The sequence below is a fragment of the Meles meles genome, chromosome 2 (genome assembly GCF_922984935.1).
Source record: "Meles meles chromosome 2, mMelMel3.1 paternal haplotype, whole genome shotgun sequence".
Classification (NCBI taxonomy): domain Eukaryota; kingdom Metazoa; phylum Chordata; class Mammalia; order Carnivora; family Mustelidae; genus Meles; species Meles meles.
The window spans coordinates 55,853,070-56,094,205 of record NC_060067.1 but is presented as its reverse complement, the minus strand read 5'-3'; the positions used below and the strand labels follow the sequence as shown (position 1 = coordinate 56,094,205).

The following is a 241,136-nucleotide window of genomic DNA, read 5'->3' as shown; positions in this document are numbered from 1 at the left end:
GCGGGGCTCGATCCCAGGACTCTGGGATCATGACCTGAGCTGAAGGCAGAGGCCTTAACCCACTGAGCCACCCAGGCGCACCCCCCCCTTTTTTAAAGTAAGTTCTATGCCCACTGTGGGGCTTGAACTCAGGACCCTGAGATCAAGAGTTACACAGTCTATCAACTGAGCCAGCCAGGCACCTCTGGAATTAGAACTTTTAAAATTCTGGTTAACCTAGAAATTATCACGAACTTGGTAAAATTGAGCATTTCAAACACCCCATACCAGAAATGTTGATTTAGGAGGTATGAGTAAGGCATATAAACAAGCCCTTCAGTGACGCTGTTGTGGATACCAGGCCCCACTTTGAAAATTGCTTTAATGGCTCCAAACAAACCTTGGCAGTTTCTTCTAGGTCTTGCTTTATAATGTCCTTCCTGTCCTCTCTCCTATTTCAGTCCTGTCAGCTGTCAATTTTCAGCTCAGGTCACACTTTTGAGGCAGTCCTGACCTGACTATTCCAGTTGGAGATGCTCTCTGAGCTCCCATGGCAATCGGTGTACAAAGGACATCTCCAAACTGACCAAGCAATCTGTCAGCAGGAACTTTTTGAGCACATATTCCCAATAAACTTCTTCACCTAGGAATCAGTATCATACTGTACTAATATTTTATATACACTATAAAATATTCACAGAAGTTAACAGATGAATTAAAGAAAATAGGGGTGCCTCAGTTGGTTAAACGTCTGCCTTCAGCTCAGGCATGATCCCAGGATCCTGGGATCAAGTCCTGCATCTGGCTCCTTGCTCAGCAGAGAGTCTGCTTCTTCCTCTGCCTGCCTCTTCCACTCCCCGTTTGCGCTCTCTTTCTCTCTGACAAATAAATAAATAAAATCTTAAAAAAAACACACAAGTGTATACATGTGAAAAATCATAAAGTACACTTAAGATTAGTGTACTTTTCTTATTTCACTGTGGGAATATTATCCCTTACTTAAAAAAAAAAAGGCAGATAGACAAATTGACCTGGCACAGTTTACACAATAGAGTTGATGAAAGAGAAAACGCACATCACCACCATAATCATCTGCAATTAAGTAAAAATTTATTTGATTACATAATAATGACATAAACAAATTATGGGGAAAATCTTCAATCAAAACTCAGAAAAAAACCCTAAAGCATTATGCTGTCACTATATTTAACTGTAGCTTGATAGCAAAAACAGTATGGAAGATGAGAAACAGTATGAAATTTCAAAATGTTATTTTTAAAGTAGGTAATTCCTTATGCTTTTGAATCAACAGAGGCTAAAATTTAAATGAATGATATTGACAGTACTACTATAGGCTATGCATCATTTCTGTAAAGAGGAGAATTTTGAGATTTTTCCTAAGCAAGGGACAAAGTTCTTTTTACAAAAATGTTATAATAACTTTTTTTTTTTCCCCCTGAAAAAGCCTACTGCAGTGCATGGTTTACTGGGGCATCTAATGCAGTTGTGGAGTATGATACCTGAAGAAGCGATCTAATTGGTGATACGACTACAATTTTATTATATTTTCAATGTCAAGCTTCTAAAATCTGACTACTAAAATTGTAATAACTAATTACATAAAACTGAAATAAAATTTGAGATTTATATTCATAACATAGTGACGCTCCAGAATGTGTCCATCATCCAAAATCCAAAAATGTGTTTGGTGTACTTCTAACTGCCTCATTTTAACATTAATCTAGTATCCCATGAACTTATCCTTTTGATTTTCCCTAATGTTCCAACATCTGTCTCGCTCCCTTCCACATTTTCCATGCACTCACTTTGTTCCCAGTTTCCTAGAGACCGACTTCCTGAAACCCCCATCCTACTTACTTGACCCGGTAGCCATCCCAGCACTTTCCTTCATTGCATTCCTTCGTGAGGTCTTCTTTCCCAGATCCCAAACCTTCTTTAGATTTACTCCTTTGTTTTGGCGAAGCACGTTCTGCAGGAGCCTCCTAAGAAAGGGTATATGTAAGATAAAATTTTGAAATCATGCAAATCTAAACTTTATTTTAGCCCCATACTTGCCTGATTGGATTGTTGGGGTACAGAATTCTACATTGGAAATACTTTCTCCTTTTATATTTGAAGGCCTTGCTTTCATAGTCTCCCTTCAACCAGTGTTGTTACCAAGAAGTCTAAATATCAGGGGTGCCTGGGTTGCTCAGTCGGTTAAACATCTGCCTTCGGCTCAGAGTTCAGGGATTGGGCCCTGCATGGGGCTCCCTGGTCAGCAGGGAGTCTGCTTCTCCCTCTGCCTCTGCCCCTGCTCATGCTCTCTCAGATAAATAAAATATTTAAAAAAAAAAAATCTAAATACCATTGTAAAAATATCTGTTTAAAGATTTATCTGAGAAAGAGAAAAAGAGAGAGCAGGGGAAGGGAGAGAGAGAATCCTTAAGCAGACTCCGCATATGTGGGGCTTGATCCCAGGACCCTGCAATCATGATCTGACCTAAAATCCAGAGTTGGATGCTTGACTGAGTCACCCAGGTGCCCTGTGAAAAATATCAAAGGTAACTCTCATTTCATCCCCTTTGTCAACTTTTAGGATCTTTTTTAATCCTGGCATGCTGAAATATCATGGTATGCTTTTCTGTTTTTAATTCATTGTGCTGGGCACTCAGTGGATCCTTTTAATTTGTGTGACTCATGTCCTACATTTTGGGGAAATATTCTTTAATTTTTTTTATCTCTTTTCACCTCCTTTCTCTGTTCTCATTTTGGAGATCTTACTAATCAGATGGTGTATCTCATTCTGATCTTCTGATATTACTTTTTGTTCTTTCCTATTTTCTATGTCTTTTGGTTCTACTTATTGAATTTTTTCAACTTATCTTCCAACATAACTACTGAATGTTTAATTCTAGCTCTATTTTCCAATATTTTTATTTTCTGATTTGTTCATTTTTTTCTAGCATCCTGTTCATATTTCATGGCTGCAGTACATTCTCCTATTTCTGGGAGTATGATAGGTTCTTTTGGGAGTTTTATGTTCTTTGCATTATTTCCAGGTTTTTGTTTGTTTTGGTTTTTGGTTCTTTTGATCTTCATGTTTCATTTCAATAGCCAATGTCTATTGATCCTTGGCTATCAGTTTATTATGATTCTAAGAGCCTGGAAGCTATGACGAGTGGACTCTGGGTTTTATTTTAACAAATAACCAAGTGGCAAGTTGTTTTTATAATTGTTCACCTCTCTGGCTGGGGTAGGTAGGGCTGGGTATAAACCTAGCTGCCAGATTTGGAGGTAACTAATTAACTGCCAATTAGCTAGTTGGAGAAGGGAACTGAAGGCCCATATGCAGAATACCAACATTTTCTCCATCTCCTGTTTTCAGTGTAACACCTCACTAACACCACTACTCTTCTCAAGTCCCAGTTCTAATCCGTTTGATTTGTCCAGAGAATAAGCCTCCCATCTTTGGCTAGAAAGCAGGATAAGTAACCTGCTTCAAATCCTTGAGTCTTTGGGGGGATCTGGAAGGAAAAGATAAGTGTTCCAAATGTGTGGATCTTTCCTGCAATGCAGAATGGTTGCCACAACCGTGCTACCTATCAAGTATTTGTTTCTTTTTAAAGTAATACTTATTCCCTTCATGGTAAAGCAAGGTGAGAAATTAATTGCTTAAAACACGGCTTAATTTTAGCAGTTAATCCAAACAGAACACGGACAACAAACTTAACCTATGTATTATTGTGACAGGATTTTAAAATTGTGTCTGTAAATGTTTTACTGGTTATGCGATATTTTAGCCAAATAAAATGTGTCTCCTATAAAACTCTCATACCAGCAATTGGGTTTCCCTTCCACCTCACATCTGTCTAATCTTGGGTCAACTATGTGTTTGTCTCCCTCTCCCCTAACCCACATCAAGTAGTTGGAGGTAAGTAGGCAACATCTAATGGCAGAACCAGACTGCACTCCAGGAAACTCCATGACTACAACTCACTCAACATATTTATAGAGCTGCCAGATAAAAAAATGGATTAAATGTGAATTTCAGATAAGTAATTTTTTCCAGTATAATATTTCCTTGTTTATCAGAAATTCAAATTTATTTGGGCATCCTGTATTTTTGTTTGCTGAATCAGTAACCCAACATATTTAAAGAAACAGTGTGTAGGAAAGTGACCAACATAAACAGGTGGAGTATAAAGAGGGAAAGTGGGATTTGGACCAAAGCATTCAAGTCACTGGGAGTCTACATTACTGCCAGGCAGGTAGCTAGGGGCTGACACCATATAACCCATTGTGTGATGAAGTCCTGTGGAATGCATTGGTTGTGGCCAACGTTAATGCTTTCAATTAACACAGAATTTAGTTCTCTAGGTGTTGGCCCCTTGTGTCACTGGAACTCTGCCACTGGTGCAGGATCAAGTCTTTCTAGTTGGTCAGGGTGCAATCATAAAGCCAATCTAGGGTATTCTTCCATGAAAACTGGCCATACCCTTGGACTGTTCCAGATGTTTGGGTGCCTCCCAAAGGAAGCTGTCCCTTCCAGACTATTGCCTAATTAAAACACTGAGAAACACCAGTTGACGTATTGGGGTGTCAGGTCCCACACTTGACACTATGGATGGAATGTTAGTGTTAAATAAGCACAACTTTGGCAGTTAACCCAAACGTATTTTCCCCGAAGTAAGAACAAGCTCCTGAATTTACAAACTACAACACTGTTTCTGACAGTTTCATCTGATTTCTGTTGAAATCTAACTTGGTACCACACCAACTTGGTTTCTGTGTATACTAGGAACTTAGTTTTAATCTTGTCAGGCTGACCAGGATCCCGAGTCTTCAAGATGATTACAAATTATGTTCTACTCCAGGGAATAGTGAATCAATTCCCAAATAATCCCAGGAATTTTCATATTATGTCAGGTCATCTATGTCTTCTCAAATAAATTGCCCAAACTCCAGTCAACTTGTTTAAAGATCCAACCCTAAACTGTTGCTACCATTTTAAATTGACTCCAGGCTATTTGGAAGCAACAACTCTGGGACTCTCGGCCTTCTCTATTAAATTATTTTTAAAATGGCATTCCTTTCCCACATGTGAGAAGAGCTGGTCATAGTTCCTACAGCGAAGAGGAGTTGCATAGCCAGCAAGTGTCAGGTTATTGTGTTACCTTTATCCTCCCCATTTTTTCCGTCTCATGTCCAAAACTATTGTATCATCCCACTGTTGACACCAATTGAAAGGAAGAATTTATAGAGGACTGTGCACAATGATCAGACTCAAACGTATAACTGTTAACTAAACTTTGTTTAAAACTGGCAAAGACATGCCAGAGATTTTCTTTTTGATAACAGCAATTTGACACAGGAGAAACACCTGGTGGTTGGTGTCAGCTAGTACAGCTCCCTCAATTTCCCTCAGTCCAGTGGGTATTGCTTATTGGTTGACTCACATGCCAGGAGCTTGCATAGACTTGTATCATGAAGTCTGACAAGGCATTCAAACTTTCTGGGCTTTTCATTGCACCCTAGCCATATGAACAAAACACTCCTGTCCCTGATCTTTATGTGCCATTGCCTTGTGAACTTATCAGATACAGATTAAATCTGTGTACAAAAGACCTCTTTATCTATTCCTAAGCTGACTACCCCTTTTGGGGTTTCATTGTTGGAGTATGGCCTCCATGCAACTTTCCACTACACTTGGATGGCCACACATTTACAAATATCTAAGGGTCTGTATAAGGATTAGGCTAATTTAAAGTGGCTGTAGGAAGCAAAAACAGCATCAATGGCCAAAAGCTTTGGAGTAGTTTATATTGGCTCAATGTATATTATTTTATTATTTTTAAAAAGATTTTATTTGAGAGAGAGACAGAGAGAGCAAAGCAGTGGAAGTGCAGAGGGAGAGGGAGAAGCAGACTCCCCACTGAGGAAGGAGCCAGATGTGGGGCTCAGGCGCTATCCTAGGACTCTGAGATCATGACCTGAGTGGACGTCAGGTGCACAACCGACTCAGCCATCCAGACACCCCAGTTCAGTATATTTTAAAACTTCTTATGTATAGTACCTTATTTAATTTTGCACTCCCAGGGTCTGGATAGTAGGCACTCCATACTGTTATTAGACGAATGACTAAATTTCTAACAAGAGACATATAAATGTAATGGCCTGCTTCAAAAGGCATTAATTTTTCTAATACTGAAGGCAAAAGTAGAAAATAGAGACAGAAGAGAGAATTTATGAATCAGTAAGGAAATAACCCAAGTGATTTCTAAATACCCTAACAGCTTTACTAATCTACTTTAATACCAGAATATTTTCATCATAGAGAAATTTTTTTTTAATGGATACTTATGATAGGAGTCCCATCAGGATAATCCCCAAAAGGCGACTTAAATCTGTCCCTCATCAGATATGTACCAATTTTTTCCTTCTCTTAGGAAAGCTGATGGGTTTAAAAGACATGATTATGGTATCTGGACTGCTTCAGAGGCTGCCTATCTGCACCGTGAGAATACCTTTAAATAATATTAGTATCTGTTGCTTTAGAAATCCTGTTTCCTTTGATAAATATTTCTATGAAAACATGTAAATTTGTCATTTCTCCTAATCCCTTGTGGGGGTAGGGTGAAAGTGGCAAATCTACCCCTAACCCCAGGTCCATGACACACAAAAAGAAGTAAAGGCTTAAGGCTTTTTCAGGTATCTCTCATTTTGTGTAACCTGTAGTTATTTAACATATACAAACAGATGGGTTCAAATTCAGGTCTTGACTGAATATCTGACATTTTCTTTTACAAGTATGTTTCATTTTCTAGAGCTGCCAAGTCACCTCCTATCAGAAATACTATATTCTTTTTCTTTCTCTTTCTTTCTTTCTTTATCTACCGATCTATCTAATCAGTTGACTCTATTCAGCACTTGGTGAATATTGAATATGCTTTAAGAAAAGCAAGGTCTACCTCATTTGTTGGGAACAAATGATTATACTCTGTTCAGCATGTACAAAGCTGTTGGTTTATTCAGCTGCAGAGCTGGGGAAAGGCTTCCTTTCAGAGTGAACAGCAAAAACGCTTCATGGCAAGGCACTTTTATATACACACACAGAAAAAGGAACATATTATGGTTACATAAACATCAATATATTTTAATTTTCAGACCTCCCTACCTCTTCCCCCTCCCCCTTAAAAAATAGGGAACAGGTTCTTATAACACTTTAAAAATCCAATTTCACAGAACATCTATACATAAGAACAATTTCTGATACATTCAGTTACACTAACAGTATGATATGGTTTTTCAGTAATTTTCCATTAACAATTATCTTCTTCTACCTACTACAGGTCCCTCTTTTTTCCTTAAGACATGAGAACTAAGGCTCAGTAGAAATACTCATTGGATTATAAACATTCTCCTCTCTCCTTAAAGTTGCCATACATGTATAGAATTTGTGATTTCATTAATGCTTCCATTTTTTTTGATGCCACATCATATACAGCACTTAATTATGGAGAATAGGAAAAAGTAAAAGTAAAATGAAAGGATATAGGATCTTTAACAATCTATTTTCTGATTCCTTTATGCCCAGTCAACCAGGATCACACACACAGGTTTTATTCTATGGTAGACATGTGAAAAGATTTATTGGTCCCATACATCTTCTTTTATGTATGATTTCTATGTTTTCATTCATTTAAATAAATGCATCAAGATTCATTTACAAGGGTACATTCTCTTCCTTGTGAGCTAGAAGAACATCTGAAGCTGATCTACATAGAAAAACAGTGAAGCTAAAAACTCCAACTTCTGATAGATATACTATAGTGGTAAGTTCTTTAAAGTTAAAGACTTCCTGACAAGTTTGCAATGGATGTAAACAGGACATAAAGTACTGCTGAGAACATTATACAGATGAAATATTTTAATTCACTAGCAGTTAATATTGAAAGCATAAATGCCCTTAATCCTTTTCCCATTGGTCTTTTAAAATGTGATGTGCTATTGACTAAAGTCTGAATGCCAAGATGTGGAAAACCTATTCCCTTCAGAACAGGTGTCTGTTTAATCCCTGGTTGCAATTTTTAGGCCAATGTAGCTAGACAGCGTGGTGGGAACCTATGATATAAAGGTTTATACTATAACTGCAGGTACTATATAACAGGCCTGAAGAAATGCAGCCTAGGTTTGAAACTGCACTCCCTCCTCCCAAAATAGGAACCCTAAAGGGTGCCATATATAGCCTATCTGTATAAAAGCTGGGAGATAAATCCATAGTCCCACTATTTTCTTTTGTCTAGGGAATTCAAATTCATGCAACTGTCTCAAAGACACTAATGTTAGAAAAGAGTATGCTCAGAGAGGTGTTATTGGGAGTAGCTAAGTTCCTTCTTTCCCTACTGGCTAGTCTGAAGGTTAGCCAAACAAAAGAGGTAAGGAGCTACTACTTCTTCCTTCCTGTTCACAATGAGACATCTGGTCAAGAGTTCATTCAGAGAGGCAGAACAAATTGGTGGGGGAACTGAGTGTGGACAAGAGTCTACCTAACTTTTGTAATATGGTCCCTTTTGTCTAATTTTCTACTGAAGTTCTCTTTTTATCCACAGGGTCTGTCAAAGGGCATGCTCACCATGCATTTTCTTAATCATTTTCTTTTTTTTTTTTTTAAATATTTTATTTATTTATTTGACAGAGAGAGAGGTCACAACTAGGCAAAGAGGCAGGCAGAGAGAGAGGAGGAAGCAGGCTCCCCGCGGAGCAGAGAGCCCGATGCGGGGCTCTATGCGGGGCTCGATCCCAGGACCCTGAGACCATGACCTGAGCCGAAGGCAGAGGCCTAAACCACTGAGCCACCCAGGCGCCCCTCACCATGCATTTTCTATACTGAGTTATGGGACCACTATACTTGGTAGTACTTACGGGCTTGTTAGGACAGGGCACGGTTTGGTTGAAAAGGCATTTGTTTCTCAAATGTGGTATGTGTGACTTTGTACTTCCTTCCTCAATCAGCAATATGAGAGAGATCAGAACAAATGGGTCTTTAGAGTGATGTGGTTAAGAGTTTGTTAACTGCCTTCTGGAAGTCAGTATACGAGTATGTAGTGTTGATGGGTTCTGTGCGTGTTGTTTCCTTAACTGTTTTAGTTAACCAGCCACAGCAACAACCAGAAACACATGAATTAGGGATCTGTTTTAGGTATTCAGGTATGGGAGTGGCCCTACTCAATGTTCGGCTTAGCTGTTTGGTGGCAAACTGCAGCGCTCCGTTAAGAGTGGCATGATCTCTAGAAAGCCGACTGGCATTTGTAAGGGGCTTTTGAAAAGGTGGGACTCCACAAGAAGCCAGAGGAGGCCATTCAGGAATTGGTTCCAGTTTGGGTACACAATGGGAGCAATGGGAGAGTCTTAGACCTATTTCTCGAAGTATATGGACCGGTGTGCTTGGATCCAAGAGTTTAGCATGATATAACCAGGAATTAGGATTTAAAGGTTTCCAAGTTGTAGAGTATTTTAAAAGGCACTTAACCTGCCAGGCAAGACTCTCAAGAGGTGTGAGGTTGGGCACCACAGGGTCTTCTTCTTCAGAGGAATCCCACTCTTGCCCAGAACTCTCATTTAGGTAGGTAGTGTTTTCTTCTCCCTCACTTTCTGATTCTGATAAGGGGTCAGGAGAGGGATTTCTGGGACCCATTAGATTAGAACAGAAGAAACTAGAAAAAGTAACAATCTAAGCCAGCAAAATACTGACTAAAACTAGCAAATAGAAACAAAAGGTGGAAAAATCCTTCAGCAAGATTAATCTTGTCAGTCCATTACACACACACAGTATGCCTTTGGCTCATTATCACATTGTGCAGTTCTTCAAGATTATGTTGTATATTCTTCACTTACAAAGAAGACATCTCAGTTCTCAGGACCAGTTCAGTGTGTAAAAGTGTTAAGTCACTTACCAGCGGTGTGGTACAGGTCAGAATCTCTCCTTCAAATCCTGGCTACCCAAGAAGAGAAGGGGTCCTCATCTAGGCAAGCTGATTTTCTTAGCCTGTTCTCAATTGGTCATGATACTGTGGAGACACTTTGTGTATTCTGTTTTGTTGGTAGGGATATTATATCTACTTGGTAACAGAAAGAAACAATGGTTGCCTTTGTTGTCCGCTGGTGGTGCAAATTTTGTGCAGGGAGACGGTGGGATGAGTTGTCATGGACATCTGGTGTACACGGATCCGATGTTTTCCAGAGGTGGTGCAAATGCCCTTGGAAACCGGTGACTTAGTTGTTGAACTATCTGGAAAGGTAGCTTTAACCTGTGAATGAAAAGACTAGAGAAATGATATTAAAGCCTGAAAGCAATGGGTAACATTACTGTCCATCTAACTTTATATGGAGTATTTAAGAACAAGGGTGCTGAACATGAACACTTACTGGGCTTTTCCATCTCTCTGTCTTACTCTTCGGCAGATTTTTCTACCGGGAATGACTCCTGGGAAGGAGAACCTGGGTTCATTCTAATTGTTTATTGGTACATATATGGGTCAGTTTTTTAGTATACTGTTCTAGCCTCAAAAATTATTTCTGTAAAAGTAGTTCCTTTATGCCCCAAACTCCAGACAGAGAGCTGTAAAAGGGACTTTTTACCCTTTAGATGAGTTTGTTGGGATTAGTTTTAGAGGACCTGTCCTGGCTATAGAGCCGCTTAGGACTCTTGCTGGGACCCAACGGTTGTGGTCATATAACCATATTCTACAGATATGAGAAAGAGAGATAAATCTCTTTTTTTTCTTCACCAGGTATAATTCATTTTTTTAAAAATAATTCTTAATACAGCAGAAATTACAATTACAATGAATGTAAACAGGTTAAGCTCATGGTTAAAAGATAGACACTCTGATTGGATTAAAAGAAATAAAACAAGATTCAATAATATGCAAACAACAGAAGATACTTCAAAGCAAAAAGACACAGAAAGGTAAAAAGTAAAAGAATGAAAAAAGATGTTATCAGGCAATTGTGGACCAAAATAAAGCTGAGAAGCAATCTTAATACCCAACCAAAAAGATTTTAGGTCAAAAGATCTAAGGGACAAAGAAGGACAATAACACCGGTAAAAGGAACAGAATAAAATTATATAGTACTCATCATAAACATTTATGATCCTGAAAGCACATCCTCAAAATTTCTCAAGTAACAATGGACAGAACTATATAAGCAGGAGACAGAAGAAGCCCTGAAAACAGTCAAAATATTAATACACTTAGATGTTATGTCAGTAGTCAGAACTCTATACCAAACAGAACAGATATTTGAGAGTGCACATACACACACATGAAAACAGATCATGTATTAGGTTATAAAGTAAAACTAGATTTTGAAGGGTCTATTTCATTCAGACTAAATTCTCTGAGCAAAATGAGTAAAAGTAGTATTAAAGGTTAGTTAAAAGTAATTCTATGTTGGGAAGTTAAGTAACTCATGGGTTAAAAATGTAAATTATAAAGGATATCAAATACTAAAACCGAATAATATAAACCACACAAGGCAAAATTTGTGGGACACGGGGAAACATGTACCTAAAAGAAAATTATAGCTTTGAATACTATGATGAGGAAATGAGGAAGTTTAAGTAACTACAAGTTAACCATTCAATTCAAAATAATGGAAAAGATCAAGAGCAAAATAAGCAGGAAGGAAATGAAGGCAGAAATGAAATAGCATACAAGAATAATAAAGAAGACTGGTAAAACTAAAAGATCGTTTTTTGAAAATATGAATAAGAAAAGTGAAACTAGTGAAACTTATCGAGAGACTTAAAAACAAAAAGACAAAAAAGAGATTAAAAATAAAAAAACACAGGATGCCTGGGTGGCTAAGTTGGTTAAGCATCGAATTCCTTTGGCTTAGGTCATTATACTAGGATTCTGGGATCAAGTCCTGCATTGGGCTCCTTGCTCAGTGGGGAGCCTACTTCTCCCGTTGTCTGCTGTTCCCTGCTGCTTGTGTTCTTTCTCTGACAAATAAATACATCTTAAAAAAAAATACAAATATATACTAAATGGGAAAATCTAGATGAAATGGCTTAATTGTGGAAGAGAATTCTAAAATTCATATAGGAAGAAGTAGATAACTTGAATAGAACAAACCAGTAAGCATTTAAGAAAATGAAAAGGCACCGGGGCACCTGGGTGGCTCAGTGGGTTAAAGCCTCTGCCTTCCGCTCAGGTCATGATCCCAGTGTCCTGGGATCGAGCCCCGCATTGGGCTCTTTGCCCAGCAGGGAGCCTGCTTCCCACCCCCCACCTTTGCCTGCCTCTCTGCCTACTTGTGATCTCTGTCTGTCGGATAAATAAATAAAATCTTAAAAAAAAAAAAAAAGAAAATGAAAAGGCACCAACGTCCTTTTAAAAGCACTTGTATACAGTTTTATAAGGGAGTTCCACTAAACTCTCCAGGAAATTAACTTACTTAAGTTGTTTCAGAAAAAAGCATATAAACTGACAAATTCCTTTTATGAAGATAATAAAATATTAATTCTAAACCTAAAGATGAACCAAATGAAAAAGGTACAGGCCCATTTCACCTGCAAAAAATTCCAAATAATACCTAACAAAATCTAATAGTAGATTAAAGGAAAAAAAAAAAAAAGAATATGCCATTTCATAGAGCTTATCCCAGGGAAAAGGAAGAATATCTCAACTTCAAAAAATTTATAAAATTATTTCACCATTATAAGAAAATAAAGCAAAAAAAATTATTTTCATCAAGTGTATATATTTAACCTTTCTTAGTTCCTTCAAAAACAAAACAAAAGGTGTGTCTGGGTGGCTCAGTGGCCTCTGCCTTTGGCTCAGGTCATGGCCTCAGGGTCCTGGGATCAGCCCCGCATTGCGCTCTCTGCTCAGCCCTCTCCACCTACCTGTGATCTCTCTCTGTGAAATAAATAAAATCTTTAAAAACAAACAAACAAACAAACAAAAAATATATTCTTACCAAACTAGGAAGAAAAGTTACCCTCTCGATTTGGTAAAAGTTATCACCAAAAACTTTTAGCAAATATAACCTACAGGAGAAAATTTAGATATATTTCGTCTAAAAATACAATGAGATAAGGATAACCATGATAACTGATATTGTCTGATACAGTACCAAAAATCCTAATCAATGCTATAAAAATAAGAATAATATAAAAAAGAATAGATGACAGGTGTAAGAACTGGAAGAAAAGAGATGCAACAATTTACAAATGATATGGTCATCGAATTAAAAAAAAACTAACATATCAACAATTAGAGCTAATAAAAAGGCTCAACAAAGTTTCTGGATTTGAGATTAATCTATGGATATTCATTACTTATTATATAGTATATACCACTTACTATTCTAGGAACTGCAAATGTTAACTCCTTTAAAATTCTCCTAACAACACTTAGGTGCTTTTAGTCCCTCATTTTAAACATGAGGTTTAAGTTACCTGCCCAAGGCCATACCTCTACTAAGTGACAGGAGAGGAACTTTTAACTTCTACACAAGCAATACTAACTAAAAATATGTATTACATATTCACAGTGAGAAAAAAATCCAGCCCCAAACTTCTCACGGATCTAGGAACTACTTAATAATATATAAGACCTCTATGAAAAATGTAAAATTCTAATAAAAAACATAGAAGGTGATTTAAAAATCTTGGAACAAATGACTATTAAGGGGGTTCTTGGCCTACAAGACATTAACACATATTATAAAAATCACAGACATTAAAATAGGGTAGTTAGTGTATTGGGACAAATAGTCCAATCAGAACAAAACTCAGAAAATCAGCCATATAAAGTTTTGGAATGTAGTACAAAATAAAGTTAGCACATAAATCAAGGGGGAATGAAAGTATTTAGTACATAATATTGGTAAAGCTGGGGCGCCTGGGTGGCTCAGTGGGTTAAGCCTCTGCCTTCGGCTCAGGTCGTGATCTCAGGGTCCTGGAATCAAGCCCTGCATTGGGCTCTCTGCTCAGTGGGAAGCGTGCTTCCTCCTCTCTCTGCCTGCCTCCCTGCCTCCTTGTGAACTCTCTCCCTCTGTCAAATAAATAAATAAAACCTTTAAAAAATATTAGTAAAGCAGGCTTATTACGTAAGGAAAAACCAAACTGTATATATACCTATATAATTTTACATACAAAGGAGGACTCATGTTGGATGAAAGACCTAAGTGAGAATGGTAAACTATGATGTTAAAAGAATACAAGAATATAGAATATCATTATGACTTGGGGCCAGGAAGACTTTTATTTTTATTATTATTTTAAGATTTTATTTACTTATTTTAGATATAGGAAGAGAGATAGAGAAAGAGAGTGTCAATGTGTGTGGGGGGAGAAGCAGAGGGCGAGGGACAAGCAGACTCCATGCTGAGCACAGAGCCCCATGTGTGGCTTGATCCCATCACCTTCAGATCACAACCTGAGCGGAAATCAAGAGTTGGATGCCCAACTGACTGAGTCACCCAGACATCCTGCAGGGAGACTTTTAAATGAAAAAAATAAATAAATAAATAAATAAAGCACAAGACCAAAAAATGGTGGATTCAATTACATCAAAATTAATTATTTCTGGATTGAACTAAAGATACCAAGAACTTAACTACAAATTCACAATAAAAAGATAGCAACCTCAACAAAGAAAGGGCAAAGGACAAAAATATTCAATTTACAGAAGAGAAAAATCAACTGGCCATTAGCCATATGATGAGTTAAGAGTTATCACACTATTCTACTTGGTAAAAATTAGAAAGCTGGAGACAATGCTAAGTGTTAGTGAGGAGATAAAGGAACAAGACCTGTAGAAACCAGTACTGCTGGTAATATTATAGCCTGGGGTAATTTTTCTGAAGAGAAATCTGGCTGCACCATTTAGCCAAACTCTTTGCACATCTCATGATTCAGCAATTCTACTCGTGTGTATGTGTATACATATATACATACGTGTGTGTGTGTGTGTGTGTGTGTGTGTGTGTGTGTGTGTATACAGTAAAGAAATTCTCCATTAAGACCAACATGTACTCTGAAGCTTCATCTTTGATGGTTAGAAGCATCTTAGGTTTCCATCACTGGAGGAATGGATAAGCAAAATGTTGTAAAAAGCATACTAGAAGTATACATAGCGACACAGATATACTAAAGGCAGAACTCGAAATGTGAAAAGCAAAAACAAAAATATCAACATCCCATTTGTGCCATTCTGTAGGACTGATTTTCAAAATGAGTTAGTAAACATCTCTAGTTTCAAAGACATACTAAGTTGTGCTAATAACATATGGTATGGCTTCAGATCAATAATTCCCTAAAGAATATTTCTTTATTTCTCTGGTTTCTACACATTCTCTTTACTTAACTCTGTTCCCCAAAATGTCTGGCATATATTACAGTTTAGTAAGTCTTTTGAAAGAAAATGAGAGATGACAAAGGTCTGCTATAAGTTAACTATATATACAAGCATGTTCTATTTTTATTCTATGAAGACAAAAATTCCCAAATAATATTCAGGTGATTGGGTAATATGTTACACAAAGACAAATGAAAAAATTTTTAAAGCAGAATCAATATTGCTACATTTTTACTAGATTCCACCTGCAAGATTATTATTGAGCTATTCTTGTTACTGTGTTACTCAAAGCACTCTTTAAAATGCCCACTGAACTTTTTTAGCAGAAATAAGACAAAGACTCTTTGGAGGCATATGTAATTCTAGAGTGAACCCATCACTGAACTCCTTTACATTCCTTGTGTATCATTTTCCCACATCAAAACTGAATTAACCACATCTATTCCATTTACTCCTACCTATAATTTACCTTTAAAGAATGACTACCATAATTTCAGAACTACATAGCCTTACCTTACAAAAATCTTCACTTTTGTCATTTCTCCAACTAAACTAAGTTTACCGAGAACAGGAAGAAATTTATTCCCATAGTTGGTATCACTTGTTTTTTCCCACAAAACTAAAAGCAAAACTGAAGAAACAGGTAAGCTTTAGGGCAGTGAGACTAGGATGTTTAATTAGCATTTTTTTCAGTTTTATTTATTTATTTTTTAAAGATTTTATTTATTCATTTGACAGATAGAGATCATAAGTAGGCAGAGAGGCAGGCAGAGAGAGAGAGGAGGAAGCAGGCTCCTGGCTGAGCAGAGAGCCCGATGTGGGCCTCGATCCCAGGATGCTGGGATCCTGACCTGAGCTAAAGGCAGAGGCTTTAACCCACTGAGCCACCCAGGCGCCCCTTTTTTCAGCTTTATTGAGGTACATTACATATATTTAACATGTGCAATGTGATGTTTTATGTATATAGCGTGAAATGATTATCGCAAATAAGTTACTAATAACATCCAACACCCCAGTTACCATTTTCTTGTGTGTGGTGCGAATACTTGAGATTTAGTCTCAGCAAATTTCAGGTGTACATACATTATTACTAACTATAGTCACTAGGCTGTACATTAGGTTTCCAGAATTTATAACTCAAAGTTTGTACTTTGTCCAATATCTCCCAATTTCCTCCATCCCCCAAGCCACTGATAACTCCATTCTACTCTTTGTTATGATGAGTTTGACTTTTTTCGATTCCACATATAAGTAGGATTATACAGTATTTGCCTTTCTGGGTCTGGCTTATTTCACTTAGCAGAATATCCTCCAGGCTGACCCATACTGTAGCAAGTAGCAGGATTTCCTTCCTTTTTAAGACTAAAGAGTATTCCATTGTATATAAACCACATCTTCTTTATCCATTCATCCATTCATGGGCACTTATGTTGTTTCCATATCTTGGCTATGGTGACTAATGCTGCAATGAACATGGAAGTGCAGATACATCTTTTGAGAAAGTGATTTCATTTCCTTTGGCTATATACCTAGATAGGACTGCTGGATCACATTGGTATTTCTCTTTTTAATTTTTTGAAGAAACTCCAGACTGTTTTCTATATAATGGCTATGACAATTTACATTCCCACCAAAATGTATAAGGGTTCTCTTTTCTCCACATCCTCACTAACACTTGTTATCTTTTGATTTTTTGCTAATAGTCATCCCAACAGGTGTGAGGTGATATCTCACTGAGGTTTGATTTGCATTTCTCTGGTAATTAGTGATGTTGAGCACCTCTTTATATACTTGCTGGCTGTATGTCTTTTGTGGAAAAATGTCTATTCAGGTCTCTTGCTCATTTTTTAATTAGGTTTTTGCTTTTTACCTATTAAATTGTAGGAGTTTCTTACATATTTTGGATATTAACTCCTTATGGGAAATATACTTTGCAAAGGTTGCCTTTTCATTTTATGATCCATCTTTCTTTTTTATTTTTCAGATTACAATGGTCAAAAAATACTAAACAAAACCTTGTTACTAAAGCCTAAAAAGTTAATCAATATAGTTAGGCTGACCTCTGGTGGCCAGATGCCTCATCCTTCAGTATCTGACAATGATACAAAGTCATCTCTCACTAGTGGAGAGATCACCCAATAAAATACAGTAAAGGAAATAATATTGTTAGAAACTTCAGAGTCAGAGGAACAAGTAGTAAGGACCCAAAGAATAAAAAAAGCTGAGCAATTAAAGGCCACAAAATTAGAAAAATGTCTCTAAATGTCAGTTTGTTCTAATTTCTAGTTCACCAATTTTACATAAAAAACAAATGGCATACACAATGGTTTTCAAAATAATGTTTCACACTATCCAATAATGTAGTCACTGGCCCCATATGTCTATGGAGCACCCAAAATGTGGCTGCACAGAGAGCTAGTGTAAAATAACACCGAATTTCAAAGACTTAGTAGGGAAAAAAGAGAATGTAAATCATTCCATTAATAATTTGTTGATTACATGTTGAAATAATATCCTGGATATACTTGGCTAATAAATTAATGCCATTTCTAGCTTTCTTTCTCCATAGCTTTCCAGGCACTCTACATTTAGCTACTTATGTTAGCAGTATATCCCATGAATTTTTCAGCCTCTATGCTTTTGCTCCAGCTGATTAACCTAAAATACTCACACTTCTTTGCTTTTCCTGAATTAGATCTCTTGAAAATTTGAAATTATAGGCAGCCTAAATGCAACCATATTCATTACTTTAGCATTTGGATACTTACAGTGTTGTATGTATAATATGAAGCAAGAAAATGGGTTAATAAATTATCAAATATCCATAGAACAGAATACTACAGAAATCCATCTGTGCCTCTGTTTCTTCACCTTAAAAGGAGCTAGAAGTTATGTTATCGGGGTTGTTCCTAAGGACTGAATGAAGTAAAGTGCTTAGAATAGTGTCTGGCAAATAAGGTGTAAGTTATTATTATGAAAGTATCCATATGAATAAACCTCAACAACAATACTAATTGAAAAAAGCAAGTTGCAAAGGACTGTTTTGTTTGCAAATGACGATTTATATAATGTTAGAAAACATGAAAACAATACAGTATATTTTTCAGAGACTTATTCATATGTCACTAATACATAAAACAGTTGACTTCAGAAAAGCCGTTAATGATGGAGAGAGAAGGTAATTCAGTTGGAAAAAGGTATGCAGGCGGCTTTATAATCTATTTCTTTAGCTGGCTGTGAGTATTGAGATGTTTTTGTCTGATATAATTCCTTTTTTTTTTTTTAAGTTTAAAGACCTAGTTCCTGCTGGAAGGCATTCCAAATTTCTTTTTCTTTACCACTATCCTAAACACCATCCCGTGTTCTCCTTTGTTGAATACATTGTCGTTATGTACCCCTGTAAACTAGGCCTCGGGAGCTGGTGCATTTAGAATAAGCTGGGTCTAAATTAAATCATGCCTCTCTTCACAGCTCTTCCCAGACTGCCTCCCTTTTGTAGACCCTCCACCAGCCGCGGTCCTAAAGTTTAAAATGACGGAGGCGCGCTTCCATCTGCAGACCTCGTAACGCCCCCCTCAGCAGATCCGAACGTCTGCTTTCTCAGGGGAAGCCGGGCCGCTGCCCACCCTCCAGCACGCCCTCTCCCCCTCTCGACAGATCTCTAAACGAACCCCTACACTTGGCATCCCTAGCTCCCCTATTTAGCCGGAGCAGAAACTGTTCCCCTCAGCAGATTCCCTGTTCTCACCCATGGAAGATCCTTTCTTCTTTCTCGCCCCACGCCCAGGGGCACGACCCGGATAGGCCTGGCACCACTACCTCTGCCTGGATGGCAGAACAGCCCTTCGACAAGCAGCCGATACCACTTCCGGGCAAGCCGACGCCCCCTCCTCTTACAAACGCCACTTCCCACTCAGAAAACCGCCGCGCAGACCCTAAGCGCATGCGCCCGAAGTGCCATACTTGAGGGACGTGGACCTCTTTCTTCCCGCTCCCGCGGCAGTCTCGCGGTATTTCCTTCTCCCGCGGGAGTTATTTGAACGCTCTGGCGGTAACTCCACCCTGGGCGCTCAGCTGCGGGCTAACCCGGACCTGAGGCGATTTTGTACCCTTGACCTGTGCGCTCTGTAGGGCCCCTGCAGCCCGCAGCAGACGAGGCTCGTCCCGGCCGGGTCCCGCCGCCATGGGGGCGGAGAAGAAGCTGCTGCCGGTTAAGGAGGCATTTCAGCTGGCGCAGCAGCCGCACCAAAACCAGGCGAAGCTAGTGGTGGCGCTGAGCCGCACCTACCGCACGGTAAGCGCGGCCCGGGGTCTCGGCCGCCGCCCCTCGCCCTCATGGGACCAGCTTCCCCCAGGAGTCTCCCGTGGCCCTCCGGACTCCAACCTTCTGAACCAGTTCGGAGAGGTCTGGAGGCCTGCCCGACGTCGCCCGGGCACCCCCTCTCCCCAGCAGCCTCCAGCGCGAACTGTTAATTCTTTGTGAATTTGGAAAGCAACGTTTACGAGCACCTGGCCGACGAGGCGCCAAATGTGGTGCCACTGGGTGAATCCTGAACGGGGAGGTTCCGCGGTTGTTGTCCCTCAGGTCTCCGCCCACATCAGGAACGCCAAAGTATTCACAGTTAAATTGAATGTAATCACCGAATAACAAATTAACCGTTAAGACCCGGATATTTCTATTTCTGTAACTACTGTTTTTTGAGTGGTGCCTTGAGAAGAATAGAACAATGACTTTTGGGAAAATAAATTATTTTGAGGTCCAAGAAAAACTGTAAGTTAATATAATCGGGTTTAAGGATGTGAGATAGGATGTGAAAGGTAATTGCTGTGTAAAATTAAGGCTAAATGTGGTAAAATATGAAAGCCATTGTTGATTTTGGGTTGTTTCATGAGGAAGCCTATTTTTACTAATCTGGCACCAAGCATATTGAGAATTCAAGGGTATTAAGAGTCAAAGGAATCCTTTCACTGTCAATATTCACATTTGTTTTCTTTGGAAAAGTACATTTCTCTGGAGAGAAATCTGTGCAGTTGTGTTTTTTTTTTTTTTTTCCTCCTTTGATAGTTTGGAAACTGAGCTGAGAGTTTACTAAATAATGATTTTAGTTTTTCTGAGTTATGACTAGGGCTTTCAGCAGTCTTCCGGTACTGTTGGGAAAAAGGGATTGTATCAGTGCAGCTTGTGAAGGGTTTCTCTTTTGTCTTTCAGATGGATGTTAAAACAGGTTTTCATGAGGAGTTTGTTCATTATCTTAAATATGCTATGGTGGTCTATAAACGTGAACCAGCCGTGGAGAGAGTAATAGACTTTGCAGCCAAGTTTGTTACTTCATTTCACCAGTCAGATATGGAAGATGATGAGGAAGAGGAAGATGGTGGCATTTTAAATTATTTGTTTACCTTTCTTTTAAAGGTATGAAAACTGGAACTTTGGGGAAGTATTGTAGAAAATTTTGCTATATTAAAAGGGCCATAGGAGTTTATATGTCTTAGAGAATGAAATATTAACTGAGAAAATGTCTGTGAATGAGTCCCTGCCTTTTGTAGGAAATACTAGAACTGTCATTAAGATTAAAAAATGGACTTAAAATAACTGCAGTATTAAGTTTTTAATGATCTCTCTTAGCCAGTTCTCACAACATTTTAAATGAGTTTTCTGTTTTAGAAGTAAAGTAAGAATTCCTACAAAGAGAAGTATGCTCTTGTAATTTAGCTTATACTTAGGATTGTGTGTATGTGAGAATTTTAGTATGCATATGGATAAAGGTAGCATTGTAGTTTCTTTGCGAGTAATGAATTACTTTAGAAATGAAGAACTTTAGTAAGTTTCTGAATTCTAAACAAATTCAAATGATATGTGATTGTAAATAAATTGTAATTTTTTTCCCATTTCAGTCTCATGAAGCAAACAGCAATGCAGTTAGGTTTAGAGTGTGCCAGCTCATAAACAAGCTGTTGGGAAGTATGCCAGAAAATGCCCAGATCGATGATGATTTGTTTGATAAAATTAATGAAGCCATGCTTATTAGATTGAAAGATAAAATTCCAAATGTGAGGATACAGGCAGTTCTGGCTCTTTCACGACTTCAGGATCCTAAAGATGATGAATGTCCTGTTGTTAATGGTATGTGTAACTTCCTAAATTCTTTTTCAGTTTCCTTGACTTGTTAAATTCTCATTAGAGAGCTTCCCCTCCCCCACGTGGAATAGTATAGGTCAAATATATATATATTTAATTTATATGCATATTTATAGTTTATATATAACCAAATTATATATACAATTTATATTAATATATGTATGATTTTTAAAAATACCCAGGTAGCCACCACCCAACTTAAAAAAATAGAGCATCATCAGCGCCTTTGAAGTCTACCTTATGTCCCACCCACTCTCCATCAGAGTTAACGATTATCCTGAATTTTGGGTTAATTATTCTCTTGTCTGTCTGTTTAAACAATTAGCCACATGCATGTATCTTTAAAAAGTTTTGCCTGTCATTTTTGTATCCTATATGAGTCATACTTTCTGTACTTTCCAATAATTATTTATAATTGTAACATTCATCCATGTGGATATATTTACTATCTTAGAGCATTCTGTTGTATAAATTGTAACACAGTTAATTATTTCTAATAATGACAGACCATCTGGTTTCCAGTTATTTTGCTCTGCAAAAATGGTGTTGTTGCTATGAACTTCTTATCATGGCTTCTGGTGCACAGGTTAAAGAGTGTTTTCTGGGATATATACCTACAGTGGACTCGTTAGGATATGTGCACATTCAGCTTTATTAGATAAGATACAAGTGTTCTACAAAACAGTTTACCAATTAATAACCCCAGTAACAGTGCATAAAAACATTCATTGATCCATATTCTCTCCAGTGTTAGGTATTGTTAGATTTTAAAATTTTTGTTTATCTGTTTGTGTGTGTAATATATATCCTTTTTATGCATCTTTTCATATATTTAACAGTCAGCTGTATTTCTTCTATATAATGCCTATTAATGTGTTCTCATTTTTCTGTTGTCTTATTGATTTACTGGAGTTCTATATTTTGGAAAGAGATTTTGGAGTTGTGTGAATTTTAGATCTTTTTAAACTTTAGATGGCTCTTTGTTTCACCCTCTTTGGGATATCTTCTGTTAGAAATTACTTATGTCAAAATTAATCAGTCTCTGACTTTATGACTTGTGCTTTTTTTCTTTTTTTTTGATTTGCACTTTCTTTTGTTTAAGAAATTTTTCTCTGCGTCTGGGCTTGTAAAGATACCATATTCCACCTTTCCATATATGCATATCTACATTTCAGGCACATTTTCATTTTTCTCTTTGTCCTTGTTACTAGCTTTATAGTCAGTTTTGATTAATATTTTTTGATGTCAAATGGTACACATAATATTGTATAAAATAAATGTTTAATAGTCAACGTACTTAAGTATAAAACTGGGGAAAATTTGAAAAGTAAGGGTGAATAAACATTTACATACAGGGAATGGATTTGGTTTCAGGGAGTGAAACGAGAACTTTTTTTTTTTTTTTACAAAACCTTATTATTTTAAAATATATTGCCTGCTATGCTAGCTTTTCTTCTAGATCTTGATTAGCAAAGACATAATCTTATTGATGATTTTCCATGATCTTTAGGGTTCTTTGTTTTTAGCTTTAGCCTTTGTGCCTAGTCTATTGACAAATTTCTTATTCTATTTTTTAAAGGAAGTTGGCAGAGAAAAATCTTTTGCTAAAATTAAATGTGTAAGACTAAAAAATAGATTTTTTTTTTTTAAGATTTTATTTATTTATTTGACAGAGAGATACCACTTGAGAGAGGGAACATAAGCGGGGGAGGGGGTGGAGTGGGAGAGAGAGAAGCAGGCTTCCTGCTAAGCAGGGAGCCTGGTGTGGGGCTCCATCCCAGGACCCTGGGATCATGACCCGAGCTGGAGGCAGACACTTAAGAACTGAGACACCCAGGTGCCCCCAAAATGAATATCTTTATAAAACATATTGTCAACGGGGCGCCTGGGTGGTTCAGTGGGTTAAAGCCTCTGCCTTTGGCTCAGGTCATGATCCCAGAGTCCTGGAATCGAGCCCCGCATCGGGCTCTCTGCTCGGTGGGGAGCCTGCTTCCTCCTCTTTCTCTCTGCCCGCTTCTCTGCCTACTTGTGATCTCTGTCAAATGAATAAATAAAATCTTAAAAAAAAAACATATTGTCAAATATCAAAATGTGGGCTATCTTATGACTGTGGTTAGATAGATAATATTTCTTTAGTGTACTAAAATGTATTGCTCTATTTTTAGCATATGTTACTTTGATTGAAAATGATTCAAATTCAGAAGTTAGGCGTGCAGTGTTATCATGTATTGCACCATCAGCAAAGACTTTGGCAAAAATTGTGGAGCGTACCAAGGATGTAAAGGAGGCTGTCAGAAAGCTGGCTTATCAGGTAAATAGGCCTAGTAACTTGTGTAGACATATTCTTGAAATACTTTTGAAAAATATTTGGCATGTAATGATTTCAATTTTTATGGATTTTTATGAGATTTTTATGGATGGAGAGTAGAGATAATTTAGGTAGATTCTTACTACATTAAATGTGTTACCAGATGTTAAATTGTTTTGGAAATTCTGCGTTATTAGATGGAAATATTACTAGTTATGAAATATGTAAACTGTGTTGAGTTTAATGACCACCTTATTATCATTACTATCTCTTTAAGGTTTTAGCTGAAAAGGTTCATATGAGAGCTATGTCCATTGCTCAGAGAGTAATGCTCCTTCAACAAGGTCTTAATGACAGATCAGGTAAGATAGACTTCTGTATATACAAAACATCACTAGGTTTTGCAGTAGTGGATTTTGAAGATTTAGAAAGCATGTGTCCTTAATTGTGTCAAGTAAGCCTGTCATTGACATGGCCTGTCAAATTTTAACTGGTTGCATCATGTAGAAAACATTTCAAAGGGTTAAAGTTCCTGGTAGTTACAGGAACGGTGTTTTTTAAAAAAATTTCCTGTGTTTTACAGATGAAGAAACTATATCTGAAGGCTGTATAGCTAATTTATATCAGAGGTAGGGCAGGAACTCTTTTCAACTCACTCTCATCTAAAAAAGTGCTATCTATTCCCTTATTCCCTTTGTGTATTTCTTTTCTTTTCCTTTCTTTTTTTTTTTTTCTTCTGGTATTTGAGAGAGAAAGAAGCAGATGACCTCCCACTTAGGCTGAGCAGGAAAGGCCTGACATTGGGCATAATCCCAGGACCCTGGAATATGACCTAACCTGGGTGGACTGAGCCACCCAGGCACTCTCCCCTTTGTGTGTATCTTGATAGAAATGTGTGCCGTGCTATGGAAACAGAAATTAGGAATGATCAGAGTAGCGTAATTTTCCTTTTTTTTTTTTTTTTTTAAGATTTTATTTATTTATTTGACAGAGAGATCACAAGTAGGCAAAGAGTCAGGCAGAGAAAGCAGGGAGGAAAGCAGGCTCCCTGCCGAGCATAGAGCCGGATGTGGAGCTGAATCCCAGGATGCTGAGATGATGACCTGAGCCACCCAGGCACGCGTTTTTTCCTTTTTTTCTTTGTTAAAACTAGAGACTCTGCTTGCAGGAATGATGAGAATGATGTATTTTATTTATTTTTTTTTTTTAAGATTTTATTTATTTATTTGACAGAGAGATCACAAGTAGGCAGAGAGGCAGGCAGAGAGAGAGGAGGAAGCAGGCTCCCCGCAGAGCAGAGAGCCTGATGCGGGGCTCGATCCCAGGACCCTGAGATCATGACCTGAGCCGAAGGCAGCGGCTTAATCCCCTGAGCCACCCAGGCGCCCCGAGAATGATGTATTTTAAATTTCCAAGCCCCATGAAAAGACCAAGATAGCTTAATTTTGCTGTAGCAAGAAAACTTGAGTTTTAAAACATTGTCAGCAGACTAATGACTTGGGAGGATGACTAAAAACTAAGAATAAAGTTTGTTCGGTGATACATGCTTGTATGATTCACTGCTGCAAATAGCAGTCATATAATAGAAGTCAGGCATCAGGTGATAAAATCGCTATCATAATGTTAGGACTAACACTGTAGTCAGTGAACCCTGAGGAGAAGGAATGCAGATATTTTTGTAGGCTGTGATAGTGGTTGATCATTTGGGTTTGGGCCTTTTCCATTTTTATTAGAAGTGAGCAGCATTGTGACTTTTGCAATATTATTGTACCTTTAGTTTTTTCTTCAGTATTTTTCTTTGTGCTTAGTCTCTTCTCATTTTTATTATAAGTGTTGGTTCTATGTTAACATTAATCTGATAAAAGGTAATTAATACAGACAAAATATAGGAAATGGAAGCTAGAGGGAGCCTCTGTTCACTTATATTTCAAATGACTTAACAGATGCTGTGAAACAAGCAGTGCAGAAGCATCTTCTCCAAGGCTGGCTACGTTTCACTGAAGGAAATATATTAGAGTTACTTCATCGGTTAGATGTGGAAAATTCTTCTGAAGTGGCAGTCTCTGTTCTTAATGCCTTATTTTCAGTGACTCCTCTTAATGAACTGGCAGAAATCTGTAAAAATAACGATGGCAGGTATATTATTCATTACTTGTAATGTGATGCTCAGGAACTTCTGCATTTACAATTAGTTTTTTCTAGTCCTTTTCTGATTACTTCAGACTGTTTCAATAGCTTTTGTCTACCTCACTTGTGTTTTCTTTACTCTGGTCGATGTCTTTTCTCTTTTATCCTCCTTGTATAAGAACTCACTACCTTATCACAGACTACTTTAGCTGCATTCTTTTTTTTCCCCATTTTTGCATTAGCTTACCATGGAAAGTCCAACAACATGCTTCCCTCTTGTATGCTTGCTTGTTTGATTCTTTTTCTCTAAATATTTTCATTTGTGTGTGGGTGGATAAGCTAATGACTTTGCAAATTAAAAGGATGCTAGTTTTCAATCAGGTCTGCTTTTTATTTCCCATTTTTTATACTCCATTCAAATTTTTAACTTTAAGATTATTCTTTTTCTTATTCTCGCCCTTTTCAATGAAGGAAACTGATTCCAATAGAAATGTTGACTCCTGAAAATGCTTTGTATTGGCGTGTCCTTTGTGAATACGTGAAATCGAAAGGAGATGAGGGTGAAGAATTTTTGGAGCAGGTTCTGCCAGAGCCCATAGTATATGCAGAATATTTACTAAGGTAAAATTTTTTCTTTTTGTTTGAATTGTACTTTTGTTCCTGCATGTGTTAACCCTCTAGCCCCCTCTCTCAAAGTCATGCTTGATTGGGGGTCAATTAAAAACCATTTTTTGGCTAGGCAGGGATAAATAGGAATGTACATTGAATCTTTCTGAAGAATATTCTGTGCTGGACAGTACACTGAAAGAGTAAAAAGTCAATATGTTTAGGGACATTCCTTAAAACCGTTAGGATTGATTATGAACATTTCTCCATAAAGTTGATAATGATGATGTGTTAACTCTTTGAAATTGGTTGGCAAATTTTTTTGAGGGTCAGATAGTAGCTATTTTATTTAGTCTGTAGATCTATGTCATACTGACAGTTCTGCTGTGGGGGTTCAAAAACAGCCAGAGAATATGTGATGAATGATTGTAACTGTTTTCCAGTAAAACTTTTTTTCTACTTATATGGACATTAAATTTTAATTTCATATAATTTTCATCTGTATATATTTTCTTTTTACATTTTTAGAAAAAAAGATTTTATTTATTTGACAGAGACAGATCTCAAGTAGGCAGAGAGGCAGGCATAGAGAGAGAGAGAGGGGGAAGCAGGCTCCCCTCTGAGCAGAGAGCTCGATGCGGGGCTCGCTCCCAGGACCCTGAGATCATGACCTGAGCCAAAGGCAGAGATTTAACCCACTGAGCCACCCATGTGCCCCACATCTGTATATATTTTCAAATGTATTTGTGTATACATCCATGTGTAAACAAACTTCCATTTAAAAATGTAAAACTCGGAGCACCTGGGTGGCTCAGTGGCTTAAGCCTATGCCTTCCACTCAGGTCATGATCTCAGAGTCCTGGGATCGGGCTCTCTGCTCAGCGGGGAGCCTGCTCCCCCCTCTCTCTGCCTGCCTCTTTGCCTACTTGTGATCTCTATCTGTCAAATCAATCAATCAATCTTTAAAAAAATTAAAATGTAAAACTCTTAGCTTAAAAGCTGTATGAAAATAAGCAGCAGGTCGTATCTGGTGCATGGGCCATACTTTTCCAACTGACAAGGTGAACCTTGGTGGCTAGTTTAATATTAATTAAAACTTTCACTATTTAGCTTTTTGTTTTTTAAAGTTTTTTCAAGATATACCTTTTTCTTTATTATTTTCATTTCACTTTAAGATTACTAAGTCAAAGATGAATGCAATTCTTGTCAAAATTCAAATGTAGAAATATGTAGAAGAAAAATGTGGATTTTTTTCTTTCATCTCCTAATTCCTCAGTTCCATTTATCTGAGTTAACGATTTAGGATATACACTTTCAGACCTCTTTCTTTACATTTATATACACATGTATTAAAATACATAAATACATCATAAAAAATATGTGTGAATCTACTGTTTCAATAGTAATTGTTTCAGACTTCACTATTTAATTAGAGTGTTCATTATAACGCTGTTTGGGCCATGTTGCAGTATGTCCAAAATGAGCTTGATGCAATGCTTAATAATATGAATTAATATAAAAGTAATAAATGCTTATAGAAAGTAAAGAAAATATGAGGAAGTAAATATTTAAGTAACAGAGGGAGAACCTCTCCTCAAGGATTGCTTCACTGATTAACTCTTAGTTACTGAAATCAGTAGGTAAGGAGCTTGTTTCCCCTGGCTCTGAGAAGTCAGGGATTCTTATAATTCCTCTGTCACTTAATCTGTGAGTTTTGAAATAGGTAACTTCTTAATCAACTTTTTTTCATTTATAAAGAAGAAAGCTTTGAAAATTATATTTTAATTATTATCGAAAGAATACCTTAGAAATAGAATGGCTTTCTTTTTGGAACAACATCACTAGATAGGATTAGCTTATTCAGGAACAGAAACAAAATTAAATGGAAAAATTACTTCCTCATAATCTCAGAGAAGTATTTTCAGACATATTGTAGTAGAAAGAGGTGGTAACTCAGAATTCTGATATGAAACAATTTCCTGTTACCTGAGGTATTCTCGTAAAGGAAGAAATCAGGGATATTAAATTAGGCTTGCCAAATATGAGGAAGAAAAAGGGACGCCAACACAAGTTTTAGAAAGTGACCTTAAGTATAAATTCTTAAAGAGAGCTTTAGGAAAAGGCTTTCTTATTCTTGAGGGCTCTTCATTGTAATGAATGTGTTTAAAAATGGTTAAAAAAGTTATTTCATGGTAATTAAAATTGGTGGGTCCATTTTAAGTTGTATTTATGCAGTTTGAGATTTGTACTCTATTAATGAAATAACTACTCTTTGAACTTATTTTAAAAAATTATTTAAAAAAAATTTATTGATGCTATGCATTGTGCTAAAGCTGGAGTGGTAAAGTTCTCAAATGGGAGGGAAGGATACAAAGATGAGTGAAGGTTTTATAGCCTGTCAGAAACCAGTAACTCTAACCTAATGATTTTGATAATTATTAGCTTCTTTCCTTTAGTTTTCTACTAGAACCCAAAGAGTGCTGATACCACCGAAAGTCCTAATCTCATGGCCAGAGATTTGTGACCTTTTATTTATTCTTGGTTATCATTTTACAGACGAGTCAGTTTATTCATCATACATAGTTCTGCAGTTTTTATAACTTGATATTTGTTGACATTTTATTTATTTACTTATTTATTAAAGATTTGTATTTATTTATTTGACAGAGAGATCACAAGTAGGCAGAGAGGCAGGACTCCCTGCTGAGCAGAGAGCTCAATGTGGGACTCCATCCGAGGACCCTGAGATCATGACCTGAGCTGAAGGCAGAGGCCTAACCCACTGAGCCACCCAGGCGTCCAGTTGACATTTTAAAAATGACATTTTTCATCAGGATTGTTTTTCATTTTACTTTCAGCCTAAAGGCATCTAATTGTGTAAGCTTAAACTCCTAATTCTACCTTTAAGTAGCCTTTTCTTGTTCACACAAAAAGAGAGACCTTTTGGTAGGCTGTTGAATTTTATCTAGGTGAGGCTTGTAAAAGGCCTTAATTTGAGCAAGGATAGTAAGAATAAAAGGGTAGTTGATAGTACTTGTTTAGGAATATCTATACTAAAATAAGAACAATACAGATATTAGTAGGTCCTCTAAGTAAGGATAATACAAATTCATGAAGCTCTATTTTTCTGATTTTTTTTAAAAGGTCATTGCATTCCTGGATTACTTGCATAATTAGTATTAATTATTACTTTTCTTTTAAGCAAAAGAATAACGGTCAGTTAGGGATGATGAGTGAAGACTAGCTCTTTATGAAAAATTGGGTTTTTAGGGGTGCTTGGGTGGCTTAGTTGGTTGAGCGTCTGTCTTTGGCCCAGGTAATGATCCCAGGATCCTGGGATCCAGCGATCTACCCCCATGTTGGGCTCCTTGCTCAGTGGGAACCTGCTTCTCCTTCTGCCTCTGCCTGCTGCTCTCCTTGCTTCTGTCAAATAAAAAAATCTTTGAAAAAAAAAAAAAAAAAGCCGGGTACCTGGTGGCTGAGTTGGTTAAGCATTTTTCTTTGGTTTAAGTGGTGATCTCCGGGTCCTGGGGTACAGTCCCGCATTGGGCTCTCTGCTCAGCGGGGAGTCTGCTTCTCCCTTTCACTCTTCCTCTGTACTCACTATCTCTCTCTCTCTCTCAATAAATAAAAATCTTTAAAAGAAAAATTGAGTTTTAGGATCCAAGACTCTAATTGAGAATACTGGTTACATTGAAATAACATTACCAATTTGAGAGACATAAATATGTGCTTTTTGAAAATTTCCCATAAGAAATTTGAATCTTTAATGAGTATAGTTTCCAAATTCTTTCTGATTCAAGCCCATAAGTTTGTTTGCAACAGTTCATAACAACTGCATAGAGTTTATTCTTTAGGTCAAATTAGTATAACATGGTATAAACATCCATTTGGTTGAAGTTATATGAACTGAAAAAGACCCTTTTCTGACCTCATGGGGGAGCTGTTTAATGTTTTTTTTTAAACAGATTTTACATTTTATTTATTCTGCTTGTTTAGTTATATTCAGAGTATCCCAGTTGTGAAAGATGAAAAGAAAAATGATTTTTCCTATATTGGAAATTTGATGTCAAAAGAATTTATAGGTCAACAGTTGATTCTAATTATCAAGTCTTTGGATACAAGTGAAGAAGGAGGAAGGTATGTCTAAATATTAATCCTTGTCCTAATTTGCTCTTTTAATATCCTGTATTGAAATATATTCTTGTTACAGTATGATTAAATATATTTATATTTAACCTAGCTCTCTACAATGCAATAGAGTTTTCTTTTTTCCTCTTATACGTGTAATAACTAGCAGGAAATACCACCTTTCTCTCTGTGTATACATATGTGTGTGTGTGTGTATGTATATATGCATGCACACACATATGTATATACTTATACATAAATATAATTGACTCCCTGATTCCCCATCCCACCTCTTTGGAGTCAGAAATCCACATAAAACTGTTGACCTCGCAAAAACCTAATTATTGGGGCGGCTGGGTTGCTCAGTGGGTTAAGCCTCTGCCTTCAGCTCAGGTAATGATCTCAGGATCCTGGGATTGAGCCCTCTCTGCTCGCAGGGAGCGTGCTTCCCTTTCTTTCTCTGCCTGCCTCTCTGCCTACTTGTGATCTCTTTTTGTCAAATAAATAAACAAAATCTTTAAAAAAAACCTAATTATTAATAGCTTATTGACTAAAAGCTTTACCAATAAGCATAACACAAAAATTGATGTAAACAGTTGATTAACATGATTTTCTATATGTATTATATGCCATATTCTTATAATAAAGTAAGCTAGAAAAAATGTTATTAAGAAAATCATAAGGAAGAGAAAGTAAAGTACTGTACTGTATTTCTGGAACTGTACTGTACTATATATATATATATATATATTTGCCCATATATGTATATGGGCAAAAATATGCATATAGGTGTTACCTGTGCCGTTTGTATCCATTATGTTCATATATATGGAAATACATTCAATTTTTTCAGGATAAATCAAGAAAATTGCAGACTTTTCTTAAAGATCTCTATTACAGGGGTGCCTGGGTGGCTCAGGGGGTTGAGCCTCTGCCTTCTGCTCAGGTCATGATCTCGGGGTCCTGGGATCTGTGTCGGGCTTTCTGCTCAGCGAGGAGCCTGCTTCCCTCTCTCTCTCTGCCGCCTCCCTGTCTACTTGTAATGTCTGTCTGTCAAAAAAAAAAAATCTCTATTACAGAGAGGTCTAGCGATACTATCTGAAAAATTTTTTTTTAAAGATTTTATTTATTTATTTGACAGAGAGATCACAAGTAGGCAGAGAGGCAAGCAGAGAGAGAGAGAGGAGGAAGCCGGCTCCCTGCCCAGCAGAGAGCCCAGTGCGGGACTCGATCCCAGGACCCTGAGTTCATGACTGGAGCCAAAGGCAGAGGCTTAACCCACTGAGCCACCCAGGCGCCCACTATCTGAAAATTTGATTCACTTCTATATTTTGTCATTTCATCATGTTGATTTATGACAGATGGTAGGGCCATTTATAAAAAAATATTTTTTTGCAAAACATGAATTTTTGACCTAGTCTGTACATATATTTTGTACCTATAGTGATAAAAAAGAACTGATACAAATATAATTAAATCTGCAGAAAAAATGTTAGAAATAAAATGTGTTTCTGTCATGGTTAAATAAAAATTGTTCTTTTTGAATGTAGGAAAGGACTACTAGCTATTTTACAGGAGATTCTTACTCTACCCACAACCCCAGTATCCCTACTTTCTTTTCTTGTTGAGAGATTGCTCTGCATCATTACAGATGATAATAAGAGAACACAAATTGTAAGTAATTTTCTTAATTGTTGATAAAGGTTAAAAGGTTTTGGTCAGTGAAATTGAGGATTGTCTTGTTTTCTTTTCAGTATTTTTTGCTGTATCTTCACAATTGCTTTTTGTCTTAGTCTTGTCTATTAAATTTTTGGTTTTTAAAACTGAATCTCTCTCCCACGCATGCATTTGAAAAATCATCTTCTCTTCCTATCATTCTGTTGAATCAGTTTGAAATATAACAAGTTAGGGTAGAGGGGACAGGTGTCTTGATCACTAGGGTGTTTGAGAGATGGCTTAAGTTAGACACACGTAGGTTCAGATCCCTTCTACTTTCTGACTTTGTGACTTTGAGCAAGTTATTTAATTTAGCCTTTTTACTTGTCTGTAAAATGAGAATACCAAGACCTACCTTGTTCAGTGAAATAGTATTCATCGAGTACTTGGTGAATATAGAATTAAGTGTTATCTATTATTATACTATTGCCAAGTATCATTTTTTCGGGGGTAGCCAAAAAGACCTGTATCAGTGCTTTTCATAAATTCATATAATCTTTGCATTGCAAATTAATTGAGGGTTTGTCTTTTCCAACCCCTTCTTATACATATTTATACATAAATTCTTTCTACAACATACAACATTCCCAGTTAGTGGTTATCCAAAGTCTGCTTAAGTACCTTCATATGGATGTAACCTTTTCCTGAATCAGCCAACTCTTGTGTCCCAGTGGCTCTGAAAGGAAAGTCTTTAGTTATGCTGGCATTATTTATGCATTCTATACCCAAAGGAAGAATAAGAGCGTATTCTGTTTTTCTATATTTAACTCCTGTGGAGCTAAACTAGGGAGGGAGTTGAGGATTGTAGACAGAGAATTTTAGTTTTTGGTGCCTAAGATTAGATACTAAGATTAGATACTAGATATCATTTTTCTTTGTTTTTCAAGCATTGTATGAGGGAATTTATCTTCATTGTCTATGTACCTGTTTACCTTCTCATAATCTTAGAGTTTTTAGTCGAATATATTGTTTGGTAATCCCCCCCGCTCCCCGATCGTCTAGCAGGTAGAATGTGTGCTTTACTCTATTTTGCTCTATTTTTAAAGAGATTGTGGATACTATTTGGAGTTCTGTGTAGCAGTTTGGTTTCATTTTATGATATAGAACATATATTGAAGGATGTGCTCTGACTTATAATTTATCAGGTTACAGAAATTATCTCAGAGATTCGGGCGCCTATTGTTACTGTTGGTGCTGATGACCCAGCTGATGCAAGAAAGAAAGAACTCAAGGTAAATTTCTTCTAAATTAAATAAATGCTTGAGTATAATGTAGCTGTGCAAGTCTTTTATTTCCTCTTGCTGTACATTTTCAGAATTGTTCTCACAGAGTCAAATTATTGATTAACAGTTAAACTATAAGAGTATCTAAAATGTTACTAAATTATGCAGTCTGAAAGATTTGCCCTTCTTTGGATCAGGAAGACCACAACTTTTTGTATATGCCTGATTCTGCTTAACTTCTGGGTTGTCATAATATTAAATATTACTCTTTAGTTTGCTATAGATGTTCATAATAATAGCTTTTGCTAAAGCAATTTATATCTTTCCTTAGATGGCAGAAATAAAAGTTAAGCTTATTGAGGCAAAAGAAGCTTTGGAAAATTGCATTAACTTACAGGATTTTAATCAAGCATCAGAATTAAAAGAAGAAATAAAAGCATTAGAAGATGCCAAAATAAACCTATTGAAAGAGACAGAGCAACTTGAAATCAAAGAAGTCCATATAGAGAAGGTATAAATAACTTTATCATACTAAGTTTCAGCTGTTATTAATCATCTCAACTACACTTTTTTTCTTTCTTAACTCAGAAAGCTGCCAGAATATCTTTACTATGGAGGGCTTTTTAGCAGTATCATGAATTAAGATGAAAATAATTTTTTTTTCTCTTGTTCCTTTTTATTTTAGGCTTTGAAAGGAAGGCCTTGATTAGCTTTAATTATTATAACTAGGACTTTATTTGCTCTCCTGTCATGCTAATCTCTGTAGTCTGTAGTCTTTTTTCCTTGCTAGGGAAACTTACCTTCCAGTGTTTTCCTTCTTTGTGTGTGTGTGTATTTTGAATGCTTTAGAGGAGGAAAATGCATTCATCTATCCATCTTTTTCTTTGTGGAAAACTCCTGACCTTTCTGAGCTGGGAAAAGAATTTCTATGGTAACTATACCATTATACAGGTAATTTTTAAAGCTTAACTACACTTTTTGTTTTTAGAAAAAGTTAAGTAGTTTTGTTTTTTTAAATGAAATACTAAGCATTCTATCTAGTAACACTTAAAGCTGAGTTTCAGCAGTTATTTATTTTTTTAACTTCATTGGTTTGATAAACTAGTCATATTTTAACATAAGATAGAATGGTATCAATTACTATAATATTTGATATTAACTTTTAGGAGGTCTTTTAGAATTCTGCTTTTGTAGTAAACATCATTATTATTTTACTTCAGTTTAGGAAGTGCTGATTGCAGTACGGTCATAAGGGGAATACTGAATAGGGAAGAATTTGCTATACAGGAGTGTTTTGTAAGTTGTGCTATGTCCTTGGCACTCTCTAGCCATAGATATCCCTGCTCCAACACTCCACTTTGAGTATGCCTGAATTTTATTTTCATAACTAGTATCTTATTTTGTTTGGCAAAGTCTATGGATCATTTTAAGTTCTTAATTTGAGGAGTAGATTTAAAGTGAAAAATGAAAATATAAACTGAAAAACAATATAAACGGCAGGTCTGAATTGGGATTTTATGAACAAATGTGGTTTATCATGATTAATATCTGTTTAACTTGACTTCCCTTGATCTTTTGTGTGTTCATTTGTCCTACTTAAGGGTTATAAATTTATTATAGTATAATTACAGCATGGCGTAATAAATGGTATATGCAGGGAAGTTATAGGGGTTTTATGGTGAGGTATTTAACTCAGGTGTGGTGTTGTTGGCTTACCCAGGGGAAGAAATGTTTTCACTTGATGTCTGAGTAAAAATTAATAATATAAGCTAACATTTACAGGATGCTTTTTCTGTGGTAGTCACTGCTTCAGGCACTTCGCAAGTGTTTGATCCTCACTATAACCTCATGGGATGGTGCTATTTTCATTTTATAGAGGAAAAGTAACTTGCCCAAAGTCACACAGATAGTAAGTTGTAGAGGCAGGAGTCATATCCAGGCAAGTAGCTTTAGATTTGTGCCTTTAGTGCACTCTGTTGTCTCTCCCTGATGAATTGTTAGAATGCAGGCAGATGGAAGGCATGTGGGAAGTCCCAGAAATTAAAGAGTACCTGCTGTGTTTGAAAACTTCAGGTCCACATGACTAGAGAATTGAGGGGGGAGAGGTAAGAGATAAATCTGGTGGAAAAATTAAGGGCCAGGTCTTGTAAGGCCTTGCATAAGCAATATTGAAAACTTTCTGCCTTAGCCAAGGATCATGGTGAACCACTAAATGTTTTAAGTGGTAGAATGAGATTTATATCTTCATCAGAAAATGTGATAAGAGCTTACACAGGTATAGTCGTTGAAGACTATGTTATAATGTAGGCTTGATATGACTTCAGCCTGAACAAGATAATGATGGTGGATGTAGACAGAAGTAATGGATTTGAGAAGTGTTTAGAAATTAGTAACAGGGAGAAGAGTGAGTTAAAAATTATCTTAGGTTTTTTGGTTTGCACATTTGGATAGATGGCAGTGTTATTTATGGAAATAGTACAAGAGGAGAGATTGGGGTAATGATTTGGTTCTCTTTTGGACATTTGAGTTTGGGAAGCCTATGGAACATACATGGGGAAATGTCTTGTAGCAATTGAATATATGAATCTGAAACTTAGAAAGTAGCTGGGTCAACTCATGGATGGTAAATGGAGTTGAAGGACTGGATAAGATTCCCTAGGGAGTGTATGTAGAGACAGTGTGTTTACCCTGGAAAAGCTAACATTTAAGGGATGGGCAGAAGATATTCTTACTAATGCAGAGTATTTTGTGTTTCATTTTAGAATGATGTTGAAACTCTACAGAAGTGTCTTATTTTGTGTTATGAACTGTTGAAGCAAATGTCCACTTCAACAGGAATAGGTGCGACCATGAATGGCATCATTGAATCTTTGGTATGTTTGTGGCCTTTGAGGCTTTATGTTTTAGCCCACTCCTTCCTCATTTCATAAGTAATATGTTCCTAGAAGTTCCAAAGAAGAAAAAGATGACCGTCTTAAACATCTGATAAATATAAGTGGTAAAAAAAAATTATATAGTGGGTACTTCATATTGTGAATATTAAATTAAGATAATGTATGTAAAAGTCCTGGTATATAAGTGGTATTTATTCCTTTAAGAAGTATGAAAAAATTATGCTAGAAAAAGATGTAGAATATCTTCATTCTTGCATAGTAAGAGGAAATAGTGAAAAACATTAGGAATATTTAAGTGCTGGAATCTTGCTATCTAGAAAGACTATGAGACTGTTAACATTGTGAGTCCTGTGAAAGGAATTTTTTTCCTATATATTTAAAGGACTTTATACTTAAGTAGCTTTTCAAAGGTAATTCCCATATTAGTGACCATAGGGACATAAATACTGCAAGACTAGTGAAACAACATTGTCTGAAAGTGATATAATTCAAACACATGTAACTTTTCATTTTCTGTAGTCACATTTAAAAATTAAAAAGAAACAGGGAAATTAATTTTAATTAATATATTTAACCCAATATACCCAACATGTTTTAATGGCTTCATTTGCTCAATAATAAACTATTGAGATATTTTACATTCAGTTCTCGGCCCTTTTTTATTTATTTATTTATTTATTTATTTTTTTAAGTAGGCTCTGTGCCCAGCGTGGAGCCCCATGTGGGGCTTGCTTGAATTTCCGACCCTGAGATCAGAGCTTGAGCTGAAATCAAGAGTCAGACACTTGACCAAATGAATCACCCATACTCCCCCATACTAAGTCTTAATAGCACGTCTCAGTCTGGTGTAGTCATATTTCCAGTGTTCAATAGCCACATGTGCTCAGTGGCTACAGTATCATTTAGTCCAACTCTAGGGTATTGTTTTTACAAGTGCTACTTATCCAAAGCAAATTTTGAATGTGTCCAGACTCTTCCAGGATTTTCCCCCAATTGTTTTTACTTGGGATTATTGAAAAACAGCCAATTAATATAATCTAAAATCAGGTTCCTTGGATTGTCATGAGTTTCTAAAGTCAGTAAAGAAGACCAATTATTATTTATAACAATGTAGAGCTTCTAATTAAAAGATTTTACTAAACCATTAGAATTTAGCTTTATTCTTAGTGAAGCAAATGTCTTTAGTAAAAGTAGTTCTTTTAAAGTTCTGTTTGCATACTTTATGTCTGGTCCTCTTGTAAGAGAATGTTAAGCTATCATATAATTACACAATTGAAGTAGTATATATGAAGACTACATGTTGGAAAAGATACTCAATTTTGAGTGAAGAAAGAACACAAAATTGAATGGTCATAGTGGTTTTAAGTATGCAAAGACAATTATGTCTAAAGATTGAAAGAAACTAGAGGGATGTAAATGAGTAGAGTAGATAGAGGAGTTATAGTATTTTAATGAGGTTACCATTTCTTTTTTTTTTTTTTTTAAGATTTTATTTATTTATTTGACAGAGAGAGATCACAAGTAGACAGAGAGGTAGGCAGAGAGAGGGGGGAAAGCAGGCTCCCTGCTGGGCAGAGAGCACAATGCGGGACTCGATCCCAGGACCCTGAGATCATAACCCGAGCTGAAGGCAGCGGCTTAACCCACTGAGCCACCCAGTCGCCCGAGGTTACCATTTCTAAAGAAAAATCGTAAGTTACTAATTGAATGAATATTTATTGAACATCTACTCTATACTAATTGTCAGTGATAGAGTGTACATGGGATACAAAACATGTAGAGTGCCCCTGTAGATCTTCTGGTCAAATGAGAAGGGACATCAATCAAATAAACAAGTGGAAGGTTATGCCATTGATAATTGCGAGGAAGAAGAGCTATATGGCCATATGTGAACTTATTATAATAGTGGAATTTGCTCTACTCAGGGAAGATGACTTTGATCTGATGTTCGAAGGGACATTAACTATGTGAAAAAGGGAAAGAAGAATTTTCTAGATTTGCTCTTTCCAGTAGAGCTACAACTAGCCATGTGTGGCTATTAAAAACCTGTGTCAGTGGCGCCTGGGTGGCTCAGTTGGTGAAACGTCTTCCTTTGGCTCAGATCATGATATCAGGGTCCTGGGATTGAGTCCCATGTTAGGCTCCCTGCTCAGCTGGGAGTCTGATTCTCACTCTCCCTCCGTGCTCTCTCGTACTCAAATAGATAAATAAAATCTTTAAAAAACAACCTGTGGCCAAACTGAGATGTGCTTCAAGAGTCAAAATACATTGGGTTTTGAAGACTTAGTACAAACAACACAATGTAGATTATCTCAATTTTTTTTAATATTGATTACATGTTGTAATGTTAATATTTTCGTTATATTGGGTATAATGTATTAAAGTTAGCTTCATATGTTTCTTCTTAATGTGCATAGTAAAAAATTTAAAATAACCTATGACTTACATTATATTTTTTTTGAATAGCACTGAATAAAAGACATCAAAATCAGTATAAGCAAAGAGAAAGGGGTAGCATGATATAAGATGGTACTAAGAAAGACTATGCAATGAGATATATGTCATGTAAGGGAGTTTTATCTTTGCTCTGTCAACATTGGGAAGCCATTGAGTCACTTTTAGCAGGTGGAAGGGGAGGTGTCTCATGATCAGACTGCATTTCATTCTGGCTACATTCTTCTGTTTCAGCAATTTAATATTTACCTTTTTTTTTAATTGAAAATTGAGTTAGACAATATGGATAAGAAGTAGATCTATAACATACAGAAATTATTTGACCATGTTTTTAATATACTGTTATAAATTTCTTGTCCTGGTCAAAATTAATTAAATTTATTTAATTTAGATTCTTCCTGGAATAATAAGTGTTCATCCTGTAATAAGAAATCTGGCTGTTTTATGCTTGGGATGCTGTGGACTACAGAATCAGAATTTTGCAAGTAAACACTTCGTATTACTGTTGCAGGTAGGATTTATCCTCAAAATTTGGGTTGTATTTCCTGAAATAAGTCCTCAGAATCTGTGGAGATCCTGTGAGTGCTCTAAATTTAATTTATTCTAGGGCTTATTAATCATGATGACTATTATGGATGACTTTTAGGGACAAGATGATTTCTACCTTTTTATTTCTTTCTTATTAAAGTAGAAAAATGAAATGTCAGTTATTTAAGGTATTTTTTAAATTAAACATATAGCTTATTCTATGCCCAGCATTATTCGAGGCTTAGAAAATAATAAGATGGGGGTGCCTGGGTGGCTCAATCAATTAAGCGTCTGCTTTCAGTTCAGGTGATCCCATGATCAAGCCCCATGTCGGACTCCCTGCTCAGTGTGGAGTCTGCTTCTCCCTCTGCCCCTGCTTCTGTTCTCTCTCTCTGACACTGTCTCATGTGTGCACTGTCTCTCTAATAAGTAAATAAAATCTTTTTTAAAAAAAGAAAATAATAAGATAGGTAATGAAAAAAAGCAAGATAAAAGTTGCTGTCCTAATGGAGTTTACATTTTAGAAGGGTAAACACATAATGAAAAATAAACAATATATAGTGTGTCAGATTGAGAAAAGCAGAGAAGACTTAGTAAAAAAAAAAAAAAAAGAAGAGTAAGGAGTAGAAATAGAGGGATCTGTTTCATAGGAAAGGCCTCACTAATAAGTTGAAATTTGGTTCACTACTAGAGGAGAGTGGGTGAATGAATTATGTTAGATATCTGAGTAAGATGTTTCTGAGGAGAGCGGAGAACAAGGGAAGGGGCCCTGAAGTAGGACTTTGTTTCACATGCTCAAGGAACAGGGTAAGTGTGGCTAGGGCCGACAGCAAAGAGAATAGTAGGAGAAAAAATGAGCAGGCAACAGGATCTTCTACGGAATTAATAGATTTCACAGTGAATGAAATGGGAAAGAACTGGAGGATTTTGAGTAGAGGATTATTAGGATCTGACTGGGGTATAGTGTAGATATAGACCAGGGGTTAGCAAACTTCTGTAAAGAGCTAAGAGTAAATATTTTGGACTTTGCAGACGGTATGGTATGTCTCCAGTACTATTCTGCGGCGCAAGTGTGAAAACAGCCATAACAATATATATATGAATTAGTGTGGCTGTAGTTTAGTAAAAATTTATTTATGGACACTAAAATTGGAATTTCATATAATTTCACATGTAATGAAGTTATTTTTTAACCATTTAAAGATGTAACTTTTCTTAACTTTAAGGCTCTGTAAAAACAGGCAGCAGACTGGATTTAGCCCCTTAGCCATAGTTTGCAGGTCCCTAATATTAACTGTAGGGGTACAAGTATGGAAGCAGAGATACTCATAAGGAAGGTATGCAGTAATCCAGGAAAGAGATGATAATGGCTTGGACCAGTATTCAAGTGGTTACGGGGGTTGCAAAAAGGGGTGGTAATCTAAGTTTGGAAGACAACATCTTTAGAATTTGGTGAGGAATCTGATGGGACATGTGAGAGAACGAGGTTGAAGATAGCTGAGAATTTTAGATAAAATAATTGGAAAGATAGACTTGCCCTTTCCGATGATAGGGAAAACAGAGGGAATGCATTGTAGGGCGGGTGGATGAGATAAGGAGTTCAATTTTGGGCATGGTAAGTTTGAAGTTTGAGTTCCAAGTGGATATATCAAATAGGCATTTGTATGTGAATTTGGAGATAGGAGAGAAGTGTAAGCTGGAGAGATGAATCTAAGTCTTTGTAATAGTATCCAGTGCTTAGAGACTGGATTTTACATGAGCGATGAATGTAGATTGATTGGAGATCTTGACTTTGTAGTTCCCGAGGGCTTAGGCCACATTTAAAGGAGAGATCAAGAAGAACCAGTACAGACTAAGGTGAAATAGACAGTACGAGGACAGTAAGAGCATTTCCTAGAAGGCAAGTGAAGAAGATATTTTATAGGGGCTAGTATCCCCTGACTGTCCAATGCTGGTGATAGGTAGATAAGGATTTATAATTGACTGTTTGGGGCAAATAAGGAAATGTTTGGTGATGTTCACGAAAATAGCTTATGTGGAGGGCAAAGCTTTATTGGAGTGGGCTGAAGAGAGAATTATGAGAGAAGAAGTGGAGATAGCCAGTGTAGACTATACTATTTCAAGATTTCATTTTTGTTTGGAGAAACAGAAATGGGAGGTAGCAAGAGAAAGGTTTGGAATAAAAAGAGCTTTTTGGTTTTAATTTTTTTTTAAGATGGAGAAGATTATACCATGTTTGTAATGAATGCTAAGGAAAATGGCCCTGTTGAAAGAAAAAAAATTGAGAATATAGGAAGAGAAGGCACTTGCTAGAGTGCTGTTGGATAGACAAGAAGGATGAAAGCTAGTGTATCAGTGGAATATATTTGACTTTTTAACTCCTTTGGACATCTGTCTTTAACATTTAAGCCTGGCTTAACTTCAGAAATATACCTCGTTCCATTTCCCTATATGAAAAGACAGTGTGACTCATGTAGCATCTGGTGTTGTCAAATGTAATGGTATAAAAAAGCTGCAAGGAATTTTAGTGCAAATTGGTTGCCAGCAGGTATATGAGAGTACTTTGCTCAATTTGAAAATAACATGTGACAACACAGATCATCATTTTCATGAAAAGATTATTTTAAGACTGAAATCTTGGGTGTCTGGGTGGCTCAGTTGGATAAGCATCTCACTCTTAGATCAGGTCATGATCTCTTAGGGTCCTGAGATCTGGCAGTGTTGGGCTCAGCAGGAATCTGCTAGAGATTCTCTTTCCCATTGCCCACCCCAAATAAATAACTAAATAAATCTTTAATTAAAAAAAAAAAAAAAAGCCTGAACTCAACCAATAATAGATTATTCCCTCAGCATGAAACCCTTATCTTGGAGCATGATTTATTTATTTATTTACTTTAAAGATGTTATTTATTTATTTGACAGACAGAGATCACAAGTAGGCAGAGCAGCAGGCAGAGAGAGAGAGGGCTGGTGAAGCAGGCTCCCTGCCGAGCAGAGAGCCCAATGCTGCGGGGCTTGATCCCAGGACCCTGAGAAGGCAGAGGCTTAACCCACTGGGCCACCCAGGTGCCCCTTGGAGCATCCTTTAATGTTGCCAATCACATTACCAAGAGAAGGAAAGCATACAGTTAGAACTTGGGGAAATTATATGTTCTAGAAATGGTCAAACTGCTAATGGCTTATCAGAGGAAGAAAATTAAAATCATACTTATGTCAAAAGATAGTCATTAGGAATTTCAGGGTTTTGTTCTAATTTCCTTTTTTGTATCATTTGGCATCTCATCAATTTGTTTACTGTACAGAGATGAAATTCTTATTGACGCTTTGTTTATAGTTATCATGCTATGCTGCTGTTGTCACAGAAAGATTTCTGTTATTGTTAGATCCTTTTGGAAACTTGAAATGTCAGTAGTATCTTTAAAATGATGTGAAGTTCCTTTCTTAAATGGAAAGAAAAATTTTGGTACTTTGTCCGGGTGAATCATTTGTAGTACTTGGCCCTACATCTGGTTTTGCTCCAAGATATAGAATGAATCTGCATGTGTTATAGAAAGTCATTCCTTTTCAGTCATTTGGCATCACTGATTCTGTTAGTAATTCGAAAGAAGTTTTGTTTACTATTGTGAAATTTTTTGGCTTAATATCGGTGCCCAGAGAATAAAATTCTGTATTTTCAAAGAGGTTTTGCTAAGAACTTAGTGAACAGTAACCTCTTTACTTCTGTTTCCTGGCTTCCTGAAAGACTGGTCTTGATACGCTAGATTGATCTCTGGTTATTACTTTAAAGTGGGAGAAAATTCTTTTTAGAACATTTGATAGTAAAGAATTTATGTCTTTTTTTTTTTTTTTTTTTGGCTCTAAAAATGGGATAAAACATTCATTAAGATGTTCTATATACCACTAAGTATGGTGCTGAAGGACTGTGAGTTGTAGTCAGGTTTGAACTCTAATAGAGAAGATTAAAGGTAGACAGTTATATAAAATTTCTAGTATTGCAGTAAAGTAAATACCATAGAACTTTTCCCAAAAACAATTAAGTTCACTTAACCTTTAAAGATGAAATGTGAATTTTGACCCTTTTAATTTTCTGGTCATAACATCAATAATAAGTGCTGTGGTCATTTAAGCCAGAAGAAATGCAGTATGATTGTAATGCTTAAAAGTGTGTCCTGGAGTATTCTGAAGTATTTAATACTAATTCATACTCTACTTGACACAGCTTATAGGAGCCTTGATACTGTTTGTTTTTATATTTATACTTTTCTTTTATGGAAAAGAATTGTCAAAATCAAGCAGGTGAGAAAGAGAAATGATTTTTCTTACCCAGACCATTCCACAGTTTTACCCTCCTCAAATCAAACCAGTCAATAAAAAGCAGCCTCCTCATGGAATTAAAGTTTTGAAGAATTGAAGTTTGCCCCCCCCCCCCCGCCTTTTTTGGTACAATAAACAACTGAGATCTCTAAACTTTTTTTTTAAAGATGAGCTATTAATATTTGCTTGAAAATATAGCTAGATATAGTTTTTTTTTTTTTTTTTAAAGTATGCTCCATGCCCAACATGAGCTCAGTGTGGAGCTCAAACTCATGACCCTGATGAAATAAAGAGTCAGACACTGACTGAGCCACCCAGGCGCCCTTAGATATTTTTTATAAATTAAAAATTTTGTTTGTGAATATCAGGTTCAAATGCAGTAAAATAAGTTATATGTAAAATGTTGTCTTTGTTTTTTGTATGTCATCCTACATTGGGGTTTTCATCTCTTCTCACGTCCTTAAAAGGGTTCACGATCAAAAGAAGTTAACCACTGAATAAATTCATTTGTTTATAAAGTTATTTTTAGGACTATCATTAGAAGATTTTAGATTAAGGGAAAATAGCTCTCTTTTGGAGGAGTAAGAAATTCATTCTTTTTTAAGTCAAGTTTTAGTAATAAAACTTGTTTTAAAACATGTATGCATACTTGCTAGAAAAGCAGGAGAGAGAAATCCTTCTTTCCTTCCCTTGGCTCCAAGCCCAACATGGGGCTCAAACTCAACAACCTCAGGATCCAGAGTCACATGCTCTACTGACTTGAACTAGCCAGGTGCCCCAGAAATTATTTTATTTTAAAGTCTTGCTTAGATAAATACAGTATTGAGAGCTATTGCTAACCAGTAAGGGACTAAGAAGGACAAGGAAAACCTGCTGCTGAAAGGGTAGCATGTTTAGCAATCTTACAGAACAGTCCTGACATTGCATTTCGCTTTGGCAAATGTGCAGGTCTTACTGTAATAGATATGTTTTGAAATTTCAGAGATTTGAGCTATTTTTCTCAATTTACACTTGACCAACTTGCAGGTGATTTTTATTCACTCTAAAGGCTAGACCATATAACCAAGTAATGTATCAATGTCCAAAATTTAAGTGCAATAGAGAATATAATAAAGCTCTTCATAATAGAAATATACAGCTCTTTTTTTTTTTTCCCATGGCTTTGTATTTGGTATATAGGAATTCAGTGTTCCTAACCTAGGACAAACTCCTAGAACCTGCTGGATTTTATGGTTTACCTCCTTTTATAAAGGAGTCCAGTTCATTGAGAACTGAATTTACTTTTAACAAAATCTGAATTTATTGAACTAATAAAATTTTGTCTTTAGTGAAGCTTGATAACCTGGGAGAGTACTGATAATCTAATGAATTATTTTTATTGGTTAGAATGTAATGTTTTTGACTTAATAGATGGCTGAAACAATTTCAATGTAATTTTCTGGATCTTAAAAAAAATTATATCCAATATATTCATTATTTTTCAAATAAAAGGAACAGATAAATCAGACTGATTCTAATTCTAGGAGTTTTCTTGTACTTAAGGTAAGCTTTTTCTGAATGAACTAGAAGTTTAAATGTTATGGTATAAATAAAAGTAATAACTTAAAAGAGAAATTTTTAATTTTTGAAATATGTTTCATGTGGTAGTTTCACAGACTGAGAAAATAAGGTACATGTTAATTTTTGTGCATTATAGACAATGAAAAGTTTACTGAATTTATTTTTTTGGCGGGGGCTGTTTCAATTTAGGTTTTGCAAATTGATGATGTGACAATAAAAATAAGTGCTTTAAAGGCAATCTTCGACCAACTGATGACGTTTGGGATTGAGACATTTAAAACTAAAAACAAAGCCCTTCAAAGTGAAAATGCAGAAATAAACACTGATGGAGACCAAGATATCAAAGATGCTGAAGAAGAGACTGCTACAGCTAAGAATGTTCTGAAACTCCTTTCTGATTTCCTAGATAGTGAGGTAAGAAATACTTACATCCCTGTTATTATGAAATTTCTTTTTATTGTGTATGTTTATGCTCTTTATTTTTTTAGACTAAAGCTTTAAATTTGACATTTAAAAATTTTGGCTTTTAAGTATAATTAAATTCTACTTTCATTCCTAATATACCTCATTTCTTACTGCTATATTGTACATGCAGAGAGTTGAAATGTAAACAAAAATGACTATTAGAGGGAGTTCTTTTTTTTTTTTCTCATGTCTTTGTGATTTATGATTCAAAGTTTTTCCCCTAAAGTCTGAAGAAATAATTTAATTTTACATTGGGTTGGTGAAAGGTCTGAAATAGGATATGGGATTAAATTTTTTTCCTTAAGGTACTCTTGAACTACACTTTTATAGCATATATAAATAATTAATCAAAAAATTTTTGTACTGGTACACCTGGGTGGCTCAGTCATTTAAAGTGGCTGCCTTTGGTTTAGGTCATGATACCAGGGCCCTGGGATGGAGGTCCACATGGGGCTCTCTCCTCAGTGGAGAGCCTGTTTCTTCCTCCCCCTCTACCTGCAGCTCTGCCTACCTGTGCTCTCCATCTCTCAAATAAATGAATAAATAAAAATCTTTTTAAAAATTTTTATATTTTTTTATTAAGGTGAAATTGATATAAACAGTTTTAAAGTGGACAGTTGATTGGCATATAGTATCTTCACGATGTAATGCAACTGCCACCACCTCTGTTTTAATTTTTAAAAGTTTTTGTTATCCCAAAAGGAATATCCTTTGAGCATCCTTTGTATCCTTGAGCAGTTGCTCCCTATTTCCCATACAACCTGCTCCTTAAAGTCACCAGTATACCTTTTGTCTCTATGGATTTAACTATTCTGGGTGTTTCTTATAAATGGAATCATACAGTATGTGACTTTGTGTCTGCTTTCTTTCATTTAGCTTCTTCTCTTTTCTTTTTCTTTTTTCTTTTTGATATATTTATTTATTTGCTTTATCTATAAGTCCCATGGAGGAAGGGACTATATTTGCATGTTTTTTGGGTTTTTGTTTGTTATTTAAGTATCCAAGGTATATTACATCATTACTTTTTGATATAATGTTCAGTGGTTCATTAGTTAAATATAATACCCAGTGCTCATCATATCACATGCCCTCTTTAATTCCCATCATCCTGTTACCCCATGCAACTGATTTCTATGCATTGATTTTATATCCTGCCAGTTTACTGAATTCCCGTATGAGTTCTAGCAGTTTTGGGGTGAAGACTTTTGGGTTTTTCCACATAAAGTATCATATCATCTTGCAAAGAATGAGATTTTGACTTCTTCTTTGCTGATTTGGTTGTCTTTTATTTCTTTTTTGTTGTCTGTTTGCTGAGGCTAGGACTTCTAGTACTATGTTGAATAGCAGTGGTGGTAGTGGACAACCCTGCCATGTTCCTGACCTTAGGGGGAAAGCTCTCAGTTTTTCCCCATTGAGAATGATATTTGCTATGGTTTTACATAGATGGCTTTCATGATATTGAGTTATGTCCCCTCTATCCCTACACTGTGAAGAGTTTTAATCAAGAAACGATGTACTTTGTCAAATGCTTTTTCAGCATCTATTGAGAATATCATATGGTTCTTGTCCTTTCTTTTATTAGTGCAGTGTATCACATCGATTGATTTGTGAATGTTGAACCAACCTTGCAGCCCAGGAATAAATCTCACTTGGTTGTGGTAAATAATCCTTTTACTGTACTGTTGGATCCTATTGGCTAGTGTTTTGGTGAGAATTTTCACATCTGTGTTCATCAAGGATATTGGTCTGTAATTCTCCTTTTTGATGGGGTCTTTTTCTGGTTTTGGGATCAAGGTAATGCTGGCCTTATAACATGAGTTTGGAAGTTTTCTTTCTGTTTCTGTTTTTTGGAAGAGTATCAAAAGAATAGATGTTGATTCTTCTTTAAAGGAAGCCACCTGGCCCTGAGCTCTTGTTTGTTGGGAGATTTTTGATAACTGCTTCGATTTCCTTGCTGGTTGTGGGTCTGTTCAGGTTTTCTATTTCTTCCTGGTTCAGTTTTGTAGTTTATATGTCTCTAGGAATACATCCATTTCTTCCAGAATGTCTAATTTTTTTAAAAATTTATTTATTTATTTATTTTTTTGCCTGTAGTTGCTCATATGTTCTTATAATTGCTTTTATTTCTTTGGTATTGGTTGTAACCTCTCCTCTTTCATTCCTGATTTTATTTGGGTCCTTTCTCCTAGTTTTGTTGATCTGTTCTACTGTTCTTTTGGTTTCTATTTTATTGATTTGTGTTCTTATCTTTATTATTTCTCTTCTGATGGGTTTAGGCTTTATTTGCCGTTCTTTCTCCAGCTCCTTTAGGTATAGGGTTATCTTGCATATTTGAGACCTTTCTTGTTTCTTGAGAAGGGCTTGTAGTGCTATATACTTCCCTCTTAGACTGCCTTTGCAGCATCCCCCTAATATTGACTGGTTGTGTTTTCATTTTCATTTGTTTCCATGAATTTTTAAGAATTTTTAATATACTGGTTGACCCATTCATTCTTTAGTAGGATTCTCTTTAGTCTCCATGTATTTGAGTTCTTTCCAACTTTCCTCTTGTGACTGAGTTCAAGTTTTAAAGCTCTGAAAATATGCAGGGAATGATCCCAGTCTTTTGGTACCATTTGAGACCTGATTTTTGACCCAGGATGTGATCTGTTCTGGAGAATGTTCCATGCGCACTTGAGAAGAATGTGTATTCTTTAGATTTGGGGTGGAATGTTCTGAATATATCTGTGAAGTCCATCTAGTCCAGTGTGTCATTTAAAGCCCTTATTTCCTTGTTGGTCTTTTACTTAGATGATCTGTCCATTTCAGTAAGGGGGGGTGTTAAAGTTCCCTACTATTATTGTATTGTTGAAGTGTTTCTTTGATTTTGTTACTAATTGGCTTATATAATTGGCTGCTCCCATGTTAGGGGCATAAATATTTACAGTCGTTAGATCTTATTGGATAGACCTTGTAAGTGTGATGTAGTGTCTTTCCTCATCTCTTATTATAGTGTTTGGTTTAAAATCTAATTTGATACAATGATTGCCACCCCAGCTTTCTTTTGATGTCCATTAGCATGGTAAATGGTTTTCCATCCCCACACTTTAAATCTGGAGGTGTCTTTGGGTCTAAAATGAGTCTCTTGCAGACCGCATATCAATGGGTCTTGCTTTTGTATCCAATATGATACACTGTGTCTTTTGATTGGAGCATTTATCCCATTTACATTCAGGGTAACTATTGAAAGATATGAATTTAGTGACATTAAATTGCCTGTAAGGTGACTATTACTGTATATTGTCTCTGTTCCTTTCTGGTCTATTTATTTCTGGGCGCTCTCTCTTTGCTTAGAGGACCCTTTTCAGTATTTTTTGTAGGGTTGGTTTGGTGAGAACAAATTCTTTTAGTTTCTGTTTGTCCTGGAAGCTTTTTATATTTCCTTCTATTTTCAATGAGAACATAGCTGGATAAATTATTCTTGGCTGCATATTTTTCTCATTTGGTACTCTGAATATATCCTGCCAGTCCTTTTTGGCCTGTTAGGTCTATGTGGATTGCTCTGCTGCCAATCTAATGTTTCTACTGTTGCAGGTTACAGTCCTCTCATCCCAAGCTACTTTCAGGATTTTCTCTTTGTCTCTGAGATTTGTAAGTTTTATTATTAGATGTTGGGGTGTTGACTAATTTTTATTCATTCTTGAGGAGGGTTCTCTGAGCTTCCTGGATTGTGATGCCTGTTTCCTTCCCCAAATTAGGGAAGTTCTCTGCTGTAATTTGCTCCAGTATGCCTTCTGCCCCTCTCTTTCTTCTTCTGGGATTCCGATTCTAATATTGTTTTGCTTCATGGTATCCCTTATCTCTCATATTCTCCCCTTGTGATCCAGTAGTGTTTATCTCTCTTTTACTCAGCTTCTTTATGCTCAATCATTTGGTCTTCTTTATCACTAATTCTCTTTGCTGCCTCATTTATCTAGAAGTTAGAGCCTCCATTTTTTTAATTACATCTCATTAATAGTCTTTTATTTTGACTTGGTTAGATTTTATTTCTCCAGAAAGGGATTCTGTAGTGTCTTCTGTGCTTTTTTTCAAGCCCAGCTAGTATCTTTATAATTGTTATTCTGAACTCAAGTTCCAACTTCTTACAAATGACCTTATTGATTAGGTCCCTGGCAGTTGGTACTCCCTCTTGTTCTATTTTTTTGAGGTGAGTTTTTCCATTTTGTCATTTTTTCAAAAGAAGAATAGATGAATGAGAGAAAAAATGCTAAAAGGGTAATAACCCCAGAAAAATGTAGACTAAACAAATCAGAGGAGAACCAAAGCTGGGGCGGGGGGGAGAAAGGGAAAAAAAAGAATATGGTCAGGTGGTGAATAGAACAGAGCCATACACTGGATTTCAGGTGTGTTTTGGTCTGTTAGAAGAAACCGAATCCCAAAATTTTGAAGAAAGAAAAACATAGATGTATGAAAAATACATTAAATACAATGAAAGGATAGACTATTATTGTAAAGATGAAAATTTTAAAAGATTTTAAAAAACTAATTGATAGGAAGTTGGTTGAAAAGAAAAGAAAAATTTAAAAAAAGAGAGAATGTGATCAGGCAGGTGAATAGAACAGAGTGATACACTGGATTTTGGGTTTGTTTTGGTCTTTTAGAAGAAACTGCATCCCAAAATTTTAAGGAAAGAAAAACTTATGTATGTACAAAAAATACAATGAAAGGATAGAATATGACTATCTATGAATATGACTAGAAATGAAAATTAAAGATTTTAAAAAGAAAAAAAGATTTTAAAAGGAATTGATAAAATAAAAATTTGCTTGAAAAAGGAAATAATAAGTCAAAAAAAGGAAATAAGTAAAAAACAAAGCAAAATTTAAAAATTTAACTTTGAAAGACTAAAGAATCATGGGGGGAAATAACCCATGAATTCTGTGTGCTGTATTCCCCTAGCGTTGGAGTTTTACAATTCTCATTGATTGGTAAACTTGGTCTTGGCTGGATGTTCTTGCTGATCTTCTGGGGGAGGGACCTCCCAGTGATTCTCAAATGTCTTTGCCCTAGACGAAATTGCACTGGCCTTGTCAGGGGTCAGGCTAAGTAATCTGCTCCTGTTTGCTCTTTTTTTTTTTTTTTTTTAAAAGATTTCATTTATTTATTTGACAGAGAGAGAGATCACAAGTAGGCAGAGAGGCAGGCAGAGAGAGAGGAGGAAGCAGGCTCCCTGCAGAGCAGAGAGCCCGACGCGGGGCTCGATCCCAGGACCCTGAGATCATGACCTGAGCCGAAGGCAGCGGCTTAATCCACTGAGCCACCCAGGCGCCCCTCCTGTTTGCTCTTGATAGCTTTTGTTCCCTGAAAGCTTTCAGGGACGAGAATGAAAATGGCGGCCTCCCAATTTCTGGCTCCAGAGGAGCCTAGTGCTTGGGGCCCTGCTCATCAGTGAGCCCTCAGAGACAGTTAATCCTTCCTGTCTCCTTGGTCTCCCGCTGCACTCCGTGCTCACCTAGCCTGGTCAAGACAAACAGTTAATCATTCCTGTCTCCTTGGTCTCCTGCTGCATTCCATGCTCACCCGGCCTTGACCAGGCATTTTTGTCTCTGGCATATGGTGCTGTTTGGAGTTTCCAAACCCAGCAGATTCTTGCAGCGCACTTCCATGCTGCTACTTCCGGGGAGGAAGGCGAGTCTCCCCAGATCTGCCATTTGTTGGGTCCCTGCAGTGGATCTGTGGCATGGATCACAGTTTATGGCAACCCCAAGCTGAGAGCCCACACCTGGGCTCACTTTTTGCAGCTGGCTTCCCTGCTTTGATGCCTGGGAGCTTTGTTGCACTCAAGCAACCCCAGTCTTTTTGTGACCCCAAGAGTCCTGAGACAGTACTGTCCCAGCAACAGTTTCACCCCCTGCTTAGCCACAGAGTGACATCCCTTTCCAGAGCAGACTTCTAAAAGTTCCGATTTTGTGCCAGTAGCCAGCTGATGGAGGTTCCCTTCCCCTGTGGTCTATCTTCCTATGTATTGCCTTAGATTGATTTCTCCACACGTCCTTCCTTCCAGAAAGTGGTTGCTTTTCTGTTCATAGAATTGCTGCTATTCTTTTCTTCAATCTCCTATTGAGTTCGTAGGTGTTCAGAATGGTTTGCTAAATATCTGGCTGAATTCCTGGGATCAGACAAAATTTAGGTTTCCTACTCCTTCGTCATCTTGGACTCTCCACCTCTCTATTTTATTTTCTTTTTCCTGCCTAATTGTCTTAACTGGAACTTCCAGTACACTGTTTAATAGCAGTGGTTAAAACAAGCAACATTGTTTTGTCTCTAATCTTAAGGGGGAAACTTTGCAGTCTTTTAACTATTGAGTATGATGTAGGTTCTTCATAAATGACTATCATTTTGAGGTAGTTTCCTTCTGTTCTTCTCTGGATTTTTTTTCTTTGTTTTGGCTTTGGTTTGCTTTTGTCACAAAAGCATGTTTAATATGTCAGATGCTTCTTCTACATCACTTGAGATGCTCATATGGGTTTTTATTGCTTTGTTTTATTGCTCTACATTACTTTGCTTTGTTTTCTTCTGTTGAACCACCCTCACATTCTTGGGATAAGTTCTACTTGATCATGGTTTATATGGCGTATAATCTTTTAAATATGTGGTTGGATTTGATTTGGTGCTATTTTGTTGAAGATTTTTATGTCTGTATTTATAAGGGAAATTGGGATGTAGTTGTCTTGCACACTGTTTTTATCTGCCTTTGGTATCAGGTTAATACTGACTTCATATACTGAGTTAGGAATTGTTTGTTCCTCTTCTGTTTATTGGAAGGCTTTGAGAAGATTTCTGTGAATTCTTTTACTGCTTGGTGGGGATTTACCAGTAAAGACATCTGGGGTTGGACTTTTCTCTTGGAGGTGTTTCTGATTACTTATCCAATTGGAGTATTATTATAGGTCTATTTTTATCTTTGTCACTGTAATTGAAGGTTTGTCAATTATGTTCGTATTTTCAAAGAACCAGCTTTTGGTTTCATTGATTTTTCCTGTTTTCTATCTCTGTTTTTGTTCTCTTCTCTAATCTTTAGTATTGTCTTTCTCCTTCCTTCTTTAGGTTTAGTTTGTTCTTTTTTAAGTTCCTTAAAGCATAAAGTTATGTTATTGAGGGTTTTTAAAAAAAATTCCAATGTAATTAGTGTACACTGTTATATTAGTTTCAGGTGTACAATTTGGTGATTCAACAGTTCTGTGGATTACTCAGTGCTTATTATGATAAGTATACTTTTAATTCCTTTCATCTATTTCATCCATCCCCACCTCTCCCCTCTTTCCTTTGTTAATCATGAGTTCTCTAGATTTAAGGTCTGTTTTTTGGTTAGTATATTTTTTCTTTGTTTTGTTTCTTAAATTTCACATATGAATGAAACATATGGGGATTGTCTTTCTCTGATTCACTTATTTCTTTTTTCTTTCTTTCTTTTTTTAATGTGGCACTTGAACTCATAACAGTGAGATTAAGACCTGAACCAAGATCAGGAGTTGGACACTTGGGGTGCCTGGGTGGCTCAGTTGATAAGTGTCTGCCTTCAGCTCAGATCATGATCCTAGGGTCCTGGGATTGAGCCCCTCATTGGGCTTCCTGCTCTGCAGGAATCCTGCTCCTCTTTCTCCTACTACCCCTGCTTCTGTTTCCTTGCTGTGTCTCTCACTGTCAAATAAATAAATAAAATCTTAAAAAAAAAAAAGTTGAATACTTAATCCACTGAGCCACCAAGGCAGCACACCGATTGACTTGTTTTATTTAGCATTATATCCTTTAGATCCATTCATGTTGTTGCAAATGGCAAGATTTCACATTCTATCTCTTTCTTTGGCTGAGTAATATTCCATTATATATATCATATAAAGAGGATATATATATCATCTTGATTCATTCATCTATTGATGGACACTTAGGTTGTTTTCATATTTCAACTATTGTTAATAATACTTCGGTAAACGTGTATATGTTTTTTCAGAATTGATGTTTTTATATTCTTTGGGTAAATATCCAGTAGTGGAATTACTGGATCATATGATAATTCTGTTTTTAAGTTTTTGAGGCATCTCCATACTGTTTTCCAAAGTGATTGCACCAGTTTGCATTCCCACCAACAACACATGAGGGTTACTTTCCTCCACATTCTTGCCAAACTTGTTGTCTCTTGTGTTTTTCATTTTAGCCGTTCTTACAGGTACAAGATGATATTAAGGTATTGTTTTGCATTTCCCTGATGATAAGTGATACTGAGCATCTTTTCATTTGTCTGTTGGCCATCTGTATGTCTTTAGAGAAATGTCTGTTCATATCTTCTATCCATTTTTTAATTGGATTATTTTTTGGTGTTGAGTTGTATGAGTTCTTTATCTATTTTGGTTACCAATCCTTTATCAGATGTGTCATTTGCACATATCTTCTCCCATTCAGTAGGTTGTTTTTTAGTTTTGTTGACTATTTCCTTTGTTTGCAATAGCTTTTTGTTTTGATTAATGCCAGTAGTTTGTTTATTTTTGCTTTTGTTTCCCTTGCCTCAGGAGACTTATCCAGGAAAGTGTTGCTACTGTTGATGTCAAAGAAATTATTGCCTCTGTTCTCTTCAGGATATTTATGGTTTCAGGTCTCACACTTAGGTTTTTAAAGCATTTTGAGTTTATTTTTGTGTATGGTGTAAGAAAATGGTCCAGTTTCATTGTTTTGCATGTAGCTGTTCAGTTTTCCCAAAACCATTTGTTGAAAAGACTTGTTTTTTTCCCGTTTCTATAATTTTGCCTCCTTTCTTGTAGATTAATTGGCCATATAATTGTGTGTTTATTTCTGGGCTCTCTATTCTATTCTTTTGATCTTTATGTCTGTTTTTTGTGCCAGTACCTTACTGTTTTAATTGCTACAGCTTTGTAGTGTATCTTGAAATCTGGGATTGTGAAACATCCACTTCTTTTCTTTTTCAACAGTACTTTGGCTATTTGGATCTTTAGTGGTTCCATACAAATTTTAAGTGTTATTCTAGTTTTGTGAAAAATGTTATTGATATATTTATAGAGATTGCATTAAATGTGTAGATTGCTTTGTGTAGTATAGACATTTTAACAGTATTTGTTCACCCAATCAGTGAACATGGACTATCTTTCCATTTGTTTGTGTCATCTTCAATTTCTTTTTTTTTTTTTAATTAATTTATTTTTTCAGCGTAACAGTATTCATTGTTTTTGCACAACACCCAGTGCTCCATGTAATACGTGCCCTCTCTATTACCGACCACCTGGTTCCCCCAAGCCCCACCCCGCCCCTTCAAAACCCTCAGGTTGTTTTTCAGAGTCCATAGTCTCTTATGGTTCGCCTCCCCCTCCAATTTCCCTCAACTTCCTTCTCCTCTCCATCTCCCAATGTCCTCCATGTCATTTGTTATGCTCCAGAAATAAGTGAAACCATATGATACTTGACTCTCTCTGCTTGACTTATTTTACTCAGCATAATCACTTTCAGTCCCGTCCATGTTGCTACAAAAGTTGGGTATTCATCCTTTCTTTCTTTCTTTTTTTTTTTTTTCTATAAACATATAATGTATTTTTATCCCCAGGGGTACAGGTCTGTGAATCACCAGGTTTACACACTTCACAGCACTCACGATAGCACATACCCTCCCCAATGTCCATAACCCCCTCCCCCTCTCCCAACCCCACCTCCCCCCAGCAACCCCCAGTTTGTTTTGTGACATTAAGAGTCATTTATGGCTTGACTCCCACCCAATCCCCTCTTGTTTCATTTATTCTTCTCCTATCCCCCTAACCCCCCATGTTGCATCTCCACGTCCTCTCATCAGGGAGATCATATGATAGTTGTCTTTCTCCGATTGACTTATTTCACTAAGCATGATACCCTCTAGTTCCACCCACGTTGTCGCAAATGGCAAGATTTCATTTCTTTTGACGGCGGCACAGTATTCCATTGTGTATATATACCACATCTTCTTTATCCATTCATCTGTTGATAGACATCTAGGTGCTTTCCATAGTTTGGCTATTGTAGACATTGCTGCTATAAACATTCGGGTGCATGTGCCCCTTCGGATCACTACATTTGTATCTTTAGGGTAAATACCCAGTAGTGCAATTGCTGGGTCATAGGGTCGTTCTATTTTGAACATTTTGAGGAACCTCCATGCTGTTTTCCAGAGTGGATGCACCAGCTTGCATCCCACCAGCAGTGTAGGAGGGTTCCCCTTTCTCTGCATCCTTGCCAGCATCTGTCATTTCCTGACTTGTTCATTTTAGCCATTCTGACTGGTGTGAGGTGATATCTCATTGTGGTTTTGATTTGTATTTCCCTGATGCCGAGTGATGTGGAGCACTTTTTCATGTGTCTGTTGGCCACCTGGATTTCTTCTTTGCAGAAATGTCTGTTCATGTCCTCTGCCCATTTCTTGATTGGATTGTTTGTTCTTTGGGTGTTGAGTTTGCTAAGTTCCTTATAGATTTTGGACACTAGCCCTTTATCTGATATGTCATTTGCAAATATCTTCTCCCATTCTGTCAGTTGTCTTTTGGTTTTGTTAACTGTTTCCTTTGCTGTGCAAAAGCTTTTGATCTTGATGAAATCCCAATAGTTCATTTTTGCCGTTGCTGCGGCTGAGGTCGAAGAGGTTGCTGCCTGCGTTCTCCTCAAGGATTTTGATGGATTCCTTTCTCACATTGAGGTCCTTCATTTTGAGTCTATTTTCGTGTGTGGTTTAAGGAAGTGGTCCAATTTCATTTTTCTGCATGTGGCTGTCCAATTTTCCCAGCACCATTTGTTGAAGAGGCTGTCTTTTCCATTGGACATTCTTAACTGCTTTGTCGAAGATTAGTTGAGGGTCTATTTCTGGGCTCTCTATTCTGTTCCATTGATCTATGTGTCTGTTTTTGTGCCAGTACCATGCTGTCTTGATGATGACAGGTTTGTAATAGAGCTTGAAGTCCGGAATTGTGATGCCACCCACTTTGGCTTTCTTTTTCAATATTCCTTTGGCTATTCGAGGTCTTTTCTGGTTCCATATAAATTTGAGGATTATTTGTTCCATTTCTTTGAAAAAAATGGATGGTATTTTGATAGGGATTGCATTAAATGTGTAGATTGCTTTAGGTAGCATAGACATTTTCACAATATTTATTCTTCCAATCCAGGAGCATGGAATTTTTTTCCATTTCTTTGTGTCTTCCTCAGTTTCTTTCATGAGTATTTTATAGTTTTCTGAGTACAGATTCTTTGCCTCTTTGGTTAGGTTTATTCCTAGGTATCTTATAGTTTTGGGCGCAATTGTAAATGAGATTGACTCCTTAATTTCTCTTTCTTCTGTCTTGTTGTTGGTGTACAGAAATGCAACTGATTTCTGTGCATTGATTTTATATCCTGACACTTTAGTGAATTCCTGTACGAGTTCTACCAGTTTTGGACTGGAGTCTTTTGGGTTTTCCACATATAGTATCATATCATCTACGAAGAGTGATAGTTTGACTTCTTCTTTGCCGATTTGGTTGGCTTTAATTTCTTTTTGTTGTCTGATTGCTGAGGCTAGGACTTCTAGTACTATGTTGAATAGCAGTGGTGATTATGGACATCCCTGTCGTGTTCCTGACTTTAACGGAAAAGCTTTCAGTTTTTCTCCATTGAGAATGATATTAGCGGTGGGTTTTCCTAGATGGCCTTGATAATATTGAGGTATGTGCCCACTATCCCTACACTTTGAAGAGTTTTGATCAGGAAGGGATGCTGTACTTTGTCAAATGCTTTTTCAGCATCTATTGAGAGTATCATATGGTTCTTGTTCTTTCTTTTATTAATGTGTTCTATCACATTGATTGATTTGCAGATGTTGAACCAACCCTGCAGCCCTGGAATAAATCCCACTTGATCGTGGTGAATAATCCTTTTAATGTACTGTTGAATCCTATTGGCTAGTATTTTGGTGAGAATTTTTGCATCTCTGTTGATCAAGGATATTGGTCTGTAGTTCTCTTTTTTGGTGTTATCCTTGTCTGGTTTTGGGATCAAGGTGATGCTGGCCTCATAAAATGAGTTTGGAAGTTTTCCTTCCATTTCTATTTTTTGGAAGAGTTTCAGGAGAATAGGAATGAGTTCTTCTTTAAATGTTTGGTAGAATTCCCCTGGGAAGCCGTCTGGCCCTGGGCTTTTGTTTGTTTGGAGATGTTTGATGACTGTTTCAATCTCCTTACTGGTTATGGGCCTGTTCAGGTTTTCTATTTCTTCCTGGTTCAGTTGTGGTAGTTTATATGTCTCTAGGAATGCATCCATTTCTTCCAGATTGTCAAATTTGTTGGCGTAGAGTTGCTCATAGTATGTTCTTATAATTGTCTGTATTTCTTTGGTGTTAGTTGTGATCTCTCCTCTTTCATTCATGATTTTATTTATTTGGGTCCTTTCTCTTTTCTTTTTGATAAGTCTGGCCAGGGGTTTATCAATCTTATTGATTCTTTCAAAGAACCAACTCCTAGTTTCATTGATTTTTTTTTTTTCTTTTTTTTTTGGTTTCTATTTCATTGACTTCTACTCTGATCTTTATGATTTCTCTTCTCCTGCTGGGTTTAGGGTTTCTTTCTTGTTCTTTCTCCAGCTCCTTTAGGTGTAGGGTTAGGTTGTGTACTTGAGACCTTTCTTGTTTCTTGAGAAAGGCTGTACTGCTATATATTTTCCTCTCAGGACTGCTTTGTTGTGTCCCACAGGTTTTGAACTGTTGTGTTTTCATTATCATTTGTTTCCATGAATTTTTTCAGTTCTTCTTTAATTTCCTGGTTGACCCGTTCATTCTTTAGAAGGATGCTGTTTAGTCTCCATGTATTTGGGTTCTTTCCAGCTTTCCTCTTGTGATTGAGTTCTAGCTTCAGAGCATTGTGGTCTGAAAATATGCAGGGAATGATTCTAATCTTTTGATACCGGTTGAGACCTGATTTGTGACCCAGGATGTGATCTATTCTGGAGAAGGTTCCATGTGCACTAGAGAAGAATGTGTATTCTGTTGCTTTGGGATGAAATGTTCTGAATATATCTGTGATGTCCATCTGGTCCAGTGTGTCATTTAAGGCCTTTATTTCCTTGTTGATCTTTTGCTTGGATGATCTGTCCATTTCAGTGAGGGATGTGTTAAAGTCCCCTACTATTATTGTATTATTATTGATGTGTTTCTTTGATTTTGTTATTAATTGGTTTATATAGTTGGCTGCTCCCACGTTAGGGGCATAGATATTGAAAATTGTTAGATCTTCTTGTTGGACAGACACTTTGAGTATGATATAGTGTCCTTCCTCATCTCTTATTATAGTCTTTGGGCTAAAATCTAATTGATCTGATATAAAGATTGCCACCCCAGCTTTCTTCTGATGCCCATTAGCATGGTAAATTGTTTTCCCCACCCTCACTTTAAATCTGGAGGTGTCTTCGCGTCTAAAATGAGTTTCTTGTATTCAACATATAGATGGGTTTTGTATTTTTATCCATTCTGATAGCCTGTGTCTTTTGATTGGAGCATTTAGCCCATTAACATTCAGGGTAACTATTGAGAGATATGAATTGAGTGCCATTATTAGCCTGTAAGGTGACTGTTACTTTATATTGTCTCGGTACCTTTCTGATCTACTACTTTTAGGCTCTCTCTTTGCTTAGAGGACCCCTTTCAGTATTTCCTGTAGAGCTGGTTTGGTTTTTGCAAATTCTTTCAGTTTTTGTTTGTCCTGGAAGCTTTTTATCTCTCCTTCTATTTTCAATGATAGCCTAGCTGAGTAGAGTATTCTTGGCTGCATGTTTTTCTCATTTAGTGCTCTGAATATATCATGCCAGCTCTTTCTGGCCTGCCAGGTCTCTGTGGATAAGTCTGCTGCCAATCTAATATTTTTACCATTGTATGTTACAGACTTCTTTTCCTGGGCTGCTTTCAGGATTTTCTCTTTGTCACTAAGGCTTCTCAATTTTACTATTAGGTGACGGGGTGTGGACCTATTGTTGACTTTGAGGGGAGTTCTCTGCATCTCCTGGATTTTGATGCTTGTTCCCTTTGCCATATTAGGGAAATTCTCTCCAATGATTCTCTCCAATAGACCTTCTGCTCCCCTCTCTGTTTCTTCTTCTTCTGGAATCCCAATTATTCTAATGTTTTTTCGTCTTATGGTGTCACTTATCTCTCGAATTCTCCCCTCGTGGTCCAGTAGCTGTTTGTCCCTCTTTTGCTCAGCTTCTTTATTCTCTGTCATTTGGTCTTCTATATCACTAATTCTTTCTTCTGCCTCATTTATCCTAGCAGTGAGAGCCTCTATTTTTGATTACACCTCATTAATAGCTTTTTTGATTTCAGCTTGATTAGATTTATTTCTTTAATTTCTCCAGAAAGGGCTTTAATATCTCCAGAGAGGGTTTCTCTAATATCTTCCATGCCTTTTTCGAGCCCGGCTACAACGTTCAGAATCATCATTTGAACTCTTGATCTGACATATTACCAATGACTGTGTTGATTAGGTCCCTAGCCTTTGGTACTGCCTCTTGTTTTTTGTTTGTGATGATTTTTTCCACCTTGTCATTTTGTCCAGATAAGAGGATATGATTGATCAAATAAAATACTAAAAGGGTGGCAAAGATCCCAGAAAAATGTGCTGTAACCAAATCAGAAGAGACCCCAAATTGTGGGGCGGGAGAAAGGGGATAATAAGAGATTCAAAAAAAAAGAAAAAAAATTAAAAAAAATAAAACAAATAAAGAAAAAATATAAAAAAAGAAAGAAAAAATATATATTTTAGGTAAACTAGTCAAAAACGTTAAGAAAGAAAAGGGTAAAAGTTTTAAAAAATTTAGCAGAAGAAGAAAAAAGAAAGAAAAAAAAAATTGAAAAAAAAATTTGAATTAACCGCAAGACTAAAGAATCATGGGGAGAAGGCCATGAGTTCCGTGCTTTCCTTTCTCCTCCTCTGGAATTCCGCTGCCTTTTTAGGTATTGAACCTGCTTTCCTTGATAGATGAACTTCATCCTGGCTGGATATTTTGTTGATCTTCTGGGGGAGGGGCCTGTTGTAGTGACTCTCAAGTGTCTTTGCCCGAGGCGGAATTGCAGCGCCCTTACCGGGGGCCGGACTAAGTAATCTGCTCGGGTTTGCTTTTGGGAGCTTCTGTTCCGTGAACGCTTTCCGTAGAGTTCCGGAGGACGGGAATGAAAATGGCGGCCTCCTAGTCTCCGGCCCAGAGGAGTCGAGAGCCCGGGGCCCCACTCCTCAGTGCGCCCCCAGAGGACAGCACCCAATCACTCCTGTATCCCCAGCCTCCAGCCGCGTTCCGAGCTCACCCAGCCCGCGACCAGTTCAAGGTAACCCCGAGCTGAGAGTTCAGTCCTCAGCTCTGTCTCTGTAGCCGGCTTCTCCATTCTAACACCTGCGAGCTCTGCGACACTCCGACACCCCCGATTCTTCTGTGACCCTGCGGGACCTGGGGCCACGCTGACCCCTCATGGGCTTCACCCCGGTTCAGCCTCTGGAGCAATGTCCCTCAGTGGGACAGACTTTTATAAGTCCTGATTTTGTGCTCCGTTGCTCGCCGCTTGCTGGGAAACGGCCCCTCCCCCCACGGTCTATCTTCCCGTCGTTTTAGATTCACTTCTCCGCCAGTCCTACCTTTCCGAAAGTGGTTGATTTTCTGTTTCTAGAATTGCTGTTCTTCTTCTCCTCGATCTCACGTTGGATTTGTAGGTGTTTGCAATGTTTAGATAAGCCATCGAACTGATGTCCTGCTACCTGATGTAGTCTCTGCCTGCTACTTCTCCGCCATCTTGACTCTGCCTTCTTTTTTTTTATTTTTTAAAGATTTTATTTATTTATTTGACATAGAGTGATCACAAGTAGGCAGAGAGGTAGGCAGAGGAGAGAGAGCTCATCTTCGATTTCTTTTATCAATGTTTGATAGTTTTCAGAGTATGGGTTTTTCACCGTGGTTGTGTTCATTCCTAGGTATTTTAATTCTTTTTGGTGCAAGTGTAAATGGGATTGTGTTCTCAGTTTCTCTTTCTGTTACTTCATATTTTGTGTATAGGAAGGCAAACAATATCTGTATATTGATTTTGTATGTGAACTTCCTGAATTCATTTATCAGTGCTAGCAGTGTTTTGGTGGTCTTTAGGGTTTTCTCTATAGGCTATCATGTCATCTGTAAATAGTGAATTTTACTTCTCCCTTACTGATTTCGATACCTTTTATTTCTTTTTGTCGTCGGCTGTGGCTAGAACTTCCAGAAAAAACTGTTGAGTAAAAGTAATAAGAGTGGGTATTTTTGTCTTGTTCCTGTTCTTAAGGGAAGAGCTCCCAGTTATTTTTTTTTTACCATTGACTACGATGTTAGCTGTGGGTTTTTCATATACGGTCTTTACTATGTTGAGGTATGTTCCCTCTAAACTTACTTTGTTGAGGGTTTTTATCATAAATGGTTTACTTGTCGTACACTTTTTCTACATCTACTGAAATGATCACATGGTTTTTATCCTTTGTCTTATTGATGTAATGTATCAAATTGATTTGCAGATATTGAACCACGCTTGCAACCCAGAAATAAATCCCACTTGATCATGGTGAATGATTTTTTTTTTAATTTTTGAAAATTTAAAAAAAAATAATGTACTGTTTCCATTTGCTAATATTTTGTTGAGGAATTTTGTCTCTATGTTCATTAGATATATTGGTGTGTAGTGTCTTTATGTGGTTTGGTATCAGAGTGATGCGACCTCATAGAATGAATTTGGAAGCTTTCCTTTTTTGTTTTTTTTGTAATAGTTTGAGAAAAATAGGTAATAACTTTTTTTTAAATGTTTGATAAAATTCTCCTATGAAGCCTAGTGGCAAGTGGCCCTGAACTTTTGCTTGCTGGGAATTTTTTAAAAATTTTTGACTCAGTTTCATTGCTTGGTAATTGAACCATTCAAATTTTCTATTTATTCCTGATTCAGTTTTGGGAGGTTACATATTTCTAGGAATTTATCCATTTCTTCTTGGTTTTCTAATTTGTTGCCATATAATGTTTCATAATATTTGCTTTAATCCTCCATATTTCTGTGATGTTGGTTGTTATTTTTCTTCTTTTATTTCTGATAAAAGAGTCCTTTTCTTTTTCTTTTTTTCTCCTCCCCTCCCTGTTTTTGATGATTCTTGCTAAAGTTTGTCAGTTTTATTGATCCTTTCAAGAGCAAGCTCCTGGCTTCATTTATGTGTTCTATTAGTTTTTATTTCATTTATTTTTCCTCTAATTTTTGTTATTTTCTTCCTTCTACTGGTTTAGGATTTTGTTTATTCTTTTTCTAGGTCCTTTATGTGTAAGTTTAGGTTGTGTATTTGACATTTTTCTGCCTTCTTGAGGTAAGCCTGTGTTGTGATAAACTTTACTCCTAGTTTAACTTTTGCTGCATTCCAAAGATTTTTTTTCATTTTCATGTGTCTCTTTTACTTTTTGATTTGTTTGATTTGGTTGCTTCCTTAATTGTTTAGTAGCATATTATTTAACCTCCATTTGTTTGTGTTCTTTCCAGGTCTTTTCTTATGGTTGATATATAGTTTCATTGCGTTGTGGTTGGAAAAGATGCATGGTATGATTTCAGTCCTTTTGTTGAGATTTGTTTTGTTGGCTAATATGTGATCTATTTCTGAGAGTGTTCCATGTGCACTTGAAAACAATGTATATTCCGCTCTTTTGGGATGGAATGTTTTGAATATATCTATTAGATCCATCTTGTTTAATGTGTCATTGAAAGTCATTGTTTCCTTTATTTTCTATTTGGATGATGTATCCATTTCTGTAAGTGGGATGTTGAAGTCCCCTAATATAATTATATTGCTATAGATTACTTACTTTGTTGTTGTTGTTACCTGCTTAATGTATTTGGGTACTGTCATTTGGGGGAATAAATATTTACAGTTGTTATATCTTCTTATTGCATTGTTCCCTTTTGATTATATGCTGTCCTTTGTAGTTACAGACTTCGTTTTAAAGTCTGTTTTTTCTGATATAATTGTTTCTGCCCCAGGTTTCTTTTCACTTCCATTTGCAGATAAATGTTTTTCTATACCTCAGTTTCAATTTGCATGTGTCTTTAGGTCTGAAAAGAGTCTTTTAGGCAGCACTTTTAAAAAATCTGTTCTGTCACTGTATGTCTTTTGATTGGAGCATTTAGTCCATTTATATTCAAAGTAATTATTGATAGGTAGGTACTTACTGCTTCTCTGTTACTTGTTTTGTGTTTTGTAGTACTTTTCTGTTTCTTTCTTGGTCTCTTCATTCACAGTTTGCTGGCTTTATTTAGTGAAATACTTGGTTTCCTCTTTACTTTTTCAATATCTTTTACCGATTTTTTATTTGTGGTTACCATCAGGTTTACATAAAACATGGATATAGCAGTTTATATTAAGTTGATGGTTGCTTAAGTTTGAACCATTTTAAAAGTACTAAATTTCTACTTCTCTTCCCCCACATTTTAGATATAAGATGTTATACTTTATTTCTTTCCAATTTTAGTATATGTGCTGCCGAAGCGAGCACTATACTTTATTTCTTTTCCTTTTGTGAATTCCTTGACTGATTTTCATAGGTATTCTTAATTTTACTCTTTTTGTGCTTCCTAGTTTTCTTACTCCTGCTTATGGTGTTTCTTTTCCACTAATCCCCTGTAACATTTCTCATAAGTCAGATTTATGGTGATGAATTCCTTTAAGTTCTGTTTGTCTGAAAAACTCTTTATCTCTCTGATTCTGAATGATAGTTTTTGTGTTTTTTGTTTGTTTGTTTTGTTTTTTAGAATTTTATTTATTTATTTGACAGGGAACACAAGCAGGGGTAATGTTTTTTTTTTTGTTTTTGTTTTTGTTTTTTTATTTGTTTGTTTGTTTAGGATTTTATTTATTTGAGCAGGGAGTCCGATGCAGGACTTGATCTCAGGACCCTGGGATCATGACCCAAGTTGAAGGTAGACGCTTAACAACTGAGCCACCCAGGTGCCCCCTGAATGATAGTCTTGCTGGATGAGTATTTTTGGTTGCAGGTTTTTTCTTTCAGTGTTTTAAATATATCATGCCACTTCTTAGCTGCAAAAATTTCTGCTAAACAATCAGCTGATATTCTTATGGGATTTCCCTTGTATGTAATGGTCTTCTCTTTCTGCTTTTGAAATTCTCTCTTTATCACCACTTTTTGCCAATTTTTAAAAGATTTAACTTATTTTAGAGAGCACGTGAGTGAGGGGAGGGGCAGAGGGAGAGGCACAGAATCTCAAGTAAACTCCATGCTGAGTGTGGAGCCCAATGCAGGACTTGATTCCATGACCCTGAGATCATGACTTGAGCTGAAAACCAAGAGTTGGCCACTCAACCGACTCAGCCACCCAGGAGCCCCTCTACTTTTTGCTAATCTAATTACTATGTGTTTTGGTGTGGACCTCCTTGGGATGATTATGTATGGGGCTTTCTGTTCCTCCTTGGTCTGGATTTCTGTTTCCTTCCCCAGTTTCAGACAGTTTTCACTCCTTATTTCTTCAAATGAATTTTATTTCCTCTTTACTGTCTCTTCTCTTTCTGGGATCCCTGTAATGCAGATGTTACTGTGTTTGATGGTGTTGCTGAGTTCCCTTAATCTATTCTCATTTTTTATTATTTTTTTCTTTTGTTCAGCTTGATTGCTTTCTATTACTCTGTCTTCCAGATTATTGATCTGTTCTACTTCCTCCAATCTACTGTTTATTCCCTCTCGTGTTTTTAATTTCATTTACTGAATTCTTCATTTCTGATTGGTTCTTTATTTTTTCTATCCCTTGGTTGTTGGTCTCACTGAGATCCTCCATTCTTTTCTCAAGTCCAGTATCTTAAGGAGTATTACTTTATTCTTTTTAATTGCTTATTTATTTTTAAATTTTATTTTTTCAGTGTTCCAAGATTCATTGTTTATGCACCACACCCAGTGCTCCATGCAATACGTGCCCTCCTTAATACCCACCACCACACTCTCCCAACCCCCACACCACGCCCCTCCAAAACCCTCAGTTTGTTTCTCAGAGTCCACAGTCTTTCATGGTTCGTCTCCCCCTCTGATTTCCCCCAACTCACTTCTCCTCTCCTTCACCCAATGTCCTCCATGTTATTCCTTATGCACCACAAGTAAGTGAAAACATATGATAATTGACTCTCTCTGCTTGACTTATTTCACCCAGCATAATCTCCTCCAGTCCCGTCCATGCTGATACAAAAGTTGGGTATTCATTCTTTCTGATGGAGGCATAATACTCCATTGTATATATGGACCTTATCTTCTTTTCCATTTGTCTTTTGAAGGGCATCTAGGCTCTTTCCACAGTTTGGTGACTGGTCATTGTTGCTATGAACACTGGGGTATGGATGGCCCTTCTCTAGTGACCATTACTTTAAATGATCTGTCAGGCATATTACTTATCTCTTTTTCATTTAGCTGTCTTTCTTCTGCTTTTTTTCTTGTTCTTTAATTTGGAATATACTCTTCTATCTTATTTTCTTTAACTCTGTGTCTGTTTGTATGTGTTAGGAAAGTCAGCTTTGTCTTCTGCTCTTGAAAGAGTGGCTGTATGAAGAAGAGTTCCTGTTGTGTCCTGAGTGCAGTGTCCCCTGTTCACCAAAACCCGGTGCTTCAGGGGTATCTCCTATGTGTGCTACGAAGCCTCCTGTTGTGGCTGAGCCATGTTTGCCATCAATCCAGTCATCTGTAATGGTTTTTCCATTGCTTATTGGCAAACTTTAGTCCCTACATTTTTAATGGGCCAATCTGGGGCCACTTTGGGCTTAATTGGGTCAAACTGGGTTGTAGAGATGTGGTCACAGTGAACTGAAAGGGCTGTCCTGGTGTTGTGCCCTGGGAAGCTTTCATTGTTAGGCAGGGCTGGCAGTCAGATTCGATGTCTGCCTTCACCCTAGTGCTTTAGCTGCTTTGGAGAATTCCTGCTGTGGGTGGGTTGGAAGGGGTAGGTCTGGAGAATTCAGAAGTGGAGTGTGCTATTAGCAAGGTAGGTGGAAAGTGTTCATCCTGGGCTGGTTCCCTCAAGTGTTGGGTATCTGGGCTGGGGATCAGAGGAGGAAAATGGCACCTGCCAGCTCTGTTCTTGGAGAAGGCTTCTAAAGATCCCTGTTCCTCTAGCACATATTCGGAGATTAGTAAGTAAATCTTCCTGTATATTCCAGGCCTTTTCCAAATTATTGCTTCCGTGCTGTATCTTAGCGGGGTTGTTTGATATGCTGTCCCTTTAAGGGCAGGGACTGAGTTTCCTATCTCCATTTGTCTTTCCCAGAACCCAGTTGGGTGATGTTTTCATGTTCCAGGTGTTAAGCCCCACTGATTATAAGAACTCACAGTGTTAAGCCTCTCTGGTTTTCAAAGCCATATGTTATGGGGATTCATTTTCCCAGTGAAGGTCTCCAGTGCCTGGGGTACCTGGAGGTGGGGTCTCCTCCTCTCCTCTGTCCAGTGGCTGCAGTGTCCCTCCTGTGGACAGTTCTGTGGGTCAGTTTGGTTCCTGACCATGTCTCCACCCTTCCTGCTCTTTTTGATGTGGCCTCTTCTCTGCATGTAGCTGTGGAGTCTGTTCTGCCAGTCTTTTTAGGTTGTTTTCTGGGTTATTTACACTGATGTGGGTGTTATCTAGGTATATCCATGGGAAGAGATGAGTTTAGGATACTCCTACTTCACCATCTTCCTGGAAGTCCAAGTTTGTTTTTTTTTTTAAGGTAGGCATTTACTAGTATAAATTGCCCTGTGAAGACGGTTTATGTTATACTTCATAAGTTTTGGTTTTTATATTTTTCATTTTACTGCATTTCTAAGCATTTTCTAAAATTTCCTTTTATGTCTTCTTTAACTCAGTGGTATGTAAAAAGTATATTATTTACACATATTTGTGAATTTTATAGTCTTCTGGTGTTGCTTTCTAAGTATATTCTCTTATGGTTTGAGAAGATATTTTGATGTTTTCATTCTTTTAAAATTTATTTTGAGTTGTTTTGGGCCTAAATAGTTTCTATCCATGAGGATATTCCATGTGCCCTTGAGAAGGAAGTGTATTCTGTTATAGTGAAGTGAAGTGGACTACACGTTTTGGTGGGTCTGGTTGGTCTGTAAGATTGTTCAAGTCCTTTCTGTTGTCTCCTATTGATCTGCCTGGGTGTTCTGTCTGTTTCAGAAAGCTCTTCAGTTTTTATTGTTGAGCTATTTCTTTCAGCATTTTTTCCAGTGCTTGTTTATGTATTCTGAGGCTCTGTTTGTGTTTTAGGTGTACTTTTAATTATCTTCTGATGAATTAACCTTTTTAATATCAGTTTTTGTTGTTTTTTGTCTAACAGTTTTCGACTTGCCACATTTTGATTGCAAAATTGTGGCAGTCAGTTATTTCTTATCAGTGATTTAATTATCAATAAATTAAACTCACCAGTCAAAAGGAAGATGTTTTAAATTTTGAGTTAATATTTAATTGATATACTAATTTCCTAATGGGAATTACCCAGTGCTGTGGGCTTGCTGACATTGCATTGGCAGGAAATGATTGAACAGTAAAAGTTTGTGACAAAGGAGTGAGGCGTTTTTGTTTTTGTTTTAATAGTACTGGTACCATAATCTCTTTCTGGCAATACTACATTCTGTGATTTTGACTTTTTTTTGTCATCACCACTAAACAAAATCTGATTTACTTCACTGCCCTCTGGGCCATAAAAGAGGTGTTTTTTTTTTGTTTTATTTTTGTTTTTTTTTTACATGTTTTAAAGACTTGCAGTTTGTTTCATTTCAAATTCCTGACATTTAACTTCAGATGGAGCACTATTGCATCAGGAAAGTATGTCACAGTTAAACATCTTAAAAAGATGAGGAGCATGTAGCCTTTGGAGTTGTAGACCTGTACATTTGTGTTCTGGTCGCATTTGTGTTAATCTTCAATAAGATGTTTACTGTCTCTGGCTTTTTTCCTCATCTGCAAAATGGGGATGATGATGCCTATTCACTGGATGCTTCTTTAATTAAGTCAACAAATATTGGAGGGCAAATTATGTGCCAGTCACTATATGTTTTTGAGAGTACAGTGCTGAGTGGACCAAAGTTTCTGTCCTCCTGGTTGTTGTGAGCCCTAAATGAGTTAGTGTGTGGAAAGCACATGCTAGTGCCCTAGCACTTATTTATCTTGTTGGTCTCTAAATCTTTGAGTTTTGGGAAAATTTTTGGAATAGTTTTTGTATTTGCTCAATCCATTGTTTTTACTTGTATCTCTCTAGTTTAGACTTGTTTTATATTCGTAGAGTATAATCTGCAAAGATAACTTCCCTAAAATCTCATTTAAGTCTTTATTTTTCCACCATTTCAAAAACCTTACATGGTTCCACATCCTGCCTCACTATAGCTCAATTTTTTTTGCCTGGTTTTGAGGCTTTCTAGTGTGATCAATGAGGATATTTACTGTTCATCAGTAATAATAAATAATATTGAGGATTTACTATGTGGATAGCACTTTTAAAAAAATTTATTTGAGAGAGAGTGAAAGAGTGGGAGAGGAGCAGAGGGAGAGGTACAAACAGACTCCTCGCTGGGCTCTGAGCCTGACCCAGGTTTGGATCTCAAGAGCCTGAGATCATAACTTGAGCTGAAACCAAGAGTCAGACGCTTAACCAACTGAGCCACCCAGGCACCCCTATGTGGATAGCACTTGTAAGAGTTTTATTTGTAGTATTTCTTTTTCTTTGTAACTGTAATTTTATTATCCTTTCTATTTTAATATGAAAAAGTGGGGTACATGGGGCACCTCGGGGCTTAGTTGAGCGTCCGGCTCTTGATTTTTGGCTTAGGTCATGGTCTCAGGGTCATGGGATCCAGCCCCACGTGAGGGCACTACACTTAAGAAGGAGTCTGCTTGAGATTCTCTTCCAGTGTCCTTTATCCCCCTCACTTGTGCTCCCTCTTTAAAATAAGTATGTAAATCTTTTTTTTTTTTTAAGTGGGGTACAAAGTTAATATGCACAGGATCATGTAGCTAGGAAGTGTCAGAGGCTTGACTTTAGTAATTCAGTATCAGTAACTAGTTTTAGTTACCTATCTTTTATGCCTGTACCTCCATTTGAATATCACTGTATCTTTTCCATTTTCTTCTCTAAGGTTTCCTTTGGTTACTCTTTCTAGGAATTCCTTTTTCCACATGTACACTTTCTATTCCCATTTCCCCTTTATTCATACTCATTGTTACTCCCTCTGGAGGTTCCATTTATAGGTTACCCTCCTCTGATGGCAGGGATGTTACTGAGTTGTTTTCTATATCTTGTCTCATGAGCAGCATGTAATACAATACTGTTTTGACTTCTGGTTTCACAATATTTAAAAGGCCTTTTGGTTCTTCTAAAAAATTTGGAGGGAATTGAGGTTTTCTTAGCTAGACTAGTAATTTGTCATATAGCCTTAACCTAAAATCTTTTTATGCATCTTTAAGAAATAGTAGGCGTGATTTTTTGATAGTTCATAGAAAAATATTGTAGAACTGGCTACATCATAAGGCTTAAAAATGAAATACAAATTAAAAAAAATTATTTTCCCAAAAAAAAAAATAAAAAATAAATTCTTTTAATGAAACTCATTTTTATTAGGTGTCTGAACTCAGGACAGGAGCTGCAGAAGGACTGGCCAAGCTGATGTTCTCAGGGCTCTTGGTCAGCAGCAGGATTCTTTCTCGTCTTGTCTTGTTATGGTACAATCCTGTGACTGAAGAGGATGTTCGACTTCGACATTGCCTAGGCGTGTTCTTCCCCATGTTTGCTTATGCGAGCAGGTATTTAGTTATATTGATAAATCAGAATCTGACTTGAAGTTAAATTCAGGTTCCCCATGAGTCACATCTATAAATATAATTTTGTCACTCTTCCTTGTTTTTCAGTGGTTAGTAATGAAAATGAGAACTACCTAGATTTTATTTACCTGAATTATTTGTCTCTTTCTTAGATGAAAATATACTATATCTTGATGGGGTGAATTTTATACATTTTTTTTGACTATCATATGCCTTTTCTTTGCTCACATACTTTTCAAATTGTTTTTCAATAGGACTAATCAGGAATGTTTTGAAGAAGCCTTTCTTCCAACTCTGCAAACACTGGCCAGTGCTCCTGCATCTTCTCCTTTAGCTGAAGTAGATATCACTAATGTTGCTGAGTTACTTGTAGATTTGACAAGACCAAGTGGATTAAATCCTCAGGCTAAGAATTCACAAGATTATCAGGTGGGTGAGTATATTAGCCTATGGATGGTAAGGATGATGACTATCATACAGGTCACTGTTTTTGATAAAACAATCCTTTCATAGGTTCTTAGAAAGAGAGGCCATTGTTTGATCTTGAGATTTTTGGTCTTTTTATGGTGTCATATACCACAAAGGAAGAAAAAGATCTTTTGGGAAATATGGTGATAAACAATCATAAAAACACAAAAATAATTTGCTACTGAAATTCAGAACTTGCCAAAAACTCATCTCTCTTACTACCCTCTCCCAACTTAAAGCTGGCTATTAAACATTCTGAAAAATGTCCTATGTTTATCTAGGACTCATTGAGTCTTCAAAGGTTGGCTTATCTGCTGTGTTTCTGAGATAAGGAAGGAGAATTCAAAGAATGAAGGTATTAAGGCACATTTTGCATGGAACACTGGGTGTGGTGCATAAACAATGAATCTTGGAACACTGAAAAAATTTAAAAAAAAAAGAGAAAAAAAAAAGAATGAAGGTCCCTCAAGCTCATCTTTGTTTTTAATTCAAAGAAGATAAGTTAACTGCAAACTGTCCCATAAATTAAACTTAAGCTGAGTTTTGGATCTTTTAATATCATTTGTAACCATATTAAAAATTAATGTGTTATTAGTGATTTCAGATGCCAGCTAATTAAGTTGAAAGTATAGCTTTTAAATTTTATGTAATATTATTAATTTGGTTACTGCATACTCCATTCGTCATTATGTTACATGTTATTGGAGAGAAGATTACAAAGGATACTAAGGCAAAATATAGTAAGGATAGGTGATAGAGCTACTAAGTGCTTTAGGACTTAAGAAGGCAGGGTTCATGTAGCAGGGGCGATGAGTATAGCATTACTGGTGAAATTCAGTTCAGTCTTGTTGGGATTTGTACAGTGGTTTGGGTAGAGAAGAAGACTTTAGGTAAAAGTGATTAAATGTAGCTGGCTATCCAAGTCATACAGGGGACTATGGAAGAACCATTCTGGCTAAAGAGCCAGAATGGCCCTGTTGAGTGCAGAACATTAAGGTAGGGAATTTGGAGTTGTCTGTATTAGCTGTAATAGGGTATATACTGAAAGGCTTAATGGGATGAAAGTTACCTATGAAGAAGCTCAGTTTGGTGGCCAGTATAATTTTATGAGGTGAACCGGTGAGAAGAATAGAGAGTGAATATTAAGAGAGCAGTTGGAAACCTATATAATTAAGAGATTAAAAACTTGTAGAAAAAGGATAAGAGCAATAGAAAGTAGAAAGAAAAGTAGATGGTGATATGGAGAAGAAAAATACGGGTGTTAAGGACATGAAGAAGGAACTTAGGGAGGCAGGGAGGTTGGAGTCCAACCAAGATAACACTAAGGTCCTGAGTATGGGTTACAGAAGACTTCAAAGGAGCTGTTGACATCTTTTAATTGCAGTTTTCTCCTGACTGACATCCTGGAGGAGTGAGGGAAGTAGGTTGGGGCAGAGGAAGAACTTGAGCTGTCATGCAGTCTTAAAGCCCCAGCTCATGCCACAGGAAGTTCCAGAACTGGAATAGTCCTTTAAGTTGTCCAGATGGAGACAAGGCTGGCCTGTTGTACCTGTGTATCTTCCAGGCATTGAACGTGGACTAATGTGGCAGACCCCACTGTCTTCAGCCTGGATCAGTTCTGCACCTGAGAACTTTTAGCCTCCAGAACTCAAAGTAGCTGGTGGATGAATGCTTCATTTGTTAGATGTGTAGGAACTATATTGTAATACCATTTTCAGTTTATAAAACTTTTTTCTCTTGATTTTCTAGGCCTTATCAGTTCATGACAATCTGGCTATAAAAATTTGCAATGAGATCTTAACATGTCCATGTTCACCAGAAATTCGGGTCTATACAAAAGCCTTGGGTTCTTTAGAACTCAGTAGCAATCTTGCTCAAGATCTTTTGGTTTTGTTGAATGAAATTCTGGAGGTAAAGTAGTTTCTAATTACTCTGTGTGTAAATTATTGTGTACAAATTTTTTATTAAAGTAGAATTTATGTGGTTGTATTAAATACATTATGTGGTTGTACTAAATTATACATATGTTGGCAAATTGTGTCTGCTCATTTGAAGTAAATATTTCTTTGTAAATTTGATAGGATTTTTTAAATGTTTTTAAACATCTTGATACCCATATATAGCTTTTTTGAAAAAAGTTTAGGAAATGCATTAAAAACCATTAATTAAGTTTTTTGTTACAGCAAGTAAAAGATAGGACATGTCTGAGAGCTCTGGAGAAAATCAAGATTCAGTTAGAAAAAGGAAATAAAGAATATGATGGCCAAGTGGTAGCGGCACAGGATGCCAACACGACTATGACTGCTTTTCAAATTGAAGATGGTAATATTAACCTGAGTATTTGTAAGATTCTGTCCTTTTCATCTCTAGAGCCACTTTTTTTCTCCTCTAACATGTGGTTGGATTTCAGAAATGAAGGAAAAATGTTTCTAATTAATTCCTTTAGGAAGTAGTGCTCGCTTCGGCAGCACATATACTAATTCCTTTAGGAAGTACATAACTGATAAGTGTTTATTCTACTTCCGTAGTTTTTTTCTTTTTTTAATGTGTATGTTTTTCACCATATGACCATGCATACTGTCTTAGGTTTCCTTTGCTTTCCAATATTCACATTTTTTGGAACGCTGATTTATGATCATTTTCAGTAGTTGCTAATGGTACTGGTTTGTCATATCTGTTTTATGAAAAATTGACTTGGAAAGACCATTTAAAATATTTAATGAAGAATTGTATTATTTCCTTTAATAGAAAAAAGTAAAGAAGCATATAAAACTCCTCTCAGGGATGTAAAAGCAACCCGAGCATCAAAATCCACTCAGCAAAAGACTAACAGAGGTAGCGTATGGATCTTTATAATAAAACTTTAGTTCCGTTTTCCAATGAAATATTCACTTTGCAAGTTTCCTTGATAAAGATTTTAAATGTGTCAGGTATCCTTTATTTTCAGTTCTTTCAGCTGATATTAGGTTTTGCATTGGATCTCAGATTCTAATACCAGTGTTGCTCCAAGTGCTTTTGATTGAAAGAGATATGATGCAATGTATCATATTAAGATTCTTTTATCAGAAGATCAATGATGATTTTATATTATCAGTTATTATATTCTGTCCTTTATATGATTAAGCACTTTTGAAAACCTTTTATCTCTGTAGTACTTATCCGGGCTTCTGTTTTCCTTTTTCCCATTTTATTTTATAATTTCTCAACATCATTTCTTTCCCAAGGGGTATCCAACAATAAGGGATTTGTTGGAATAAAGTAAATGTTGACTATTAGGGAATCACTTGGAAAAAAAATCTGAAATTCAACAACTTTTTATTGTTTTATTATTATTACAAAAGCAGTTCATGCTTATTACAGAAGAATCAGAAAATACATGCAAGCAAACTAATATAAAGAACGCAAATCATCCCACCCACAAGCCAACCATTATTTTAATTCTTAAAAAACAATTTTGAGGCCCTTTCCTATGCAGATTTAATTTTTTCTGAATGGAATCTTGCCATAATATTTTTGTAGCCAATCACTTATTTACATGCTTATTGTTGGGTATTGTTCCAAATTAGTCCCATATTGTTGGATGTTTTTTTGGGGCTAGCTGCATCATAAGCAATTATGTAAGGTTTTGGAGAAAAAGAGTCAGTTTCACTTGAATAATAAATACAGTATATAAATTTCAACCCAATGTTCATATGGAGAAATTTGATCCGATTCTTATACATAAATGAGGAGCATCATGGTTTGCTAATCTTTGTCTTCTTAACTTTGGAAGTTTCTATCAAGTAGAATTTTTGCAATCTTCAGCATTTTGTTAAAAAGTCTAGTTTTTATACTGAAAAATGTTTTATAACACATTTGAATTGGCCATATATACGATGGAATATTTTATAAGAAGCCATTACCTTACATTAAAGTTCTCTCTCTCCCAGACCTGCTGATGGGCTTACCCTACTTTTCTCCCCTTAATTTTCATTAGTTTCTCTGTAGGTTATGTGCTATGGCCATAATAGAAGTGCTTCTCTTTACATAGCATCTTTTTCATATTCTCCTTTCTCCCATACATATTTAACTAAAATTTGCCTCCCTATAATTTGATTTCCATATTTTCCTTTGCCTATTATCCAAGCTTATAAAAGAAATTAATAAGTGGCTGGAAACTAGGAAGAAATGTGTTGCAGAGGGAAAATGAAGGATTTTGGTAGCCCAGAAAATAGAAACACTAAGCAGCTGAGAATAAATTTTGATAATGAATTTTATACTGTCTTGAAGGACGGAGAAAAGCAACAGCTTCAGCTAGGATGAACAGGAGGCGTCAGACTGTGGAAGTTGACTCTGAAAGGTATGCCATATACATCTAGAAATTTTTTTTTTTTTTTCTAGGAGTAGAAAAAGTGTGGTTTGCTTCCACTGTGAAAGAGAGAATCTCAATATGTAACAAGATACTCAGTGATAACTGTAAATAGCAAGGTCTTGGATATATATATATATATTGTCTAGAATTCTATTATCAAGAGCATTTCACCTCCTATGGCTTATATGCTTTTCTTACTGTGACCGCCCTTAGTCCTAGGTGATCATCTTCAATATGTTCTTTCAGTTTATATTTGCATGTATGCTTCTAAGATTGTGTGTAGGACTCCTTCGATCTTGAATTAGCAAACTCTGAGGCTTTAGATTTGGGTTCTTGACATTTATAAGCAGGATTAATCTATCATGGTAAATTGTATATACTTGTGGCATAGTGTTTATTTTTAGATTCTACCAATTAAGCCACTGTTGTAAGCTGAAACTTTATAGTTGCCCGAGTTCATCTCTTGGTAAAATTGTAATGTGTATATTTTCAGTATATAACTTTAAGTTTTGATTAAAATGTTTTGAGGAAACTTGCTTTTTACAGAGTATTTTAGGAAGTTATTGCCTAAATTAAGAGAACTTAAAATGTTTTCTCACTTTGTGTTGTCCTCCAAAATTATTTGGGCAGTTCCTATTTAATCATTTCATTGCAAAATTTTATTGTTTTTCCTTGTAATACCAGGTTCCATATAGAAATAAAAAGCAATTAGCTAGGTTTTTTATGATCCATCTGGCCAGACAGCCATTTAGTCTTTTTTTGGTTTTAGTTTTAAACTTAGTAAAATCAGGATATCAATTACACACTGATAAAATGACAGAAACAGAGTTTTATTGATAAATAAACTTGTTTTAAAGCTTGTATTTAAATTGGTGTATTTTCAACATTTAGTGATCCTGAAATTCCAGAGCCAGAATCAGAAATGAAGATGAGATTGCCAAGACGAGCCAAAACAGCAGCACTAGAAAAAAGTAAACTTAACCTTGCACAGTTTCTCAATGAAGATATAAATTAGAAGAGATGATGGAGGTGAAGTCCTTTTAACCATGTCCTTTAAAATTATGTTCAGTTCTCTGCTTTAATAAAGTTACACTTGTATCAAAATTAGAAAATGCCTGATGTTTTGTAGGATTTTGTGCTCTGTGACTCCACATTACTTTGGCCTGTACTGAAACATTAGGATAGCGCCTGTCCGAGTGCTTCCTAGAAGCCTGCAGCGGTCCCCTGGGTGTAACCAGCTAGGTCTAAGGAGGGCCTAGGAACCAGCTTCATAAATCGGCTTCTCAGGTGATGCGTATGAACTCTCACACTTAGTATCATGGTGTTCTGGACAGCTTCTCCGTGTAACTAGCTAGTAGCTTGCATTTGAGAAGCTTATGATTTAGATAGGGCACATCCAACATAGATGAAAACACTTTAGAACATTTAAAAAGGGACATCTCAAGGGCAAATGAAGACCACAAACTAGCTACGAAAGAGCTTACCTTTGGGGAGGAGGACTGCTACAGTGAATCCAAAGTTCCCAGCATCTAAGTTGAACAGTTGTTTTGATAATTTTGTGATTCTTACACTAAAAACATTTTGGTAATGCTACCCGAATGGATAATTTCTCTTCTTATAATATTTGCATATGAGAGTCCTAGTTTGCTTATGTTTCTGTGGTGTTTCTTGGGTTAGATGTTCATATATACATGTATTTTTTTTTTAATTTTTTTTTAAAAGTAATCTTTACACCCAACATGGGCTCGAACATATGCCCCCAAATCAAGAGTCACACGCTCTCTACTGACTGAGCCAGCTAGGCACCCCCACTTACACATATTAATTATGGAGTTGCTTTCTACATTTTTGGCATAACAAAATAAATATTGTGGATAATAAAAGAATTCTAGTGGGAAAAACATGACAGGAAGTCTTTTATATACTAGTTTATGAGCACTGTTCCTTCACTGTCAATTTCATTTTTCTTCCCAAATTGGCACTTGGCTCTTATGGAACCGAGTATGAACTCAGCCCTCTTTCCGTCTGCAACACCCAGTAAAACACGTTTTCTTATCCCTCTGATTACTTTTTATTATCCAGAATAGAAATGCCCTAACATTGGATCTGTTTTAATAATAATTGTGCTTTTTAAGATTTAGGCCATTTATTTAAGATAATGTTCTAAGATAGAGCTAAATTAAGATCATTGTGCTTTTTAGAACCAAATTGCTATATTACATACATATATGTGCTTTATAAAACTCAGAAATATAAAAGGAGCCTGAAAGTTACAAAGTAAGAATGCTTATTAAGCAAAAGGAAAAGGCAGATATGGTGGTGGTATAAAACAATAAAAAAAAAAAGATGATTGTTTTTCATTCTGTTGGCTCTGTGTCTTCCTGTGCTTCAAATTCCATATGTAAGTCTTATTTTCTTAAATCCCTGTCACTTTAAAAATAATTTTGGGGGGTGAGGGATAGGGAGAAATAGGACTTAAAGTTTACACAGAATGTGCTATAAGGAAAAGTGTTTAGAAACACCATAGACTAAATCCCATTTATCCCACAGTCAGGCTATCCAAAGGGAAGGAGCCATGTTCTTATATACCTCCATGGATCACCATACCAAAACTTTTTTTCTCTGGCATGGGAAAAATAAATTTAAGCACCAAACCTTTAGTATTCTTACTATTCAAGTTTTAGACACAATCACGTAGCCATTGCTGAAGCTATGCTTTTGCACTATTATCGGTAAAGGTAAGGAATATTATCATGATTTTCAAAGACATTTTACACGTAAGTGGCTAAAATACAATAAAATCAATAGATGTAAATCCATTTACCATTTTTCATTCAAAACTGGTAACTTACACCAAACAGTATTCTTGTCTGCATGAGGCACAGGTTTGCTGAAGAGTAAACATGCAATTGTGCCACTGATCTTACAGCCCACAGATTTTATATGTTTAAAAGTACAGAGAAAGAACTGATCAGCTCAAATTCTATGAATGAAAACATGCTACTTGATGATAAACTATGATCCATTTTTCTATACATATATAACTTTGAAAGAGATATACTTCTAAGAGATACCTTTGCCTTTTACCAGTTCGCTTCGAGGTAGTTGGTATCCACCTATTATACAACTGTTCATGGTCAGGTCATCACAAATCTTTACAGTACTAGCCTTCTAAATCACATAATGCAGTATATATTAAAACTTTGTGCACAGAAATAAAACCGGGACAATTATGTATTTAAACTTAGGGCATAAAAAATTCAAAAAATACCATTAAAAAGAGAAACATCAAAATCCATTTGTACTGTAAAATTCCACAATGGTCTGGTGTAAAACATGAAAAAAATACAAAGATATTATAATCAAAATGATTAATGCTAATGAATTGATATAAAGACATCACAGGACTAGAAATATTTCAAGATCAAATGATAAATGCAGAAAGAATACTGATGTACAAAATAAGGATAGTGCAAGGAGGACCGCAATCTATTTCTCTTCACTTTTGAGATTTTGGTTATGAACTGTACAGCTCGCTAGAGATGCTGCTGTCAAATTCAGATTCCATTCAATGGGACGATTAAGGCACATCTTAATGGGGCTCAAAGGGCAACTTGCTGTATTCCCATCGGACAAATTCAATTTCTCATCAGTTTTCATTTGTAGCATGCTGGAAAAAAAGTGTAAAGCCATTTCAGTTTTACTTTAACTTCAAAGAAATTATCAACCTTGTAAAAGAAAATTCAGTCATTTTTATTGTTTGGACCTCTAACCAGAGTAGATTGGGCATTTTATTACCCTGAAAGTACAAGAGTTTTTTTCTGTTTCTCAGCTCCAGCCTCCTTACTGAACTAAATACATTACACATAGCCAGGTACTTAAGATGTCACCCAGATAGCAACGGACAAAAAACAAGTATACTAAAAAAAAATTAGTATACTCAGGACATTTAACCTACTGAACTTGGCAGGATTCAAACCTTTTCATTTGTCCTTTAACTCACCAGGATCAGAGCCACTTTAAGACAAGAAGGAATTAAGCTTTGTTTGAAAGTCTACCATGGGGGCGCCTGGGTGGCTCAGTGGGTTAAGCCGCTGCCTTCGGCTCAGGTCATGATCTCAGGGTCCTGGGATCGAGTCCCGCATTGGGCTCTCTGCTCAGCAGGGAGCCTGCTTCCCTCTCTCTCTCTCTCTCTCTGCCTGCCTCTCTATCTACTTGTGATCTCTCTCTGTCAAATAAATAAATAAATCTTAAAAAAAAAAAAAAAGTCTACCATGTTCTAGGCACATTCATTTGTATTATCTCACTTAAATTTCTTAACAACCAAGCAAAGTTGGTATACTTATCCTCATGATGAATAATAAAAGTGAATCTCAGACTCAAGGAAAAATATGTCTGAAGTTATACAGTCACCCAACAAATCAGAATATGGTCCTTCCTCTTTCCCTTATGCTTGTCTACTAGCTCTCTGATGGGAGTCTTTAGGAACAGAAATAAGAATCCAAAGGGTAGCTAGTCCACATGTAATGGACATGTAGTCCCGAATCCTAATATTTATGATAGCCCATTCACATTTTCAGATATGAATCCTTATGTTTATAAACTAATAGCTTGCTATATGGTAGCTCATTTGATGCTTAACTGATTAGTTTGGTTGGACTACATCATTCCTAACCTATCTCCAACCACAGGTCTAGGATTCTTTCTATTAGTGAAGAAGAAACAACTGTGTAGTATTTAAGTAACTTGTTACAAGTGGCAGCCACCTCCAGACCTCAGTAGCATTTTCCTGATCTTTCCTTGCAACCTCAAAAACAGGCTCATGTGCCATTCAATAAACCAGAGAGATTTAACCTATTATGGCATATATCAATGGCTGTCATGTTGCCATGATATACCAGGTTAACTATGAGAAACTCTAAGGCAAGCTGTAAGAATACAAATAAATTTATTAAGATAGCTTATCAAATATTAATGCCAAAAGAAGATGATGGTGTGAAGCAACAAATAGTGATAAAAACAATTTTTGCTAAAAAAAAAACTGAGACACCCCAATTTTTGCTGTTTGACAAAGGTATATTCATCAGAATAACACTTTAATAACTACATTGTTCTTTTTAAGATCTTTAAAAAATTAAAGTTGCTTTTCTAGAGTTTTCTCCAAATTTGGGTAAACAAACTCCAGGAGAGCACAGAACTATACACATGCATGGGAAGAAAATTCCAGTTTTAAAATAACTGTTAGTACCAATACACAGATTGACATACTTAATTCATAAATACACACTTAAAAGTTGTTGGTATGCAAAGTTTGGGTCTACTGATCTATGAAATACTAAGAGTAAAAGAATATAGCTATCTTCAAGTGCTAGGAACAGAGGCATTAGAATGACAGAGCTAGAAGCGACTTTTCTAGACACCACCTAACCACCCCTTTTTTAAGATGGGGAAACGAGGGTATAGGAAAGTAGAAAAATAAACCTCTCTTTTTCAGAGTGTTCTAACCAGATGTATGTGGACTAATATAAGAATCTGGATCTCTTAGTAATCTAGTAATAACCAAAGCACTTTTCAATTCCATTTTCTGTACCAAATTAACACTTGAGTATCCACTAGGAATCACCTCAGAGGTACAAAGATGAGGAAGTGTACACTGGAATCTGGAAGAATTTTTAACAAATAATCCTTTATATTTAGAAGTTTAAAAATTGACTAGTTAGGTTTAATTTCAGGAATTTGTGGTACAATCATACACATTTGTACCAAGTGAAAGATTAATAAATATTCCTCAACTTTTTTTTGATGTAATCTCTCCACACAATATGGGGCTCAAACTCATCACAAGATGAAGAGTTCCATCCTCTACTGACAAAGCTAGCCAGGTGCCCCTTCAAAGTTTTTTGATGTACTTTTTAAACTTTTTGTGTGTTTTAAAAATGAAAGTTGAATATTCTTGTATGTTGTATGTTGATATCTAGGAGTAGGATAAACTGAGTCACAGGGTGCTTTTAAAATTTTGATAGATATTACCAAAATATCCTTCATAGACTATGTACCATTTAACACTCTTGCCAACAATGTATGAACATGTCTGTCTTTCCTCATTTACTTACCAATGATGTATAATAAAACTTAAAGATCTTTGGGAAAAGTGATAGGTTAAAAAATGTTATGTCATTGTTTGATTTGCATTTCTCTTATGAGGACTGTTCAACTTATTTTCATACTGATATGTAGTTAAGCTTGGTCCTCTGTTCTATGTGATTTACAATATCACTCCCCTCCCTACATGGCCGAGTTCATTATTCTTAATATCTGCTTATGGTGATTTTGTCATGAATCCATTCTAAATTTTAGATCATCAAATTTATCAGTCTTTTGTTCCATGGCTTCTTTGCCTTAGATATGATTAGAGAGTTGAAGCAGCACATTTAAACCATCAGATCAAGTGGATTTAGATATCCATACCAAAGATTCTACTGAAAGCTCAATGACAGTGTATAAAGAACTGGGGAAAGGAACATAAAGACTTGGGTCCTAGTCCCGAGAATATCATTCATTAGCCTTATGACCTCGGACAAGTAAATGTAGCCTCTTTCATTCTCATTTTCTCATCTTTAAAAAAAAGAAGTTGAGGGGTGTCTGGGGGGCTCAGTGAGTTAAGCATCTGACTCTTGATTTTGGCTCAGGTCATGATCTCAGGGTCATAAGACTGAGCCCCGCATTGGATTCTGTGCTAGGCATGGAGCCTGTTTGAGGTTCTCTCTCTCTCTCAAAAAAATGAAATATCATCCTCTTTACCGTTATATTTCTAAATGATCTCATGAGAGCCACTTAACAGGAGTTAAAAACCATATGGAGCTATAGACAAATGCAAAGGTTTAATTTAACACTATGTCTTATGGTGAATGCGGGACAAAACTAGAAGAGAGGTACTTACCTTAAGCCCTCTTCTATCAAACTAGCCAAACTACTAAACCGATGGTAGTTGAGGAGTGAATGAGGACAAGGAAGGGGCACCTGAAATGATCATCTAGACATATAAGTCTGTTTTCAGTACTTCTGTAATTTCATCCACCCTAAGGTAGAACCTCTCTCCAGCATGTGAATGGAGGTTTACAAGAATATGTGCATTTGGGAAGCACAAAACATGAAAATCTTTTGTGGGTCATGGAAATCCAAATAGTTATACTGTATGATTTAAATTAATGATTACTGGGGTGCCTGGGTAGCTCAGACAGTTACGTGGCCAACTCTTGATTTTGGCTTAGGTCGTGATCTCGGGGTCTTGAGATCAAGCCCCAACCCCCATCAGGCTCAGTGCTTGGTACCGAGTCTGCCTAAGATTCTCTCTCTCCCTCTCTGCAGCTCACATGTGAGCTAATACATAAAATCTTTAAAAAATATTTTAAAAAATGATTACTGATAATGCTAACAAAAATTTTTTAATATATCTAGCTGTAATAATTCACATTTGTTTTACTTATTACTAGAGATATGGGATAGTTCGTTTCTGTTATACAGACAATAAACTTTAATGTAAGCCAGCCAAATCACAGGAAAAAAATTTTAGCGTGAGCAAGATAGGTCTGAAAATATCATTTCTAGAGCAGTTGCTACATGCCAGGCACTACGCTAAAAACCTGACAATATTGCATTCAATTCCAAAAACTACCACTGAGGCTCAAAGAAGTAAAATGATGCATTCAGGTTCATTCAACTAATAAGTGCAAGCTTAGAGTCTAAGATCTATTACCCTATCCTGCATACTAGTTCTTGGGTTGTAATTCTGTCATGATTCTCCTTTTGTTAATACCCATTTTTCTATTTCTTCAGAATATTTAACATATGATAAGTGTCTGGTCTACAGATTTCAGAAAGACATTCTGAAAGGCTACAGTCATAACTGTATCAAGGAAGTTATATATGTAGAGCATGAAGTTTCCTCATATTTAACTTAATAAGTAGTAGTCAGTCATATCTTTCAATTTCTCAAGATAAAGAAAGTTATGTTAGGCACAGACATGTTTTTGAGAGCTACCATAGCATATATATATATATATTTTTTTTTTTTAATTTTTTTTTTTTTAGATTTATTTTAGAGAGAGCGAGCGGTGGGGAGGGCTGGAGGGAGAGGGAGGGGTAGATAGAATCTCAAGCGGACTCCCCACTGATCATGGAGCCCCAAGCAAGGGCTCAATCCCACGATCCTGAGATCATGACCTGAGCTGAAATCAAGAGTTGGATGCTCAACCGACTGAGCCACGCAGCGCCCCTACCATAAGAGTAGTATTTAGGTTAAAGGTTTTAAGAAACATAAGTTTATCTTTTCAAAGGAAGAAAAGTTGGATGTGTGGATAAAATGAAATCTGGTATAGGATTTAGAATGTGAATAGTTACTATAAAGTACTCGAAACTAATGAATTTGAACTAATCTATTTAACTCAAACTCTGAATGACTGGTTTATTTCCTCTGGCAATGGTGTCATCTTATGTTGTGAAAATTTACTGAATAGCTATTATAACTATACCCTTGAGCTTGATTCTCCACAAATCTATCCAAATACCACAAGGGTTGTTAAATGTGTAAACTAGATCAAAGAACATTTATGAAGGCAACAAGTATATTCTCATGGTTCTGATATAGTGAGAAGTTATAAAAATGAAATTCTTGTTCCACTGGACTCTAAACTGGCTGATTCCAGGGTTCACAGGGGCCAATATCAAGGACTTTGCCGCCCATCAAAGTGTTTCAGTTTTGTGAGGAGCTGGCATGTGTCCATCAGCCAGGTCTGCTGGTTACTGAAGGTAATATTCTTCCCTCAAACCCTTAACCAATACCTACCTACCTAATATATTTAGAATATAAAATACTGTGATGGTGTCTGTCTTCAAGGGTTTTGCAGCTTGTAAGGAGGCAGAAAGGAAAGTTTTTATAAATTACCAAAATAAATATTTATTTTATTTTGAATAGATACAGAAGAGGTAAGACTAAGGAATTACAGAGAAGGGAAATTAATCCCAGCAGTTGGGAAGCTGGGGAAAAAATATTGAAATAGGACTAAAGTAAATCATTTACTAAAGGATTTTAGTAAATTGGGACAGAGGGAAGCTTCGTAGAACCTTAGATTAAATCACTCACCTGCTAAGTGTACATTCCTTAATCTCTGACCTTCAATTTAACTGGAACATGAAGATAATGAGAATATCCAATCTCTAACCTTAATCTCTAACTTTCAATTTAACTGAAAAATGAAGATAATGAGAATATCCATCTCTTAAGGGCAATGTGATTATTACATGAGTTTATGTAAACAAAGCAGTTGGTATAGAGAATACATGTAAAATGCCTGGCTGGACACTGGGCTCAATAAATGTTAATATTAGTACTACTAACAAAAAGTCAAAGGTACATATGTGGGGATAAAGGATGACAGATATGTGTACACTTTGTTTTTGCAATAGTACAACCATTTAATTTTAAATCTTTGGGCTTCAAGGGCAGGCAGGTTCAAATGAAAGAGCCATAGGGATATAGCCAGTTAAACATGTTTTACCAGGAGAACATGAAGTCTAACATAAATCTTTTCTCTTGCTGGCAAACCCTGTAAGAGTTAGGTTGTACAGGTTTTTTGGTTTTTGTTTTGAAACAATGTATCTCAAGAGAAAAATCTCTCTTTGGTAAGATACTGGTGACTTTAGGAGCCCTGGCAGATTAAGTGGTAGATTTTATTTATTTTATTTATTTATTTATTTTTTTAGAGAGAGAGAGAGAGAGAGATTACAAGTAGGCAGAGCAGCAGCCAGCGAGGGGAGGAAGCAGACTCCCTGCCAAGCAGAGAGCCCGATACGGGGCTCGATCCCAGAGACCCTGAGATCATGACCTGAGCTGAAGGCAGAGGCTTAACCCACTGAGCCACCCAGGCGCTCCTAAGTGGTAGATTTTAAATCAGACATTTTTTCTGACTTGCTTTTGATCATTTGATGTGGTTATTTGAAGGAACAGAAGAACCCGGTGGTTAAGAGTAAGACTTTGAAGTCTCGTATTCTTGGATTAGAATCTCAGATTTGTAGATTACTCCAAACGATTTTAGGAGAACTACTTTTTTAATATAAAGATAGCATAGTATGTGCTTAACTCTTAAGTGCTATCATGATTATTAGAGCAAAACATAATTGGAGATTCACAAGAAAACATCTAGAAGAAAAAGACTAGCTTCCCCTAAGAAGTAGGATATCTACCTGAATTTCTAGTTGAATGGAATGAAGGAAATTAGAGTCTGATTAAAGGCACAAAACCAATTCTCTTCAGATATCAATGAACACAGTTTGTACCACTATGTAATTTAGAAGTGATTGTTGGCCATGTAGGGACAAAAAGAATTTACCTGAATTTCTTAATTAACTTGTATATTAAATTAGTATAACACAACTGTGCCTAAAGCAGTATCTTAAATATAATAGGTATTCAGATATTCAATAAACACAAATGTGACTCACATACATTTATAAAAATAAAATAGGAAATTTTAGTACTAAATTAATTAAAAGCACTTAGCAAGTTGTTGATCTAAAATAGTGTCAACCAACTGACTGTGAAAGACCATAGAACCCAACACAACTTAGAATGATTTTGGATCCTGTTCCCATCTGCCTTCTGAGGAACTTAACAATGATCATAATCAATGATCCCTTTTTTTTTTTAAATATGCCATCTGTGGAAGATTAATTGGATTCACAGTCCAAATTCTTCATCCCTCCCTATATCTATCTCCTTCCCTATTATTTTGCAATGTCCTCGCATTCTGGCCTCACCTATGTGACTTGCTTTGGCCAACAGGATATAAGTATGAACTGCAAACTGGTGGAGGCCAGTGTAAGCTGAAGCTTGAGAAACTACTTGGGCATTTATGTCCCCTCATATACCTCTGCTTTTGCCATGAGAACAATGCCTGGGCTGGCCTGCTGGATGGATGTGAAATGTGGAGTGAGGCTAAGCTGTCCCACCTGATAGCCAGCTAATACAAGGCATGTGAGGGAACCCAACCAAAGTCAAAAGAACCTCTTAGCCTTATTTGCCAGTCAGAGATACATGAATGAAACAAGTGCTTATTTACTTAAGGGAGTAAGTTTTGGAGTGGTCTGTAATGTAGCACTGTTGTGACAACAGATAAATACTAGAACATGTCTTCTCCTCACCATGATGTTTAAACAAGTGCAAGGTCTCTCATGCCTTAAACAAAACTTCACTCAATCTTTTATTTTCCTCAAAATAACATTTTTAGAGCTAGATTACTTTAATGAGTTATCACCATTTTCTTATCTCTTAACCTACTCCAAATCTGGTTTCCAGGTCTTTCACTCCACGAAAACAGCACTTACTAAAGTCACCAATGAATTGATAAGTATAATGAATGATATTTAATTTTCAATTTTTTTGCCTTCCTAAGAACATTAAACACTATTGGTCATTTCCTTTGCTACAGACCGAACTGTGTACCTCTCTGTTTCATTATGTCGAATTCCTAACCCTCTATTGCCAAGAGATAGAGGGCCTTTAGGAGGTAATGAAGGTAAAATAAGATTACAGGGTAGAGCTGTAATCTGATGGTCGTCTTGTCCTCATAAGAAGAGAAGAAGTCACCAGAGAGTGGGAGGGTAGCCATTTGCAAACCAGCAATAGAAACCTCACCAGAAACTGAACCCTCCAGACCTGGATCTTGGACTTTCCACCCACCAGGACTGTGAGAAAACAAATCTCTGTCATTTAGTCATGCAGTCATCAGTGTTTTTTGATGGCAGCCTGAGAAGAGTAAACCTTTTTCTTGAATCTCATGTTTTTTCGCTTTTCAGACAAAACACTCTACTGGCTTTCTTCTTCTTCTTCTTCCCTTTACTGCAAGTCATCCTCCTCTTGGATGGCTTGGAATTTCTCAAGGCTAAGTCCCAGACTTCCTTTTCTTCTTCTATAATCTTTCTTTGGGTGCTCAGTTTCAGTTATCAATGATATCTCAGATATCTCAAATCCTCCCACTGCTCACACATTACTTCTTCAGAAAGGATTTCCCTGAGTACTCAACCTAAAGTAACTACCAATAGAAACTCTTTAGATCATCTAATTTCATTGATACGGAACTTACAATTGCTTATATTTTTCCACGCTCCCATTAAAATACAAGCTTGATGAGAGTACAACATATTGGTCTTGTTCAACATATTATTTCCAGCACCCTGCATATAGAAACTGGATAAATATCTGTCAAAAGAGTAAATCTAGAACTTCTCCTTTTGGCCATGAAGTAACAGGAACCAGATTTACCCACTCACTTTAAACAACTTAAAAAATAGACAAAAATATATGCAATATATATAGTAGACTCCACATCCACTTGGACCCCAGTGTGGGGCTTGAACTCACGACCCTAAGGTCAAGACCTGAGCTGAAATCATAGAGTCAGATGCTTAACCAACGGAGCCACCCATTTGCCCCTGAAATATTTTTAAGACAATGGATAAAAGAAAGTACAGGGTGATAGTGATCCCTGAAAGAAGGAAACAAAAGAAGGAAGTCATAAAAATTGCTCTGGCTTATTGCCTGAATAGTTTCCAGGCTGCAGTATAGAAAAAGAGACCCAAAGGAGCTTGGAAATCTTCCTGAGATGAGAGGACAGTTTGTTGGTGAGGAAGACCAAAGCAGCTAGAATCTGTGGGGCAGAGCACAGGAGACACAGTTGCATAGATAGAGAACTCTAGAGATCTGCATTGGTTTCCCTCAAATCTGTAGATAAATACTGATCAGTGCCTAAATATTTTCCAAAGCTGTGAAAAAGACCACTGAAAAGGATCAGGTGGAAAATTGCTAGAGGCCATATAGGACTGGATATGATTTGTGTGTGTTCCCACCAGTAAGAACGGAAAGACCCCCTAACACATATGACAGTAAATAATTATTGGTAGTGTCACACTACTGGGGTAAAATTAGACCTATGGCAAGATTTCTCATCCTCAGCAGCACTGACATTTGGGGCAAGTGATTCTTTATTGTGGGTAGCTGTCTTATAAGGCTCTGTAGAATGTTTAGCAGCATCTCTGGCCTCTACCCACTAAGTGTGACAATCCAAATGTCTCTATACATCATGAAATATCCTCTGTAGGACACTTCCAGTTGAGAACCACTGTCCTAGACTAAAGGCTGTTCCAACTCTGCCTACCAATGCCCAAAAACAAGATTTGAAAGAATAAAAAGTTTTCTCATTAAGTTATAGTGTCTCAGAACAGAGCCACAAAACATTGAAGGCACTGCAAAAACAAACAGAACAAAAAAACCTCAGCATACAAGGCAAAACTGACAATGTCTAGCATCCAATCCAAAATTACCAGGCATGCAAAAAACAGGAAAATATGTTCCAAAATGAGGAGAAAAAACAATCATCAGGAACTGATAAATAACACAGATTGTAAAATTAGCACACAAGGATGTTATTGCAGTTACTTTCAAGAAGCTGAGGAATGCATGAGCATGAGGAGAAGAAATATAGTAGATACAAAGAAGACTAAATTTATTTATTTTTAAAGATTTTATTTATTTGAGAGAGAGAGCACAAGCAGGGAGGAGAGGGAGAAGCGGGTTCCCTGCTGAGAAGGGAGACCAATGTGGGGCTTGATCCTAGGACTCTGGGCTCATGACCTGAGCTGAAGGCAGACGCTTAACCAGCTGAGCCACCCAGGTGCCCCAAAAGAATAAATCTAAGTCTCTGGAGATGAAAATATAATTTCTGAAATGAAAATATCCTGGCTGTTACTAACAGCAGATTAGGCAATACAAAGAAAATGTTATCAAACTTAAAAACATACAAATAGCATAATCCAAAACAGAAAAAAATGAACAGGTATCAGTGATCTATGTGGCAAAATAAATGTGATTGGAATCCCCAAAAGAGAGTAGAGACAAGAGAGCTAGAAACATATTTTAAGAAAATATAGCTAAAAGATTTCCAAATGTGATTAAAAACTAACCCCCTATATCCATGTAGTTCAAAAAACTCCAAATAGAAAAATTATGAAGGCAACAACGCCAAACCCATTTATAATCAAATTTATAATCAAATTGCTGATAACAAATGATAAAATCTTATAAGGAACTGAGAAAAAAAAAAAAAAAAGCCCAGTACATACAGAGCAGGCAATAGAAGAACAACAGCAGACTTATCTTCAGAAGCTAGAAGGCAGTGGAGCCAGAGCTTCAAAGTACTAAAAGAAACATATGGTCAAATCTGAATTTCATATCCAGCTAAAAGGAGTGAAATAAGAGTTCTTCAGACAAAAAGTCAGGGCTGAATGAATTAATAAACAGCAAACCCATACTACAAGGAATGCTAAAGGAAGTTATTCAGGCAGAAGTAAAACAATATCAGATAGAAGCCTGGACTTATATAAGAGTGAAAAGTACTAGAAATAGAAAATTCATGAGGAAAATACCTTTCCTATTTTATAAATCTTTTTGAACAAATGTGCAAAGGAAAAATAGTAACAACACATTGGGACAATTCTAACATTTACAGATGCAAAATGTATGACAATAACAATAGCACAAAGGCTTAGAGGGAGGAATGCAAATGTACTGTAAAGTTCTTAGACTACACATGAAGCTGTGTAACATTATTTGAAGGTAGTTTCTGGTAAGTTAATGATATGTAGGATAATCTTGACAGCAAGTACTTCTTAAAAAAACAATTAAAAGATTAAATAAAATAATAAAATACACTCAGCTTATCCAAAAGAAAGCAGGAAAAGAGAAAAAAAAAGGAGTAAATAATAGATGAGACAAATATAAATAGAAAGTTGGATGGCTATTATCAAAAAGATAAGAAATAACAAGTGTTGGTGAAGATATGAGAAAAGGCAAATCTTGTGTACTATTAGTGGGAATATAAATTGGTATACCCACTATAGAATATAGTATGGATATTCCTCAAAAAATTAGAAATAGAACTACTATATGTTCCAGCTATTCCAGTTCTGGCTATTTGTTAAAAAAGTGAAAATGGTAACTTGAAAAGATATATGCACCCTTGCCACATGTTCACTGTAGCATTATTTACAATAACCAAGATATGGAAACAACTTAAGTGTCTATCAATGGATGAATGGCTGAAGAGAATCTCTCTCTCTGACACAGACACACACACAGACACACACATCCAGCCATAAAAAGGAAATCTTGCCATTTGTAATAACATGAATGGACCTTGAGGGCCTTATGCTAAGTGAACTAAGAGAAAGACAAATACCAGATGATTTCACTTATATGTGGAATCTAAAAGTAACAAAAACCAACCAAGCTCACCAATACAGAAAGCAGAATGGTGGATGCTAGAGGTGGGGGCCAAATGAGTAAAGTGGCTCAATAATACAAACTTGTAGTTATAAAATAAAGAAGTCATGGGGTTGTGATGTACAGCACAGTAGCTGACTATAATTAAATAATACATATTACATATTTGAAGGTTGCTAAAAGAATAGATCAAAATGTTTTCATCACAAGAAAAAATTCTCACTATGGTGACAAATGTTAACTAGACTTATTGTGGTGATCATATCACAATACATACTAATACCAAATCTTATGTTGTACACCTGAAACTAAGATGTTATATGTCAGTTAGAGGGAGGAATGCAATATGTCAATTACACCTCAATTAAAAAAAAAAGTTGGCTCACTGAAACTCAACCACCTCAAGTCACATGAAATGAAAATGGTCTTAATATTTAAAGATTGGGTGAGAAAGCAAGTCTCAACTGTATGCTGCCTAAAAGACACTTACTTCAACAACAGAGACATATAGCTTAAGAATTAAAGTGTGGGAAAAGATATACCATGCTAAAACTAGTAAAAAGTAGGCTGGGATGACTATAGTATTATCAGACAAAAAAAAAAAAAACGATTTCAGATCAAAGAGTATTTCCAGAGATAAAGAGGTTCATTTCATATGATAAAGGAGTAAATTCACCAAAAGTACATAAAATTTCTAAATGTATATGAACCTAATCACAGAACTTCAAAATACATGAAACAAAACCTGATACAACTGAAAGGATAAATAGGAAAATCTAGAACCAAAGTTGCAGATTCCAAAACCTCTCTCTCAAGGATAAACAGAATAAGTAGACTGAAACTCAAGAAGGATGTAAAAGTTGAATAGCACTATCAACTTGCTTAACTGACACCCAACAGCAGCAGACTACACATTATTTTCAATAACACAGAGAACATTCATTAAAATAGATCTAGATGGACTCAAGCATTGAAAAAAACTCAATAAATTCAAAAGAACTAAAATCATACAAAGTATATTTTATAACCATAACAGAATTAAATTAGAAATCAGTAACAGTATCTGGAAAATGCTCAAAATTTGGAAACTGACCAACATATCTCTAAGTAATCCATGGGTTAAAAAAGAAATCACAAGGGAAATATGAAAATATTTCTAATTTAATGAGTGAAAACAGCAGAGCAAAATTTGTGGGATATAGTTTAAGTAGTGTTCAGAGGGAAATTTATAACATAATGGTCATATAGGTAAGGAATTAATCTTCTTTCCACTACAACCCTCTACACTCTATGCCAACAGTTCTCAAAGTGTGGTCCTTGGGTGAGCAACATAAACATAACTTGGGCCCCACTCTATAACCTACTGAAACAGAAAGTGCTTGGAGCCCAACCATCTCTTTTTAAATAAGCCCTCCTGGTGATTCTGATGCACAATGAAGTTTGAAAAGCATTGTTTTAAAACAGTACAGTTCTCATTTCGACCACCATAATGGTCTATGCCTTCACTCTTGGCCCCTACCATTCCTTTTCCACAAGGCAGTCAGAGAGATCCTTTAGGAAGGAGAATCTGATGATGTCATATATCTTTCTCATCCAATCTCTAAGAGTGTAGGAAGCCACTGAAGGTACATAAACATGGCTTATGGGAATCTACGTGGTCTATCTTTCATTTACTTCTTAGTCCTCACACCTGATACCATGCTCCTCCTTTCTTTTTTGAGTCAAGACACACCACTGTCTTATCTGCTGCAGTTTTTCCACAAGCAAGTCTTTCTTTCTAGAAGTCAGTTCTCCCCTCCCAGTTCTCTGCTACTTGGCCTAGGTAATTCCCACTCACTCTTCACAGCTCAGTTCAATGGCCATTTCCTTAGAGAAGTCTCCCATTTCTCTGACTTGATAAGATCTCTCTATAAGGAATTCTTATAATACCACCTACTAATTAAGAACTTGCAAGATTTGTGTAACTATTTACTCAATGACTGCCTCTCTTAATAAACCTGAACCATGAGGGCAGAACAATACCTGGTTTTGTCCCCCATCATATCTTGTAGTTCTAACATATTGCCTGGCACACAGGAGGTATTTTTTAAAGAATAAATTAATGGGGGGCGCCTGGGTGGCTCAGTGGGTTAAGCCTCTGCCTTCAGCTCAGGTCATGATCTCAGGGTCCTGGGATCGAGTCCAGCATCGGGCTCTCTGCTCAGCAGGGAGCCTGCTTCCTCCTTCTCTCTCGGCCTGCCTCTCTGTCTACTTGTGATCTCTGTCAAATAAATAAATAAAATCTTTAAAAAAAAAAAAAAAGAGAAGAAATTAATGGGGTCTATCTAGCTTTCTGTTTCTATGTACAGAAACAAAGTAGCAAACACATGAATTTCTAGGTTGCCTGGAATTGGAATGGGAGTGGGGTTGGAAAAACAAGCCAAGGTCTTATTAAAATTGAACAAAAAACAACCAAGAAAAAACCAGGCAGGATGAAATCATTCAGACACCTACTCAGTTTTTTTTTCTCTCCCGGTAATTAAACAAAAGGTGAATTCAATAGACTTAACATTATAATCACAGAATGCTCAGCTCTACTGCAAACTGTTCACTACCCAGGAAAAATGAGGGTGGGGGGGCATGGTAGTCAGGAGAGATGAACCAAGAATTCTAAATCCCTAAGAGAAGAAATTGAGAAGAAAAAAAAAGAGTAGAAAAAGAAAAGAGAATACTTGAGGAAGGAATGTTAGATGTAAAGCACTGAAATCAATCTTCCTAACAGGTGGTAGCCACTGGTGAAGGAAGAGAAGGGTGACCCTTGGACTTACCTCAGATAGACAAAGCAGGTCTGGAGGCTGCGGGGAGAGAATAAAGATTTACAAAACAGAATAAAACTGCCACTCATGGCTCCCCCAGCACCACTCAGCTGGATAAAGATTGGTCTTGTCCCACAGAGAGAAAACAAAACAACTACAAGTCAGAAATATATTGTATTGTGTGGGAAGAGGGAGAGGATGGGGTGTTGGGAATAAACCAGATATAACAACTTAAATCTATTTTTAAAACCCCCAATGACTTTCTAGCCACATACCAAAATTCTACTGATACAAACAGGTCAGCAAACTTTTTTCCACAAAAGGCCAGATAATAAGTATTTTAAACTTTGTGGGCTTTATGCAATTTCTCAATTCAGGTTCAGTGGTACAAACAGCAATAGACAATACATGAGTTAATGAACATAGAGTGTTAAAATAAAACTTTACTTAAAACAGGTCATGGGCCAGGTGCCCCAATTTAGAGAATTTTATGTTCTGTACTCCATATCCTCTAGTATGGAATCAACCAATTCATCTTTCTTCAAATTATACTGTACTGCCAAAGTAAGAAAAATTTGACATTTTTTTAATAAGTTCCCTGAGTTCCTCTGTGACTCTAATGTCTAATACAAAGCCTAGTAGATCAAAAGAAAAAGTATCCAATTTGTTGAATAAATTGGGTGGTTTTCCATGAAAGATGTGGGGCAATTAGTAAAGTAGAATACTGTGAAAAACTCAGTAATGGTTGACAAAGCAATAGGATATAAAATATCCAAGAAAGGGGCGCCTGGGTGGCACAGCGGGTTAAAGCCTCTGCCTTCAGCTCGGGTCATGATCCCAGGGTCCTGGGATCGAGCCCCGCATCAGGCTCTCTGCTTAGCGGGGAACCTGCTTCCTCCTCTCTCTCTCTGCCTGCCTCTCTGCCTACTTGTAATCTCTATCTGTCAAATAAATAAATCTTAAAAAAAAAAAAAATCCAAGAAAAATTCTAAGAAAAAAAACATCGAGACAGGAGACTATCAAAGTAGCTCTTCTATATTTTAATAAAGCATTACAGCAAGAGTTAGAAATGCTTCAAAACCTAAAATTCTTCTCCTTACTCAATTCCTATGAAAGTTATGCTGATAGGGAAGAAAATGAATTATAAATAGAACGGATTTTTATTTAAAATTCCTGATTTCGTTAGAATACTTCAAATAACCAAAAGTTTTAACAGTTTTGCTTGTGGCACTATCAATTAGCAAAGTGGTAATACGAAGTCCAAATAAAAAAGAATATGCCTACAAGTTTTCACTTTTACATTAAAATATCTATCTTCATCCAATTCTGACCAAATTAAGATGGTGGATTAACTAAGACTTGAGGAGATACTGATGTCATATGAAATTAAGACTTGACAAGACATTGATCTCATGTTTTCCTAAATTCATAAGATATTTTCTCATGGTTTATAATATCTATGGTAAAGCTACCTGAATTGAGCCACTCCTCCTTTCTTGACAGGAAATGAAAATCTAATAGATAAAAATGAAATTTACAAAATGGACTCATCAGAATGTGATCATTTTTGACTTATAGATATTTCCCATAGTGTTCTTTTAATGGTGAATGTTAATAAAGCTCTTACAACTTAATTTTGATTACTCTATGTCCAAGAACAAATCAAGTATATAATGTGTTTTTACAGTCATTGCATTCTTTCTGGGAATATCACAGTAAATATAAAGAAAACCTAGCAGGAAACTATACAGAGCAGTGTTTTCCAGTTATGTTCCCCAAACTGTGGGATATAAAAAGCTGTGAGATTTTATATATATTTAAACTTTGAAGAATGCTGTTTAACATGTTAATGTGGCACAGTGATTCAACAGGCACAGGACTGAGCATTTCCCAAAGATATTAGACCGGAGAATCCTTTGCCCACAGAACATCTTGGAGGACTAGTGCTTCGTGGACTAAATCTCTGGAATGCTTGTGTGGCAAACTAGAAGGTGATCATGAGTCATCTAGAAATGTTTTTCTATCAAAATGAAATTTACAAAATCATCTACTCTATGCTTCATAGTTCTTCTATTAAATGATAATTATGAAGCTGAATAATAGCACATGAAGAAATGCTAACTCTAAATTTTATTTAAAAACTTTGAGGGATATTCTGTGTCAACAAATTTAAAAGGAAATTTTGAGTTAGGATGCAAAAAATGTAGTAAACCATTTATGAGCAGGACCAGAGGAGGATGCATGGTTGGTTTCAGTTGCAGGTAGCTGAAGGAGCATACTATTAATTAAAAGTCACCCATCAGTTACATATCTGTGTGAAAACCAGAATTCTGAATGGAAAAATTATACTCAGTCTTTTTTGAAGATAAAACAGGAGACACTGACAAACTGAACTTTTTTCAGTCAGCTCAGAATCTAATTCAAAGTATCAATTTGAATTCCGAATTTTTATGGCAAAATTTAATGTTTTAGAATGAGTACAATGAGTATAGCAACCTTAAGTCCACATTAGTTATTCTAGTTTAAAAATCCTTAGGTGCGTCCAAAGTAAGTTTTTACATCCAGATATTTATCAACTAGGAAAGGCACATATTTAGTTCCATAACTGAAAAGACAATGATACTCAAAAGTTCTGTATTATTATTTTTCAATGGTCTCTCCATTTTAGGCCATTATGACCTCAAAAATCATCTCTTGCAGTTAGTCTTTCACACACCCCATTTTGTCCTTCCCCTCAAAAATCTATACTGTGCGCTATTGTTAGAAAAGATTCTCTAGAATTACACTTTATTTAGTTTCTCACTATTCATGGAATGAATTCTTGGCCTGATCTCTTTGTCCTTCTGTTATACCCACTTGGTGAACCCAATTAACCCAATTAAATCTATGGGCCCACTTTTCTCCAAGCTTACGTTCTGGCAGTTGAGATAAAAATCACAAAACTGTTCAACCCTGTTATTTCTTGAGATAGTACTTCAAATGTCATCTATATTGCACAATACCCACCATATTACTCATAAATTACCTCTAGACTTATAGAAAATATATCCAATATCCTCAGTATTCTGCCCACGAATTTGTAAACTGAAGTGCATTCCTATAGATTGTTCCCACTCTTATGTTTTAAGAGAGAAGTTTTCTTCTGGCCGAAACCATTTAAAGATGGCCATAATGTCCAATAATCAACTCCGGGGCTTCATTCCATTTTCACTGCTTGCCATCTCCTTTGTATCTTCAACCTTTCATTCTCTACTGGCTTCTCATTGGCATCTAAACTTTTTTTTAAAACCAGTCTTCATTAGGGCTTCCTCTCACTATCTCCCTATCTCCTCTCCAGTCAGAGTCATTTGTTTTCTGTGCTAATTTTCTTCATCTCCTCTTCCTGCATTGCCCTACCAAAACTACTCTCTCCAAAGTCATTACAATAACCTTTTGCGCTATCTTCAGTGGAAACATTTCAAAGCTTAATGAACCTCTTTTCAATAGCTTACACTGTTGTTCTATCCCTTCTTAAAACACACTTCCTTGCTACCACACTCTCCTGCATTTCTTCTTACTTCCTGACTACCCTCAACGGTCTCCTTTTGTGAACATTTTTTTTAAAAAAAGATTTTATTTATTTTAGAGAGAGAGTGTGTGGACACACACTTCAGTGAGGGGTGAGGCAGGGGGGAAAGAATCTCAAGCAGACTCCCTGTTGAGCATGGAGCCTGAGGCAGAGCTCTATCTCACAACCCTGAGATCATGACCTGAGCCAAAATCAAGAACTGGACACTTCACCACCCATGCAACCCATGTGCCCCTATGCATAATTTGTTCTTCTCTCTATCTTTGGGGCTGTGAGATCCTAGGTTCTTTCCATTTTACAGTGAACAATCCATTGCACTTTCATGGTTTTAATTATGTATGCACTCCAAAATCTTTATATCTAGCTCAGACCTCTTTTCTGAGCAACAAACCCATACTAACCAAAGCTTGACCTCTTAACAAGACAGGTTTAAACTGCATGAGTCCACTTACAGGCAGATTTCCCCCCCATAAATATACACACAGTATTGCAAATGTATTTTGTCTTCCTTATGATTTTCTTAATAAAATTTTCTCTAGCTAGCTTTATTATAAGAATACTGTATATAATACATATAACAGAAAATATGTGTTAATTGACTGTTCATGTTATCCATAAGGCTTCCAGTCAACAAGTTATTGCTAGTTAAGTTTTTGTGGAGTCAGAAGTTAAATGTAGATTTTTTAGATGCACAGGATATTAGCACCCTTAACCTCTGCATTGTCCAAGGGTCAACTGTGATTGCTTCCTAAACATCTTTTCTTGGATATCCCACTCAAACTCCCGATGTCGAAAACTGCACACTTTGAATGTTCTCTTTTATCTCAGTGAACGTTACTATCATCTATCACTTAGATGTTCAAGCTCAAACCTGGACATTACCCTTTATTCTTTTACTCTCTAAAATACACTGATTCTCTTAGACTTCTGTCAAATGTATCCGTCCTCCTCCATTACTGCTACTATTAGGGCTCCAAACATTTTTTTTCATTAACTGAAGCTGGCTCACAATTTGGGCTATGCTTCCCTCAGTAGCTTTATCTTTTGCCATTTTTCTGTCTACTCCTTGCTACTTTCTTAATTCCTCTTTATGCCTCAGCTATATGAATTAAATTACTCAGTGTTCTATAATCCTGTTCTGTCACCCAAATTTTCCACATGCAGTTTGCTCTGCCTGAAATACTTCCTGACTTCTAATACTTTGGCATTCTTCAAATCTCAGATGTGACTACGTAAGAATCCTTGCCTAATTTTCTAAACCTGGGTTCAATTATCCTCCTAGGTGCTTCTACAAGCCACCTCTCTCCCCAATCATAGCACTCTACTTTGTACTGGAATTGCCTAGTCACTGTCCCCTAGGAAATGATAAGCTCCATGAAAACACAAACCATGACTTTAGCCATTCTACCCCCTTAATTAATGTAATTAATAATATCTCACTTAAAACATAAAATATACTCTATTTATTGAACATATACACAATGCAGGGCTTGTTTTCTTACTCAGATGAAAAGTCAACTTTCTGAACTTTCTATAGTATCAAAGAGTATATTATAGGCATTCATTAACTATATAAGGAATTAAGAATAGGATAGAATTACATTTCTTCTTTCCTTTCCATGTCTACAGTTGATACACAGCAGCAGATATGTAGTAAAGCATAAATTTTAAAACTCCTCTATGTGTTAAACTATATCTTAAATAAAAAGGGAAAAAAAAAAACTATATCTTGACAGTTAATCTTGAAATGTACAAAACAAGATATTTATGGCAGAAGAAAAATTTTCATCAATAGAAATATTCTCTAATTCATCATATACATTGCCTTATGAATTTTTCTAGAAAAGTCCTTGTTGCTAAAAATCTCTCTCAAATATCCAGTCACTAATTGTTCTACAACAAAGAAAAACACATATAAAACTAATAATGAATTTTAGTGTCACTTCCAAAAAGGCATTAAGAAGCATGGAATACTTAGAATAATGAGGAAAAAAAAAAAAAAACCTTAAGAAACATTTTAAAATCAGATAAATATAACAAATGCTGCTATAAATACAACTTTGTAAAAATAATGTCCTTGATTAAAAAAAAGAATGTTAAATAAAGAAGGAAAGTTATCAGTAGAAGATAAATAAAACTTTAAGCAGAACAGGACATAGTACTAGTAATTTTTAAAATGAGAAAAGGTGAAAAACAACTCTTACTCTGATACTAAATTTCTAAAAAATATCACAGAAGGATTTTGAGACTAATTTGAAAAAGTAATAATGAGGCATCTTCCATCCTATTTTTCCAGGGTGATCTCATATTTAGTGAGGTAAAGAATCATATTAATATAAATTTTATATTCATACCTTAGTAAGATACAATGCTTAAGAACCCAGAAGGACAAAATATGGTTCTGTTGTAAACTACCTTTGGTAAACTCAAACAGCATGAAATGAGAATGGTAGTAAGAATTAAAAATGAAATACTGCACTTTATACTCTATATACTCAGATAATCTTTTAAAAAGATGTGTATATACTTCTAGGTGAATTATAAATTGTTTTGTTTTTTTAAATCACTATCAGGCTTCTTCCTTCTTTTTTCCTGACACGCTATTTGTTATGTTTAATTATCCTAAGGATAAGAAACAAAGAACATTGTTTTTTTGATTTGATTCATCTTTCATAATGGAAACTCTAATTTGACCAACATTAAAGCTTTAACCATCACATGTTACAAAGTTAAAATTTTTAATTAATGCATGTTAAATACTATTGAAATAGATTATTTTAAAGTCATCCAATTAACTGAATGTTGGAGGCCATCATAATCATTTAACCTATTAAAACTTGAGTTTAATTATTACTTTTAATATTTTAATATTAGACTTAATAGTTGTTTTTTAGCTTTTGAAAAGGTTTTAAAAAGGTAACAAAAATAAAACCATCGATACTTCCATAAGCCCCTAAAATACACAATGTAACAATGCAACCATACAATAAATGTCCTTAAATTTACAAATGTAACCTGGCACTCTCTCCCATCTGGGAAGTAATGAAATAAGCACTACCATACTTCTACAAATCCTGGACTGTCTAGCACCTATCAATAAGCTGAGAAGGAACTGGCTACATTGCCAACTATGCTGAACATATACATATACTATTTTGCTAGGGTCTGAGGGTAACAGTCTCCCTGAGGCACCAATGTCAGGCCAGCATAACTGAGTAAAGTTCATAATTACTTACTAAAGTAATTTCAGTTTACATTTTAAATTTAGCATTACCTTAACATTACCTATATATAATTTTCTCCCTTGCTACACTATAGATTATCTCTGGAAAGAAACCCTCATCTTTATATATGTGGAATCTAGTTCAATGACTCATCTGAAAAAAACCTATTCAACAAGTTTCCTTATTTATTGAAGAAAATACCTTGTTCCTTGACACTATTTAAATAAACAGAGTCTTAAAATGGTTCCCAAAGCAGTACCAGAGGGCATAACAATTCGATGGTGAATGTGAGACTTGTATACTAGAATTACTATATATGTTACAGACCTCATCAACTTGGCAATGAGACAGTCTTTACATCTTTCCACATGGTCTCAAAGCTATTAACTTATCAAGACAATGAATACATATTATCCTGTAGTGTAGCAGTTAATTTTTAGATAGCTCCTTGGGTATATTTACCATTCACACTTTTCTATATTTTATATGAGGTCAAATACAAAAACAGATAATATAGCTTGTACATTAATGATATATGTTTAGGAGCTTTCTATGTCTCTATTAAATATATTTTAATTTGCTTTAAATCCTGGACATATTAAGATGCAGGGAAGTGCATGGGTATATTTAGTAGGACCTAATATCATGAGTTTCATACTAGGTGCCAAGAAATTAGGTTGTCCAAATATTTTGGAAAAAAATTGAAACTAAATCAGCTGTTCCTTTTCTACCTATTGTCTCATACTTTACTCAAGGCACCTAAAATGAAACTTTAAAATTAAGTAGAGAAAAACTTACCTAGTTGGGATTTTGAATAATAGTTTGCCATTTGTCCACTGTTGCAGGACTGTCGTTTATGCCTTTTTGTTGACATTTCTGTGGTCTTCCATGGTGGTCTTTTTCTTTTGTTCAATTTGCTAAGAACATCAGAACTATCAGGATTCTTGTCATAGTTAACACATTTATTTAATTTACTATTGTCAAGTTGGCTGGGAAATTTATCGATTGAAGGACTATTTGTTTTAGCATTTTCCATTTCTTTAGACTGCTTTTTAAAATAATTTTGCCTAGCAGAATGGGATCGTAAGGTAAAGCGCTTTGATTCTTCTCTGTGAGTTTGAGGATTACTTCCACTGTCAATAGATTCAGGAGAGTAAATGATTGTATTTAGCTTAAAAGTATTTCTGTGTTCAAGATAGTTGATCTTCCTCAAAAATATTCTACAATCTTTTAAGGTTTTTGACTTCCAATTATTTGGACACACATTTCCTAGTCTTGGTCCCTTTTCAAAATCTTTTTGGCTGCAATTTGTTCCATTCTCTTTTGCTTCTGACTTAAAATTATTCTCTATACTAGCATGTGTTTTCAAGTCAGACATTGCCACCTTCTGTTGCAAAGAGTCATCCCTGATCTTAGGTGGCAAAATAAACTGATGAGCTATTGTGTTTTTTCCTTGGAGTGGGATATCAGCATTTGTTCCCCCCTCAGTCTTACTTAAAAACCGATTCTGGCAAAAAAATCTTAAGTTTTTCCTTTTAGAGATCCAATCAATTGTTCCATGGTTGTGCAGCTTTCCCTCTCTTTTCCACCTTTCATGTTGCAAACTCTTAAACTCAGTTCTTTTTAATCTAGCTAATGTTAAATTATTTTTCACATTTAACAGCGGAGAGCTAACCATTTTATGCAGTATATGCAACTTCCCTGCTGATTTTGAAGGAGAAGATAGTGCAAATTTTTTAAAGTGCTTTCTGAAGGGGCTGGTATTAAAATTAGAATATTTGGTCCCTAACTTAATTCCTCTAGTATTTATTACTTCCAAAGGGTTTCGAGCATTTGCTTTTCTAACTAGTGAAAGAGACTGTGTTTCTGTTGTTTGCATAAACCAGATACAGAGTTCATTCAAATCATACTTTTTCCGAAAAAGCATTTTTACAGGTGAAACTTCAAGTTCTAAAAGACAGGTTTCCAAAGGGTTTGCTATTTTGAAATTATCATTTTCAGTGTGTTCTCTCTTTTTATGACAATTTCCAGCTTCATCTCCACTCACTTGCACCCAAGCATTTGTTATTTGCTCAAATCTATTGTTTAATTCCTCTAATAAGGAATCATTTGATGTAGAAGCAGCCCACCACCTGAGCAAAGGATTTGATGAAATTATTGGGTCCAAGGATACTTCAGAAATGGGTATTAATTTGTTATCTTCCAAACACATTTTTTCATTCCTTGAATTTCTGGTTGCTGGGGTACCTTTCGAAGCTATTTTTATCCTTGACTGCTTATGTTTTTCCTTCTGACTTTTACCCTTCTGCAAATGGAGTTTATATGATTTACGGAACAGAGCATTTCTATAAATAAGTGAGCTAGAAGATGCTAATGGATGTAAGAAATGGAGAGATGGTTTTCTATCTCTAATAGAATGTCTCAAAGGTATAGTAGCAACCATACTTTTTGATCCATTCTTAAATATGTCAGCTTCGGTGTGCCCTGTATCCATCTTATTGCATTGGTGATCATACTTTTCTTCAACCAGATTTTTTTCTAATATATTTTCTTGTTCTAAAGGAGGTAAGCAGCTGCTAATACTTACTTTTCTCTCCTGAGGTGAAACTCTATTAATAGTCACAGATATGCCAGAGATTTTCACTTTTGCAGGTCTACCAGGCTTCCTAATTACAGCAAAAGGCTTCTGAGTTGGTCGAATAATGTTATTGGAAGGTTGAGGTATCACAGACTTGTTCTTGATAGGCCTAACATATTCAAAGCCAGACCCCAAGACCTCACTTTCAGTAGTTAAACTTGAAACAGCCCTTCTTTCACCTGCATCAATTTTGTATTCTCTAATATTTCTGAGACTGTTACTTCTAGTTGGAATATCAGCTACATTATTGCTGAAAGATAACACATTGCTTATGTTTACAGTTCCTTCAGAAACATGCCTTCTAGTTCTTCTTGACCTTCCATAAATAACAGTTACGGTGATACTCTTTTTATAAATACCTTCTCCTACTTCTGATAGGAGAGGTTCTGGACTTTTCTTTCCAGCACTAGAAGACTCATTTTGGCAAACGGTGATGTCTGTTTGATTAGTTTTAGGTTTTGGTGGTCTTCCAATTGGCCGCTTAATTTGTTTCACAACCTGGGGACCTATTTTTTTAGGTCTACCTGGTTTCCGTTTAAAAGATGAATCAATACCATTGCTTGGATTTTCCTTAGGTTCATCTTGTGGCTTATCACTATTCATACCATCTATGAACATTGCAGGGGATTCTGTAGTTTCTTTTGCACAATTAAACTTGTTTAGTTCTCCCTGTAGAGTGTCACTATCATTAAGATTAGAACTATACTTTTCAAAGTTAGCATTTGGGACATTCTTATTTGTTACTGTTTTTTTTTCAATTACATGATGAGTTAGATATTTTTCAGAAGGAAGTTCAATATTTGACTTGGAAGTACCAACTGAAGTTAAAGTGTATTTGACTCCTTCACTGCTTTTAACCTCAGATAAAAACATGAGTTTGATAGGACTAGAATAGCTGGAAAAAGGAGAGCTTTCAATGGCTTCATATTTCGTTGACACACTTTGAACATTGGAAATCAAGCTACTTGTATCCGAAATAGATGTCTTTTCCAGATTATCAAGTCTTTTGCTATTCAAATCTATTGTAGCAATATGGTTGCTTTTGATATTGCTGGCTGCTACTGCAGATTTTGATAAACTCTGCTCTTTGCATGTCATTCTGCTTACAGTAAGAGTCACATTTCTACCTGCAGTTTGATCTTTACCATTAACCTCTATCAATTTCTTGGATGCCTTGCATCCTTCAGATAATGAGTGATTATTCAAAGACTTTTGGACCATATTTATTGTGTCTTCCAAACGCTCCACAACAACTTGTAAATTAGAATTCATTGCAATTTTGTTTAGATCTATATTGTGTGAACTTTCAATTTGAATATTTTTCACGGGATCTTTTTTTTTTGTAGATTCAGAAACTTTTTTGGCCTTAGGGGATTTTTTGAAAACATAATTATTTGTTACATATATAGAATACCACCCTGGGGGCACAATATTTCGTTTAGTTCTGCTCAAATGTCGAGGAACATCACTTTTCAAAGGAGCTTGAGTACTCTCCAGGTTGGGGTTCTCCTTGTGATTTTGCAGAAGTTTTTTTCCGCCTGCAGATTTCTCCTGTGATTTTCTTATGCTCATTTTCTCAGGGAAAGTTGTTTTAAAGCTTTCTGAAAATGCATCAAAAGCCAAGTTAGTTTCTAAACTATGAAGAGGTAGTTGTAAGGACTGTAATGCACAATCTGGTGAAAACGATGTTTCTGTATGATTATTATCTTGCCGGTTTTTAGAATTTTGTAAAGACCCTTGGCAATGATAGAATTCTTTGTCCGTGTAAAATATCTCATCATTGCGTGTCAACTTCCTTGAATTTTTTTCAGTGTATTTTTTTCTTACAAAATTTTCATCAAGACTAGCAAGTTCTCTTTTTATTTGTAAAGACTGCCTTCTAAACATGGGGGAATCAGGAGAGCTGTGCATTGAAAATAAGGTTTCTTGACGCTTTCGAAATCTTGTCTGAATAATTTTATTTTCTACCTTTTTATCATGTTGACTCAGCAATTCCATGAAACTGTAATCACTGGCCTTGGCATTATGCAAGAGTGTGGATATTAAATCCCTCAATTTTAAATCATTATCTGTATTACAATCACTGCTAGATAATTTTATAAGGTTTGTCACATCTGTAGCTTCTATTGATTTTAATTTTTCATTAATACGATCCATTAAATCTTGAAAAATTACAGTAGTTTCATCTTTTTCATGATTTGTAGTACAATTATTGCTGTCTTCCAGGAGCAAATAATCAAAGTTACTCGATTTTTTAGTTTTATGTACTTTACCTTCGGGATCGCCCTTGTCACTGTTTATTTCTGCTGGTATGAGAGATGGAGGCTGGTTAATGTTTATTTCAAGTCTGTTATTTTCTAAGGCTGAAAGCTCTGAGACGACATCTTTCAATTTTTCAAATCCTTCAGTCTGTACAGGTGATAACGGTGGAGGTGATGGACTTCGAGATCTACAAACATCCTTAAGACTGACTGAAACATCGCATACTTCCCTTGATGAAAGAGGAGCATGAAAGGTTGATTTTGTAGAGTGAGTATTTGGTAACAGTCCAGAACAGCACCTGTGAGAATTATAACTGTTTGCAATTCCTCTATTCACTACTGTCTTAATGTGTTCAATAGTTACAGTTTGGCAAGATAAACAATGTAAATCTTTAATACAGACTGGCAGAGGCACAAAACCAGGGCTTTGTCTTTCATTTTGTAAACACCCTCTTTCTGCCAGCCTATATTCACAACTACAGAATAGACCATGTAAATCATCTTCAATTAGGGGCTTTTGAGATTCTGAAGACACAGTATATGATGTATTACAATAGCAAAGAGAAGCAGCATTCTGCTCTTGGACTAGAAATTGCAACATGGCCAAAACTTGTTGCTGGTGATGTGTGCATAAAGATTCCAAAACTTTGCTTAATGCTGATTTTCCTTTTTCCATTTTAGTAGCTTCCTCTGATTTTGCATCAACAGTTGAACTAAAAATAAAAATCAAACAAAAAATGAATTACAGCAAAAATACCAGTATTATAAGGAGTTATAATTTTCACAGAGTTTGAACAAAAGAAGTTTTGGTATTGCTGGACTCCTAACTCCTATAGAGCTGCAATAATGACATCTTGATTATTGTTCAGCAAAAATATAATGAAGCACTGGTGATAATTAATTTCCTATGGCAAGTAGAATAGTCAAAGAAAAGCCCTAGTTTTGTGATATAAAACCTGATTATAGATTATAATAATAATATAGATTACTTTATATCAAATATAAATATATTTACAGATTGCTAATGTTTAGTGCTTTGGATGTATTAAGACTATTTAATGGAAAGTGCTTCAGAAAGTTACATTTTGAAAGTAGATATTTTATAAGTTATTTTGATAATTATCAATCCATATTAGTGCAAATAAGAAAAATAAGATATAGGAGAAAATCTTATCTTTAAGATAGATATTTTTTTCAAGGTAGTGAAAATAAAAATTATTAATAAAAGAAAGCTTTGTATACTCACAAGGAAAATTAAGGAATTTAGACTTCATATAAATAACAGAGTATCTTTTCTAAGATTAAGCTGCAGGCATTTTAACCTAATAATAAAAAATTTAAGCTATTTAAAAATAAAATCTATTTTTAATTGATTTTTAAATACTAAAGTAACTACATGAAGACTAAAGGCATTACTTACCTAATTATTTAATTTCAAATGATGGAAAATGTCCCACTGAAGACTAACATACATCTAATTTTAACTAACACCCAGGATTACTTAGTAACCAAGGCAGAAGTCTACAAAAAAAATTTTTTTAATGCAATACCAGCAGCAAGAAGAGTAAAATATATTAAAAGAATTCTGTTTCAGAAAAGTATCTATTTAAACATATCACCAAACTCTGTACATGAAAATAGCCTCCCATTCATGATTTCTTATATGTGCTATTATTGTTAGTAGTTCCTGGTTTGTAGAAATTTTACTTAGAGTTGGAATTAGGATATACTGATTATGAATTGCTATAGAAGACTGTATTTGTTTAAAGGCTTATTATATTTATGCATATTAAAAAGTAAAGGATTTTTATTTTAAAATGAAAAGTAAAATTAATTTTATTTTGCTCCCTAAAACTGGCTTAATCTGTTTCACAGGCAAGTATGCAATATTTTATGTACATTTTATAAATATTATGTTATTTAAGTAGCAAAAACATCAAGGCAAATTCTGAACATTAGATCAAAAATTTTCTAGAAAAATGATAACTTTACTAGATTGGACTAATAGTTCACCAAAATTAATATGTGATTTGACAAAAAGCAGTTATCAGAGTGAGAAAAAATATGAAATTAACAATAAAGTGCTTTAAGTCCACAGATATAACCCCAATACCCTTTCCATTCTGAAAATATATTTTTTTTTTTGGTAAATTTTGTCATGATTGGGAGTAAATGGAACTGATTCCCAAGATTCACTATTAGATAACTCGAAAAGTACAGGGAAAAAAAAGACATGAGGAAATGTTAACTATCACATATGAAGATATGTGATATTGTACTCTTTTCCAGCAAATTAAAATTGTAATTCTTACATAAGCAAAGAAATCCCAAAGAGCTCTGATAGATGCACTTCAACAGTTAAAAGTTATGTTATAGACTATTAAACATATCTGTGGTTAAATAAAGAGATTTTATTTCTTAGAAAAGTTCATTGCACCATATTTTAAAGATTAATTTGCTTTCCTAAGTTTCTAAAATGCTGAAATGTTTTTTCCATTAGCAAAGTCAAATAGAAAGTAGAAATAACTAAAACTAATGATTAGTGTTAACTAGTCTGAAAACGGCCCCAAGATTTTTACAGTTGTCCTCTGAGATTTCAACGAAGTCTATATTTTTAAAAAGTTTCTTATTCAGTTAATTATTCCCCCCTCATTTTATTACTTTTAATAATGGAACCTCCATTCCAAAATACCACAGTGGTCAATAATTTCCATGTAATGGTATATGAAGAATAGCTCCATAAAGTTACTAATTGGATATTCAGGTATTAGATTATATCTAATACACACATATCAGAGAGTAGCTAACTAAATTCTCAAATTATAAAATTTCATGTTTATTTGGCTCCAAATTTTTTCTTTTTCATATTTGTTGCATGTTAGGGTCTCAAATAAAAATGAGTAAATAATAGTTGAATACACAGAAGTCTCCAGTCTAGAATTTATTCTGAAGTGATTATGTAAAGGTTCTATAATTATATGTCATAGCTCCCTTGTTTTTAATGTTAAATTTTTTTCTAACCCTTTTCAGTTCAATTTCTAAACCAAAACATCCTGCCTATTTTTTATATGGTTACTATTGGTTTTGCTTATTACAAGTTTTGTTGTTGAAATAGTTCTTTGGAGAAGTCAATTTTTCATATTAATATAAATAAAATTCATTCCTACAGTGAATCAAAAAAGTCAGTGTAGTCAGTTTTTTTTTCTTTTCTTTTCTTTTCTTTTCTTTTACTGAATGAGTAAATCAATCACACACCAACAGTGTTGTAAATTTAAGTGCAAAAGCATTGAAGTGCTTTACTACAAATTACAACCTAGAAACACGTTAACTGAACAATTAAAATTCATACAATCAGATTTAGATATATAACAACACAAAGTAGGAACAGAATTACAGTACATTTACAACACAGGACAGATACATGAATTCATTAGAAAATATTGTAATAAATAATTCATGAATTATAGTGCAATTGATTTATGCATAAATATAACTAATTGCCTAACAATCAGTTTATATTAACAAAATCTGTCAAAATCAAGGCAGCCACAGAGTTTTACTAAATTACTGCGACAATGGAAATACTGCAATTAAAAAACAAATACAAGTATTTGTACTGTAAACAACTAAAAAAATCAGTCTCACTAAAGTTAGTATACAATTTAATATAAAATTGTCATTAGCTACCAGAAATGGTTTAAACAACTTTACTGAGCAGTAGTTTTCTAAAAACAGAGGCACTGTTTTTCTTTTCCTTCTTTTTTTTTTTTTTTAAATATAAAATACTTGAGGAACATTCAAATAAGTAGAAAGCATATAAGGGTTGCTTTCACCTTCATTAAAAGTCTGCTGAAACTGGATTTTTCAGAAAACTGTCAATTAATAAGTAGTAACTGGTAACTAAATTTATAAAGTACTTTGAAAGTTTAACATAAAGAACATCTTAATAGAATCACTGGGGAGAAGGGGAACCCATAAATTTCCCTGCCTTTCCTAGTTTGTATAATCAAAAGTTAACTCAATAATTAGAAACATTTGTTTCTTTTAAAAGTTATGGGTTGATCATTACCTATAAACTATCAAAAAATATTTAATTTACTATATCTGACCAAAAATAAATAATACAAATACTAAATGCTGCAAATTAACTATAATATTACCTATAAAACTACTGATCACTGTGAAGTCAATAGCAAAATGATCCCTGATTTTATGAATCCTGTAAAGTTTTTGGTCAGGTCATCTTTTAAATGATATAAAAGTGTTCTGTAAGTATCCCTTTACTATAAACTTCTCAATCAATTTATTAATGTAAATATAGTGTGAGGAATAAAAAAGCTCAATATAAATATTATGTAATGCATTCAGGCCCCCAAATTTTTGCAAGTAAAATTCTGTATAAAGAGGTCAATAAAATTGTGTTGAAACATTTACTTTATTTTTTAAATTTGTTTTTCAATGGGGGAGGAGGGGAAATATATTAAATAATCCAAGTTCTGGCCCTCACAAAATATGGCTTAATTCTTTAAAAAGAAAGATGACCCTGACATCTGCTGTTTTGCAATCTATTATGTATTCTTACTTGGAAAAACAAAAAAGCAAGAGGATTCATTCTCTAGTATGCAGGTAACATTAAGCTGAAGAGGGTTCAGTATAGATCGAAGAGACCAAATAACTACTTGGTTGTGTAGCTTCCCACTCTTCAGTTTTTTTAAATCATATGTAAGCAGTTTTTAAATGTAATAGCTGAAAATCTCTTTAGTATTACATGTATATGTGATTATTAGATACACACAAACACAAGTGTAAAAACACAAGTATTTGACAAGGTGCACTTATTTTTTTAAATTCAGCTTTAAGTATTCCTTTTGGACTTAGGAAAATTGGCTTAGAAAAATGATCAGAACCTGAATTTTAACAGAGAAAAGGGGCACTCGGAGAATTCTGAATATACGAAGCAAATCCCCATTCTTTATATGGAGGCACATGCTTATAACATTTTACCACTAAAACTGCATACTCCATAAATCCAACATGGATACTATGAACCACATTTTAAAACTGCTATATAAAAATTACTGGTCTCTCTTATGAGTCTAGTAAAAGTTAAAATGCACTGCCCAGCTTCTAACTACCAAATTAGTAGAGAGTTTACATTACTGAAAGTTCAAAACAGCTTCAGTGTTAAATATCTGTAAATCTATTCAAGACCCTGAACAAACTGCAAATTTGGTTATTAGCAAAATGATAATGTATCGCCCACCAAAATGAAATCTGTAATTCATTTTGATAAACTGAAAATGTTTTGAAATGTCACAGCAGCAAATATATTAAAGTTACACTGAGGTTTTTCAATAGTAGGAGTGTGTCACAATCCTTAAAATTTAAAGTAGTCATAACATCAACTAACCAGCACATTTAAACCAAATATCATTCTCAAGCTTTTTCTGTGCACATTATAAACATGCTCTAAGTTGCATTCCAACTTTCTTTTCTAACCTTACACATTAGCTTATTTTTCAAATGAAAAACAAAATTAAATTATTTTAATAATTAAATTTAAATTACTTTTTGTTCTTAGTATTCCATCTTATATTAAAGGATTCTATAGCTGCTGGGGTTAACTATGTGTCAGTTTTTTTAAAAAGTATATACCTTATAAACCCCAACTTCCTGTAAATCAACTATTAAATGATAAATATTAAATTTCATTATACATATCATTTAAGGTTTTCTTTTCTATTCATGGTGGATGCACTTGAGTGCATTTCATATTTCATAGAATACACTGTAGTGTACTAATACTGTATATATTAATTTTTCTTCGTATGGAGATAGTTATTTAAACTTTGATTGGTTGTTTGATGTACTTACAATAGCTGTAAGTGCAGTGTGTAAAAATGTTTACAAACTATTAATATCATATTTCCCTTATAAGATGGTTCAACTGAATGGCTGGAGTGGTCTTTCACCAATAAAAATGTTTCACTTGACAATTACTTGTTTTCCCACAACGCTTTATGCTATTGACTACTAAAGAAAACCTGAATCTTTTTCACCTATTTATACAAGGATTAAATACAAACTATCAGAATTAAGTAAGCAACTATATAATTCTGTCCACAGTGAAAACCCTGAATAAAACTTTTTTTTTTCAAAAGGCATGTAAGTGGTTTTTGAACTGTAAAATTTCATGTCTCTTGTCAGAGTGAGCGTCTGTAATTCCCACATGTGTGTATATAGACACACAAATACACACCTGTGCACATACACACACACACGCAAACACACATACACACACGCACATACACACATACAAACATTTTCCTAACAAGTAATCTACACAGGCTTGCTGCTTTTGCAGCTGCCAGTCCCTGAATCTGTCATATTATATAACCCAGTGTCTGGTAATCGGAGTTTCTTCTTCGGAGGAGTCTTCAGTGTTCCAGATCTTTCTTTTACCTTGTATTCTAAAGTGCTGTGAGGTACCCCATAAATTCCTTGTGCTTTGGAAACACTCATTTTTCCGCTCATTACCATTGCAATAGCCTCTTCCATTATTTCATGATCATATTGGCGATAACGGCCACGTTTTTTCCTGGGCTGCTTACTATCTTTTCGATCCAATCCATCTTCAGTATTTTCAGAGGTTCCATCAACTGTTCCATTTTTAGAATTAAGACACAAAGGAGAGAGGTCCCCATGTAGAAAATAAGAGTCAACACTTGAGTGAGTTACAGGCCCAGAACATTCTATTTTGTTCTGTTTAGGGAGTATATTTTTCAGTTTTTGGAGAGCTGATCCTTCTAGGACTGGAGAGGTTTTGGAAACTTGATACATAACATCCAGCAGACCAGGACCATCAGGTTGTGGTTTTGAAACAGAACTTACTCGGAGCTGAGGAATTTTTAACTGTACAGTAGGGTGTGAAGTTTCATATTGTAGGCTTTCATTTTTTTCTTTAAATTGAGTAACCATTTTCTGTAGAGTTAACTGATGGAGGTAACTGGAAGCTGTTGGGAATTTTAATTCTGAGGTTTCAAGTAGATTGAGTTTACTTTTTTCTGTGCGCTCTGCTTGAGCTCTTGCCCACAAGGCTACTTTTTGCAGCACTGCACAAGTTTCTTTACTGTCTTTATATGAGTAACTATCATTGAAATCTCGAGTTTTGTTTTTAAAAGATGCAGGCTTCCCTGCTGGTAAGGCTTCTAAGTGGAGAAGTAAAGTTTTTTGAGGTATGCCATAAAGTATGCCTGCTTTATTTATGTCCAGTGCTCCAGACTGAATGTCTTTCAAAGCTTTTGAGAGCAAACCATCTGCAAACTCAGCACTTCTTTCCACATAGTCCTCTCTGTTTCTGTGTAGTCTCCTGGATGGATGGAATGAAACGATGGTAAACTGATGCATGAGAGACTCTCACACAGCTATGGAAGGGGAGGGTCCACTCCTTTATTATACTCCTTGCTTAGGTAACATCACTGCTTATGACTCTTTTTAAGTCTGTGAGATGTAGTAGTTACTCCTTATCAAAGCAAACGCTACAGTCCTGGTAGGACAATGTGTCAATCATACGGTGGCCTCAACGGGCAGACCTTCCAAGAACATAAAATCCTAACTCGGTATTTGTAAAAATATTCTCATGATGTTGCTATTCCTCTGACAGATGCTTGCAGAGCAACACTTATAATTTTTATTTGTACAATTAGAGTTCCATTATAAAAAATACCCAAATCCTAAAGGAGTTTTTGTTAGTAGAAACGTGACGTTACCGCTAAACAAGTAATAAAAGAGTCAACCCCTTTAAAGGAAATTTGTAGCAGCAAGAATATTTCCAAACACAAACATCCCATATTTCCACAAGACTAATTTTTCTCTAGACAAAAACTTAAAATTTGAAACAAGTAGATAAGTTATATTTGGGTAAAATAATTTGATACTATAAATTGTTCTTTCTATTTCAAATATATCATTGTAATTTTCAGCTTCTCAAACAGAAGCTAACTATACCTTGTGACTCAAAAGCTACTATAGTCTTAGCTGAAACAAGTTACACTCTATATCTGAGATTTAAATGTGGTAAAAAGCTTCCTATGCAGTTAGTTAATGGGAAGATGCAAAGTTACTAAATAAAAATCCAAAAATCCAACAGAAGAGCATCTCACTGCTATTTATTTATTTATTTATTTAATGAGAACTTTCAAAGCATGAAAGGACTTTCTGTGGTGTTTACTAGACATATATTATTATATATATTATGTAAAGTTTGCCACCACACCTAAAGCACAGTGAAAAAAACGTAAACACTATAAGCTAGGTGTTAGAATTAGTAAGTATGGTACTTTTAAAATTTGTTGATTGTTTAAAAAATTAAATAATGAAATCACATATTTTGCTTAAAATTGCCTCCTGAATACTGAATTTTAAATTTTCTTTATATTCGTCCTGCTTCTTAGTTTGTAGCCTATGATTAAGTTGGTAGTTCATTTTAGTAACATGAACTAAAGTTTGGTGATTGTTCTGATAACTTTTCTTTAACAGAAAGAATAAAAAAGAAAGAGAAAGGACAAATGAAAGGTATGAGAGACACACAGTTATGAGTGACAAAAATTCTGGAGGAAAGCTATATATGTCAATCTACTCAAAGTAGTATTAAGAGTTCTCTGAAGAGATAATTTCATATTAATATTAAATTATATTTCCTAGATATTGCTTACCCAGCCATTGAATTTTCAGAAGAAGGATCACATATGGATGACTCTTCAGATTTTATGCTGGTTTTCTTTGTAGAGAGATCTAACACTCCATCCCCTATAATTTTTGCAAGAGAAAAAACTTTATATTTGTGACAGATAGGTAATCCTTACATTTTAACATTTCATATTTTGCTGATCTACTAATTCATGACCTAAAAATTAACACTTGTATTTGACATGTGGCTATTACCAACTCATCTTGTGGGTTTAAGAACAGTACATGACTGGGAAGGCACTACATAGGAAAAAAGAACAGAGAAGGAGCTGGCATTGCCAAATGATACGAAGAAACATATGAAGGCTATGATATAATATCTGTTTAAAATCAACCTTTGGTTACTTTTCCCCTTGTTCTGCTGTGAACAGCCATTAACTGCTTATCCATGACTTTTTTCTAATCAAGGCTGCCCAGATGATGCTTCAAGAAAGCAGGAATGATGTAAGTTGTACAAAACAGAGACCACAGAAAAAATGATGATGAATAAGAGAACAATAATTAGCATTTACTAGGACTAGCAATATGCAGAACATATGCTTTAAATAAATTGTGACTATATATAATCAAGGTAATTTTTAGAACTCAGTGTAAAATTTTACTATTTTAAATAACTGAAATGTATAGCAGTTGAATCATTGCTTATGTAATATATTATGTTTACATCTGTGACTGGATGAAGACATAGCCTACAATATTAACATTTTAGGAAAAATAGCCAGTTAGAAAACAACTGCCTAAGTATTTATTAAAATGTAGTGTTTTTATTACTATTATAACACTGAATTTACATAAATAAAAACAATGATTCAGACATGTTAATCTGACAAGGATTGAAAAGAGTAAAAATAAACTATGAATTTAAAACAAAGCACTATAAGCAACAGTGTGACTATTTCTTTACTGATAGCTAAAAAGTTCAAAATTTAAGCTATAAAGAATCATAAGAAAACACATGTTTAAAAAATATACTTAAAAATTTAAGTTGGTCTAAGAAAAATTCATCTGGGTTTTATTGTTACCATACAATTTTACCTAACACTTAGGTGCTCTGGCAAGACACAAAGACAGAAAAATAAAAATGTCTCACTCATAACCTAAGTGTAATTCAATAATTTCATTGAGTGCCTACTGTGTTCAAAGCACTATTCGAGGAATTTGGAAGCAGCAGTAACAAAGGCATAAACAGTACCTATTGTCATGGTGTGAACCATGACCAACCAAATATATTATCAGGGAAAAGCTTCTGTAAGGATCAGTTTATACAAAGGCTGTGTTACGGAATCATTTTTGAAATGTCTGAGGAATAGCAAAGAGCAAAGTCTCAGCTGGAAGCCAGGCTGAGTGAAATGAGATCAGAAATGTACAAAGGCAGATCACATTGGGACTTGTAGGCCATGGTAAGAAATCTGAATTTTATTTTAAGAGAGAAAGGAAACCACTGGAGGTTTCTCAGCGTAGGACCAACAAGGTTTAATTTGTACTTTTAAAGGATCAATCCGCTGTGGGGAGAATGGACCTCAAGGGCTAACGTGGAGTAGGGAAATCTGTTCGGAAAACACTACAGTATTTCTCAACTCTGAGCTTTCACACTTCGTTAGTTTCCTCTGTTAGAAGACTCCTAATCCTTTCCTTCTATCCCTACACTCATCCTAGTTCTCATCAAATCTTACTCATCATTTATTCAGGCCACAACTTGAATTTGGTTGTCATTATTTTAGGCTCCTATATCTGCCACACTTACCTACATTATTTAGCATTTAGCATGCTATATTCTAGTTGCTTACATACTTACCAGCATTAGCCATGCAGACCATAAGCTACGTGAAGACAAAGACCATGTCTATTTTATTCACCCATGTATCCCCACCCCACTGCCTAGAATAGTGCCTGGCATTCAGTAAATATTTGGGGAGTAGAACTTTGAAGAAGCAAAAGAGAAGACTGGATAGGTAAACAAAGCATATGGTACATAGTACCTTGAAAAACTGTTAAGTGAAGCACCTTGCCCTAGGTTATCTGCCCGGCTCAATTTTTTATGCTTTGTCTCCAACTCAACTCAACCCTCATACTTCCTTGCAGTTCCTCACAAATGCTACATGGTGTCAGGTCTCTCAAATTGCAGTACTCTGCCAAGAATGTTCTACCTTTTCAATTTGTCAAACTCCTACTCAGTTTAATTTAATATTTTTTTGAGTGTTCCAAAATTCATCCATATGCCCCCAAGTAGAACCTAATAACTGTTTCCCTTGAGTCAACACTTATAATTTATACTTAATGACACTTAAGAGACTGTCTTGCAATTATCTATATATATATCTCTCTACACACACAAACACATATATATGTACATATTTATCCCACAAGACTGAATTCCTCAGGTCAGGGATCTTACTCATTTGTATTTCATAAATAGTAGAGTGCTGTAACCTAGTAAAAGAAGAAAGAATTGAATACTTGTCTTCTCTTTTACTATCTCACTTTTCTCCTTCAGCAATTAAGATTTTATTATTTCAAGGTCTTATAAGATTATCTTCTTCAAAAAATCATTACTACATAATCCATATTCAGATTTACCTCCGAATGACCAGTTTTGATTCTACTCAAGTTTTACACAGTATGCAACACATAAAACATACTCTCCATAAATGTGTTATTCCTAGTCAATGTTACAAAATGAATTAATGAAATTTTTCCAATTCTAAACTTTCAGATGTTTGATATAGTCAATTCAAAGTTAATTATTTCACACCAGAAATAAGAAAAGGAGGTACAGGGAACTCCTCTCTCTCCTTTACATTAACTATGCAAATTAAGCTATATCTCTTGTCCTTTTTGGGCTATTCCTAGACACATGGCCCTGGTTAGGGATAATCTAAATCTGAAGGATGAACTAGACCTAAGTCTTGTTTCACCTTTAAGAGAGCTACCCGAATCAAGCTTATACTCCTGATTCTTCTTCTTCCGAAACTCTAAACAGTGACCAAAGTGAGAGATGCTTTAATTTTTTCCCCATAGCCTTGACTTGATATGCAGTATATATGTTTTTTTAGTATATGTGCTGCTGAAGCGAGCACAGATATGCAGTATATATGTTAAAAGTTTTGCTTTAGAAGTAACACATTATAGTTTGTTATCCAGTGCAAACAAAATATACTCCAACATATTTCTGCCACACAGGAAAACTATGTAATCAATGAGCATTTATGTACTGAATACAAGATACATAAATATGTAAGTAAAGAATTTTAGAGAAATTTTAGTTATCATAGAAAATCTCACTTTTTATTAGTAGCGCTTTGACCTAAAGTATTTTGCTGACATCATTACTTCTTTATACATCATAAAAGCTGTAACTCAAGAGCTAGAAAAATCAGAGAGTTATTTCTAGGATTATCCAAATTAGAAAAGCAAAAAACACTAAGAGAAAGGGAGAAATAGCTTGGGAAGAAGGATTCAGAAAAAAGAAAAAAAAAAAGATCAGGAATGGGGAGAAAGGGCATTTTCTTGCTCCTGCTGCTGATTTAGATCTAGCTGAAGTGATTATATCTAAAAGCATCACTCCTTCACAATGGAGATAGCACATCATAACTAGGTTGTTTTGTGTATATATTTCCAAAGTTCTAATGATTAACTTGATGGACAGAAACTAAGCACTTAAAAAAAAGATTTTATTATTCATCTGAGAGAAAGAGAGAAAGAGAGAGAGAGCACAACTTGGGGGTGAGGGATGGGGGAATGGCAGAGGGAAAGAGAGCAGCAGGCTCCCAGCTGCAGGGAACCTGACATGAAGCTTGAACCCAGGACCCAGGGATCATGACCTGAGCGGAAGGCAGATGCTTAACTGACTGAGCCATGCAGGCACCCCTTTTACAAATACTTTATTCATTTTTTTTTTTGAGACAGAAAGCGAGAACACGCAGGGATGAAGGGGAGAGGGAGAAGCAAACTCCCACTAAGTAGGGAGCCCAACACGGGACTTGATCCCAGTACCCTGAGATCATGACCTGAGCAGAAGACAGATACTTAACCAACTGAGTCATCCAGACACCCCAAAAAACTAAGCACTTATTGTGCTCTAGGGCAATATAAAATAAATAGAAGACAAGGACTGAGATTTATTTGCCATTCAACTATTGGTCGGTACCTAGGTTGTTTTGTTTTACACTTAACAAACAATACTGAAATGAAAACCCTAAATGCTTTCTTGTGTTCATGTATAAGAATTTTTCTCTAAGATATACACCTAGAGGTATAAGTGCTGGACTTAACATTTTGGAATTTAGTAGATATCACCAACTTCTTTACCATATCCTTGATGACATTTGGTGGTGTAGAGATTTTTAATTTTTGCTAACTTGGTAAGAAAAGCAAGTTGTAAGAATAAATTAACAAGAGTTCATTTAGTACGCATCACTGTGAATTTTTAAAGAACACAAAATTATTTTACTTATAAATGCATAAACAGGCATTATCAGAGGTTGCTTCCAAGACTAAACAAAAGGATGTGACAGATCCTTAAGAGAAAGCATATCAGAAGCAAACATGATCAAATAACACATTTATTAGTTCTGGATGACAGAAGCATGATTATTAAGCAGTATATTTCTCTATATTTGAAAATTACCTAATAATAAATACAAATTATTCCCATTTGCTGATTACAGACTGGGTCTTAACACTACAATTTACTTATTTTTGATCAACCACTAATGTAAAATGTATAGAATAAGAGGTCAGTTTCTTTCAACAGGGTCAGGTAATTGTATATATTGTACTACCAGATACAACTTTTAAAATGGACTGATTCTTGAAAAACTGAAACCATGACCAAGCTGGGCTATTTCTTTCTTTCTTTTTTTTTTTTAAGATTTTATTTATTCATTTGACAGAGAGAGACACAGTGAGAGAGGGAACACAAGCAGGGGGAGTGGGAGAGGAAAAAGCAGGCTCCCCACCAAATACGGAGCCCGATGCAGGGCTTGATCCCAGGGCCATGGGATCATGACCAGAGCCAAAGGCAGACACTTAACGACTGAGCCACCCAGGTGCCCCTGGGCAATTTCTTGATTTCAAAACATTATTGGGTTAATTTTTTTTTAGAATTCCCCTTCTATTAAGATCAAGATTTGATTTTTTCATTTACAAATTGTTTTCAGTTCTATATTTTCAGGCAAATTCCTAATCAAGGATCTATTCAAAGAAGACAAGTGCAACTGTCATAATACAGAATTGTTTTTCACCCCTCCAAGGATACCATTTTTTTTTTTAATCTCTCATCTTTACAGCTTTTGTCCATTCTTCAAACTATGTTCTGTGTTCTCTTGGCCTGACAAGTTAATTTCTATACATCCTTCAGGATCATCCATCCCTTCAAATGTTTTCCGAATTTCCCCCTAATACCCTTTATTTTCTTCTATACTATATTTATGATGCCTTATAATAATTTGCTTAGTTTAGCACCTCAAGTCTAATAGGGGAGTTAGTAACTATTTTTAGAATCTATTTAAGATTTATATGCAATTAAGCATCATTACCAGGTGGATTTTCTCACAAGACTCCCCCCTCCCTTAAGCCAGGGCCTGAAAGCATGAAGCTCAGTCCATATAGGAGGGAATATGAGATAAAAGTTCTCTGAAACCACATTATCTCTCATCAATATTAAATATGTAAATATTAGTAAGATTCAGTATATGAAAGAAAGTGAATTTTAATGAAAGGAAAATATCACATAAATTTTATGTTGTCTAGAAGGGGGAGAATATTCCAAATTAAATTTCACAGAAATGGCAATTACTAGCAATAAAACTTTCATTCAAATCACTGCTACTTAACATTAAATAATGTTTGATGCAAACGGCAAGTTTATGTTACAGTTTTAATAAATACCTTAAAGCTATTTCTACCTTACATCTTGGATCACTTCTTATCTCCTTATATGGAGATATCTCCTGTCTTAAAAAAAAAAAAAAAAGATTTATTTATAAGAGAGAGAGTGCAAGTGAGAGAGCATATGTGTATGGGTGAGGAGGAAGGGTGGGGGGTGGGGCAGAGGAAAAGAGAGTGAAATCCCAAGCAGACTCTGTGCTGGAGTGGGGCCCCATATGGGGCTTGATCCATGACCCAAGACCATGACCTGAGCCGAAACTAAAGGTCGAATGCTCAGCTGGACTGTACTACTCAGGTGCCTGGGTCTTGTCTTTATTTTGGTCCCTCAATGTATTATCCTAGTCATCCTCTGGTTCTTTCTGGTCTTAACTGTACTCTCTAGGAGATTCCTAGATTCCTATGGATTACTAATCCATTTATATTCAACTGATTTCTAGAAAATATTAGTAACTCACAACAAAAAATCTAAATATGTACAACTATTTTTCTACAGTGCACGTAAAGTATGCACTAAAGGTTTTACTAATTTGGAAATCTTAATGATAAAACTGAAAGTGACAGAGAGGTGACAGAGTTCTAAATAGTGAGAATGTCATTCAAACTCAGGCAGCCATGTTCCAGAGTCTACATTTAACTATAATTCTAATCTATGATATTTTGAAAATCAAATTACAATGTTGGTAATAGTGTAATAAACTTGACACGGTCAAACATTGCTAGTTCAAGAACATAACCCTTTTGGAAACATTATAGCAATACATCATCAAAAATCTTAAAAATGTTCACACTTCTCTGGGTATCTATTTTAAGAAAATATTTAAAGTGAAAATGTCTTTATGTACAAAGATATACCAAAGATTTCAATATTACTGATCAATACAATTTTTTTACAACCCTGAATATTTAGGTTTAGCATATCCATTAAGGTAATTAATAAAACACTGAACACTGCAATTGCTATTAGTGTTTTTAAAAGGTAGGATATAAACTTGAATAGAGATAATAGACAACTAAACATATAAAAAGCCAAAAAAAAATCAGATATAGAACAAACCTGGAAGTAAATATACCACATGACAACAATGGTGATCTTTCACAAGGATCTGAGCAATTAAAATAAGCGTTTGGGCACATACTTGCATACATATACTAAAATTTACTAACACAGACTTATTAACAAGACTTGTTAACACAATAATACCAAAGTATAAAAGCATTCCCTTACGTTTATCCAAATTTCATTTTTAAATTATTTTTATTGTTACTGGTTTAACCAATGAGTTAAAGTTTCAGAGTCATGGGGGGAATAACCAATAAAATATAAGAGCAGCACATCAATTAAGTTTTAACATTGGTTTTTCCTTCCCTTATTTGCCTCCCCTGACAAGCAAACATGTTCTTCCCGATGTTTTATTTAGTGCATATATAGCTGAAACCCATAGAATTCATTCATCTACTATTTGTCAATAAAAGACAATATCAATTAAGTACTTATAGACAATATAAATTAAGTACTTATAGTGAATTTAGGATGTAAAAATTAGCTAAGCACTTCCACCCAATACCATTTTAGAATTTCACTGCAGTTTTTTCTTTCTTCAGTTACCCCTACAAGTACTGAATTGAAACAAAATTTCAAAAAGCTTCAAGTCCACACTTAAAAATATTTTTAAAAACAAGTTCTTTTTTTTAATCCCATGTATTGTATTACCTTATTCTGTAAGTTCAAGTTTTAACCAAACATTTCACTTAAAATGTGGGATGTATGCTTATTACAACAATGTCATACTGAAAGACTTTCCATTTCTTGATCATACACTTGATAACCTCTGTCATGCTTATCCAAAATGATTTATGTTTTGAAAAACTTTTTATTGAAATATGACATTCATAATAAAAATGCACAGAAGTATAGTTTAATGAATTTTCACAAATGAAACAGTCCTATGTAAACAGTACCTAGATTACCACCATCAACTAAGAGATACCCCCCATCCTCTCTCCCTCTGATCACTAACTTACTCCCACACCCAATATCTTGACTTATAACAGCTTTATGCATGTGCGGCTTGATGAAGCAATTTTACTTTTAGGAATGCTTCCTAAGGTAAAAGTTAAGATTGAGTGCAAAGTCTTAGCTTGAGCATGTTTACTTATATATCTAGAGACAGAATTAAATATGTGATACTTCTACAAAACAGAATACTATTCAACTAAATGATTCTGTAGAAAAACTATGCTGGAATAAATAATCAGGCAAAGCCTCTGAGGTCATCTCCTTTTTTAAAAAATAAATTGTATTAAGATATAATTCAAACATACAAAAATATAGAATGATTTTCCCTTACATCCTCTCTTCAGTTTAATAATTAACTAGATTTTTGCTATACTCACTCCATTTATCCCTATTTACTTAAGTATTTTATTTTATTTTTTTTAAAGATTTTATTTATTTGACAGAGATCACAAGTAGGCAGAGAGGCAGGCAGAGAGAGAGGAAGGGAAGCAGGCTCCCCAATGAGCAGAGAGCCTGATGCAGGGCTCTATCCCAGAACCCTGGGATCATGACCTGAGTCAAAGGCGGAGGCCTTAACCCACTGAGCCACCCAAGCGTCCCTTTAATTAAGTATTTTTAAAGCTAATTCCAGTGTTATATCATTTCTATTATCATGAATCTTTAAAACATACATTTTCATACACAATTATATCAATTCCTTGCTATTGTCTAACACCTGGTTTGTAATGAAATTTTCTCTAGTGAGTCTTCACGATATTTCTTTTTTAACGTTTATTTTAGTAATCTCTACACCCAACGTGGGGCTCAAACTCACAACCCTGAGATCAAAAGTCACATGCTCTTCCAACTGAGCTAGCTAGAAGCAGCTAGGTAATTGATATTACTAGAGAACATTATGGTTTTGTTCTGTCTCCTGTGGTGTCATTTCCTTTGTTCTTTTTATCAATAATTCTGATAAACTTGGAATTAACTCTAAAGCAAATGGTTCTCCCCAGATGTCCATCAACAGATGAATGAATAAAGAAGATGTGGCACATAGATACAATGGAATACTATGCAGCCATCAAAAGAAACGAAATCTTGCCATTTGCAACAACATGAGAGAACAGAGGATATTATGCTAAGTGAAATAAGCCAACCAGAGAAAGACAATTATCATATGATCTCTCTGGTATGAGGAATTTGAAAGGCAGGGTGGGGGGTTGTGGAGGTTAGAGAAGGAAAAAATGAAACAAGATGGGATCGGGAGGGAGATAAAGCATAAGAGCCCTTATCTCATAAAACAAACTGAGGGTTGCTCTGTGGGGGTGGGGAGTAGGGATAGGGTGGCTGGGTTATGGACACTGGGGGGGGCTATGTACTATGGTGAGTGCTGTGAAATGTGTAAGCCTGTTGATTCACAGATCTGTACCCCTAGGGCAAATAATACATTATATGTTAATGATAAATAAATAAAGCAAATGGTTCTCAAGCTTCAGATCTCATAAATTTTTTTTACTCTTAAAACACACTGGCTATGGTACATAAACAATGAATTTTGGAACACTGAAAAAATGAAATTAAAAAACAAAACAAAACTGTGGGGGCGTCTGGGTAGCTCAGTTTGTTAAGTGGCTGCCTTTGGCCCAGGTCATAATCCCAGGGTCCTGGGATCAAGCCCAGGTATCAGGCTGCTTGCTCAGTGGGAGTGTGTTTCTCCCTCTCGCTCTCCTTGTTCTCTCTAATAAATAAATACATAAAATCTTTTAAAAAAATACTGTGAACTTCAAAGAGCTTTTGTTTAGGTGAGTTACCTCAATTTATATTTGCCATATTATAAATTAAACTGATTAAGTTCAAAAAAATTCCTAATTGATAACAATAACTCTACAAATGTTAGTTTTTAAAAACATTTTAACAAAAAATGACATTTTCAAAGTAAAACAGTGAGATTTTAAAATAATTTTGCAAATCTCTTTAATGTCTAGCTTAATAGAAGATAGCCAGATTGTCATCATATATGCTTCTGTATTCAATATATTTAGATATACTAGTAGTCTCTGGTGGACTTCATTACATACTTGGGAGAGAAAGAGAGTCAAAAGGACAAATAACATATTATTCATTTTGACCTGGAGTATCCCCTGAAAAAGTTTCAGGGGCTCCAAGAATTTCCTGAACCATATTTGCGCACCACTGGCCTAAAGAACTGCCTAGATTCATATTCAGTGTTTTGGGCAAGAATACTTCAAGAGCGATGCAACATATCATGAGGCACATACAGTCGGGATTTCAATGAAGCTCAAGTGATCAGTGTGTTTTGATGGTGATAATCTGACCACGCCCTCCACTGTACAGGTTCGGTTCCCCAAACAGACTTTCCTCTAATAGTTTTATCATGTTTCCCGTATTTATTAGCTGAAATTCTGTAAGAACCTTTTTTTTTTTTAAGATTTTATTTATTTGAAAGAAAGAGAGAGAGATAGCACAAGCAGGGGGAACAGCAGAGAGAGAGGGAGCCTGAGGCCTGGCTCTGATCCCAGGACCCTGAGATCATGACCTGAGCCAAAGTCAGATGCTTAACCCACTGAGCCACCCAGGTACCCCTTTAAGAATCTTTCTTAAATGATGGCTATTTGGTCCTGAAATGAATGAATGGATGAAAGAATGAATGAATGAGGAAGGAAGGAAGGAAGGAAGGAAGGAAGGAAGAAAGATAGATGCTTAACTTTTCCCTTTAATTGCTTATTTGTACACTATGGTACACTGTGTACCCCCAGTGTGGACTAAAGACTTTGAGGAGCACTTCCATTTTCTGATTATCATAAATGAATGGATTTTAAAACATTCAGCATGCTTCAGCTGCAACTGTTTGTTTTGATGCTCAAATGTTCTCATATGGCCAATGGGGAACTCTTAACATTGGCTTCTGTATTCTGCTGACAAATTAGTTTTTTTTTTTGTTTTTTTTTTTTTATTTGACAGAGAGAAATCACAACTAGGCAGAGAGGCAGGCAGAGAGAGAGGAGGAAGCAGGCTCCCTGCGGAGCAGAGAGCCTGATGCGGGGCTCGATCCCAGGACCCTGGGATCATGACCTGAGCTGAAGGCAGAGGCTTTAACCCACTGAGCCACCCAGGCGCCCCGACATATTAGTCTTTGAAGCTTCCTTGCTTGCTGGCACAAGACGTCCTAGGCTTCTTTCTTACACTTTCTGATCCGCACCAGGATTATAAGGAGGCCAGCTTCCTTTTAAAGGAAAATACTGTTTAGAGATCATAATGTGGGTCTAGGTTCAATTGAACTGTCATTGCTTTTAGGGTACTTCAGCAGTCTAAGAAATCCATATTTTTGAAAAGAAAAAAATTGTGAATTTTCCTGACATTTCCAATCCACATGTAATATTACAGGGCTTTTACCTTGATTTTACTCCTGTGCTTCTTCTCTTACCCTGGAAGTCTTGGTTCCCTAACAATGTTACATGATTACATATTTATCACCTAGATTCAAAAGAACGAACAATGGCAATATTATTACTAATATTACCTAAAGGATTTCTTTGAAGCACTCTTTGTCCTTAAAATACATTCTACAAAGAATGTAGTCAAAATACTGGCGAAAGTTACCTGACATAATTCTTTCCTCGGTGTCACTATGTTACTAAAATAATGCAGCCAGATTGATTGTGACATTCCTTCTGAAATTTTAGGGATTGCTCTATTTTAAAAAATGTATATTCTTTGGAATATGTAGAATATTTACATAAAACTATATAACAAAATACATTCACAGCACTTTCATTCTGTCTCCTCTGCCTCATCTACTGCATCCCCTTATAGGTAACCATGCTTATAGTTTTTAATCCTTCCTGCTTTTTTTTGCAAATGAGAATATATTTCCAACCCTTTGCTATTATAAATAATGCTGTCAAGGAATAACATACATATGCACAAACACACACACACACATATATGTATTTTATATATAAAACAGAGAGGTGGGCATGGGCAAGATCTTAGCAAAGTCATGGAAATAAATTTAAATTTTGTTCTTCATGTACCAGAAAACTAACAGTAAGATTTTATTATTTTTTAAAAGATTTTATTTATTAATTTGACAGAGAGAGACACAGCGAGAGAGGGAACACAGCAGGGGAAGGGGGAGAGGGAGAAGCTCCCACTGAGCACGGAGCCCAATGCCTGGGCTCGATCCCAGAACCCTGGGATCATGACCTGGGCCAAAGAACATAACATTTTTCTTCCATCTTTAGCCCTGGAAAGCAAAGGCTCAGTACTGAAAAACAAGATGGGTAATTTTATTGCCTTCACTAGCAGACACAGAAATACCTTCTGAACTGAACTATAAAAACCGTTCAGTATTTTCCTAATAGAATAACAACAGACTCCATTTATAAACAGCATAAACATAACATCATAAAACCATAATGGCTCTCTGGTTTCTTGTCTGAGATTAAGGTAGGTGAAATTGTCAGCTGAGATGTTAAACTGTAATTAAGTACTTCTTGATCAGCAGTTGAATTACCATCTCTTATATGGTAGTTATTCTATCTAAGAATGCTACATTAGGGCAGAGGCTAGGTAGGATATTCTTTTGAATATCTTTTTTTTTGTTTATATGACTAATTCTGTTCTGACAGTGTTTTTGCCTATTTTTCTACATAGTTGTGTTTTTCTCATTCACTCTAGTTTTGTTCTTTTTAATTTTTTTTTAAATTTATTTATTTATTTATTTATTTGACAGAGAGATCAGAAGTAGAGAGGCAGGCAGAGAGAGAGAGAGGGAAGCAGGCTCCCTGCTGAGCAGAGAGCCGGATGCGGGACTCGATCCCAGGACCCCGGGATCATGACCTGAGCCGAAGGCAGCGGCTTAACCCACTGAGCCACCCAGGCGCCCCCACTCTAGTTTTGTTCTGTTAGTTGAATGGGTCTCCAGTTAGAATAGTAATAAATACTGTCTCCATTTGAGTCCTGCATTTTCACTCTGTTCATAGTGACCTTTATAAGAGTTAAGTTTATTTTAATACAGTTGAATTTACAAAATTATTGTATGGATTGTTATTCTTGTATCTTAAGAAAGTCTTCTTTGAGTTTATCAGGATTTAATCCTGTATCTTTTCTTTTCATTTTTCTTTTCAAATTTTAGCCCTTTAGCCCACTGGAATTACTTTTGTGAGTTGTGTTAGGTAGGAATCATCTTTTTTTTGGTCCTACATGGGTAACCAGTTGCCCCAGAACCATTTATTAAATAGGCCATCCTTCCCAGTGATTTATAATGACATCTCTGTCTTGTACCAGATTCCATTAATGTCTGGAGAGTTTCCAGATTGCTAAGCTGTTCTACTGATTTGTATATAGCCAACAGCACCATGTTTTAACTGTTAAACATATTAAGTAATATGTTTTAGAGGGACTCCCTCAATCACCTTGACTTAGTTATGCTTAGCTCTTTAAATACTACCCATAAATTTTAAGATTGGCAAGTCATTTTCCACAATAAACCCAACGAGATTTGACTGGAGTGACACTGAATCTATAAGCATATTAAGGATGAAATGCCATCTTTTAGAGTTTGTCCATTCATTTAAAATATAATCACTTATTTTGGGAATTTTATTTTTCATCCTTCAGTAGCAGTATGTTATCCATAAGGTTTAAAACACTGCATTAGTTTCATTCTCTAGTGTTCTGGTACATGTCCTGCTTTTGTTGCTATTGTAAATGAGATTTTTAAAAAACTGTGTTGTCTAACAGGATGGTTGCTAATTTGATGTAATATATACTGATCTTGTGAGCAGTATATTTTCTGAACTTTTTAACAGTTGTAAAATTTTAACCTATTCTTTCATACTATCTACATATACAACCATGCTGTTTGTAAAGCAACCACAATTTTGTTCATTCTTTCCTTATATTTATTATTGCTAATTTTCATAATTCTATTTTTTTTCCCCTCACTGTGCTAATTAAATCAGGACCTCTTTGGTCTGGAAAAGGTTGAAAACTGGTGATCGTGTGCATTGTTATGTATTACTTTAAATCATTAGGATATGATATTTCTGGTAGTGGCAGTGCACATTTACTCTTAATAAACAATTTTATTATAAATTTATCAGCTTTTGTAGAATTTTCCTTATCTGTTAGGATGATATGTTGCGTCTCTTTTCTTTTTTGGCAATGTGGACAATCATAGAGGTTTTTCAAAGGTGGAATCATCCGTGCCTGTCATTATTTATTACGTTTTTAGACTTCACTATATTCAATTTGCTAATATTTATTTAGGATTTTTGTACTTATGTCTGTAAGTAAGACTGGTTTGCAACTTTTCTTTCTTCTGTTGTTTTTGTCTGTTTTTGGTATAGAGATTATAACAGTATTTCTCTTTAAAACAGTCTGTAAAAGACAAATTATCTATTGCTTTAAGGTTATATGAAGTTTACCTACAAAACGATCTGATTGATAATTTAAAGATTTGTAAGTTAGACCACTCCAAAATATTCACATAGATTAGCCATTAGATTTATGGATTACATTATCTGATTTGAAAAAAGTAACTCACAGAATGAACAATGAGCTTAAATGTGTGCTGTTAGAATACTACGAAAAATGTAAGCACTAGCAAATAAAAGTGGAACACTGCTACTGCTAGTATAAGCACGTAATCGATTATAGGTAAGAACAGTGAAATCAGGCCAAAATTTTAATTCCTTTTCTTTTTAAGATTTTATTTATTTATTTTGAGAGAGAGAGAGTCAGAATAAGCAAGTACCAGTGTGCGGAGGGACAAAGGGAGGAGGACAAGCAGAATCCCTGCTGAGCAGGGAGCCCCAAGACGTGACGCAGGGGCTTGATCCCAGGATTCTGAGATCATGACCTGACTGAGCTGAAGTCAGATGCTTAACCAAATGAGCCACCCAGGTGACCCTCACCCCCAAATTTTAATTCTTAAGAAAACCATCTGAACTATGGATTTATATCTTCTATCATCACTAATAAAATTCTCCCAAAGTCTATACTGTGTAGTAACATATTGGTAGTGAAGTCATGATTAGCAAGTTATTTAAAAATTGTTTATAATATCCTTATTTCAACCTCAAAAACTTTAATTTATGGAAAGATTAGTACAGATATTGGTGTGCATACATAAACACACATGCACATACAAATGCATCAAAGGATATGTGCTCTTTTTGTTTTGTTTTAAGATTTCTTAGAGCCTACCAATCTACACCACAGCAGAATGGCTTTACAAAAAAAAAAACACCTAATTTTATTACTCACTGCTTGAAGCAATCTAGTAGCTTTCTGTGGCTCTAAGAAAGTCAAAATCTTTAATAATTCCTGTGTAACTTTCTCATAATTTGGTCTCTATCTATTTCTTTGGCTCACTACACTACAAGCCATACTAGACTAAATGATTATTCCTATAATTATGTAAGATATGAGGTAATCCACCAAAATCATCAAGAAACTATTTATTTAAGGTACAGATTTATATCCACTATCATTACTCTTTTTCATCAACCTGTGGATGAAAAGGATGTTCACATACATATCTGTGTACTTTGCAGAGAATATCATTACTTGGGTTTGCCTTATCACTTAAGTTCATAGAACCACAGAATGTAAGGAATGGAAATTTACTTTTAAAATGTCATTTATTCCAACCACTCATCTGATGCTTCTGAATACCTCTAATGACAAGGCAACAACTTTCCACTTGGAGAAATGTCTGATCCTCAGAAATATTCTTTTGTATATGGACCTGAAATCTGTTTCCATTTAATTTCTAGATCCTAATGCTACTCACTGGGCTATTCAAGAAAGTTCTGCCCTACTTTAATATAATGAGCACACAAATATTTACAGATCACTATGTTACTGCTAAGATCTCTCTTCTGTGGTAGTAAGGAAAAGGAGGTAAGAGTATGGAGGCCAGTATTTATCTTTTATGAGTCCATTAGCTCAAATTTAATTTTCACATTGCTCTAATGAGTTTGCTATTATTATTAATGCCAAATAACAAATGAGGAAACTTAAAGCTCCAACAGGTAAAGTTACTTGTTCAAGTAATTAGTAGCAGAGCTGGTCAACCACAAGTATGTCAGATACAAAAACCTATGTTTTAGACTCTTTCGAACACTGAACCGCCTTTGACAAAGAGCTGTAAGAGTATATGAAACACGGAAAAGAAAAAAAAAAAGCAAAAAGCAAACAAAATTCTAAAAATCCTATGCTTTCTATTTTCCAAAATTCTATGTGTTGATATATTTTCCCCTCAAGCCTCATATCACAGTCATCTTTGACATTTCTGTCTAATAAACTAATTATTTTAATATTTCTCAGATCTTTCTACATAAGTAAACTCCCATGAACTAAAATTAGGCAAGGAAAAAGAGAAAATCATTTCCATATTTCATTCCTTAATTTTAATGTTTTATACAATGAAAAAATTATCTTCTTTAAACACTGACTAGATACTCTTCTTTAGAGCCCAAACACTGCATTCTGTGATCAAATCTAATGCTGATATTTTTCCGGCTTCAAGGACTGACAACACTACCCCTAACCTGTGTTAACAAAAGATACCTGTTCTCTGTTCTCTAGGCAAACACTTATTTGGCATCCTCCACAAGCACTTAAAAGTCCTTTCCTTCCTTTCCTCTAGAATCATGGCTCTTCTTTAATCAACTATCAGATAAGACCAACATAGCCTTCATCATTCAGAATTCTTATGAAAAATGTATCTCTATGTATTTAACTGCATGATTATTTATCAGAAATATTAACTTTTCTTCTTCCTCAGTTACATCATAAATAATTGAAGAAAAAATAAATGAAACAAGATGGGATTGGGAGAGAGACAAACCATAAATGACTCTTAATGTCACAAAACAAACTGGGGGTTGCTGGGGGGAGGTGGGGTTGGGAGAGGGGGAGGGGGTTATGGACACTGGGGAGGGTATGTGCTATCGTGAGTGCTGTGAAGTGTATAAACCTGGCGATTCACAGACCTGTACCCCTGGAGATAAAAATACATTATATGTTTATTAAAAAAAAAAAAATGGAAGGGGAGGCTAACCATAAGAGACTATGGACTCTGAAAAACAACCTGAGGGTTTTGAAGGGTCAGGGGTGGGAGGTTGGGGGAACAGGTGGTGGGTAATAGGGAGGGCAAGTTTTGCATGGAGCACTGGGTGTTGTGCAAAAACAATGAATACTGTTACGCTGAAAAAATAAATTAAATTAAAAAAAAAATCATTTATTTTTTTATTTTTCACTTAGGTATAAAAAACTGAATAGTAAGTGCTTAGTGTCCATAGCTGTAACATTTTAAAAATAATTTATACATCTCCTTATTTGTATTCTTTGCTTTTAAGCTGCTTGTGAAGATTCTCTCACCATACATTTTATTGTGAAAAGAAACCAAGAGCAACGCAAACTTCCTCTTCTATAAACAAAGTCAAATATAAAATTTAGAACTTCTCTCTAGTTCATATCACATAGGCTAATTGCAAGTAAAATTACTTCTAAAATAAATTTTTTATGAATGTAAGGTTTTATGTATATCAAATATTAAAACATAAAATTATGAATTACACACACACAAAATCTTACCTTGCTGAGTATTTTGTTCTTGCATTCGATTCACAGTGAGGTCTAAGGGGCCTTCCTGCTCTTCCTGAAGGGAGTTTTCTGCTTGATTCATTTGGATACTTTTACATATTAGACTTGGTCCAATTGAACCATTTCTATTTTCTTGAATTTTACCACTTTTTGAAATATACTCAATTGCAAACTGACGTATCATCTTTTTCATTAATTCCTGAGCAACTAAGGGAATGTTAGGATCACAGTTCTGAGGAAGATCTAGGGAAGAAATAAACATGATAGGCATTAAAAAAGAGAAATGGAAAATACCAACACTTAAACTTATTTTTATTAAAAATTAATGGTTTCAGAAGTCTTCAGTTCAGTCCACAATTGCTAATGGCTTCTAGAACTTAGTAACAGAAACCTTGTAGATTTAATTAGTATTACATCAACCGAAACTTGGTATATTTAATCATTTCTTAAAAACAAATGTTTTCCAGGGCCCCTGCGTGGCTCAGTCAGTTGAGCATCCCACTCTTGATTTTGACTCAGGTAATGATCTCAGGGTTGTGAGATGAATCCCCAAGAAGGGCTCCCTGCTAAACATGGAGTCCACTTGAGATTCTCCCTCTTTCTCCCCTATTGCCCCTCCCACCACAGGCACTGACATCCTCTCAAATAATTAAATAAACAAAATCTTCGAAAGACAACAACAATAAAAAAAAAACAAACATTTTCAGTCTCAAACTAAAATACAGACAAAGAATTAGACATAGAAGCAGAACAGCTTATTTTCAGGGTTTAAAACAGTTAGAATGTGAACATAAATTGTAACTAAGCAATTTGTAACGTAATATACAAAGTATATGCATTAGCTATTAAACAAAACTCTTATAAAATCTTATAGCTCTTTATAAAACATATACTCTTATAACTATTTATTACCATTAAATTGTTCCATTCAGTCAAATCTGTATTCCATATATAACCCAAATGTCATCATCAAAAATTTTCCTTTCTTCAAATTATATTGAGAAATTTTAATCATAAAGAAAAAATAAAGAAAGTGATACAGGCAGCCTCTACCAAGAATTAAGAATTGTTATATTCTTTCACATTCACTTTTTAAACTTTTTTTATTTGCAGAACCACTGAAAGTACAGTGGAGAATTATGTTATTTCACTCCTTAATATTTCAGCATGCATCTACTAAGACTCTCCTATAAAAACAGCAATACCATTGTTAGGGTCTTAATCAATCCTTGACCCCAAAACATCTTGACCAGCTACAACTATAATGAAGGTCAGTAGTGATACACACTTCTGCTTGAAACTTGTACAAGAGCTACAACAATTAATGATTTTATATAAGAAGTGTAGAATAAGAACAGACAACTTGTAAACAATAATAGTGATAAGGAGTTTTGGTATTTGAGGAAGGTGGGTGGTGGTGGCTTCTTCACACACACACTTCTGGCCTCACTTCAATCCTTTTATTTACTCTGATCCTTTAGAGGCAGAACTATTGGTAAATTGGGAAGGATGACTATGCAGATGTGATTAAGCTCCATACCTCTTCCTTTCAGAAGTGAAACTAGAGATACTAATTCTTTGCTCCTTAAATACCTTAACTCTTACCCATGCAGATCAGTGTTATGTAAATAGGCCTGCTTTGATCCAGGGAGACTGAAGGAGTAAGTCTTTTTAGTTTTGGAGTTCAATATTAGCTGGAGCACATGTCTAAGAAATCTGCAGCCAAGTTCCCCAACTAACATCTACAGTTACAGATACATGATTCTAAAATGCAAGATGGTTTGAAAACATATACTATTTGGAGGTGAGGAGAGGCAACAAACTACTTCCACCATGACCATCTCCAAATTTGGCAGCAAAATGTGATCTGGGCTAAAATGAATCTATTTATGGTCCTGCAGAAATATCAATATATTTGATCACAGGATGTTGTTTCTTATATTACCTCTTTCAAAAACAAGAAATTTTGAATTCTGAAAAAACATCTTGAGAGAAGAAACTATGGGCAAAAAAAAATGTTGTATTTTAGCCTTCACATTTTCTCTTCCTTTAGAATCTAGTAGGGAAGAGAGGCACTATTGTTCTTATGTACTGGAAAAGGACTTAGCTATATGCTGGAATCTTAGCCATCCTTATGAACTTAGGGTAGTTACATATCCCTTCTAAGTTTTAGTTTCTCTGTTCATAAAAATGGAAATGAAAACAGAACATTCAAAATCATAGTATGGCCTGCTCACAGGATATTTTAAGGTTATGTAAGAATGTAGATAAAATACTAAATTCCCGTACTTGGCGTTTTAACAGTCTAGGAAACATTAGCCATTAAGATGTAGACTGAGCAGTTATATTTTATTTAAGTCACAAAATGCCAAATAAGTAAAAATATTAACTAGATTAATATAAAATTACTAGGTAATTGGGAAAATACAAAGGACCTAACTTCTAAGTACTTTTGATACTTTTTGGTCCAGAATAGATAGCATTAGCACAAGTACCCTAAATGACGCAGATCAACAAACAAGAAATTTCCATGTTATATATAAAAACTCCCATTTTTAAAAATCATTTCTTGATTATTACCTCCAGGCATCTTTGAAGGCTTCTGTGAACATTCTTCTCCATCTTTTTCTAAACCTAATTTTGCTTTGTACTATGTGTTAAAAGGAGATACTAGATTTACTTCTATGTATTGTTTAACTGTGCTATAATTTATTGAATGTCAACTTATAAATTCAAAATAATTAAATTTACCAAAAAAGAACAGAAACATACTTAGATTCATATCATCAGACTGGGGCTACAACTTTAGGGTTGAGTTTAGAGCCAAGTTTAAAAAGTTTAAAGCAGAATACATTGTGCCACTCTATTTTTTGTTTTTTCATGTACTCAGTTTTTAGCCCTTTATATTGGAGAATAAGTATATGTTTATTAATTTAAAAAAGAGAAAGACAAAGAGACAAAAATGCTGCTGATTAGCTAGTGAGCCTTCTAGATTATGTCTACAAGATGTCATAACTATAAAAAAGCAAAGGAGTTAACTAGAGATACAGACCAGGAATTATAATGTTTCCAAAGGTCAAGCAAGTAATAAGTATTTGGCCGGAAGAGAGACTGCTGCCATGTGGAAATAGTGTCTACTGTCCCCAAGAAGACAGAAATAACTTATTTTTTGCCTTAATTTTTCAAACCTAACTAATTCAAAAGTTTTAACAAGCTTTTTGTAATAGTTTCAAGATAGTCCTCAATGATTTCAACCTTCTGGCTTCATTCTGTTGTGTAGCCCCTTCCATGTTATATCTGTGGTGGCATGGGTGATTGACAGCATACTAACGAAGTCTGTCACTTCTAAGATCAAGTTATAAAAGAATGTGGGTTCTATCTTGGATACTCTTGACTGTTACTATTTGCTGTTACCTCCCTCCGCCATCCCCTACTCTGTCCTTCAATATCTCTTATCACTCACTCTGGAGGAGACCACACTGTTAGAAGCTCTATGGAGAGGCTAACATGGAGAGGAACTGAAGTCCTCTGCAAATAACCAGTGAGTGAACTTGAAAGAAGATATTCCAGGTCAGTGAAATCCCAGATGACTGTAATCCTAGCTGACCCCCTAAGAGCAGCCAAATATCTAGCTATGCTACTCTGTGAGATTCCCAGCTCAGAGAAAATATGAGATAATGTTTGTTTTAAACTGCTAAATTTGGGGGACAATTTACTAAATAGTAATAATAAATAATAAAGATTATGGTACATGTTAGTGGGATGTTATTGTAATAAAAATCTAAAATGTAGGGTTGGCTTTATAACCAAGCAGTGGGCTTTGGAGAAAATTAACACTGTAAGGCAAAAAGTACCTTAAATTGTTAATAGGAGCTTCATGGTGTTTGATAAGATGTGTAGGGTGAGGGTTTGTAAGACAATGAAGTAAATGTTATTGGAAAATGGAGGAAAGAATATACTTATTTTGTAGAGGCAGAAAGTTTTATGTTGTGTGCAGTAAAGTTTTACTGGTGTGTGCAGTAACTTGGAAAGCAGAAAATGTGCCTAATAAGTGGGGTGATCTATCTAGGGAAATTTCTAAGCAAAGCAAAGTGCCCTCTGGTTTCTTTGTGCTAATTACAGTAAAATATAAGAAAGGAGACAGACTAAAGGAAGGATTGTTAAACAAAAAGAAATTAGGTCTTAATTATTTTGAAATTTTTCAGATGCACAGATAGGAAGTGAGGCTAAAATTAAGAAAGGTTGGGGCACCTGGGTGGCTCAGCTGTTAAGTATCTGCCTTCAGTCCAGTCATGATCCCAGGGTCCTGGGATCGAGCCCCACATCGGGCTCCCTGCTTGGCGGGAAGCCTGCTTCTCCTTCTCACACTACCCTTGCTTGTGTTCCCTTTCTCACTGTATCTCTCTCTGTCTAATAAATAAATAAAATCTTTAAAAAGTTTAAAATTAAGAAAGGTTGAATTAAGACCAAATCAGGGAAATAGCCAGGAAAACAGCTTAAAAAACAAAACAAAACAAAATGATGATTTTTTTCCAGATTTGACTTTCTTAATAATGTCATGGGACTCATGTGGATTTTTAATTTTATTTGTGTATGTGTGTGTGTGTGGGGGGTGTCATTCCTTTATACTAAAGGACTCTGTAGTTAACCAAATCATTTCAGGAAGTGTCTATTCAAGAATATTGGCTAAACCTCAGTAAGAATAGTAAGCTGTATACTGTTTTAAATTGCTTTATTCCTATCCTCCTTCCCTACTGTTGAGGAAGCCTGTCCCAGGGCAAAGAAGGTAGGCAGGTGAGGAGAAGGTATGGGAGGGAAGGAAGAAAGAAAATAAACAGAGTCTCAGAAACCTGTGGAATACCATCAAGTGCACCAACATTCACAATGGTAGTCCTAGAAGGAGAGGAGAAAAAGAGGCACAAAAGATAGCTGAAGAAATGACAATGTCTCAAATTTGATGAAAAACCTTTATCTACATATCCAAGAAGCTCAACAAACTCCAAGTAGGATAAACTCAAAGAGAGCCACATTTAGATGCATCCTAATCAAATAGTCTAAAACCAAAGACAAAGAGCAAGTCCTGAAAGCAGAATGTGTTCTGTAAAGTAACTTCCTAGCAGCATTATGGCATAGTTCTAGGTGAGGGTCTCACCTTTTGTCACTGTGCTTCAATGTACTCTGTTCTCCCTTCGAGGACTGTCAATTTCTTATTTAGTGTTGCAAGTCTTTTTTTTTTTTTTTTTAAAGATTTTATTTATTTATTTGACAGACAGAGATCACAAGTAGGCAGAGAAGCAGGCAGAGAGAGAGAGGAGGAAGCAGGCTCCCCGCTGAGCAGAGAGCCCGATCCCAGGACCCTGGGATCATGACCTGAGCCGAAGGCAGAGGCTTTAACCCACTAAGCCACCCAGGTGCCCCAAATGTTGCAAGTCTTTAACAACAAGACATATGGAACAAGTTGAGAACGTCTGTGATTTTCTTGATGCTGTGATGATGACCTCAATGTATTCCCAGTTCACCCATTTCCAGTGTATCTCCTGCTGCACTGGATCCTCTTAACCCGCCACAGATGCTGCCTGAAGAAGACTTGTTTTGTTTCGTAAATTCCACATATGAGTGAAATCATATAATTCTCATTCTCTGACTTATTTCACTTAGCATAATACACTCTAGTTGCATCCACATTGTTGCAAATGGCAAGATTTCATTTTATTGAGGGCTGAGTAATATTCCACTGTACATACATACATACCACATCTTTATCCATTCATCGTTGATGGACATCTGAGCTCTTTCCATAATTTGGCTATTGTCAACATTGCTACTATGAATATTGGGGTACAGATATCCCTTCAGATCACTACATTTGTGTCTTTGGGGTAAATACCCAGTAGTGTAATTACTGGGTCATAGGGTAGCTCTATTTTTAACTTTTTGAGGAACCTCCATACTGTTTTCCAGAGTGACTGCACCAGCTTGCATTCCTACCAACAGTGTGAAAGAACTCCCCTTACTCCACATCCTCACCAACATCTTTTATTTCCTGAGTGGTTAATTTTAGCCATTCTGACTGGGGTATTTCGTTGCGGTTTTGATTTATGTTTTCCTGATGCCAAGTGATGTTGAGCATTTCTTCATGTGTCTGTTGGCCACTTGTAGGTCTTTGGAGAAATATCTGTTCATGTCTTCTGCCCATTTCTCGATTGGATTATTTGTTCTTTGGGTGTTGAGTTTGATAAGTTCTTTACAGATTTTGGATACTAACCTTTTATCTAATAAGACATTTGCAAATATCTTCTCCCATTCTGTCAGCTGTCTTTTGGTTTGGTTGACTCCTTTGCTGTGCAAAAGTTTTTTATCTTTATGAAGTCCCAATAGCTCCTTTTTGCCTTTGGTGATGTGTCTAGTAAGAAGTTGCTGCAGCCGAGGTTGAAGAGGTTGTTGCCTGTGTTCTGCTCTAGGATTTTGATGGATTCCTGTCTCACATTGAGGTCTCATCCATTTGAGCCTATTTCTGTCCATGGTATAATTAAACAGTCCAGTTTCATTTTTCTGCATGAGGCTGTCCAATTTTCCCAACACGATTTGTTGAAAAGATGGTCTTTTTTCTATTGGATATTCTTTCTTGCTTTGTTGAAGATTAGTCGACTGTAGAGTTTGAAGGTCCAGTTCTGGGTTCTCTATTCTGTTCCATTGATCGATGTGTCTGTTTTTGTGCCAGTACCACACTGTCTTTTTGGTCTTGTTGATGAAAGCTTTGGTTTTGGTTTTTTTTTTTAAAGATTTTATTTACTTATTTGACACAGACAGCGAGTGAGCACAAATGGGGGGAGCAGCAGGCAGAGGAGAGGGAGAAGCAAGTTTCTTGCTGATCAAGAGCTTGATGTGGGGCTTGACCCCAGGACCCCAGGATCATGGCTGAGCCGAAGGCAGACACTTAACGGAGTGATCCAGCCAGGCACTCTGATGATTAAAGCTTTGTAATAGAGCTTGGAGTCTGGCATTGTGATACCACCAGCTGTATGAAAACCACCAGTTTTCCTTTTCAACATTCCTTTGGCTATTCAGGGAGTCCTCTGGTTCTGTACAAATTTTAGGATTGTTTGTTCCAGCTCTGTGAAAAAAGTTGCTGATATTTTGATAAGGGTTACACTGAATGTATAGATTGCTCTAGACAGCATACACATTTTAATAATATTTATTCTTCCAATCCATGAGCATGGAACATTTTTCCATTTCTTTGTGTCTTCCTCAGTTTCTATCATGAGTGTTCTATAGTTTTCAGAGTACAGATCCTTTGACTCTTTGGTTCGGCTTATTCCTAGGTATCTTACTGTAATGAAAATGACTGTTATGGAAATGACTGTAAATGGAAATGACTCTCTAGTTTCTCTTTCTTCGGTCTCATTGTTAGTGTATATGTATAGAAATGCAGCTGATTTCTGTGCACTGATTTTGTATCCTTCCATTTTTCTGAATTCCTGCATGAGTTCTAGCAATTTTGGGGTGGAATCTTTGGGGTATTCCACATAGAGTATCATATCATCTATGAAGAGTGAGAGTTTGACTTCTTCTTTGCTGATTCAGATGCCTTTTATTTCTTTTTATTGTCGGATTACTGAGGCTAGAATTTCTAATACCATGCGGAACAACAGTGGTGTTGTTCCTGACCTTAGGGGAAAAGCTCTCAGTTTTCTCCATTCAGAATGATATTTGCTGTGGGCTTTTCGTATATGGCTTTTATGATAGTTGAGGTGTGTTCCTTCTATCCCTACACTGTGAAGAGTTTTAATCAAGAAAGGATGATATAATTTGTCAAATGTTTTTCCTGCATCAATTAAGAGGATCATATGATTCTTGTCCTTCCTTTTACTGATGTGATATATCACATTGATTGATTTGTGAATGTTGAACCACCCTTGCATCCCAGGAATAAATCCCATTTGGTTGTGGCCAATACTCCTTTTAATGTACTGTTGGATCCTACTGGCCAGTATCTTGATGAGAATTCTTGCATCCATGTTCAACCCCGTTCTCCTTTTTGGTGGGGTCTTTGTCTGCTTTTGGGATCAAGGTAATGCTGGCCTCATAAAGTTTGGAAGTTTTCCTTCCATTTTGCTTTTTTGAAACAGCTTTAAAAGAATAGGTATTAATTCTTTAAATGTTTGACAAAATTCCCCTGGGAAGCCATCCGGCCCTGGGCTCTTGTTTGTTCGGAGATTTTGATTACTGCTTCAATTTCCTTGCTGGCTATGGGTCTGTTCAGGTTTTCTATTTCTTTCTGTTTCAGTTTTGGTAGTTTATACATCTCTAGTAATGCATCTATTTCTTCCAGATTGTGTAATTTATTGGCATACAGTTGCTCCTAGTACGTTCTTATAGGTATATTTCTTAGGTGTTGGTTGTGATCACCCAACTTTCATTCATGATTTTATTTATTTGGGTCCCTTTTCTTTCTTTTTTTTTGATAAGTCTGGCCAGGGGGTTTATCAATTTAATTAATTCTTTCAAGTAGCCAGCTCCTAGTTTTTTTGATCTGTTCTACTGTTCTTTTGGTTTCTATTTCATTGATTTCTGCATCTTTATTAATTCTCTTCTGGGTTTAGGCTTTATTTGCTGTTCTTTCTCCAGGTCCTTTAAGTCTAAGTTTAAGTAGTGTATTTGAGATCTTTCTTGTTTCTTGAGAAAGGCTTGTATTGCTACATACCTCCCTCAAAAGAGACACTTTAAATTCAAAGGTTCACATATGTTGAAAGAAACAGGAGAAAGGAAAAAAAAAAGACATTATGAAAACATAACCAAAAGGAAGCTGGGATGATTCTACTAATATCAGGCAAAATCTATTCTAAGACAAAAATTGTCAATAAAAACAGAGAAGGTCACTTAATAATATTAAAGGTTCAATCTCTTAAGAAGATCTAATATTTATAAACATATATGGACCTAAGAACAGAGCCCCAAAATACAGGAAGAAATAACAGAATTAAAGGACAAAGAAAACATTCAATGTTAACAGCTGGAAACTATTCAAAAAAGCTACTTTAAAATCTATCTATCTATCTATCTATCCATCCATCTATCTATCTATTTATTGAGAGCTTGCACAAGCGGGGGGAGTGGGAGAGGAAGAGAGAAAATCCCAAGTAGACTCTACACTGAGCACAGATACCTACTCAGGGCTCAATCTCACTATCCCGAGATCACAACCTGAGCCAAAATCAGGAGTGGTACACTTCACTGACTGAGCCACCCAGGCATCCCTAAACCACTTGCAATAATGGATAGAAAATTCAGAAAGAAGATCAACAAACAGAAGACTTCAACAACACTAACAAACATACATTGCACTCCATCTCAAAACAGCAGAATACATATTTTTGTCAAATGCATGTAGAACCCTATGACCCAGCAATTATACTACTGGGTATTTACCACAAAGATACAAATGCAGTAATTCAAAATGGCACCTGCACCCCAATGTTTATAGCATCAATGTCCATAACAGCCAACCTATGGAAAGAGCCCAGATGTCCATTGACAGATGAATGGATAAAGACAATGTGGTATGTATATACATCAGAATATTACTCGGCCATCAAAAAATGAAATCTCGCCATTTGCAACGACATGGATAGAACTAGAGGGTATTAAGCTAAGTGAAATAAGTCAATGACAGAAAGACCATTATCATATGATCTCACTGATATGTGGAATTTGAGGAACAAGGCAGAGGATCATAGGGGAAGAGAGGAAAAAAACTGAGGTAAGACAAAACCAGATAGGGAGATAAACCATAAGAGATGCTTAATCTTAGGAAACAAACTGAGAGTTGCTGGAGGGGACAGGGCAGGAGGGATGGAGTGGCTGGGTGATGGACACTGGGTAGGGTATGTGTTATGGTGAGCACTGTGTATTGTGTAAGACTGATGAATCACAGACCTGTACCCCTGAAACAAATAATACATTATGTGTTAATATTTTTTTTTAAATGCATGTAGAAATTCTCCAAGACAGACCATATGGCAGGCCACACACAAAAAAGGTGAAAAACATAAATGGTATGGTCTCCAAAATCAAAGGAATAAAACAAGTAATAAAAGAAAATATGGGAAATATACAAATGTAAAAATAAAAAAAAATTAAAAAACTACATATTCACAAACACCTATTGAGTAAAAGATTGGGTCATAAAGAACATTAGAAAATACTAAAGGTTTAATGAAAAGGAAAACAGAACATACCAAATGGTATAAGATGCAGCTCCAGCAGTGCTTAGAGGGCAATTTGTAGCTGTAAACACACATTTTTTTTTAAAGAAATTCAAACCAACAACCCATTAACCTACGTGCCTTGAGAGAAAATGAATTGAAAACTAAACCCAAAACAAGCAAAAAGGAGGAAATAAATAAAATGTTGTAGCAGAAAAAACAAAAACAAAAACAACATAAAGAACAGAAAAACAACAGAGAAGCTCAATGAAACTAAAAGTTGGTTCTTTGAAAAAAATCAACAAATTCACAAACCTTTAGCTAGACTGGCCAAGAAAAAAACTAGAGAAGATTTAAGTTGCTAAAATCAGGAATGAAAGAGACATCACCATTAACCTTAATGAAACACAAAACAGAACCAGAAAATACTATAAAAAATTATATGCCAACAAATCAGATATCCTAACTCATGTAACATTGTATGTTAACTATACAGGAATTAAAATAAAAATAATAAAATTTTAAAAAAGAAAAAAAAATTATATATCCTAGATGAAATGGCTAAATTCTAGAAAGATAAACTACCAAACTGACTGAAAGATGTAACAGAAAATGTAAATAGACCTATAATTTTAAAAAAAACCAAAACATTGAAATAATGACTAAAATACTTGTCACAACGAAAAGGTCAGGGACAGATTTGAGGAAATTCTATTAGATTTTTAAAAAATTAACACCAAATCCTTCATAAACTCTAAGAAAGAGATGAGGAAGGAATACTTCCCAATTCATTCTATGATACCAATATTAGCCTTATATCAAACTAGACGAGGAAATCACATGAAAAGAAAACTACCATGCCAAATGAAAACTAACCATTATGAAGAGACACAAAAATCCTAAATAAAATACTATCAAACAGAATCTAGCAACACATATAAATAACTATACACCAAGAATCTACTCCAAGAATGTAAGGTCAGTTCAACATATAAAAACCAATCATTATAATAAAACATTAGTAAAAGACAAAAGCCAAATCTCCATAGATGTAGAAAAGCACTTGAGAAAATCCTGTAAGCTTTCATGCTAAAAACACTGAACAAGCCAGGAATAGAAGAAAACTACCTCAATTTAAGAAAGAGTGCCAATGAAAAATTCACACGTAACATCACATTTAACAGTGAAAGAAAACTTCCCACTTAAGATCAGGAAAAAGACAAGAATATATGTTCTCACCACCTCTAGCCAACATATACTAGAGGTTGGAGGCAGGACAATTAGGCAAGAAAAAGAAATAAAAGGCATTTAGATTGGAAAGATAGAATTAAGGCTTTGTTTGTATGTAACAACCTTTTAAAAACTTTTTTTACTTTAATTCTACTATAATTAACATACAGTGTTATATTAGTTGCAGGTATACAAAACAGTGAATCATAAAAATCTTATGTATAGACATTTCTAAGGAATCCAAACAAACAAAATTTTAGAGCTAATGATTAAGTTTAGGAAGGCTACAGATCAAATATCAATAAACAAATATCCATTTTACTTTTTTTTTTTTTTAAGATTTTATTTATTTGTTTATTTGACAGACAGAGATCATAAGTAGGCAGAGAAGCAGGCAGAGAGAGAGGAGGAAGCAGGCTCCCCGCTGAGCAGACAGCCCGATGCGGGGCTCAATCCCAGGACCCTGGGATCATGACCTGAGCTGAAGGCAGAGGCTTTAACCCACCGAGCCACCCAGGTGCCCCCATTTTACTTCTATACAATGGTACTAAACAATTCCAAAATGATAAAAGAAAAAAAATTCCATTTACAACAGGATCACAACGAAACAAAACAATGAAAAAACTGTATGCTAAAAATGATGAAACTTAAAAACAACCTAAACAAATAGGAATACATCTAGTGTTCATGAACTGGAAGATGTAATATTGTTAAGATGGTTAATACTCCCCAAAGAGATTCAACACAATCCCCATCAAAATCCTAGCTGGCATTTTTGTAGAAATTGGCAAGTTAATTTAAAATTCATAGGGGAATGTAAGGAATCCAGAACAGCGGGAAAAAAAAAAAAATCTTGAAAAAGAAGAACTAAATTGAAGGGTTAGCACATCCTGATTTTGAAAATTACTATAAAGTACAATAATCAAGACAAGTGTTATCGGCATAAAGTTAGACATACAGATGAATGTAGTAGAACTGAGCCCCAAAATAAGCCTTTACATTGATAGTCAATTAATTGTTGATAAGAGTACCTAGACCATTAAATGGGGGAAAGAACAGTCTTTTCAACAACAGTGCTGGGACAACTGGATATTTACATACAAAATGAAGCTACATCTCTACCTCATACAATATATAATAATTAACTGAAAATGTATCAAACACCTAAATACAGGAGCTAAAACCATAAAAATCTTAGAAGAAAACATATGTGTAAATCTTCATAACCTTGGATTAAGGTGACAATTCCTTACATATGACACCAAAAGCACAAGCAACAAAAGAAAAAAGATAGATATACTGGATTTGATTAAAATTAAAAACCTTTGTACTTCAAAGTACACTATCAAGAAGTGAGAAGACAGTCCAAACAATGGGTATTAATATTTATAAATCAGGTCTGATAAAAGTCCAGTGCCACAGTACAGAAAGACCTCTTCTTACAAATCAACAATTAAAAAAAAAAATCCCCAAATAAAAACTGGTGAATGATTTTAGTATTTTCCCAAATAAATTACTAATAGCCAATAAACACATGAAAAAGATGCTTAACATCATTGCTCATGAGGGAAATGAAAATCAAAACCACAATGAGATACCATTTCATACCCCAAAAGAGCATTATGATAAAAAATGCAGATAAAGTGCTCATGAGGATGTAAAGAAATGTGAACCCTCAAATACTGCTGGCGAGAATGCAAAATGGTATAGCCACTTTGGAAAACACACTGGCAATTTTTCAAAAATGTAAACATATGATCCAGCAAATTCCACTCCAAGGCATATAACCGAGAAAACTGAAAACATATGTCCAAGCAAATATGAGTGCATGAATGTTCACGGTAGCATTATTCATAACAACCAACAAGTTGTTGGTTGAACTGAACCAACTGAATCGTTGAAATGAACATGAACTGGTGAATACATGGGTAAAATGTCATATATCCATACAACAGAGTATTATTCAATTATAAAAAGGAATGAAGAACTGACACACACTGTGAGAATGAACCTTGAAAATATTATGCTAACTGAAGGCTGCACATTGTATGATTCCATTTATGAAATGTCTAAATACGCAAATCTATAAAGACAGACAGTAGATTTAGTAGTTGCCAGATCCCGGGGGATAGGAAAAGGATGAGGAGTGAGTGATTGCTTATCTGCTAACAGGTTTCTTTTTTAGGATGATGAAAATATTCCGGAATCAGATAGCAGTAGTGGTTGTAAAACTTGGTGAATGAGTACACTAAAACCCACTAAATCGTATATTTTTTAAAAAGTTAATTTCATGTTAATTACATCTCAATTAAAAAAAACAGAAAGGAGGGATAACTCAGAGAGCAGAACATGACAGATCCAAGATCCATAAATAATTATTCTTAGACCTTAAGATCTAATCAAAGAATTATCAACTTTTGCTCAGCTAGATTTCAGATTAGCTATGAATGGTGACTTCTGTGTGTACCCCTTTCCCCAATTCTGAATACCCTATGCCTGTCCCACCACTCTATATGGGGTGTGTGTGGGCAGGTAGTTTGCTTTTTATTTTCAAAGGTCTACAGATCAAGATGAACTGTACTTGAAATGCTGTCCTTAAAGAGCTGCACCCAAAGAAACTTGTTTGCACCTGGAACTAAGTGAGTACTGTGAGATAATATTGTAATAACAGTAAGACCTTTGAAGGTCTTGGACAAAGATGAGTATATTTTGCATATAAAGAGAGATGTTAATCAAAGGGGACAGACTGATTCCAACTTCCTTGTATTCATGCCTTTGTTCAATATTCTCCCACACTGATAGCATATAATGCCATTGTTTACCCAAAAGGAATAGTTGCTCCTGAAATCATTCTAAGCATACTGATTGGGTTGTCTCAATTATGAGATCACCAATGTGGAATATGTAAGTCACTAATACAATAAAATGTTTTAAAGGACAGGATGGTGGCATTTTGGTAATCTTTTCCCAACCCCATTTCCCTTCTCTCCATGTTTGATAGCTATGTTAACAACAATTAACACTGGTTTAGTACTTTATAGAATAAGAAGAACTCATGTACATTGGTATCATTTAATGTCAAGAAACATATTACTAAAGATAATGGTATAATGAAATGTAAAAAGGGAAGCAAAGTCCTATAGAACCATTTATGGAACATAGTTTTTGCCCTTGCCTTTTATTTTTCCCAAGTATTTTACTTCAAAACATTTCGATCTATAGAAAAATTTAAAGAAGAGTACAATGTACTTCCACAAAATTTTACCTCTATACATTCAACTAATGTTGACATTTTTTATCATTTGCTTTACATATATATGTTATTTAGGGGTAAAGCATTTGCAGATGTCATGAATCCTTAATCTGAAATACCTGGATAATAAAGAATATTACCATGTATAACTATAATGTCATTATCCCTTTCAAGAAATTTAACACAAACAATAATGCCTTTAACTTTCCCAATTACGTCCTTTATAGTTTTTTTCTCCCCAATCTCAGGATCTTCAGCAATCAAGAATCACATGTTGTATTTGACTGTCATGTGTCTCCAGTTCTTTTTTTTTTCCTTTCATGCCATTTAGTTTCTAGCATGCTCCACAATTTGGGTTACATTCCTTATCATTTAAATTCAGATTAATAATTTTTTACAGGAATAGAAACATAGGTGAGGTGATATGCTTCCTAGGAGTATCAGTTGGTCCCAGTATCAGTTGGTGGGGTTTTGGAATATAAGTAAGGTTCGGTGGGGTGAAGTCCAGACCAATGACCAAGAAAGAATTCTTGAGACATCTTTGGTGCAAAATGGTGGTTTTCAGCAGTCATTATTCTACTTCCTCCAATAAGTATGCTGATTTTTTTCATAGTCAGAGGAAGTAAAATCTTCCTGAAAAAGAGCCAATTTTCACCGACCTCATGCTCAGTTCCACATAGTCTGACCACTTAAAACCTAACAATTTCATATTAATATCCATTTCTTTGGAATTCTCCATTCATAGTTTCAATGTTATGCTGGTTCTAGTTTTGTTTTATTTTGTTTTCAGAACATCTGCTTGCCTTTGAATTGTAAAAGTAAATAAAGTGAATGAATAAGTATCAAAAACAAAACAAAACAAAACGGTGGTTTTATTAAAGCACGGGACGAGACCCATGGGCAGAAAGAACTGCTGCACCAGGGTTGAAGGGGTGGCTGATTATATACTTGGGAGTTGGGGGAGGTAAGGAAAAGATTTTCAAAAGGATTTTCATATGTTAAAGACTCCCAGGTTACCAGATGCTACTGTCAAGGTTGCTTTTCCTTCTAGCAAGGCATTAGTATGAAGACAGTTGGGAGCTTCCTGGATGAATGTCACAGTTATCCCACCCAGGAGTGTGTGTGGGGGGGGGGGGGGGCGTGTGCAGGGAATCAGCTTATGCTCTGTCTTTAGCTAGCTGCCTGATTCTTCATCATCAGTGATGTCATCCATCACTTGCTTTAAGGTGATACCCAACAAATCTCTCCATTGTGAAGTTACCTTTTCTCCTTTGTAATAATAATCTGTGGAGTAATACTTTAATGGAATTATCCTGTTTGCCAACATTCAACATTCCTCAATGGTTTTAGCATGATTGATGATTCCTGCCAGAATCAATTGTTACACTAGTGACTGCAAAATAGTAATTTTTAAATTCTATTATTCATTCTCTATTTTATGTAGCATTCTTTAAAAAAGTGCCTTCTCTTCTACAAAGACCCTTATCTTTTGTTTTTATACAAACTCATGGATTGTTTCTTGTTAGCCAATGTTATTGCCATGTCATCGTTATTCATTTTAATGTACAATTTTTTCCAAATTTAGCCAGTGGAAACCCCTTCAAGTTGGTCCTTGTACCCTTTTGATGTATCTCCTGTTTGTGGGGACTTCCTTATTTTTTAGCATATAAGAATATACTCCAGGTCCACCTTCTATTTTTCCTGTCCCTGACTTAGAATCAACCAATACCACAAATGTCCTATTTTTCCTTTTTGTGGTAGGGAGTGCTACTGAGACATCAACATCTGGATGCTAAGTGTGGTCATTGCTACTGTGGTGTCACTGCTTCTAGAATCTTTCAGAAGGTAAAGCTAATAAATACCATACATGTAAGCATTTTACACACACATATGTATGTATATATTTAAATCATGAATTAATATATAGCTCTAATAACAACATTGTTCTGTCTTCCCCCAGTCCATAGTTTTTAACCTTTATCCAACAGAAAAAACTCTCAGAATTACTACACCAATACTGCTGCTGAAAAATGTTAATTCTTAAAATATGTCCCATTGAGAGTAGGTCTGAGCAGTAGGTTAATTATGTAATTTTTTCCTGTGTTCTGTAGTATCAATATGATATACAGTTAGGGTTTTTTTGTTGTTGTTGTTTGTACTCAATCACAGGGTTCACTCCCCCATCCTTGCTGATTTTAATTTTTAATGCTTAAGATTCTTGCTCTCCCTCTCCCTCTGCACAAACCCCTCCAAAAAAAAAAAATAGTAAAAAGTTAACATGTTTCAAAAGTCTAAACTATATAAGACTCCAATAAGTTTCACTTATTTTCCACCACTCCCAAAGTAACCAATCATTAGTTTCTAGTTTATCCTTTTTTGTGTATGAAAATAGATTCATACATATTTTCTCTCTTCCTTCTTAAAAGTGAACATACTATATACAATATGCAGTATAATTTTTCCTTTTGCTTTTTTTTTTTTTTTTAAAGATTTATTTATTTATTTATTTGACAGACAGAAATCACAGGTAGGCAGAGAGGCAGGCAGAGAGAGAGAGAGGAAGGGAAGCAGGCTCCCTGCTGAGCAGAGAGCCCCATGTGGGGCTTGATCCCAGGACCCTGGGATCATGACCTGAGCCGAAGGCAGAGGCCTAACCCACTGAGCCACCCAGGTGCCCCTCCTTTTGCTTTTTCTACTTAAAAATATATAGCCAGGGGGTGCCTGGGTGGCTCAGTTGGTTAAGCGTCCAAATCTTGATTTCAATTCAGGTCATGATCTCAGGGTCTTCATTGAGACCCACATCTGGTTCCGCTCAGTGGGGTGTCTGCTTGAGATACCCTCTCCCTTTCCCTCTGCTCTTCCCCCTGCTCTCTCAAAAAATAAATCTTAAAAAGAAAAAAATACACACACACAAACACACACTCAGAAATGTTAATCATTCTCATTTTAATCATTCTCAGTTCACAGAGATGTTCTTTGTTCTTCATTCTCTAGTTCCATGTCTGTCCACTGTATGTTTCTACCACAAATTGCCAACATGTCTCCAATGGATGAGCATGCAAATGATTTCTAATATTTTGCTGTTATAAGTAACGCTGAAATGACTAATTTTGTGCATGTTGTTAAACAAGTACCTTCAGGTAAATTCCAAAATGTGAGATTACTGAATGAAAGGGTAAATACATACGTAGTTCTAATAGATATTGCTTTATACTCCTTGTAGGAAGTGTATCATTTTGTACTTCTCACAATAATAGATGAAAGTAATTGTTTTACAGGTACCCTAACAGAGTGCTGTAAAGCTTTTGAATTTTGGCCAATCTAAGAGAAGAGAAAAGATAACTCACTATTGCTTTAATTTTCAGTTCGAGGGCCATTTAGATGTCTTATTTTTCTGTGCGTAATGCTCTGTTCATGCCTTTTGTCCATTGTTTTTATTGGATGTCTGATCTTTTCTCCCCCTCTTAATTTAAAAAAACTTACATTATAGAGATTAACTCTTTGTGATACAGCTCGCAAATATTTCCTCCCAGTTTGTCTTTTGTCTCCCAACTTTGACTATGGAGTTATCTTACTGGGCAAATTATTATTTTTTTTATATAAATGACTTTTTTTTTTATATAAATGACTCTTAAAAGTAGTCATTATTTTATCTCATCCAGATTTTAAATAACAGAGAAAGCCTTTACCCTACATCTGACTTACAAAAGAATTCACTGATACTTTCTTCCAGAGTATGTACACGGTTACTTTATTTTGTATTTAAATCTCTTATCCAGTTTGAAATTTATTCAAGTACACATGAGGTACAGATCTAATTTTACTTTTCCAATTGATTTTCCAGTTGTCCTAAGACAATTTATTAAACAATGCATCATTTTCCCCACTATTTGTAATGCCACCTGCCTGCATCAATATGACAATTTCCCTGGGTATCTGAGTCTATTTCTCAATGACTGCTTGTCCATTTGGGTAACAGTACTACAATTTTAATTACAGAGGTTTTAATACCTGGAAGACCCAGTGCCAGGACTTTAAAAAAAAATCTATTCTTCATATTTGTATTCCATATTTTATCTCCAAGGAAAAGTGGTGGGTGGGGAAAGAACTATAAGGGATCATATGAAATTTACATGTTAATTTAGGGAGAACTGAAGTTATTTGTATGTTTATTCCAAAACATTGTGGGGTTTTTTGCTACTGTAAATGCTATTATATCATCTCATAATGTGTATATGAAAGTCATTGATTGTTCATTTTATGTATCTTGACACTGTGCTGAATTCTTTTACTGTTTGAGTTGGTATTATTATCAATGCTCTTGGTTTTCTATTATCATCTGCAAAGAGAACTAGTTGTATTTTTTTTTCCCAATTTGTATGAATCTAAAGCAGTTCTCTCGTCTAATTGTCCAAACTTCTAACACAATGTTAAATAGTGGGAACTGAGAACAGTCCTGTCTTGTTCCAATTTTAATGGGAATGTGGTCAGTGTTTCCACATTAAATGTTATTCTGTATTGAAAAAATGGGGTATATGTGTTTTATTAAAGAAATATGCATCAATTCTTTTTTTTAAAAGATTTTATTTATTTGACAGAGACAGATGCAGCGAGCGAGGGATCACAAGCAGGGGGAGTGGGAGAGGGAGAAGCAGGCTTCCTGCTGAGCAGGGAGCCTGATGATGGGCTTGATTCCAGGACTCTGGGATCATGATCTGAGCCAAAGGCAGAAGCTTAAGACTGAGCCACCCAGGCACCTCGCATCAATTCCTTTATTATTATTATTTTTTATCATGAACACATGCTGAATTTTGCCAAAGGTCTTTTCAGCATCAGTGGAGATGAACTTTTTTGTTCCTCCTTAGATTAAAAGGTGAATTATATTAATGGATATCCTAAAACCATTCTTGCATTACTGGAACAAATCTCATTTGAACATGACATCAATCATTTTCTTACTGTAGCACAGAATTCTGACATTTTATTTTCTTACTGTAGCACAGAACTTTGGCACTTTTGAATTGATAGGAGACTGTTGTATGTGTTAACTATCTTTATGAGATTTTTATCCAGGTATCTCGTTTCATACTCATGTTAAAATAATGACACTTTCTTTGTTATGTTCTGGAAAAATTTATGGAGCATTAAAACTGGCTAACCTTAGGTTTGGTGAAATATAACTTTAAAATTTTCTGGGCTGGTGTTTTGTTGAGCTATTTGGTACTTTATCCTACATAAAATAAAGTGGGGGGGGACTTGTTTAAGCTATCTCCTTTCATAGATAGAAGTCTATCTCTTCTGTGATAGTAATTCTGGTAAAGGGAATTTTCCTATGTAATAAACCATTTCATCTAAGTTGTAGAAAATAGAAGCAACAATTTTTCTTCCTTTTTACCTTAAAAGTCATTTCAAAGAATGTTTACATTGTAGGTAGACAGGACTTTGAATTTTTTGTTATTCACATTTCTATCTTTATTGTATTATGGTTGAAAATTATTTTTATGTGTTGTTTCTACTTTATGGAACTTTCTTAGGATTCTTTTTGACTTAGTATATCAGTATTTTGGTGAATGTTCCTCTACACTTGAGAAGAAAGTGTACCTAAATTACCTGAGGATAGAGTTCAATATATACACATAAACTATCTCTTACTATTAAGTTTTCTATATCTTATTTTAAATTCATTTCACCTATCTTGGACTCAAGGTTACATGTTAATAATACTGCTATGTGTTTGTTCTTTCCCCTGAATTTCCTGCTTTTGCTTTATGAAGGTGGTTGCTGTCTTATTTGGTACATAGATACTAGTAAATGTCCTATCTACACTGAGTTATGATCTTTAACAAAGTCTTTTGTCCTCATGACAAAGTCCTTAAATCCTCAAGACAACCAATATAATTTAGTATGTAACAGAAATATTTTGAGTACTCATAATTAATTGTATAGAATATTTTTTAAAATGTCTAATCCAAGGGTTAAAATTTCACAGATTAATAAAAATTTATTCCTTCATCAAGGGTATTCTTTTTTGCTGGTCCTTTTTTGCTACAATATGTATGGTGCTGAAGAACACTACTAGGTATAATCTATTGCCACTGACTTGATTCATGCTAAGGTGCCAGCAATTTTAACCAGCATTGCTTTTGTACCATCCGTGCAAATGTCAACATGGCAAAAGTGGCAAATAACATCTTAGAATTACTTTTTTAAAAAATTGTTTGAACCTTGCAGATTCCTTGAATGAGTCTCAGGGATCCCAGGGTTCCATGTATCACACTTGGAGAACCACCATCCTATGAAAACCTAATATATCTTTATCCCCTAATAGTACACTGGACGGCAATATAGAAGAATGGTTGGAGGTACATCCTTGTGGTCAGATATACGTGAAATGATGTTTCAGCTGTGTTGATTATGCTTTGTAACTTCGGGCAAGTAACTTAGTAAGCCATAATTTGTTTATCTGTAGTGTGATTCTACTAATAGTATCTAAAGGAGTTGCTTCGAGGAGTAAATGAACAAAAATATATAGAGTGTGTATCCCGTACCTATTACATAGACCTCAGAAAGCACTAGCCTAATTATTTAATTTTTATACAGTATAACTATCTTCCACAATCCCTACCCCAGGAGAAGAAGAATCAAAGACAGTAATTTGGGTAGTTTCTCTAAATCAAAAACTTATAAAATGAGCAAAACCCTTTAAGTATTAAATTCCTAAAATTTTAGAATATAATATTTCAGATATTGGCATATTGTGACATTTTAAAGTCTTTTCAAAAAAAATTGACCATTTAATCTTGTCTATCTTCTCCATTTAATTTATTTTTTTTAAATATTTATTTTAGAGAGGGAGAGAGAGAGCATGAGTGGGAGGGGCAGAGGGAGAAGGAGAGAAAATCTGAAGCAGTCTGCGCTGAGCATGGAGCCGGACCTGGGACTTGATCTCTCAACCCTGACATCAGGACCTGAGCGGAAGCCAAGAGTCAGATGCTCAACCAAATGTGCCACCCAGATGCCCCCTATCTTTATTTTACCTTTGCATTCTATTTCAGTAATTTCTTTCATATCTTCATTTGTCTTTCTCCAACTTACTTAGGGTCACTTTTTTTTTCTTAACTCCTTCAGTTTAGATACATGGTTCACTCATTAAATTTCTTTCTCTTTCTAATGTAAGAATTTAAGTTTATAAATTTCCTTTTACCAAATCAGCTTGTCCAATAAGTTTTGAAGTTTCTTTTTAATATCATCCAGTGCTAAATATATTCTCATAAGTATTAGTTCTTCATTCCCTGAATTACTTAGAAATGTCTTTAAATTTCCATATATTTATTTAGTTATTTTTTTGTTATTGATAATCTTAATTGAACAATATCAAGGAATATGGTGTGTATATGTTTTTACTTGCTGATAATTCAATGCACAGAATATAGTCAATTTTTATAAAATTTCAAGTAAACTTGAAAAAATGTTTACAGCGTTTACCAACTTGATGATGGTTGGGTTCAGGGTTCTATATATGTCCAGTAACTCAAGCTTGCTAACTATATTGTTCAAATATTCTTTCTTCTCATTAATTTTAAGTCTATATGATATAACCAAGACAAACCCTCCCTCTATGATGTTCTGCTTATACATTTAATAACGTCCACTTCATATGTTCGAGCTATGATACTCTGGTATACATATTCATAACTGTCATGGTTTCCTGCTTAATGGTACTTTTTATCGGGGTGCCTGGGTGGCTCAGTTGTTAAGCATTAAGCATCTGCCTTCGGCTCAGGTCATGATCCCAGGGTCCTGAGATCCAGTCCCACATCCGGCTCCCTGCTCAGTGGGAAGTCTGCTTCTTGCTCTCCCACTCCCCTAGTTTGTGGTCCCTCTTTCACTGTGTCTCTCTCTGTCAAATAAAATCTTAAAAAAAAAAAAAAAACAAAACCTACTTTTTATCATGATATTAAAATCCTATTGATTTTTTAATACTTCTCTTTGACTTTATAAAGTCATTATTTGGAGTGCCTGGGTGGCTCAATTGGTTGAACGTCTGTCTTCGGCTCAGGTCATGATTCCAGGGTCCTGGGATCAAGCCCCATGTCAGGCTCCCTGCTCAGCAGGGTGTCTGTTTCTCCCTCTCCCTGCTGCTCTGTCTAGTTGTTCTTTCCCTATCACTGTCAAATAAATAAGTAAAGTCTTTAAAAATAAATAAAGAGAGTCATTATATTTGATATTAATATGTTGTTACATGTATCTGGTCAGGTTTTCACTGGCATATATTTCTTCCCAGGGTTTTACCTTTTCAAGGACCTTTTAGGAAAAGCATATAGTGAATCTGAATTTTTTTTCTCTCTGATTTTTTTTTTGATTTTTTTTTTTTTTACGATTTTATTTATTTATTTGACAGGGAGGGAGAGGAAGGGAAGCAGGCTCCCTGCCGAGCAGAGAGCCCAATGCGGGGCTCGTTCCCAGGACCCTGAGATCTTGACCCGAGCGGAAGGCAGAGGCTTTAACCCACTGACCCAGGCGCCCCTATGATCATGTTTTAATTGGAGTGCTCATACTCTATTTAGATAACTGATATTTCTATTTACTTCTATTTTTTGCTTTTATTGGTACCAGTTTTTCTACTGAAATTATTTTTTTCCACACAATTTCTCCTTTTCTACTGGTTTGAAATAGTATGTCCAGATCTATTATTACTTGGCCCAGAAATTTTCACATGCATATTTTTCCCTGTCAAAGTCCAAAGTCAATTAATATATATGCCCTATTAAAAGTACTGTACAAGCTTTACTTCTAGTCACACCACACTAGGCTTACATGTTCTTACTTACTTAAGGATTCAGGTATTCCAGAATCCTTAAACTCACAAGTAGATACTACTTTTATTATTTTATGCAGTAAGTTTTTTTTAGATTTACCCCAATGATTATCAGTTTTTATTTTCACTTCTCCTTGCATCTCAGACCTTCTTCCCAGGATTGTTTTGTTTCTTCCTCAGGTATAAACCTCAAAGATTTTTTTGTTTTGTTTTGTTTTTAAAGAGAAGAGTCTGTTGGAAGTAAAGCCCCTGTTTTCTTTTTAATCTGCAAATAAATCTGTTCCTTGAAAGACATTTAACTGGAATATAAAATTCTAAGTTGACTATCATTTTTCTTTTGTTGGGGTCCATTATGCTTAGAAGTCAACTACCAGTCCATTATTTGACCATAAGTAATCAGTCCTTTAGTTCTGGCTGTTTTCAAGATTTTCTGTTTCTCTTGGGTCCCATCCCCCTTCCTCTCTGCTCTGGTATTTGTTCTTTAACTAAGTCTGACGTGAATTTATTTTCTTTTATCCTGTTAGGTAACACTAGCATCTCTGAATATAATATTCCTAACTTTCATAAATTCTAAAAAATTCTCAGGCAGTATCTCTTTGAATACTGACCCTATTAAAGTTCATTTATAATCTCCATTTAAAACTCTGATTAGACATAAGATAGCTCATTTCACTATATCCTCCATGTCTCTTAGCATCTTTCACATTTTTCATATCTTTGCTGCATTTTTGTGGCTTCTCCAGATCTTTCCAATTATCAATTACCCACACTATAACTATTTAAACTATAAGTTTTTAATTTCCATTTTCTTTTTCATTCTTAGACAGTATTTGGTTATGATTTATACATGCTAGTTTTTTACAGTCTCTAGCTTTTACTCATGCTTTTAATTTCCAACATTGTATTTCCATTTAAAAGATTAAAATATATTCTTTTTATATTCTTATCTGTTAACTATAAAATCCACAGTCTTTGAAGGTGGGGTCCTATTTTTATTTTTCCTGATTACTGGAAACAGTACCTTGTTTGCATGTGCATTTTATGATTTCTTTATCTTATTTTGAGGGGAATGTGTTCATTTTTAAAAGAACTTCATATTTGAGACTGTTTTGAGATGAAAGTTTTAGATATGTTGTGAGAGAGTCTATGCCTTTCGTTCTTCTAGGTGCCTGGAGGAGCTACCAAACCAAGATGATTTAAAAAATGTTTTTATCATGGTAAAATACATATAACATAAAATTTACCATCTTAACCATTTTAAGTGAATAGTAAATGATATTATATACATTCATAATGTTGTACAACAATCATTACCATCCATCTCCATATCTCTTTTCATCTTTAAAACTGAAACTCCATACCCATTAAATAGCCACTCCTAATTCCCCTTCACCCCTGGAAACCACAGTTCTACTTTCTATCACTATGATTCTGACTACTCCAAGTACCTCATGTAGCAGAAGCATATACTATATGCCTTTTTGTTATTGGGTTATTTTACTTAGTGTAATGTCCTCAAGGTTCCTTCATGTTGTACCATGTGTCAGAATTTCCTTCCTTTTGGGGCTAAAAAAAAATTCCCTTATATGTATATACCACATTTTACTTATCCATTTATCTGTCCAAGGACACTTAAGTTGTTTCCAACCCAAGATGATTTTAATTTTCTTTTTTTTTAGATTTTATTTATTTATTTGAAGAGAAAGAGAGATCACAAGTAGGTAGAGAGGCAGGCAGAGAGAGAGGGGGAAGCAGACTCCCTGCTGAGTAGAGAGCCCGATGTGGGGCTTGATCCCAGGACCCTGAGATCATGACCTGAGCCAAAGGCAGAGGCTTTATTTATTTTTTATTTTTTAAAGATTTTATTTACCTATTTGACAGACAGAGACCACAAGTAGGCAGAAAGGCGGACAAAGAGGAGGAAGCAGGCTCCCTGCTGAGCAGAGAGCCCGATGCGGGGCTCGATCCCATGACCCTGAGATCACGACCTGAGCCAAAGGCAGAGGCTTAACCCACTGAGCCACCCAGGCGCCCCACAAGATGATTTTAAATTAAATTCTAGAATTATGAATTAGTATAAAATTAGATTCCTAAAGCCTGTGTCACACAGCCACCAGCTAAAAATTACAGAAGAGATTTTCTTCTTTTGGGTATAGGCATAGGTTCTAATTTTCTATTTACTTTAAATTTTATTTTTTCAATCTAGCATTTTTCATTGTTTCTTTAATATGAGTTTCATATTTCCAGTCTTCTCTATTTCTAGACACAAGAAATCAGATCTCCCTTGCCTATAAATTTCCATTCATATCAAATGCCATTTGTGACTAATTATATACATTTTCAAAATAAATACTAGCAATTAAAATCAAACTAACAAAATTAAGCTAATTAAACAATTCATTTAAAAACTAAATTATTCATATGCCTTATTTTTAAAAGACATAACTCATTTAAAGATTCAGAATTACCTTTTCAGACAAAATAAATATATTAAAGTGACTTATGAAATTTTCCTTCAATGACTGAAGTTTAATGATAGTGAGACATTTAAACTTCCTATGGGACCACTATCAGCAGCTCTAGCCTTGTGGGAAAATTTTTAAAGTCTAAATGTAGAATAATAAGCAAAAGAGCTAACGATTTTTCAGTGTTGCCATGATCTTATGATAATTCCTGGAGATTCAATGTTGAAACTCATAGGAAAGGGTAAAGGTAGCTAAATCCTGATAGGTAAACTCTTCTTGGGGCAGTTACTCACCCTGATAAAAAGCAACTCTGCTTCATTTCTGGTATGTCTCTATGTTCCAATGCTAAACAAGATCTAAAAATTTATGGCAGCAATTAAACTAAAAATCAGATTAAGGAAAAGAATCCATGACATGCTTTCAGAATTTTTCCTTCCCTAAAAAAGCCATTCAGTAGATCGTATCAGAGAAATTTCAGAATAAAAGAATTCAGCTTATATTCTATGCCTTTTTAAAAGTTAAAATCAACTGGTTCTTTGAAAAGATCAATAAAATTGATAACCACTAGCCAGGATACCAAGATAAAGAAGGAAAACACAAATTTAAAATACCAAAATAAAAAAACAGCCATTATTATTTATCTCATAGACATTAAAAGGGTAACAAAGGAATACTGTAAACAACTTTGTACCCAGAAATATGATAACTTACATGAAACAGACCAACTTCCTAAAATACACAATCTACCAAAACACTCACAACAAATGCTGGTGAGGATATGTGTATAATAGGAATTCTTATTCATTGCTGCTGGTAATGCATAATGGTACAGCCACATTGGTAGATCGGCAGTTTCTTCCAAAGCTAACAGTTTTACCATAAGCTCTAGGAATTACAGTCCTGGGTATTTATACAAATGAGTTGAAAACTTACATCCATATATAAACCTGTGAATTTCAACAACACCTTTATAATTGCTAAAACTGGATCCAAGATGTCCTTCAATAGGTGAAGGTAAACAAACTGTTACATCAAAAGCATGGAATATTATTCAGTAATAAAATGAAATGGGTCTGCAGCCAATTAAGCCAACTGTGCTGTTTGTCCATGGGGGCCCAGTGTGCCAGGGCTACAAACAGTAGCCTCCTTGGTGTTTATGCAGTCTGTTGATTGCATGGGTTGCCCTAAGGGACCTTAGAGACAGCCCTTCCCAGTGGACACTGAGGTCTGACCTCATGCTACCTCCAATCTAGGCTACAGATAGGTATGTGGAGTGCCTTTGGAAAGCCCCAGGGCACAGTAGCCAGGGTCCACATTGGCCAAGTCATCATGACCATCCACACCAAGCTGCAGAACAAGTAGCATGTGACTGAAGGCCTACACAGGGCCAAGTTCAATTTCCCTGGCTGCCAGAAGACCCACATCACCAAGAAGTGGTTTTTACTAAGTTTAATGCAGATGAATTTGAAGACATGGTGGCTGAAAAGCAGCTTATCCCAGATGGCTGTGGGGTCAAATACATCCCTAATCATGGCCCCTTGGACAAATGGAGGGCTCTGCACTCATAAAAACCTTGGCACTTCCCCCTTCTTACTCATGTCCACCAATAAATCCTACTTTCTGTCAAAAAGTAAAATAAAAATAAAAATAAAATAAAATAGGCTATCAAGCTACAAAAAGACAAAGAGGAACCTTACTTGCATATTGCTAGGTGAACCCAGAAAGTGTATCTAAAAAGACTACATACTATATGATTCCAACTATATGGCATTTTGGAAAAGAAAACTTTGGAGACAGTAAAAAGATCCGTGTTTGACACAGGCTGGGGGCATGGGGTGGAGAGATGAATAAGAGGTGGAGTACAGGGGATTCTGAGGGCAATGAAACTATTGTGTATGACACTATAATGGTGGCTACATGAAATTATACATTTAGCAAGACCCACACAACATACACAGAGTGAACCTTACATAAACTATGGGCTTTATTTAATAATAATGATATTGAGATATTATCAACTGTAATAAGTGTGCCACAATAAAAGATGGTAACAGGGAAACTGACTGGAGGAGAATACGGAACACCGTATTTCTGCTCAATTTTTCCGTACACCTAAAACTGCTCTAAAAATAGTCTATTAATTTTAAAAAATGCCAGATTAACTGAAACATCTACGTGATGTCATACACTTTTTTTCCACTAACAAAGTATGCAGTAGATGGCACCAGAGATCCTTTAGAATAAGGAATTATAAGATGTACTATGCATAACGCTTAGTTTTGATGTTGTTGATACATGCTTTGAGATTGTATTTATTCACTGAATAATATAATTGACTTAAAAAAAAGATGTGTCAGAGACAGCTAAATTTAGATGTCAATTATATCATCCCATAAGTAAGTAAATAATCATGGACATCTCGGAATGCAGATCTGAAAAATTATGGAGCAACAGTAATTCTACATTATGGGTAAATAAAAAAGGTGCTACATTAAGCTATTTAAAAACCAAATTTCAACTCACATTTGACAACTATATAGCACATCCATTTGACACTTCTTGACTACTAGCGAGCAAGTATCTCATTAGTAAATTGCCTTTCTCCATAGACTAAAAGCATTCACTAAATGTGGTATCAAGGCATTTTAAAATTCATTTTCTCCTCAAACTGGGACAGAAAACAAGTATTATGTCTTTCTAAAAAGCAGAGGGTAAAAACATGTTAATTACCCACCAAGCAACCATCGTCTAACCACCCCCTGACATTCAAGTTGACATAATATGCAGTTTTGTAGAGAACAAATGAAGTAGCCCTGATTTATAAAATCTATTTATAAAATCTATACAATCCATTCTCCTATCTTAATTTATATTACCCTAAAGTGATATTATACAGGTACCTGGCTATTACGTACTGTACCCATTAATGGAGCCAAATATATACTGCTACTTTGGTGGGGAATAGGAGAGAAGAGTAAAATGTATTCTTATTTTTCCAAATGTAGAATTCAGCTCTCAGAAAACAAATAATCCACAATGGCAGCATGTGGCTAAAATGGTAATCTAAAGATGTATACTATACCTTAGTTACCATTATGGTGCTCTCTATACTTGAGAATTACTATTTAACATCTATTTCCAAGAAAAGATTTTACTCAGATTTCCAATCAAATTAATCAATAAATTTTTAGTACACAATTTAACTGCAGTTGTGGAACAACAGAAATAGAATGAGATTAAGTTTAAGTACACAGTAATTGAAAACCAATCTTGGAAGTGAATCCCCTTGAAGTCTACTACATATTACTAGTTAATACAAAATTATGGACACTGATGGATCTCTGATTTGTTCAGAATAAGTGTATTAATCTTCATTTATATGAGAAAACTATGGTCCCTACACCTTGGAAAATAAACCCTGGACAATGTATGGCATAGTGATTTCCAATCTTTTATAACTTAATTCCCTATTTATTAGTTCAATTCAAAGCCATGTTAATAAGTTGTTTTGTCTGGCAAATTTTATGAAAAAACAGTAGTATGAATCTGAACCAAATTAAGGAAACTTCTTTGGCTTACAGTCATTACCAGTAAATATACAACTTTTACCAACTTTTAGGACTATTAGACCTCAGGCTCCACCAGGCTGGGAGACAAAATCTAATCCAACCTCACAATTTTACAAAGAAGGAAACAAAAATTCAGAAACATCAATTGGCAGGGTTTAGAATGTCAGTTTTCTAATCTCCCAAATGGTACTCTTTACCTGACCACGTGGTCTCATTAAAAAAACAGTAACACAAGTATCACTCCTTATTCAAATTTATTTGGTTCTTGAATTCACAGTTTGAAGAGCAAGTTCAGGTAGCAAGGGATGTTTAAAATTTTTAGAACCCATTCGATTCTCAATTTTCAATAGAGAGAAACTTATTTGAAAATTACCTGAATTTATTCCATTTCTGAGTTCAGATAATGAGAGTTCAAATAAAGAAGATGACCTATTTTATAAGAAGATGGGGAAGAAAAACTTGATCCATTCCTTTTCTTTTTGTGCATGTGTTTCTAATCCTACTCCACCAAGTTTCATAGTCACTGAAATATCTGTTTTTCTTATGGTAATATTTAGTTTAATTAGAGAAGAAGATTATAGGTTTCCTTCAACTCCAAACCTTCCTTCACATACAAATTACAGAAGGTTCCCAATTACCACCAGCAGAAGTATAGATAGTAGATTAAATAGATTAAACTGAACAAATATGTTACAAATCAATAAGCAAGGTATACATGTTTCAGTTTACATTACTTTGTAATAATCTCATAATTCATTATATACATATAGAGTTAAAAAATTCTAAATATGCCCTTTTAATCCCCTTAAACAATTCAGAGGTATTTATTCTCATTTTAGGTTGGGTCTCTATTCCTCCCACATATCCCTTAATGCCAAATTAACATTGCTTTAGGATAATATCTTAATCATTTTAAAGTTTTTCACACAAATTTTCCCAACACTGGTTGTAACTGTTTTCCTAGCATACTGTAACACACTTCTACGCTATATATATTTCAACAAGCTCTAGCATCCATAATGTACTAAACAACTAGAAAAAAATTTTAAAAGAAGCATTTACTAATAAAGAAATGTTATAATCTGGAACCACTGGACTATATTATCAAGAAAAGATAATTACTCAATATGAAGAGTAGTATTAATATCTCTAACTTTTTTAAGTATTTGTAAGTGAATTTAAGAAGAATATGGCTAACTGAATCTCTGAAATTAAAAAAACAAACCTGATTTTCACTAATGATTTCATCCTTACTTTACCAAAAGTCTCTTATGATAAAAGCAATAAATGGGAAAATCTTACAGATTTAGATTTCCTCTCCCTTTCCTAATCATTCTCCAAGAAAAGATGTTAACAAGTATGACACTTAGTACACCAGAAGACAAACAGCAGCACACACTCCTGCCCACATAATTAAAAGGCACAACTAAGAAAAAAAGGAAATTTCTAAGTCATTATATTAATTATCAACTTATCTGTTGATAAACCTAGCTACATCTCAAACAAGAAAAAGAACTAGAGTAATAAAGTGAAACAAAGTCTTATATAAAGCACGGAAGTCGTGTGTGCTACACATGTAGAATTTTAACACCAGCCTCAAATGAGGTTATGTGTTTATATATGACAGGACTAAAAAAAAAAAAAAAAAAAGCTTTAACCTTACAACTTCAAATTTCCACTCCTTCAAATTACAAATTAATACATTTTATAAACCTAATAATGAATTTATAAATATAATTTTATTACATTTTGTAAATGTATTTAAGGCTTTATTTGTTACACAAAACATTTTTAAGATACATGATAATTCGCCTACCTCAAAAAGGAAAGTTGCTAAACCTCTCTCAACTTTTCAGAGATTCCCTATTTTCTTAGTCTTAGCTTAGTTTCATCTTCTAGTTTCTTTAGCTCCCACATGGAGGATATTAAAACTGTCTTCACTCTCACAAGGCTGAATGAATTAGGAGATAAAAAGGTACTTCAACAAGGTTAAAGCACTATTCAAACATTATGAATGATGACTAATCATTCTGACAAATGATTTGTATCCAGAATTTATGAAGAATATGTACAAATTAACAATAGAAAGCAAACAACCCTATGAAAAAGGGGCAAATGACTTTTCTTCTTTTAGAAGAAAAGGGATATAAACCGCCTATACAAACCTGAAAATGCACTCAACATTATTAGTTATCAGGGAAATGCAATTTAAAGCAAAATGAGATATCATTTCATACCTACTACATCAAATAGTAATAAAGACTGATAATAGTAGTTCGGTTCTAACACGGACCCGGAGTAACTAGAATTCTGATGCATTTCTAATCAGCAAAATGATTAATTTTGGAGGATGGTATAATGGTATAACAGTTTCTAATATATTTAGAAATATTCATTGACATTATGACCCAGCAATTCTACTCCTATGGATTTTCCCAAGAGAAATAAAACAGATGTCCAAAAATTATAAAAATGTTCATAGCAGCCTTATTAATAATCCCTAGCTTATTAATAACCCCTTTCAGAGGAGGTAGTAAGAAAGAACAAAGAATCAAAAATGATTCTTGCACTTTAATCCTGAGTGAGTGGGAAGGTATCAATGGCACTAATTAATGGGGAACATAGGAGGAAAAAGAGAAGGTTTAAAAAGGAAAATAATTTTAGTTTAGATTCACTGAACTTAAATTCCTCCCATAATATATATGTGAAGAAGTCTAGAAAATAGAATGGAATTTGCAGAGGTGCTATGGCTCATCTAAACAGAGGTTAAATGTTGAAGCTGGGAAGGGGGATGATATCTGGAGGGGGGAAAAGAATTATGTATATGTTCATAAATATACATATTTATGTATATATAAATTATAAGGATATGGTTCTTAAAGTATAACATTCTGGGGATAGCATGAAGATCAAATAGTAAAAGAGGTAGACAGAATTCTTAAATCTTTTTGTGAGAGGACTCCTTCAGCAGAGTGGCCAAAACTTTGCGATCCTACTCAGTCGTATTTTAAAAGCATAAATACAGGAGCGCCTGGGTGGCTCAGTGGGTTAAAGCCTCTGCCTTGGCTCAGGTCGTGATCCAGGGTCCTGGGATCCTGGGCCACATTGGGCTCTCTGCTCAGCGGTGAGCCTGCTTTCCCCTCTCTATCTCTGCCTGCTTCTCTGCCTACTTGTGATGTTTGTCTGTCAAATAAATAAATACAATCTTTATATAAAAAAGGCACAAATATATAGTATAGGATTAGAAGAGAAACCAACTATACTTAAATAAAACTCAAAAAATTTTTAAAGTGAGAAACTGCTATATATTTTATTTTCTTAATTCCTTAAAATATAAGATTCAGTAGTTAAGTCTAATATCTACCATAATAATTCCAAAGTAGTGAAAATTATAAACAATAAGATATTGCAAGGAAAGACCTATGATTTTTACTGCTGGGACAGGTATTATTACTACTGTTGTTTATTGTCAATATTTATATTTGAAGAGAATATTAAATTTCAGGTAGGGGTTAGTGAAAATAAAGATGTCATTTTTTCCCCCATGAAATCCTATCCATGAACTTTTAGAGGAATACCCCAGGTTAAGAATCCCTGAGTTAGGAAGTAGAATTAAAGAGACATAAAACCTCAGTGAAACAGTATCATGGAAATTATAGCAGCAAAATAGCAATTTTTAAAATGCCATGATAAAATCCTATATTCACTGTTTCTGCTTCATTTTTTACAACTGTGAAGCAGAATAAGGAAGATCAGAGAACAGTACATTAAGCAAAGTAAGACAGAAAGATTCAGAGGTTTCTGAGTTATTTCCAGTAAAATAAATCACAACTGTATTTAAACTAATTTTAAAATATGTGTCTCCACTAGGAATCACTAGATAAACCTCCATAACCACACACTGTCAAGACAATAATCATTCTACGTACCATACATTCCACTCCCATCCTGCTTCATCCAGTTCCACTTCTTACCAAAAGCTACTGATATATTCTGCTATGTAAGCCAGGGTCAGAACAGATGAATAGTAATGGCATAGGTCTTTTCAGATGACCTAACTGCTACCCTAGAGATATGAAATAATTTATGATGATACTGAACAGAAGGGGCAAACCATTTTCTTCTTACAGAGATGCAGTCAGACATGTTACTCCAGGTACATTATCTTACTGCTCATATTTCTCTGCATACCAGTCTATATTGTAAAAATTTGACTAGAAACTATTTGGAATGCTGAGTCATTTCTCATGACAGGCTAGTTTTTTCTGCTTCTCAGCAGCTAGGGCACTTGCAATTAAGTAGTATCAGTCTCTGACCCAACAAAGTAGTTGTTTAGATTAATACCTTTATACCTCCCACAGCCATCTTCAACAGAACTTAGAAGTTCCTGTCCACAGTCTACTATGGGGGAACTATGGCACAGTGTTTGTAGAATACACCCAATGTGAATTCTCTGCTGTGACACCTAGAGAGATACCAACATCTCCAGATAAGTTGTTTCTCATTTACTTGTTGTTGTTGTTTTTTATTAAGTAATCTCTATGCCTAACATGAGGCTCAAACTCATGACCCCAAGAGTAAGAGTCATATGCTCTACTGACTTAGCCAGCCAGGTGTCCCTCCAGACAAGCTTTTAGATCTACTAAAGATGGGGCATTCCTGGGAACAAACAGAAAACAAACAGAAACAACTAGAAAAGTAAAAGTATCATAAAGTAGGCTCCCTACCAAAGAAAATCTAATACTTTACAACAGAATGAAGTCAAAATAAGGTTGTAAAAACTATTCTAAAACAGTAAAGTCTGATAAGGACTACTGTGGTATATACTATATAGTATATAGTATAACCCATTTTTTACTCCTATAGTAGAATTTAAATGTATTATAATCTGGACATGATAAGATTATGTAGAATACATAATGTTTAGTAACAAGCAGAAAATTAAACTGAGGTGTGAGGCTTAGCTAGTAAAACTACTATTATTGCTCTTTCTTCTCTACTGAATATGAGCTATAAAAGACCCTCCCAAATGTTGTTTTTTTACTTTATTATTTTCATTTTAAATGGAATGAGACTCTAAACAAAATGTAAATAAATTACTATTAAAAAGTATTTTTAAAAATATTTTAAAAACACTATAAAATAATGGGATAGCTATAGGGGCACAGAGCCATGTTTTACTGAAGAACACTTTTCTTTGTTAGAAGCAAAGTTATTAAAAATCAGTTATCAAGACTAATAGAACTATGATTACTTGCTCAGGGTAATAAAAGAGACATTGAGAAAGCACATAGATTTTTGGTTCTCTAGGTGTTAACAATCTAGTATGGAAAGGTACAACGTAAAGATCATGTATTTCTTGGAGGAGCACCTAGAGGCTCATTTGGTCTTCAATTTCAACATTCCTGAGTAGAGAACAGTAGCTGAAGGATGACATGTGAATTAAGAACACATGAACTACTCTGTTTTATCTCCTTTTATCCTCCTATGACATGTAAGTGTCTCCTTGAAATTAAGCACTATATCTTACTTATTTACCTATTCAGTGATCTACCATGGTACCATACACAAGTTAATTCAATCAATTTCATATATAAAAGACTCTTCACTCTTTAAAGGGAGTAAGGACTGCATGAAAAATTCATTAATAAGCTAATCTTTTTTTTTTTAATTTACAGGACATAGAAAAATTAGAATGTGGAATTTAAAAAACAAAACAGATGAACACAGGGGAATGGAAAGAATAACAAGGTAGCTCACACAGCCACTTTCCAAACAGTGTGGAGATTCCTTAAGAAATTAACAATAGAGCTTCCCTATGACCCTGAAATTGCATTACTGGGTATTTACCCCAAAGATATTGATGTAGTAACAAGAAGGGCCATCTGTATCCCAACGTTCATAGCAGCAATGGCCATAGTCGCCAAACTGTGGAAAGAACCAAGATGCCCTTCAATGGACGAATGGATAAAGAAGATGTGGTCCATCTTCTTTATCCAGGTCCATAGTAAGCCTCCATCAGAAAGGATGAATACCCAACTTTAGTATCAACATGGACGACTGAAAGAGATTATGCTGAGTGAAATAAGTCAAGCAGAGAGAGTCAATTACCATATGGTTTCACTTATTTGTGGAACATAAGGAATAACATGGAGAACATTGGGAGATGGAGAGGAGAAGTGAGTTGGGGGAAATTGGAGGGGGAGACAAACCATGAGAGACTGTGGATTCTGAGAAACAAACAGGGTTTTGTAGGGGAGGAGGGAGAGGGGCTGTGTAAGCCCGGTGGTGGGTATTAAGGAAGGCACGTATTGCACGGAGCACTGGGTGTGGTGCGTAAACAATAAATGCTGGAACACTGAAGAAAGAAAGAAAAAAAAGATAAAATCAGAAAGGGAAACAAACCATAAGAAACTCTTACCTATAGGAAACAAACTGAGGGTTAATGGAGGGGTAGGAGGGATGGGGTATAACTGGGTGATGGGCATTAAGGAGGGCAAGTGATGTAAAGAGAACTTGGTGTTTTATGCAACTGATGAATCACTAAGTTCTACCTATGAAACTAATAATACAGTATATGTTAATTAAATTGAATTTAAATTTAAAAAAAAAAGAAAAAAATGAATAAATACTGCTTTACTCTCTCACACTTTACACAAAAGGTTACTGAAGAGTGACTGAAAGAAATTATTAGAGGGGCGCCTGGGTGGCTCAGTGGGTTAAAGCCTCTGCCTTCGGCTCAGGTCATGATCTCAGGGTCCTGGGATCAAGCCCTGCATCGGGCTCTCTGCTCCGCAGGGAGCCTGCTTCCTCCTCTCTCTCTGCCTGCCTCTCTGCCTGCTTACGATTTCTCTCTGTCAAATAAATAAAATATTTAAAAAAAAAATTATTAGAGAAAAATGATTTTTTTTTTCCTGGAAGTCTTACAAGCCTCTTGGTTCAAAGGCAGGGAAGAATGAAGACTTAAATGTTGCTTATGTTGCTCTCAGTTTATATACTGTGTCCCTACTAAACACGCACTACAAAGGATTAATACAAAATCAAAAATCAAATGAATGGACATGGACTTCCTGAAGCTTCTTTTTATTCCACAGATTTAATGGTCTTAATTGCCCATGTAGAATGAGGCAAAGGAACCCAGAGAACACAGAACCACAGGACCTCTCTCTCATAACACTTTAGGGTTTTGGGGGAATAGGAGTAGAGAGAAAGGAGAATAGAATCATGTGACCATAAGAATTCATACCATTATCATAAAAGGAAACTCTTGCAGTTATACTTCCAAGTTGATGTTTCAGTTTTAGTAAAAGCCATGGCATAGCACAGCTTAATGTATCTACTTACCTATACAGTTTTCCTTTAAAAAGGATATGGACACGTTATCATCTTTTAGTCCTAAATCATTTTGTTCCTTCTTATTCATCCTGCTCCCCGTGTTTTTGCCTCTTTAAACCCATGAAGTGGTTTATACCATGAAGTCACTATATTTATGAATCTCCAACATCCCCGTGACTACAAGTTTTCCTATTAGATCTTTTAGCAATTAAGTCAGGTCACCAATTCTGGACTTAGAAATAATCAATCTCTAAAATATATCTTCACAGCGAAGTTTTAAACTTTGTTGAATATTTAACCTAACAATTAACAAAACTGAGACTTTGCCTTTAAAATATGTATATTATTTATAAATTACATGGTCGCATTATTATGAGCCAAACATCTCAGAGCATAGCATATACCTGCAGGAAGGTTCATCAATGACAGAATCTTTTAAAGGCCAACTTATCTGTTTTTTACTTAATTCAGATAAAACTACATAGCAGAATATGTGTGTGTGTGTGTGTGTGTGTGTGTGTGTGTGTGTGTTTCCATTTAACTAGGCCATATAAACTGCAATATATCACAATACTCAGAATGCAAACCAAAGAATGAGGACTCCATTATCAATTCCTCCTTGTGTGAAGAAATGAACTCTAACTCACCTCCCAGGAAACTAGGTCTCCCTCACATGACAAAGGCGTTCTGATATATACCCCAAGTAAGGGTGCTATAGTCAGTCCATATATCAACGACAGTAAATATTAACTTATTTTTACTGTTTTTAAAAATACTTTAAATTTTGGGGTAATTTTAGACTACAAAAAAGTTTCAAAAGCAGTAGAGTTCCTGTATATTTTTCTCTCGGCTTTTTCCTAATGTTAACTAACATCCTATATAAACAAAGGTCAATACCCAGAAGTTAACACTGGTATAATACTATTAACTAAACCATAAGCTTTATTTGAATTCATTAGTTTTTTCACTAACATTCTTTTTCTGTTCCAGAATTCAATCCAGGATCTCACAATGTACTCAGTTGTCTTATTTCCTTAGTCTCCTCTAATTAGTGAAAGTTCCCCAGCCTTTCCTTGTCTTGCATGACCCTGACATTTTGGAGGAATTCTGTTCAGTTATTTGGAGAATGTTCCTTAATATATGTGAAGCCTTTTCATGATTAATTTCAAGTTATACGTTTTGGCAATCTACTGTGAAGTGATGTGCCTTTTTCAGTGCCTCGTATCAGTGCACCAATAAGACTTAAAAGTTTTATTACTGGTGATATTAACCGTTGATCACTTGGTCAAGTTGTCTCTTGAATTTCTATGAATTACGCTGCTATTTATTTTTTTTGTTCAAAGAGTTCCAGTTTGGGCCAGTAGAAGCTCTTTCACATTGGCTTCTATGTCTTACCCAACATATCCTATTCTTTTCTGAGTATTTCCCTAATTTCTGGCATCATAAAATGCTCCAAAATCATTTTATATTTTCCCAATCCCAGTAATGGAAGTAACCACTTCTCCAAGGAGATCTGGTTCCCTTCACTGCAGAAGTCTTATTTTATTAACAATGTATAGCGATGTAAACAGAATTCCTGTACTCCAGTGAATCATCTTGTTTAACCACTGTCTTCATGCACAAATGATTTTGGAAAGCTCTATTCTACAGCATTGCTCCATGACGATAAATATTTTTTTTTGCTCTAACAAAATACTCAGCAATAATGAAGGAATACTCTTCTATTAATAGTATAAAAGATTTCTAGAATTAGTAAGAATTAAGTCAAAGAAATGGATGTAACAGAAGAACCACAGGCTTGTCAATATGATCCACAGTTTTATCTCTATACCTTGCACACATGTGAGGCCTATAGCCCTGAACCCTAAAACTACAAGAAATGATGATGCCAGAGGTACATAACCATACTTTAGTCTGGACAGGCACTGAACACTACCTCACCAAAGACTAATGTTTCTTTCACAATCTCAATCAGTATCGTCAGAACAGTAAGTGTGTTTTTTAGAAAAACAAATATGGATAAAGTCTTACTTGAGAAAATGTTAGCATTTCATATGGGCTTACAGATGGTTTTGTAGAACTCTAGAACATTTTAAACTGAAAGAATGAGGTATATGAATCAAGAGCCAGCATGGCATACCACACCCAAAAGTCTTTGGAATTCAAACAATACCAGATAATTAGAGTATATGATCAGACTCACTAGCATATATGACTAGCATCATGGTTCCAGTTGCTCATCAGAAACACTGGCAGCCTGATTTAGTGTGTTCACGACAGAAATAACTCTAAAGCAAACCACTTTAACATCTTGCTGGCTTAAATTAAAAATACATTTTCTTAAATACACATAAAAGCATTTTAACATCTTTTTAAAAGACTTATTTATTTGAGAGAGAAAGAGAGTGTGTGCGCAACTGTGCAAGCAGGGGTGGGGGGGCAGAGGGAAAGGGAGAAGCAGGCTCCCCGCTGAGCAAGGAGCCCAATGCAGGGCTCAACCCCAGGACCCTAGGATCATGACCTGAGCTAGAGTCAGATGCTTAACGGACTGAGCCACCCAGGTGCTCTGCATTTTAACATATCTAGTCAAAGTATATTCACCATTACCCATAGTTAAAGTAAAAACCAATCTAACGTAATAAATAGTCCCCAAACAATATATATTTTGCTTTAGAAAATGTGTCCTTTCATTACAAAAATATATTCATACTAGATTTTCACTTTGTTATTAATATTTTTGGCCAACTTTATTAATATTTTATGCTGAAATTTTCCTCAAAGTATCTCACATGATTTTTTTTTTTTAAGATTGTATCCATTTATTTGACAGACAGAGATCACAAGCAGGCAGAGAGAGGGGAAGGGAAGCAGGCTCCCTGCCGAGCAGAGAGCCTGATGCGGGGCTCAATCCCAGACCCCAGGATCATGACCTGGGCCGAAGGCAGAGGCCTTAACCCACTGAGCCACCCAGGCGCCTCAGGATCTCACATGATTATTGAAGGTTGGTTGATGCATATATCTGTAAAATAATTTTTTCAAAATTTTTAAAAAAGATTTTATTTATTTGACAGCAAGCACAAGCGGGGGAGTGGCAGGCAGAGGGAGAGAGAAGCAGGCTCCCTGCTGAGCTGAGAGCCCGAAGTAGGGCTGCATCCCAGGACTCTGGGATCTCCTGGGATAATGACCTGAGCTGAAGGCAGACACTTAACCAACTGAGCCAACCAGGAGCCCCTCTAATATTTCTTGATACTGTTTCACCTCCCGAATGCTACATACCCAACTATATCAACACACTTTAGCAAAAAAGGTTTCCATTTTATCAACTAAGAAATTGAAGCACAAAAGTGACTTATTTGTACAAAACAAACACAAAAAACATTGTAATTTGTATCCTATTTAGCTGATAATTCTACTCCGTCAGAGCATCCAAAGAGTACTATATTTATTGCTGACAGTTCTGAAGCATTGAGTCTTTACACATTATCTCTGCCTCTCCAACTTATTGAGGTATAACTGGTATACAAAAACTACACATAATTAATGTATACAACTGGGTGAGCTTGGATCATTAGCTCTTTTAAGCATCACAATAATCATCTTGAAAAAGCTAGAATTATTCTTACTCTATAGAAATGGAAACAAGTCTTGCCTCTGCCTTCGGCTCAGGTTATGATCCCAGGGTCCTGGGATCGAGCCCCACATCGGGCTCTCTGCTCTGCGGGGAGCCTGCTTCCTCCTCTCTCTCTCTCTCTGCCTACCTGTGATCTCTGTCTGTCAAATAAATAAATAAAATCTTAAAAAAAAAAAAAGAAAAAGAAATGGAAACAAGTCTTAAGGAGGTTAAAAAGTTTGCCCGAGATCACATAAGGCTGAATAAGTGGTTCAGCCAGGACTAGATTCTTGGTCTAATCCAAAAATCTGACCTTTTAACTACTATCCCTTAGTATGATTAGAGCAGGTCATTTAGATGCCCTTGCCTAGTTTTCTCATACAACAAAAGCAACAAAAATTAGTGCAATTCACCATGAAGTTACTTTTCACTGAATGTTCATTATAAATATGGCACTAAGCTAAATGTTTCATTTACACTATATTATTCTTCACAATGATAGAGCTGTGATGTTGGGCAAGTTATTTAACCTGGTAGTACTCTATCATTGTGAAGATTAATATAATGTAAATGAAACATTTGGCTTAGGTTGTTGCTTGCAGTTTTTTTCCATTAAATTAGCTGTGATGTTGGGGAAGTTATTTAACTCTATCATTGTGGTTTGTCTCCACAGTCTTTTTTCCACCAGAGGCTACTAGTGAACACAAAATGTATGTATCAATGACTAAAGCATTAAAATTAAACTACTGTCTCCTATTTTAACAAAACTATGTTTTTGGTAGGTGAGGGTAGACAACAAAGAATAAATATCTGTAATTATTTTATCTCTTCTGCAGATGAGAAAGACAAGTCACAAAAAGGGTACATAGTTTGTCAGAATCACATAATATATTGTGTGATTCTGTGTGAAAAGATTTGAATCCATATCTGTTCAATTGCAAAGCTTATGTTTTGCTCCTTCTATTGAGAACAGAAACATTTTAGAAGACTTCACTCAAAACATTTTAAGGAGGAAAACTCACACATGCCCATAAAAATATAAATCCATATGGAAAAGGCAGGGGGAAACAGTTAATTATTACTAACAAATCAATATTTATAATTAATAAACCTTATAAAACAGTCTGAGCATGTCGTGGATATAATGCACAACTAGCCAAGAGCAAACAGTAAACTGTAACTGACAGTTCAAATTATATGCAAGCTAAAAATGGCAAGATGGCAATTTATAACGTAATTTATCAAACTTCACAAATACTATATTTGAAAAAACCCTCTGCTAGAATCCTAGACTTCTTGTATGTGGTGAGTAAGAGAAATTCAGAAAAAATGAGTTCCAAAGTACCATAGGGAACAGGTAATTCTTTAAAACAGAATTATATACCATATTAAATGAGATAGAGAGGAAAGCTCATGTGTTAGAGCATGTTTAATAAAGTGCTATTTCTACAAAAATTACACTTAAATATCAAACTCAAAATTATAAGACGGAACTTCAACCTTTTATAAAACAGTGAGATTGTAGACTGATTCAGTGTCTGACCTATAATTCAGGGGGTTTTTACACCAGATTTTTTCATTCATAAAACTATAGTATATGAATAAAATTATCTGGAGAAATTTAGCTAACAACAGACTCCTCTTCCTTTTTATTTCAGTTCAGTACACATGAAATACTTCAGTCCTTGGCTAATGTCTTTGGCCATTAAAAGGTTACTTTTTTCCCTTAAAAGGCCCCAATCCTGAGATTCTAATACCATACAATTTAGAATGTTGGGCTGTCTTAAATTTGCAGGCAGACTGCAATCAGGTTTAAGATCCTACAGCTAAGATATCAAGAGGAAATATATATTTTTTTTAAGTATTCTAGAACAGAGTTTCAGACATGTTACTTACAAGGGTAATGGCAATTTGCTATATTTATGCTTTAAAATGACTTCCTTTTTTAAAAAGTTGGGCGCCTGCAGGGCTCAGTTGGTTGAGCAACTGCCTTTGGCTTGGGTCATGATCCTAGAGTCCCAGGCTCCCTGCTCAGAGGGGAGTCTGGTTCTCCCTCTGGCCCTCCCCCCCTCATCCTCTCCCCCTCTCTCTCTCCCCCATTCTCTCTCTCTCTCAAATAAATAAAATCTTAGAAAAATAAATAATTAATTTAAATAAAAAACCGGACAAAAAATTGTCATAGTGGATTTTACTCTAAACTCATCTAACAACCTGCTAACTTTGGGTACACAATGACAGAGACAATCACTGCTCTAAAATTGTATAAGCTGGGGCACCTGGATGGCTCAGATAGTTAAGCGTCTGCCTTCAGCTCATGTCATGATCCCAGGGTCCTAAAACTGAGCGTCAGGCTCCTTGCTCAGTGGGGAGTCTGCTTCTCCTTCTCCCTCTGCTTGCACCCACTCGCTCTCTCTCAAATAAATAAAATCCTTTAAAAATAAAAATTAAAAAAATACAAACTAATAAATGTTATGGCTTAGTTTTAAAAAGTTAAAATACCGTGAAGAACTTGAAAACTTAAAGAGACAAAATTTTTTTCTCTTTGTTTTTTTTGTTTTTGTTTTTTAAAGATTTTATTTATTTATTTGACAGACAGAGATCACAACTAGGCAGAGAGGCAGGCAGAGAGAGGAGGAAGCAGGCTCCCTGCAGAGCAGAGAGCCCAACATGGGGCTCGATCCCAGGACCCTGGGATCATGACCTGAGGTGAAGGCAGAGGCTTTAACCCACTGAGCCAGCCAGGTGCCCCAAAGAGACAAAATTTAAAAAGAAAAAAAAAAATCAGAGAAAAGTAGACCTCCAAGACATGCAGATTTCTGCAAAAAGTTTTAAAAAAAACAAACCTTTATTTTCACAGCATCTAACATGCACAAACAAAATTTATGGCAGAAGAACTGAATGATTTATACATATCAGTTCTTATTTTAAAAAGACCTTATACATATTATTTCACAGAGCAAAATCTTAAAGACACCTCAAATATAGCACCTGAAAAGGTGAAAACTGACCAGGAAACTACTCTTGCATTATCTTCTGAGTGGGCTCCTCTTATATTTGCCTAGACATGTGGCAATATTCCTGAACCATATTGCTATATGGTATCTTAAAAACTCATTAGGCAGTTGAGCCATGTTCTTCCACCATACACATGAATGCAGTATGCATGAACGTGCATTTCTTTAAAAGATACTGTGTTTTCATCATTTTATACCTAAACGCATAATCTAATTGTTCATAAATTTGAGTGGTAAATGTATTTATCATGTGTTAAAGAGTGTCTTCTGTGTTTTTAATGTCTTTGACAAAACTATTAAAAAAACAGTATTTATAAGGAACTAAAAGAGTAAAAAAAAGTTCTAAATATACTAAAAATCAATACTTAGGAAATATGATAGAATATTTAAAATTGACAAAGATAAAAATCATTTTGCAGAATCAAAATTATCCTTTAAAATCTCTTAAATAGCCAATAGCTACAGTATATACATCAATTAAGGTCTACAATTTCATACATTACATATTATGAATCACACATCTTTTTGAATATGAGAATCATGTTCTATTTGCAGAGATGCTCTGACGTACAGAAGGTGTGTAGAAACTAGAAACTATTAAAAGAGTAGTAAATTAATTTATCTCCCATCTCATGGTCCCTTATGGGGGGCTATATTCTGACAACTAGAACAGAGGATAAATGCCCACATGATATAGATTTCTATTTTTCATACCTGCTATGATTATATCTAATGTGGGGTGCTGATGCATTCAACATTTCTAGATGTAGGATTTATGAAAGAGTTTTGATAAAAAGATAGTCTAAGTGAATCAGGCTTCAGAAAAAGTATCGCAACAAACAACGAATGAAGTATGAAAAGAAACTAGCATTTTTTTGTTAACTTAAAGAAGTTAAAGGAAATGTTTTTACATTTTGCTAAGGAGGCTAGATTTAATGAAGTAGACAGTGAAAACATTAAAGAACTGCTAACAACACACAGTGAAGAATTTATGATTGAGAAAATCTTTCAAAGATAAGGGAGCCACAAATACTTGAAGATTGGGTAATCTTTAAGAAATTTTTAATCATACAGGTAAAATGTTTCTGGCTAAAAGTGAGTTAGATTATGATATGAGAAGACTCCTCACATTAAAAAAATGAAACTGCAAGGAAAATCTTAGGGGACCAGGAGTTGAAAAACTGCAAGTGAAGAGAACTTAAACAGTTCAGCCATTTATAGTAGTTTATTTTTTTTCTGTTATTTTTTTAAAAAAAGAATCATTGCTTTTTCCAAGGATTCAGACATTGATGAACCTCAGGCATTTAATTTGCCTATTTACTACTTCACAGCTCACTCTGGCTTATACTACTCACCAATAAGCACCAACAGGAACTAAAGCTTCCATCTCTTTTTTTTTTTTTTTTTTTTTAAGATTTTATTTATTTTTTGACAGAGAGAGAGAGATCACAAGTAGGCAGAGAGGCAGGCAGAGAGGAGGGGGAAGCAGGCTCCCTGCTGAGCAGAGAGTCCGATGTGGGACTCGATCCCAGGACCCTGAGATCATGACCTGAGCCGAAGGCAGCGGCTTAACCCACTGAGCCACCCAGGCGCCCCCTTCCATCTCTTTTCTTAACCAACAAACCTCACCCAGGCAACTCTATAATCCACTAATTGAAGATTTTTATTTATTTATTTATTTATTTTATTTGACAGAGAGAAATCACAACTAGGCAGAGAGAGAGGAGGAAGCAGGCTCCCTGCTGAGCAGAGAGACTGATGTGGGGCTCGATCCCAGGACCCTGGGATCATGACCTGAGCCGAAGGCAGAGGCTTTAACCCACTGAGCCACCCAGGTGCCCCTAACTGAAGATTTTTTTTTTTTTTTAAAGATTTTGTTTATTTGTCAGAGAGATCACAAGTAGGCAGAGAGGCAGGCAGAGAGAGAGAGAAAGAGAGAGGAGGAAGCAGGCTCCCTGCCTAGCAGAGAGCCCGATGCGGGACTTGATACCAGGACCCTGAGATCATGACCTAAGCCAAAGGTAGAGGCTTAACACACCGAGCCACCCAGGCGCCCCATTAACTGAAGATTTTTTAAAATGCCTTTTTAAAAATTTTACTAAGTGCTACTAGTAATTATTATCTTACATTATTTCATTATTTACTTAGTACATGTCCTTTGGTCAACTTATTTAACTTTTCTTTTTTTTTTAGATATAGGAACAGAAACAATCTCTAAATCCTCTGCTTGCTTTAAAATGCTGTCACTTTTAGATTTGTGTTTAAAAGGAAAATAATCTGTAAAACTGAGGAATGGGAGTGGCAATCACTATATAATTTTCCATAACTATTATCTTTAACTTTTGAAATGTATTTCCCCTAGGATTTCAGTAGTTTGCTACACTGTGTTTTTGTTTTTTACATCTGCTCAAATGTCACCTGACTGCCCTTTTTAAAATTGTGATTATTACCTCTATCCTGGTATTCCCTAAACTCCTCTATCTGCTTTGTCTCCACAGCACTTAAACACACACACACACTCAGCATGTGTGTTAGAGATATATGTGTATGTGTGCACATACATGCACATTCAACCACAAGTACAATTTACTTATTGTTTTTCCTCACCAGAATATAAAAGTCCACGACGACTGGGATGTGTCTGGTGTTCAGTTAACTGGTATGGTACTGGCATGTAGAAAGAAGCTTAGCAGATCTTTGCTAAATAAATGAACTCCCCTAATCATGGACCAGAAATATGTTTTACAAAGCCCAACATGCTGGTCTTGCTTTGGAAAATGTCATACTCGGGGGGAAAAAAGAACTAAATTAGTAGTATTCTATAAAAGAACATACAGGTGATGGTACAGTTGGTGAGTTTATGAGCTACTCAAGAAAAGCAGAAAAATATTATAAAAAGATTAAAAAAATAATGAATTAATCCTCAACAGTCTTACAGCACATATTGGTTCTTCTGTTACTTCCACATAAAAATGCTTTTTCTTATTCAGTACTCTGGTTATAAAGTGTTGTGAATAGCACACATAGATTACTAAATATAATATATTTGGATACAGGCTAGTTTATCTGACATATTAGAGACTGTATAGGGAAGAAATATTATCCAAGGACAGATGGTAATTCAAAAAATAGGACCCCAAGTAGAGTTATACCTCTTCTGAGAATAGGTCTTCCTTCTCACCTAGTAGACTATATTTTCTCAACTGAAGGAGAATATACAAAGAAATAATTTAGACAAACTTCTAAAGAATTATATAAAGGAAAGAACTTGCTTCTCCAAAATTTAAATCATGTTCTCACAATGTTATTAGGATTGTGCAAAACCACTGAAACAGTAATTCAATGACTAAACATTTCTGAGAGGAATTTAGAAGCACTTATATATTTAGTATTTTTGGCTGATTCCTAGAACATCTTAGAATATTGGCACTTGCTTGTTACCTACAAGGACTCACTAAAAATTTTCCAAAGTTCTACATACAATGGGTGTGAATCACATTTTAAAACACTGTGGATAAATAATCATGATTTTCAAGCATTGCTTTGATCTTTAAAACATTCCTTTTCCAAATGATTTACATGCACTCCATCAAGTTACTGAGCATTAACTGTACCAGGTACTATTCTAGGTGGTGGGGATATACCAGAACAGACAAAATCCCTGTTTCATTGGTTTTTATATTCTAGAAGTAGCAGATATCAGACTTTAAAAGAAAGTCTGATGAAACAAACAAAAAGAATAATTGAAAAGAGAATGACTGAGATGAATTACCATAAATAAGATGGCTGAGGCAGTTTGGTGTTATGAAGGACTGAGCAATGTTCACTATGGAAATGGGATTCTAGATAAAGGTAATAGCAAATATTAAGACCCTGAGGAAGGAATAAGGTTAGCACATTGGAATAAAAGCAAAAAGCCATGAGTGTGCAAAAGAATGAGCAAAAAGAAATGTGATCAAGAAGGAAGCACAACTAGAGTCCTTAATATATTTTATTCTAAGTGACATTCAAAGTCATTGTAAGCTTTTAGACAGAGAAATTAATGATCTGGTTTAGGCTTTCTTTGTTCTTCTTAAGATTTATTTATTTACTTGAGAAATAGAGAGCAAGCAGGGGAAGGGGCAGAGGGAGAGAGAGGGAAGAGAGAGAAAGAGAGAATCTTCAGCAGACCCTCCCACTAACTGCAGAGCCCAAATCAGGGCTCGATCTCACAACCCTGAGATCATGACCTGAACCAAAATGAAGAGTCAGACCCTTAACTGACTAAGCCACCCAGGCACCCCATGGCTTAGGCTTTAAATAAATCAATTAGCCTTCTCTGTATAAAAATGAATTGGTAGGGAAGGGAAACGTAGAAGCAGAGACATCAGTTAGGAGGCTCTATAAGTAGTACATGCCAGGGATGATGTGCTTTGGATTAGGGTGGTAGAATGGAAATGACAAAATGTGGCCAGATTTAGAACAGATTTTGAAGGCAGAGCCAATGAACTTGATGATAGGTTAGCTGTGGATATGAAGGACCCAGAGAACTCAAGAAAGGCTCCTAGTTTTTGAAGCTGACCAACTGGGTCAAGAATTATATATATTTTTTAAAGATTTTATTTATTTGAGAGAGAGAACGAGAGAGCATGAGAGAGGAGAAGATCAGAGGGAGAAGCAGACTACCCGTGGGGCTGGGAGCCCGATGCGGAACTCGATCCCGGGACTCCAGGATCATGACCTGAGCCGAAGACAGTCACTTGACCAACTGACCCACCCAAGTGTCCCAAGAATGATGTATTTTACTAAGATGAGAAAGTTTGCAGCAGGGGAAAATTTTAGGGGAGTAAAATCAAGTGTTCTGTTTCAGACAGGTCATTCTGAGATGCCTATTAGTATTCATATGAAGAGTATATGAAGTAGGCAGTTAGATACAAGATGGTAAAACTAGAGGAAAGACTAGGATTAGATATATTTAGGTGTCATCAGCACACACATGATAATTAATGCCGTAGGATAAAATGAGTTAGATACAAGATGGTAAAACTAGAGGAAAGACTAGGATTAGATATATTTAGGTGTCATCAGCACACACATGATAATTAATGCCGTAGGATAAAATGAGACTATAAGTTAAAATATATCTGTAACAGAAGACAGCTGAGGATTACTAGGGCTATTTAACATTTAGAAGTCAAGAGAATGAGAACCAGCAAGGAGCATATAAAAAAAACAATATGTGAGAAAAGAGGGGCAAAAATTAAAAGAATATTATTTCCTAGAAATCAAAATAAGGAAGTGATCAACTCTATCAAATGATGCTGAAAGGTTAAGTAAGATGAGAACTGGTAACTTCCCTTTGAATAGTACAAGATGGAATTACCAATGCAATTGATAAAACAATTAGTGAAGTGGAAAGAAAGTCTAATTGGACGAGTTAAAAAGAGAAGGAGAATTCAGAAGTGAAGACAGTAAAAGTACAGATGATAAATGTTTACTAAACATTTATCTACGGTGTGTCAAAAGCCTGAGATATGTTAGTCAACAAAAATACAAAATCCAATTCTTCATGGTGGTTATATTCTAGCAGAAGAAGAAAGACAATGAACAATAAATAAAAGAAATAAGTAAATTATATATGTTAGAAGGTTAATTGTGCTACAAAAAGAAAGGGTGATTTTTAGTTGTTGGAGAGATAAAAAAGATATAACTACCTGAAAGAGAGGAAATTGACTAAATGAGACTCAGGTGAGCATAATTGGGTGTTTTACTCTAGTCAAGTTCAGCTGGTCCAGGGAAAGTGTGTAATAAATGAGGAACTGGACAGGTAAGGTTCTAACAAGCAAATATGACAAAGGAAAAGAGAGGAAACAGAGTTAAGATTTTATATGGAAGATGATCAACCATAGTATCTGAGTAAGGAGAGAAGTGAAGTCATAGGTCACGTCCAGGAGACACTGAAGAGTGAAATTGGCATGATCAACAGACTGGAAATTGCAATGAGGTTAAAAAAGGGGGAAGGATGGAGGGGGGAAGAGTACTGGAATAAAATTGTAATCAGAGAAAGAGACAGAAAAATTTAGATTTGAGAGGTGGCAAAAGTCTAGGAATAATCACGGATAAAGATGGCTGGAAGGGAATGGAGAAAAGATCATTGGAAATGAAGAGATCATATAACTGAGAGGCTACACTCTGGCAGATTCAGAGAATCTGAAGTCACTAAGAACTTGATGGGAACAATATTTGGGAGGAAGAAAGTGAAAAAGCTGGTAGAGGTCCACATGATAACGTAGATGGAATAGTTTGATGTCATATGCTTCGAAGTAGCTCAGGGTTTTCAGAAGGCAAATAAATGATGAGAAAGCAACTATAATATTATTAGAGTTTGCCTGCCTATGGTATCACCCTATATTACACAAAGCAAAGAATTAAAAAGCCAGAAAGAGAGAGGGCTACAAAAACATCTTTTAAGAATATGCAGAGCTGAGTTACAGAAATAAAATAAAGGGAACATTAAGAGGAAAAGATTGAGGACATAGGAGATTTTGCTGATGAAAGACCACGGGTTTTAGAAGACAAAGTAGAAATATGGGTGCTTGTAAAAGGACAACTGACTCAAATTCAAGAATAAAGAAGATAAAAGGAGATAAAAATCTAAATGATAATGAGTGACCTGCTACTTGGCCTCTATTTCCTGTTATGGATGGTATTGCAAGTAGCAAGGTGATTTTACCAGAAATGCAAAAATCTTTTAAATCCAGTTATAATTTTAAGTGTATTTTCTTAGAATTTCATTAATAGCTTCCAGGTATATGACAACTCTTTTCATAAACACCTCTGAATATGGTCCATAACAGTATGTGAATTATTTTATGGCACTAACGTATGGTTTCCTGAGAGTTCCAAAAGGCAGCCCAGAAATTCAATGTATGACCCACAATGGTCTCATAAAGATGTATTTGTGTAAGAAAAACTCAGGGCCTGAACGAATCAGGTCAAACCTACACAGTTGCTCAAGGATACCTACATTTAGAGAAAAGCAATCTAAAAGATCAACACTCCTATTTCTAAGAAATCAAAGGCTTTATTATTTATTGGTTAATGGGTTACTGAGCCATATTAATATTTATATCTTGATACAGTATAAAACTTAAAAATTAAGAGTTTAAAATAAAAGGGAAAGGATCTGTGTTCAGAAAAGGTTGAAAGACTTTATATAAAACCTGGTTACCAATTAATTTAAGGGGAAAGGGTTGGTTAATAGCAGCTTTCAACTAACTGCATCAAATATATCAGGAAACCTCTTTGAAAACAAAACAACAACAAAAAAAACAGAACAGTAGTTACATGAATGCTAAATGTGTGTGGGGATAAACGATAAAGTAGGGAAAACACATATTTTGATGAAGAAAGATTTCATTTTATTATATACTTAGCAGTATGATTCATTCAACTACTATGTGTATACTATCTTTCCAATTTAGTCAAGTAGCCTTCTTTAATTTAAAAATAAAAGATGAGACATCTTCCTGACTCATAAAAACCAGTAACTTATACTGCTTCAAGTAATCAGAGAAGGTGAAGCTAAAAGTCAAAATAATTTAGTTTACATATGATGGGGATACTTTGGAAAAGCATTTTATTTCTATAAGCGTATGTTTCTACACACTTCAAAACAAACTGACTGATAATTCAAACTATACCCAGCAATAAACTTTAGTACAAAGTAGGGAAAGGTAAACCGTATGTACATGCTAACTTAATTTCTTTCTCCAAATAAAACAAGTAAGTACTAATACCAGAGTATATAGAGAAACTGGAAGATACCTGGACAATTTATTAGTACTCATTCATATGTTCAAGAACTATTTACTCAAGAGAGATATGACAAGCACTTCTAAATACTGAGGATACTGCAATTAACAAAACAAAGTGCCTACTATCATGGAACTTTCATTCAATTTTATACTCTAGAGAATTTTAAGGTTAACCTCTAGAAGGAATTCAATTCTAAAAAATTTCTCAGGAATATTCAAAACTAGTTAAAAGTTCAGCTCTGTACTAAAATATCACCCTCCCCCATTATATTTATTCAACCCTGCAAAGTATTTTTGACAAGCTTTTAATTACAAGGGGTTGGCAAACTGTATTTAGTATTTAAGTTTCCTCCAATCTATTATAAACTCTATAAGGAAACTACTCACTAAAACTGTTTCTAGTTCATTTAAAGGAAAAATGGAAATGTGTGAGAGATACAGCATTTTTCAAGTCCTCTCTAGTCTGCCTAATTCAATTAAAATAATTTCTAATCCCAGGGGCTAAGTAGTAGAGAATAGTAAGATTTTCCTACTTAGTACATAAAAGAATATAGGTGCTTCTCACACAGAACACTTCTCAACTTTTTTTAAAACTTCTTGAGGACTCAAATGTTCATAACAGAACTAAAAGACGGATTATTTAACTTCTCTGTTTCGCAGTCTCTACCTGTTAAAATGATAACAATAGTACCTATCTCTTAACATTGTTTTCGGATTAAATGAAAAGGCCTAAAAAGGTCTTAGTGCTCAATCAGAACTGATCACATCAATCATCATCATTATCCTGTGTAGTGGGTTCTTAATAACAGCTTACATTTATCATTATCATCGTCCTAAAACCACAGGAGAATAAACAAGCTACAATAAAGCTACAAAGAGATTTCTTTATGTTTTGACAAGATGATTAACATAGTATGTTCCTCAAACTGAGCAAAAGATCAGTATCTGTACTTATCAATAACACTAACATTACTAATATCCAGAATTCCTGAAAATGGCTGAATTTGGGAACTTTTCAGGAATCAAATAAAAGCTTTACCAACAATATCCTTTATCAACATTTTGTTACTCCAAACACTCAGAAGCGTTTATTTTTAAAAACATGTTTATGCCTTTTATTTCCATGTAAAGTTAACAGCAGAATTATCTAAATAAATGACAGAGTTATCATCACTTAAAGATACTGGTATTACCTTCTGGCCTTATCCTAGTTGGACCATACTGGAAACCTCTAAAATGATTTTATTCAAAGAAAATTTGAAAATAAGGAACAAAACCAAAACCAAGTAAATGAGTAGAAAAATCCTTGTTTAATTAAATCTGGATTATCACATTGGACTACAAATAAAGGAATTAACAAAGGTAAGACGTGAAGTAAAGCAAAAAATCTCCAGTAGGAATCTTTCATTTAAAAACTCTGCAATCCTTCAAAGATCTTGAAGAAAACCAAGATTATCCCCAAATGGAGAGGTCACTAAATATCCATGAACACTCACCCAACCTTTGGTAGGAGACCTCTTGAAGACCCAGATGCTTGAATAAGCTGAAATAGTACCAAGTGTTTTCTGATTACTCTTAACAGGGCAATGGAGCACAGGTTACTCCATACTATCAAAAATTATAGGTCATTATTATTGATAATTCTAGCTACTACCATTATAAATCACTCAAGGAAAAGGAGACTGAGTAATGAGTTCTAAGGTGAGTGAAACTTAATGTGTGCATGTATAAATGTGTACATTTCTTCCACTTCTCTTAGTGATAGAAGTCTGTAACAAAATTTTTCTTATAAGTGTAAATACACTGGCAGAATAAAATTTTCTAAATTAATGTTATAAAGTTCTTTTAAAAAGCATGTAAAATATTTTTAATATTGGTTCAGATAAAAAAAAATTTCTAGGGATGCCTGGGTGGTTCAGTTGGTTGAGCATCTGGTCGATTTCAGCTCAGGTCATGATCTCAGGGTCACAAAACTGAGCCCCACAACAAGCTCTTTGCTGAATGTGGAGTCATTCATGTGGAGTATCTTAAGATACTCTTCTTTTCCTCTTCCTCTGTCCCTCCCCCTGCTTCCACTCTCTCTCAAATTTTTTTCAAGAGAAATGCCAATTTCTCAACACTAAGCACTTCAGTAACATACAGGAAGAGATTTTCAGTCTCTTGCACTTTAAAAAAAATAAAGTTCTTAGCTTTAGGGTTTTTTTGTTTTGTTTTGTTTTTTTGTTTTTAAGATTTATTGGCGAGAAAGAGATAGAGAACATACACATATATGGAGGGAGGGGCAGAGAGAGAGAGAGAGAGAGACTCTCAAGCCAACTCTGCACTGAGCATTGAGCCTGACAAGGGGCTCTGTCTCATAACCCTGAAATCAAGACCTGAGCTGAACTCAACAGTTGGACACTTAGCTGACTGAGCCACTCAGGCGCCCCTTAACTTTAGGGTTTTTGTTCTGTTTTGTTTTAAGATTTTATTTATTTGAGAGAGAGTGAGAGAGAGAACATAAGAGGGGAGAAGGTTAGAGGGAGAAGCAGACTTCCCGTGGAGCAGGAAGCCCGATGTGGGACTCGATCCCGGGACTCCGGGATCAAGACCTGAGCCGAAGGCAGTTGCTTAACCAACTGAGCCACCCAGGCTCCCAACTTTAGGTTTTTTAATGTAATGAATGTAATCACAGATTCTTATATTTCAACACAAAGAACTCTTAACACTGAGGACTAAACAAAAGCCTCCTTGCTCAAAGATGAAAATTCTTTTCAACATTATTAATTAAAATCTGAAAGTAAGCAATTTAATAGAAAAATATCCAATATGAACCTAATTTCAAAGAGGGGTAAGGCAAAGTCAACACCGAGATGAAATACAGTAATGTTTTTCTTGATCTCTGGAAAGTGGGAGGCAGAATGATAACTGCTCCCAACCTGCATTCCCCTACACCATGACTCACCCCAAGGATCTATATGGTGAAAATTAAGACACTATACTAACGAAGAAACTGCCAAGAACAAAAAATAGAAGGTTCTGTATTTCTAAAATTTTTCTCAAGTAACTAAGATATAAAAACTACCTTTCTCTGATACATGTGTAGGAAGTAAGGGAACAAGTGAAACAAGCCTCATTTGGTTTAAATAGTTTAGACAGACAGGAAGCAAAAAAGAACATCTGACATTTAATGTTAAGTAAGCATACTCAAGCTACCAAAGAAACACTGAAACCCCAAGCCAGCAAATATACTCCAACCTGGCTGATAAGTGATTTAACTGTTATATTTCTAAAGACATCTTTGTATATATCTATCACTTATTGAACATGAAAGAACTTTTGAAGTCTTAAGAACAGCAACAAAATAAGGAAGACCAGAAGCATAAAAAAATTTCCTGTCTGCCTATCGTAGATGAGAAAAATGTCTGATAAAGTCAGGAAGAGATTTGAGAAAAGAGTGGTGAAAAGGAATGGCTAATAGAAGATTAACACTACAGTAACTGAGAATCCTAATGTCCCTAAAAATATGAAGAAAAACTAAAGATAAAAAAATAATAAAAAATAGAATAAAGACTGGCATATAAAAAAAGACTTGTGAGAAAAATACAAACAGTCTAGATCTTTATTGCTAATATTAAATGAAAAGGTATACCAATATTACCTTTCTTTCGAAAGAGTGCATTTAGGTAATTTTCTGCTTGGCATTCAATCTTTTCAGTGTTGGACTGGCCCTGAGATGATAGTTCCTCCGTTGGGGTTGACTGTGAAGAATCAAGAGATGGTATACAATCCTAAAATTATAAAAAAGCAACATAAAACAATCCATTTTAATTACACATGTGATTCCATTAAAAACAGCCAAAAAATATTCTCTAAATGTTCATTTGTTCTATTTAACTAATTATATAGAGAGAACATAAAATTTGGGACAGGAGTCAGGAGAAAAGAAATTTAGCTCTGATATCAAATTAGCTTTATTTCTCAGCAAACTATAGCCAAAAAAAAGAGGGAGGAGTGTAGATAAAATACACTGCTAAATAAATTCACTATACAGCATGCCAGTAATGAGAGTTTTAACAACAAAGTAGGTATGTTTATCCACTAATCTGACCAAATGGGTCAAGTTCTCATTTCTTCTCAGCCTTTCTCACAATAGTAAAGAATTAGAATTTCACGCCATACAAGAAGATGCTGCTTGTCTAGTTTATGCCCTGTTTATAGTAGACACAATTCAATCATTTACACAGGAAATAATTTTGATATCCAGAAGACTTCAAGAAGGTAAAAGGCTAAAATGTAGTACCACGTTCTCCTCCCAACTACAGATTCCTAAGAAATCAGACTATAGAGTGGTCTCAAACCAAGCTAGGCCTCTGAGCTCACCACTGCCTACCTAAATACAAAACAGATCTAAACTAATCTTCATGAGTCAGGGAGCTGTAAGGAAGAAATGTGAAATAAGCAAAAAGGATGAGTGTTTTGTGATTTTACCTGCAAGTTAAGCTAAATGTTAGCCTTCTAACATAAGACTTTAAAATATTCTTCTCATTACCAAAATCAAGTATTTAAATTTCCATTCTAAGTCACCAATTTTCAGAACAAATTTAAAAAACTGTGTTATAATTGTGCGATTAGTTCAGAAATAATTTCATAGCACTAAAACTTACACTGACTGCTTCTCTCTGTAGGTTACAAAATGAACATTTTTCATCCATAGACCAGTCAGTCAGCTCTTCTGGTTCACAGTCTTTAAAAGAGGGAAAAATATTCATTAAATACACTAACTTTATTAAAACAAATAAAATTATCACTCTCCACAGCAAAGACTCATAAAAAAACTAACTACTAAAAATAAGGGGAGAAGGCCTAACTTTAAAATTAAAGTGATGACATCTAGAAAGAAATAAACAGAGAAGACTGTAAGGAGAGTAATTTTGCACTATTATGGGACAAAGTAGCAAGAACAATGAGCTGATTATAAATTTATTTTCTAACAATAGGGTTTTAAGTATCATCTAACCTTCTAAAAGTTTTAACTTATAATTACCTACTAATTTTTAATTTTCACTATGAAAGAAATCAAAATAGTGATGTATGGGGAAAAATAAATTTTACACATCATGAAAGCAACATAAAACAGAGAAATGGAGTACAACACCAGAAAACCCCACAGATTTGAGAAAATGAAATGCTGCTCAAAAAAAAAAAAGGAGAAATCCATAACTAAGAAGTCAGATCAAATTTTTATGACATTGTTTAAAGGTGGTGTCACAAGAGTTCAAGTAAAAGGCAGGTAAACAAACTATATTATTCCACACAAAACATGAATTTTTTTTCACAAGAATGTTTCATATAATCCAACTATTATATTAGAAAGTTTGTGCAAAACAAACATTTTATGATGAAGAAATTTTATGACAATATAACAACGCTGCCAACCGAACTATACTTCATACAATGATTTTTCAAACTTACTTCTTGCAGTAAAACTTCCCTCAAGTTCCTTTCCCAAATAAATCCTATATGGAACCTCTAATAGCGCAACAATTATCATCTGAGGCAGTTACATGGGTACTAATGTGAAAAGCAATGGTATACCACAGTAATTTTCTCTCATACTTCCAAAATAAATAAGTTGAATACATGTTTCTGTTAAACTACGCAGAAAATAAGCTTACCTTTTCTTGGAATGGTAATAAATAAATACCAGTTAGGATCAGCCCCCAAGAAATTCTTGTATCAATTGAGATATACAAAGTTAGAATAGAAGATAATGTAATCTGCTGGAGTATAAAGAGTGTAGTAATAGCTCCCTTTGGTTTTGGCCCTGGTCTAGAAATATTCCTAATATTACCCAAACTTAGAAATGGTAGGAAATGGGACCAATAGGACCCAGCATAGGGTAATGGAAAGATAACTGGGTTTAAAGTCTCCAACTGGAATAGAACGTACTAGTTGTTACCCTGTCAAGTTATGAAGTTTTTGTTTTAATTCTCCTATCTGTAAAATAATGATCCCACCACCTTATTTGTGGATCAAATGAAAGAATGTGAAAATATTTTATAAACTATAAAACAACATCCAAAGGCTAGTTACTAACAAAGCAGGGTCATCAGTCATTATTTTTTTAAGATTTTTTTTTAAATTTATTTGACAGAGATCACAAGAGGGCAGAGAGGCAGACAGAGAGAGAGGGGGAAGCAGGCTCCCCGCTGAGCAGAGAGCCCAATGCAGGGCTTGATCCCAGGACCCTGAGATCATGACCTGAGCCAAAGGCAGAGGCTTTAACCCACTGAGCCACCCAGGCGCCCCCAGTCATTATTTTTAAATCCTGCACAATCACAAATGTATTTAGGGTCATTTGCCAAAGACATAATTTTAATATACCAGTTTAAGAAGACTGACCACTCTTTTGCAAATGATTTGATAAATCAGAAAGTTTAAGGAATCTATACAATTAAAAACCCAGAATTGTAGTTACCTAGGTTTATAATTTTCTTCAATCCTTTGGCCTATCACTATAATAGAATAATACATTCACACTCTTAAACGTGGAATTGTACAATGTCTCTTACTAGGAAAGCAGAGCTTTCTCATCAGTAGAATGAATGTGGGAAAAGTGACAATATATATTCCAAGCTGAGGCTTTAAAAGGTATGTATGGCAAGCTGCCCCAGTTACCTTGAGTTTCAACCATCCAACATGAAAAGAACTTGCACCACATAGTCATTACTCTTTCAGACTGGGACTGGCAGTCATTAGAAGTGATCCCTGAAGCCCAGTAAATCAGATTGCCCATAAGGATGCAATAGATTTTAGAGCTATTTGTTAAGCAGTATTATTGTGCAAAAAGTTGACTCATATGCTAAGCATAACAATTTTGATAGATAAAGGAAATCTTACTGCTTTATTATGGCTTCATGAATAAAAGATATGAAAGGAATCCAGCATTAGAATTTTTTTAAAATAGCTGGTAGTCCTGGAGAAGAGGTATTTTGAAAAATCACTGTAGGGTTTCATGAAGTTTTAGTGATAAATATGTAGAATTGAAGAACAAGAAGTTTGGAATAATTAAAACAATTACTAATTGTAAGATAAAATTGGGTATGCTGAGATCACCTCATTGATTTTAGTTATTTAGAAGTTCTTCAAAGAAAAAAGAAACATTAATTAAAATAAACGCCTCTGTGATTAAATAAATAGCCCTGAATAATCAACAATTATATAAATGCTATTAAATTTTGTGGATAAAAAAATCTACAACTTTACTTACCAATATTTAATAACACTTCTTTCTATGGAACTTTTGATTTTGAGTCCAAATAAATGATGGTGAGATATATTATTTTTTTATTGGAAAATAAATTTTGAAAAATCAACTCTAGGCCAGATTTCTCTGTCCAGGTTATCTTTTCATGCCATAAAAGTTAAGTAAATACTATAATAAAACAGATTTATTTCTCAAGCAAAATATGACAATAAATCAGATATCCATAAAATAGTCTCTCATTTTGCAGTTTTAATACATGAAGTTGTATAAGCTCAAAGGGTCAAATTATGTACCTTCCAGAAATAGTCTTATTAATAAAAGACAATGTCATAATGAAAACTAATAGTAGGGTGCCTCAGTGGCTCAGTCAATTAAGCATCTGCCTTCAGCTCAGGTCACAATCCCAGGGTCCTGGGATGGAGCCCTGCATTACGCTCCCTGGTCAGTGGGAGCCTGCTTCTCCCTCACCCTCTGCCTGCCACTCCTGTTGCTTGTGCTCTCTGTCAAATGAATAAATAAAATCTTAAAAAAAAAAAAAGAATACTAATAGTAAATGACTAACAAAAGATCAACCTTTTCACCATAGATATATATTTGTGGTCAAAGTCTGGTTCTAATCATTTTACCTAATCTGTCTTGGAAAGATAATAGACTTTGAAATTAGAGAGCCTTGGTACTGAGCTATCTTCCAAATACTAAATGTGGCCTTTGTAAGTTACTTTCTCCGGGCTTCATTTCCTCTTCTGTTAAAATGAGGATAATGACTGCATCTTAAGACTATAGTCAAAATTAAATAAGAACATACACAGAACACCTAAGAAGTTCAATAGGCATTACTTTCATTTTCTTTTAGATAACTGTACTTCCTTTGAACATTTTTATTCTCTTTTGTACCCTTTCACCATAAGAAATAAATTTAAAGTTCCTAAAGACAAAACCCAATGAAAAGTGAAAAAAGAGAATACTGAACTAGATTTCTCATGAAGGTCATGAAAAAGTGGTTGTAACTATGTTGATTTTGAGGAAAGATACTGAACAGTGGGCAATGTTACTAAAAAATAATTTTTCATTATAAAACTACGTCTTAACTGCACTGAAAACTACAAAGGAGAAAAGAAAAAACTATTTGTAATCCCGTTATCCAGACATAATGATTAACATTTTGCAATATATCCTTCTAGTTTATATTCTATGCCTTTTTAAAAATCAGCATTAGCTGATTCTTTGAAAATATCAATAAAATCGATAAACCTTATGCAGACTAACCAAGTAAAAAAAGAGAAAATATCAGAAATTAAAGATGGGGTCATCACTGTTGATTTTATGAATAATAAAAAGATAATAAAATGTTATGCATGAGTTACCCACAAATTTGGTAACACAAATTCCTTGAAAGACATTCTCTACCAAATCTCAAATAAGAAATAATAGATCATCTCAATAGGATTATATCTACAAGAAATTAAATCAGGGACTCCTGGGTGGCTCAGCTGGTTAAGCATCTGCCTTCAGCTAAGGTCTTGTTCCCAGGGTCCTGGGATGGAGTCCTGAATTGGGCTCCTTGCTCAGTGGTAAGCCTGCTTCTCCCTCTGCCTTTAGCTCCCCCTACTTGTGTGCTCTCTCTCTCTCTCTCCCTCTATCTGACACATGAGTAAAATCTTAAAAAAAAATTAAATAAAAAATTAACAACTTTCCAAAACAGAAAGCTCCAACCCAGATGATTTCTTTACAATCTGTTTCAGAAAATAAAAGCAGAAGTAGTTCCTCATTCTTTCATTTTTATTATCTGTCATCATTATCCAAGTACCAAAAACGGTCTGAACACCTCACCCAAGAAGATATGTAGATAGCAAATAAGGTTATGACAAGATGTTCAATACTATATTCCACTAGAGAACTGAAAATTAAGATGAGCTACCACTACATACCTACTAGAACAGTTTAAGTCTGAAACATGGACAACATCATATGCTGGTGTAAATGCAGAGCAAAAGGAACTTCAATTTTGCTGGTAAGAACACAAAATGGTACGGCCATTGAAGATAGTCTTACAGTTTCTTCAAAGCTTAACATAATCTTTCTACACTATCCAGTAAGGGTGCTCCTAGGTATTTAGGCAAATGAGTTGAAAAGTTATGTTTATACAAAACCTTGTATACAAATGTTTATAGCAGCTTTATTAATAGTTACCAAAACTTGGAAGCAACCCAGATGTCTTTTAAGTACATCAACGGATAAGCAAACTATGCTATATCCACCCAATGCAGTATTATTCAGTTAATAAAAAGAAATGAGCTAAGACACCATGAAAAGACACAGAAGCACCTTACATGGATATTATTCAGTGAAATAATGAGTCTGAAAAAATGAAATACTGTATGATTTCAACTATATGACATGAAGAAGAAAAAAGGAGACAGTAAAAAGATCAGTGTTTGACATAGGTTGGGGACAGGGGAAATAACTTAAAAGGTGGACTACAGGTGATTTTTAGGGCAATGAAACTATTGTGTAGGATACTGCAATGTGAATACGTGACTATGAATTTGCCAAAATGAACATTACAACACACACAGACTTGGCTAATGTAAACTATGGAGGCTTTAAGTAATAAAAAATATCAATATTGGGTCAATAATTGTAACAAATGTACAACACTAATGAAAGATATTAATACTGAGAAACCTTGGAGGGGGTAGGGTATATCGGCAATCTTTGTACTTTCTACTTGGTTTTTCCTGTAAACTTCAACTGCTTTAAAGAATGGTATTTACTTTAAAAATTAGGATATTATACACATACTTATGCTCAAATATACTTCTAAATCATTTTTAATAAATAAGTATGGACCATCAAACAGATGTATCATAACTTATTTAATCAATATCCTATTGTTGGATATTTAGTCTATTTCTCTATGCTTGGTATTATAAATACATGATGAATACACTCAGAAAAGTTTTTGTGTGCACAATGATAAGAGCTAATATAATTTATATAACTATAAAATAGAGCAGTATGAGATTCCCTGGTTTTAAAATAAATAATCCATATTGGAAAACTACTGACTTAATACTAGGCAATGAATTTCTAGAAGAGATCAGACTTACTCATTTTTTTCCTCACTGCTCATTACAGTTCCTGACACAAAATAAGCATTCAAAAGATTTCATCTAACAAAAGAGGCAAGAAAACACAATAGGGAAACATAGTCTTTTCAATAAGTGCTGGGAAAACGGATAGCTACACGTAAAAGATGAAACTGGACCATTTTCTCAGATTATACACACAAAAAACCCAAAATGGCTTAAAGACCTAAACGTGAGATCTGAAACCATAGAAATCCTAAAGGAGAACAGAGACAGCAATTACTCTGACATTAGTGGTAGCAATATTTTTCCAGATATATTTCCTAGGGCAAAGAAACAAAAGCAAAAATAAACTATTGGGACTACATCAAAATAAAAAGCTTCTAGAGAGCAAAGGAAACCACTAACAAAGCTGAAAGGCAACCTACTGAATGGGAAAAGATATTTGCAAATAATATGTCCAATAAAAGGTTAAGAGGTTAACATCCAAAATATATAAAGAAATTATTCAACTCAATATCAAAAAAAAAAAACCCACACAAAACAAAACAAAACAAAAAACTAAAAAATGAGCAGAGGACCAAAAGAGACATTTTTCCAAAGAAGATATACAGATGGCCAACAGGCACATGAAAAGATCTGCAACATCACTCATCATCAGGGAAATGTAAATCAAAACCACAACCAGATATCACCTTATATCTGTCAGAATGGCTAAAATCAAAAAGGCAAATAAGTGATGGGTATTAAGGAGGGCACTCGTGATGAGCACTGGTTGCTGTATGCAAGTGATGTCACAAAATTCTATACCTGAAATTAATATTACACTGTATGTTAACTAACTAGCATTTAAATAAAAATCTGGAAAAAGGGGGGGGGCAAGAAATAACAAGAGTTGGAGAGGATGTGGAGAAAAAGAAACCCTTGTATGATGTTAGTGAGAAGACAAATTGGTAGAGTGTGGAAAACAGTATGGAGGTTCCTCAAAAAATTAAATTTGAAATACCATATGATCTAATAATTGCCCTACTGGGTATTGACCCAAAGAAAACAAAAACACTAATTCAAAAAGACATATGCACCCCTATGTTTGCTGCATTATTTATAATAACCAATATATAGGAAGCAATCGATGTCCATCAATAGATGAATAGAGAAGGAAGATGCAAGACCCCCCCCACAGGAACATGACACAGCCTTAAAAAAGGATGAGACTGTGACATTTGCAAGAGCATGGATGGATCCATAGAATATTACATAACTGAAATAAATGAGAATGAGGAAGACAAATACCATATGATTTCACTCACATGGAATCTAAATCAAATGAGTAAACTAAAAACTGAACTGGACCTATAAAAACACAGAATAAACTGATGGTTGCCCGAGGGAACAGAGGGTGGGTGGGAGGATGGGCAAAATTGTCTAAAGGGAGGGCTTCCAGTTATGGAATGAATAAGTCACAGGAATAAAGGCACAGCATAGGGAATATAGTTAATGACACTCTAATAGCCTTGTATGGTGACAGATGACAGCTCTATTTTTGGTGAGGACAGCTAACATGTAGAGAAGCTGAATCGCTATGTTGCAACACCTGAAACCAATGTAACATTGTGTGTCAACTATACTCATAAAATTTTTTAATGTTTTACCTAATCTCATTAAAAGGTAGTTTTGTTGTCTCTATCATCATAGTGTTTACAGTTGAAAAAGAATATTAAGTCAAAAATATTAAATTTCAGTCAGTGGTACACTCAAGGGTTAGCAGACCTTTTCTATTAACAGCGAAATAGTAAGTATTTCAGGTTTCGTAGGCCAGACCACCTGCCACACCATTCAACACTACTTTTGTAGTACCAAAGCAGCCATTGACATTTTGACAAATGAGACGTGTTCTCAATATAAACTTATTAACTGAACAATTACATTTGAACGTCACATAATTCTCATGTCATGAAATTTTAATATTAATCTTTTTATTTTTTTCCACTATTTAAAAATGTAAAAATTATTCTTAGCCCACAGGCCATTCAAAAATAATTAACAAGCTGGATTTGGCCAATATGCTATAGCCTGTAGACCTCTGACATAATCTCCCTTTGGCTCTATTAGTTTACACAGGTCAACCACACTCTACAAATTTTTGTAAATATCCATAGTCATGGCATGTAAATCAGATGATCCCACAGGTGAAAGAAACCAGCTCACAAGTAAGACATAAGAAAGGACTGACTAAAGCAGAAAAGAAGAGGGAATTTTTGCTTAAAAGTTCTGTGGCACAGGAAAAACACGTTTGGAGAGATGGAGAAGGAAGAGAAGCACAGAATATAAGGAACTTTTCTGGGCATACATAAAAGTTGAAGTTTATGACATTCAAACCTTCTTTGTAGAGTCCCCCTTCTCCTCGCCAAAATATTTTCCCCAGAAGGAGAAAAAGTCACAAAACATACCAAAGAAGATAGAAAACTAAGGCTTCTGTTTCGTTTCCAACAAAATAAAAATTAGCACCACTTAAAAGCTTCCTTCAAACCATTCAATCTGGAGGTGGTTCCGAATCAAATGCAAGAATTAAAATATAAACCTCTTAAAACACTCATATATACAATACAAAAGTCTTAACTTAAAAATATGCTCTGTGCCACAGTTGATTTAAGGTAGTAGTATAAATTTAGAATATATTTTCCACAGAAACAGCAGTAGATATGCAATTCTATCTAAATCAATGTATTATAAAGTTAAAATACTATGCATTTAATTGTATAACAAAAAATAATTTAGAGTAATATATAAGAATCCTTTGCTAGCCAATATATTTGGTTTCTCAGTTTTGGAAAGTGAGTTAACAAAGGTTCGGATTTCCAACGATTTATCTAAAAACACTAATCTATTTGATTCCTATATACAGATTTGCATGGTGAGAAATATCTATACCTCTAGTCCCCGCATCTAAATATTAAACCATTTTTAACAATGACAAAAAAGAAACCACACTTATTTATCACTTATTTATAAGAGGATAAGAAAGAAGCTGGAGATATCTATAATGTACAGTTTCTACATGCCTTTTCAAGAGGCTCTACATTTTTGATAGTACTAATTGAATTTCCCTCAAAATATATGGCTGTCTTCATTCTTGAATGGATACAGATGTATTGCAATAATTAATATCATCATTCTTAAGGCTACAATTTAATTAGATTTTTTTTAATTCAAAAAAAGGAAATAAAAGTAGAAGAATTTACCTAAGAAACCTGGAGGAAGAATATCTGGGGTGAAAAAAGCAACAAATATGTGTCTATATGCAAGTTCCAAAGCTTAGCTAATTTTGTTAACTACCCCCACCAAAAAAAGCACTAAAATAACATAAAGTATAAGATCTATCTGAATTTAAATAAACTGAGATATGCAGCAATGGGCATTAAATGAAATAAGTAAATTAATTATAAATCTATAATGAAATACTGTGCAGCCATTACAAAAGATGGTCTAGACTTTATATACCCAGTGAATACAATAGGCACAAAAATTATAGATAATTACCTTAATAATTATCACAGAAATTATACATACTGTGCATATAGTATATACTGCTATAATTAAAGAACAAACACATACAAACATATATTTTACATTCATATAAAAATGTTTAAAAGTTATCTACAGATCATGGAGGTGGGGTAATTTTTTCTTTCTGTCTTATCTGTATTTTTGAATTTCCTAAAATAAACACATCTTGTATACTAAAGAAATACTAGTCTAAAATCAAAATACAAAGCATTTATTTCCTTTAGAACACTCTACCCTTTGTATAATAAACAATTTCTGAAGGATCATAAATATATACGTATATATACAACTATATAAATAAACAAATGAAAGTGGGGGAAGCAACAGACTGAGTCACAACCTGTAATTTGGGTTGTCAGAAGGCAATTAAGTATAATGCTGACTTCTGATATGCATGAGGACAGCAGGTTAAGAAAGGAAGGCTGAAGAAACGTCAGGCTTCGGTTAAATTCTTGTTTTTTTAGATTTTTCCTTTGTTTATTTGTAAGTTCAGAAAAATAGGTGAAACTAGTATTAGTAATGCTTAAAAAAATCAGGTAAAATACTTAATTCAGTGTTGAATTATGATTAAGATGAGAAATTATTAAAGTTAAGAGAAATAAAAAAATGATTTTAGCTGCAAGAATAACAGAACATTAGTACAAGCACATTTTGGAGTCTCCACTCTTAAAGTCATGTTTTACATGGAAATGAATTGATCTCGGAGAAGACACGTGGTTGAGACAAAAGATCTTTCATAGATACCTTCAGATCTATGATTCCTAATTCAATTATCCAGCTCAACATTAATAACGAATGGGCAGAAAAGTTTTGACTACTCCACCATCATTCCCTCACCGCAAAAGACTTAAACAGCAGAGAGAGAAGGACCTTTAAAGATGTCTGGAGTCTCAGTAGAATGTAAGGTACCATAGTAGAATAGAAGGCAAAAGAGTTAGGACATAAAACAGATCAGATACAAGATGCAGAAATAATTCAATCAAAATCGAAGCAGAAAATCTACACTAGTGTTACCTATTTTATGAATAAACTGTACTATAAAATCTCAAAGGTCTACAAAAGCGTTCTCCTACTGCTCTACTTTCCAAGCAAGCAATAAAACAACTAAACTATGGTATCACAGCAATTATATCACAAATCAAAATCTTCCACTAGGCTTTATGCTACAGCATTTGAAAGAAGTGGCTAATAACAAACAGTATTATACGTAAATATAAAACTCTGAACATACACGGTGGGATTTCTCAGAGGAACATTCTGATTTCCAGGCTGCCTGTCTCATGAGCAAGAGGAAATATTTACTTAATTGAACGCTTTTAAATCCTCTTTAAGAAGAAGCAAGGGTACATTATAATAAAAATTAAATTTCACCACTAAGCCAAAACCAAGCTTCACTTTCCATTTTAATCAGTATACTGAATTTTTTAAAAGATTATAATAATGTTATGTAATAACAAAAACAATATTTGGATCACTTATTTATTTATTTAAAAATACGAATTAAACAAGACCACAAATTTATGTTTAATGTAAAGTTAGCACAGAACAACTACTTTTCATTTGTTAAATGGGACAAAAAGCCACAATTTTAAAATAAAACTTAAAAAGCATTACCTTCAAATAAACTGAGGTCTCTTCGTAGCCGTGGTCCATAAAGCCCTTCTAAAATACTCTCAAAACCTGCGTTGTAAAAGAGAGAAAAGTATATAACCTACTGGAAAAATTAAATTTTACAATAATCAAAAACCATAAACCTAAATGAGTTAGAAAATTACAAATTTAACTATGAGGTGTCATTTTTCCTTTAGGTGAATTAAGCTGAACTAGGCAACACACAAAACAGTAAACAATCACACAATGACTATCAGAAATTACATGATTGTGAAGAATTTAAAATATTCAAATGTAAACATTCACTACTAAAACAAGTAAACATCTTTGTTATTTAGAAGTATTCCAAAGTTGAAATACTATAGGCAGATTTTTTTGGTAATAGTTTTTTAGAGGAGAATGAAAAAAGACATCCATTACATTCCAGTTTATACCTGTAACAAAAAATATTAACATGAAAGAAAGCAGCATCTTTTTAAAAAATTTTATTTTTTATTTATAGATTTTATTTATTTGACAGAGAGAGACACAGAGAGAGGGGGAACACAAGCAGGGAGAGTGGGAGAGGGAGAAGCAGGCTTCTGGCTGAGCAGGAAGCCCTGATGCGGGGCTTCATCACAGGACTTGATCCGGAGACCCTGGGATCATGACCTGAGCCAAAGGCAGATGCTTAAGGACTGAGCCACCAAGGCACCCCAGAAAGCAGCATCTTTAACCTCAGTTACAAGAATGAGTAAATGAATATCAATGGGGAGAATATCCTGGCTGTGTAAAGTATGATATAAAAAATTTAAACCTACATACTTATAAAAATTAAAACACAGTAATTTGTTCATGGCTATAGACTACCCTGGAAAGGTAATACCTTTCTAAGGTATTACCTTGGAAATACCAAATATTTGGAAAAAAATACCAACAATCTTGTCAAGTTAACAAGTATCATAAATTTGCAAGAGTATTCTACCTTCTGGATATACTGACTTCAATATTTTACAATTTTCTTTGTGAAGGCTATTTCTTATTCAATTTTAAGCAGCTTACTGATAAAGTAAAAGGCATTCCAAGAAAAATGACCAGGATGGCAAAAAAGGAAACTAAAAATGTAATGCATTTAAGAGTGCTTAAATTAGGGAAGAAAAACAAAAGTTAGAATGAAATTTTAGGTATGAAAAATGAAAGGTAAAGCAGATTTTTTCCAGTGGTGTTTCTAAATCATAGAAAAATGGAAATACTTCTATAGAAATGTTTCATAAATACTAAAATGTTTTAAAAGAACATTTTAACATCTTTGAAAGCAAGATGCATTTTAAAATCAATGGTGTGTTGTAGTCAAAGAGTGGCAACACTTTTTCATTTAGAATGTGAAGAAATGATGCAACTTAAAATTAATGATGTCTTAGATTTGATAAAATAATGTAGTTATCATGGTACTTAATAAATATGTAGTTAATAAAAGCTTTGTGAAATGATTCAGTACTAGTTCCTATGAATGGAAATTTCAGGCAGAAAAGTGAATAAATCATCATCAGACAGGGCTTTCAAGAAGGCTATATAAGACTTCATATTAGGTAACGATTCAGACTCAAAGAGCCCCAAATCTCTATTACTAAGATATTCTATTTATCAATGTGCTCCAAAAATTTTGTAAACAACTATTTTAAGATGTTATTCTGTGTTATACTGGACAAAATATCACGTCCTCTCCCCCCTCCCCCACCCTGCATATAAGCCTACTGAACTTAAATGCTCCACATTTCCTAGATTTAAGTCTGAAAAGATGACAAACAAGGACTTACTTTGTTCTACTGGGCTTCTCAGCTCTTCACTAGATAAGACCAAGGTCTTACACATATTGTGTTAAGATTTATTCATAGTATATAGTATTGGTGCTAGTCTTACACATATCGTGTTAAGATTTATTCATAGTAGATAGTATTGGTGCTACTGATCTATGGCCACCAAAGAAATTGGTCTGTAAATTTCTTTTGTACTTATCAAGTTCTGATGTTAATATTATGTATCCTCAAAAAATGAATGGTAATGTTCTTTTCTTTTGCCACCTGGGAAAAATGAAAAAATGTAGGATGTCTTGCTTGACTATCTGGTAGAATATGCCAGGGATGCCACCTGGAAATAAAGTCTTTCTGAACAGGCTTATTACCAATCAAATTTATTTAACTGTCATAGGTCTACTCAGGTATTCTATTTCTTATGTTAGCCATCAATTTCAACTACATTTCTCAATTTATTTGCATAAAATGTTTCACTGTATGCTTTTATCTATCTAACATCAACAACATCAGCAGTCATGTCCCTTTTGCTTTTCATTCCTTACTTTGGTTATTTATGCTTTCTCTTTTCTCTCAGTAAAGTTCATGAAAAGTTCCTCAATTTTTTTAATTTAAAAAGAATGCTTCTGGGGTGCCTGAGTGGCTCAGTGGGTTAAACCCTCTGCCTTTGGCTCGGGTCATGATCCCAGGGTCCTGGGATTGAGTCCCGCATCTGGCTCTCTGCTCAGCAGGGAGCCTGCTTCCTCCTCTCTCTCTCTTTCTGCCTGCCTCTCTGCCTACTTGTGATCTCTGTCTGTCAAATAAATAAATAATATCTTAAAAAGAAAAAAAAAAAGAATGCTTCTTTTGATTCCTTAATCTTCTGTTTCATATTTATGTTTTTTTATCCATTAATTTCTCCTGATGTTGAGATACATTTCCTGTTTTTGAATCTTTGGTAATTTTATGTGGATGCCAGACATTATGAATTTTACATTGTGAGTGCTGGATTTTTTTTTTTTTCTCTTAAAGAGCATCATACTTTGTTTATTCAAAACACTAAAATACTTCAAGATCATTTGGGGGCTTTTTAAAAAAGGTTTCTAGAATAAAAGCACAAAAGTCTTCCCACTACTGTGTTTAGCTTTTGTGGCTCTCTACTGAGTCACTCTTATATTCCATTATTGTTCTTACTCTGGTTGGTGGGAACCTGAATGACTCCCAGCCCTATGTCAGTTCTAGCAATTGTTCAGATCACAGTTCACTGGTAATCATTCTTTCCTTAAAGTGTTATTTATCAGCTCTGTGGATGTCCATCCTACATATGCATTAACTGGTTTTCAAAGATTCAAGGGTAGATAACATGTGCTGGTTTCTTGAGCTCTTTTTCTACATAGCTCCTGCTTTTCTGGTACTATGTCCCCACAAATTCTAGCCACTTAAAATACTCTGAATGCTGATCTCTGTCTTCTCAAGTTGGTAGACCACTGGGCTCTTTTTGGAATCATCTTGCCTGTGCTACAGTCTGGAAATGACCTCCAAGCAAAATGGTGGAGTGATCATAGAGCCTCCATCATTGATTTAATTTTTCTCTGGGACCACAGTCTTATGCTACCTGTTTTCCAATGCTGAAACAAATTTCTTTTAAATATACACTCCAGTTTCTGAGCTGTCTCCACCAGGGGATAAATCCAAACCCTCTTATTTCAAGAAGTTTATCTGCTGACTTGTTAGTTTAATAATTTTATTTATATAAGTTCAATTATGTTCTTTTTCAAATATTTAACATCTTGTTTTATAGCTCCCCATTCCTTACAAATACTTAGGTCTGTCTTACAAATATTCTTACAAATATTTAGGTTTGTTTTAAATATGGGAAGCATGATGATTTTAAAAATCAGCATCTGATCATCCCAATAACTTATTGTGTATGAGTGTGTTCTGCTGTCTCATCATTCTTGCTCCTCTTGCCTGTTTCTTTGTGCACTTATTAATTCATTACTTACTGGCTTCTGCCCTCAAAAGGTTAAAAATTCCAAGGCCTAAGATTGATGTACCCTCCTCCAAAGATGTTTACTGTTTGCTTCCAAAAGGCAGCTAAAGGCACCATCAGTTAGAAACCATCTTGTGGTAGGCAGAGTGAATGGCCTCACAGAAATATTCATGTTCCAATACCCACTATCCATGAATAAATTATGTTACATGGCAAGAGGGCACTAAAGTTACAAATGGGATTAAGGTTGCTAATTAGTTGATCTTATAATAAGATCATATTAGTGGACCCACTATAATCACAAAAATCTTTAAAATGGGAAGAGAGAGACAAAAGAGTCAGAATGAGATGGCATCATTAGAAAGACTCATCAGGTCTTTGCTGGCTTTGAAGACAGAAAGAAGCCATAAGCCATAAAGTGCGGGCAATTTCTAAAAGTTGGAAGACACCAAAAAATATACTCTGCCCCGAAGCTTTCATAAAGGAACACAGCACTGCCAACAACTTGATTTTAGTCCTGAGGCCCACTTCAGACTTCTGACCCTAAGAATTGTAAGATAATAGTAAGTTAGTGTTATCTTAAGCCACTTAATCTGGGTTAATTTGTTACAACAGTAGGAAACTATATACATTTCTTAGTCCATTCAGGTGGTTATAACAAAATAACAGAAACTGGGTATCTTAGAAACAGCAAACATTTATTTCTCACAGTTCTGGAGGCTATAAATTCAAGATCAGAGTGCCAGCATGGTCTGATTCAGGTGAAGCTCTCACCTGGGTTACAGAATGACAACTTCTCTGTGTCCTCACATAGTGGAAAGGATGAGCTAGCTCTCTGGGATCACCTTTAAAAGGGTACTAACCCACTAATTCCCATCCTGTGAGAGCTCCATCCTCATGATCTAATCACCTCCAGAAGGACCCACCCTCCTAATATCATTACTCTGGGCATTAAGGTTTCAACAAAGGAATTTTGGGGGAACACAAAAATTCAGACCATAGCAACACTTCAACCCAATATTATAGCTTGAGGTTCCCTGATTGTCAGGATACAGATCTGTTAGAAGGCCAGTTTGTGACAAATTCAATCTCAGACATTTTTCTCCTTTTACTTCGTCCTTTTCCTGCTCTGCTCATCAGGCAACATTCTGAAACTGCAGAGAGGAAGGATGACTTTAGATCTGGTTGCTTTTACCCTGAAGGCATGGCCTTTTGAAGTCTAGCTTAATTTGCAGAAGATCTCCTATAAGAATGTCTAACTTGGACAAGCCCTACGGCTTGAATTTTGATCCTTTGCCTAGTTAGCCAGGAAAATACAAATAAACAATATTAGCAAGGGACTTCAAGCTTAAACAGCGTTGCCTCTTATTTTCTACTTACCTCTAAAATTAGCCTAGGGATTCCCAACTGTCTTTTCAGCTCTAATTTTTTTTTTTTAATCTAACATTTTTTTCATTGCTTTCAGCAGACTTACCTATATAACCGAGATCAATCCTTACCAAAAGGCCAAAATTCCTTTGCATTCAGTTTGACTATAACACAGAGTTTATTTATATAAATACATGCAGTTTATCTAGTTCTCTATTGAGAGCTATATGACTTTTCACTTTTTTGTTATTATGAAAAATGGTGCATTAAAAATCTTGATAAATGTGTCATCCTGTCCAAGTGTTAGTTTCTCCCTGAGAAATCCATAAGTGGAATTACATGGCCCTAAGGTATGCACATTTTCAACTTTACCAGATAATACATTATATGATTAATTCATTTTACAACTCTATCAGCAATGCTTAAGAGTTCCTATTTTCCCCCAAATAACCAAAACTTGGTATTATCAGATTTATAGTTGTCAAACACATTAAAATAAAATCATTTATTTTAATTTGCAGTTTCTTAGTTATTACTGAGGTTTAGCATATTTTATTTATTTTTTTTTTTTTTATTTATTTGACAGAGAGAAATCACAACTAGGCAGAGAGGCAGGCAGAGAGAGAGGAGGAAGCAGGCTCTCAGCGGAGCAGAGAGCCCGATGTGGGGCTCGATCCCAGGACCCTAGGATCATGACCTGAGCCAAAGGCAGAGGCTTTAACCCACTGAGCCACCCAGGCGCCCCTAGCATATTTTAAAACGTTCTACATTCCCATTGCCCTTTTGCCACTTTTCAACTGACTGTTGGCCTTTTAAAAATTCAGTCACGGGGCACGTGGGTGGCTCAGTCGTTAAGCGTCTGCCTTTGCTCAGGTCATGATCCCAGAGTCCTGGGATTGAGCCCCGCATGGAGCTCCCGGCTCAGCCGAAGCCTACTTCTCCCACTCACACTCCCTCTGCTTATATTCCTTCTCTCGCTGTCTCTCTCTCTCTCTCTCTGACAAATAAATAAATAAATAAATAAATAAAATCTTTTTAAAAAAACTTCGGTCACAGTTTTATGCATTCTTGATACATTGACAATGAGAATTGTCAATTTCATGAACCACATCCATGCCCCAACTATGGCTTGATTTTTCATTTTGTTCTCTCACACAGAAATTTGTTTTATTTTAATATAGCATAAATACTTTTTTTTTGTATTTTGTTTTATGGCTTATAAATTTTTTCTTGGGTAAGAAAGTTTTTTGACAAAGATAATTATTTTACATTTGTATGTGTGTGTATAAAATTCTGTAGTTTTGCTTTATATATGTAGTTCTTAAATCCAGCAGAATTCATTTTTTAGCAACAGTCTAATATAGAACCCAACTGTATCCTAAGCATTATACTACCTCAAATGAGGGAAACCTGGCTGGCTCAGTCAGTTAAGCGCCTCACTCTTGATTTCAGCTCAGATCATGATCTCAGGGTTCTAGGATCAAGCCCCACATCAGGCTCCATGCTCAGCATGGAGTCTGCTTAAGATTCTCTCTCTCCCTCTCCCTCTACTCCTCCTTCTACTCAGGCTTTCTCTCTAAAAAAATTTTTTTAAATAAAATTTAAGAACAAATAAATTTTAAAAAATATTACCTCAAATAATAAGGCTACCTTCATGTCCCTAAGGTCACAAAATCTAAGTCTGTATGTTTCTAATTAATAGCTTTATTGAGATATAATTTACCATCATAAAATTTATTCATTATAAATATATAATTTGGTGATTTTTTTTTAAGATTTTATTTATTTATTTGTTAGAGAGAGAGAGTGTGCGAGCACAGGCAGACAGAGTGGTAGGCAGAGGTAGAGGATAAGCAGGCTCCCTGCCAAGCAAAGAGCCCGATGTGGGACTCAATCCCAGGATGCTGGGATCATGACCTGAGCTGAAGGCAGCCACTTAACCAACTGAGCCACCCAGGCGTCCCTAATTTGGTGACTTTAATATAGACATTGTACAATCATCACCATAATCTAATTTTAGAACATTCCATCACTTCCAAAAGAAATATTGTGCCCATTTAAGAGATACCTCATTCCTACTCCAGCCTTTAGTACCTATTAATCAACTTTTTGTCTCTACAGATTTGCCTCTTCTGGCTATTTCATATAAATAAAGTCATGTAATCTGTGCAAATTTTTTGTGTCTGGCTTCTTTCATTGAGCATAAGGTCTTTCAGATTCATCCATGTGGTAGCATATATTAGTACATTGCTACAACTGTATATTCATTTATCAGTTGATAGAACTTTGGGTTGTTTCCACTTTTTGGCCACTGTCAATAATGCTGCTATGAATATTTATGCCCGAAGTGTAGACATACATTTTCATTTCTGGGTTGGTACATAGAAATAGAATTGGAATTGCTAGATCATATGATAATTTTATGTTTAACATTTTAAGAAATTACCAAAATGAAAAAAAAAAAATGAAAGAAATTACCCAACTGTCTTCCAAAGTAGCTGGACCATTTTATACTCTCACCCGTGATTTCTCTACATTCTTACCAACACTTGTCTTTTTTATTATAGCTACTCTAGTAAGAATGAAGTGATATCTCATTTTCCTAGTGACTAATAATGTTGAACATCTTTTTATGTGCTTATTGGTCATTTGTATATTCTTCAGTTAAAAATAAAAAACTACTCAAATCCTTTGCTTACATTGTAACTGGGTTATTTGTCTTTTCATCACTGAGTTATAGAAGTTCCTATGGGTATAGGTCACTTATCAGACACATAATTTATCTGCAAATATTTTCTCCAGTCTGTGGGCTCTTCTCACTTTTTTGATGATGTCTTTAAGTACAAAGGCTTGTAACTTTGACTAAGTCCAGTTTATCAACTTTTCTTTGGGGATCTGTTTTTATTAGTCTCTCCATTAATCTGTTTGTCTACTCATAAGCAAATACCACAACGTGTTAAGCATCACAAGGGTTTTAAAAAGTATTCTTCATAACAGTTTTTTTTTTCAAAGTGTAACATATAATTTGTTGAGATTATTCTTGCCTACCTTATGGTTTTCATGGACAAAAAAAATTTCAACTTAAAAAAAAATTTCTTTTTGGTGTGCCCAATATATATGACCAACGTATATCCACTAAACTTACTAAACTCTTCTACCCATTTTAATAATATATCTACTGACTCTCTTATATTTTTCCATACAGATACATGCGGAAAGCCCAAATGTATTTCCTCTTTCAAATCACTGTGCTTTTCTTCACCCCTAATTCTATTGCTTCAGGTAAGGCCTCTAGTTAATGTTCAACAGGACTGGTAGTACTCTAAATTACATACACAAGAACAAAGGTAAGAATTATAGCATATTTCCCATCCAAAACTGTGCAAGCCAGAAGACAATGGAGTGACATTTTTAAGTACTGAAAGAAACTTTCAACCCAGAATTCTACACTCAATAAAAATACCTTTCAAAAATGAAGGTGAAATAAGGACATTTCAGACTCCCCCCTCAAAAAAAAAGAAAATTAATTATTAGAAAACCCCCAATACAAGAAATAGTAAATGAAATTATTCAAGCAGAAGAATACAGATCCATAGATCTATTAAAAAAAAAAAAAAAAGAAGGTTCCTCAAAAATTGTTAAGATAAGGGTAAATATCAGATAATCTTCCCATTTTCAACAACTAAAAGATAATCAACTATCTAAAAATAGTAGTGATATTCGTTAATAGCATATATAAAATTTTTGCAAATCATGTAACTGATAACAGACTTGTATCTAGACTAAAGAACTCTCAAAACACAAGAAAACACTCATTTTTAAAAAATGGATAGAAGATTTAAACAGGATCACTAAAGAAGACATATAGATGGCAAATAAGCACATGAAAAATTGCCCAACATCATTTATCACTGACACACAAATCAAAATGCCAATAAAAGATACCTACTAGAATGGTTAAAAAGAATCTGCTAATACCACATGTTGATAAGATGTGCAGCAACTAGATTTCTCCTAAATTGCTGGTAAGAATGCAAAATGGCACAACTTTAGAAAACAGTTTGACAATTTCTAGTAAGTTAAACATACACTACCACATGTTCCACAATCCTACTCTTAGACATTTACCCAAGAGAAATGAAAACTACATTTACATTTACACAAAAACCTATATGCAAGTGTTCATGGGGCTTCATTCACAATTACTTAAACCTGGGGGGGGAAAAATGTTCTTCAACTGCTGAATGGATAAACCATGGTACAATGGAATACTACTACTCAGCAAAAGGAACAACTACTGATACATGCAACAATATGGCTATATCTCAAATGCATATTGTTAAATGAAGGAAGCCAGACACTATGTGATTCCATTTATATGACACTCTAGGAAAAAAGCAAAACTGTAGGGTCAAAAAGCAGACTAGTGGTTTCCAGTGTCAGAGTTTAGGTAAGAAGATGACTACCAAGGAGCACAAAAGAACTTCTGGGAATGGGGCACATGTGTGGCATAGTCAGGGTCATGAGATCAAGCCCCATATCAGGCTCCTCACTCAGCACAGAGCAGAGACTGCTTGAGATTTTCTCTCTTCCTCTACCCTTCCTGCTTGTGTTCTCTTTATAAAATAAATAAATAAATCTTTGAAACAAAAGAACTTCTGGGGTTGGCAGAATTGCTCTGTATCTTGATAGTAGAAGAATTGGTTATTCAACTGCTTATGTTTCAGAATTCATAAAATTGTTCTCTATAAATTATATTTTCAATTAGCAATAATCGTGCCTCGGATAAACCTCATTGGCTAAGATACTCCACTGCGCAAAGCTTGTAAATTATATTTTAATAAACCTTGCTAACTTTTTAAAAAGCTTAAGAGATTTAAAACAGAGAAAGGTGAAGGTCATTACTGAGAATTAAATGAACTGTGAGGTTAGATGGTTTAATGCGTTATCCTTAAGAACAATAAAGTCATGGGGCACCTGGGTGGCTCAGTAGGTTAAACCTCTGCCTTCGGCTCAGGTCATGATCTCAGGGTCCTGGGATCGAGCCCCGCATCGGGCTTTCTGCTCGGCAGGGAGCCTGCTTCCCCCTCTCTCTCTGCCTGCCTCTCTGCCTACTTGTGATTTCTGTCAAATAAATAAATAAAATCTTTAAAAAAAAAAAAAAAGAACAATAAAGTCAACCACAAATGATGTCAGGGTTTAAAGTAAAGATGGCAGACTAAAAATTAGATGTCAAAGTCATCAGTGATGTGGAAAAGTAACTTATCTTCCCGCATGTTCATGACATACCAAAAATCCCATGATCCTCAATAATAAAGAGCCTTCTCTATGGGATAGAATAATGATTTGAAAGCAAAAGCATAATAAAGTACACTCAGAGAAACTACTTAAAAAAAAAAAAACTAAACTAAAATTATGGAAGTGAAATATACCAGGAGATGATGAGATTCAGGAATTAGTGGGTAACTAAAATAGAACAGAGATAAAACTTGCTGATAAGTAACCATGTTATAAACTTGAGGGTAGGTACTACACTGATGCTTTCTTCATTCCCCACTCTGTTTATCATAATGCTGTTATTAAAGTTGACCTAAGGGCTACAAATCTAATACTGTATTTTTGTAATGAAAACACACCTGATTATAATGCTTTCTATCTGTAAATAAACTCTGGACAGATTCTTGAGTTGCTAGATTCTATTCTATGTTTTAAATCTTATTAAATGTAGCAAGTCTAGTAACTCTGACCTATATAGCATACAAACTGTCTTTTCCTAAGGTCACAATTATTTAACAAAATGCTTCTTTAGTCAGTAGTCAGATGATAAATCCATTTAAGTGTATCTTTACTTCCATGGTGGTAAATCCATGCACGATACTCAACATAAAACTATACTGAGTAAAACTATAGTTTACACAAAATTTCAGTACATTCTATCTCTTGAATCTTGCTATTAAACAAAGACTCCTGGGTTTAAATATAATAGGCATTCAGGCAAAAAGCAAGAATTCAGACTTCAGCATTGGAGGAAACAGAAAAAGACGGTGTCAGGTAAAGTTCTCCAGAAATGGACGACACCCAAGAATCTTCATGGAAAAAGAATTAGCTGGCAAAACAAGGAAGGGCACATTATACATACAAAAAAGATTAGCATATATAAAGACATGGGGAATAGAGAGCTTAATGTACTCAAGAACAGCACTATTCAACAGAACTGCTATACAATGATAGAGATGTTCTATATCTGTGCTGTCCAAAACAGGAGTTGAGGAACAGATTTAAAATTTTTATTTAGTTTTAATTAATTTAAATTTAAACAGCCATGCCTAGAAATTGAAAAATAATCACAAAAATAAAGAATGTGATATGAAGAAAAGGGAAATATAAAAGGCTGGAGAGATGAGCATAACACAGACCCTGAAAGGCTTCGCACATTTTGCCATGTAGTTAATTTTTACCTTGAAAGTCAGAATGAGCCATGCTAGGTCTTTAGGTAGTCAAGAGACAGGATTAGCTTCACATTCAGAAAAGATCACTAAGGCAGCAAGTGGCATACACACTAAATGGGAAAAGAATAAAGACAGATGGCTAGAAAACTTGCAGAAATACAACAGAGAAAAAAACCAAAAACCTAGGTTTACGCAGAAGTTTACTTAAGACAAGAAGATAGCTCTGAGTGATATAATACAATTAAGTGGAAATAATAATTAAATGGGGACATAGCTTCATTATTATAAGGTGAGGCTGAGTGGAATTAAAATTTCTGGCTTAAGAAATTGAGTGAATAAACATTCACTGAGACAGAAAATCCATGAAGTAGTTTTGTTTTGGTTTTGTTTTATGTAACTGGTAGATATGAAAAGAGTTCACTTTTGGATATGTGAGCATAAATCAAACAAAAACATCCAGAGGCAGAAACATATAGACTTAGAGGTCGTCAGTACATAGATAGAAGATGGGAGTCCCATTTTCTAATTAATTAAAACAGATTTTCTTCAAGTACCAAAATTAAAAAAAAAGTGTTTAAATTACCACTTAAAAGCTTTTTTCTATTCAATTGTTAATATTGTAATGTTATTACTGTTTTTTACTACAAATGTTCAGTATTTCAGTATACATAAACGAGAAATCAATGTATCATCTGGTACCAGGCTAGACCCCTGGCCTCCCCCAGCCACCACTGCCAACTCTCAAGCCCTAAAAAATGCTGTATTATATCCCTCCTCCGGCATTCACACAAAGTTGCTCATCAACCTACAATATAGTCCAAGCCCTCATCTTATCCCCAAAACATGTCTGGATAACTTCTACTAATTCTTAAAAAGTCTTGGTATTAAGAATCACTAAGGGCACCTGGGTGGCTCAGTGGGTTAAGCTACTGCCTTTGTCTCAGGTCATGATCCTGGAGTCTTGGGATCGAGTTCCACATCGGACTCCCTTCCTGGCAGGAAGTCTGTTTCTCCCTCTGACCTGTCCCCTCTCATGCTTTCTCTCTCATTCTCTCTCTCAAATAAATAAATCTTAAAAAAAAAAAAAAAAAAAAAAAAAGGAAAGAAAGAAAAAGAAAGAAACCCTAAAACTGGGGTAACTGGGTGGCTCAGTCAGTTAAGCGACTGCCTTCGGCTCAGGTCATGATCCCAGGGTCCTGGGATTGACCTCCGCATCAGACTGCCTGCTTGGAGGAAAGACTGCTTCTCCCTCTCCCACTCCCCCTGCTTGTATTCCCTCTCTCACTGTGTCTGTCAAATAAACAAATACAATCTCAAAAACAAACAAACAACAACAACAACAACAAAAACGGGGGGGGGGGGGTTCCTGGGTGGCTTAGTGGATTAAAGCCTCTGCCTTCTGCTCAGGTCATGATCTCAGTGTCCTGGGATCAAGCCCCCGCACCCGGCTCTCTGCTCTGCAGGGAGCCTGCTTTTCCCCCCACCCCCACCCCCAAGCCCCACCTGCCTCTCTGCCTACTTGTGAACTGTGTCGAATAAATAAATAAAATCTTAAAAAAAAAAAAAAAAGGATCACTAGAACTATAAAACTCCTAGAAGAAAACACAGGGAAAATACTCCTTGACATTAGTCTTGGCAATGATTTTTTTTTAATATGATATCAAAAGCACTGGCAATAAAAGTAAAAGTAAACATGTGGGATTAAACTAAAAAGCTTCTGCACAGCAAAGGAAATGAGAAACAAAATGAAAAGGCGACCTACAGAAAATATTTGCAAACCAAGTGGTCTAGTTTTACATGATAAGGGGTTAACATCTAAAATATATAAAGAATTCACACAATTGAACAGCAAGAAACAATCCAATTAAAAATGGGCAGAGGAACTAAATAAACAAACATTTTTTCAAAGAAGACATACAAATGGCCAATAGGTACATGAGTAGGTACTCAACATCACTAATCAGGGATATGCCTATCAAAACCACGATGAGCTATCACTGCACACCTGTTAGGACTGCTATAATCAAAAAGATAAGAACAAGTGCTGGTGAGGAAGCAGAGAAGTGAACCCTTGTGCATTACTGCTAGAAATGTGAATTGGTGCAGCCACTATAGAAAACAGTATAAAGGTTCCTCAAAACATTAAAAATAAAATTATCATATGATCCAGCAATTTCACTTCTGGGTATATAACTGAAGGAAACAAAAATCACTAGGCTGAAGAGCCATCTGCCCCTCCCCACTTCACTGCAGTATTATTTACAATACCTAAAACATAGAAACAACCTAAGTGTCCCTTAAGGAATGAATGGATAAAGAAGATATGGTATATATAGGTAACAGTATCATTCAGCTGTGAGAAAGAAAGAAACCTTGCTATTTGCAACAACATGGATGAATCTAGAGGACATCATACTAAATAAAATTAGCCAGACAGAGAAAGACAAATCTGTATGATCTCATCCCTCCTTTAATTGGAATCTTTACCAAAAAAAAGAACACCACCAACAAAAAAAGATCAAACTCCTAGAAACAGAGTACAATGGTAGTTACCAGGGGCTGGGATAGGGGTTGAGGTTGGGGGAGATGGAGAGATGATCTGGTTAAGGAGAACAAGCCTTCAGTTAAAAGGTCTGAATAAGCTCTGGGGATCTAATCAAGAGCATAGTTAGTAATACTGTGTTGTATACTGGAAATTTGCTAAGAGTAGACTTTAAGCTTTTTCATCATATACACACAAAAAAAGGGAACTATGTGAGGTAACAATGTGTTAACTCCATTATGGTAATCACTACCCAAAGTATATGTTTGTCAAATTATCACACTGTGTACTTTAAAATATATAATTTTATTTGCCAATTATATCTCAGTAAAGCTGGGGGAAAATAGTGCCTCAATTTAAAGCTCTGTCTAATCTAATTTAGCTTTAGACTACACTAGATCCATTGTTTCACGATTTGTGTTATATACCTGTATTATTCACTTTGGAGCACTTATCACAATTCTAATTAATCATGTGTAATTTTTAAAATGTCTCTTTCCAAGTAATCAATATTCATTTACCAAATATTTACAAATGAACCAGGTGTTCTAAAAGCTGGGGATACACAGGTAAGTAAGAAAAGACAAGTATTCTGCCCTCAATTCAAACTGAAGAAGGAGAGAAAGGGGAAAACATTCGCATAAACAAATCTTTGATATTTTTACTTGTAAATGCCGTGAAATTTTAAAAGCTCCAAGAAGTAAAGTACCATGTCATCTTGCTTGTTATGCTTAGCCCTAGTACCTGGCCCACATAAGGCACTTAAATACTTGTTGAATAAATGCTTAAGGAAAAAATTTAACCCTGAGACCAAAGACATTTATTTTCAAAAGAACTCTCTCTCTGCCTGCCTCTCTGCCTACTTGTGATCTCTCTCTCTCTGTGTCAAATAAATAAAATAAAAATCTTAAAAAAAAAACAAAAACTACCTGTTCTTGGGGTACCTGGGTGGCTCAGTGGGTTAAAACCTCTGCCTTTGGCTCAGGTCATGATCCTGGGGTCCTGGCATCGAGCCCCGAGTCGGGCTCTCTGCTCGGCAGGGAACCTACTTCCCTTCCTCTCTCTCTCTGCCTGCCTCTGCCTACTTGTAATCTCTGTCAACTAAATAAATAAAATCTTTAAAAAAAAAAAAAAACCTGTTCTTAATCATTATCTTTCTTTATATTGTTTCTTTCTGAAATTCAGCCATTTATTTATATCCTATCTTTTTCTAAGAATATTCATATTTATGTCTTGCTTAGTTTTTTTCTATTTCTTAGAACCTAAGACACTAGTTTCAATGTAACCACTGTCTTTTTAAAAATTTATTTATTTATTTATTTGACAGACAGATTATAAGTAGGTAGAGAGGCAGGCAGAGAGAGAGAGAGAAGGAAGCAGGCTCCCTGCTGAGCAGAGAGACTGATGTGGGGCTCAATCCCAGGACCCTGAGATCATGACCTGAGCCGAAGGCAAAAGATTTAACCAACTGAGTCACCCAGGTGCCCCACTATTGCCTCTTTCTTAACCTGTGTCTTGCTGTTATGTTCTTTCTACAAGCATATGTCAAGTATATTTTCTACTATAACTTAAGGATTGTGGTGCCTCTATTAATAAACATGCCTCTATTACAAGGTTTTGAAGTCTTCTCTAATCTCCAAACATGAGCATATAATTGGAACTACTGGTATCTACTAAAATCAAGGATGCTGCTAAATATCCTACAATGCACAGGACAAAACTCCAGAACAGGAATTGTCCAGCTCAAAATGTCAATAGTGCCAGGGCTGGTTCAAAACTCAGGGTTAGGAAAACTGGGTCAATTATGTCTGAATATACACTAAAAGAGAAAAACCCAAAGACTATCTTAATGATCCAACTCTTTCTCTGATTTACATTTAAACATGTGTAAATCAAACTAGTCATAAAGAATTACCAAGCAATAAGCACACGTACAAAATAAATGGTTACACTGTACAAGACTTAAACACAGTTGATCTGATACTACAATAATTACTCCACTGAATTTAAATGCTTTTTAATCACTGCTGGGGAAACTGATCTCATCCTCTCATTAAAACTACTGGCATTCCCTGACTTTTATACCTGAGTCTATTTTGCCCTCTCATACATATAGGATGATAATGGATATGGAGTCAAGATCCAGGTTGGAGTCCCAGATTTCCCATTGTATCAGCTATATGATCTTGCAAAAATGACCTAACTTATCTAAATCAGTAATCTTTCTTCTATAAGACTTGGAATATTATCAACACTTCATATGTTGAAGATTTACTTACTATTATAATCAAACATTTAATAAAACTCATATATACCAGGTACAGAGTCAATCCATATAGAATTTTTAGTGAAATGTAAAGCAATAAACAAAAGCTAAACACTACTGACAAACTAGAAAAACACACAGGTAAATGAAATAGACTTTACCCTTACTTGAGTATATATGGACAAACTCAGGAAATACATTGACCATTCTGTGTCCACATTATTTCCCTTTATCTTTTACTAAGTTTGTAAATTATTTTATAGAGTTAAAATGCTAGAATATTCATAATTTATAGCACCAATGTCTGATTTTAAACAAGACTAATAGGTGAAACTAGATTTATTTACAAATGAAAAGATAAAATAAGGCATAATAATGTGCTCTAGAAAGAAATTTATAATAATTTAAATAAGAAGGCTTGTGGAGTATTTAAAATAATCCAGAACAGAAAAATTCAATGTGCAACTTTTATGAAAGACACCTTAGAACATAAAGTATATATGACTATCACTTTGAAATCATTTGTAGAAGGCAGACTATGAATGCTTTAAAGAAGCAGCAAGAGGGGCGCCTGGGTGGCTCAGTGGTTTAAGTCGCTGCCTTCGGCTCGGGTCATGATCTCGGGGTCCTGGGATCGAGTCCCGCGTGGGGCTCTCCGCTTGGCGGGGAGCCTGCTTCCCTCTCGCTCTCTCTGCCTGCCTCTCTGCCTATTGTGATCTCTCTGTGTCAAATAAATAAATAAAATCTTTAAAAAAAAAAAAAAAAAAAAAAAAGAAGCAGCAAGAGAAAAATACATAACATCCAGGATGAGGGAAAAGGAATGGGACAGGCAAATGATAGATGAGAATTTCAATTTCATCTGTCATGTTTTATTTAAGATGGAGGGTACTTGGATATACATAATAGTACACTCTGTAAATTTTCTGGAAGCCTGAGACAATTCACAAATTGAAAAAAAGTTTTTATAATTCCAAACAGTGAAACTTTGTTATCTTAAAGATGCACCTCTATTAAACATTATTCTCAGCAACACAGAAAATATGAAGTCTACTGGAGTAACTCTCTGTTACTAAGGCTCTTATAATAGATATCAGGATCATTATTCTAAACTTCTACCATTTAAAAAAGTATAAGGCTTTATTAACTCTACTTAAAACTCTTTGGTCCCTACTCCTTACAGGATAAATTATAGATGTTCTAAAATAGCATACATGGCCTTCTCTGATCTAACCTCTGCCTATTCGTCCACTTCATTTTATGTAACTTCATCATAATTAAATTACATGTCACCTACATGAAACAACTTACTATGCTTATACATCTGAGCTTTTTGCACATGTTTTCTCTCTGAAATCCTCATCCCCCCAGAATTTTTGTTCACCTGTCAAGTATCCTGTCTTCCAAACTAACCTAAAATACTTTCTTTCAGCTTTACACCTAGCTGAGTATCCATATTAAGCAGCAGTTTGTTCATGTGTAAAATACACAGAGTTGGTATATAAGCACTCTCTAAATGATATCACAAAGTCTTTTCCAATCTTATTTGTCAGAATTTATTGTTATCAGCACCACCTTCTCCAAATAATAAGGTAGCTGAATTTCACGGGTGACAGAGGAGAGCTGTCAGGGAGAGAAGGACCATCTATAATTAATAGTATTTCAATAAAGAGAAGAAGTTTAAAATAATAAAGTGACTAATATAAAAACAAACATTTGTGGCAAATGACAGTATTTTAGAGAAGACTAAAACAGGTGACAGTCTTCATTTTTTCCAAAAACATTTTTGTTAAACTCTTAACACTTAAAGTCAGAGTTTAGTGGGGAAGAAAGGCAAAGCAACAAACAAGATCAATAAATATTACATAAAATGTGTGAGATAAGCAAGCCAAGAGAACTGAAGTCTAATAGAAATGGGAGAAATAAAATAGTTAAAGGTATACCATTATTATTTAATTAGGGGAGGGGAGAAACGAGTGTTAGTAATGAGCCTGGTGGTTAAAGCAAAGACATCAATTTTAAAATCAGAGAAGATAAATTCAAGATGAAAAGCAAAAACTCTTACAAATAAATGATACTCAAGTATAACATAAGTAATGTGCAAAATAAACCAGTTAAGTGACAAGAAACTCAAAAGCAAAATATACTATAAACTCCAGCTTATCTCAGTGGCTTAACTCTACTTGAATTTAGTGACTTAATTCTGTAAAAAGAAATAGGTTTTTAAGCCCATAAGGGGAAGAAGACAAGAGAAAAGAGTCAATATTATATTCCTTGAAATCTTAACTCACTTTTGATCCAGGTTATCATTCATAAAAGTCTTATCTGGGCTCCAATGTCTTCTGGCTATTTACAAAACTCAAGACCACTCTCAAAGGACAAATAACATCACTTGCTACAAATGGGGTTATTAAATATGCAATGAGTGGTAAAAAAAAAAAAAATTTCCAAAAATACTTTATACGAATAGCTGTATGGTAGAAAAAAAGTACAAAAGGGACAACACCGATGCCTGACAAATTACAAATTTTAACATACGTTTATTATTTTAAAGTAACTACATATCTAAAGAGAATAAATGGCAGAAAGTATTAACTATATTATTCAATTTCCATTAGAGTTATATTTATTTTTTTTAGTAATGGAAGGATGAATATACTGAAAAAACTCATTCACTCAACTATTATTTAAGTACTCAGTAAGTGTCAAAAAGGGAAAGAGAAAACATGGTTTTTCTTTTGCATACAACACACACACACTTTGAGTGCACACAGATAAATACTTTGAATATGGTGGAACACATATAAATGTTTATGATAGAGGAAGGTGAGAGTGATATTGGTGCACAGAAAAGGGTACCAAATCCAAGCTTGGAGAGGCTAAGAAAGGCTTCTTAGGGAAAGTGAAATCTAGTCAGCTAAAATGTGGTAGAAAAATAATCCAGGAGTTGAACCAAAATTAAAAATGTATAATGTGGAACACTTAGGTGGCTCAGTTGGTTGATAGATTGCCTTTGGCTCAGGTCATAATCCTGGGGTCCTGGGATTGAGCCCTGCACCAGGCTCCCTGCTCAGCGGGGAGTCTGCTTCTCCCTCACCTTCTGTCCCTCCATCCTGCTCATGCTCTATCACTGTCCCTCAATTAAATAAGTAAAATCTTTTTTAAAAAACGTATAATTATAAGAATGTTAACTGTATGTTTGGCAATAATGTAAAGTGGAAATAACTAAATTATCCTTCAAAATGAGAAAAGGTGATACATACATACATATTTATGTATCAAGATATTACAGAGCAATGAAAAGGAATGAACTGTATCTGAAGGCAACTACATGAATGAATCTTACAGATAGAATGTTGAGTTTAAGAAGCTACACACAAGAAAAATAAATCCTATACAATTCCATTTACACAGTTTCCCATAACAGCCAAAAATAATCCATAGTGTTGTCAGAAAATTATCGACATTTGAGAAGGGAGGTGAGATTAGTGATAGGGAGAAGATATGAGGGGACTTCTTGGGGAGGGGTTCTATTTCTTGATCTGGTGGTGGATGCACGAATATGTTCAGTTTGTTCACTAAAGCTTAAAGTACATATACTTTTCTCTATGCAGTTATACTTTTTTTAAAAGATTTTATTTATTTATTTGACAGACAGAGATCACAAGTAGGCAGAGAGGCAGGCAGAGAGAGAGGAGGAAGCAGGATCCCCGCTAAGCAGAGAGCAGGACACGGGGCTCAATCCTAGGACCCCAAGATCATGACCTGAGCTGAAGGCAGAGGCCCTAACCCACCAAGCCACCCAGTGCCCCTGCAGTTATACTTTTTTTTTTTTTAAAGATTTTGTTTATTTATTTGACAGAGAGAGATCACAAGTAGGCAGAGAGGCAAGCAGAGAGAGTGAGAGGGAAGCAGGCTCCCTGCCGAGCAGAGAGCCCGATGCGGGACTCGATCCCAGGACCCTGAGATCATGACCTGAGCCGAAGGCAGTGGCCTAAACCACTGAGCCACCCAGGCGCCCCATACTTTTTAAAAAGTTTGTAAAAAGCAGTGAATAGCAGCTATTGGTAATCCAAAAGGAGAAAATAAATATGCAAAAGCCCAGAGGTGCAGTGTCTGAGAACCCCAAAAGAGTTCAGTGTGATTCCTCTGTAAAATGCTAACTACAATACCTATACTCAAAGTTATTACAAGGATTAAGGGATAGAATACATATAAAGCACATACCTGGTACAAGTATTAATAGGTGTTCAATAAATGTTAGCTGGCATTATTTCTATACTACTATTACTGAGCTACTAATGCAGCTGATTGATGGTAGTGCCCAAGGTACAATGACAAAAAGGGTGAGGTGGTATAGAGGCAGCAGGTTACGCTGGACTTCCCTAAGCCGTGTTATGAATTTAGACTTTATCCTAAGGTTGGTAGGAAACCAATGAAGCTTTTTACACAGAGAATCATGTGATCACATTTGAGTTTAGGAAAATTATGCACAGAAAGAAGATGTGAAACTTTAAAAAATAAAAAAAGAACAAAAAAGACATCAAGAAGAAAGAGACTGTCAACAAATATCACAGAGAGGTCCACTACGCAGAAAGGAAGAAGGAAAAAAAAAATCACTGATTTGAAAAACAGTATGTAACAATTTGTACAGCACAGTTAACTGACACCTAGAATAAAAGGTACTCTAAATTTACAATTTACTACAAAAATTCCATTTAGTATCTTTTATAAAATTGTAACTTACACACACAAATAGCAACAGGACATCCTGTTCATTAAAATTAAACTAAAAACACATTTTTTAAAGTCTCCTGTAATCATCACAATTATTACTACTAACGACAAATTACACACAAAGGCGAGTATCTCTATATATCTATATCTCATCTTTATCTCCATCTATATCTCATCTATATCTCATAAAGTCCAGATTTTCTATGCCATAAATTAATTTGCTGTGGTTCTTTTAACACTCAAGACATAAGTACCAAATTATCACAAGTACTGACATATATTATTAACACTAACGTGAAAACAATTTAGCAAGAGAAAAATGGTAAGAGAGAAAAGGTATGAGAGAGAGAAAGAAAAACAGAGAAAAAGAGAAAAAGTTAGCTTCTAGGTTCTAAACTCAATTTTTTTTTTTGGCTCATAACTAAAGCATATACAACCAAAAATAGTTTAATATTAAGACTAAAAGCAAGTAAGATGTTATATACATCGTATTTTCCACAAATCTTACACAAATCCACAATTACTTGCAACAAAAAGTGTAATCCCGGTTTATTCATATTAGAATAAGAAATGGTGGCACCTGGATGGCTCTGTTCTTTAAGCATCTGCCTTCAGCTCAGGTCATGATCCCAGGGTCCTGGAATCAAGCCCCATATAGGGCTCCCTGCTCCAGTGGGAGTCTGCTTCTCCCTCTCCCCCGCCACCTCATTTTCTCTCTCTCTCTCACTTTCAAATAAATAAAATTAAAAAAAAAATGGATTACAGCATTCAGGTAACCAATGTATAAAATGCTTTGTTCTAATTAAAAATTTTAATATTAGGGGCGCCTGGGTGGCACAGTTGGTTAAGCATCCAACTCTTCTTTCAGCTCGGGTTGTGATCTCACGGTCATAGGAACAAGCTCCATGTAGGGCTCTGCATTCAATGTGGAGTCTGCAATATTAAAAATTGGGCCAGAATTTGTAATATTGTTAAAGCTAGATCACAGGAATATGGAAATTCATTATGCTCTCTTCTACTTTTGTACATACTTAAAATTTCCCAGAATGATTTTTATAAAATACTATGCCCAAATTTTCAAATATTCTCCTGGGAAGGCTACTTTTGGTTTCTCCAAAGAGTATTCATGGTTTGCATAGGGTTGGTCTAAAACAGAGAACTGTAACAGTATATTCATTGAATGGAATGTGGAAAATAATGACCTTCCAAAAATAATGTCAGTTGAATCTCAAATATCAGAATAAGGGCTAATTCTTTAGAACAATTATTAAAAAAAAAAAAAAAAACTATTCGCAATTTGGCCCTCAAGCCAATTTTTGTACTCCCATGGTTTCTGCCACCTTACAACTCTCACGGATACAATAATAATTTTTGGAGAAAAAAACAAAAACAGAGGGAGATCAAGAGCTCAGTTTTATGGGCGCCTGGATGGCTTAATCTGTTGAGTGTCTGACTGTTGATTTTGGCTTAGATCATGATCTCAGGGTTGTAGGATCCAGCCCTGCACTGGAAACTGCGCTAGGCAGGGAGTCTGCTTAAGGTTCTCTCTCCCTCTCCCTCTGCTTTTTGCATGTTTGCTCGAGCTCTCTCTTTCTCTTTCTCTCTTGCCCTCATAAATACATCTTGAAAAGAAAGGTCTAGTTTTAGATATGCTATATTTAGGATATCTGAAAGACATACAAGTAAGTGAAGAAAGCTCAAGTAAATAAAAAATGAGATAGGTTAGTAACTGGGAGGACATAGACAAAATGAAGGTAAAGGAAGTGTTTGGGATTTTGTTTAAAAGATGGAATCACTGTATGTCAAAGCCATGGGGGTCTAAAACCTATAGTGAACCATGTTACTCTCTAGCGACTTAGACAAAATTAGGGAAAACTGATCGGAGATAGTCTTTCCAAATTACTTATGTTTATTATAAAATTATTAACAAACAACATACAATTACAACATAAAATTGCTCAGTCTATCTAGGCTAAATTTTCCTGACAGATAATGAGGAATCAAATCTGGGAGGGAAAAAACAAAATACCACACACATAATAACAATCAAGGTCTAAAGTCACCCCTCAGCCTTCAAACGTTAAGAAAACACGAATACACAGGCACCACATCATTCCTGCAGCAGAAGTAGGAACGTTTGAACTATGAAATATGAAAAATATGCTGTTCTATATCCTATTCTGGATAACTGTCTCACAATCCAACTAGGCCTTCTAAAAGAAGCCTAAAAATAATTTTCTCTATTCTTCCCCCTTTTTCTGTGTGCCCATAGTTCGTCAATATCTAAAATCTGTTAATTCTAATGCATCATATCTTTTGAGTTTTTCTTTCTTTTCCATTACTACTACTCTTATTTCAGATCCTCATAATTTCTTGGTTGGGCTATCTTGACACTCTCCTGGTTGATGCACGTGTCATATTCCCCTATTACTCTACTGGCAGAATAATGTTTTAAAATCACAAACGGAACTATGTCACTCCTGTGCTTAAAATCCCAATGTGCAGGGGGTGGGAGTGGGGGGCTGAGTGGCTCAGTGGGTTAAGCCTCTGCCTTCAGCTCAGGTCATGATCTCAGGGTCCTGGGATCGAGTCCCGCATCCATCGGGCTCTCTGCTCAGCAGGGAGCCTGCTTCTCCCCCCACCCCGCCGCCCCCACTGCCTCTCTGCCTAATTGTGATCTCTGTCAAATAAATAAATAAAATCTTAAAAAAAAAAAAACAAAACCATCAATGGTTTTCCACTACCTATGAGTTATTTAATGGGGATGATAAAAACAGTTCCTACTTATATAACTATTGTGAAAATCAAATGAACACGAGTGTAAGCATTTAATGCCTAATCCAAAGTAAAATAGTTAAAAATAACAATAATTACTATTATATTCCACTTAAAAGTTTCTTTGTGACTTATCTTCTCTCTTTTCCATATCCCACAATCATCCTATGAGCATTCCTGGACCCATACAAGGAAACCTGATCACTATCCTCCTTTGTATCATAACTCTATATGCTTCTATTACAGCACTTATTATAGTTAAGAAAACCTTGTGTAATCTATAAGACTGTGCTTCATGAAAATAATCTAATGCATCTGAGTTCCCTAACACAATGCCTGACCCTGTAAATACTTAGTGAAAAAAAATTATGAGGAAGAGATGCACAACAAATCAGAGCAGATGACCATGCTTCCTTCAACACTGAAAATCCTATTATTTCTGATATAAAATAAAGGGGCAATTTTGGAATGGGTCTAAAGAATGAGAGGTTCAGCAAAATCTCTGTAGCAAGGATGAAAGGATCTGTGGGTTCAGACTGATGAGAAGAGTGAAGATTAAGAAGATAACGTAGGAGCACCTGGGTGGCTCAGTGGGTTAAAGCCTCTGCCTTCAGCTCGGGTCATGATCCCGGGGTTCTGGGCCCCGCATGGGCTCTCTGCTCAGCAGGGGGCCTGTTTCCTCCTCTCTACTTGTGATCTCTCTGTCAAATAAATAAATAAATAAATCTTAAAAAAAAAAAAAGACAATGTAGTAGGATCAGTTAGATAAGTAAGCTAATGTATACTCATAGGGATATTCTAACCCATTTATAAGTTATACTGAAGCCAGAATAGAAATATTAAAAGGTCAAATAATAAGGCAAAGGAGAAAAGAACAGGTTATGATTAGGCTGATCATTGATGCTAGTGTGTTAAAAAAAAATTTTTTTTTTACCAGGCACTATTTTCCTAGACTCTAGATGGGTATCAGGTAATAGAAGAAATGGGGAGTTAAATTGAAATAATAAATTGTCATTAGCTACCCTCTATTTGATCATTTACCATTCTTTGGAAAAATTCAGAAGAGATGGAAAGAAGATGGCCATCATTCTTGGAATTGGGATAGAGAACAACTTTATATCTAGACTAAAAACACTGACAATCTGTGCTGGTAAAAATCCTTGCCCCACTAATGCCATGCTCTTACTACGCACTATTGCCGATAGTGACCAAGAAAGAAATCTGGGTATATCATTTCTGATTAATCTACCTAAATAGAACTCTTAACTCAGATATGCATTTTTAAATAACAGAAGACCCTATTCTCTCTTATTTCTTACCAAGAACCGAGCACTGAGGTGGTCTAAATCTAAAATACTTTTACCTACTCTTCAAACTCAGGGTTGTGAAATGAAACAGCACAGCACTATTTTACTAAAGCTTTAGACAGAACTATCTGATTAGGAAGGATCAGACTTGTTAATTTTTTAACCAGGTTTGACCAAGAGAGTAGTAAAGACCTGGATGTGAATTCTACCTTCATATTTCCTCTATGGAAAGTCTTGGGCACCTTCTCTAAGCCTCAGTTTTCTAATCGGTAAAATGAAAACAAAAATTGTATTATTTCACATATGAAAACTGAATGTGATTAATACACATCCACATAGTGTACAATACATGGTAAGCACTCAAAGATATTAGCTATCATTATTTCAAAAGGCAATTCTCAGTGTTGAAAACCTACAATTTATATACCACTGTGTGGTTTTAAGGGCTAAAAGTGATTAATTCAAGAGAATGTAATATTTTGACTCAAAGTTGCTTTTAAATACTTTTACTTTATAACATATGTATTTATTTTAAAAATTTTGTTTATTTATTTGAGAGAGAGAGAGAGAAAGAGAGAACAGAGGGAGAGGCAAAGGTATAAGCAGACTCCCCACTGAACGGGGAGCCTGATGGAGGGCTTGATTCCAGAACCCTTCTATTTGCTCATTCACCATTCTTTGGAAAAGTTGAAAAGCGATGGAAAAGTCAGATGCTTAACTGACTGAGCCACGTAGGTGCTCCTGTAACAATTTTAAGTTTATAGAAAATGTTTTAAGTATGATACATTTTTTCATTTTGTCAACTATTTGAGAGTAAATGGCCTACATCATGCTCCTCCACCCTTGAATCCTTTTAAGAAGTAATTCCTACAAAAGCATTCTTTTAGGAATACAACTATTACAATCAGGAAATTAACAATGACACATTATGTACAATGTTACTGGACTGTCACTGCTACCAGGCCCCTCCTCAGTGAACAGTATAGGGCATAAGTGTGTATACATACACACACATTAACTTCTATATTTCTAATCTATACATAATGAAAACCATGAATTCACACCAATATCTCATTTCCAGTCCAACACTACAGACAGCATTCTAGTTTTCTCCAATTCCACATTTTAAACTCCCCTCTCAACAGTGAGAGGCCTGGCTCCCATTACCTTTAATATTTATTTTTTTGACCAGTCTCCCTGTATGTAACCGATATGTGGCTACCTCCCCTTCCCTACAGGGATACTTTCCTCACCCTTCTCTGCACTAATACGCCCACACCTCCCTCATGTATACAACTTACTCACTTTGTTCAGGCCCCTATTTCTCATGCCTGGCACCCCTCCTACAAGAATATCCTCCTCCTGCTGCTCAGGCTCTAACATCCTACCTATGCTGAGCTGACCCTCCATGGGATGCCTTCCTCTCCCACCCTCAGACTCTGACATCTTACACTGGGATGTTTCCATGCATCAACTTCCTCCTCATCCAACTGAGCCTCAATACATCCAAACCAGGTTACCCCCTACATGGATGCTTTTCTTTCCTACCCTTTCTCCAAGCAGATGCCCTCTTTATCTTCCTACCCTGTTCAGGTCTGGATACTCCTTACTAGGAACAACCAATCCTCCCTCATACCAAGTCTACTATCCTTCACAGATACCCTGTTGGGACTCTGACAATTTGCACCAGCATGCCCTTATAGGCAGAATACTCTTCACCTCTTGAAACTCCATCAACCCACATGGGGACCCTCCTTATCCCTGTCAGGCTCTGACATTCCACTCCTCCAAGAAGAGGTGGTTCTCTCCCCCATATACACCATTCAGTGTAGATACTTACACTTGGTTTGTTCCACCTGATGATTTTCGTACTGACTTGTTCAGAAAGAGAAGAGAAAGAGGATAAGGAAGAATTGATAACATTTTAAAGAAAGAGATACCAGTGAATAAACTGCATAAGCACCCATAATCAGAGCTGATTAAAAGCATAATCTATTTATCAAATTACCTGCTTTTCTCACTTAAAAAAATAGTGCTCTATTCCTTCTAAATTTAAAAAGTCACTTGATAAAGAAGTTAGTATTATCTTTCTTTTCTCACCAAACATGGATTTTATTCAATTATTTTACACAGGTCTGTAGAAAATCTAGTTCATTAAAGAAGAGTTTAAGAAATATGGTTATTTCAGACACTAGAATTAAATATGTTTTTAAATATCCAGAATATGTAAGTTTGACTTTTCAGTAAAATAACAGTTGAACTTATCTACAGATACAACTCTGCAAAAAAGTAGCCTGGATGGTGAGGAATAACAACTTTTCCTTGCTCCTCATTTCTATGAGGAAAGATGCTTCACAAGCACAATATGAGCGTCTCTTCACCCCTAGGGAAGTGAACCAACTGCAGGATCTGATTGGTGATTTTGTAAAGAACAACTGAGTAGACAGAGCTCAGTTCTGCTTCCTTTCCCCTTGGGAGTAAGCTAGTGGGAAAAACATACCTGCAGAGAACTCATATTTTGCTCTGCTTCCCTAGTATGCCTAGGATTCGGTGGATAAGTTGGCCAGGGGCAGATCATGTGACTCTCCCACCAAACTGTTCCTCTAACCTGGTCTGATCAGTAGGAGAAGTGATTTTTTGGCTCCCAACTTTTTCCTTATTTTTCAAGTTGTTCAGAGCCCAGGCAGAAAAGAAGGATGCCATTTGCAAGTACTTCAGCAATCCAACATCTTCATTAATATACTGATGTGGAGATTGCTCATTTTCCCAAGTTTGATTTAAAAGGGCTGCTTCAATTTGAGCTTCTTAAAACTATTACAGACAAAAAAAAAAAAAAAAACAAACCCTCAAACCTGAACCAACAGCAGATGTTCAAAATGAACATAAGCCAACTTATCTGATTGTGCTTATTACCCATTTAAAAAAAAAAACAAAAACTTTAAGACTCATAATTTCTTCCTTATAGAGGACGTAATTTATACTTCCAGTCCTCCTCCCTACTTCCACCTTATACTCCAATGACACTAGAATGCTGAATATTTTCAGAATATATCATTATTTAGACTTCTATACTTTTGCTTACACTATCCTTCTGCCTGTTGCCTCCGACCTACTCTCCCACTAGGTCACTTAACGTAGGGATAAGCGAACTATGATCTGTAGGCCACATCTGCTTCTTTCTGTAAATAATTTTTTACTGGAATACAGCCATGGCCATTCATTTATACACTGTTTTTGCACTTTAACAGTAAAGTTGAATAGCTGCAACAGAGACCAAATTTACTACCCAGCACTTTACAAAAAAGCTTTTGTACAGCACAGAAAACCTCATCAACAAAACAAAAAGCCAACCTACTGAATGGAAGAAGATATTTGCAAATGATATATCTGATAAAGGGTTAAAATCCAAAATATATAAAGAACATATACAACTCAACACTAAAAAAAAAATCCAATTAAAAAAATGGGCCGAATAAACATTTTTCCAAAGAAGACATACATATGGCCAACAGACACAAGAAAATATGTTTAACATCACTAATCATCAGGGGAATGCAAATCAAACCACAATAAGATATTACCTTGCACCGGTCAGAATGGCTAATATCAAAATGACAAGAAATAACAAGTGCTAGAGAGGATGTGGAGTAAGGGAATGCTTATGCACTACTGGTGGAAATGTAACAAGGTCCAGCCACTGTGGAAAACAATATGGAGGTTCCTCAGAAAACTAAAAACAGAAAAACCATATGATCCAATAATTCCACTACTGGGTATTTACCCAAAGAAAACAAAAACACTAATTCAAAAAGATATATGCACCCATATGTTTATTGCAGCATTATTTACAACAGCCATTCAATATATCCATTGATGGATGGATGAAGATGTGATACACACACACACACACACACACACACACACACAAGAATATTACTCTGTCATAAAACAAAAATGAGATCTTGCCATTTGCAGCAACAGTGATGAGCTAGAGGGTATTACACTAGATGAAATAAGTCAGACAGAGGAAGACAAGTACCACATGATTTCACTTATATGAGGTATCTAAAAAACAAAACAAACAAACAACAACAACAAAAAACCCCAGACCCTTCAATACAGGGAACTGGTTATTGCCAGAGGGGAGGTGGGTGCAAGAATGGGCAAAATAGATAAAGGGGATTAAGAAATATAAACTTCTAGTTATAAGATAGTAAGTCAGGAGATAAAAAGTACAGCATAAGGAATATTAAAAAAAAAAAAAGTTTGCCAACTCCTGCTTTCACTCAATCTTTGGAAGCCTCATCACTTCGAATCAAAATTGTTTCCACTTCTCTCTTTCCATTATATTATACAAACTTTAATACTTAGCATCCCTGATAACTGTGAGTGCTTTAATAAAAGCAAAGTCTAAGCCTTATTCCTAGTATATACAATAAGCTTTTTACCCACCCACAGTCCCCACCTCTCCCAACAATTTTCACATTCTTAAGGGAAGTATTTTGAAAGAGGCTTCTGCCCTTTTCTCTACCCTTTATTCAGTCCTCCCAAAGGAAAGAGGAATGACTAATATTGGCAACATCCTGATAGTTGTTCCTAGTGGGATGAATTAATGTTTAAAGGTCATTTTCATGCATGGCCAAGCCTACGTCTCACTCTGCCTAGATGGTCATACCTACCAATAAGCAAATCACATGGTAAATTCACCAAGCTCTATCAGGCACAAAGCTTCCTGCTGGCTGCTCTATCTTTGATAAGTTGGTAAATTCAATTAAGGGGGATAGGGAGTAAAAAAAATCTGAGATTTGGCCTCAATTCCAAGCCAAGTTCTTCCATACAACCTACCATTTAAAAATAAAAAATTAATATTTTAATCTCTGATTCCTAAGTCTATTTTCAGTTCAGAACCCAGTAAGGAAGAAACATAGAATTACACCCCATTAACTGGCACACACAGCAGGACTCATGATATTTGATGATTAACTGACAAAAATAAATTAACTGGAGAAAAAAATCATCCCTTTAAATTGTGTAACACACTAATTCCGTATGTATTTTAGTGATGAACTTAATTAGGAAAATATTTTTTGAAGAAAAAAAGATTTTTATTTTTTTAAAAGATTTTATTTATTTATTTGATACATACACACACCAGAGAGAGAGAGAGAGAGAGAGAGAGAGTGTGTGTGTGTGCACAAGCAGGGGGAGTAGCAGGCAGAGGGAGGGGTTCGAGAAGCAGGCTCCCCGCCGAGCAAGGAGCCCAATGTGGGACTCAATCCCAGGACCCTGGGATCATGACCTGAGCCAAAAGCAGAAGTATGCTTAACCAACTGAGTCACCCAGACGTCCCAAGAGATACTTTTATAGTTCACATTCAGTGAGTCAAACCAAGCCCATTCTATTTATATGTCTCAATATCTTGTTACGTTCAAGTGTCAAATTAAATAATATACAAAGTAATCATCAATTATTACTGATTCAAAAAAGCATTCCCCATCATAATGGTTATCTCCCACCTAAATATCCCTAGACCCCAGGTTCATCCAATTACTGCTTCATTTATCTGTCTTTCTTCAAATGTAGCTTCTCAAATGAGTAGTCTACTACAAATGTTATCTCCTCTTATACACATCTTAATTATTTTCTAGCTTATTACAATATGGCTTCCCTCCCCACCACACTGCTGAAATTACCAGTTATGTCACCTAGAACCTAAATGGTATCAAAAACAATGTATACTTTCCTGTTAGAAAGTACTTAACATCTCAATAATATATAACAATCCTTTCTTGTAACACTCCTCTCCTTAGATTTGGTGATACTACTGTCTTCTGGTTTTCCTACTTAGAGCCAACTACCTTACTTTTTAGCGTAAAAGGTCAATGGATTATTTTGAGGGTCCCCTTCTTCTGCCCAAGGAATGATAAGATTTCTTATGGCATGATACAGAGTAAAAAGAACTGGCCAATTTGAATGAAGAAAGGTCTCAAAATTTGTTTTTCAATAAATACCTTAGAAAAGACTCTAGGTTGCAATTGATTTTTAAAAGTGACTGAGGATGCAGGGTAGAAGATACAACTAAAAAGACAGGTGGGAATTTGGGGCAATGTGTACAAAAGAGAATTTAAAAGCAGATGAAAATACGGGTTGTAAAGAAGAAGCTAGACAAACAAATGGGGAAAAAGCAGTCTGGTAAACTATGATCAACTACTGAATATGATTATGAGGTTTTACTTTTATGAAGAAAGACAAATGGAAGATGCTGCTTTGTAAACTACAAAACCAAAGCAGGTATTCCAAATAATGATTTAATATAGATTATAAGCTAGACTGAAAGACAATAAAACCAGCAATGCACACAGATATAAACTAAAATCTTATCTGTCTGCCCAACGTGCTTACTTCATTATAAAAACTGAATCTGTGAGAAACCATAAAGAAAGTAATAATAACTTGGCAACAAATAAAAATACAGAAAAAAGAAAAACAACAAGTGACTGAAATAAGCATGTTAGGTTTGTTTTCGACCATTAGAAAACTGTACAAAATGAGATATAGAAAAGTGATTCTTCATTAAGTTTCAAATTCTTTTACTTTTTATTTCTTCATTAAGTTTCAAATTCTTTTACTTTCTGTGGTGAGTAAAACCTTCTGAAAGAATTGCTTAATGATAGATTCAGCCCCAAGTATGGAGTCTAATGAAGTTAAATGGGTCCTCCAAATTTTGAATGTATGAATTTAGTGCTCTAACCAATTGTTATCACACATGAAAGCTAGAGATATATATACATGTATGAATGAAGGAATACTATTGAAAAAAGAAAAAGACAGGAAATCCACACACAAAAAAAATGGAGAATATTATAATTGAAAGCCTGGATTTACTAATAAAGAAAAAAAAAATTACATATCCAAAAATCTACATGCCTTTGTTGCTCCTCCCAGGACTGCATTGTGGTAGAATTAAAGACCAGAGCTGAAAGTCAGACAAGTCAGGGGAATATGGAGGACATATAATAACAACATATCAGGGTGCACAGCCAAGTAGAGAGGGATGCACACAGATAGCCAGCCAAAGGAAACAGCATGGACATGAAGAGACAGCACCATGCAGAAAGGAGGCTATGATATGTTTAGACCAGCTTGTAGTCTATATCTAACATCTGCAAAAACACAAGTTTCATACACTGCTTGGTTCTAAGGATGGCAGAATTTTAATTTTCCAAGTATAAAATAATCCAGGAGTACACAGAATTTCAAATTTTACACGCGAAATCCACTGATATCACTAATGTAAAGACAAATGTGGATACACATCTTAACCACCCAACTATTCATTATCATCATAGATCCCGTCTGCCTTGTGCATGTAATTAGTGCCATAATTTACACCTTTTTAAATTGGTAAAACAACAGCAAGTGGCTTGAAAAAATAGTTGTACAGCCAAGTGCCAAGGTTTTGGGGTGGACCCATCCATACCAGTCCCCATCAAATTCAGATTTCTAAGGAGATTTACTCTTCTGGAAGTTACACGGCAATAATGAACAGATGAAGCAAAAGTTAGTGGACAGGCAAAAGAGCAGAAGGCAAGAAGCCAGAAGAAAGAGATGTCAAGTTGATTATCTAGAATTTTATTTACCTGGACTGTCCTATCTTTAAAGAGTCACAGCTCCATGAAGTGCTCCCATAACTTCTTCACAGGCTAAAAATAGAGGAAGAGACTAGCCTCTAATACCCATACTGCTATTATAAATGGCACAGGTATTTTGGAAGAAAGTCCACTCTACAAACACATGCAACATGCAAAGCTCTAAGACAGTGATGTGTTTAACAGGAAGAGTAAAATAGAGAAGGTACTGACACATAGTAGCTTCAAGATGATCTAGTATGATACAGATTTTTTTTTTTTTTTTTTAAAGATTTTATTTATTTATTTGACACAGAGAGAGATCACAAGGAGACAGACAGGCAGGCAGAGAGAGAGGAGGAAGCAGGCTCCCTGCGGAGCAGAGAGCCCGATGTGGGGCTCGATCCCAGGACCCTGAGATCATGACCTGAGCCGAAGGCAGCGGCTTAATCCACTGAGCCACCCAGGCGCCCCTGATACAGATTTTTTAAATGAATTTAAACTGGGCACCTGGGTGGCTCAGTTGGTTAAGTGACTGTCTTCGGCTCAGGTCATGATCCTGGAGTTCAGGGATCTAGTCTCACATCAGGCTCCCTGCTTGGCAGGGAGTCTGCTTCCCTCCGTCCCTCCCCCTTCTCATTCTCTCTCTCAAATAAATAAATAAAATCTTAAAAAAAAAAAAACTATTAAAATGAATTTAAACTAATATCTGTATTCAGGTACTCCAAAGTCAAAAGATTCCTTAGAATGTAGGAACGCATCATTCTTTTGATCTCTCCATATATGAAAAGACAGTATTATGCTAAATGATATCCTGTGATTCTAAAACTGACTCTGTGACTCCAAAATAACCCTAGAATATAGATCATGCAAACCCTCACTATCTTTTCCTTTAATATGCCTCATGATCCTTTTATTAGTATATCAGCATTCCCACCAGATAAAAAATCTATTGACAAAAACATAAAGCTCAAAGCTGCTAATAACCTGTGTAAATCACTAATAATAATACCTGATATTTATGGAATGATTTTATATGGTAGACACATATTAACATATATCAACATAATTAAATCTCAAACCACTTCATTATCTCCAATTTACAGATAAGAAACTGAAGTACAGAGAGGTTAAGTAACTTGTCCACACTGGTAAGTGCTAACACTACGCTTCAAACACAGGTACTCTAGCTCCAGAGCCTATTTGTTTGCTGTATTTTCTATACAAATAAAAGATCTGGAGAAAGATAAATTAAGTTGTGGGTTTGGTTATTATTAACACATTTGAAATAAGTGGTACCACAGTATCAAGTGTTGGCTGGAGCTATTATACTATAAAACTGTGTTGTCCAATGAGGTAGCCACTTGGCCACATGTGGCTATTAAGCACTTGAAATGTGGCTAGTTTAAATAAAGATGTGTTAGATGTATAAAATCCTAACTTCAAAAATTTTATATTAAAAAATGTAAACTAACTCATTAATAATTTGGTATGGATTAATGTTAAAATATTTTGAGGATATTGACCTTAAAAATGTGCTTTTCAAATGTGGTTACTAGAAAATTTTAAATTAAATATTTGGCTTCCATTATATTTCTACTAGACAACAAGGGTATGTACAAAAGAAACTGGAGTTTAAAGAATGATTCTAATCAAATCTTTGCCATTTTGTTTTGCTGTTGCAACTTTAGGCAAATCAGTTACACTGAGTATTAGCTTCTGTATCAGAAAAAAATAGGGTTTAAAGACAGTCCTGAAACCTAGTGTTCAGATTTTGGTGTCTAAATTTATTCTCCACTAAAAAGAATGGAGGGTTCTTTGGAGAAATGATTTATGTCAGGACTGGGACAGGTTAAGTACAAGATGAATCTGGAATATCTTGTTTAGGCAGGAAGGAAGTGCTCAAAAAGTCATTTGAGAGATGAGGGTGAGAGGTGTGACTTGCCAAAAAACACTGGAACCAGTTGATGAGGCTCCCAAAGACCAAACCAAGACAACTGGGGAATCAAAGTAATGATCGTAATAGATTTAACCATTAAATAAACTCCAAATCTATCAGTTCATGTTGATAAACATAACTGGATAAATAAATAAATAATGCAGGAGACAGGTAAGATTGCTTTATGACAGACTACCAAGTACTAATTATAGAAGGAATGACAAAGTTAGAAAATCATGAATGGATGTTAGAACTTGTGGGTGAAATACTGGTGAGACTATGTTAATATTCTGTTCCTCAAAATATTTTCCCTATGAATTACATTATTAATTGTAAAAAGATAAATAATAACTTTCAAGAAGAAATATGGAGATACCACCTTACTCAAATTTTCAAAACTAACATCACCAACATTGGGAGAAACCAACATTATGAACCTCAAGATATGATGTACTGATAAAGAGAGAACATCTCTTGAGAGGTATTCCTGCCAAATATGTATAAGCAATCTAGTCATGAGAAAGCAACAGACAAATTCATATTAGGAACATTCCACAAAATAACCATCCTGTACTTTTAAAAAATGTCAAGGTCAAGAAAAACAAGAAAGGCTGAGGAAGTGTTCCAGATCAAGACAGACAAAACAGATAGTACTAGGAAATACAATACATGATCCAGGACTGGAAGGTAGGGGGAGCTTATAGATAAACGAGATAAAAATTGAGCATGGATTATGAAATAGATAATAGTATTATGTCATTTTTAAATCCCCTGGTTTTAATAATTTACACTGTGGTTATGTAAGATAATATCCTTCGTTTTAGGAAATATACACTGAAGAATTTAAGGGTAGAGCTATGATGTCACTAAATTATTCTCAAATGGTTCAGAAAAAAATAGCTACAAGGCAAGAATGATAAATGCAGCATAATGTAATACAACTGGTGAATGTGAGTAAGGGTACATAGGAGTTCCTTGTACTAGTCTTCCAACTTTTCTTATAAATTTGAAATTTTATCAAAATTAAAAGTTAGCCAAAAGTAGAAAAACAAAGAACTACGCCTATCTCCCAGACTGAATATCCTAATAGACTATATGAGACCTGGTAATATTTAAAAATATGCTAATGCATTTCTTTTATGCTTGACTTTGTTTTAAATTTAATGACTTATCAGATACTAATTGTATTACATATTTCATAAGACCCAAGACTTTATCCATTATCACTCAATGTCATACTGCATACTAGGATACTTATTTACTATTACTTATCCAATAAGCACTCAAACATTTGTTTGCTGAGCATACTCAAAATTATAGCATTGTATAGGATTATAGAAAAATAATCAAATTATAAAAAGCACAACATTGTAGGTAGGGCTATTAATTAGGACATAAGAGTTCGTAGAACTTTTCAGTTAAATTGTAAAGAAGAAAAACCAGGAATAAATCTCAGAGTAGTCACAAATCTAACCTAAAGACATGAGTTCCACAAATAAAGAAAAGCAAACATTGCTTTCCATATCAAGAGTTAAGCATCTTAGCTGACTTCCAATAGTCCTGACAACTAAAATGAACTTTTTCCCTTATGAAATTAGAATATTATATGAGTTATTAAAAAAATCAGATTATTTTAAAAACTTAGGCTAAGGATTGAGATTTAAAACTTCACTTCTGGCTCAATAGTAATTCGCTGTATGACCCCAGGACATTGCTTACAATTTCTGTCTCATAAAAATAAGATTAGGGGATAATTTTCTTTCCCAAATTATAGAAAGTATAATTTATGAAAATTATTTCAAGCAATAAGAGCACTGAATATATTCAATACAGATATATACACAAATATTCACACATGCAAAAAGGAAAAAGATTTGTGCTTTTTTGTAAAAATATTTACAAAGTATTGAATATAAGCACGTTAATAGCAAAAGGTAATTTAAAATAATTACACAAACTATATTTAATCCTAATTCTCACTATGAAGAAGTGCTTCACATATATGATACTGAAAAAAACAATCAACAAGTGTATATCCTATTTTAAAAGTTTTATTATTTATGTAAAAATAATGAAAAAAAGTATGAGATGGGTTTTACTACGTCTCTTGACTGAGACTATGGGAAACAATTCTCAAATATAGTTAGAGCCCAGGAAAAAATTTCTTTTCAAATACAGTACAGTTATACACTACATTAAAAATATAATATAGAGATTGCATGTTACACATACCACATCAACTCAATTTTCAATTGAGTTCTACTTGTGTTGATAAGGCAGAAAGATATTCTAAATAAATCCCTTTTCCATCAAGTCCAATGTCGTGTTTAAAATTTGACTATTTTTCAAAACTACACATATTTTTGTGATACAGAGCCATACTTAATGTATCCAACAAGAAGAAAAGAGAAAACCCCAAAGTATTCCAAAACATAAAAACTGACAGAAAACATCTACAGATCACTGTGTGCCTCGGTCAAACTTAACACAATTTTATCCTGAGCCAGTGCTTCAATGCTGTCATCCTGCCTTATTCTCACCGAATGAACTCAACAATTTCTAAACAGGTTGTCACTGAAAGAGATCTTTACATAAGCAATTATAAAAATGGGTCCGTTTTGTATTTAGGAAGCACTAGCAACACTTGGCTTAACATTTTTATAAAAGAATACCGTGAGGGTCTTTAAAAATTTTTTAAACTTTTTCTAGGAACTAAAATCACTTATAAATACTTAACTAAAGCTATTTCCCAGAATGTTTCCTAAAGTAAGACCAAAATATATTTTATAAGGGTAAAACAGTTTATTGCTTAAAGTGAACTTAAATGCTCCTAGTCGAAGCAAGCTTCCTTCTTGCACATTTTCCCATATCCACCGTATTCTGCAGGCACATTTCTAAGCTGAAGCTGCACTAGTTTATTCTACCACGGTCTCCTTTTCACTAGGGAAAAGCAAAGATCTTCAGGTACTAACCAAACAAATCTGGGGGGGGGGGCGGGGAAGGGGCGCAAGGTGGCGCAAGAACAGATGGAAACAAGGTAAGAGAGTTGTTTTCTTAAGGCTCTAAGGTTACTACTCCTCAACTCCAAATGCCAAGATTTAATCGCCAGTCGAGCAAGCTGCTATCACTACCCATCCACTCCTTAAAACAATGCAACCTTCGTTTATACCTCTTCTCCCACTCTCCAACCCGTACCTCCTTCCAAAACAAACAAGCACAACACACCCCATCCCAAAACCCTCATAGTCCCTTCTATGCCCACTAAACCAACCTGCTGGGTAACAGCTCCTCGCACACGTCTCACTCAGACAAAAAAGCGACCGCGGCACGGTGGGGAGTTCCCACAATCTCCTGCCATCCCGAGCAACCCGCAGAATGACAGCCCCGAGCCCAGAAGTTTGTAGCAAAACGATTCCGACCCCACCGAAAGGGAAGACGGAATTGCAAGAGAACGGGGATGGGAGGTGGGGAGGGAAATGTGCGTGAATGTGCAGGGAAGGGTCCATCACATGACAGTACAAGAGGACCAGAGCCGTCCCGCCATCCGCAAGGGGAAAAAGGGGGGGGGGGGTAAGGTGGGGTGGGGGAAAGGGTGCCGTCACCATGGCAACACTCCCCATCCGTCCAGACTTCCAAAGAGGGAGGAAGAACTTCAAATCCCAACCGTCAGTGCTCGAGGAGCTCCTTCTTAAAGGGGTACACACAGCGCCGCCGCCGCCGAGCGCGAGAGGGCAGAGTTGGGTGCCCCCGCCCCTCGGGCGACGCCCCCGCCGCCCCTCGCCCCCAGCCGGCCCACCCGCGACCCCCGCCCCGCGAGCGCCCGGGGGGGTCGCCCCGGTCCCAGTTCCCGGGAACTCGGCCGCATTGACCGGCCCGGCAGCCGGCGGCGAGAAGGGGGTGTGTGTGCACCCGGTGGGGGCGCGGACCAGCCCGCCTTCCTCCCGCCGGCCCTGCCCGCCGGCTCCCCTCCACCCGGAGGCCGACCCACCGGGCCGCTGCCTGCCCCCCGACAGGGTGGACGGCAGGCTGCGAGGGGCGCCGCGGAGTTTCGGGGAGAGCGCGAGCGAGCGGTTTCCTCGGGGGCTCGGCGAGCGGGTCCGAACTAACAGTTCCTGAGGAGCGCAAGAGCTGATGAGGGAAAGGAGCGCGAACCGCGCCGGGCGAGAAGCCCCCAGACAAAAGGCGAGCGCCGGAGCCGCCGCGCCGCCGCCGCTCCCATCGCGCTCCCCCATTGAACTGACCCGAACGGGAGATTCAACTAACCCCCTCAGCCACAAACTCCTCGGGCTGCGGCAGCCGTCGCCGCGCGGAGCAGGGGCCCCGGCCCGTGTCTCTCTTACCTACACAGTGCATGAGGCGGTGGCGCCAAGAGTCGAGTTCCCGCCGGAATCCTCTCCTCTCCGCCGCGCACCTAGGGCTCCGGCACTGAGCGGCGGCGGCGGCGGCAGCAGCGGCGGCGGCAGCGGCCATTCTCTCTCTTCCCTTGTCCATCTGCGTCCCGCGTCACGCGCCCTCATTTACATACGAGCGGCGCAGGCACGAGGCAGGGGCGCGAGCCCTCGGCGCGAGCCCCGGAGCGCGCGCCCCCCGGAGGGGGGGTTGATTGACACGTGTCACTACCTTCTCTCTGCCCTTCCCTCCCCCTCCCACCGCTCCCTCAGGGAGAGGCGGGGAGGGAGCAGGAGGAGAAGGAAGCAACCTGCAGCTTCCGCTGACCCCGCCTCCCCATCCACTCCCATCTCCCTCCTCCCCACGGAGTTTACTCAAGCAAGCCATACTGCGCCTGCCGCCGCCCGCGAAAATCCTGAGCGGGAGCAAGAGGCTCGGAGCTCGTCCAGAAACCGGCGTGCAAATGGAGCGGACTAGCAACGCCTCCCTTCTGACTTGGCGACGCGACTCTTGCCGCCGGGAGACTTCACTTCCCAGGCTCCGTTGCGCCGGGGTCCCGGAGCGGAGCTTGCCGCCGCTACGCAATGCATGCCGGTCCTTGTAGTCCAGCAGAGATGGGTGCTGACCAGTTCTCTCGCAGTGGGCTTGCAGGCTGTCCTTGACTTCTTCGCGCCGTGCAGCTTGTGGGCTTAGCTTCTAACTCGCTGAGCACAGGACTGCGCTGCCAGCGTCGCCGAGTCTGACCCAGTTGTCTTAGTTTCCCTGGGTTCCTTGATAGAAGAGCGGTGGAAACCGCTGGAGTTGTCTGCCCCTTCACGGTTCAGGCGGCGTTTTGTGCTTTAAGTTCTGGAAACTTTTGGCGGAGGGAAAGGGGCGGGGGTGGTCACTGTCATTCCGCTACCGCGGGAAAAATCAAGCCAGCCATTCGGCTGCATCGGAAATAACTGTCATATATTCAGAGATCCCACAGTGATTTCAGTTTTCAGGACGAAGAGATCGCCAAAGGCAAGAATATTTGCAAAGGATTAGGGAAAAGATGAGGGGCTTTTCCTTGAAAATTGTTTACGGAGGGATGGGGTGTGTCTGGGTGAGAACTACAAAAAGAGAAACTGTTATGCTCCGCAAAATGTAAACTACTGTAGGTCAGCGACTCATCGAGATTCTGTACCTTGGCTTCTCTCACTTTATGACCTTCGTACAGTGGGTGACACGGGATTTAGCACTTTACAGTGTTACGGAATAAATTCTGCGCTATGCTAGAGAAAATGCTTCTTCAGAGAGAGTCTCTTCTTTCTCGCTCTCCACCCCCCCCCTTTCCTTCCTTCCAAAACTTTTGATTGATTGAATATAAACTCCAATGATATATATTTTTTTGCTTTGGCACCAGAGTGCGTGGCTTTCTGTATATGTGCAGGGGTCAAACCAAAGCTAAGACACCCAAAGTTTGCTGAGAAGTACTGTGTATTATTGGAAATTTATGCAAAAATATGCTTTACTCTTCTCGGAAACTCCTATACATTCAGTTCCACCCTCCCTATTTTGTGGCTTATCCTTACTGGCCTGCTTGCTTGCTTGCTTACTTACTTTTCTATGAGAAAGTATTTCATTGTTCATCATTACCTCTCAATAGTGAAGATGTGGTTTTACATTTTAACAAAGAAAAAGGAATGAAATTTGAATTTCACAGTTACCTTTTCCAGAATGTTACAATTGAAGAAGCAAGTGCAATCACTAGTGAAAGTGCTTTTGGAATTATCAGTGGATGATTTCAGTTACAGATTCCACTCAATTGCCAAGCTGATCAGCCTTATAGTTTTTATGATCACTTTTACAGTATCTGCATTAGGTAGGATGGGCTAGGTTATAGTGTACTAACAAAAAAATCTAAAAATTGGAGGGGCTTAAAACAACAAAAAATGGTATATCCTGCTTATCTGCTTGTTCATGGGGAGTTTGGGGAAGGGGGGAAGGCAGAGGAGTTTCACTACAGATGGTTCTCACCAAGCAACCAGAAGGCTTGAGAAGGTTCCAATCTCTAGAACTTCCCCACTTGTATGATATAGAAAAGGAACATGAAGGGCAAACTAGTTCTTCCTGAAAGTTACAGAAGTTAATTCCACTCAAATTTCTTTGACAAAAGCAAAGCATATGGGTTTGCTAACTTCAAAGGGGCAGGGAAATATAATTCTATTTACCCAGAAGGAAGATAACCCAAATTTACTGGTGAATTGAACCAGTGATTACTATAATTCCTTCTTCTGCTCATCAATTTACAGTTCATTCAACTTACAGTACAAAAATACTTTCACTCTTCACAAATAACACAATCTAAAAATTTCATTTAGTAATGTAATGGCATTAATTTCAAAGTTCAGCATCTCTGGGTGATGTTTGGTAGTCCCTGTGTTAGAACAGGATAAAGCTCTTGTCAAAGAGAAAATATCTATCCTCCCTGTTTATATACACATAGGTACACTCAACATATAGTGCTTGAGTAGGAACAGAATAACCATGGTGAACATTCCTATTTAGAAAGGGAAAGAATGGGAGACACACATGAATGGTTTTAGCAAATATTTTACCACAGCTAGCATGGATTGCCAACTTTCCAGCCTCTAACAATAGTGTCTTTGCTACCACCCACTGAGTTTCAAAACCACAGCTACATATTTTAGGTTTTCTGTCACAACCATACCTCCTCAGTACCAATTTCTACATTAGTCAGAATGGACTAGGTTATGCTTTACTAACAGCAACCTCAAATCTCAGAAGTTTTATACAAAGATTTCTTTATTTTAAGTTTTTATGTAAATTCTAGTTGGTGAACATATATGGTAAACTTGGCTTCAGGTGTAGCTTTTAGTGATTTATCACTCACGTATAACACCCAGTGCTCATAATAACAAGGGTTTATTTCTTTCTTAAACTGCATATTCTCCAAAAATCAGTGTCAGGGAGGATGGGGAGGAATGCCCATGTCCATTAAGGGACCCAGGTTTATGAAGCCCCACCATCTGGAAGCACCCTAGTCACCATGACAAGAAAAATAAGATGCTGAATCACAGTCCAGCTCTTAAAGGCTTCTGCCAGAAGTGACATAGTTCAGTGGGTGAAGCAATCATGTGGCCATGCCTAACTTCAAAGGAGTGATATATCAAATAGCTTTAAGGGCATAACAAACCATTCCAAAAACTTAATAGCTTAAAACATCAACTATTCATTGAGCTCATGAGTCTATGGAATGGCAATTTGTATTGGGCTCAATCAGACACTTCTGCTGGGCCTAGGCTGCGCTTACTTAGGTGTCTGTGATTAGCTGCCTGTCAACAAGGCAGCTCTGTTTCTGAGAGTGAACTGACTATTAGCTGTAACAACAGAGCAATCAGGCCAGGTGTCCCTCATCATCAAGAGGCTAGCCCTGGCTTGTTCACAGGGTTGCATTCACAGTGTTTTAAGAGCAGCAACAGAGCAAGCGGCAGTATACAAGCACTTCATAAGTTTCAGCTTGAGTTACATCACTGCAGTTCCAATGACTAAAGCAAATCATACAGTCAAGGCCAACATCAGGATGGTAAAATAGATTA

At 35.6% G+C, this 241,136-nt stretch overlaps 3 protein-coding genes, 1 non-coding gene and 2 pseudogenes across 19 annotated transcripts; 2 read left to right on the top strand and 4 right to left on the bottom strand.

Moving 5' to 3' along the window:
- Positions 1-8,787: 8,787 nt before the first annotated feature.
- DCAF16 (DDB1 and CUL4 associated factor 16) lies at positions 8,788-19,283 on the bottom strand. 2 transcript variants are annotated; one of them, XM_045998028.1, is made up of 2 exons: positions 19,102-19,283; positions 8,788-10,304 (listed from the first exon to the last, which is right to left on the bottom strand). In XM_045998028.1, the coding sequence occupies exon 2, from the start codon at positions 9,674-9,676 to the stop codon at positions 9,026-9,028; it is 651 nt and encodes a 216-aa protein (XP_045853984.1). In that variant the 5' UTR covers positions 9,677-10,304; positions 19,102-19,283; the 3' UTR covers positions 8,788-9,025. The 2 variants fall into 2 exon arrangements, with proteins under 2 accessions (XP_045853984.1, XP_045853983.1); XM_045998027.1 differs by having other exon boundaries at positions 8,788-10,289.
- A 93-nt stretch (positions 19,284-19,376) lies between these two features.
- NCAPG (non-SMC condensin I complex subunit G) lies at positions 19,377-76,591 on the top strand. Its single transcript, XM_045998473.1, has 21 exons — positions 19,377-19,647; positions 20,563-20,766; positions 21,249-21,477; positions 23,658-23,803; positions 24,078-24,162; positions 25,744-25,936; positions 26,399-26,548; positions 30,533-30,673; positions 32,215-32,338; positions 33,526-33,612; positions 33,935-34,114; positions 36,366-36,476; positions 39,343-39,462; positions 45,543-45,767; positions 70,466-70,647; positions 70,920-71,094; positions 72,883-73,044; positions 73,317-73,455; positions 73,882-73,968; positions 75,403-75,472; positions 76,376-76,591. Exons 1-21 carry the CDS (start codon positions 19,537-19,539, stop codon positions 76,497-76,499), a joined length of 3,045 nt encoding a protein of 1,014 aa, XP_045854429.1. The 5' UTR covers positions 19,377-19,536; the 3' UTR covers positions 76,500-76,591.
- Positions 76,592-77,143: 552 nt separating this feature from the next.
- Positions 77,144-238,370, bottom strand: LCORL (ligand dependent nuclear receptor corepressor like). 15 transcript variants are annotated; one of them, XM_045998463.1, is made up of 10 exons: positions 237,504-238,370; positions 198,397-198,462; positions 187,524-187,603; positions 186,518-186,647; positions 131,571-131,822; positions 114,019-114,112; positions 105,317-106,017; positions 101,204-104,644; positions 93,626-93,652; positions 79,022-79,154 (listed from the first exon to the last, which is right to left on the bottom strand). In XM_045998463.1, the coding sequence occupies exons 1-9, from the start codon at positions 237,652-237,654 to the stop codon at positions 93,627-93,629; spliced, it is 4,941 nt and encodes a 1,646-aa protein (XP_045854419.1). In that variant the 5' UTR covers positions 237,655-238,370; the 3' UTR covers positions 79,022-79,154; position 93,626. The 15 variants fall into 15 exon arrangements, 13 of the variants coding, with proteins under 13 accessions (XP_045854422.1, XP_045854423.1, XP_045854415.1 ...); XR_006817490.1 differs by having other exon boundaries at positions 79,046-79,154; positions 101,204-101,322; positions 102,993-106,017; XM_045998458.1 differs by having other exon boundaries at positions 101,204-106,017.
- LOC123932474 lies at positions 136,715-137,191 on the bottom strand (annotated as a pseudogene).
- Positions 158,627-158,759, top strand: LOC123937833. Its single transcript, XR_006817615.1, has one exon. It is a non-coding gene; the product is annotated as a small nucleolar RNA SNORA70 (small nucleolar RNA).
- Positions 208,239-208,347, bottom strand: LOC123937709 (annotated as a pseudogene).
- Positions 238,371-241,136: the final 2,766 nt, after the last annotated feature.

Bases quoted from the DNA above. Each gene is read 5' to 3' on its own strand.
- DCAF16 (XM_045998028.1), bottom strand. From the start codon at position 9,676: ATGGGTCCCAGAAATCCCTCTCCTGACCCCTTATCAGAATCAGAAAGT.
- NCAPG (XM_045998473.1), top strand. From the start codon at position 19,537: ATGGGGGCGGAGAAGAAGCTGCTGCCGGTTAAGGAGGCATTTCAGCTG. The intron at 19,648-20,562 runs GTAAGCGCGGCC...TTTGTCTTTCAG, and splicing joins TGAGCCGCACCTACCGCACG to ATGGATGTTAAAACAGGTTT. The intron at 45,768-70,465 runs GTAAGAAATACT...CATTTTTATTAG, and splicing joins CTGATTTCCTAGATAGTGAG to GTGTCTGAACTCAGGACAGG.
- LCORL (XM_045998458.1), bottom strand. From the start codon at position 237,654: ATGGACAAGGGAAGAGAGAGAATGGCCGCTGCCGCCGCCGCTGCTGCC. The intron at 187,604-198,396 runs GTAATGCTTTTT...CCTCTTTTAAAG, and splicing joins AGACCTCAGTTTATTTGAAG to ACTGTGAACCAGAAGAGCTG. The intron at 131,823-186,517 runs GTAATATTGGTA...TTTCTTCCCTAG, and splicing joins TGCACTCTTTCGAAAGAAAG to ATCTTCCTCAGAACTGTGAT.